The sequence below is a fragment of the Erpetoichthys calabaricus genome, chromosome 3, assembly GCF_900747795.2.
Source record: "Erpetoichthys calabaricus chromosome 3, fErpCal1.3, whole genome shotgun sequence".
Taxonomy (NCBI): domain Eukaryota; kingdom Metazoa; phylum Chordata; class Cladistia; order Polypteriformes; family Polypteridae; genus Erpetoichthys; species Erpetoichthys calabaricus.
The window spans coordinates 284796726-285085083 of record NC_041396.2 but is presented as its reverse complement, the minus strand read 5'-3'; the positions used below and the strand labels follow the sequence as shown (position 1 = coordinate 285085083).

Sequence of the window (288358 nt, the reverse complement as noted above, 5' to 3'; positions counted from 1 at the left end):
AGCTAACCAAATGAGCATGACAGACTGAATTGTCTCTGTCAGGCTTATTATATCCTTATGCAAAAATGCTTTCATTCATTTACATGTTACATTTACACGTATTTGATTAGCAGATGCTTTTATCCAAAGCAACTTACAAAAAGAGATCAAAATAATTTAGTATACATTGGTCTGGGTGACAATTTGAGAGGAAGTGTTACAGAACAAGGTTGCAAAATTGATCACCACAAGTGAAGAGCTCAGAACAAAAATTCAAATCAGTTACACTTCCTTGGTTACAAGAACCCATCAGAGAATTTATCAATAGACCAGAAACTCACTGAAGGAAGAGAGAGTCTACAAATGTGTTTTTAACACATTGAGGTAGTCAGTGTTTTGAATGGAGATGGGCAAGTCATTCCACCAGCTAGGAGCTGAACATGAAGAGTCTACACTGATATTTGATACCAGTCAGAGACAGCATCACCGGATGGCATTCATCAGTAGATCTGAGTGGGCAAGAAGGAGTATCTCATGGGAGTCTCCAAATATAGGTGGTGACCCATTGACTACTCTGTAGGCAAACATCAAGGATTTAAACTTAATATGTGCTACTACAGGGAGCCAATGTAGTGATCTGAAAAGAGTAGTGACATGTACTCACCCCAGCTCAATGAAACCAGATATGCTGCTGCATTTTGCATCGTCCGCAGCGGCTTGTTGATATATGCTGGATCTTCTGCCTGCACAGCATTGTTGTAGACTTGGCATGAAAAGATCAAAACCTGGACCAGGAATTGTGCTGAATACTTCACCAAATAGAGTCTGATCTTGTTGTATAGAGTGAATGAGCAAGACCAAGGGACAGCTGCATATTGCCAGTGAAGGACAGTTAGACACTGAAACCAAGGCTGAGTACATAATTGGCCGATGTTAGTTATAGTTAGTGCCTGACTGAAAAGAAATGGGATGCTGAATAGACAGATGAGCTGGGGTAAAAAGGAGGTCTGTCTTTGCCAGGCTACACTAGAGATGGTGATCCTTCATCCAGATTGAAATATCAGTGAGACATGCAGAGATTCTAGCTGATACAGTGTGGTCCTCTGGAAAGAATGACAGGTACTGCTATTTATCATTGGCACAGCACTGAAATGAGAAATAATGGTACTGGATGATAAGGTCTAGTAAGGAGTTATATTTGAAGAAGAGAAGAGAACCCAACACCATCATGCATGTCTGATGCTTGGTTGACATCTCACCTCACTAGGAAACAGAGTGGGATTTGCTCAAAAATGTAGGGCTCACACCACCTGAGGACAGTCCCAGAGATGCCAAGATCAGTGAGGGTAGCAAAGAGGATCTGATGATTGAGTCGAAGTTGAAAAGAGATCCAGAATGATGAAGACAGATGACACGTTAGTAGCTGTAGACAACCAAAACATATCGACAACAATAAGTAAGGCCATCCTGGTGGAATGGCACTTTTTGAAGCTTTAATGATTAGCATAGCATTCTGTTCTATGAAAGGTAGGAAGAGACTTGGTTAAAGACAGCATGGTTCAAGTGTTTTGGAGAGAAAGGAAAGAGTGACAGGTCCATAAATACCTACTTGAGATGGGACATTCAGGCACTGCGACTGCATTAACTAAATGGTAGGCATATTCAGGTGAGAATCAACAAGAAGATATCTAAGTAATTATGCACCAATACATCTTTTTTCTCTCATTTGTAAAACTTGTTTTATGTTACAATTTAAAATTCAATTCACAAGTTTTACTCCCTCAGATATCATTCCATATATGGTCATCTTGATCAGAAATTCCTAAAACCTGGCATGTCCAGGGGTGCCAAAACCTTTACATACAACTTTAAAATATCTAAATAAAACTTGCATATTAAATTTGTACCCTTCATCATGTTAGGTGCCATGTCATGTGTGTTAGGTAATTCCAGAATGGCCCCTGAGAATGGTGAGTTGACCTCACCAAGGACTGGCTGTGAGGATATCTAACCTGAACTGGGAAAAGCGACTTAGAGAATATTAGGAGTTCCCTCACATTCATATACATTATACAGTATGCTGCTGCTGGAGAATGTGAATTTCCCATTGGGATTAATAAAGTATCTATCTATCTATCTATCTATCTATCTATCTATCTATCTATCTATCTATCTATCTATCTATCTATCTATCTATCTATCTATCTATCTATCTATCTATCTATCTATCTATCTATCTATCTATCTATCTACATGGAGTTGAAGCAGAAACCTTCACAACTTTAAGACGATTCTGGACGAACTATGAGGACAGCTTATAGCTATCAGCTAAAAAAAAAAACCGGACTTAACGGACTGAACATTCTCCTTTCGCTTGTCAAATTTCGTGTGCTGTTATATAATTTATGTTTCAAAAAACAAGTGAACTGCACGTTCCAAATCACGTCACAGCGATGGAACAAAGAACTGGTATTTCATTTTAGTACTGAGCTCCATCTTGTGGTAAGTTGAACTTTGTCTCCTATTGTTGTGGATGTCAAGCAAAATGACACCTTTTTTTGGCCAACTAAAAAGATTACAACATGCAATCTTTTTTTATCTTTTTAGTTAGCCAATAAAAGGTGTCCTATTGTTGTGGCAAAGGATTATTTCACGTTTTTTTTTTTTATAATGATAAAGACATTTACCCAAAATTAATTTAAAACATGTTAAGTACATTTCTGCCAACATTTTCATTATATCAGAATAGTATATTTCAAATGAAAGCAGTGGACACTGAGCCAGCGCTTTTGTGATACGATGTGCAACATCGTCTTTTCCGGGCTGTTTTTGGTTTAAGCCGTTGCTTCTGTTCAAGCAATCACAGGCGCGCCCCCTTGTGGTCTGAAAAGAATGACGGTTGATACGTGAAGGTACCTCATAGGTGTGTGCAATGTGTAATAAGCCTGGAGCTGAAAAACAAAATAAGAAAAAGACAGATGTATTGGGGCCAAAATTACTTCACTGTTTTATTTTATGTAACATTCTTGTCTCTTTTAAATGTAGTGACCCCTAAATTAATTTAAAATAACTGTGCTATACCCAAAATATCTCAGAATAGGACCTTTGGGAGGATACCCAAATCAAGACCCCAGTTAGTATTGTAAGCTTATTAGAGACTTGTTTAAAAACTCGTATAATGAATCTTGAACAACCTTGCCATTTAAGATGTAGGTTTACAAACTGATGAACATGGGATTTTATAAGAGAATATCACCAGTTGTGACAGTGTGATTTATTTTAAATGGTGGTCATGAGAGGTAAATGAGTTTTGTTTTGTTTTTTTGTTGATTGAACATAAATGGTTTTATTTGAATGCGGTGGGCTGGCGCCCTGCCCGGGATTTGTTCCTGTCTTGCGCCCTCTGTTGGCAGGGATTGGCTCCAGCAGACCCCCGTGACGCTGTGTTAGGATATAGAGGGTTGGATAATGGATGGATGGATGGTTTTATTCATTCATATAGCAAAGATGCGACATTAGAATTACACAAATTAGCCTTTCCCATAGAAATGTGTTTTCCCTCGTTTTAACACCCCGATATAAAAAAAGACGCCCAGAGAGGGGGTTTCAAGCAATCAAGGCAAGGATACTTTGTGAAATCTTTTCTTTCAATCGCTCTCTCTTTTTGACGAAAATGGGCTTCCATTAAGAGCACGTAATACATTTGCAACCACTGGTGTGCCCCTGCCCTTTTAAATGAAGGTAAACACATGCCATTATGAGAAAATATATGCTCATATATGTTCATACTACCCTGCTTTAAATTTTGCTACGTAGCAAATTCGCTACTCCCGTCATCTTCGTAAAAGGAAGACTAGGGGCTGGACAATACACACACGGCTAAATAAATGGCATGTGAGTGTTGCTAGATTGGACAAAATCAGATTGGATTATCCTGGGTAATGAGAGTAATCTTGCAGCTCTCAATTTAACCAATTGCATAAACGGCACTTACTGAAAACAGGGATTTGAGTAAGTACGTTGCCTCATTTGTATGAATTATCCAGGTGTTTCTAGTGCAAAATTTCACATTTTCCATCAAATAACTTATTTTCTGCAAATACACTCAATAGTGTTACTGACAGGGCCGGATTTTCCTATAGGCTAATTAGGCTTCAGCCTAGGGCCTCAAGCTCAAGAGGGGCCTACATTCAAATTGTTAGCAAAATTAAAATTACACTATTCTAAAAACAGTGAACACTAAAACACTGAACCGAAAATAAGGAGAAATTCTATGCATATGACTAATAAACAAACATAAAAATGTACTGGTTAAGATCAACGCGTATTACGTATTTTATTATCTCTCATGTAATTTACAAACTTAGAAATGGAAGGTGAAAGGGCCTCATAAGTGGAATAGCCTAGGGCCTCTTTTCATATAAATCCGGCCCTGGTTACCGGCTATTTTACAACTTGTATTTCGAGTACAGTTTCTTAAATTTGGGGTAGGGAGTGGTCTGTTTTTGCGTCGTGATTGATAATTGTATTCAATGGGAAAAGGCCGCGTAAGGTTTGCGGAGTGTCAAGTGTCACGACACTGCTGTGATCTAAAGTGTCTTTTCTCCAAGTGGAATCCGGATGACTGCCGTCGGCGATTCAGGCTCTCAATGACAAAAAGAAGGCAAAATTGCGTTTGCGAGGAAAAAAAAGTTTAAGAAGCCCTGAATTAGGAAAACATACGTTACATAACCGGAAAATGATTGCTTTAAGAAGTCAGTCGTATACTTCTGTAGAGGTCGAACAAGCACTTTCTATATCTGAAATTTCTAAAACCCTATGAACCATCAGCTACAGTTTTCTAAGTTGATGGCAAGAACAGATTTCATTGATTGTTGCTAAAAGGAGGACGCATAACCGCTTTCTCACCTATATTTTTTAAAACTATTTCATGTTTATGGAATACGCGAACGTGCACAGATGCTCAAAACATCGGTGCAAAAAGAGAAATAATAAAAAGTCTGCATTAAGTGGGAGTTAACGTTATTCCCTTTTAATTATTTTAATATGCTCATGATAGGATTCCAAGGAAGAAAAATACATACAAACAGAACATCCTAAAGGAGGAAAGAACTTCTTCATACTGGCTGCAATAAGTCAAGAAACGAGAGGATAAAGGTAATATTTAAAGTCAAATGCAGGAAGTAGTCCATTATCTTATCAAGTGTCATGTAACATAAATGTTGAGTGTAATTTCCCAGGGCCAACTTTGATGTCCCATGCAATCCACTTGGGGCCGTCGTCTTCGCAAAGATGAAAGCTGTAACACCAAAATAAAAGGAGTCGTCTAAACAGCTACCAATTACCCGATCGAGTGGGGTACCGACTTGCTGCTCTAAGTGGTCCGGCCCCGAGCATCACTGATACTTAACTTTATACTGGCAGCTTCTTGTTTCCAAAAAAACAACGCAAGCTGCAGCTCTTTGGCCGCACCAGAAACAAATAAAATTTACGTAGCCAGTTCTCCTGCTGCCACTTTCTGACCTAATGGCCCTCCTCCTATATACATTGTCACAGACCAATCTAAAGTTATGAGTAGAATCTTGTTACAAATTCATTAAAGTTATAAAAAAAAAATAACACAACAAGTAAAAAAAACGTACTTTCTTTGCATACTCTACAACAACAACATTTATTTATATAGCACATTTTCATACAAAAAGTAGCTGAAAGTGCTTTACATAATGAAGAAAAGAAAAATAAAAGACAAAATAAGAAATTAAAATAAGACAACATTAGTTAACATAGAAAAGGAGTAAGGTCCGATGGCCAGGGTGGACAGAAAAAAACAAAACAAAAAAAAAAAACCCAGAAAGCTGGAGAAAAAAATAAAATCTGTAGGGGGTCCAGGCCACGAGACCGCCCAGTCCCCTCTGGGCATTCTACCTAACATAAATGAAATAGTCCTCTTTGTAGTTAGGGTTCTCACGGAGTCACTTGATGCTGATGGTCATACAGACTTCTGGCTTTTAATCCATCCATCATTGTTGGAACATCATGGTACTTAGAGTAGATGCTGGTGGCACAAGCCACCACCAAAAGGACACCAGAAAAGGAAACAGAAGAGAGAGTAGGGGTTAGTACAGATTTTAGAGCCACCATGAATAGTTATTATAATGAATTGGATATACAGAGTATCAGGATTAAATTACAGTGAAGTTATGAGAAGGCCATAACGTAACATTTAGGATCTAGGATACGTAACATTTTGCTTTACGTTTTAAAAGCTTAAAACATTTTCTTTTTAGTTGGAGACAAGATGCTTGGAAAATAAGAATAAACAGTCTAATGTCGAGATTTTTTCATTAGCTTTTTAATAGCCATTTCAAAGACTGGCTACTACAATGACTAGATATAAGTACAGTTACATTATAGTCCTAGGAAATGTTTTAAAATAGATTAGTGTCTGCAACCTTAAAACGCTGACTTCATGACATCTCCCTGCAGAAGGTAACTTCGAGTAGCCGTCTGCGTGTCCACATTACTGACTAGCAGGGCAGAGCTTTGCACGGAGCAGGTGTCAAACCACAGATTTTATCACTGAGATGAGTAACTACAGGTATGCAAAAAAAAAAGAAACACACACCCTCGGGGAATTCGATCCCAGTTTGGTTTTGCCTTGCCTGTCCTGTTGCTACACCTCTGATGGGATGGGACAAGAAAGGAAGGATATGACTTGCTTCTAGGGCTCACTCAGTCTTCCAGATTAAATACTGGTCAATTAACGGGGAATTTAACTGTCACCTTGTCTGTTGACCCTGTACACCTCAGACTTTAGATACATATGAGCATATACCACATAAGAAATCTGACAAATGAAAGGAGACTTTCAGTCCATGGCACTTTTTTATTTAGCTAATAGCTAAGCTGTCCCAATATCTCCTCTCGATTCTTTTTAACGGTTGTCAAGGTTTCTGCTTCAACTCCATGTCTTGGTAGTTTGTTGCATGTTGTTTGTAAAGAATTGCTTCTGGACTTCAGTTTCAAATGCACCTCCCCTTAATTTCCACTGATGTCCTCAAGTATGTGATTCATCTTTAAGCCAAAAGAATGTTGCTGGATCTACTTTATGAATGCCTTTGGGGATTTTAAATACCTGGATTAGGTCCCCACACAGTCTCCTCTGCTCAAGAGTAAGCAAATTTATTTCTTTGAGTCTGTCAGAGTATTAACATGTTCTTAAGTCCAGGGATACATTTGGTTGCTCTGCTTTGCACAGCTTCAAGTGCTGCTATGTCTTTCTTGTTCTGTGGTGACCTGAAAGTCATAGCAGCACATGAAGCTGTGCAGAGGAGAACAACTAAGTACACACATAAATAGAAATGTTCTAATAACACAGCCATCGTTAGTTGTGCTAACTTGTGAACCAATCTGCTCAGACTGACAACAGACTTTACTTGTTAACTCCGGGCTTCATTCAGCTAAAATCTAAAGGCTGGTCGCTGGTTGATCTTAACTGTGGAGCTTCTGTTTTGTAAGTTGTTATTCCAGAACTGCCCTTCACCTTTAGAGAATCATCATTCCTACTGACATTAAAATGGACTGACTCAGTGGAAGGTACAACAACTTTACACTTGTAAACAATGGACTGAAAACATAAAAACAGACTGTTTTTATTTGTTTAATTAATTTGTCCATGCTTAGAGGAGATTCCTTGTGTTTTTGAGTATGAGAAGGGTCTCTGTGTTATTTTTCAAGCTTTCATTATTATTATTATTATTATTATTATTATTATTATTATTATTATTATTATTATTATTATTATTATTATGCTTTCATTTTCACAGGTCGCTGAGTTTAAACATGATAGGTTGCAAAGGAATGATTTTCCTGGAACACCATCAACTATCAGTAACTCAGCGTAATCATCCTAATTCATCAGTGCCAAAAAAAATTTGACTAGGTAAGATAAAAATAGCCTGTGCATGTAAATTACCACCCTAATATGAAAATAGTGGTTTAGAGATTGGTCAAGTAGCCGATAACATGAAACACCATTTTTTTACAATTCATTTAGGTGGAGTGGTGACCCTGAGGCTAGGGATCTGCAGTGGTAATCACAAGGCAGCCAGTTCGAATCTTGTAAATGCCAAAAATGACTCTACTCTGTTGGGCCATTGAGCAAGGCCCTTAACCTGCAATTGCTTTCTCCTGGGTATGATGTTAATCTGCATCCAGCCCTGCAAGTAGGCCCTCCAACCTGCAAGGAAAATAATCTGAGGGTTGATGGGAGAATTGGCACTCCAGCCACCATCAGAAACCTCACACTGTTCCATCCCATTTGAACTAGCGTGGTGCTGAGGTGTCACCTGCTGCACTTGAGTCGTAATCTGGGATCCTGAGTTGGTTTGCCATGTGGTAGGTGCAGCAATACGCTGTATCAGTGTGTGCTCCTAACCTCTTTACAGTGAGTAATTTTAAATCTCACACTCATCTCAGTCATTTCTCAACAAGTACACACTTATGTTCCACCTCCACTTTAGAATTGAAGAGTAAAACATTTTTCTTTTGTAAACTGACATCTTCTGGTCTCTCCACAGATGATCTATGGGTTTAAGTCTAGGCTTTGGCTAGGCTACTCAAGGACAGTCAGAGACTTGTCCCAATGTTACTGCAGCATTGTGTTGGCTCTATGCTTCAGGTCACTGTCATGCTGAAAGGTGAACCGTCACCTGTGGTCATATTCACTCTGAAGCAGGTTTTCTTCAAGGACCTCTTTGTATGTGGCTGCATCAATTCTAACCAGTCTTCATGTCCCTGCCACTAAGAAGCACCCAGTAGCATGATGCTGCCACCACCATGTTCCACTGCAAGGATGGTATTAGTCAGGTGATGAGCAGTATCTGGTCTTTGCCAGAAATAGTGCATGGATTTCGGCCCATAGAGTTCAGCTCATGTCTCACCAGACAAGAGAATCTTTTTCCTCATACTCTCATAGTCCTTTAAGTGCTATTTGGCAAACTCCACGTGGGCTTCTGTCTAGCCACTCTACCATAAACAACTGATTGATGGAATGCTGCTGAGATGGTTGTTCTTCTGACAAGTTCTCCCATCTCAGCAGAGGACCAGTTACTCAGTTTGGCCAAATGGCCAACTCCATTTATTTATATAGCACATTTTCATACAACAATGTAGATCAATGTGCTTTACAAGATTACAAAGAGAAAGTTACAAGAAAAGAAAAACAATTAAGATTAGACAATAATATTTAAGAATAAGTAATAACAAAACAAGGTAAGGTCAGAAGGCCAGGAGGACAAAAACAACAACAACAACAACAAAAAACTTCAGTTAGGCTGGAGAAAAAAAAAAACAAAATCTGCAGGGGTTCCAAGGCCAAAACACCACTCAGCCCCCAATGGGCCTACTACCTGTTCTTAAGTCATTTCTATTTTTTTTTATGATTGACATGATAGGATTTGATGAAGCTGGTCTTGTAGACAGCTGAGACACCCGGCTTCATTCCATTATCTTAGGTGGCTGCCTGGTGCCTTGATCAGGTGGTGGTGGTGCAAATCGCCAACACAGAAGAACCGGAAAAGACAGGGGTAAAATAGTGGGAATTAGTGCAGATTGTGGATCCCTCAAGAATATTACAATTATATAGTCATACAGTGTTTTAAGAATATAACTGAAATGTAACTACAAAAAAGCCAAATTAAAATAATGTATTTTTTACAGTTTTTAAAAACGTTCCACGGTATTAGCCTGACAATTTTTTAATGGTAAAGTATTCCAGATTTTAGGTGCATAACAGCAAAAGGCTGCTTCACCACTTCTTTTCAGGTTGGTTCTTGGAATTATAAGCAGACACTCATTTGGTTACGACTTGGAGTGTAAGGGGACAGACATTCCAAAATATTGGACAGGGTGAAATTATTTAAGGCTTTATAAACCATTAGTAGTATTTTAAAGTCAATTCTGAACCACACAGGTAACCAATGTAACAATGATAAAACCGTTGAGATGTGTTCAGAATTTTCTTTTTTTAGTTATGACTCTGGCTGCTGCATTCTACATTAATTGTAACTGATTTATGTCTTTCTTAGGTAATCCTGTTAGGAGTTATGGTAGAAATTTAACATCTTATTAAAGAAAGAAACATCCTCTAATAGGACAAATCAGTTCTCAGGTAGGAGAAAAGCTGTTCATTGTATCTTTTACTTACTCCTCAGCAAAATATCTTGGAGGGAGCATTCTTCAAAAGCAGTCTGTTACAGCATGGTGTGGTGGACGGCCACCACCTTATCCTGGCCAGGATGCCCCTGAAGTGGAAGGATGGGGCATGGCAGCTTTTTCAAGACACTGCCTCCCCCAAAAGGCTAGATGGCAGCTCCCTTGGAGTGTAGTGGTGCCCCGGATGCACACAAGGCATCCTGGGACTTGGAGTCCAGTTCCTCAGCTCTGTTGGGTGCTGTGGTTGCCTCTAGGGGGAGCTATTAAAGGACCTGGGGAGTCATGCTTCCCTTGCAGCCCAGAAGTGCTTGGAAGTCATGAAGACAGAAGCCCCACAGTACTTCCGGGCTGATTAAAGACTTGGGATTCTCCATCTGACCTGGAGGTGCTGGCAAGTCACATGGAAGGAAGAGTAGGAACACTTCTGGGTCAAGAACTATATAAAGGACAAGTGGAGACCCAGCAAGCGAACTGGAATCGGGAGGAGTAGGACAGAGCATGCTGGGAGGTGTGGAGGAGAAGAATAATATTGTGTATTTACTTGTGTTTATTGATGGCTGTGGTGCTGGAGGAGCACGATCTAAAGAAGAAAGATTAAATATCCTCGTAGTGCTTTTACCCTGTTTCAGTGTGTCTGTCTGTTGGGGAAAAGGTGGGCAATATTGCCACCTAGTGTCCACCTACTTACAATGGTCCTGAATGGTCAGAGAAACAAAGGATTGATGTTCATTTTATAAACTGTTGAATTTACATACAGTGTCAATCAATGTATACATTTACTCTGGTTGGTTCGTTGGTTTACACCCAAATGGCTTTTTAAAATAAAAGTCTTCTTATACCTATTGAGATAAGCTACCATCCTTGAAATTTCTCTTCATATAACAACTGTCCATTCTGGTTGTTTACAGGACATCTGCTGATTTCTTAGTTATCTTTTAGTCATCTTTCAGTACATTTTGTTGTTCACTTCACCTTTATCTGGTTTTCCAACATTTATTAACCCTTTATGCTATTTCGTTAAGATGAATGCTATGTTACCCTAAAATTATTCTTCCACAGGGTGCATTACAGTAATCTAGTCAACAAAAAACAAAAGTATGGATTAATTTTTCAATGTCTTGAAAAGTTATAAGAGATCTAACTTTTGCTATATTCCTTAAGTGAAAAAATTCAGACCTAGTAATCTGGTTAATATGCAATTTAAAGTTTAGGTCAGAGTCAATGATTACCCCTAAATTCTTTACCTCTGTTTTGATTTTTAAACTTAAAGTATCAAATTTGTTTCTAATACCCTTGCTATTTCCATGTTTGTCAATCACTAAGATTTCTGTGTTTTCCTTATTAGAGAAATTCCTTATTTGAATGTGAGAAAATTATTACACATCCATTCAGAAATACTGCTAAGACATTGGATCAGGGAGCCAAGAGTGTCAGGGTCATCAGGCGCTATTGATAAATAAAGCTGTGTGTCATCTGAATAGCTGTACTGTAGTAGCTCACATTGTGTTTTGAGATAATCTGGCCTAATGGAAGCATGTACTGTAGAATGAAAAAAACACCGGACATAGAACATATCCTTGTGATACACCATATAGAATATCGTGGACCTCCAAAGTGCAATATCCACACTGTCTAGGGCAATTTATAAGAATACTGTGGTCTATCGTGTTAAATGCTGCACTCAATTCTATGAGAACAAGAACAGATATAGGGTCTCTATCTACAATAACCCAGAAATCATTTACTAGTTTCTGTACTCTAGTTTGTTCTAAAACCTGACTGAAACTTGTCAAGAATAGAATGTTTAATCAAATAATCATTTAGCCGCTTAATAACGGCTTTTTCTAGAATTTTACTTAAGAAAGGCAGGTTAGAAATTGGTCTAAAATAGTTAAAGACAGAGGAGTTGAGATTATTTTTCTTGAGGAAGGGATTAATAACTGTAGTGTTAAGACCCCCTTTTCTAATGATGAGTTTACTACATCAAGGACACTATCAGTAAGGACATTGGAGACTTCTTTAAAAAGCCTGTTGGTACTGGTCAAGGATACTGGTGGAGGGTTTCAGCTGAGAAATTACTCTACGTGGTTTAGGTCGATCTATTCCAGTGAAAGAATTTAACTCTCTTAAACGCGCATCATCATCTGTAAATAAGAGCTCTCTTCTATTGAATTGAATTGAATTCTCTTATTGTCTTTTTATGGTGCAATGAGATTCAATATTTAAATCCTCCATAAACTTATTTTCCTATAAAACAATAATACGATAATGAACAATGAAAAATATATAATATGAAAGTGTAAGTACAATATAAATGTATATATAGTGCAGATAGTGCAAATGATTCATAGTTTTGCCCAGGTTGTAAAATATTACAGTTGAAGTGCAAGTTTACAGCGAGGTAATTGTAATTATAAGTACAAACAGTTCTACTGGGAGCACTTCATGGACTGATTGAGTGCATTTATAGATCTTGGGATGAAACTGTTTCTGAGCCTCGAGGTCAATGCAGAAAAAGAACTGATGTGTTTGCTGGATGGGAGAAGTTCAAATAGACCATGGAATGGCTAAGTGGAATCGATGCAGATGCTGGTGGCTTTCCTGAGGCATCGTGTGCTATAAATGTCCTCTAGGGCTTTCCTATCAGCTGCTGTGCAGCTGTGATTCCACACACAGACACAGTGGGCTAAAATACTCTGAGTAGTGCACAGAGAATAACAACGCTAAAGCAGCTATGGTATTTGTAATAGTTTGGCTATTGCATACACCATTATATTGTTGCAGAATGAAATCTGCGGTGGCTTTGCACCAAGGTTAGCTTTTATACATCTCCAAGTGTGTATGGAAATGGGCATACACAACATTTTTGTGCATACGCACCATTTATACATGAGGCCCCTGGTGCTTCCAAACATCTTTGATTTCACAACTATTGAGGTCACTGTGTGTCTGAGAACACTCGAAGTTTTAGAAATGGTTTTATACCTTTGCACTGACTGATCTATCCTTCATTAAAATTTTGCCACAGGGGTCTACAGAGAGTTCCTTGGAGTTCATGGCATGATGTTTTTGTCTTGACATGCAGTCTGAATTGTGGGACCTTATATACACAGATGTGTGCCTTTCTAAATGATGTCCAGTCAATTTAGTTCACAAAATAGTTCTTGACACATCTCAAGGACAATTCAAAATTACAGGATGCACCTGAACACAATTTGGATTGCCACAGCAAACTTGATGTTCAAAAATGTTATCTCTGTCTAATTAATATTAAATCTGCAACTAAATAAAGTGTGCAGAAAGTGAAGGGATCTGAATACTATCTGATTCCAACATAATGTCATCCACCATTCAAACCTACAATACAGTGCAATTATTGGCATTTTTTCTTAAATTTAATTGTGCCTTTCCAGAGGTGTTTTCTGATTATATAAGCATTTTTTATTTGATTTTTTAAATTTTATTTACATATGGTATTATTGGAGCCATTTATTTTAAATTCAAATATATCTTAGGTTATAAAATTTCAGTTTAATAGTTTTGAAAAGAGCGTGCAAACATGTGCAAAATGGGCTGTATACATATGCACAGTTTTGCTCTTAGATGAGTTTGAATTTTGAAGGATGTAGAAAGTATTGCATTTTGTGTCAAAAATAAAACATTCACAGATTGATCCACATAGACTGCTGATTGTGAAGATTTTTGAAAAAATAAACTCAGCAGTGCAAAATACAATAAACCAAACAAAATCCTATGGGAACTGAGGATAAAAACCTGTCCCTGAATCTAGAAGTATGAAGTGCATTTAGGTGGAAGAAAAGTGACAGTGAAGGATGGCAGTGGTTCTGGAGCGGTGTGAGCTATACTGTGTATGACCTGTGGAGAAGAGTGTTGTGTGCCAGTAAAATCATCAGCATGGATGATACAATTATAGTGACATCTTGTGGCCCTGGGGAAAACTGCAACCTTGAGTCTTGAAAGAATGAACTACAATGAGGTTCCTGATAATAATAATAATAAAAATATTATTATTATTATAATGGTAGTAGTTGTTGTTATTATTCATTAAATTCTGTATTTATAAAACATCTTTCAAAACCCTAACAACCAGGACAGAAAGAACAAAAGATAAATAAATGGATAGCAGTAATAAATATTAAAATAACTCATCCTTCCCTCAGTTCTGACCAGTCTTTGTTTCCCTGCTGCTGAGAAGCAATCCTATAGCGCTGCCACTGCCATTCTTTACCAGAGGGATGGTATCAGGCAGGTGATGAACAGTGCTTGGTCTTTGCAAAAAATAGTGCTTGGAGTTTTTCCCAAAGAGTTTAATTTTTGTCTCATTACACAAGAAAATTTTTTTTCTCCATGCTCTCAGAGTCATTTAAATGTCATTTGGCAAAGTCCAAGCAGGCTGTCATGTGCACCTGAATTAATGGAGTTCTCTAATGCTTGAGATTCTCCCATTTCAGCAAACAACTTATTTTTTGTGATAAATTTTTATTAGAATGAAGAAAAACAAAGCGCAGCAGGCACACGGTAAAGTTTACTCTGAAGTTTATAATCCCCCCATCGGTGGCCAACTCTCCGGCCCTTCCACCCTTTCTTACATAGCACAAGAAACAACAAAAAATCATGCTAACCATGTTCTGTTAATTGTGATCCCCTGAGAGCCCAAATGCACAGAGTTGTCCAAAGTTGTCCAAATCATGTTTCTTCCATCTTAAAAATGTTGGGAAATTAAGATGCTTTCTAAATAAACAGGATTCCGAGAAATTAATTCATGCATTTATTTCTAGTAGGATTAACTACTACAATGTGGTGTTCACCGGATGTTCAAACTGTTCTTTATACAGCCTCCAGTTAATCCAAAATACTGCTGCAAGAATTATTACAAGAACAAGAAAATACGAACACATAACTCCAGTTCTTAAATCCTTACACTGGCTCCCAGTTAAGTTTAGGGCTGATTTCAAAATCCTCCTTTTAGCATATAAAGCATTAAATGGCCAAGGTCCAGCTTACTTGTCTGAACTTATCATGACTTACAAGTCTGCTTTTGATTCCAAGGATTAATAAAATAACAGTGGGAGGTTGAGGTTTTAGTTACAGGGCCCATAAACTGTGGAATGGTCTGCCTGCTACTATAGGAGATGCCCCTTTGGTCTCAGCTTTTAAATCCCGGCTGAAGACTCACTACTTCAGTTTAGCATACAATGAGTAGAGCTGCTGATTAAGTGTACAGACTCTGTTGTTAGTCATTAACACTAAAGCATAAGTAACATGATCATTATAATTTGTTACTAACCCTCACCTATTTTGTTTCTCTTTTCGGTACTCAAATGTGGCACTTGGTGCCACGGCCCACCTGCCAAGTTGTTTTGCCTGCCTAAGGTAAAGTCATCCCTGATGGAGGATCGCAGGAATCATGGGGTAGAGGTGTCCTTTCATTGGATTGGCTGGCCCAGCGCTGTTTCAGTTCTGGAATGGCCAATAGGGGGAGGCAGCTTGATGTCTGACTCTAAACAAATCCAAATCTTATTATGTGATATCATCTACTTATAAATTCTGCTCCGTACTTGTAAAATATTTATTTTTATACTGTATTGAGGATTTGTTCTGTTCTGTGTATTGTATTGTATTGTATTGACCCCCTTCTTTTTGTAACCCACTGCAAGCCCAATCTACCTGGATAGGGGTCTTTCTTTGAACTGCCTTTCTCAAGGTTTCTTCCATTTTTCCCCTACAAGGGTATTTAGGGGAGTTTTTCCTTGTCTTCTTAGAGAGTCGAGGCTGGGAGGCTATCAAGAGGCAGGGCCTTTTAAAGCCCATTGCGGCACTTCTTGTGTGATTTTGGGCTATACAAACATAAATTGTATTGTATTTTATTGTATGGAGATATCTTTAATGCAAATCTTCTCCAGAACACTTTGGACTTCAGAGTGGTCCGAAGATATACCTATTAACAGGACAATGACCCTAAGCACAAGATAAAGACAACACGACAGTGGCCGAGGGACAATTCTGTGATTGTCCTTGAGTGGCCAAGTCTGAATTTGAACTTTAACCCAATCAAACATCTCTGGAGAGACCTGAAAACAACTGCCCATTAATGTTCTCCAACCAGCCTGATAAAGCTCAGGAATATGAAGCTTGTCGCTTCAGACCCAAGAAAACTTCAGGCTGGAATTGATGCCAAAGGAGCTTCAACTAAGTACAGAAGAAAGCATCTGAAAACTTGTATTGATAAGATATTTTGGCTTTTATTTTTAATAAATGTACACTAATTTCTATTATCCCATTTTCACTTTGTCATTCTGGGGTACTTAGTGTTGCTTTCAAGTGAAAAATAATTTACATGGTTTTAGTATAAATAATCAAAATAACAAAAGGTGAAAAATGTGAAGGATGTGAATACTTCTTAAATGCACTGAATGTGATCAGATACTCCTCAGTGGCCAACATTTTCATTGTCTTGGGATAATATATAGACAAAGCTGAAGTGCGAGACATCACTCGGTACCAGTGATATGCACAGACCGTTTGGTCAGCAGTGGCTCAGAAGAGAAGACACACTTTACAGAGCAAGATTTGTTACATTTTAATCCTAGACATAAAATAGTGATCACTTTTATTTCTGTGTTTAATTTCAATAGACTTTTGGCAGTAACTTCAGGTATATTTACACCATAGCACCAAATATTATTTTTTATTGATCTCTGATTATCAGAAAAGGCACAGAACCCCCTCTAATGTACATATATTTTTATTTTCCAAATATAACTCATTTTAACAATACAAAAGAGCAAATAAAAAACTTCTTGCTGCAGTACATGAAATACTACAGTACATCCAGTTTCTTTATATCTTCATAGCAAAGGTTCAGATCATAGCAAATCAACTCAAATCAGCATTTTGTGTCTGAACTCAGTGAGGAGATATTCAGGGATGTACTAGGACTAATCATCTCACACCTTTTTGTGCATTAGGTTTTCAACAAGGAAATGTTAAATTCTTATGATCCTCAAACCTAAATTACAATGTAAAGTGATTTTATATACAGTGGTGTGAAAAACTATTTGCCCCCTTCCTGATTTCTTATTCTTTTGCATGTTTGTCACACAAAATGTTTCTGATCATCAAACACATTTAACCATTAGTCAAATATAACACAAGTAAACACAAAATGCAATTTTTAAATGATGGTGTTTATTATTTAGGGAGAAAAAAAATCCAAACCTACATGGCCCTGTGTGAAAAAGTAATTGCCCCCTTGTTAAAAAATAACCTAACTGTGGTGTATCACACCTGAGTTCAATTTCCGTAGCCACCCCCAGGCCTGATTACTGCCACACCTGTTTCAATCAAGAAATCACTTAAATAGGAGCTGCCTGACACAGAGAAGTAGACCAAAAGCACCTCAAAAGCTAGACATCATGCCAAGATCCAAAGAAATTCAGGAACAAATGAGAACAGAAGTAATTGAGATCTATCAGTCTGGTAAAGGTTATAAAGCCATTTCTAAAGCTTTGGGACTCCAGTGAACCACAGTGAGAGCCATTGTCCACAAATGGCAAAAACATGGAACAGTGGTGAACCTTCCCAGGAGTGGCCGGCCGACCAAAATTACCCCAAGAGCGCAGAGACGACTCATCCGAGAGGTCACAAAAGACCTCAGGACAACGTCTAAAGAACTGCAGGCCTCACTTGCCTCAATTAAGGTCAGTGTTCACGACTCCACCATAAGAAAGAGACTGGGCAAAAACGGCCTGCATGGCAGATTTCCAAGACACAAACCACTGTTAAGCAAAAAGAACATTAGGGCTCGTCTCAATTTTGCTAAGAAACATCTCAATGATTGCCAAGACTTTTGGGAAAATACCTTGTGGACTGATGAGTCAAAAGTTGAACTTTTTGGAAGGCAAATGTCCTGTTACATCTGGCGTAAAAGGAACACAGCATTTCAGAAAAAGAACATCATACCAACAGTAAAATATGGTGGTGGTAGTGTGATGGTCTGGGGTTGTTTTGCTGCTTCAGGACCTGGAAGGCTTGCTGTGATAGATGGAACCATGAATTCTACTGTCTACCAAAAAATCCTGAAGGAGAATGTCCGGCCATCTGTTCGTCAACTCAAGCTGAAGCGATCTTGGGTGCTGCAACAGGACAATGACCCAAAACACACCAGCAAATCCACCTCTGAATGGCTGAAGAAAAACAAAATGAAGACTTTGGAGTGGCCTAGTCAAAGTCCTGACCTGAATCCAATTGAGATGCTATGGCATGACCTTAAAAAGGCGGTTCATGCTAGAAAACCCTCAAATAAAGCTGAATTACAACAATTTTGCAAAGATGAGTGGGCCAAAATTCCTCCAGAGCGCTGTAAAAGACTCATTGCAAGTTATCGCAAACGCTTGATTGCAGTTATTGCTGCTAAGGGTGGCCCAACCAGTTATTAGGTTCAGGGGGCAATTACTTTTTCACACAGGGCCATGTAGGTTTGGATTTTTTTTCTCCCTAAATAATAAAAACCACCATTTACAAACTGCATTTTGTGTTTACTTGTGTTATATTTGACTAATCGTTAAATGTGTTTGATGATCAGAAACATTTTGTGTGACAAACATGCAAAAGAATAAGAAATCAGGAAGGGGGCAAATAGTTTTTCACACCACTGTATACTGTATGTATTCTCTGTAACAAAAATAAAGAAAATTGCCTGCTGCTTTCTAGTTTTAGGGTTTTATAACAAATTCTTCATTTTAGATCCCAGGTTTTGATGGATTGCCATGATCTTTGCTAATTGTGATATCTTTTGCTAGTGCTATCTTTTGCTTCAGCAGAATTTGAAAATTTCAGAGCCGTTCTTTACCACATAGATTTACGGACTTAACCAAATTAAGCCTGGAAAAAACTTTGTTCAGGAGTTGCTGTTGAAACAAGCATAATGGCATTAATTTCAGGCAACTGAAACACTGCTAGAAATAGTATACGCACCTTGACATCAATTTTTAGTAAATGAAATAGTGTTAGAAATACTAAATTAGCATCTGCTTATTGAACATACCTTGCATTGCTTGGCAGCCTCCATCAATACAAAAAGGATGTATGGCCTCATTAATACCATGTAAAAGCTTCACTGGCCAGGCCAGGTCTCGAGTGCCAGCCTGGAATAAACCACACTCTGTTGGGCTAATCCCCTACTCAGAATGACCTGCCTCAGGGATGTGAGCCCCAAAATATCATTTAATATCTTGAATATCCCTAAATAAAGTTCTATCTATCTATATATATACTACCTTACATCTCTACAGTATCTATCCTCTCAAAAGGAGGGTCAACTTAATCCTCTGTTTGTGCATTTGTTTTCAAAATTCCATAAACAAAGCATGGCAAAATGCTCCACAAAGCAAACAGAGGCATAAAAGAGATACATTAAAGCCAATCTACAGCAAACAAGTCCCAAAAAACACAATCCAGTAAACAAAATCCTTAGACAGAGAAAAATGATGAAAAATCCAGAAAATCAGACCGGAAGTGAACACTGGCATACTTATTACCGGTGCTCTGTTTGTGTACTTTTACTAGTTGTTTTTTTGTACTCGTTTTTTGCCTTTTGCATCAGATCTTCCTTCGCCTTTGCATTGGATTAAAAACTGATAACACGCATTTGCATCCCTTGCCTCCTTTGGCCTTAACACAAGCCCTCGTAGAACTGTTCTTTGCTGGCTGCAACCTGTGTGGGTATGTGGAAACTTTCTCACTGATTCTCTGCTCAAGTAACTAGCTTTGATGAATAGGTGGTAGAAACTGCCCCATGTCAATTGCTGAGTACTTGTGGAAATCCCAGTGGTGACGGTCTACTGGCTAACGTGTTGATCATAATGTGCTGATTCCTCTGGTAAAATCACCGGAACATACGTCCATAGATGATTTGAAGTTTGGATTATTTAATACTCGATCTATCTCTAGCACAGCTCTGCTGTTTGTTGATTTTATTATAGACACTAAGATGGACTGTTTATGTCTTACGGAGACTTGGCAGCAACCGGGTGATTATTTTCATCTAAATCAAGCACTCCCTCCGGAGTTTGTCTGCATCTCTAAATCCCGTTTGTCGGGGAGGGGAGTCGGTCTTGCAAAAATTCACTGAAAAGACCTAAAATTGTCACCGATACCTCTTCCAGGATATCCAACCTTTGAACTGTTAGCTGGCAACCCCTGCGGACCTTCACCTATTATAATTGCTGTTTTATACAGACCTCTGAAGCTATCAAGTGTTTTTATTGCAGAAATTTTTACTGTTTTAACAACTTTGTGTGCAATGTCTACTAATGTCATCCTCATGGGTGATTTAAACATACACATTGACGCACCAACTGATGCACTGACAAATGATTTTAATGAAATTTTTGACTGTTTTAATTTAATTCACTATGTTAACTTTTCGACTCATAACAAGGGTCATATTTTAGGCTTAGTTTGCTGCTCTGGTATCATACCTCACAATCTTATTCCTACTGAATTACCCATCTCAGATCACAAAATTATTGCATTTGATGTTAGCTTACCTCTCAGTAAAATAAAGGTTCAGCGTGTGATTTCATTTCGTAATGTCAAGCATGTAAACCCAGAGAGCCTTAAAAATTTATTGCAATTCCAGCCTGTTTCTCCTTCTGCTACTACACCATCAGAATTAGTTACAATGCTGCTCTGTCTTCTGCCTTCGATACACTAGCTCCCTTAAAAACACGGACTGTTTCATTTATTCGCACTGCTCCCTGGTTTACATCTGAACTCCATCAGCTTAAAGCCATGGGCCGACAGTTGGAGCGCCTAGCTAAAAAGACGGGTCTTGTTGTACACATGGAAATGTATTCAGATCATATGTTAAAATACAAAAATGCTCTCTCTGCTGCAAAAACTCTATACTATTCTAACATTATCAATACAGGAGGGAATAATACTAGAGCTCTTTTTTCTACAATGAATAGAATAATCACACCACCAGAAAATGTTGCTTACCATAACCTCTCTGTTAAATACCGCTACACTTTTTTGGATTTTTTCAACTCAAAAATTGAAAAAATCCACCAGCAACTTGCTTCCTATATTTCTGCAGAAAATGACATACTCTCCGCTATCACCCACATTCCGTTACCAACCACCCTATTTTCAGATTTCAGTTTACCAGCTGAAAATGATATCTCAGAGCTTATAACAAAATCTAATTCTTCCACATGCCAATTAGATCCAATACCTACAAGCTTTGTTAAGTCCTGTCTGTCACATATTTCCCCCATGATAACTACTATAGTTAACTCTTCCCTTACTACAGGCATGGTCCCCCTCTCACTAAAAACAGCCTCAATTACACCAATTCTGAAAAAACCTGGTTTAGACCCTAATTTCCTTAACAATTACCGGCCTGTCTCAAATGTTCCATTCATTTCTAAAGTTCTCGAAAAGATAGTTGCCTCCCAACTTCAGTCCCATCTTTCAAAAAATAACTTCTTGGAACAGTTCAATCTGGGTTTCATCCTAAACACAGCACAGAAACTGCCCTGGTCAAAATCACAAATGATCTTCTCCGTGGCAACTGACATGGGACTTTTATCAATTCTTGTGCTTCTTGACCCCAGCTCTACATTTGACACCATATCTCATCAGATACTTTTGAAACGACTAGCTGGTTTTGGAATCTGTGGCCTTCTCCTCCAATGTTTTTCTTCCTACCTCACTGATAGGATGCAATTTGTTCAAATAAAGGGCTTTAATTCTGAGAATGCAGTTGTTACTCAGGGAGTTCCAAGGGGTTTTGTTTTGGGGCAGCTTCTTTTTCTCATTTATATCTTCCTAATAGGTAATATCTTTTGGCACCATAGTATTAAATTTCATTGTTATGCTGATGACACACAGCTATATCTATCCACTAAATCCACTTCTGTCTTACATCCAGACACTCTTATGGCATGTCTCCAAGACAAAGTCATGGATGACTCTCAATTTTCTCCAACTAAACAGCAATAAAACTGAGGTGCTCCTCATTGGTTCTAAATCCACACTTGCTAAGATTAACCATTCTTCTATTTTAATTAATAATATTAACAGAAACATCTCTACCCAGGTGAAGAGCCTGGGCATCATTCTAGACAGTATTCTCTCTTTTTCTTCCCATATAAGTAATGTTTCTCAGACTGCCTTCTTCCATCTCCGAAACATTTCTGGACTTCGTCCTGCTCTTATGCAACAGAGTACTGAAGTATTGGTTAATGCACTAGTCACCTCACATATAGATTACTACAATGCTATTCTATCTGGCATCCCACAAAAACTTATCCATCACTTACAACTTATTCAAAATTCTGCTGCTAGGATAATAACCTGTTCTAAATCCACTGAACATATTACACCTAGGGCGGCATGGTGGCGCAGTGGGCTTCGCTGCTGCCTCGCAGTTGGGAGACCTGGGGACCTGGGTTCGCTTCCCGGGTCCTCCCTGCGTGGAGTTTGCATGTTCTCCCCGTGTCTGCGTGGGTTTCCTCCGGGCGCTCCAGTTTCCTCCCACAGTCCAAAGACATGCAGGTTAGGTGGATTGGCGATTCTAAATTGGCCCTAGTGTGTGCTTGGTGTGTGGGTGTGTTTGTGTGTGTCCTGCGGTGGGTTGGCACCCTGCCCGGGATTGGTTCCTGCCTTGTGCCCTGTGTTGGCTGGGATTGGCTCCAGCAGACCCCCGTGACCCTGTGTTCGGATTCAGCGGGTTGGAAAATGGATGGATGGATGGATGGATATTACACCTATTCTCTCTCAACTTCACTGGCTCATTGTTAACTACCAAATACAATACAAAATACTGCTCTTAACATTTAAAGCTCTCCACCACCTCGCTCCTCCCTACCTCACTGATCTCCTACAGACTTACACTCCTCTCGTTTACTCAGATCCTCATCTGCAGCTCAACTTTCTGTACCACACATCAAACTCTGTTCTATGGGAATGTGAATGTGTGCAGCTTATGTGTAGACATTGCAGCTACCTTACATGTCATAACATAACAATAACCAATGTGGGGAACAGCCCGGACACAGACAGGCAGACATGGTTTTACCACACACGTGTTTATTTATACTATATACAGTGCACATACCCAGTGCCTCAGCACCAATCACCCCTTAAGTCCTGGCCACACGCACAATGCCTTTCTCAGTCTTTGGTCTGCCTCCACTCCTCTCCACCAAGCTTCGTCCTCTTCCACCCGACTCTCGCTGTTGACTGGAGGTAGGCGGCCCCTTTTAATCCCCCCGGAAAGACTCCAGGTGGATCCTGAGGGCTCATAGCCACCCCTGTGTGGCGGAAGATCCCATGGTGAAGCCGGAAGTCCCCCGGGTTTCTTCAAGTGTCTTTCCACCTGTACTTCCTGGTGTGGCGGAAGTACTGAGGGCCAACTCTCCCAAGGCATTGGGGCGCCCCCCTGGCGGTGACCACAGGGCCCCTACAGGGTTGAGCTTCCAAGCTCCGTACCCGTGGTCCCCAAAGCCACCAGGGAGGACGCCCTCTCGTGTCCTGGAGGAGGCACAAGCACTCCTGCCCCATCGCCAGCGAAGACCCGTTGGTCCGAGCGACACACCCAGTTAGGGCGGCTCAACCCCGAAGTGGGTCCTACTCTCCGTCCAGGGTCCAATCTGGCACCCTGGAACTCTCTTCTTCGGCACCTCCTCTGAGATCTCCTCGCCCCGCTGTTCAGTGCCTTCTCAGCCTCCGCCGGTTGAGAGGCTGCCCCATCGCCAGCGAAGTGTCGTCTGGCCAGACGGTCCATCTGATGAGGGACAGCTTCCCACGAAGCAGGTCCTACTGCTCGTACCGGGCCCCATCCTGCAACAGACAGAAACACAGGGGCAGAGACGCTGCCTGGACACCCTTCTCGGGTGTCCCTCTGTGCCACGCATTGGCAGCGCTCCCCCTCTTTACCAGGACCCCGGAACTTGCCTGTTCGGAACCCTCTCTGCGGGTTGCGTGTCCCTCTAGCTGACGGGACCGCCTGCTTTTCTCTCCATTCCACTGGCTCTGGGGAGTGGCCCTTCACTGGACGTGCGCACCCAGCGGCACGTCCTTTCCTGTTGGAGGAATCGGCACTCAGCCCTCGATCCCTCCTTTCCCTCTTGGACGCCCTGACAGTTTGAGTCTGTGCATGACAAACGCGCAGCCCCGTTCCCGTCTGCGTCCATGCAGAGCAACGGGAGACTGCCACGGGCTTAGGGCGTCGGGTGCTAGGACCCAGGGCACTCATCAGCCCCTGTCCGCCCTGCCCTCTCGCTGTTACTCCCCTCACCACGTGAGCAGCCTGCACTGCGGCATCCGCTGTCGGAGACCTACCGACATGGTCCCGATCACTGAAATCACGGTCCCCATCGGTAGGATCTCCCTTTCTCTGTACGGGGGCAGTCTCACTTACCGTCCCCGCCGCGTCCCTCTGGCTGAAGCCTCCAGCGCCATGCTGATCCGCCCACTGTCGCAGCGTCATCACGGACGTGGCCACCTTCACCTCCAGCTCCTTCAATCCTCTACGGAGGACATGTATCACCTGTAAAAGCAACTCTTCGGGCTGCAGGCATTCCTCCAGCTCACGCAGAGCCACTGGCAAACACAGAGAGTCAGTCGGCAGTTGCCCTACCTTTCTGTCAGGCATATCCGTCGGCTGCTCTCTGAGGGGCCTTTCCACAGGCCCCGTCGGGTCCTTCTTCAGCCCAGGATTGACACTCCTTGTGCCCGCCTCCATCCAATCATCGGCGGGCTTACCGGACACACCGGCCAATCCCGTGCCTGTCATGGGGAGGGACTTCCAGTCCGCGGCCATTTTGGCTCTGTTTCCTTGTCTCCTGGTGTGGTGACGTGCCTTCCTGGAGTCTAGCAGCAGCTGCTGCTGCTTATCGAGCTGCAGCAACTCCTTTCTTGTGGCACAGCATGCTGCCACTTCAGTGCCGACGACAGCCTGAGGCACAGCATCTCCCTGACACTGACGCAGACCCAGGCAATCCCTGCCTGCAACACAAAAGGTAAGCTTGCCCACGTGGGGCCGATTGCCATTAGGTAGGGCACTCACCTCCCGGGTCTCGTCTCTTTGTGTCGCCGTCCTCGCTGTGCTGCCGTTCCAGACGTCCTTAGCGACAGTGTGCCTGCTGGAGCTCGCTGCACTCCGGCAACGTCCTGGTTCTTCTCCCCGCACCAGGGGACTCTGGCCGTTCAGTGGACCGGTGGCGGGCCGCGAGATGAATCGCTCTCGCGGGGTTGTGCATGCGTTGCTCCCGCGGCGCGTGTGTGGGCTAACCTGCTGTGAATGTGTGCAGCTTATGTGTAGACATTGCAGCTACCTTACATGTCATAACATAACAATAACCAATGTGGGGAACAGCCCGGACACAGACAGGCAGACATGGTTTTACCACACACGTGTTTATTTATACTATATACAGTGCACATACCCAGTGCCTCAGCACCAATCACCCCTTAAGTCCTGGCCACACGCACAATGCCTTTCTCAGTCTTTGGTCTGCCTCCACTCCTCTCCACCAAGCTTCGTCCTCTTCCACCCGACTCTCGCTGTTGACTGGAGGTAGGCGGCCCCTTTTAATCCCCCCGGAAAGACTCCAGGTGGATCCTGAGGGCTCATAGCCACCCCTGTGTGGCGGAAGATCCCATGGTGAAGCCGGAAGTCCCCCGGGTTTCTTCAAGTGTCTTTCCACCTGTACTTCCTGGTGTGGCGGAAGTACTGAGGGCCAACTCTCCCAAGGCATTGGGGCGCCCCCTGGCGGTGACCACGGGCCCCTACAGGGTTGAGCTTCCAAGCTCCGTACCCGTGGTCCCCAAAGCCACCAGGGAGGACGCCCTCTCGTGTCCTGGAGGAGGCACAAGCACTCCTGCCCCATCGCCAGCGAAGACCCGTTGGTCCGAGCGACACACCCAGTTAGGGCGGCTCAACCCCGAAGTGGGTCCTACTCTCCGTCCAGGGTCCAATCTGGCACCCTGGAACTCTCTTCTTCGGCACCTCCTCTGAGATCTCCTCGCCCCGCTGTTCAGTGCCTTCTCAGCCTCCGCCGGTTGAGAGGCTGCCCCATCGCCAGCGAAGTGTCGTCTGGCCAGACGGTCCATCTGATGAGGGACAGCTTCCCACGAAGCAGGTCCTACTGCTCGTACCGGGCCCCATCCTGCAACAGACAGAAACACAGGGGCAGAGACGCTGCCTGGACACCCTTCTCGGGTGTCCCTCTGTGCCACGCATTGGCAGCGCTCCCCCTCTTTACCAGGACCCCGGAACTTGCCTGTTCGGAACCCTCTCTGCGGGTTGCGTGTCCCTCTAGCTGACGGGACCGCCTGCTTTTCTCTCCATTCCACTGGCTCTGGGGAGTGGCCCTTCACTGGACGTGCGCACCCAGCGGCACGTCCTTTCCTGTTGGAGGAATCGGCACTCAGCCCTCGATCCCTCCTTTCCCTCTTGGACGCCCTGACAGTTTGAGTCTGTGCATGACAAACGCGCAGCCCCGTTCCCGTCTGCGTCCATGCAGAGCAACGGGAGACTGCCACGGGCTTAGGGCGTCGGGTGCTAGGACCCAGGGCACTCATCAGCCCCTGTCCGCCCTGCCCTCTCGCTGTTACTCCCCTCACCACGTGAGCAGCCTGCACTGCGGCATCCGCTGTCGGAGACCTACCGACATGGTCCCGATCACTGAAATCACGGTCCCCATCGGTAGGATCTCCCTTTCTCTGTACGGGGGCAGTCTCACTTACCGTCCCCCGCCGCGTCCCTCTGGCTGAAGCCTCCAGCGCCATGCTGATCCGCCCACTGTCGCAGCGTCATCACGGACGTGGCCACCTTCACCTCCAGCTCCTTCAATCCTCTACGGAGGACATGTATCACCTGTAAAAGCAACTCTTCGGGCTGCAGGCATTCCTCCAGCTCACGCAGAGCCACTGGCAAACACAGAGAGTCAGTCGGCAGTTGCCCTACCTTTCTGTCAGGCATATCCGTCGGCTGCTCTCTGAGGGGCCTTTCCACAGGCCCCGTCGGGTCCTTCTTCAGCCCAGGATTGACACTCCTTGTGCCCGCCTCCATCCAATCATCGGCGGGCTTACCGGACACACCGGCCAATCCCGTGCCTGTCATGGGGAGGGACTTCCAGTCCGCGGCCATTTTGGCTCTGTTTCCTTGTCTCCTGGTGTGGTGACGTGCCTTCCTGGAGTCTAGCAGCAGCTGCTGCTGCTTATCGAGCTGCAGCAACTCCTTTCTTGTGGCACAGCATGCTGCCACTTCAGTGCCGACGACAGCCTGAGGCACAGCATCTCCCTGACACTGACGCAGACCCAGGCAATCCCTGCCTGCAACACAAAAGGTAAGCTTGCCCACGTGGGGCCGATTGCCATTAGGTAGGGCACTCACCTCCCGGGTCTCGTCTCTTTGTGTCGCCGTCCTCGCTGTGCTGCCGTTCCAGACGTCCTTAGCGACAGTGTGCCTGCTGGAGCTCGCTGCACTCCGGCAACGTCCTGGTTCTTCTCCCCGCACCAGGGGACTCTGGCCGTTCAGTGGACCGGTGGCGGGCCGCGAGATGAATCGCTCTCGCGGGGTTGTGCATGCGTTGCTCCCGCGGCGCGTGTGTGGGCTAACCTGCTGCTCCGGACTGCCCACAAAATTTTTTTTTAGGGGCCCCTGCCTTTTAACAGGCAGAGAGTCCCATCTGGGATGCCATTGTGGGGAACAGCCCAGACACAGACAGGCAGACATGATGGTTTTACCACACACGTGTTTATTTATACTATATACAGTGCACATACCCAGTGCCTCAGCACCAATCACCCCTTAAGTCCTGGCCACACGCACAATGCCTTTCTCAGTCTTTGGTCCGCCTCCACTCCTCTCCACCAAGCTTCGTCCTCTTCCACCCGACTCTCGCTGTTGACTGGAGGGAGGCGGCCCCTTTTATTCCCCCCGGAAGGACTCCAGGTGGATCCTGAGGGCTCATAGCCACACCCCTGTGTGGCGGAAGCTCCCATGGTGAAGCCGGAAGTCCACCGGGTGTCTTCAAGTCTCTTTCCCCCAATACTTCCCGGTGTGGCGGAAGTACTGAGGGACAACTCTCCCAAGGCATTGGGGCGCCCCCTGGCGGTGACCACGGGCCCCTACAGGGTTGAGCTTCCAAACTCCATACCCGTGGTCCCCAAAGCCACCAGGGAGGACGCCCTCTCGTGTACTGGAGGCACAAGCACTCCTCCACTCCTCCTGGGCATCCCGGCCGGGCATGGACGCCCGCTGGGCACCACACCAACATGACCAGTAAACAAATATTTATTTTACATTTTGTGAGAAATTAATTCAGATAATTACCACAGACTATACTTTATTTCAGTAGAGACCAGCAAAGAGTAACCTACCTAGTTTTAACAAGGAATATTGTTTAGTGTTGTTTTTCTACTGCATCTTACAATGAAAAGATACCAAGCATTTGTGCTTGAAAGTAACTATCTTGGTCTGAACAGGAAAAAAGACCACTTGCCCAAGAAGGGGAATGAAGCAGGGACTTGAACCACTTTAGCCACTCCATGTGCACATTCCTGATCTGTATAAAAAAGTATTTTGAAAAATCAAAATTTCTTTGAATGAAGCGTGAAGAGAGATCTAATTTTTCAGGGATAAGAATGCATTTTCATAAGATTAACTGCTTTTGTTTAATTTAATTAGATGAGAGAGTCACTGCAAGGATTGCAAAGATCAAAACAGAACTAATAACATCAGCTACTGAAAAAAAAACATTCTTGTTTTATTGTTAAAGAGAGAGGAAATGATTTTATTACTTCCATTTTTCATGGATGTGGTTTGGTTAACTTTACACCTTTTACTTAAGAGGAAAAGGTTTCAGACACTAACAATTTTCATTTTTTGCTGTTGAAATTCAGAATGACTTCTGTCATACTGTCAAATAACAAAATTTAACTAAACTTACAACAATATATAAATGTTACTCATTCCCACATATATAGCATTATTTAGTTATTCTGTACTGAAAGATCAGCAGTGTCTGATGAAGCACAAAGGATAATCTATTAAATTCATGCAATCAATTTTTTTTTCAAATTTTGACTCATAAAGTCATATCAGCCAGTACAAGTCAAGTTGCCAGCCCTGGATGCGACAATATTTTGTAACACATTAAACATATATACTAGGGGGGTCCCCCCTGATCACTTCGCTCGCCAACTCCCCCGGCCTGTGCTACATGCCAGCCACTTCACATCTCTGCCGCTCGCGTTGTGAAGAGGGGAGCTGAACGAACCCAAAGAAAACACGGTCGCTCATCCGACACTCCCTCTTAAACGGTGACGTAATGGGAAACAAATACAGTTTTTTTTTACCTCCTCTTTGCTTGATCAGCTGCTGGCTTGCTGCTGCTGCTGCCGTGCCACGTGATCTGCATCTTGCACGGCACTTCAAACATTTAAAAGCCTGTACAACAGCGGTCCTACTCTTTGTGTTTTATTTCCAGCCCCAGGTGTGGTTAAATCTGTTGGCACAAAGTCTCGTCTCACTGGATGTGAGTTCTTGATATTTTTTAGTTTATAATTTAAAAACGGAATAAGAATCTGAAAATCTAACAACATCACATTAAAGTTTAATAAATTCTGAAAAGAATGATACCAAACATACTGTATATATGTAGGTTTTAAAATAAGCCAAATTTAAAGCGTGACAAAAATGTGACATAAAATCGTTGCACTTTTAGGCTTAGGATTTTATATATATAGAGTAGATATACAGTATATACTGAGAAAAACAGCAAGAGAGTTTTTCTAAAAGCTTGTCAACATGTTTCCTGAGTTTCCTGTCAAATCTGGAAACCTTATGAAGAACAGAAAATGAAATGGGCAAAAGTGTTAGCAAGTTTTTATTCTTATAGAAATAACTGAAACAAAATAAGAGAGGCAGAAATCTTCTGAATGATTCATGTATTAAGAAAAAAATAAGCCTTCCTTTGTAGAACATGGAAAAAAACTGAAAACAGTAAATGGGAAATCAATTACCAGCGTATAATATACTATTACAAAACAGTACTAAGCAGAACCCTTTGGATATTAGCTCATGCTTGACCCAAGACTTAAATTTCACTATGAACAATCTTGTGTAATGATTTGGTGTTTTTCACCTCCTACTTGCAGTTAGTCAAAGAACTCTTAATTTCCTCTTCAAAAAATTGATTCTTTGAGTTTGACTCATGAGCCATGCTTTGATGTTTTTAGTATGTGGAAATATTTAAAACTTTATTGCTATAGTTAAGTGCTGTAAACATGAGGGAAAAGCAAAAAATGAAACAAAATTTCAAAGCAACATGTTACAGCACTGTCTCTTTCACTTTCAATATTTAATACATCATTTGCCATGTTTAGATATTTCACAAAAATAGCTCATCTCTGCCTTTGTAACATCAGTGTTTAACCAAATGAGATTCTTTTTATTTGCATTGTTAGAAACTGTCATTTCTGTCACCTGAAGAGACAACACTTTACTGGGTATATTCTGAGACTCTAAGCAGTGCAGCATTTAGCTGCTCAGCAACTGCTTCTGCTAAACTAACATCTGCAAAAATGTGAACTGTTTTTTTTTCCACAAAAGCATCTAGAAAGCTTAACTGTTAAACGTTGTAAGTCAACATAATGTGGCAGAGTGCAAGGCATTCATTAAGTTACAATCTCTCGTGTCTTATAGTACTGAATATAAAATTCTATTACTGACCTTTGAAGCATTAAGTGACCTTGCACTGGACTACATCAGTAACCTCTATATTTTGGCCACTGTTTCAAACAATATCATTATACCCCAGACTAACCTGTGGATGACAGAACCCTCAGCTCCATTGCACTCAGACCTTGGAAATGACTTTCGTAAATTAATACAATCAGCTGAATCAAAATATTCTTTTAAAAAACAACTTAAAATTTATTTGTTCAGGAAGTCATTTAATTAATCCTGACTTTCCGACCCTTCTTTCAGTTTACCCTCTAAGTCTAGGTTCACAAGATGATTTGCACTTGTATGATAAATTGTGATATTTGTTCAATTTGTTTTTTTGTAGTATTTTGCATATTCTATACTTTTATTCTGATTTCATGTCTCTTATTTTAATTCAAAGCTTTTGTGTTTCTTGGAAATTTTTTTTATTTAATGCTGTATGTGGATGCTATTTGTATTCAATGTTACATATGCTCTAGTGCTGCGGTGGGTTGGCACCCTGCCCGGGATTGGTTCCTGCCTTGTGCCCTGTGTTGGCTGGGATTGGCTCCAGCAGACCCCCTTGACCCTGTGTTCGGATTCAGCGGGTTGGAAAATGGATGGATGGATATGCTCTAGTGTTCATTTTGAATTTCTGTCAAGCACTTTGAGCATGATGTGGCTGATTGCCGGGTCTATGTGATGGAAGGGCCAGGGGAGAGAGTAGGCTGAGAACATTATCTCCCCCGGGACACTAGAGGGCAGCTCCGGCCACCCCGGGCCCCAACCAGGCTGTGGAGGACTCCATCTCCCATGGAGCCCTGCGGGATGTTGGGGAATCACTGTCGGCCAGGGAGGCTGCCACCAAGCATCCCGGGAGAGGTATTGGGCTGCCCATGGTTGCTCCCCTGAAACATAAGCAGCAGGGGCGTCCTGGCCGGGCATGGGCCTGGCCGGGCATGGGAAAAAGGGAGACTCTGTGCCGTCTGCACCCCTTTAGACGACCGCGAGACCGGCGCCGGCAGGCGGGGCGGAGTTGTTTGGCAGTCGACATCCACCAGCTGCCTCTCCGCACGCTCCTCTGCCACAATGTCGGTCCACGCGGCGGCGTCTTGTGTAGTGGGCGGAGCAGCCTGGCAAGCAGTACTGATCATAACTGCAGCCGTTGCGCTCCGCCCCCTTTCCTCTATGGCCCAGGCTTCACCAACCTGTGCCGCTCCGTCCTGCACGCTGGAGGGTGATGCCCCACGTGTGCGAAGCCCCTCAATAAAGACTTCTAACGGGGCGCTGATTTTCTTATCCAGTCCCTCGTTCATCTCTCACAGGTCCTGCAAAACCTTACAAAAGGACTGCAGGGGCAGGAGCACAAATTGCACCTCCCGCGCAGCCCAAGAAAAGTTAATATTGTCTGACCCGACACAGATGGACACAGAGGCACGTACAAAATCAACAAGACTTTTATTTTCTTTACCCGTGGGCGCACGTCTTCCCCGTGACCTACAGGCAATACACAGTCCCTAAGCACTAGTACACACCAACAAAACGCTCTTCTCCTTTTACCACCACTCCTCCTCAGGCTTAGTCCTCCTCCTCCCGACTCTGGCTCTCGAGTGGTGGTGGCTGGCCCTTTTTATAGCCCACCCGGAAGCGTTCCAGGTGCTTGACCACCTGGTCCTAATTGCACTTCCGGGTGGGGCTGAAGATTCATCCAGCTAGGCTATTGAAACCAGACAGCCTCCCTAGTGGTCACCCCGGGCCCCAACCAGGCTGTGGAGGACTCCATCTCCCATGGAGCCCTGCGGAAGGTTGAGGAATCACCGTAGGCCAGGGAGGCTGCCACCAAGCGTCCCGGGGGAGGTATTGGGCTGCCCATGGTTGCTCCCCCGGAACATAAGCAGCAGGGTCGTCCCAGCCAGGCATGGGACCCGATCGTTCGTCACAGAGGAAAAGTGTGCTTTGTACTGTGTGTATTGTGCTTGGGACTGTGCTGTGCAGGTGGGAAACGGGGGAAAGCGTTTCCCACAGAAAAAAATTAAAAAGTTTGTGATGAACTTGTGTCAGGTTTGGGCAGCTGGAGCACCCCGTGCAGGCCATAATGGAAATGGTGCTATATAAATAAATTATTATTATTTATTTTTTATTATAAATAAAGTTTGTAAATTATACTTACACCAATATGTTTACCGAGTAGTGTGATAGACGGTAGGACCTTAGGGACTTTCAGAACTCGACTTGATGTTATTTTGCAAGAATGAAGTGGATAGGATTGACGATCTTTGTTGGGCTGAATGGCCTGTTCTCATATACAGTGGATTGTTCTAATGTTCTAATGTTGACTGTCCCGTATTGGAGCCAACAGCTATTTGAGATCCCTGACTCTGATTCGGAGGGCAGTCTTAATATATCTTATTAAGCCCAAGAAGCCTAATGAAGTGCTTTCTGCTGTGTGGTAAGCTGCTAAGTTTTGCACATTTACTGTGCTTTACCAGTTCTCTAAAAATTGGCAGATTCTCCATTTGGATAGAAACAGTGCCTATGAAAAGTATTTTTTACCCTTGAAAGTTTTCACATTTTATTATATTACACTTTTGTTTTTTTTTACTCCTTATGTGAAAAAATGGAAACAGATCTCTACAAAGTAACCTATGTAAATTAATTACAAATATTAAACAAGAAAAATGCCCCTCCTTTAACCGTCACCTTATCGTGGTGGAGGGGTTTGCGTGTCCCAATGATCCTAGGAGCTCTGTTGTCCGGGGCTTTATGCCCCTGGTAGGGCCACCCAAGGCAAACTGGTCCTAGGTGAGGGATGAGACAAAGAGCGGTTAAACAAACCTCCTATGAAGAAAAACAATTTTGGACGGCGTTTTCCCTTGCCCGGACGCGGGTCACCGGGGCCCCACTCTGGAGCCAGGCCTGGAGGTGGGGCTCGATGGCGAGCGCCTGGTGGCCGGGCCTGCACCCATGGGGCTCGGCCGGGCACAGCCCGAAGAGGCAACGTGGGTCCCCCTTCCCATGGGCTCACCACCTATGGGAGGGGCCAAGGAGGTCGGGTGCAGTGTGAGTTGGGTGGTGGCCGAAGGCGGGGGACCTTGGCGGTCCGATCCTCGGCTACAGAAACTGGCTCTTGGGACGTGGAATGTCACCTCTCTGAAGGGGAAGGAGCCTGAGCTAGTGCGCGAAGTTGAGAGGTTCCGGCTAGATATAGTTGGACTCACCTCGACGCACAGCTTGGACTCTGGAACCAATCTCCTTGAGAGGGGCTGGACTCTCTACCACTCTGGAGTTGCCCCCGGTGAGAGGCGCCGAGCAGGTGTGGGTATACTTATTGCCCCCCAACTTGGAGCCTGTACATTGGGGTTTACCCCGGTGGACGAGAGGGTAGCCTCCCTTCACCTTCGGGTGGGGGGACGGGTCCTAACTGTTGTTTGTGCGTATGCACCGAACAGCAGTTCGGAGTACCCACTCTTTTTGGAGTCCCTGGAGGGGGGTGCTAGAGGGCATACCTTCTGGGGACTCCCTCGTTCTGCTGGGAGACTTCAATGCTCACGTGGGCAATGACAGTGAGACCTGGAAGGGCGTGATTGGGAGGAATGGCCCCCCTGATCTGAACCCGAGCGGTGTTTTGTTATTGGACTTCTGTGCTCGTCACGGATTGTCCATAACGAACACCATGTTCAAGCATAGGGGTGTTCATATGTGCACTTGGCACCAGGACACCCTAGGCCTCAGTTCGATGATCGACTTTGTGGTCGTGTCGTCGGACTTGTGGCCACATGTCTTGGACACTCGGGTGAAGAGAGGGGCGGAGCTGTCAACTGATCACCACCTGGTGGTGAGTTGGCTTCGATGGTGGGGGAGGATGCCGGTCAGGCGTGGTAGGCCCAAACGTGTTGTGAGGGTCTGCTGGGAACGTCTGGCAGAGCCCCCTGTCAGAAGTAGCTTCAACTCCCACCTCCGGCAGAACTTCGACCACATCCCGAGGGAGGTGGGGGACATTGAGTCCGAATGGGCCATGTTCCGTGCCTCTATTGTTGAGGCAGCTGACCGGAGCTGTGGCCGTAAGGTGGTCGGTGCCTGTCGTGGCGGCAATCCCCGAACCCGCTGTTTGACACCGGCAGTGAAGGATGCCGTCAAGCTGAAAAAGGAGTCCTACAGGACCCTTTTGTCCTGTGGGACCCCGGAGGCAGCTGATAGGTACCGGCAGGCCAAGCGGAATGCGGCTTTGGTGGTTGCTGAGGCAAAAACTCGGGCGTGGGAGGAGTTTGGGGAGGCCATGGAGAATGACTTTCGGATGGCTTCGAGGAGATTCTGGTCCACCATCCGGCGTCTCAGGAAGGGGAAGCAGTGCAGTGTCAACACTGTATATGGTGGGGATGGTGCGGTGCTGACCTCGACTCGGGATGTTGTGGGTCGGTGGGGGGACACGCAAGACCTCCTCAATCCCATTAACATGCCTTCCAATGAGGAAGCAGAGCCTGGGGACTCAGAGGTGGGCTCCCCCATCTCTGGGACTGAGGTCACCGAGGTGATCAAAAAACTCCTTGGTGGTAGGGCCCCAGGGGTGGATGAGATACGCCCGGAGTTCCTCAAGGCTCTGGATGTTGTAGGACTGTCTTGGCTGACACGCCTCTGCAACATCGCATGGACATCAGGGACAGTGCCTCTGGATTGGCAGACCGGGGTGGTGGTCCCCCTCTTTAAGAAGGGGGATCGGAGGGTGTGTTCCAACTACAGAGGGATCACACTCCTCAGCCTCCCTGGAAAAGTCTATTCAGGGGTCCTGGAGAGGAGGGTCCGTCGGATAGTCGAGCCTCGGATTCAGGAGGAACAGTGTGGTTTTCGTCCTGGTCGCGGAACAGTGGACCAGCTCTATACCCTTAGCAGGGTCCTGGAGGGTGCATGGGAGTTTGCCAAACCAGTCTACATGTGTTTTGTGGACTTAGAAAAGGCATTCGACCGTGTCCCTCGGGGAATCCTGTGGGGGGTACTCCGAGAGTATGGGGTACCGGCCCCCCTGATAAGGGCTGTTCAGTCCCTGTACGATCAGTGCCAGAGCTTGGTCCGCATTGCCGGCAGTAAGTCGAACCCGTTTCCAGTGAGAGTTGGACTCCGCCAGGGCTGCCCTTTGTCACCGATTCTGTTCATATCTTTTATGGACAGAATTTCTAGGCACAGCCAGGGTGTTGAGAGGGTCCAGTTTGGTGGGCTCAGGATTGGGTCACTGCTTTTTGCAGATGATGTTGTCCTGTTTGCTTCATCAGGCCGTGATCTTCAGCTCTCTCTGGATCGGTTCGCAGCCGAGTGTGAAGCGGCTGGGATGAGAATCAGCACCTCCAAATCCGAGACCATGGTCCTCAGCCGGAAAAGGGTGGAGTGCCCTCTCAGGGTTGGTAGCGAGATCCTGCCCCAAGTGGAGGAGTTCAAGTATCTCGGGGTCTTGTTCACGAGTGAGGGAAGAATGGAGCGTGAGATCGACAGGCGGATCGGTGCGGCATCCGCAGTAATGCGAGCATTGCATCGGTCTGTCGTGGTGAAAAAGGAGCTGAGCCGCAAGGCGAAGCTCTCAATTTACCAGTCGATCTATGTTCCTACCCTCACCTATGGTCATGAGCTATGGGTAGTGACCGAAAGAACGAGATCGCGAATACAAGCGGCTGAAATGAGTTTCCTCCGCAGGGTGTCTGGGCTTTCCCTTAAAGATAGGGTGAGAAGCTCAGTCATCCGGGAGGGGCTCAGAGTAGAGCCGCTGCTCCTCCGCATCGAGAGGAGTCAGATGAGGTGGCTCGGGCATCTGATCAGGATGCCTCCTGGACGCCTCCCTGGTGAGGTGTTCTGGGCACGTCCAACCGGGAGGAGGCCCCGGGGAAGACCCAGGACACGCTGGAGGGACTATGTCTCTCGACTGGCCTGGGAACGCCTTGGGATTCTCCCGGAAGAGCTAGAAGAAGTGGCCGGGGAGAGGGAAGTCTGGGCATCTCTGCTCAAGCTGCTGCCCCCGCGACCCGACCTTGGATAAGCGGGAGACAATGGATGGATGGATGGATGGATGGATGAAACAAGAAAAATGATTTTGCACCTTTTGCAGCCATGACAACCTTGAGTCTTTGTTCACAGATCTGTTTCTATCAGCTTTTCATAATTGGACTCTGCCATTTTTCTCAATTTTTCTTTTCAAAACTGCTCAGGCTCTGTCAGGTGTCATGAGGATCATGAGTGAACAGCCTTTGTCAAGTCCAGCCACAGATTCTCAGGTGGATTGAGATCTGGCCTCTGACACGACCACTCCTGGGGCCTCATGTATAAGGCAGTGCGTAGAACTCACACTATAACATGGCGTAAGCACAAAAGCGGGATTGTGCGTACGCACAGAAAAATCCAGATGCAGGAATCTGTGTGTACGCAAACTTTCACATTCTTCCACTACATAAATCCCAATCAGTGTGAAAAGTAACGCACGTGCACGCGCCTTCTGTCCCGCCCCAACTCCTCCCAGAATTATGCCTCTTTGAATATGCAAATCGATATAAATAGCCTTCTATGAAAAGACATTGGGAAAAGCATGGGGGAAAATATAAGAATTTCAGCAAATACCAAGTGGAGGCAAAGGAAAAACGTACTATTTGTTGGTTTAAACAGTGGTATAATCAACAAAAGAAAGTTCATTGAGCGACATAGTGTCGGAGAAACTCGAAAGCTCAAGTTCACAAAGTTGCACAGTGCACTGTGCGAAATAAAAAAGAAGTTGTCACATATCAAAGTCGGCATGAAAAAGCGAATCATAGTGGACCGTCTGAGTGTCATATGAAAGCTTATTAGGGTACAGAGAAAAAAAATAGGCACACAGTGGGAAAAAAGCACAAAATGTAAACTTTAATCTCGAAATTTCCACTTTAATTACTTAGTTTATTTTGTCATTAAAGTAGAACATCATAAACTTCATCTTAAAATCATTTATTTTACTAGTTTCTCAAATCCCATCGTAATTAAAGTAGGACGTTAAATGCTTTGTTCTGTGTTTGATCTTCTATGTGTGTGAATCACTATGTGCTTCCGTTCTTTCTCTTTCTCCGACAGGACACAGAATCCATTACATTCGTGATATTATAGCTCTCTGAATAATTAAAATACTGAGATGTATACGTGATATCTTTTTCATAAGGATAGGAATGAAAGCATGTTATTAAACATGGGAACACGGTGGCGCAGTGATTGTTCATATCTTACGCAAGAGGCTTGCTGCGCCATGCGCGACCTTCGATGAAATAATTTATTACAGAAGTACTGTCTCTTTCAAACGTACTAACCTCCAATTCCTGTCCTTACTTTTCTTTCTCCAAATACCCAATCGCCACACAATCAGCTCTGTAATAGACGTTAAGCCATCTGTAAGCTTGGAACGCCGATTCTTCAAAACTTTTAAGGAACATTGAAATATCTTCGTAGTACATGTTTAATTATTCTATCCGTCTATCCTTCCAGTGTCGCGTCAGTACCAGCAGTAATACAGTGCAAGGCAGGAGCTATCCGTGAACTAGCTAGCGCTGCGGCACAATGTCCTCACGTGTTTAATTATTAACAATACTGATTATTTAAATGAAGTTAAAGTTTTATCTGTATACTATAAGCAACATATTTTGCTGCATTTCATCTTAAAAATGGTATCGTCATCAAAAGCGCTTTATAAAGTGGCGCAGGTTGTGCAATATTATAACTGTAGTGCAAGTTTACAGTGGGGTAATTGTATTTATAAGTACAAACAGTTCTACAAGGAGCACTTGATTGAGTGTGTTCATAGTTCTTGGGATGAAACTGTTTCTGAAACGCGAGGTCCGTACAGGAAAGACTTTGACGCATTTTGCCGTGGCTGAGGTAGTGTGTGCTTGAAACTGTATACCGATAATTCTCTTTCCGATCAGCTGCTGCTGTGATTCCCCACTCAGATAAAGTGACATAAATACTCTGAGTGGTGCAGTGAGAGTAATATGGAAAAAGATGATCCGCTGTGGCAACCCTTAACGGGAGCAGCTGAAAGAAGAAGAAGATGCAGTGAGCGTAACAATGCTAAAGCAGTTATGGTATTTGGAATACTATGGCTATTCCCTGGACCATTATATTGCTACAGGTTAATTACAATCAGATGCATTACACTAATAAACAATATGCAGTTAATTTCAGTGTATTTATAAAGCCGCGTCAGGAATGTGGGTCTAAGTAAGAAAGGGTAACCACACAGGAACAGTAGCACTGCTTTGACGCTGGGTGCCACCAGTCTGCAAAACCGAGCAGAGAAATTGCATATACCAGGGTATGAGGTACCATGGAAATGTGCGTGGCTTTACGGCAAGTTTAGGTTTTATACATCGTGATTTGAGCGTGGAAACGTTCGTACGCAACATTTCTGTGCGTACGCACCGGTTATACATGAGGCACCAGGACATTAACATTGTTGTTTTGAAGCCATTCCTGTTTAGCTGTGGCTTTACGCTTGGAGTCTTTGTCTTGATGGAAAACAAATCTCCCGATGTATACAATTTTTTTTCAGACATCATCAAGTCTTTTACTCAGGACTTCCCTGAATTTTGTTGTATTCATTTTACCCTCAGAAGCCTTCCAGTGTCAGCTGCAAAAAACATGCCCATATCTGATGCTACCACCACTATGTGTCATGGTGGCAATGATATGTTTTTTAATAATTTACAGTGTTTAAACATGGAATTTATTCTGACGACCAAAAAGCTCAGTTTTGGTTTCATCTGATTATATAACATTCTAGTTGACTTCTGAGTCTCCCATGTGCCTTCTGCCAAGATGCCATATGTGTTTTCTTTTAGCAGTGGCTTTGTCTTTATTTCTGACTCATAAAGCTATGAATGGTGAAGCACCTGTTGTCTGTACAGACTCTACAATCTCACCCACTGTAGCTTGTAGCTCCTTCACAGTTATTATAGGTCTCTCTGTGGCCTACCTCAAACTTTTTCTTCTTGCATGATCACTCAGTGTTTGTGGGTAATCTGCTCTAGTCAGATTTTCCATACTCTTTCCATTTCTTAATGACAGATTCAACAGAATATTTAGTGACTTCAATATTTTCTTGCTTCCATCCTCTGACTTTTGCTTTTTAAAAACCTTTTTGCAGAGATCCTTGGAGTGTTCTTTTGTCTTCATTTGTAGATTAGATCACCATTCTGACTCCCCTCATATTGGACCTTCTTGATTTTGATACTTTTACAGTCACAGTTAGTTTTTACACCCCACCTCACTCATTGCAAATTTGGTTTCCTGTGAGGAAGACATTTCTCATGCGTGTGGTCAGAGACAGCTGTTTTCAAAGTATTTGTTGGCAGTGACAATTACAATAGCATAGTTAAATTCAAAATAGTAATTGCCCATTTTTGTGCAATGAAAACCAGAAATAATAAGAAAGAGTAGCATGTATTTTTTGCAATTATAATACATATACATTTGAATTGCATTATTTTGTTTATTGAGATCTGATTCAAGAACAAGTACTTTTTTTAGTTTTCTATCAGTGATCATTTCTCTGCTTCCCAGCTTACTAAAGTTAATTGTTATATGTTGGTGACATAAGGTGGCATGTTGACATTAAAAATTATTGAAAATTACTGTTAAATATTTCAAACTTAACAATGCACACTCCACATGTTTAAGAAATGATGTATGTGCTATACATACCTCACATTACACAATGACGGAGAACATCTTTTTAAAAATAATACTCCTTGTTGTACTAGCTTATCATTTTGCACATCTGGGTACATCTTCGTTCATGAGAAGAGGCGGTTATCAGAAAGTTTCTGTGGTATTCTTAAATGCAACTAACTGTGATGTTTTTTAAAATCATTTATTCTGTATTTTGAATGCCCCACAAAATTTAAATAAATTGACTTATTTCCATGTGTTTTTGTAAATTTTAGGAAGAGCTCTTGAATGCAGGTAACTGAACAGTTTACAGGGTACAGTTTAAACCACATAATGATACTGTTTTGTTTTATGTCCTTCAGCCTGAACACCTCTTCCAAATGTGACCAGTGATGTATACTAACATCTCTTTTTTATAAAGAGTGTTGCTGTTTCCACTACACCTGGAAGTTTTTGTTGCATCTTCCATTGTGTAGATACAGTATCTTTACATGCAACAACAACAACATTTATTTATATAGCACATTTTCATACAAAAGATGTAACTCAAAGTGTTTTACAGGATGAAGAAAGAGAAAAAAAAAACAAAATATAAAAATAAAATTAGGCAATACTAATTAACATAGAATAATAGTAAGGTCCGATGGCCAGGGAGGACAGAAAAAAACAAACAAAAAAAAAACTCTGCAGGGGTTCCAAGGCCACCTCTAGGCATTCTGACTAACATCAATGATCTCAATCAGTCCTCATGTTTTTCAGGCTTCACATGGAAGAATTTGTTGTTGATGGTCATGTGGACCTCTGGCCTTCAATCTACCAATGTAGGGACTGCATGGCGCTTTGATCAGGTGGTAGTGACGCAGATCTGCCACCACAGAAAACCGGAAAAAGAACAGCAGAGAAAGTTGCGGTTAGTATGGATTCCGGAGCAACCAAGAATGATAATGATAATAAAAGCATATACAAAATATCAGGGTTGAACTAAAATGAAACTATGAGAAAGCCATGTTAAAATAATGAGTTTTAGCAGTTTTTTAAAGTGCTCCACTGTATTAGCCTGGAGAATTCCTATTGGCAAGCTATTCCAGATTGTAGGTGCATAACAGCAGAAGGCTGCCTCACCGGTCCTGAGAGGAGTATGTTACAATAATCTAGCCGACTGAAAACAAAAGTGTGAACTAATTTCTCAGCATCTTACAATGTTATATGAGGTTTTAACTTTTGCTGTATTTCTAACGTGAAAAAATGCTGTCCTAGTAATCTGTGATTTATAATTCAGGTCAGAGTCAATAGTTACCCCTAAATTCTTTACCTCTATCTTCACTTTTAATCCAAATTAGCCGACGACCGCCATAGCATACGGCAGTGTAAGAATAGGAACGGAAAACGGTGAGAAAGGAATTCAGAAATCAAGAAGTTAAATAAATTCTTCTTGAAAGACGCAGTGTGCATGTAGAATTTCCGGCCAAGCAGGATTACATGTGAAAGTGATAAATAAATCAGGCTTTCCGAATTTACGTACTACGGCAATGGCATCCTGATAGTTTTGTTGCATGTATCTTGGACTTCCTGAATATGTGAACGGTAATATGATCATTTTGCCTACACGTACGTTGTTATTTTCAGCGTTTGCTTGCAGTGCATCTGGAAGTCCTTTGTATTGTTCCACGCGCAGATCTTGTTGATGTAATCTGAGATAGTTGAGACTCGCGCCCTCTCTTTTAACATACGCATCTACGACGTACTGTTGGAATAGTTTGCCACTACAGTGCAAAATACTAAATGTATTCCTCATTGCTAATCTGTACGCGTAAAACTGGCATTGAGTAAGCCTTATTCATTTGGCGGTTCTTTTATAGGGAACATGTTGTAAATCTTTGTGGAAGCCAATGTCTCCGTAAGGGAATAAAACTGGGTAAACCATAGGATCGCAATTCATATTGAGCGTGGAAATCTGTTTACAGGAGTTGCCTATGGGATAGGTGCAAATGTCACTTTCGGCAGGCGTTTCGCCGTCTTCTACGACGAAAATCGCTGCAACATCGGTGTGACATGTCGGGGCATTGTATCATCGTAAATACTGCCTAGGGGTTTCCTTGAAAACCATTCGTACAGATGCTGTTGGATTGGACTGAGCGATTTTATTTATGTGTTTGTATGATTTAGCGAAGGGGTTGATGGTTCTGAGCATGGAATCTAGCTGGAGAAGTACATTTTCGCTGCATGCAGAATTTGCTTTATTTTGTAAGCGTACTTCAGTAGCTTGCGCTGTGTCAAAAACATACAACTGTCCATATCCTGGAGAGGTAGAAGTGTTAGCGTATATTGGAGAGATTTGGTGATAAATTTGCCCGTGTATTTTAAAACAGTATGGTCCGTGGCCAGGAGGTTGAGTTATCTGTGCACCCATGGAAGCAAACGCTAGAGAAGGGTTGTATTCTCAAATGTGTTCACGATAATTTTTAGCTTCTGATGTTTGCTGTGTAAGAAGCAGTTGTAAAGACACAGGTGGCTCCCGCAAAGGTGGTAAAGCTATTTTACCGTTGTGGCAGCACCTCGAGTACTTGTTGGATGTATTACATTCAGCAGACCAGTATAGTGCATGACATGGAAGACGACGAATAGGAATCGAGAAATGCCGTGTTGGCTGCGTGTGGGCGGGACCGGTTTTGAAGTGGAAGCAGGACGAACCAGAAGAGAAATATATATAAGAGATGCATCTAGTTTATTTCTAATACCCTCATTATATCCATTTTTGCCAATCACTAAAATTTCTGTTTTCTCCTTATTTAGTTTGAGGAAATTACTATTCATCTATCCAGGTAGTGATAAATGTGCATTTACTTTTTCCACTTGCAAAAGTTTCATTTATATTTATTATGGCCATCGAACATTAGTTTTATTCTATGTTAATTAGTGTTCCCTAATTCTATTTTCCTATTTATTTTGTCTTTTTTCTCATTCTTCATTATGTTAAGCACTTTGAGCTACACCATTTGTATGAAAATGTGTTATATAAATACATGTTGTTGTTGCTGTCGTACCTCAAATACCTGTAGCATGTGGCCGGGGCTCTTACCAGGTTGGGACACCTCCATGCTGGGAGGAACGGGGGAGCAAGCGTGGCCAGAGTGTTATCTCCCCCGGGACGCTAGATGGGCAACCCCCCTCAGGGCTACCGCAGGGCTTCATGGGAATTGGAGTGTGGTGCAGCCCTGTTGGGATCCGCAGGTGCTGCCAGGGGGTGCTGCAGCAGGAGCTGCTGTGCCCTTATGGGCAGTTCTTCCACCACACCCAGAAGTGTTGTTGGAAATAAGTAATCAAGCACCTGGAGCACTTCCGGGTGCATTATAAAAGGAGCCAGCAGCCACTACTCAGGAAGCCAGAGTCGGGAGGAGGAGCGACGAAGCTTGACCCGAGGAGTGAAGGAGGAGAAGGAAAGAGTGAAGAAAGAGACTTATGGTATTGTGCTGTGCTTGTGCTTGGACTGTGCCATACTTGTGAGGCATGGGAAAGGCATTTCCCACAAGGGAAAAAGAAAAAATCAAGAGTGTATATTGAACTTGTGTCCCACACATGTCTGTGTCAGGTTCAGCTGACGGTGCCAGCCTGTTGAGCCACATACCTAAAATTAGTATCAGGCACACCAGATCAGGTACAAATGATTAGCAGATCATTAGAGAGGATCTTGTCTGATACTGTCTTCTTTAAACCTCAGATATTTAGTTTGGTTGGTTCTTTGATATTGAGGTGTGTGTTATCACCATGCCTAGATCAAAACAGCTCTCTGAAACATTTAGAAAGAAAGATATAAATGCCTATGAGTCTGGGAAAGGATTTAAAAGAATCTGTAAACAATTTGAAACCACCATTTTATTGTCCAGAAGATCATCTACATGTCGATTTCAAACAACTGACAACTTATCCAGGCCAGGTCATCCCAGCAAATTCAGCTCGTTAGCAGAATTCATGATGCTGTCCTGGAAAAATCAAAACCTGAATCTGAATCCCATTGAGAGCCAGCATGGGGCATTTGGAATAGGTAGCGCACACATGAAGTTGATTCTGCATGGAAGAGCAAGAAAAACTTTGTTCTGGTCGATGTTAAAGGCTGTTAGGTAGTTATAAAAATGCCTACTTGGGAATTTTTCTGCCAATGTGGCCAATACAAGTTATTAGTTCCAAGGGTACTTTTTCTACAGTGGAAATGGCATATCTGTTCATTTTTTTTTTTGAATAACTTACAGGTAGTCCCCAAGTTATGGACATCCGACATGCGACTTACGAATGGGGCTGCAGCTTCTTCTTCATCTGTCTGGGGGTCACGACACAGGCTCCTCAGTACCTGCCGCTCCATCATCTTTGGCATGGGGATGCTGCAAGTGGTGGTTGGAGGGGGCGATTTCGCTGCTTGCACATTGTAGTGTACCTCGGGCGGCTCTGGTTGATGAATAGGGCAGTGGGAGCAGCACCCCATTCATTCTCAGTGGGCGGCTGGGCGCGTGGCAAGCACTCGTGTGCAGGACGGAGGCTTGATGGGGCAGAAAGGGTGGTTCGCTGCCTGCCCACCATGCCGCCACAGCTACTGCTCCTGAGTGGATAGAGGCTGGATGGGGCAGAGTGGGGCGTTTCTCTGCCTGCCCCACAGTGGCCTACGAAAGGCTGCCCCATTCATTCTCGGTGGGCAGCTGGTGATGCTTCAAGCGGTGACCTGGTTGTGGCTGAACGGAGGCCATTGAGGGTGAATGGGGCAGCGGAGGGCAGCATTGAAGTGTGCCTTGGGTGGCTGCCTGTTGAATGAGGTGGTGGGCGATTCACTACCCGCCTTTGGCCGCACCCTATTTGTTCTCGGTGGGCAGACGCTGCAGGCAGTATACTGTATGCAAGTGGAGGTGACTGTGTGGTGGGCGGGTGGTGAATCACCCCTTGCTGCCCCCATTTATTCTCAATAGCAAGCCTGCCTGTGCTGTTACGTACATACACTAGATGTGCTAACGAGGGATGCCTTCCTGCTGTGATAGCGTGCACAATGCTATGCAGATGAGCTCATCTTAACCTTTTGTCTTCACCCTTCAATAATGTCTCTGAAACACAAATCTGATGCAAGTGCTGGTGATACAGTAAAGAAGGGAAAAACCATCACCATTGAAAATTAAGTAGAAATAATAAAAAGGTCAGAGAGACATGAAACTCCATCATTCATTGGCAGAGCACATGGTAACAGTCGGTCAACAACAGCATTTATTAAAATAATGTACCTGTTCCGAATTACATACAAATTCAACTTAAGAACAAACCTACAGTCCCTATCTCGTACATAACCCGGGGACTACCTGTACTGCAAACTCATTTTTTTCCCAATTACGTCACCATTGAAATTGAAATGTAGAGATGTCAGAGAATTGAAAAGATTCGTTTTGCCAACGTGCTTGCATCACTTATGCATTAGCAACTGGAGGAAAAGTAAAAGGGATGTAGTTCTGCTGATGTTAGCGGCTAAGTGACTTTGTCTTTCTTCGGAGGTATTGTTTTGTCAACGTGCTCGTCTCGCTTGTGTCATTAGCAGCTAAGCGAGTTTTCTGTTTCCTCGGAGGTGGAGCCCTTACCTCAACTCAACCTCTCACTTCCGGGCCTGACAGACACACACACTTCAACTTGCAGACGTTTATATATAAGATACCGTTTAAATGAAGTTGATTTTTTTATATATTCATATGTGTTAAAAAACAATAAGCATTGCATCATTGCACGGGCTATACATACTTTTACACGTCTTGTGTCTGTGCCACTGATGATCATTTCTCTGAGTGTGGAGTGAAAGAAACATGTATATACTTCATATCATTACAAAACTGCAGAGAAGGAGTTTTATGATTTGCTTGTGAAGGCAGAACATCTAGCTTAAGTTACATTATTGCAGTCATATGTGCGATTTTCAAAAAGTGGAGGAAGAGTGGAAGAAGGATTAGGGAGTTTAGACTCCAACGTTTTGGAAAAACGAGTGCTAGTAATCATATCCAATTTAAAAAAAATCATCTTAACTGATCGGCTGATTGGTTAGTGGTATTAGATCAGGGATGTCAAACACTGTTAAAATCCATTAGCTTGGGCATATGACTACCAGCGAGCCTCTGGAAGTATTAGATTGGCTTACTGAGTTATGAAATGTGAGTGCTAATTCTGTTAATTTTGAAAGGTGTAAGTTGGATCAGATGGCTTAAATGTGCAGTCAGGCAATGACACGGAGCAAATAAGGATGAGTGAAGTGTCATCTTAGTGAAGGACAATTATGGCAGCATTGGATGGGCACCAAAGAAGGAGATGATTTTGTCAGTGGAATAATCCTGAGAATGCAATATTCCTTGCTTTTAACCCCAAAAACTTAAAACAAAACACCAAACACCTGATGTTATTGAGTTTTGAGTTTCACAATTGCATAATCACATGTGAAATTACTTTATGAGACATTTTTATGAAATTTGTATGCAAAAAACTTCCTAAGGGCTACTGCAGCATGGAGAGCATAAAGAAGTCCTATGTGCCATTTTGGAGATGCGTGAAATTTTTATTTTGGCTGGAGTGCCAATCCTGCCACTAACCCCTAATTTTTTCCCTGCAAGTTGGAGGACCACTTATAGGACCAGATGAACTTTAACATCATACACAGGACATAGGAAGGCTGCTCGCATTATGAAGGGAATGGGAGAAAGCCCTTGAGAGCCTCAATCTCGGAATAGTTGAAACTGCCAGAGACCCAATGGGGTCAGGCCTATTGAGAATCAAAACTGGTGTGGTACTGAGGCATCGCCCGCTGTATGGCAGTACTCGTTTCCCAGTTGAAGGAAGCCCATTCGGGTAGGCATGTGGAATGTCTTGTCTTGCCAGCATGATGATCATCTTCCTTTGCTCTCAGGGGAGCTTCGTAAACTCTGCATTTCAGTGGCGGCACTCTGTTGGCTGTCATACTCGAGGACACTCCTTTTGATGATGTTCGATGTAACTCCCTTCAATGAGCGTATTATGAGACTCAGGTAAGGCACTCACTGAGTGCCTTGTCTGTTGTCTCGGTGTATGCTCCAACCGTGGTGAATGATGTCTCAGTGAGGGATACATTTTATTCGCAACTTTGCTCTGTGTTTAATGAGTGCCCGTGAGGTGACACTCCTCTGGTCATTGGTGACTTCAATGTGACCAATGGCACTGACAGGGCTGACTGTAAGGATTGTTTTGGTTGCCATGACACTGGTGATCATGGTGAAGCTGGCTCCATGTTCCTTGACTTTGCGAAAGGTCAGGGGTTAAGGATCACTTGGTCCTGGTTTCAGCACACTGAGCCGCATCATTGGACTTGGTACTCCAATATTGGTGGTGCAGTGAAGGAGATCGATCACATCATCAAGGGCAGATGCTGGAGGCTCCTACAGAACTGCAGGGTCTACAGAAGTACCCACTTTCCGATTTCTGATCACAGATAGAAAATTAGAACATTAGAACACTCTAAATGATAACAGGCCATTCAGCCCAATAAAGCTCTCCAGTTCTATCCACTTATTTCTTCCAAAAAAAAAACATTGAGTTTTGAAAGTCCCTAATGTCTTACTGTCTACCACACTACTTCGTAGCTTATTCCAAGTGTCTATCGTTCTTTGTGTAAAGAAAAACTTCCTAAAGTTTGTACAAAATTTACCCTTAACAATTTTCCAACTGTGTCCATGTGTTCTCGATGAGCTCATTTTAAAATAACAGTCTCGATCCACTGTACTGATTCCTTTCATAATTTTAAACACTTCATTCATGTCACCTCTTAATCTTCTTTTGCTTAACTTAATCTTCTTTTGCTTAAACTGTAAAGGCTCAGCTCTTTTAATCTTTCCTCATAATTCAAACCCTGTAGCCTTGGAATCAGCCTAGTCGCTGTTCTCTGGACTTTTTCTAGTGCTGCTATGTCCTTTTTGTAGCCTGGAGACTAAAACTGCACACAATACTCAAGATGAGGCCTCAACAGTGCCTTATAAAGGTTAAGCACCTCCTGTGACTTGTACTCAATACATCGTACTATATAACCTAACATTCTGTTAGCCTTAATGGCTTCTGAACACTGTCGGGAAGTCAATAAATTAGAGTCCACTATGATTCCTAAATCCTTCTCGATTTTCCGGCTGCCCATTGTATATTCAAACCTAACATTTTTACTTCCTATGTGTAATACTTTACATTTACTGACATTAAATTTCATCTGCCACAAATCTGCCCAAGCCTGTATGCTATCCAAGTCCTTCTGTAATGATATAACAGATTCCAAATTATCTGCTAATCCACCTATCTTGGTATCATCTGCAAACTTAACCAGCTTGTTACTTATATTCCTGTCTAAATCAGTTATATATATTAAATTAGCAGCGGCCCTAGCACTGACCTCTGTGGAACACCACTCTTAACATCGGCCAATTCTGATGAGGTTCCTCGCACCATCACCCTCTGCTTCCTGTGTCTGAGCCAATTCTGCACCCATCTAAAAACATCACTCTGAACTTTAAATTTGATGCCCAACCTCTCATGTAGCATTTTATCAAATACTTTCTGAAAGTCAAGATAAATAATATCATATGCTCCACTTTGATTGTATCCTTTTGTTGCCTCCTCATAGAATTCCTGCAGTTAGTAAAACACGACCCCCCTCTTCTGAACCCATGCTGACTGTTCCTAATAACTTCTGTACCCTTGCCAGGTGTTGCTCAATCTTATCCTTAATAATTCCTTCCATTAATTTTCCTGTGATGCATGTTAAGCTTACTGGCCTATATTGTAGTTGCTTGGATCTGCCCTGTCACCCTTTTTATATAGTGGGATGATATTTGTCATTTTCCAGTCTTTCGGAATCTCTCCAGTGTGCAGTGACTTCCTAAAAATATGTGTCAAGGGTTTAAATATGTACTCACTAGCCTCCTTAAGAACTCACGGATAAATATTATCTGGTCCTGGTGATTTGTTTGATTTCAGCTTATTTAATCTGAGCAGCACTTCTCCCTCTACAATTTCCATATCCCTTAGTACCTCCTTAGTAGTCCCTGTTACCTCTGGGAGGTTATCCACTTGCTCACTTGTAAACACCTCAGAAAAATGTAAGTTTAGGGCATCCATCATTCCATTGTCTGTATCTTTTAATTCCCCTTTACTATTTCTGATGCATTTCACCTCCTTCTTGACTATTCTTTAACTACTAAAATACTGAAAGAATCTCTTAGGGTCTTCTTTTGCCTTATCTGCTATTTTTCCTTTCCGACTGTCTTTTAGCCTCCTTGATATCCTTCATAATGGTTGCCCTCATGTTCTCATATGCTGTACGATTCACTTTGCAGTCATTAGTCTTATATGCCTTATAAAGCAGTTTATTCCTTTGCAACTTCTTTTTAAAATTTTTATTAATCCACCATAGAGTTTTTTTTAATTTCCTATTAATTCCAAATTTAGGTATGTATCTGTCCTGCATTACATGTAAAACATTTTTAAACCTGTTCCACTGCTCCTCAACTCTCTCCACACTTAAAAGCTTATCCCAGTGTATCCTACTTAGACATTGTCGCATCTGGTCAAAATTAGCCCTACCTAAGTTCAACTTAACAATTTTTGTCTTTGCATCTGCACTCTTACAAAATACTGAGAATTGTATTACATTATGGTCACTTGACCCTAGTGGTTCAATCACCTCTACACCCTCAATACTATCCTGATTATTACAAAATACTAAATCCAGACAGGCTTCACCCATTGTTGGTGCTTTAACATGCTGTGTTAACAAACAGTCACTGATTACTTCTAAAAACTCCTGCTCTTTTGCTCCTCCATCTCCAAGGTTATCCCAATTAATATTTGGATGATTAAATTCCCCCATGACTATAATATTTCCCTGTAAACCTGCCTTTTTGATATTACTAAAAAGATGTGTGTTGAAATTACTGTCTGAATTGGGTGGTCTATAGCACACTCCTAAAATAAGACCTCTTTCCCTAATATTTTCCAGGTGAAGCCACATGTCCTCACTAAGATGGGGCTCATCATCCAACTGAAGAGGACTTACATTTAAATTCTGTTTGGCATAAACAGCAACCCCACCTCCTTTTCTGTTCTGTCTATCCTTCCTAAAAAATGTGTATCCCTCTATGTTACACTCATCCCCATCTTTGTTATTTAACCAGGTTTCCATTATTGTTATAATATCATAATTATGCTCTGCTACATACAACTCCAACTCACTTACCTTATTTTTGATACTTCTAGCATTAAGGCAAGCTATTTTTATTGTGTTACTCCTTCTACATTTAAATGTTTGCCTAGAATTTACATTACCATGCATTTTTATTTCTACAACATTGTTTGTTCATCTATGTATAGATCTAAACCTGGTCTGTCCTAAACTCCCTGCCCCTCAATTCCCTAGTTTAAACAATTCTCGACTAGCCTACACATATGCCTCCACAATACAGTGGTGCCCCTCCAGTTCAGATGTAACCCCTCCAGTTCAGATTTGTTGTTGCTACACTGAAGATCCAGCTTAGGCCAAGTAGGCTACCACCTATTAGGAGATTGAAGCTAGACCTGGCCAGACTCCAAGATCAGGCTGTTTCTAATGAGTCTGCACGCAGTTTTTGTGAGGGACTTGGAGAGTTAGCTGTGACTGCCGATCCTAATGTGATATGGAAGACCTTCCATGACAAGACCCTGAAGGTTGCTGAGGGTTGTGGTGGTGTTGCCGGTGTTCCCAGAAGGAAGTGTTTCTTCTCATAGGGTACCCTGGATATCATCAAGAGGCATCACAGCGCACAGCTTGATGGCAACTTCGGTCTGTACCAGGAACTGAGAAGGATGGCTGCGAGGGCTCTGAGAGCAGATAAGGAGGTGTTTGCTAGAGAAATATGTGAGCAAGTGGGACACCATCTGTGGTCGTAGTGATGCATGCCCTTCTTAAAGAGGAATCAAAGCATTATGCACATCCGAATCTGTTCCTCAGAGAGTTGCAGTCAGGGCAGGTGATGGAATGGTCCATACAGTTGACACAGCAGTTGTGACCCACTGGGCTGGCTGCTTTGAACAGCTGTTCAAAGTCAATCCTCCAGCTAGGACATTGGACATCTGTGGTTGTTCAGGCTGATCCTCTAGTTAGCTGTGAACCACCCAATCTCACTGAGATTGCACGGGTGGTGAACCATCTGAGGGATCTGTGGTATCCGGGGGGGGAACTTCTCCAGGCCAGTGGTAAGCCTGTCCTCCTGGACGTGCAAGCAATCATTGCTTCCATTTAGGAGACTGACTTAAAAATGGGACTTGTTGTCCTGGGGGGTTGCCAGATGGGATCCTGAGCTGTTTCATCGTGTGGTGGGTACTGCAATGTGCTGTACCAGTGCATGCTCCCTAACCTGACCTGTATGCAAAATGAAACTCTAACGATTTTCTTATCACTACTTTCTAGGAAGTGTAAAATAAACAGATTTTGAAGCTTGTTGGCAAGTAAAACTCATACTAGTGTCTGCCAAAGCACCATACCCTTAGCTGTAATAGCATTAATCTCTAGAAACATAGTCAAGAGAGTGAAAATAATAGTGACATTCCAGGCAGAAACATGACAGCACAGTAAGCAGAAGTGATGTATGCAACATGGGGTTAGTTATAAGGGCTAATCAAGTTAATTCTCAACTTTGCAAAATTGTCTTTTAAACTTTTAAACTTCAACCAGTCAAGATTGAGCTGTAGTGCAATGTGCAGCCATACATCTATTTAGCTGCCCCAAGCAAAGTGCTGTTCTTGCCAATGCAAAAGGTAGGTGAAGAGTTAAAATGCATGTGTTATAGGCATACTTGCAAAAGAGATGTTAGAGTGTTGCATTGGAAATGCTTCCTGTCACAAAGAGGAACAGGAAGAATAGAATTTCTGCAAATCGCAAAAACTTAAAATAACAAGGGCAATAAGGAGAAGTTAATTTAACCAACACTAGTTTTCATCAAAACTTGTGGAAGCTAGCATCATTTCCTTGGGTTTTTTGCAAATCAAGCTTGATCCCAAGAATGCAATATTGACCACCTTCACCACACCCAAGGGACAACATTTTTCTGTGTAGAAATGATGAAGCAGAGCATGACAAAAACTTGAAGCTCTGTTCATCTCACTCCTGATCATCTTGCCTTCTGTCAGTCTTGCCATCTCACACTCCTGATCTGCTCTTCTTCCTTACAAACCCTTTCTTGACTTGTTTACCCCCAAATATCTCTCTCATTCTTTCTCATCCCTTCCCCATGTGAGATTAGCCCCACCACTATTGTATGCAAATTTAATAATTGTGTTTGTGATATGAGCAGGAATCTGCCAGGAATATTGTCATTTCCTTGTGGAATTCATATTTCATGCTTTAAGGAATTCAGGCTGTTATATTGGCAAAAGTTGTCCCGATCTTAATATTATACATACACACATCATTATATCTATGTATGGCTCACAGTTGACACTTTAGATTTCACAAATGTTAATCTTGCATCTTTCACCTATATTACCAAGAAGCATGTAGGATACAGTTAAACAATATCTGCAAATGAATGCATTAAATATGTAGTATGAGGGACGGCCAGAACTTTTACCCAATGTGGATGCTTTTAACTTGGAAAAACAGTGGGAGACAGCATGTGTTGCGAGTTGTTTCTCCTGGACTGCTAGATGACAGCCGCCTGAGTTGCGACAGGGAATCATGAAGACTAGAGTTCTTTAACTCAGCCCTGTTGATTCCGTGGGTGCTTTTATTGGCTGCTGCAGGGACTGAGGAGCCCTATTTTGGAACACCGGAAGTACTTCCAGGGATGATATTAAAGGAGCTGCCTGCTACAACTCCGGGAGCCAGTGTCAGGAAAAAGCTTGTGTGAGGAATCGAGGGGGGGGAGGAAGAGAAGACAGAGAGAGATACAGTGCTTTATATTGCAGAGTGCTCTGTAACTGTGGGTGTGGTTGGAAGCATTTGTTGGAAGGATTTCCCATGTAATAAATCCTATTGTTTGCTCTGTCTGTTTGTGTCGGGTGTTTGGGGAACAGGAACTCCCCTTGGTGGCCACAAGTGGTGTAGTTGGCAGGGTCTCTGGCTGTCTTGAGGCACGTGCCTTTTTATAAACAGTCTTGTGGCCAAACCCTGAGAGAGCAGCACTGCAGCATGTGCAGACACTGAAGCACCGCACCTACCTGCGATGGAAAGGAAGAGGAATAGGCAGTCCAGAAAGATTGTGAGGAGTCAGTCACATGCTGTCATCATCAATAAAGAAGCCAACATGAGGAACAACAAGGCCACCTGGGAGATGAGAACACTGGAGGACTGGGTCCATGCAGAGGTACACACCAGGCCCAGATGTGATATGCCCTGTGAATGTTTTTTTGCCTGCCATACACATACATCCTAGATGGAAAAGTTCACCTGCTGGTCACAATAGATAGTAATAAGCACACACCAGACATTTATACTAAACTATATTTATACTAAACTATACTAAAGCGATAAAATGTTCAGTGTCCAGTGTCTGTGCCTGGGAGTAATGTCTGGCATCCACAAGATGGTGCTAATGAGTGATTAACAGAGGACACAAGAAGCACAAAGAAAGAGGGATGTAAAGGATGGAATGTCTGATGAATAAAGGTAACAAAACACACAAAGAAAGAGCAATGTAAGGACTAGCTTTTCTAATGAAGTTCCTAAATGCACAAGGGACCTATTCTCCTCGCCTGCCAACCTGGGGCACCACCACTTCTGCTGAGCGGCTCCTTCTCCAGAGAGCCCATACTCTGTCCCAGATGTTCTTCTTTCCAAGCCTGGCTATAGTCTGTGGGCCCTTCGTCCACTTGCCCAGGGTCCTAGACTAAACCCTTGAGTCAAAGCACCCCTCAGGTTCCCCTTACCCACACCAAATGACTCTAAGCTGGCAATGCCGGAACAGTACTTTCCCACTTCAGTCCTTAATGGCCGGAGGTCTGAATGGTGTGTCGAGGCTTTTGTTCAGTTTTTCTCCTGTTTCCTTACGGAGGCAATCCTGCTGACTATGCCACTGTGAAATGATGAGCCTCGACACAAGACAAAGGTTTGGGGCAGCCACCCATGTACTTGATCTTGGCTGAGTACAGAAGAGAGTTCAAAACTGCACTGCCCAATAGAGGAAGTAAGGAAGTTAGGTTTTATAGGGAGGTTTAAGGAAGTGATTTCGTCCTTGGGGCCGGGACAGGAATTGATGTCATCCTCAGAGCCGAGGCGGAAGTGATTTCTTCATACTCAGGCAGAATTTCCTGTGTCTGGTCTGGATCCTTTCTTCAGCACCTAACCTTCCCCAGTAAGGCGCCAATTTATCCTAATACAGAAACATCCGACGCCCCCTTGGTGACATTTGCACCCAGTACACCACTTCGCCCATGTGCTCGACCACTTGGCAAGGGCCCACCCACACACTAACTTTTTTCATCGGGGGAATATACATCCATACTTGGTTGCCGGAGCAGTACAGGTATTTCCCTCGCTCTGATGTCATAATGCCAGTTTTGGATAAGGCCAGCCTTGTGCAGATGTTCCTTTGCAAACTTGTGAGCTCTGTCAATTCACCCCCAGTAAAACATCTGTTGGAGCTGCTTCAGCATCTTACTGACCCCAAAGTGGCCAGACCCCCACATGCCCAGGCACCAACTTAAGGACATCATCATGTTCCCCCTTTGGCACTATCACCTGCCAAGTCACCTCTCCAGTGGAAGGGGCTCACCATCTTCTCATCAGCACCCCATCCCAAATGGCCAAATCGTCCCACTAAGCCCAGAGACCCTTAACAGTCATATCATCTGGGGCTACCTCCTCCCAGCTAGGTTAGTGATTGTCTGGAACCCAAGTTCTAACTTTCTTTATCGTTGGCAAAGTCAAGATCAGTTAACTCTTTCTTCACCAACAGATGCCCACAGCCGCTGGACCCCACGATCCCGCAATGTCCCACAGGGCTGAGTCGACTGAGTCAACTTAGTCAAAAGCTTTACGAAAATTGACAAAGGCTGCAAAAAAACTCTGCTGATATTCGCATTTACACTCTGTGAGGACCCTCAGTGCCAGGATGTGGTCAATGCTAGGCTTCTTAAGCGTAAAACCAGACTGCTCCGGTAGCTGGTAGGTGAGCAAGTGATCACGGATCCTACTGAGGACAACCCTAGCGAAAGGATAGGGTTGACACAGAGAGCAGTGCTATCCCCCTGTACTTTCCGCAATCCAGGCGATCACCTTCCCTATCCAGATAGGGATGACAAGTCTTTTTTAACAGTCAATTGGGATGATGCCCGTCAAACATTGAAGCAAACATTGCTTGCAACGCCAGAAGGACAGCCTTACCACTAGCCTGGAGAAGTTCACCCTGGATATCACAGATCCCTGCAGCCTTCTCTACCCTCAGCTGGTTCACCACAGATGTGTGATCAGAACATCATGTGTGGGTGGGCATTTGGCTTGTCTGGGGGGGGGGCAAAAAATATCCATCCATCCATCCATCCATCCATCCATCCATCCATCCATCCATCCACCCCCATTTTTGTAGGGAGGCCAAATAATAATAACAACATAGTTTTATATAACATATAAAAGCAAAAACTGTGGCATAAATCTTAACCTATTGTTCAATAAAATTAACAGAGGCAATCAAACTTGTATTATTATTTTTTGTGAACAAATATAGAACTACATCTACAAGGTAAATATCAATAAAGTCAAATGTATACAACATATGAGAGCAAGAACAGAAATGTGGCTTATTGTAGTCATGGGAGGCTATAAGACATCAGTTTCCAGTGTTTAACCTGGATATTATCTACAGGACCAGTCTTGGCAAATTCTGAAATAAATTCATTCATGTCTAGATTTTTTGTGATGTTTTTCTCACGTGCCAGAATGACTAAATTTCTCTTCCTTGAATGCAGCATTGTTCGGCAGAGTGGAGTGAGAATGCGGTTCATAGTAGATAAAGAGCTTTCGCATGCAGCTGAAGACACACCAATGATGAGTGCTGTGATGAAGACATGGCTCTGACGTGTGGGATGCTAGAAGGGTGTTTGTGGAAATCACCACCGTCTTTTTCTAGAGCTTTTTTCTAATTAGTGTAGCCATGTTTGGTGAATATGTCCTCGCGGTCCGAAATGGAAACACTAAATTTGTGGCTATCCATATTTAAGTAAGGCAGACCGAACTGTATATTTTGTTGAAGGCAGAGGTTTGGAGTACCCGACACGGGCGCAGAGCTGGAGGATTGTGTAGGCTTATCTACATCTTTTGGAGTTTCAGTTCCCGACGTGGGTGTGCTGTGCTCCATGTTGGTAGCAGCGGTGCTGGTCTCAACCATGGAGCCAGCAGCTTGAGGAGGGACAGAGGTTGAAGATGTCTGCTTTTTAATAAGCCACCTATGCATAGCCTTTGGTGTTACCAACCAGAAAATAAAAGAAGAATGGAACGTATACGCTGTTTTAATTAAAGAATGCGGTCAACAGGTTCAAAGCGTGCTGCAAAATGTACGGCGAAGTGAACTGTGAGCAGCACAGTGCCTGTCTAGTGGAGGAGACACTGACGGATATGCCCCAAATTCAAACGGGCCGATTGGAAAGCAACTCAGTTTTGAAAATCAAATGTTATTCTTTCCTGGAGTTTTCATTGGACAGACAGAGCATTTCGCAGTGGGGGACACGGCTTGTCCCTGGGGGGGCAGTGCCCACCCCAGCCCCCCCTCTGGTCATGCCTCTGGTTCACCACCTGTGTAATCTCAGTGAGATTGGGTGGTTCACAACTAATTGGAGGATCAGCCTCAAGAATCATGGAGCCAGATATATTGAACATTCAAGCCAGAGAATCAGCTTTAAACAGCTGCTCAAAGTAGCCAACCCAGCGGGTCACAACTGCAGTGTCATCTGTAAGGACCGTTCCATCAGCCGCCCTAACTGCAACTCTCTGAGGAACAAATTCAGATGTGCATAATTCCTTTGATTCCTCTTTAAGCAGGATGTGGGACACTAGACCATAGATGGTGTGTCACTTGTTCACAGTTTCCTCAAACAAACGCCTCCTTATCTGCCCTCAGTGCCCTCGCAGCCGTCCTTCTCAGTTCCTGGTACAGACCAGAGTTGCCATCAAGCCGTTCTCTGCAACTCCTCTTAATGATATCCAAAGTGCCCTGTGAGATGAAACACCTCCTTCTGGGAACACTGGTAACACCACAACCCTCAGCAGCCTTTAGGGTCTTGTCATGGATAGTCTTCCACATCACATTTGGATCAGCAGTCACACCCTAATCCCTAAGTTCCTCACACAAACTGTGTGCAAACTCATCAGAAACAGCCTGATCTTTGAGTCTGGCCAGGCTTAAGCTAGATCTTCAGAATTTTAACAAGTCTGTGGTCAGAATTCACAAACTGGGCACTTCTGTAGATCTGGCAGTTTTGTAAGAGCCTCCAGCGTCTGCCTACAAGGATGTGATCGATCTCCTTCACCGCACCACCAGTATTGGAGTACCAAGTCCAACAATGTGGCTCAGGGTGCTGGAACCAGGATCCAGCAATTCCCAGCCCCTGACCTTTTGCAAAGTCAAGGAACATGGAGCCACTTTCACCATAGTCACCAGACCCATAGGAACCGAGAAAATCCTCATAGCCAGCCAAGTCAGTGCCAGTGGCTGCATTGAAATCATCCATGACCACAGGAGTGTCACCTCATGGACACCCATCAACCACTGAGCAAAGTTGTGAATAAAATGTCTCCCTCACTAAGACATCACTCACCACAGTCAGAGCATACACTGAGACAACAGACAAGGCACCCAGGGAGTGCCGTAATCTGAGTTTATAATACACTCATTGAAAGGAGTGACATTGGACACCATCAGAAGAAGCCGATCTGCTACAGCAACAGCTACTCCCTGAGTATGACAGCCATCAAAGCAACCAGACAAATAAAGGGTGTACCCACTTACAGAGATATGGCCAGTCCCAGGTTTGCACACCTCAAAGAGTGCCACCACTGAAATGCAGATTTTACACAGCTCCTCCGACAGCAGAGGAAGATGATCATCATGCCGGAGAGGTAAGATGTAACACGTGCCTACCTGCAAATTGGGACCCGAGTGCTGCCGTGCAGCAAGCAACGCCTCAGCACCACACCAGTTCTGATCCCCGACAGGCTTGATCCTATTGGCTCTCCAACGGTTTTGACTCTTCCGGGATGGGGCTCCTGAGGGCTTCCCCATCCCCTTCATAATGTGAGTAGCCTACGAATGGGAGAGCTTGTCCTGCGGAGACCAGAAAGGAGTTCTGTCTGTCGTCTCAGAGCTGTGTGAATTTTTTTTTACGGTGGATGGAGTGCCAATGATTTCCCTGCAAGTGAATGGTGTGCACCTATCTGATATTACACCTGTCTTTCAACAAATGGTAGGATGTGCTGTTTTTGCTTGTATATATGATGATACTGTCATCAAATCTGTTGACAAGACAACAAAGCTTGCCAGTCCTATCCACTTATTTCTTCCAAAAAAAATTCAAGTTGAGTTTTGAAAGTCCCCAATGTCTTACTGTCTACCACACTACTTGGTAGCTTATTCCAAGTGTCTATCGTTCTTTGTGTAAAGAAAAACTTCCTAATGTTTGTACGAAATTTACCCTTAACAAGTTTCCAACTATGTCCCCGTGCTCTTGATGAATTAATCTTAAAATAATAGTCTCGATCCACTGTACTAATTCCCTTCAAAATTTTAAACACTTAAATCATGTCACCTCTTAATCTTCTTTTGCTTAAACTGTATATGCTCAGCTCTTTTAATTTTTCCTCATAATTCAACCCCTGTATCCCTGGAATCAGCCTAGTCGTTCTTCTCTGGACCTTTTCTAGTGCTGCTATGTCCTTTTTGTAGCCTGTAGATCAAAGCTGCACACAGTACTTAAGATGAGGCCTCACCAGTGCATTATAAAGGTTGAGCATAACCTCCTTGGACTTGTACTCCACACATCAAGGCGCTATATAACCTGACATTCTGTTAGCCTTCTTAATGGCTTCTGAACACTGCCAAGAGGTTGATAGCTTAGAGTCCACTATGACTCCTAAATCCTTCTCATAAGGTGCATTCTCGATTTTCCAACCGCCCATTGTGTATTCAAACCTAACATTTTTACTTCCTATGTGTAATACTTACTGACATTAAATTTCTTCTGCCACAAATCTGCCCAAGCCTGCATGCTATTCAAGTCATTCTGTAATGATGTAACGGATTCCAGATTATCTGCTAATCCACCTATCTTGGAATCATCTGCAAACATGACCAGCTTGTTACTTATATTCCTATCTAAGTCAGCCCTAGCACTGACTCCTGTGCAGCATTAGCACTCTTAACATCGGCCAATTCTGATGAGGTTCCTCGCACCATTACCCTCTGCTTCCTGTGTCTGAGCCAAATGGCTGTGTTGGTGATATCTGTTGCTCCAAAAGCAGGCTTCAGGAATTCATTAAAGATTTTAGTTTCCATCAATCCTTCAGGATTACAGTTTAGATAGATAGATAGATAGATAGATAGATAGATAGATAGATAGATAGATAGATAGATAGATAGATAGATAGATAGATAGATAGATAGATAGATAGATAGATAGATAGATAGATAGATAGATAGAGTTAGGTCCATAAATACAGTATTTGGACAGAGACAACTTTTTTCTCATTTTGGTTCTGTACATTACCACAATGAATTTTAAATGAAACAACTCAGATGCAGTTGAAGTGCAGACTTTCAGCTTTAATTCAGAGGGGTGAACAAAGCGATTGCATAAAAATGTGAGGCAACTAAAGCATTTTTTTAACACAATCCCTTCATTTCAAAAGTAATTGGACAATTGACTCAAAGGCTATTTCATGGGCAGGTGTGGGCAAATCCGTCATTATGTCATTATCAATTAAGCAGATAAAAGGCCTGGAGTTGATTTGAGGTGTGGTGCTTGCATGTGGAAGATTTTGCTGTGAACAGACAACATGCGGTCAAAGGAGCTCTCCATGCAGGTGAAAGAAGCCATCCTTAAGCTGCGAAAACAGTAAAAACCCATCTGAGAAATTACTACAATATTACGAGTGGCAAAATCTACAGTTTGGTACATCCTGAGAAAGAAAGCAAGCACTGATGAACTCAGCAATGCAAAAAGACCTGGACGTCCACGGAAGACAACAGTGGTGGATAATCACAGAATCATTTCCATGGTGAAGAGAAACCCCTTCACAACAGCCAACCAAGTGAACAACACTCTCCAGGGGGTAGGCGTATTGATATCCAAGTCTACCATAAAGAGAAGACTGCATGAAAGTAAATACAGAGGGTGCACTGCAAGATGCAAGCCACTCAAAAGCCTCAAGAATAGAAAGGCTAGATTGGACTTTGCTAAAGAACGTCTAAAAAAGCCAGCACAGTTCTGGAAAAACATTCTTTGGAGAGATGAAACCAAGATCAACCTCTACCAGAATGATGGCAAGAAAAAAGTATGGAGAAGGCGTGGAACAGCTCATTATCCAAAGCATACCATATCATCTGTAAAACACGGTGGAGGCAGTGTGATGGCTTAGGCGTGCATGGCTGCCAGTGGCACTGGGACACTAGTGTTTATTGATGATGTGACACAGGACAGAAGTAGCCGAATGAATTCTGAGGTGTTCAGAGACATACTGTCTGCTCAAATCCAGTTAAATGCAGTCAAATTGATTGGGCGGCATTTCATGATACAGATGGACAATGACCCAAAACATACAGCCAAAGCAACCCAGGAGTTTATTAAAGCAGAGAAGTGGAAAATTCTTGAATGGCCAAGTTAGTCACCTGGGGCCTCATGTATAAACAGTGCGTACGCACATAAATGTTGCGTATGAACCTTTCCACGCTCAAATCGCGATGTATAAAACCTAAACTTGGCGTAAAGCCACGCACATTTCCACGGTAACTCATACCTTGGCATACGCAATTTCTCCGCTCGGTTTTGCAGACTGGCGGCACCCAGCGTCAAAGCAGTGCTACTGTTCCTGTGTGGTTACCCTTTCTTAGATCCACATCCACAGCGGCGGCTTTATCAAATACACTGAAATTAACCGCATATCGTTCATAAATTTAATGCATCTGATTGTAATTAACCTGTAACAATATAATGGTCCACAGAATGGTCAAACTACTGTTCCTGTGTGCTCATCCTTTCTTTCTTAGCTCCACATTCCTGACGCGGCTTTATAAATACACTGAAATTAACTGCATATTGTTTATTAGTGTAATGCATCTGATTGTAATTAACCTGTAGCAATATAATGGGCCAGGGAATAGCCATAGTATTCCAAATACCATAACTGCTTTAGCGTTGTTACGCTCACTGCTGCTCCCGTTAAGGGTTGCCACTGCGGATCATCTTTTTCCATATTACTCTCACTGCACCACTCGGAGTATTTATATCACTGTATCTGAGTGTGAATCACAGCAGCAGATGATCGGAAAGAGAATTATCGGTATACAGTTTCAAGTACACACTACCTCAACCACGGCAAAAAGCGTCAAAGCCTTTCCTGTACGGACCTCGCGTTTCAGAAACAGTTTCATCCCAAGAACTATAAACGCACTCAATCAGTCCATCAAGTGCTCCTTGTAGAACTGTTTGTACTTATAAGTACAATCACCTCACTGTAAACTTACACTACAGTTATAATATTGCACAACCTGTGCTACTTTATAAAGTGCGTATGATGACAATATCATTTTTAAGATGAAATGCAGCAAAATATGTTGCTTATAGTATACAGATAAAACTTTAACTTCATTTAAATAATCTGTATTGCTAATAATTAAACATGTGAGGACACGGTGCCGCAGCGTATAGCTAGTTCAAGGATAGCTCCTGTCTTGCGCTGTATTCTTGCTGGTGCTGACGCGACACTGGAAGGATAGACGAATAGAATAATTAAACATGTACTACGAAGATATTTCAATGTTCCTTAAAAGTTTTAAAGAATCTAAGCTTACAAATGGCTTGACGTCTATTACAGAGCTGATTGTGTGGCGATTGGAGAAAGAAAAGTATGGACAGGAATTGGAGGTTAGTACATTTGAAAGAGACAGTACTTCTGTAATAAATTATTTCATCGAAGGTCGCACATGGTGCAGCAAGCCTCTTGCGTGAGATATGAACAATCACTGTGCCACCGTGTTCCCATGTTTAATAACATGCTTTCATTCCTATCATCATGAAAATGATATCACGTATACATCTCAGTATTTTAATTATTCAGAGAGCTGTAATATCACGAATGTAATGCATTATGTGTCCTGTCGGAGAAAGAGAAAGAACGGAAGCACGTAGTGATTCACACACATAGAGCACATAGAAGATCAAACACAGAACAAAGCATTTAACATGCTACTTGAGAAATTAGTAAAATAAATGATTTTAAGATGAAGTTTATGATGTTCTACTTTAATGGCAAAATAAACTACGTGATTAAAGTGGAAATTTCGAGATTAAAGTTGATATTTCGTGCTTTTTACCCACTGTGTGCCTATGTTTTTTGTTTGTACCCTAATACGCTTTCATATGACACTCAGACGGTGGGCTACGACTCGCCTTTTCACAGCGACTTTGATATGTGATTTCTTTTTTATTTCGGGCACTGTGCGACTTTGTGAATTTGATCTTTCGAGTTTTTCTGACACTCTGTCACTTGATCAACTTTCTTTTGTTGATTATACCACTGCTTAAACCAACAAATAGTACGTTTTTCCTTTGCCTCCACTTGGTATTCGCTGAAATTCTTATATTTTCCCCTGTGCTTTTCCCATTGTCTTTTCACAGAAGGCTATTTATATTGATTTGTAGAGAAAAGCCAAGCAAAATGACACCTTTTATTGGCTAACTAAAAAGATTACAATATGCAAGCTTTAGAGGCAACTCAGGCCCCTTCTTCAGGCAAGAAGAAGAGGCCTGAGTTGCCTCGAAAGCTTGCATATTGTAATCTTTTTAGTTAGCCAATAAAAGGTGTCATTTTGCTTGGCTTTTCTCTACATTCATAATGGCTAACACGGTACAACACCCTAGTACTATATTGATTTGCATATTCAAAGAGGCGTAATTCTGGGAGGAGTTGGGGCGGGACAGAAGGCGCATGCACGTACGTTACTTTTCACGCTGATCGGGATTTATGTAGTGGAAGAACGTGAAAGTATGCGTGCGCACATATTCCTGCATCTGGATTTTTCTGTGCGTACACACAATCCCGCTTTTGTGCTTACGCCATGTTATAGTGTGAGTTCTACGCACGGCGTTATACATGAGGCCCCTGATCTTAACCCAATTGAGCATGCATTTCACTTGTTGAAGACTAAACTTCAGACAGAAAGGCCCACAAACAAACAGCAACTGAAAGCCGCTGCAGTAAAGGCCTGGCAGAGCATTAAAAAGGAGCAAACCCAGAATCTGGTGATGTCCATGATTTCAAGATTTTAGGCTGTCATTGCCAGCAAAGGGTTTTCAGCCAAGTATTAGAAATGAACATTTTATTTCCAGTTATTTAATTTGTCCAACTTTTGAGCCCCTGAAATGAAGGGATTGTGTTAAAAAAATGCTTTAGTTGCCTCACATTTTTATGCAATCGTTTTGTTCACCCCACTGAATTAAAGCTGAAAATCTGCACTTCAACTGCATCTGAGTTGTTTCATTTAAAATTCATTGTGGTAATGTACAGAACTGAATTTAGAAAAAAGTTGTCTCTGTCCAAATATTTATGGACCTAACTGTAGATAGATAGATAAAACAAACAATCCACTTAGTTCCATCTTTATCTTCTGCCTACAGAAAAAGGAAGCATTATTATGAAAGATTTTTCTGCTTACTCATATCTGACAAGGAAATGTTTCTAAGCAAAGTGGGTTACTGCCTCCACCATTCTGTCCATTTTATCCATTTTCTTGCACTTTCGCTTTTTCTCTAACAGCCTTTGTAGATCTGTTTTCATTTTTACAATAACATTTAGTCTTTACGCTTCACCATATTCACTGTAACTCTGGTTTCCTGTTAGTAAGATTTTTCTCATGCGTGTGGCTGTCGGGAGTTGTATTCAAGGGGTTTACAGACAGTGACAATTGTGATATTTCCACATTAAGAATATTAACTGGGAGGTGCTTTATCAGTGGCCACAAGCCTGAGCGGAGGGGATCATCGGAGTACATGAAAGTAGAAATGAGAGGAGTCGTTCTTGTATGTGGATTGTTTTACAGTAAGTAAATATTTTCTGCTGTATTGTGTAGTATAATTGTGTAGGCACTTCAGTCAAAGGGCTGCTGGCTCAATGCCCAGTACTGACTGACAATAAAAATAGTTAAACACTAGCTTTGCATTTAAATTCTTGGAATAGATAGATAGATAGATAGATAGATAGATAGATAGATAGATAGATAGATAGATAGATAGATAGATAGATAGATAGATAGATAGATAGATAGATAGATAGATAGATAGATAGATAGATAGATAGATAGATAGATAGATAGATAGATAGATAGATTCATTTTATTAGATTCTGTAGTAGAATAAACATATTTTGACAAAGAATGAATGAAAGAATTTGTTATAATGTACTGTAGATTGTTCCTTGAATAATGCTACATATGACTCAGTATTGACAGTAGTATCCATTCTGTATATTTATTTGTTTCTTTTAATGTCTGGCATGTCTGTTATACATTGCTCTTAGCTGCATGTTGACTTACAACTTCTTCTGTAAAGTGCTTTGCTGTAGTGCTCACTGTGAAAAGCACCATATTAAATATAGCAGGACTGAAGATATCTCATTAGATACTTTCAGTATGACTTTCCACACTGGTCCTTGACTAACTATGATAGCGTATATCACCCCATGTGCCATTTCGTTTTGCTGGTAATGCAGTTCTTTCTTGAATCTGACTTTTTTTCTGTCCACTATGGATCTCAGGTCTTTATTCAGTATTTAATTATATTTATTACACCACATATTCCATACTTACAGTATATGTTGCATTCTTTCATCCTAACACTTTAACAAACATTTAGATGAGACTGCTTAAAGGAAAGAAAATTTTCTAACTTGGAATCAGACTGTTTAAGTCTATATGAATTTTATGTGTGTAAACTAAGATAAACCGTGACACCCGCAATGATTTGTGCTGAACGTGACTTTTCACATCCCTTAATTTAGGTTTGGATCCTCCTAACATAACTCTTTGGTTTCACTAACCACACAATTCATTATATTTATCAAAATTCTTCTGAAAGTGTAACTGAAGAGTTTTGCCTGCATTGAAATGATCAAATGCATGCATTTACTCTTTGTAAAACAGCTAAGAGCTGTAATGTTCAATGCTGGTTACATGTAGTATTAGAAAATTAACAAAGACAGTGTAGTCTGTCAAAACGTAGGATTTTACTAACAGGACAGTTGGTTCTTCACATGGCCTCCCATTCCCTAGCCTGTTTATCCCATTCAGATCCAGAGGGTCAGCAGTGAGCAAGGCAGGATCAGGCCCTAGAATTTGGTCCATGACTGATCACAATCACACTCACCCACGCAGGGGTTAGTCCCAGTCCTAGGAAGCATCACTAATCATTGCATCATCACACTGCTCCCTTTATGGCATATGATTAATGGAAACGGCAGTTACTCATTCATCTCACTGAAAAGATAATGCTTTATATGGGCATTCTGTAGCACAGGGGCTTCAACACAATGGTATTAGCATTCTAAGGATTTAAATCCTTTCAATATCTTTACTCGATTAGAAAGTCTGATATTTTGAGAAAGCACAGAACTTACCCCAAATAAATCCATATACACATTATGGTGAAAATGAACTCTAGGCCTTCACATTGCAAGGGAGCATAGTGATGAATCACCTTAAGTCATGTCACCTCACCTATAAGATATTAACAGGATTTACAGTTAAAATTGATTACATTATTGTACAGTGCCTATCTAAATGATTCATCTTTCTTGGAAGTTATCAGCTTTTATTATTTTTAAGTCAATGTTTAAATGTTAAATTCACATAAGTGTCTGTTAATTAAATAGTTTCACATAGTAACTTAGATTATGGTATCATCTTTTATCCCCTGTAAATTAGTATGTAATAGAACTTTAATGGCTATTCCTGTAAAAAACAGAGAGTTAATTAAGCCTGTTAGGAAGCAGTCTCACAGCTGGAAGCATAGACTGTTAGTTTAGTTTACAAATAGAACACTGATGTGCAGTTTTCTGTCTCCTAATTGTTTTATACATTTTTAAAGAACATGGTGCAGTGGTTGTGCTGCTGCTTTGCAATAAGGAGATTGTGGGTTCGCTTCCCGGGTCCTCCCTGCGTGGAGTTTGCATGTTCTCCCCGTGTCTGCGTGGGTTTCCTCCGGGCGCTCCAGTTTCCTCCCACAGTCCAAAGACATGCTGGTTAGGTGGATTGGTGATTCTAAATTGGCCCTAGTGTGTGGGTGTGTTTGTGTGTGTCCTGCGGTGGGTTGGCACCCTGCCCGGGATTGGTTCCTGCCTTGCGCCCTGTGTTGGCTGGGATTGGCTCCAGCAGACCCCTGTGACCCTGTGTTCGGATTCAGCAGGTTGGAAAATGGATGGATGGATGGAAAAGCGCCATATAAATGTAAAGAATTATCCCAGTGGATTTAATTTAGCTTTTTTTTGCTATTGATTGACAGAAAAAGACCCTGGAGACTCTGCATTGTACATGCAGTTAATAACAAGTTTGGACATTCAGTTACATAATGATTCATGGTGGAAGTGAATCTGGAGTTTGTTTCCCAAAAATGATCGATCTTATTGAATAACGAATGAGACAATGAGCAACGCAGATTAGGTTAACAATCAGTGAGTTTTTGAAGTGTTTTCCAAAGCTCATCTTATCCGCCATTTTGCGAACAAGTTAAAGTACTACTTTATTGGCTTTTTCCCGGTGCTCACATCAGAAAAGCAGACTGTCGATAATAGAAACATAGACTGTATTTATTTTAGTTGTCAAATATATATATATATATATATATTATGTCCAAATGTAAAAAAAATTGCACCTTATAAAGAAATTAAAAATTAAACTACTAAGTTAACGTAATTTAAGTAAACATTTCTGTTTTCCGAGGCTCAACTTCCACATGTCCAGATCATATTCTGAAATGGTGTATGTGCTTTGGTGTGTAGTGTTCTACCTCTTCTCAACTATGGTTCAGGGATTCAACACTGGAGTTGGCAGGTATTGTCTCACAGTAACCAGCCACAGGCAAATGCACCATCCTTTGTCTAATGACACGCTCCAGAGTTGGACCAGATATATGCATCATGTGTAATTCCATGCCAAGTCTGTGTAAAAAGACCCTGATGTTCGGTCGAGTATCACCTAGACATTTAGCACTGAGAACACTTATTGGCAAGTATGGATGGGATTGAAGAGGCTGGGAAATGAATAGGGATGAGCATTCCATCCACTAAACCTACAATGCCAGGTATGCCGGCAATAGCATGAGAACCTAGTTTAGTGTCATTGAAAGCATTGTATAATATTATCATTACTTACTTATTTCGCTCATACCATTATCCAAGGCAACTTACATCATTTGAGAAACAATTGCTTGCATTTCTTTTGTTTTTCCAATTGGAGCAGAGGCAATAGTCACAAAGCATCAGTAGCAGAATTTCAATGCACAACCTCAGGAGTTTCCACAATAATAACGTACTCACTGTGCACTCATAATAATAATAATAATTCATTACATTTATATAGCGCTTTTCTCATATTTGGACACAGCAGTCTTGTGGAGGCCATGCATGTCACCAACAATTTGCAAGAATCCAGTGATGGTATAGAAACAGAGAGCTGTCAGACACTGCACGGTGGGATTGCAGGCACAATTCTAAAGTGCTCTTCTTTCCAATTCATCCTGTACCGGATCAAGGAGGGTTGTTATTGCAACCCCTGCCGACCATCTTGCATTTCTCTATTAGTTGTTGATTGCTGTGATGATCAAAGGGGTTCATGTCATGACCAAGAGTTCATTTAGGCTTCTTGAATGGTGCTGTCTCAATTGATATCCTTGGTTGAGCTGCATAATTCTCTGGACTGCTGCCGTTGTCATTGCTGGTACTAAGGGGTGGTTCACATTATAGGACTTTATAGGATGTGACTAATTGCATAGTCAGTTTTGATTAGTTTGATTGTCTAAAGATATTAAAGATACAAAAAGATACAAAAATATCTTATGCTATTTTTTGCATAATCATCCTATTATTATCATCATTATTGGTATTTTTGATTATTATTGCTGTTGTTATTGGTATTATGTTGTCCACATAAGAGTGTGAGCGTGTTTGACATTATCTGCTTAAGGCATCTATTTGGCAGATTCTCTTGGAAAAGTCCAAATAATGATTGTAAAAATGATGAGTGGGTTCTCATTAATTTATGTACAAGATTAAGTACTACTTTAGTTATGAATGGTTTGGGAAACACTTGCTAATTAATGAACAATCTTAAGTACAAGATAACTGTTGTTTTTCCACCAGGTCCCAAACCCTGGCTAGGTATCAAATGTCTCATTTTGGTTGATTTTGTTAATTTTTTCTTTAATATCAGTGTGGATTAGTTTTCATGTGTCAAAGTGTGTTCTGCAATGTTCTATGTATTTTGTGGGTGGTTCCCCACATGTACCCACCTACCCATCACAGATAGGGACTGCCCTCGGCCCTATAAAGGCTAAGGAAAACCCAGAGTCTCTTGCGGTTCATTGAATGTGCTCATGGTAGTGGTGAGTTCTTCTGTGTATATTTCTATATTATTTTATGGATTTACTAGATTTTTGACCTTAGGCTCTGTTTTTTACTTTTTCTGGACTTGTGATTGGGCCTTTATGTCTTGGATTGCCTATTCAGACATTTCTTGCTACACCATTTGTGTTCTTCAGAACCTCACAGTTAACAGAATTTTCTTTTTTGAAAATGAACCATTTATTTATAACATTCTTCACTATTGCCCTATTTGAGTGACTAGCTAGGGTTAGTGGTTTCCATCTCTAGTGAGCATTTTGAGTAACTGGAACTTCATGCTTTTGAACTCTCTAATTCACAACAATAATGAAGTACTAAGGGTTATGAAGTCTTCAGGAAACACACCCTGATCATTTAGTGTTAGTTTTGGCTGTCTGCTTCAGTAATGGAAATATGAATAGGAAATAAGGTAACACGTTTTTTTGATATTACTGTTCCTTTCTATTAGTTCTTTGTATTTGACTTATTCTGCCTGTGGCTATAGCAATGGTTAATGTGTCTGTCTTACAGACCTAGAAGCCTCAGTTTACAATGCAGATGTTTCTCTCACATTGAGGGGTTTCTGTCTGTAGTTGTTTTTCTGTCTTACAACACCCCAAACACACATAGCTGTGTGTGTGAGCAAGTGTGTACATGAGTGACTAGTACTCCTTCCACAACTGACTTCTGCCTTATAACTCATGCTATCAGGATAAGCACCAGCCCCCATGACCCTGAAGAGGATGAGCAGCTGCAGAAAAATGATAAATGGATTTTTGTGAATCTGTTCTTCTTCACATTAATAGCTCCCCAAAACTAAATTGTTGCTGTTATTATCATTATTTATTTGCCCAAAATGTAATTATTTATTGTGGATTTGTTTTTATTTTCCATAGCTTTTAACAAAATAATATAGGTACTGGTTGGAACTTAAGAAAACAGAGTACTGTGTTTAATGTTTGATAGTGCATTTTTTAAATCTGTTTCTTTTGCATAAATAATTAAAAATGATTTACAACCTCCTTTCATCTTATCTTACTATTAAAACATAATTTTACATTTTAAGTCTGACTCATGTATTTTCATACACAAAGGTAAAGAGCTTTGGAGTAGAAACCAAAACGCTATTGAACTTTTACTGCACTATTGAGAGCATCCTGACCAGATACATAATGGTGAGGTTTAATAACCTGACTTTCGAGGATTGCAAACTCCTCCAAAAGACTGCCCATAAAGTTTTCAAAATTATTGTGACAGTCCTTCCTCAGCTTCACACCATTTCCTGAATCACATGTCTGAGGAGAGTTGAATCCATCATCTCTAATGACAGCCATCTAGCTCATCCCGTTTTCACTTGTGCCTCCTGAGAAGCGCTTCCAGAGCCTCACCACTCACTACACCTGCCTCATGGAAAAGCTCATTCTCCCAGTCCATAAGGTCACTGAACACCCTGTAACCTGATCCTACCTGGACTGCACTGTGTACTGTACCCTCCTGCTGGTTTATGTATAATTATTCTGTATGCTTATTTTTTCACTCTTATTTACTGTTTTCATTTTTTATTTTAATTTATTAACGCTCTTTATTTGATTTTGACCACTCTTCGTTATTTAATGTGTTTATTTATACATCACTGCTACTGTGGCCAAAGAATTTCACTAGGTTCTTGCAGTATATGTGACAATAAAGATCTCTAATCTAATCTAATCTAATCTAATATAATCTAATCTAATCTAATCTTATTTTCTGCAAGAACAGTTTGTTTTTCCTTGGGCACAGCTTTTTTGTGATGCCATTTTCAAGACATAATAATTGGTTGTCAAGGACATGGTCTCTGAAGTTGCACAATGATTCATCATTCATGTGAAAGTATAAAAGCCGGCATAACATACATTGTTATGACATCCTTGTTATCAAATTCTCGTATTTCTGATCTCTTGGTTACTTTTTGACCTCGTCTCGAGTTTAGTAGTTTTTTCTTGTGTGTTGCCAGTGTGTTTTGACTTCCCGTATTGACTTTTGACCACATTATTCTCCTGGTCCTTTTTAAAATACAGATGCTCATCTGGCCTGGTATGCTTTGCAGTTGTGGCAAAACAATTTAGTGCCGCATTTACTAAAACAGACCATCATTCTTCATTATTGGGGTTTTAGAATTACGATGGAATAACAGGCACCAATTCTGTTTGGTTTGCATTAAATATTATCTATTTTAAGCAAAAATCAAAATGTCTTTTTATTTTTATGGTAAATAAAATTTGAAGTTTTATATAGTTCCAGAAATTATATTACTTTCTAAGATTATATAATTTATATTATATAAGATTATAGCTGTCAGTAATTTAAAATAACATTTTTAAATTTAATTTTAAACATTTTTAAAACAGCAGAATCTATCCTGGCAGCACGTGGCACTAGGCAGTAAACACCCCTGGACACAGTACCAGTGATTGTAGGATTCTTGTAGGATACAACTTGGCCTCCCAGATGCCGGAATAAAGATGCCCTCCAGGAAAGCTGCACTATGGGGGGGCCATAATAGTTTATCCACCAGATGCTGAAAGTGGCTGATGCCCCATGCAAACTGAATAAGAGTACACAGTATTGCCAGTGTCCACTGGGGTGATTTTATGGCACATTTCTTGTTTCATATATTCATTGTAATCCACCATAAACATCACTGACTAAGCATATATGTGCATACAGATGGTCCAACAATGTAAAATACAAAAGAAGAGAAGACACATATTCACTGAAGTGAAACATTACTGTACTGGGCCTTATACGTGTACAGTTAAACTCAAACACAAACATGATCATGAGCAAGAAATCAAACATGAAACACTGTATATATGACTCAGGGTTCAACTTGGGAATCAAATGCTCTTTGCTTGAGAATCAGAATCGAAATTATAGATAGATAGATAGATCTTTATTGTCATTGTCACTTTTACAAAGGAATAACGAAATTGAAGGTGCAGTCGACTCAGTGTGAGGAATAAGAGTTAAAAAGACAAAAAGACAAGAAGAGAGAAAATAATAACAAACCGAATAGTAATAAATATACAAATTGCACTTGTTGACTTAAGGTCTATATTGCACATTGGTAGAATAATATGGAGCAATTTTATTCTGAGTTCAGAGCCATGATTGCTTTCGGATAAAAGCTGTTTTTAAGGCGGTTTGTCCTAGTTTTCATAGCTCTGTATCTCTTGCCCGATGGCAAAAGCTGGAAGAGGCAATGACTGGGATGTGATGAATCCTGTGAAATGTCTATTGCTTTTTTGCGGCATCGGGAGGTGTAGATTTGTTCCAGAGTGGGGAGGGTACAACCAATTGTTCTCTCCACTGTCCTGACGACCCTGTGGAGCGCTTTCTTTTCTGAGGAAGTGCAGCTGCCGTACCACACACACAGTCCGTACGTGAGCACACTCTCAATGGAACAGTGATAAAAAGCAAGGAGCAGATTTTTTGGGAGATGGTTCTTTCTGAGAATTCTCAGAAAATACAGTCTCTGCTGCGCCTTCTTCAGCAGCTCCTTGGTGTTGGCGCTGCAGGTCAGGTCATCCTCCAACTCAATACCTAGAAACCTGAACACCGGGACCCTCTCCACACAGGCCCCGCCAATGATGAGTGGCTGGATGTCAGTTTTGTTTTTCCTAAAGTCAATAACAAGCTCCTTCATTTTTTTGGTGTTGAGGAGCAGGTTATTGACTGTGCACCACTCTGACAGTCACTCCACCTCGTCCCTGTATGCCAGCTCACCCTTCTTGCCCGAGATGAGTCCAACCACCGTCGTGTCATCCGCGAACTTTATAATCTTGTTGCTATGGTGAGTGGGGACACAGTCATATGTGTAGAGGGTGTAGAGGAGCGGGCTGAGCACACAACCCTGCGGCGTCCCGGTGTTGAGGCTGAGAGCAGTGGATGTGTGGAGACCCAGCCTGACCCTCTGGGAGCGACCAGACAGGAAGTCCAGTATCCAATTGCAGGTGAGTGATGGAAGTCCCTGATCTCCCAGTTTGGACACCAGTCGTTGTGGGAGGATGGTGTTAAACGCTGAGCTGAAGTCTACAAAGAGCAGTCTGGCGTAACTCCCCTGCTGCTCCAGGTGGGTCAGGGCAGCATGAAGGGCTGTGGCCACAGCATCCTCCGTGGATCTCTTTGCTTTGTAAGCAAATTGAAATGGGTCCAGGTCTGCTGGCAGGCAGGCGATGATATGATTCCACACCAGTTTCTCAAAGCACTTCATGATGACAGATGTGAGTGCCACTGGGCAGAAATCATTCAGACTGTTCGTGATGGATTTTTTCAGCAGCGATACAATGATTGAGGACTTGAGACAGGATGGGACGGTGGCCTGGGACAGGGACTGGTTGAAAATCCTAGTGAAGATTCCGGCCATTTGATCTGCACAGTCTTTCAGCACCCGTCCAGCCACACCGTCGGGTCCTGCAGCCTTCCTCGGGTTCACCTTCCTCATCACCCGCCTCACCTCACACTCTTCCACTGTGAGTATATTGCTGTTGTGAACAGGCTGCTGTGATGGAGCTGCTGTTGGTGTCGCCTCAAAACGGGCAAAGAAGATGTTCAGCTCCTCTGCCAGAGAAGCGTCTCCCTCAGCAGCCAAGGAGTTGCTGGATTTGTAGCCGGTGATGTGCTGGACACCCTGCCACACCTGCCTGGTGTTGTTGCTCCTCAGATGGTCTTCTATCCTCCTTCTGTATGCTGCCTTGGCCTCTCGGATGCCTCTCTTCAGGTTCGCTCTGGCTACACTGTAAAGAGCCCCATCCCCAGACCTGAAAGCAGTATTCCTAGCTTTCAGCAGACTCTGGACATCCCTCGTCATCCAGGGCTTCCTGTTAGAATAAATCCTTATGCGTCTGTCCCTGGTGACATTGTCCAATCAATCCCACCCTGGATGTTGGGCCACATGCTTTCATCAATGTCCCATAAAATATTTTCCTTGGTAATGCAATGTGGGAAATACCTGTGGAACATTCCTGATCCAGCCATGGCACTTGGATGCTGTGACTGTCCTACAAGCCTCGGCCATAGCATCCATCAGTGGCATTCCATTGTAGGGAGAGTGGTCATAAACATTCCATTTCCACTCAGAAAAAGAAACTCCTCAATAGGATTGAGGATCGGCAAATATGGAGGAAAGAATTCAATGGACTGTGATGGGTTGGCACCCTGCCCGGGATTGTTTCCTGCCTTGTGCCCTGTGTTGGCTGGGATTTGCTCCAGCAGACCCCCTTGACCCTGTGTTCGGATTCAGCAGGTTGGAAAATGTATGGATGGATGGAATTGAATGGATGAGCCCTACACCATTCCATCACTGCAGATGAGCAATGAAATAGGACATTGTCCCATATGATTACATAATCTGGGCTATTGACCCAAGCCTTCTGTTTCCCTTCAGCAACCAATCTAAGTCTGTAAAGTTCATCAAGAAAAGAACAGAATTACATAGACCAACCATTGGGATGTTTGATACAGGATCATTGTCTTATATGTCTGAACAAAGGGTAATGTGTAAACCTCTTTGCCCTGGTATCTGTACTGTTGCTCTTATTTTTCTTCTTTCGGCAGCTCCCATTTAGGGTTCACCACAGTAGATCATCCGTCTCCATCTATCCCTGTCTTTTACATTATTTTCTGTCACACCGACTGCCTTCATGTCCTTCCTCACCACATCCATAAACCTCCTCTTTGGCCTTCCTCTTAACTGGTGGTTCCATCATCAGCATTCTTTTCCCAATTTATCCCTCATTTTTCCTCTGCATGTGACTAAAACATTTCAATCTAGCCTCACCCACTTTGTCACTAAACTGATGTGCCTGTCTTGCCCCTCTAATATATTCATTCCTAATCCTGTCACCCTTATTACTCAAAGCGAAAATCATAGCATCTACCACTTCCAGCTCTGCCTCCAGTCTTTTCATCAGTGCCACCATCTCCAAACCATCTAACATAGCTGGTCTAGACCTTCCCTTTCACTCTTGCAAGTACACTTCTATCAGAAGTCACTCCTGTCACTCTTATCCACCCAGTCCACTCTGCCTGCACTCTCTTCTTCACCTCTCTGCTGCACTCTTGCTTTTGACTGTTGAACCCAAATATTTAAATTTGTCTACTTTCACCATCTCTGCGCCTTTCAGTCACTCACTTTCACTACCTTCCCTCTTATTCATTCACATGTACAATGTTTTACTTGTATTGACTTTTATTCCCCTTCTCTCCAGTGTGTACCTTCATCTCTCCAGGTTTGTCTCAACCTGCTGTCTACTTTCACTACAGATCACAATGTCATCTGCAAACATCATAGTTCACAGAGACTCCTGTTTGATCTCGTCTGTCAACTTGTCCATCACCATTGCAAACAGGAAAGGACTCATAGCTGATCCTTGGTGTAATCCTGCTCTCACCTTAGACCAGGATGTCATTCCTACCACACACCTCACCTCAGTCACACTGTCCTTAGACATCTTCTGCTCTACTCATGCATACTTTATTGCTACTCCCAACTTCCTCATACAGGACCATAACTCCACTCTTGGCACCCTGTCATATGCTTTCTCTACATCATCAAACATGCAATGCAGTTCACTCTGACCTTCTCTGTACTTCTCCATCTTTCCTGGCATGAAACCATATTGCTGCTCACAGATCACTATCTCTCTTTTCACCCTAGCATCCATCACTCTTTCCCATATCTTCATGGTGTGACTCATCAACTTTATACGCCTGTAGTTACTGTGGCTCTGCACATTTCCCTTATTCTTGAAAATCGGTACTAATATATTTCTTCTTCACTCATCAGGAATCTTCTCACTTTTCAAGATTTTTGTTAAACAATCCAGTTAGAAACTCCACTGCCATCTCACCTAAACATCTCCATGCCTCAGCATAAAAAGATCTGTAATATACAGCACTTGACTCCAGTTTCATGATCCTCTGTAATTACAACAGACAGAAAAAAGTGAAACATATGAGACAACCAAACATCTATAAGGAGTACAACATGCAGTGAATGTATAACATTGCCACATTACCTGAACGTATTGATGTCTCCTTTGCCTACTCACTGTTCCTATTAAAGGACACCCTGTAGATTTGTTTCATGCCATTGTTATAGTGTTTCAAGACCTAATCAATGGTGGATATACTGACAGTATCAATATTGTTGATGTATGCTTTGCATTTATAGCCATCTGTATTTCCCTTAAATATATGTCATTGTTCATCTGCACCAGCTGAACAATCTCCTTTTCTTGTATAAACAGGAGTTTTACTGAACAGTCAGCAAGGATTCAGAAGAAGAAGGTCATGTTTCACCAACATGCTGGACTTCTTTGAGAAAGCAACAAAAGGATATGCTCAAAGTGGAGCATATGATCTTATTTATCTTGACTTTTAGAAAGCATTTGATAAGGTGCCAAATGAGCCAGAGGGAGCTCAGGGTGTTATTTGTAATTTGGATGCTAAATTTGTTCTTACACAAGAAGCAGAGGGTGATGGTGTGAGGAACCTTACCAGAACTGGCTGATATTAAGAGTGATGTCCTTCAGGGGTTAGTGCTAGGGCCTCTGCTATTTTCAATATATGTGAATGATTTGGATAGGAATATAAGTAACAAGCTGATAAAGTTTGAAGATGATTCCAAGCTACTGTAAGTGGAATGGATGATAATATTGAATCTGTTAAATCATTACAAAGGAACTTGGACAGCACACGGGCTTGGGGAGATTTGTGGCAGATGAAATTTAATGTAAGTAAATGTAAGTATTACATGTAGGAAGTAATAATGTTAGGATTGAATACAAAATGAGAGGTCTGAAAATTGAAAGTACACCTTATGAGAAGGATTTAAGAGTCGTAGTGGACTTTGACATTATCAGCTTCCAGACAGTGTTCAGGAGACATTAGGAAGGCTAACAGAATGTCAGGTTATATAGCACGATGTGTAGAATACAAGTCCAAGGAGGTTCTGCTCAAGCTTTAGAACTAACTGGTGAGACCTCGTCTGGAGTACTGTGGGCAGTTTTGGTCTCCAGGTTACAAAAGGACATAGCAGCACTAGAAAAGGTCCAGAGAAGAACAACTAGGCTGATGCTAGAGCTACAGGGGAAGAATTATGAGGAAAGATTTAAAGAGCTGAGCCTTTAGCAAAAGGAGATTAAGAGGAGATATGATTGAAATGTTTTAAATTATGAAGGAACTTATACAGTGGATCAAGACAGTTATTTTAAAATGAGTTCATTAAGAACACAGGGACACAGCTGGAAACTTGTTTTGAGTAAATGTCACACAAACATTAAGAAGTTTTTCTTCATACAGAGAACTATAGACACATGGAATAAGCTACCAAGTAGTGTGGAAGACAGTAGGACTTTAGGACTTTTGTGGACGCTGAAGTCAAAAACAACGGGATACAAACACCAATTTAAAATAAAAAGCAATTTCTTTATTCTTGGTGAGTTACAGACTGGTGCTGTATCAATCCATTTGTCATGTATTTATCTTGTAAGGACTGCATGCTTTGAATTTTAATATTATGAGTAGCAGTGAAAAGAGACATTTTATACAAATGAATTACACTGAATTGTTGTGAAAGTGGTTTGTGTGATGATTATGATTATTGGCTTGTAGCTCCTGGGTTCAAATCACAACATGAATATTCTATCAATTTCAAAAACTCTGTTGGGTGTTCATTTGTTTCAAGAGCTCTCAGTCTGCTAAATGGGAAAGAAAGGGGACTGCTCAAAATTAATAATAACAACACTACCCGTGTGCCGTCTGCCTCTTGAATACAAATTCCTGTTTTTGACTCTCAGTCTGATTGACAGCCTGTATGTTCTTCCTTTGAATGTAGAAGCTTTCTCTTAATATTTCAAAGAGTGTTAAGTTATTTGATGATTCTGCATTAGCTATGTGTGATTGATTGTGAATACAATGCAATACAATACAATTTATTTTTGTATATCCCAAAATCACACAAGGAGTGCCACAATGGGCTTTAACAGGCCCTGCCTCTTGACAGCCCCCCAGCCTTGACTCTTTAAGAAGACATGGAAAAACTCCCCAAAAAAAAACCCTTGTAGGGAAAAAATGGAAGAAACCTTGGGAAAGGCAGTTCAAAAAGAGACCCCTTTCCAGGTAGGTTGGGCGTGTAGTGGGTGTCAAAAATAAGGGAGTCGATACAATACAACACACAAAATGTGCCCTGCATTGGACTAGTATCCTATCCAGGCCTGGATCTGCTTTATACTCACTGCTGCTTTGACTTCCTGTACCCTTAACCTGGATGAGCAGATTAACAAATGAATGGAAGACTGGAAAGTGCCCCAGTGGCTTAGCAAAAGGACTTAATGTCACATGCATACCAGAAGATAGGCACATGGCTTTCAAATGTCTGACATTGTACATCATGAGTACTGTAGGTCAGGGTAGAGTGCAAAAAAAGGAAGTACATAAAATTTAAATTATAACAAAATTCATCTGACTGGACAGAAGTTCTCTAAAAAATGAAAATGTTGGAATCCCACTAAATCCAATTGAGGGTTATAGGATGGGCTGTGGATGTGAACAGCCCATCCTTCTGGCACTAGTTAAAAGGAATAAACTAGATAAAGGAACTACAGTAATCCCTCGCTATATCGCGCTTCGCCTTTCGCGGCTTCACTCCATCGCGGATTTTATATGTAAGCATATTTAAATATATAATCGCGGATTTTTTGCTGGTTCGCGGATTTCTGCGGACAATGGATCCTTTAAATTCTGGTACACACTTCCTCAGTTGGTTTGCCCAGTTGATTTCATACAAGGGACGCTATTGGCAGATGGCTGAGAAGCTACCCAACTTACTTTCTCTCTCTCTCTCTTGCGCTGACGTAGGGGGGTGTGAGCAGGGGGGCTGTTCGCACACCTAGACGATAGGGACGCTCGTCTAAAAATGCTGAAAGATTATCTTCACGTTGCTACCTTCTGTGTGCAGCTGCTTCCTGAAGCGACATGCTGCACGATGCTTCGCATACTTAAAAGCTCAAAGGGCACGTATTGATTTTTGACTTTGTTTTTATCTGTCTCTCTCTCTCTCTTTCTCTGCTCCTGATGGAGAGGGTGTGAGCTGCCGCCTTCAACAGCTTTGTACCGGCGGTGCTTCGCATACTTAAAAGCCAAACAGCCCTATTGATTTTTGACTGCTTGCTTTGTTCTCTCTCTCTCTCTCTCTCTCCTAACACGCACTCCTTTGAAGAGTAAGATATGTTTGCATTCTTTTAATTGTGAGACAGAACTGTCATCTCTGTCTTGTCATGGAGCACAGTTTAAACTTTTGAAAAAGAGACAAATGTTTGTTTGCAGTGTTTGAATAACGTTCCTGTCTCTCTACAACCTCCTGTGTTTCTGCGCAAATCTGTGACCCAAGCATGACAATATAAAAATAACCATATAAACATATGGTTTCTACTTCGTGGATTTTCTTATTTCGCGGGTGGCTCTGGAACGCAACCCCCGCGATGGAGGAGGGATTACTGTAATTTGAATTTGGCAACTAACTTAACATGTTTTGATGACATGATAAGAAAATCCATGCACACAAATGAAAAATATTCAAACAGCATATAGATGATGTCCAGGTGCAGGGTTTGAATTCAGGATGCTGGGTTCATGTGGTCATATAGCTAACCATTGTGTCAATGCATGAATATAAATCTTTATTTAGCAGGAGCCAATCTTAGTCCCATTGGATGTGTCCTTTCGTGATGCAGGACAGACTAGAACCAATACCAATCCCTTATGTAACCATGGCAGAAAAATAATCAGACAAGAGAAACATGTTTCAAAAAGATATATGTATTTAACTTGCTTTAAAAATGACTTCCATTCCCATAATATAGTGTATAACCCATTTATATGTACATATTCAGGCTGCAGAGAAGCCAAGGGACAGTAAAGTCATCAGAGCCAGTCCTTCAAGTGGGGAAATGCTGACGAGCATACGCCCTATCCGGCGGAATGTTCGATAGCATGGAGGTGCTTCTGACTTTGTGCTGGATTCTCGTCATTATACAGTAACTACTCACATATTTACATATTCATAGAATTCTTGTCAGATATGGTCAACTGCCAGACGGGCTGTCTGGTTATTAATGCCTTCACCTGTGCTCATCATTTATGACAAACTGTGTTTTTTAACTATATTGTTCAAGCAGACATTAGCACTTTTAAAATAGCCTACTTGTGTGTCCTTCACATGCTTTCTGTCCATCTCTGTAATCTGCCGCACAGTTGTCATTTGTCCATCTCTTTGGTAGTTTGTTTCTCTCTCAGGTGAACGGCATGGCTCTGAAATAAACTTCAAGGCAATGAGTCAAGCCTGCTTTAATCAATTCAAATCCCTGCCCCATGTAATTCCTACTTACAGTAAATTGGCCACGCACCAAATAGGGCAACTATCCTGCCGTGCCGTCTTCCAGTTGTTTGTCTCATGAATCTCCCACCATACATCAGCCAGCAGTCTCACACCTCTTTTCTGCCAGCTGGCTTACCTAAATGTGTTTGGTTTTTGCTCTCTCTGATTTCAGTTCATATGAGTAAAATCAGATACAATGAAATAAACTTTACAGATCATAGTGACATACTACCTAATCAATGACTTTGTTAAATGGTGCGACTCAAACCACCTACACCTGAACACCAGCAAAACCAAAGAGCTGGTGGTGGATTTTAGGATGCCCAGACCCCTCATAGACCCTGTGATCATCAAAGGTGACTGTGTGCAGAGGGTGCAGACCTATAAATATCTGGGAGTGCAGCTGGATGATAAATTAGACTGGACTGCCAATACTGATGCGCTGTGCAAGAAAGGACAAAGCCGGTTATACTACCTTAGAAGGCTGGCGTCCTTCAACATCTGCAATAAGATGCTGCAGATGTTCTATCAGACAGTTGTGGCGAGCGCCCTCTTCTATGCAGTGGTGTGCTGGGGAGGCAGCATTAAGAAGAAAGACACCTCACGCCTGGACAAACTGGTGAGGAAGGCAAGCTCTATTGTTGGCATGGAGCTGGACAGTTTAACATCTGTGGCAGAGCGAAGGGCACTCAGCAGGCTCCTATCAATTATGGAGAATCCACTGCATCCACTAAACAGTATCATCTCCAGACAGAAGAGCAGCTTCAGCGGCATACTGCTGTCACTGTCCTGCTCCACTGACAGACTGAGGAGATCGCTCCTCCTCCACACTATGCGACTCTTCAATTCCACCCGGGGGGGTAAACGTTAACATTGTACAATATTATTGTCTGTTGCACCTGCATTTTTTATCACTCTTTAATTTATTGTTTTTTATCAGTATGCTGCTGCTGGATTATCTATCTATCTATCTATCTATCTATCTATCTATCTATCTATCTATCTATCTATCTATCTATCTATCTATCTAATCTATCTATCTATCTATCTATCTATCTATCTATCTATCTATCTATCTATCTATCTATCTATCTATCTATCTATCTATCTATCTATCTATCTATCTATCTACAAATGTTGACTACAAAAAGCAATGAATTGTTGCTGTTCAAGTTCAGTTTTGCTCCTAGTAAGTAAGCTCAGGCTTCTCCATAAATCAGGGAAATTGATACAAACAAGAAACCCAATTAGGATTGCATGTCTAGGCACTCATGAACACACTCACAGCAAGCAAATCTTAGCTTTGAGATGCATTTTTTCCTAATTATGTGCCAAATTTGTCACCTGACATCATGTAATTTTTATGTGTTCCAGCCACCCTGTTGTCCAACTCCTTCAACATTGATGAAGAAAATCCAACTCTTTTTACAGACATACCTGGGGGGCAGTTTGGTCACAAAGTTGTACAGTTTGGGACTGAAGCAAGCAAGAGGTGAGTTATGGCACTTTGTTCATCCGGATAAGCAAGAAGCTAATCTTACTTTTCTTAACAGATTGTCCAGAAATTTACACCTTGACTCTATAACAATTAGGGAATCCATTCCCGGACAGGTTTATCCATTCCCGGGAATTTGGGAATACCACATTTCATTCCTGGGAATCCCGGGCTCCCAGGGATAACAAAGTGCACGAGCATCTTACATGTGAACGGTTTTAGAACATCCATCCATCCATCCATTTTCCAACCCGCTGAATCCGAACACAGGGTCACGGGTTTTAGAACAACCAACATTTATTTTTAATAAAACTACTGCAATATGTTGACACAAATAAAAGACTAGCCTTATCTACAAGCATTTCATGCTGTCATAGAAGTACATGTATCTTTAGTTGCGGTAAAAAGAGCGTAGAAAGCTCGACATCCTCACAGGTGGTGCAGTGATAGCGCTGCTGCTTTGCAGTAAGGAGACTATGGGAGATTATGGGTTCGGTTACCTCCTTTGTGTGGATAGTGCTTTGAGTACTGAGAAAAGTGCTATAGAAATGTAATGAATTATTATTATTATTATTAACGTGTCCAGCATGCGGTTGTCCATGCGAGAACGCACCTTCGTGCAGAAGTACACCAGCCGCTGAGAAAGCACGCTCTGCCGCCACTAGGCGGCACAGTCATCAGATACTGATACACTTGTTCTAAACAACGCCCGCGCTTGCCGTTGTGCTGAAACACCGCCATTTCAGCTTTTACTGATGCATCCAGTTTCTTGTCATCATTCTGTGATGGCAAGTTTCTTAGCACAGATAATGTGGATGCAACAGACTGACGCATTGCAATTTCAAGCTGCTGTTCAAAGCTGTTGTCTGATGAAGTGCAAGCTGCAGCAATGGCGCCACCTTAATTATTTTCAACTATAATTCTGTTATTTCTTGATCGATTTTTACACTTTTACACGCTATATATGCAAGCTTGGCTGTTCCCGTTTTTCCGGGAATTCCAGCAGTTTCATTCTCGGGAATGCGGGAATGAAAAATGTCCGGGAATCCCGGGCTCCCGATTACTGGATTCCCTAAAAACAATGTGGCCTACGGGCTAAGGTATGAGACTACAAACTAAAAGAATGACAATTCAGTCTTCTACTTTGTGAAGCCTTGAGAAATTCACATACAGTAGCATGCAAACCTTTGGCACCCTTGCTTAAAATGTCTATTACTGTGAATAGTTAAGTGAGCAGAAATTGAATTGATCACCAAAAGGCATAAAGTTAAAGATGACACATTTCTTTAATATTTTAAGCAAAATTACATTTTTATTGCCATCATTCGCAAGTACAAAATACCAAAAAATGAAAAGGGTCTGAAGCAAAAGTTTGGGCACCCGATATGGTCAGTACTTAGTAAGACCCCCTTTGGCAAGTATCACAGTTTGAAAACGCTTTTTTGTAGCTAATTCCTTCTTGGGGTATTTTCACCCATTCATCCTTGCAAAAGGCTTCTAATTCTGCAAGATTCTTGGGCTGTCTTGCATGTACAGCTCTTTTGAGATCTCTCACAGATTTTCAATGATAGTTACGTCAAGGGACTATGAGAGCCGTGGCAAAACTGTCAGCTTGCATTTCTTGAGGTATTCCATTATAGATTTTGATGTGCATTTTGGATTATTGTCTTGTTGTGGGACCCATCCTCATTTTAACTTAAGCTTTAATAAAGATGGTGTGATGTTTGCTTTAATCAATTCTTCCCTCTACCAATGACATGTTCCCTGTACCACTAGCTACAACGCAAACCCAAAGCCTGATCGATCCACCACCATGCTTAATAGTTGGAGATGTGTTCTTTTCCCAGAATTCAGCACTACTTTTTCTCTAAATATATCTGCATATTGTGACCAAAAAAATTCTATTTTGAATTCATCAATCCACAGGACTTCTTTCCAAAATGCATCAGGCCTGTTTAGATGTTCATTTGCAAACTTCAGGTGCTGAATTTTGTTTGCTAGGACACAGGAAACGTTTTCTTCTGCTGCCCCTACCATGAAGGTCATATTTGTTCAGGTGTTGCTGCATAGTAGAACAGTGCGCCACCACTCCAGAATCTGCATAACTCTTCCTGAAGTTCTTTTGCAGTCAAACGAGTGTTTTTATTTGCCTTTTTAGCAATCCAATGAGCAGTTCTTTCAGAAAGTTTTCTTGGTCTTCCAGACCTCAACTTGACCTCTACCATTCCTGTTAGCTGCCATTTCTTGCTAACATTACAAACTGTGGAAACAGCTACCTGAAAACGCTTTGCTATCTTCTTGTAGCCTTCTCCTGCTTTATGAGCATCAGTTCTTTCATTTTCCAGAGTGCTAGGTAGCTGCTTAGAAGAACCCATGGCTACTGATTGTTGTTACAAAGTTTGAGGAGTCACAGAATTTAAACAGCTTTTCAATTTGCATAACCTGTGGTTTCCCAAGCCACAGCCCTAACCAGCTAATTAAAGTCTGAGACCTTGGGAAAAGTTATCTGAGACCACAAATATCTTGGGTGCCCAAACATTTGCATGGTGCTCCTTTCCTTTTTACACTATACAATTGTATAAAATAAAAACAATACACTAATCCTGTCTGAAATGCTGAAAAGAAATGTGTCATCTTTGACTTTATGCCTTTGGTGATCAGTTCTTCTTCTGCTTACCTAAATATTCACAGTAACAGAAGTTTTAAGCAAGGGTGCCCACAACTTTTGTATGCCACTGTATGCAAAATAAATACAAATGTAATAATACATTTTATTTACACACATGCATTTCCATGCCCATGTTCTTCAGCTGTAAAACAGTTGTGCTGCACACCAGTACTTGTGAAGTGCCTTGGCACGGCTTTTACTATAGAAAAGGTGCTATATAAAATAAGAATTTTCTGTTTATCTGGGTCAAATCATAGTAGTTGAAATGTGAACCTTTGACATTGGACATCTTTTACTTTTGTTTCTCAACTTTGATCTACCCAGTGTTTTATATCACCTTACAATATCTGTCCCATGTCATTCTAAACATTGCATACTTCTTCTTCTTTTCTTTTCCCACTCCTACGTGATCATCCTTTGCCAAACAACTCGGCCCTGAACCCCCTCCATAGTCAGATTGCTTGTTTGATATGTTCTTTTACTTTTTCCATCCACCTCCACTTTGTTCTCATTCAGCTTCTTTTCTCCCTGTACTTCGATTCCATTCATCTTTTGCCCATGTATTCATCATCTCTCCTCATCACATGTCAACACCACTTCAACCTACTTTTTTGTACTTTCTTAGATATCTCTCCCTCTTTTGTTGTACTGCTGATTGTCTCATTTCTTATTCTGCCCTTTAGTCAGTGTAAGGCAGGAACAAACTTTGGATGGACTTCCACCTCATTGCTTTGCAGATCCAACGTACTTACTGACTTTTGCCAGGGCATTTCAAAAAACCTAAATTTCATTTGTGTCTGGGTAGAAATGGTTCTACCCAGAAACTAGGGAGAACCACCGAACTACAGGTGTCTCACAAAGTGGTGTCTCACATTATATATACTCTGTGTCTTTCATGTAGAACATTGTTTGTGCAAATGTGAGCTACATAATGAAATATACAGTATGCATTGCTACAATGACGGCATGGTTCATTATAAGAATTGATGAGTGAAATGATTTGTAAAAAAATGAATTTGCAGGAAAATATACTATTTTGTCTCACATAAAAATCTGCAAATTCAAATTAATTTTGTTTATGGAGAATTAGTTTTTTTGATACAAGAAGGAAGGCATTTTGTTCCTATCAGCAGGTGTTTCCATGCATTAATTCCACATGTGTGTGCCTATCATTTACTATTTAAATAAAGATCTCTAGTATGTGCAGTATACCCTCAACTAGCTGCAAAGCAATGGTTGGGACAAGTTGCAGCAAACTTCAGTTTAGTGAAATTTTCCAGTGGAGAGGCCATAGTAATGTACAAGATGGTGTGTTTTAGCATTCCTCCATGTGGAAATTATACAGCATGTTACATTTATAATAAATGTACTGCACTCCTCAACGTTGATGTGAATGAGAAGCATAATAACAACTGATTATACTGGTGTGGTTTGGATTACATGCTTTACACAGCTGCAGAAAACAAACCATGGAAGTGTGAAAAAATAATTAGGGAGCAGGATTCCTTGTTTTCCACACAAAAACCTTCCCCAGTCCAAAAAAAAAAAAAAGCAAACTTATTTTACTGAGTTTTGTGTTTTACATGTGTGAAAATACATGCTAAATAAATTTCATTGTCAGCTTCTCAAAACTTTAAATGAAATAAAACGTGCCTGTTTATCATATCTCTAATTTTAAGAATCCCTCCTTCCATACTAAAAAAAAATTCTAAAAGACAGAAACTTGTGAATTCATTGTCTGAGTTGCTTCCTCTAGTTCTGGGTTATGGGTTGTTGAAGACTGTACTGTCATGTAGCCCCAGCCAGCTGTGATATCAATAGAATTAAAACTACAGCCCATAGTGGCCTAAATGGGGAACTCCAGCTCCACAAACCCGACACAAACAGACAAAGGCACAAGTCCAGCAACACACAGGCTTTTATTTTGTTGTGGGAAACTCTTCCCTTAAGGGTTTCTCACCAAAGCACAGTACAAAGACAAGAACAAAGCACACAGCATTTTGTCTTCTTTTCTTTCTTCCTTTCTCTCACTCTGCCTCCTCCATCCTTCAGCTTTGTCTTCTTCCTCCCAACTCTGTCTCTCAGAGCTGAGGCAGCTGGCTCCTTTTATGCAGCATCCAGCAGTACTTCCAGTGGCAGGAGTCTGACCAAGTAGTGCTCCTCAGTCCCTGTCTTACCCTTTAGCAGCACCTCCAGAACCCAACATGGCTGATCCCATAAACTCTAAGTGTCCTGTGGGAATCTGGGGTGCTGTAGCAACCCAAGGGGGCTGCCACCTAGTGATGCTGGGGAGATAATGTCCTATGCACATTCTCTCCCCTTGTCCATCCACTATGAAAGTGTCCCACCCTGGCAAGAGCAGCAGTCATCTGCCACACCTCAAGTATGCATAAAGATAATACAGGCTCTGATTAAATTGGGATTCAAGTTCAGGACTGACTAACTGAATCTATCCATCAATCTCTTGAACCTGATTCATTTACTTAAGAGTTGTTGGATGTCAGTGACTAGATACATACATAGTTCCACCCAGTTCTTACAGTCACAGTACCAACCTCTCTTGAGACAACTACCAAATTCTTTTATCCAATCACATGTCCATTTGCCAAATCTTCCTAATCCAGTGAGGGTCATGAGAAACCAGAGTCTATCTCAGGAATTCAAATGACCTTGCTGTACTATGTATAGTATAATTTACCCTGACTTGGGCCAAGATAATCCTGATTTCTATGAGAATCTCCCAATAAACATAACATTCTTAAACTCCCTTAATCCAGTTCAGGGTAATGGAAGCCAGAGCCCTTCCTGGCATGAACTAACCCTGGACAAGATGCTTGCCAGTCTATTCCAGGGCCCACTCGTGAAGACACCCACACTGGGCCAGTTTTGATAAGCTGCACATCTTGAGGGGATGTGGAATGAAAACCAGCATTTCCAGTTGAAAATCCTTGCAGACACAGGGACAACTCCACATGGACATTATTCAAGCATTAAAATATGCGAACATCAGAGTAGTTTTCATGAGAACAGGACAATCTGCCCAACAAGCTCTCCATCCTATTCACTTAGGTTGTCCAAAATAACATCAGGTCAAGATCTGAAGGCATAAAATTCTACTCTTCAACTCACTACTTGTAGTACTAAGGTGTTGTACCATGTTAGACATTACAAATGTAGTGAGAAGTCAAACAAAATGACTCCTTCTATTGGCTATATAAAGATTACAATATGCAAGCTTTCGAGGCAACTCAGGCCCCTGCTTCAGGCGAGATGTAATACAGAAAATGGAGTTTCCTGTGTTTATATACACACTAGGACAAATAACAACATTGGAAAACCTTTACGTGAGGCATCTTAAATGTAAAAAAATTAATAGACCTCTTCAGGCTAAGATTCATTTAGCAAGAGAGGAGAACAATGTACATAGTCAAGATCTTTGGATAAGATAACTGTCCAACAGTCTTTAGAAGTTTCTGATGAGTTTTTCAATACAATGTGAGTCTTCCATAAAAAAAGAATTTGCTACATCACTATCACTGTATCTGGTATGAACCCAGGATGCTGGAATCATGAGACAACAGCACTAACCACAGTGTATCAGAGTCATCCACCAACCTCCCAAGTATGATCCAAATCATTTAGGTCTTTCACAAGTCTCATACTACACCATTTCCTACTCCGATTTATTTCTTACACATTTATTTAAAATTATCGAAAGTATGTCAGGTATTGAATCCGAATTGTAGAGAGTGTCCTGTAGATCTGGCCTCGCTAGGGCATATATTTTGGCATGGTCCTATATTAAATCTTTTGGAGTGAAGATATTTTAATGTTCCAGCCAGGGAGTAACTGGGAGCCTTGGGAGTAACAGTTGGGCTCGATTGAGGGAGGGCAGAGTACAGACAGCGGAGGTATGCTTGACTCTGAAAGACGGCAGGACCCGTAACGAAGGGGATGGAGGAAGAGTTTTTTTTTTGGAGGGAGGTCTAATAGGAGAGGGTTTGAGAGGGTGTTGTTGCCTTACGAAGTCTGCATTTTTTTTTGGTACTGATAAATGGTATCTATCAGGGGCAGAACAATGAGAGATTTATAGGCAATGAGAGATTTATAGGCAATTATAAATAGTTCAAGTTCAAAAATGTTAGTTTTTTTTGCTGCTACAATCCTGTTTTTCTTCTGTTGTTCCAGTAAACTGTTCTCTGATCCCTACTTCATCCTTCTGTATTTCTTCCTTTTCGAACCTAACGTGGAGGTCGCTACAATATTCTCTTCAGATAGCAATGGAATTCTAGTCATCCCAATTCATTTTACAGCAGTGTTTCAAGTAATATTGTTTAGGATTAGAGATAAACGTTCAGTAATTTAATATTCTGCATAAGTAGTGTGTCGACTAACCCTGATGAAATTGAAGTATCCTAATACAGCCTCTATAACTCAATGGAAGGACAATGTATAATATAACCAAAACTGGAAAAAAATCTAACTTTTTTGTGTGAAAATGTGCAAAGTTTCTTTGATTCTGAAATGAATTAATATTGGTATGATGTCAATGCATACTTCTTCTTCTTTCGGCTGCTCCCGTTAGGGGTTGCCACAGTGGATCATCTTCTTCCATATCTTTCTGTCCTCTGCATCTCTGTTACACCCATCACCTGCATGTCCTCTCTCACCACATTCATAAACCTTCGTTTAGGCCTTCCTCTTTTCCTGTTCCCTGGTAGCTCTATCCTTAGCATCCTTCTCCCAATTTACTCAGCATCTCTCCTCTGCACATGTCCAAACCAATGCAATCTCACCGCTCTGATTTTGTCTCCCAATCGCCCAACTTGAGCTGACCCTCTAATGTACCCATTTATAATCCCATCCATCCTCGTCACACCCAGTGCAAATCTTAGCATCTTTAACTCTGCCACCTCCAGCTCTGTCTCCTGCTTTCTGGTCAGTGCCACCGTCTCCAACCCATATAATATAGCTGGTGTGATGGACGACCGGCTACAGACTCCGGTCACCACCCCCAGGCCGCTAGGAGGAGCCCTCCGGACAGCATGATGGTGCCCCGAGTTCCAGCAGGGCCTCATGGACTTTGTAGTTTATATACACAGCCCTGCTGGATACCTTGGGGGCCACCGGGAGTCGCTGTAGGGGGGCTAGTGGGCTCTTGCGTGCCCTATAACCCGGGAGTGCGTCACAGTCACGTGACCGGAAGAAACAACGTATTCCCGGGGTGAAGAAGAGGACTGTTTACCCTGACCTGGAAGGAAACGGACTTGTGGGTTTTGCCAGGAACCATTTCCGGGTCAGGGGATATAAAAGGACTGTGGGAAGCCCAGTACACTGAGCTGAGCTGGGAGGTAGGGTGGCAAAGTGTCTGGGCGAGGAGGATTGGTTTGTTATAGAGAGAGAATAGTGGTTTATGAGTGTAGTGTGGAGAGTGATTTGTGCACCGTATAATTATAAAATAAAGAATATTTATACTTTCACCTGGTCATCAGAGTGGTACCTGAGGGTTCAAGAGGTGGACAAAGGGCTTATCTGTTACACTGCTCTCACTACCGTCCTGTAGACCTTCCCTTTCACTCTTGCTGATAACCGTCTGTCACAAATTACTCCTGACACTCTTCTCCACCCATTCCACCCTGCCTGCACTCTCTTTTTCACCTGTCTTCCACAATCCCCATTATTCTGTACTGTTGATCCCAAGTATTTAAACTCATCCACCTTCGTCAACTCTACTTCCTGCATCCTCACCATTCCACTGACCTCCCTCTCATTTACAAACATGTATTCTGTCTTGTTCCTACTGACCTTCATTCCTCTCCTCTCTAGAGCATATCTCCACCTCTCCTCAACCTGCTCCCTACTATCGCTACAGATCACAATATCATCAGCAAACATCATAGTCCACGGGGACTCCTGTCTAATCTCGTCTGTCAACCTGTCCATCATCATTGCAAATAAGAAAGGGCTCAGAGACGATCCCTGATGTAATCCCACATCCACGTGGAATGCATCCATCGCTCCTACCGCAGACCTCACCACTGTCACACTTCCCTCGTACATATCCTGTACAACTCTTACGTTCTTCTCTCCCACTCCTGACTTCCTCATACAATACCACATCTCCTCCCGAGGCACCCTGTCAAATGCTTTCTCCAGATCCACAATGATGCAATGCAACTCCTTCTGGCCTTCCCTAAACTTCTTCATCAAAATCATCACAACATTGCATCTGTGATGCTCTTTTTTAGCATGAAACCATACTGCTGCTTACTAATCATCACCTCACTTCTTAACCTAGCTTCCACTGCTCTTTCCAATAACTTCATGCTGGTGGCTCATCAATTTTATTCCCCTATAGTTACTGCAGTCCTGCACATCCCCCTTATTCTTAAATATCGGCACCAGTACACTTCTTCTCCCCTCCTCAGGCATCCTCCCACTTTCCAAGATTCCATTAAACAATCAGGTTAAAAACTCCACTGCCATCTCTCTTAAACAACTCCATGTTAGGTATGTCATCTGGACCAACGGCCTTCCCATTTTTCATCCTCTTCATAGTTGTCCTTACTTCCTCCTTGCTAATCTGTTGCACTTCCTGATACACTATCTCCACATCATCCAACCTCTTCTCTCTCTTGTTCTCTTCATTCATCAGCCTCTTAAAGTACTCTTTCCAACTGCTTAACACATTCTCCTTGCTTGTGAGTATGTTTCCATCTTTATCCTTTATCACCCTAACCTGCTGCACATCTTTCCAAGCTCGGTCCCTCTGTCTAGCCAATCAGTACAGGTCCTTTTCTCCCTCCTTAGTGTCCAACCTCTCATACAACTCATCATACACCTTTTCTTTAGCCTTCACCACCTCTCTCTTCACCTTGCGCCTTATCTCCTTGTACTCTTGTCTACTTTCTGCATCTCTCTGACTATCCCACTTCTTCTTTGCCATCCTCTTCCTCTGTATACTCTCCTGTATTTCCTCATTCCACCACCAGGTTTCCTTTTCCTCCTTCCTCTTTCCAGATGTCACACCAAGCACCCTTCTTGCTGTCACCCTTAGTACATCTGCTGTAGTTTCCCAGCTGTCTGGTAACTCTTCACTGCCACCCAGTGCCTGTCTCACCTCCTCCCTAAACTCAACCTTGCATTCTTCCTTTTTCAACTTCCACCATTTGATCCTTGGTTTTGCCCTCACTCTCTTCCTCTTCTTGCTCTCCAACGACATCCTACAGACCACCATCCTATGCTGCTTAACTATACTTTCCCCTGCCACCACTTTGCAGTCTTCAATCTCCTTCAGATCAAGTCTTCTGCATAGGATGTAATCTACCTGTGTGCATCTTCCTCCACTCTTGTACATAACCCTATGTTCCTCCCTCTTCTTAAAATACATATTCACCACAGCCATGTCCATCCTTTTGGCAAAATCCACTATCTTCTGACCCTCTTCATTCCTTTCCTTGACACCATACCTACCCATCATCTCCTCGTCTCCTCTAGTCCCCTCACCAACCTGCCCATTGAAATCCGCTCCAATCATCACTTTCTGTCCCTTGGGTACACTGTTCATCACTTCATCCAACTCACTCCAAAAATCTTCTTTCTCACCCATTGCACACCCAACTTGCGGTACATATGTACTGACAACATTCATCATCACACCTCCAATTTCCAGCTTCATAATCATTACTCTGCCTGACACTGTTTTCACCTCCAAAACACTCTTGACATACTATTTCTTCAGAATAACTCCTACCCCATTTCTCCTCCCATCCACACCATGATAGAACAATTTGAATCCACCTCCAATCCACCTGCCTTTACTCCCCTTCCATTTAGTCTCTTGCACGCACAATATATCAACCTTCCTTCTCTCCATCATATCTGCTAACTCTCTCCCCTTACCAGTTATACTGCCAACATTCAAAGTTCCTACCCTCAGTTCCACTCTCTTTACTTTCCTCCTCTCCTCCTGCGGACATGTCTCCCCCCTCTTTTTCTCCTCCTTCTTCTTCGGCTAACAGTAGCCCATTTTCTGCCAGAACCCTGTTGGCTAACAGTACTAGTGACAGTTGTTGTTAACGTGGAGCTCGACCGATCCGGTATTGAAATTTGTATTGTTGTCCGCATATTGATTTGGCAAAATTTTACACTGGATGCCCTTCCTGATGTAACCTTCTCCATTTATCCGGGCTTGGGACCGGCACGAAGAAACACACTAGTTTGTGCATCCCCTGTGGCTGGGTTGTCAATGCTTATGCATATCTGTTGTTTTAATCAGAAAGTACTGCATAATGGGCTTTTCTTTATTAGTTAGATATCTGTATTAAGTTAGGGAGGGGATTTTAGTGCTGTTTGATACTAACAAATCATAAACTCTTCTGCAATTTACTGGATTGACTGTATTTTTAATTAGACTGACTTTTTGTGTTTTGTTTATAGCAATGCATGCCTATTGCATTGTAACTCTTATATAAATAAAATGCCATTAAAAAAGCAGTTACTCCAAACTTTCTAAAATATTTTTCAGAATTATTAAAAAATACCTTTTAGTTTCAAAAGGGAAAAGAGAAAAAGAAGTTGCTTGTGTTCTCAGAAGGTATTTAACTTTTTTTTAAGATTTCCCAAATAAAGAAGAAGTTTGTACGTCTTGCAAAAAGTACAATAATGAGTATAAGAACATTATGTATATTTTGGTAGGAAGGGGCCTCTCAAGCCACCCTGACAAACCAATCTCTCTTCCCCTAACTCTTTAACAGGTCGAGATGTGAAGGCCCCATAGCTTTACCACACTGTTCAACGTTCACACAGTAGTGTGAAATTTATTCTTTACCAAATTTCTAAATGCTTCGTTTAGAAACAGTTGTCATCTTCTGTATTAACTTTCTTCATAATTAAAACAAGTTCCATTATAGCATAGCATATTATACTCAGATAACCAAGTACAGGATCACCAGGGACAGAGGCTATCCTGATAGTACATGGTGCAAGGCTGGAACCTGAGATTCTAGTCAATCACAAAGCTCACTTGTGCATGCCAGCATGCACATGTGGCTATTTAGAATTGTCATTCAGTATAACAAGCATGTCTTTGGAGATTTGGGAGAATAAATAGAATACCTAAGGTAATATGAAGAAGATATGAAAGCTCTGACAACTGATCACAGGATGTGAAAGCAGGATGCTGGTTCAATGAGGCAGTAATGCTTCCAAATGTACCATCATGCTTCCCCATTTCTGTCATTTGACCTCATGATCTACATTTTGTTAAATTAAAAATATTTTGCAATATTTAGCATCCTGTTTTGTTTTTTTACACTCCTGGAATACAGTCCTTTTGTGCAGTCCTGGAATAAGTCTAGTTTCTGTTCTTTGTAGTTTTTCTAACATTGTTATGTCCTTGTGATTATATAAAAAACAGACTTATAAATAGTGTTTCAGAGGAGGCCTCACAACGCTCTTACTACTCCTACTACTACTTCTTGACTAAATAGTTATAAATCTATCAAGTCACCAGGACCAGATAGTATTTATCCTTGAGTGCTTAAAGAAGTTAGTGAGTTCATATGTAAAACCTTTGCCATATATTTTTAGGAAGTCACTACACACTGGGGAAATTCTGAAGGACTGGTAAATGGTTAAAATGTTATCTTGTTGAGGATAATCAGGTTGATCAAAGTAACTTTAGGCCACTAAAGTGGAATGTATATCACAGTTATTAAATTAATTAATAGACAAAATTATTAAGGAAAAGATCATGCAGTGCATTTCTGAACCAGTACAAGTAGCAAATACTTAAAATGGTGTGGCCTGCAGAGAGCACTCCTGATGCCCAAAAGCAACACAGACAGACGCAGAACACAAGTTCAAAACACATGCTTTTAATTTTTTCCTCATGAGAAATGCCTACCCCCATTCCCCCCCTATACAGCACAGTTCTCATCATCCAAACAACAGCACAAACATTCTTTTCTTCTTTCATTTTCTTCTCTGTCTTCACCTCCACTCCTCCTCCAGCAAGCTTTGTCCACCTCCTCCTGATTCTGGCTCCTGGAGTAGTGGCGGCTGGCTCCTCTTATAGGGCACCCAGGAGTGCTCCAGGTACTCAATGACCTTCTCCGGCAGCACTTCTGGGTATGGTGGAAGTGCTGCAACAAAGGACTCAGCAGTTCTGGCAGCATCCCCTGGCGGCACCCACAGAACCCAACAGGTCTGCGCCAAACTACAACTTCTGCGGAGCACTGTGGGAGCCTGAGGCAAAGCAGCAACCCAGGGGGAGGTAATGCCCTGAATAAGCTCTCTCCCCCAGTCCTTCTACTGTTGAAGCATCCCAGCTGGGTAAGGGCCCTGGCTGTCTGCCAGCCACACTTGGTTCAGATGAGGAACATCGTATTTCACCAACATGTTGTAGTTCTATGAGGAAGCAGCAAAAGAAAATGATAAAAGAGGTGAATATGATATTATTTATCCTGATTTTTCAGAAGGTTTTTGATAATTGATCACACTAAACAATTTTGGGATTCAAGCCAGTGTATGAGTATGTGGGGACAAAATGAGCTCAATCACAGGAAGTAAAGGGTTATGGTGAGAAGAATTTTTCAGAAATACATGATGTTAAAAGTGGTGTTCATCAGGAGTCAGTGTTGGGGCCATTGCTCTTTGTAAAATACATACACAATCTGGACAAGAATTTCATCAATAAGTTGGTTAAGTTTGCAGATGATACTAAACTGGAAGGAAGGGCAGATAATGTAGAATCAGCTACATAGTTACAGAGGGACTTGGACAGCATACAGGCTTGGGCAGATATGTGGCAGATGAAATTTAATTTAAGTAAATGTAAAGTATTACATGTAGGAAGTAAAAGTGTTAGATGTGGATACACAGTGGAAGGTCTGAAACTTGAAAGTACCCCTTATGAGAAGGACTTACCAGTCTCAGTGGACTCATCATTATCTGCATCCAGGCATCGTACAGAAGCAATCAACAAAGCTAATAAGATGTTAGGGTAAATTGGGCTCTGAAGTGTGGAGTACAAATTAAGGGAGGTTATGCTCAAGTTATATGACGTGCTATTAAGGCATCATATCAGTGCAGTTTTGGTCTCCATATTACAAAAAACACATAGAAGTACTACAAATGTCCACAGAAGAGTGACTAAGCAGATTAAGGGCTGAGAGGTTTAAACTAAGAGGAGAGACTGAAGGAGTTAAACTTGTAAAAGTTAAGCAAAAGAAGATTAAGTGGTGACAACAACAACATTTATTTCTATAACACATTTTCCTAGAAAGGATGTAGCACAAAGTGCTTTACAACATTTCAAAGACGTAGTTAGTTGAGAAGAAAAATATATCAAATTTAAATAAGAATAATAATTAATAATAACAACATGTGTTGGCTGGGATTGGCTCCAGCAGACCCCCGTGACCCTATGTTTGGATTCAGCGGGTTGGAAAATGGATAGATGGATGGAACATTTATTTCTATAGCACATTTTTTACAAACAATGTTGCTCAAAGTGATTTCCAAAATGAAATAAAAAGAAGTTAATATAAAACATGAACAAACAAGATTAGGCAATAACATTATACAGTATGTAACAAAGTTTTAATGCAAAGAGCTGCTGCCTGCTATGGTGAAGAAAAGAAGAGCTGCTCAGGAAGCAGGAAGTGCATCAACCTCTGAGCAAATAAATGCTAAATGTACAGAAAAAGAGTCTGAAAACTATAAATAGTATACAAAAATTCATAAATAATATATAATAATAATGTATAATCTTCTTCTATAATACACTACCATGGCTGTTCGTTTGTCTGTCCAGGACTTTAAATCACCCATAGCTTGCAAACCATTTGAACTATTGACCTGAAATTTGGTACACATATACTACGTGATGTCTACTATCCGCTTGCAGGGTGATGATTGACCTCCAAGATAATTCCTCTTTTTATTTTTACTTTATTTTATTGTAGAATCAACTCCCGGAAGAGGCCAGCTGAGCGGCCGTGCGGCGCATGCCTTTGGGCGCCGTTCTCATCCTAACCACCTTCGCCGTCACTTCCCCTACCTCTTCATATCTTAAATCATTCTTGAGGCAGATTGAATACTTAAGTGCCAGCTTAAGTGAAAAATTAAAGAAAACCTATTAAGTAATTGCAACACAAACACTGACTTAATCAGTTTTAACGTGAAAAGATGCCGCCGAAAGAAGAGAAGAATTATACAAAGCTATTGTCTGTTTTTTCACCTGCATTATTATCTTTCTTTAATTTAATATTATTTATTGTATCAGTATGCTGCTGCTGGAGAATGTGAATTTCCCATTGGGATTAATAAAGTATCTATCTATCTATCTATCTATCTATCTATCTATCTATCTATCTATCTATCTATCTATCTATCTATCTATCTATCTATCTATCTATCTATCTATCTATCTATCTATCTATCTATCTATCTATCTATCTATCTATCTAAGCAGCAAGCACATCAACCTCTGAACAAACGAATGCTAAACGTAGAGAGAAAGAGGATGAAAACTATAAGTCAAGTGTATTCACTGCACGTTATTGTGCAGTCCGCCGTTACTGGTAATATATAATTGATAATTTTTAAGTTTCCAAATGACAGTCTAATAATAAGGTCAGATGACCAGGGTGGACAGAAAAAACAAAAAATCCAGTTTAACTGGAGAAAAAAACTAAATCTGCAGGGTTTCAAGCCTAAAAAGATCACAGAGTCTCCACCAGCTATTCTGCCTAACATAACTGTTCTTAAATTGTTCTTTGTTGGTTCTTGTTAAGAGGAGATTCAATGGGTGTTGTGCTAAGTTGGAGTATCTTCTTTCATTCAGACACCACTGGCAGCCACACAGAACTTTGATCAGGTGGTGGTGCCATGGAACGCCACCACAGAAGAACTGCAAAAGAAAACAGAGAAAAGTAAAGATTAATAAAGATGGCAGATTCACTCAAGAAAATGATAATTCTATGCATATCTAAGTTATTAATAGTAGAACTAAATTGAACATATGAAAAAGCAAAATTGAAAAAGTGGGATTATAGGAGTTTCTTAAAATGTTCCATAGTATTAGTCTGGCACATCTCTATGGATAAAATAATCATGGTGAGATGATTAAAATGTTTAAAAACATTGAAAGTAGTTAGTACATTGGATTGAAACTGTTACTTTAAAATAAATTCCGCCGTAAGAACACAGGGACATAATGGGAAACTTGTAAAGGAGCAGATTTTGCGTAAATGTTGAAAGTTTATCTTCTTTCAAATAACCACAGAAACGTGGAATAAATGACAAAGTAGTGTGGCTGAGAAGTAGCACTTTAGGGACCTTTATATCTTAACTTGACTTTATTTTGAACAATCTGGGTGAATATGGATGGATTTTCTTGTTGGGCTGAATGGCCTGTTCTCATCACACATTTTCTAATACTGAAATGTTCTATTACTACTACAAGGGCGGTTTTAGTTCAAGGGTAAGTCTACAATGACTGTAAATACCTTTTTATAAGGTATAATTCAGATGGTTCCCTCTGTCCCATTGTGTAATCCTATGTAATATTTTAATTCTTACGTTTAACACTTGAAATTATTTGCAGCAATCTGAAACAGTTTTGCTCAATCTGTAATGAATTTGTGTATCTAATATTTCACCCAGTGTAGTTTCATCTGCAAACTTTGGCTTCTTAATTAAATTTGTATCAAGATTATGTATTTAAATTCAAAAAGAGCATGATTCCTGAAAAACAAAACAAAAAAACAACAATTTTAAGATCAACCATTTTTGAAAAATTTCCTTTCTCCATGTATCCTTGTCTTCTATGTCTGAGCCAGTTTTGTCTCCTTCTGCGCAAGGCACCTTTAAGTCTTACTATGTCCACAGTTCATATTGTGTATATTACTTAGTCCATATTTCGAGTATTGCTTTCATTAAACATTGACTTCCAGTCAATTTTAAATGTCTAGCTAATGTTTAGTGTTTGAAACATTGTGAGTCTGTTTGTTTGTGTCTTTGTAAAAAAAAAATATTGTGACTACAGTAACTTGAGATCAAAAGTCCCAATTCTTAGGAAATTTTAGGGATAATTAGCACTCATTTGCCTCGAGAGTTGATTATGTTTTTGGTTAATTCCAACTATTTAGCTTCATGATTTTAAAGTTCAAATTTTTAAAATAGATATTAACAACAGCTAAAACACTTCTCAGAAACTTAAGTGTTTGCAGAGTTCAATTTTGAATCTTCAAGCTTTGAGTTTGTGGCATTTAATTTTGAAAAATTTATACCATACACTGTTCTCCTGTAAATATGGAGAATGTTATGTGTTAGCCATGTTACATTTTTTTTTAGTTTGATCACTAGCCTCTCATATTAGATGCTCTTTGAAAATGCCAATGAATAATACTGTTCACACAACTGTGATATTTTTGTTCATCCCCCCCAAAAAAATGTATTTTATTAAAGTAACAAGAGTGTTTGCAGATACACCTGAACACAATAGATGTCATATTTCTACATCAGAAAAATTGTATCAAGAGCAGAGTGGTAGCGCTGCTGCCTTGCAGTAAGGAGACCTGGGTTCACTTCTCAGGTCCTCCCTGCGTGGAGTTTGCATGTTCTCTCCTTGTCTGCGTGGGTTTCCTCCTAAAATCCAAAGACATGCAGGTTAGGTGCATTTGTGGTCCTAAATTGTCCTTGGTGTGTGTGTGTGTGTGTGTGTGTGTGTGTGTGTGTGCGCCCTGCGATGGGTTGGCACCCTGCCTGGGGTTTGTTTCTGCCTTGCACCCTGTGTTGGCTGGGATTGGCTCCAGCAGACCCCCGTGACCCTGTTTTAGAATATAGCGGGTTAGGAAATGACTGACTGACTGACTGTATTGTTGTGGAATTTTGTCATGATATAGCGGCTTTACAGCACACCCTTGTGCAGAGACTTATCTGCATTTGGACCATACATTTATGCTACACCTGTGCTAATCACCAAAGCAGGTGCCTTCCCATTTTTTATTATTAGAGAAGTCCCCGCTCAGCTGCTAACCCCTGTGGTAATATGGCAATCTCCTACACCAGGTGGTCTTATCACTTTACCTTGAGTACATGATCAGGGAGATACCCATGTTGGTTATTGTGGTTCATCCATCCATCCATTATCCAAACCGCTGAATCTGAACACAGGGTCACGGGGGTCTGCTGGAGCCAATCCCAGCCAACACAGGGCACAAGGCAGAAACCAATCCCGGGCAGGGTGCCAACCCACCGCAGGACACACACAAACACACCCACACACCAAGCACACACTAGGGCCAATTTAGAATCGCCAATCCACCTAACCTGCATGTCTTTGGACTGTGGGAGGAAACCAGAGCGCCCGGAGGAAACCCACACAGACATGGGGAGAACATGCAAACTCCACGCAGGGAGGACCCGAGAAGCAAACCCAGGTCCCCAGGTCTCCCAACTGCGAGGCAGCAGCGCTACCCACTGCGCCACCGTGCCGCCCTATTGTGGTTCACCTACACTATAATTACTGTTAATTATATTGTTTATATGAGTCTTAGGTATCTATTTTATAGCACCACACCTGTACTACCTTACCTGCCTATGAACATCTTCCTCAAGCGAAATGACTTAATAGCTCTGCTCAAGCAAAACCAAACAGTTGTCTTCAGACCTGAGCTATACCTGTGCCAGTAGCCAAAGCTGGTGCCCACTCACAGTGTTGCTTTCTGTTAAAGACGTATCTTCTTAGCTGCCAGCCCCTGTGGGAATATGGCAATTACCTACGATAGCTGCTCTTAACAATATACCTTGACCCAGTCAAACAGTATAAAGTCAATATTATTCGAAAGAACAATTTGTAAAAACACAGTAAAACTGATGGTAGCAACAGTAGGAAATGTATTTGTAAAGTCTGAGAAGGTCTTGCCAATTTCCTTTGGGTTCTTCCTTCTTTTGTTGTTCTCTTTTCTTCACTCCTTGCTTTTCTCTCTTCTGCTTTCCTCTTTTTTTCTGTGCATGCATTCATGTTGAATTAACAATGATTACAAGAATAATCAGTAAGTGTTTACCTTTCCAAGGATGTTTGTTCATTCGGATGCTAATTGCCCTGGGTCTAATAAATTACAAAAAAAAAAAAGTATTTGTAACAAGTTGTTTAAGATTCTGAAAGAATGATCGAAAAGATACAAAGTTCAAATCAGTATAGATACAGAATGTAAATTCTAAAAGAATTGTGTAGCAATTGTATAAAGAGTTAAAAGAGATTCTGTTGAAATAAAGTCCAAAGGTGCAGTTTTTTTTAATTGCTGGCTGTTTACTGAGATGTCCTTATTGCTGGCAGGTTAATCAGTGTTAGTTCACACAGTTCCCATTGTCACTGGTATTTGCAGTCCAAGTTCTTATTTTATATTGTATTATTTAATTCACAGTTCAGTATTGTGAAAGTTTTGAACATTAAAACCTTCATATGGCTTATTTTTATACCAATAAACTTAGATTGCCCAAAATAACATCAAGTCAAGTTTGAAATGTCCCTAAAGTTCTACTCTCCGCCACACTACTTGGTCATTTATTCCATACGTCTTTGATTCTTTATGTGTAAAGAAAAGGTTTCTAACGTTTGTGTGAAATCCACCCTTAACAAGTCTCCAATTGTGTCCCCATGTTTTTGTTGCAGACTTTATTTAAAAATAACAGTTGGGATCTACTGAAGTAATTCCTTTCATAATTTTACAACATTTCAACCAAGTCACCTCTTTCTCTGTATTTTCTTAAACTGTAAAGGTTCAGCTCCTTCTGTCCCTCCTCACAGCTCGCACCCCTCAGTTCTGAATCAGCCTAGTCACTCTTCTCTGGACTTTCTCTTGTGCTACTATGTCTTTTTTGTAATGTGGAGACCAAAAATGTACACAGTAACTCCAGGCGATGTTTCACTAGTGTGTTGTATAACTTAAGCATATCCTCCCTTAACTTGTACTTCACACCTCACAATATAGTGCATCCGGAAAGTATTCACAGCACATCACTTTCTCCACATTTTGTTATGTGCAGTGTTTTCCTCCATAAATAAATAATCCGTAAAAAAGATGTTCAGTGGAGATTAATATCAACCAAATAAATATTCCTTTAACACTTGAATCCCTGAAGCCTACGAAAAAACTTGTAAGCCTGGGCAACCTTAAATTCCTTTGCACCTCTCCATTAGCATCTTTTGTTTTGTAACTGTGTCGATCAGCACAAGCAGCACAAGCACTTTCACAAAAGGTACATGTATAGCAAAACAAGTGCGCTTTTATTCAAGAATATAACCAAAGATAAAGAAATCGGGTTAGGGTGGTGCAGCGGTAAGAGCTCATAATCAAGAAGCTGTCAGTTTGATTCTGGGCACTTCCAAGAATTACCGTTTTGAGTAGTGAGCTGCTTTTATTGTTACTATTATGGAATAAAAACATACCTCTGATTTGAGTCTGTAACAGCTGGAGTAAATTTATGCTACTTGTAAAGGTTAGCGTTTTTTTTTTTATTCAGTTTTATTCTCTCAGTCAAGTTCACGCCGCCCACACCCCCCAATTTAACACTGCTGTTTTCAAATAAAGACATGCTATAACAGAGTTGAACTCAGATGATGAGGGTTCTACATCAGAGAATGAGAACAAAAGCCTTCCCTGCAAGAAACGTTCACTCACACATAAGAACAACGCAGCTGCACCAGGCATAAAGGCGAAAGATGGCACCGTTTGGATGCAGGAATAGATCAGACATCATCCTGCCAGTGAATCTGACATACACATGTCCTTCAATGAAACACAGGGCATGCCGATCTCTGTTTGTGATTATGTTTTGTGATGGTCTTTATATGAAAAACATTTATATGTTACTTATATAAACGCTAGATCGAAAGTTGTTTACCTTGATTTATTTAATTATCTTCCTACAGTGTAAAGTCACAAGTTCTGTTAAATTGGAAGAATCCTAACACTCCTCTGATAAGTCAGTGTGAAACCAATGTTTTATATTATTTGAAATTGGAAAAAATCAAATTCTCAGTTAGAGGATCTGTACAAAATTTTTTCAAAACCTAGCAGGAACTAATCAATATTATTTTAGAATAAGAGAAATAACTATTACCGCATTTAATTCCCTTCTCCATCTCTTATTTACATATATATTTATTTCTCCCTTTCTTTTGTTTATTGTTGCCTTATTAAAAAGCCCTAAGCAATTCTCTAAGCTAAGCTCTTCTTCTCAGGGGTGGGGTTTGATTTGTCTTCAATTTTGTTTGGTTATAAATTGATCTATTTGTATGGAATGATTACAATCAAAATAAATAAGAAAGAAAAAAAAAAAGTCACAAGTAGACTGCAGAGCTTCCTGTGTTTGATCGACACAGGCATGCTGACAAAGTACATGTGCAATGCTACTTCAGTACGCAAATGATTTTAGCTGCAGACAGAAGCTCCTGTCGCACTTTGTGGAACTGTTGTTGCGGTTCTGCCTTTGTCCAGAAATGGTTTCATAAACTTCATGGCCTTAGTTTCTGAAAGTCTTTCCCCCGTAGGATGACTGGAATCTTTTCCTGAATAAGGAGTAGCATTGCACACTCAGAGCAACTCACTACTCAAAATGGTAACTTTTGGAAGCATCCAGAATCAAACCAGCAACCTCTTGACTATGAGTCAGCAGTTCTTATCATTGCATCACGTAAGCAGTCATGTCAGTGTTGCACCCTAATACAATTTCTTTTTCTACTGTTATATTCTTGAATAAACGCTTACTTGATTTGTTATACATGTAACTTTTGTGAAAGCGTTCATTTGATATTTGGACTTCAGTCTTCACACATTATACACTCCATGTCAAAATTTTGTCGTTAGTACTATAACATAAAAAAAGTTTCTGTTTTAGATATATGTTCAACATTTCTTGCCTCTCATTTCCTGTCATCCTACATTTACATAGATGGTTATAGACACGGAACTCACATGAAATGCAAGTGTTCCAAATAACGATATTTATTTACCCTATACAATTCCAGGCACCTCACACAGAGATAAACAAGACTTGAGCTTTTTGCCTGAGTTGAGCTGCAGCAATGGGGGGATTGGATAGCAGGCTGCTTGCTGCTTGTGCTGATCAACACATTTACAAAACAAAAGACGCTGATGGAGTGGTGTGAAGGAATTATAGGTGGTCCGGGATTACAAGTTTTTTCATAGGCTTCAGGGATTCTAGTGTTAAAATGAAAGGTTAATAAAAACACAGGCATGAATCCTCTCTATAAAAATATTGTACCTGACACGTCCCTTAAAACTGATGACTCCTCTGCTTATTACATATTGGGACACACAGCAGTGGAGACACCCCACTGACAGGCACAGCCAACATTCTTCCACAGGTCCAGGTCCCTGCCGTTCCATGGCTACAGCAGGACTCCCAATCTGGACCCAAGGCTCTGGTTACACATTGGCCTTGGCACTCACAAAAGGCCTTGCCTCGCTCTGTTCACCTCCCACTGCCTTCCTGGACTTACGTGGGAGTGAGCACCTGGTCTCTCCAGCTTCCTACGATGCTCAGCTGGAGTGATCCACTTCAGCCCCAAGCAACGACAGCATGCTTGCTCAAGGGCTGTCCTTCCTGGCTGTCTGCTTTCTCTCTCTCTCTCTCCCCATCTCTCTCACTCTCTTTCGTAGCAACTCTCTCTCTCTCATTTATTCCTGCTGTTCTCGTCCATCCCTTAACCTCTCTCTTCTCTCTTTTCTCTTTCTTTTTCTTCCCTTTTCTAACACTTGTGCTTCCCTTTTAAAGTGGGGGTGAGGCGCACCAGTACTAATTAGGGCCACGGGTGCTCCTGCATGTGTGCACAAAGTGCAGGGCTGTCCGTTCCTGCCACACTACCATGCCCCACCTGAAAACATGAGTGTAAATGATTATTTATTTAAAATGGGCTCCTGCCCTTCCATTGTCACAGCAAAGAAGGATGGAAACTTGCACCAAAATATATTTTGATATCTGCCTGAGTGCACAGCATGGCAAGCCATAAATTCAGCAATGGAGCTTTAAAGCAACACAAGAATGATGGCCTTTAGGAGTTATTTGTAGTTGTCATCTAACAGGTTGTTCCTACAAAAAGGACCACTAAAGAACATTTCAGTTCAATGTCAAATACAACAGTGTGAAGAAAGGGTTAAAATAATTCATATCCTTTATTGCATGCTTCTTCTCTGCAAATTCATCATGTTTAATCCATCCCAATCCATGCTGGTCTGGTATTTTAGTCTTCCAGCATCCAGACTTCCTCCACAACTGTCTAGTTTCACAGAGTGTCTGAAAGCATAACTGCCGTGTGTTGTCTGGACAGATGAGAGGAATGTACACTGTGCAGGATCAACATACAGTACGCTCTGGGTCAGGCAGTCGATCAGAGACCACACTCACTTGGTAATCACCACTTTAAATTATTTCCATCATGGAAATTGTAGCGGTCAATTAAAGGAAGAATCACTTACCACATAAATGGTTTCTTTCCTTCTCCAGTCACACTGGTCTGTTATAGCCTTGGATGCTTCTCTCTATACCCATATGTCTAACAATAAGAACATTAATTTCTGCAGCATATTTTCATACAAATGATGTACAGTAGCTCAAAGTGCTTTACAAGATGTTTGAGAAATAGTTACGTGCAAAGAAAAACAAATTAGAATTAGCTAAGATAATGCATAAATAGCATACAAAAAATAAATACTTCACATCTTACATAAGCTAGATATATAATTAAGAGAAGCAAAGTCCTTAAATATAGAAAAGTTATAAATGCTGGAAGCTATTAACCAACCGGAGAAGCACTACATCCACATGTTGTATAGTGTAAGTATACATATATAAAACACAATGTTTTTTCCAGCATAAAAAGTCAATTTGCAGCAGTGTCAAGCTCTCCTAAAGTAACCAAAGCACTTTACTGCACTTACATCACAATAAGGGCCCCTAGGATGAATGAAGCTGCCTTTGTTAACCATGAGTAGTGATTAATGATTAATGCACAGTCATCTGTGATGTCAAGATGAGACTGACAAACTTTGTGGATTGGTGGCCTAGGTCAACCCCTGACTAATATATTTTGAGGTAAAGCAGCCTTGGAGGGCAGCTTGCTAATGTTGCTCAACATGATTGGCTAGATTCTTGGTAAGTTAACTGGCCAAACACTCAATGTTTCACATGGCCTGTACTATTCATTGTAGGAGCAATCACACCATTAAATGTGCCAAAAGACAGTAACCACATGAGTTACTCAGAATGCAGAGAAGCGCTTCAATGAAGTACAGAGCGTAGCATAGGATTCCTCTTGTAAAACACTGGTGCCGGTGTATGGATGTATCAGGTGAGAGGCTGTCTCTAGCAGCCAATAAAGGACTGCAGTATTGTGATTAGATATGTATGAAGTTGATTAGCATAATCCATTGTGACACTAGGGGTCGCTGTTGCCCCATAAAACCCACAGACAACACATCCAAACACCAGGTAAAAAGTTCCAGTAATGATTTTAATAATTATAATAATGTGCACAAAGCACCTCCACCTCCACAATACTCAATAATAATCAGTAATCAACAATAATCAATCCTCCACTCCACCCAGCAGCTCTGTCACTCTTCCTCCCAACTCCGGCTCCCCTTGCTAGGTCTCAAACAGTCCTCTAAATAGTCCTTGACCCGGAAGTGCTTCTGTCCTTCAGTCCATGTGATTCCCTAGCACTTCCGGGTCAGATGGAAACTCTTATTTTTCTTCAGCCCGGAAGTACTTCAGTTCTTCCGTCCCCGAGACTAGGGAGTACTTCAAGGCTATAGGGAAAATAACAATCCCTGTGCCTCCCTGCAGCGTCCCCTGGCGGCACCCACAGTATCCAGCAGGGCTGTGAAGCCAAACTCCATTTTTCATGATGCCCTGCGGGGATCCGAGGGACCTGCATGTTGCAGGGAGGACTCCATCTAGCGGCCTAGAGGTGCTGGCCGGGATTAACTGCCGGCCATCTCTCACACCATATATGGTTGTTTCAGAGCAGCAACCAGGTGATGTTCATGGTGCATTCATGTATGCACATTTACAAGATGGTTATGAGTTATAAAGGTAAATTGCTTAAAAATGTATTGCCATTTTTTCATTGACACGTATATTCTAAAGACAAACATTTCTATTAGAACTAAGCAAATAGCTATGTTTATAGCAGAAGCTTGGCCTACTAAGAATGGCTTACGTGCACCCACTTGTATGTATGGTTTAACATATCAGCACATAATAAACAATCATCTAGCGTTCACCAAGTTCTAAAAATGAAATTTGTTTTATGTTGTTTTCACCTAAAGGTAATGTAGATTTATCACCTATTTCTATGTTGTTAGGACTACATGATTGGCAGTTATTAACTACTACATAAAATCTTAGAAGTAAAAGAAGTGGTAGTTAAACTTTGTTACTTGATAATAAATTGCGAAATTGTATTCTACACATAATGATGTATGGAAAAACAATGCAAATAAAATAACTTCTTCCTCTTCATTTTTTCCCACTTCAATGTGGGGTTGATATTCTTGATTAACCTTGTCCATACAGCTCGGTCCTGTACTTCATCCCCAGTCAAGCTCTTTTCCTTCAGAAATTCTTTTACTTAATCCATCCGTTTTTGTTTCAGCCTACCTTGCTTTTTCTTCCCCTGTACTTCCATTCCTGTCACTGTTTTGTCCACATATTTATTGTCTTTCTTCATTACATGCCCATACAACTTCAACCTACTTTCTTAAACTTTCATAGCTATCTCTCCCAATTTGCTGTACCTCTGTTTGTCCTATTTTATGTTCTGTCCTTTTTTGTAACTCCACACATCCATCTGAAAATTCTCATTTGCCATATCCAACTTCTACTCCAGTGCTCCCTTTAATGCCCATGTTTCAGCTACATACATTACTGCTGGTCTTAAAAAACTTACCTTTAACCTTCGTGTTAATTCTTTGATCATACAATACTCCTAATATCTTCATCCAATTGTTCCATCCACATTGCACTCAATGGGTTATCTCTGCATCTAATTTACCATCTTGGGCTACTTAGATATTTAAATGTGTTAACTCTTTTCAATAACTTTCCCTGCAAGCTAACTTCTTAATCCTGATCATCATTAAACCACCTATATTCCTATTTATCCTTTATCTTCCAAAGCCCTTCTCCATTCTTCCAACTTAGAGAAAATCCATGATGAAAACCAATTCTTAACTGGTATCTTTTCTTTTACCCCAACACTGCTTTTACCCCAAGTCCTCATTCCCTTGTACATATCCTGGTCAATCCTCACCTACTTCTCTAATCATCTTTTCTCTCTTATGCACCTCCAGACCTCTTCATGTGGCACTCTATCACAAGCCTTCTCCAAATCAATAAACACCAAATGCAAACCCTTATGCTTTTTTTGGTGCTTCTCTATGAGCGTCTCATTGCAAAGACTGCATCACTTGTTCCTCTCCCTGGAATTAAATCAAGCAGCTTCTCCCCTATGGTAGTCTCTCATAACCCTTTCCCAAAATTTTCATTGTGTGTGACATCAGCTTTATCCTTCTGTTGATTCCATGATGTTGAATATCTCCCTTGTCCTTATAAATGGGTACAATCACACTCTTCCTCCACTCCTCTGGTATTCATTCCTGTTCATAGATCTTCTGCATTAGATCCCACAACACATATACCCCCTACACTCCTACACTCTCCAGTCCAGTTATATTTCAATTTTTCATTCTTTTTAGTGCCTCCTTTACTTCCTCCCTACTTATTCTTGGTGGTAGCTCTCATTTGTAACTCCATCCTCAAAAATTACCCTCAGATTTTCTTCATTCAACAGCTTTTCAGAGTATCTCTTCCATCTATTTTTGATCTTATCATGCTCACTCCAGAACAGAGTTTGCTAATCGTTCATCTGTAAAATCCTTTCCAGCCTTGTTCACTATTCTAAAAATCTTTCTCTCTCCCTGTTTTGCCTCCAATTTTTCATACACCATCTCCAAAGCTTGTACAATGTCTCTTGTCACTGCTCTCTTTGCCTTCTTGTTTGTCTGCCTGTACATTTCTCTATCTTCCTCCCTCCCTGATTGGTACCATTTCTTCTTTGTCTCCTTCTTAGCCTTTATTACATCCTCCACCTTACTGTTCCACAACCATTCCTCTTTGTTCCCAAGTGTGCTCTTTTCTGTCCTCCTGCCGAATACCTCTTTACCTATTTTTAATACAACTTTGCTATTCTTCTCCCATCATTCCTCCACATTCTCATTTGACCGCACTTCATTTAAAACTTTCTCACTAAACTTGTTCTCAAGCTCTTCCTCTTTTATTCTCCACCACTTTACCCTTAGTACTGCTTGCTCTGGTTTTATTCTCCTGCTGATTCTGATCTTCTAGTCCATCACCACCAGTTTCTGCTGCACTGTCACACTTTCCCATTTATGACCTTACAATTCTTTATCTCCTTCAAATGAGATCTTCTACACATTTGAAAGTCCATTTGGCTTTCCCTTCCTCCACTATTGTAAATCACAAGCTGATGTACTTTCTTTTCAAAAACTCTGTTTACTATTACCCAATCAGATACCATGGAAAAATGTACTATCCTCTCCTCTTCTCCATTTCTCTCCCCTACTCCCAAACCATTCATGTACCCTCTCTATCATATCTCTTTACTTTCTAATACAAATACAAAAAAAAACTAACAAGAGGAAAATGTTTGTTATTCAGGAAGTTTTTATTCTGTTCTTATTATTGTGAGAAACCTTTGTCAGAGTTTTGGTGACTCAAGAAATGTGAACTAACCTGATTTCTCAACTAATGCTTATTGCGACATGGCTCATAAGGGACCTATACAACTCAATGACATTGAATTTATGGATCATGTTCCCAGTAGCCCTGAAAGTAAGGCAGAGGCAAACTGGTGGATGGTGTAACTTGTGACTCACAGGAAGAAAGGCACACATCTAGACTCTTTCTGTATGTCTACTCGTACTGTAGCATATGTAGAATCCCTATTTATAACACACTTATAAGAGCTACTTACACTTGATGCAGTCCACTGCCTCCATTGATGTTGAGGTGCTGCTGTCAGTAAACTGGGAAAGTCTGTTATTTTTGTTGATTGGAGCACCTTTCTCTCTCTCTTGATGTATCAGCCCTTCATGTAATGATACTCAAGAACCAGCTGATTGAGCAGGTGGGGTCTTTGGAAGGTATCTTTGACAAGCTAAGGAACATGAAAATCTGCTCTCCCTACATTTATAACCAAGTGTACAGTAAGCGAAAATAGCTAAATACACCAGAGTAGCTACATTCAGTGGTTACAAAAAGTATTCACCTCTTGAATGTTTTCATAATTTATATCCATCCATCCATCCATCCTCTTCCGCTTATCCGAGGTCGGGTCGCCAGGGAGGCGTCCAGGAGGCATCCTGATCAGATGCCCGAGCCACCTCATCTGACTCCTCTCGATGCAGAGGAGCAGCGGCTCTACTCTGAGCCCCTCCCAGATGACTGAGCTTCTCACCCTATCTTTAAGGGAGAGCCCAGACACCCTGCGGAGAAAACTCATTTCAGCCGCTTATATTCGCGATCTTGTTCTTTCGGTCACTACCCATAGCTCATGACCATAGGTGAGGGTAGGAACATAGATCGACTGGTAAATCGAGAGCTTCGCCTTGCGGCTCAGCTCCTTTTTCACCACAACAGACCGATGCAGAGCCCACATCACTGCGGATGCCGCACCGATTTGCCTGTCGATCTCACGCTCCATTCTTCCCTCACTCATGAACAAGACCCTGAGATACTTGAACTCCTCTACTTAGGGCAGGATCTCGCTCCCAACCCTGAGAGGGCACTCCACCCTTTTCCGGCTGAGGACCATGGTCTCGGATTTGGAGGTGCTGATTCCCATCCCAGCCGCTTCACACTCAGCTGCGAACCGATCCAGAGAGAGCTGAAGATCACGGCCTGATGAAGCAAACAGGACAACATCATCTGCAAAAAGCAGTGACCCAATCCTGAGTCCACCAAGCCAGACCCCCTCAACACCCTGGCTGCGCCTAGAAATTCTGTCCATAAAAGTTATGAACAGAATCGATGACAAAGGGCAGCCCTGGCAGAGTACAACTCTCACTGGAAACGGGTTTGACTTACTGCCGGCAATGCGGACCAAGCTCTGACACCGATCGTACAGGGACCAAACAGCTCTTATCATTAAGTTGTCAATGTGTCAAATGGCACTACATTGAAATAAACTCTGCACAATGAGCTCTCAGCCACTAACATCGCCTTGTTTAACACAAAGTCCATCAATGGCAAAGCACTGGTACTGTCAGAATTCATTACAGACTGCAACCTTGAAATTATAATGATTATTAGAATTATAATATTAATAGAAAACTTTACAAATACCCAAAAGAGTTTGTGTTTCTAATCGAGGCAACTCCGTCTGGTCATGTTTACAGTAATCCCTCCTCCATCGCAGGGGTTGCGTTCCAGACCCTCCCGCAAAAGATGAAAATCCGCAAAGTAGAAACCATATGTTTATATGGTTATTTTTATATTGTCATGCTTGGGTCACAGATTTGCGCAGAAACACAGGAGGTTGTAGAGAGACAGGAACGTTATTCAAACACTGCAAACAAACATTTGTCTCTTTTTCAAAAGTTTAAACTGTGCTCCATGACAAGACAGAGATGACAGTTCCGTCTCACAATTAAAAGAATGCAAACATATCTTCCTCTTCAAAGGAGTGCTCCTCAGAGAGAGAGGGAGAGAGAAAAAAGCAAACAGTCAAAAATCAATAGGGCTGTTTGGCTTTTAAGTATGCGAAGCACTGCCGGACAAAGTACTGTAGCTGCAAGGAAGGGAGCAAGCATTTTTCAGCATTTTTTAGAGGAGCGTCTGTATCCTCTAGGCCAGTATGTGAACAGCCCCTCTGCTCACACCCCCTCCCGTCAGGAGCAGAGAATGTCAGAGCGAGTGAGCGAGCAAGAGAGAGAGAGAGAGAGCGGAAAGCAAACAATCAAAAATCAATACGTGCTGTTTGATCTTTTAAGTATGCGAAGCACCATGCGGGAAGCATATCGCTTGCAAAGCAGCCACATGTAAGCCCAGCAAAGAAGGGAGCAGTGTGAATGTAATCTTTCAGCGTTTTTTGAGGAGCGGCCGTGTCCTCTAGGGGTGCAAACAGTCTCCGTGCTCACAATATATTTGAGTTTTATTTAATACATAATACGCGTTGTGGTTGGGTAGCTTCTCAGCCATCTGCCAATAGCGTCCCTTGTATGAAATCAACTGGGCAAACCAACTGAGGAAGCGTGTACCAGAAATTAAAAGACCCATTTTCCGCAGAAATCCGCGAACCAGCAAAAAATCCGCGATATATATTTAAATATGCTTACATATAAAATCCGTGATGGAGTGAAGCCGTGAAAGTCGAAGCGCGATATAGCGAGGGATTACTTTTCAGTGGGCTGCTCACTATAATTGTGAGAGCTAAACATCAATAGAATACCAAATTATGTCCGTTATAATTTGTGTCTAGTTCTAAAACTAATAATGAAATCTGGTCCTAACTTATTGTTCTCTATCATCCTCCAAAATACAATGGGTCTTTCTTATCTGATCTGACTGAATTACTAATTCATTTAAGTTCTTTCCTAGACAGTTATTCTTGTACTGTAGGTGAGTTTAAAATAATAAATAAATTCCTATCCATACTCGTCTGTTTTGACTTGTTGATTTTCCTACTCACTCTAGCAGTCACATATTAACTCTGGTTTGTACACCTGGATTATCAGGTCGCGACACTCACACCACTGATTCAGGCCTTTCTGATCTCCGATTTCACTGTCCCGATTCCTCTCCCCGCTCTTAACTATAAACGTTAAACTTCTTTCAGAAACCTTAAAAATATCTGTCCCTCTATCCTTGCTGGATCCATTTCGGATCTTTTTTTCACAAGTTTTCCTTTAAGTGTTCCGCTCCATTGTATAATCCAACATTACAGTAAAGCAGCTGACTGACATATTGAGAGAATGTCACATAAGATTGTCCCCTCTGTGCATGCCCACAGATGCACTAACTGCAGCCAAGAATACATACTATGACATAATAGTAGAGGCTGGCCATGATAACCCAAGGGGTTTTATTCTCTGTAGTTAATAAACTATTTCAACCTACATCTGGCCCAATCACTTCTTCTAATGAAGACTGAAATTAAACCTAAACCTAATTCAACTAATACAAGGCCACCCTCCCTTTATATTTTCCCTGTTCCCCCTCTCCATCCAGCTCCTTTTCCAGATTTTCACCAGTTTCACCTATATTTGTTGATGACCTACTCTGTAAGGTGAGGCCTACTACTTGTGTACTGCACCCCATTCCTACCATCTTTCTCATCTTACCTTTATGCCATAATCCCAGCTGTTATGACAATAATAAATCATTCCTTGACACCGGTTCTGAGCTAGCTACCTTTAAAATCATTTCTGTAACTGCAACATTTAAAAAGGCTGGTCTTAATTTTCGGTTTCTTTATCAATTATGTTTTATGTCCAAAGTTCTTGACAGTGTTGTGGCTTCCCAACTCACCAGTTACTTCCCTTGTAGTAAGATGATAGAGCCCTTTCAGTCTGGTTTCAGAACACTGCACAGCTTTGAAACTGCACTGCTTCTAGTAACTAATTAGTTGCTTGTGGTGGCAGACTCTGGGCAAACTAGCATATTAGTTCTCTTAGGCCTCAGTGCAGCATTCAATACTGTCAAGCAGGACATTCTACTGTCTAGAAATGTGAAACATTCTGGATATCTCTGGCACTGCCCTCTAGTGGTTTAATTCCTAAATGACTGATAGGCAAGAGTTTGCTCGTCTTCACACCAGTAGGTCCAGCTCAGTGCCAGTCACACAAGGCTCTCCTCAATGCTCTGTCATCAGCCCTCTGCTATTCTGGATCTAGATGCTCCCCCTTGGCCATTGTATTCAAAGCTTTGGACTGGGATATCACTTACATGCTGATTATACAAAGATCTATTACAGTGTTAAACATAAAATATCATCACAGCTTTCTCAGCTCATAAGTTGCCTTAGTGAACTTAAAACCTGGATGGAATGTAACTCTTTAAAACTAAACTGTAACACAACCAAAGTCATGCTGATTGGCACTAAAGCTCAACTTCCTTCTCAATCGCTCTTGGTGATGATGTCATTAGACCTTCTTCTGCTAGGAATATTGGTGTAATTTTGTATTCTTCCCTTTCTTACTCTACCCTTATTCATAACATTTAAAAACTTTTTTACTTACACCTCCGTAGCATATTCCATATTCGCTCATTCCTCTTCTTTTCTGAGGCTGACAAACTTGTCCATGCTTTTATTATTACATTCTGCATTGAGTACTGGAACATCCTACTGACAGGTTGTCTCCAGCAGGGGGCCCTTGCTCCTTGGTATTGTGTTCTTTATTGAATGCAAGACATACTCAAGCTTTATACACATCCCTTTAGTAACTATGGCAAAAATAATCAGATGAGAGAAATATGGTACAAAATGAGATATATGTATTTAACTTACTTTAAAAATGTACTGTAGCTTCCACTCCCAACATACAATGCATTTATACATACATTTCAAGGCCGAAGAGAAGCCAATGGAATATTACAATCATCATTCAGTTCTTCAGTGGGGAATGCTGATAAATCTAAGTCCAGTCCAGCAGAGTGTCGGCGGCATTGGTATGGCTTCTGGCTTCTTGGTGGTTCCTTTCCAATATAAATACTCACATATGTTGCATAATTAGTGAACTTTTTATAAAATGTGCCAAGTATGGGTAAATGCCACCTGTGCTGTGTTCTTCTCAGACCAACATAGCAACTTTTGCATCTTCTCTAATCACTCATGCCTTCTGCAGACCGTAACCCTGGCTGTATATTGATCATGGCACATCAGTACTTTTAAATAGCCTGCCTTTTTGCATGTTTCTGTCCATCCATCTGTTAGTTTTCACGCTATCAGCTGGTTTATGAGGCTTCAGAAAATACTTATTTTTAATAAAATACAGAAAAACCCTCACAGATCACAGCGGCAGACTTAAAACCATTGGCTACACAGATGCCCCTTCTTATCTTTTATCACAGCTCAGGTTGGTTCAGAACCCTAGTGCCACAGATCCACAACAGCAATGACTATCCTGCTCCACCTTCACTGGCTCCCTTTATTTTACAGGATTAAATATACAATTCTGTTAATAAATTATAAAGCTTTAAATGGCCTTGCACCAGACTACATCAGTGACCTTCTCTTGTAACTCCTATGCTCCTGTTTGCCCACTAAGGTCATCGGATTCTTGTTGTGTCCCACACTAACCTGCACTCTGTGGGTGACAGAGCTGTCAGCTCTATAGCACCCAGACATTGGAATGACCTTCTGGAATTAATTAGATCAGCCAACTTAATTCATTCTTTTAAGACACCTTAAAACTCATCTGTTCAGGAAGACATTTAACTTGTCCCGACTTTCTGGCCCTTCTTTCAGTTTACCCTCTCTGTTCAAATGCCCAAAAAGATTTGAATTTGTATCACAAATTATATTATTGGTTCAGGGTTTTCTTGTAGTATTTGTATTTCTATATTTAATTCTGATTTATTGTCTCTTATTCAATGCTTTCCTTATCCTGTGTTTATCTTTCTTAATGTTTTATGCAAATATTATTTGCATCCAGTGTGGCATATGCCCTGTTGTTCTATTTGAATATCTGTGAGGTGCTTTGAGCATGGAAAAGGTTCTGTATAAATAAAATGTACCACTATTATTATTATTATTATTATTATTATTATTAACTATTTTTAATGGTATGAAATGATGTATTTGCATAAGCATGCTTTTTCTTGTCGTAATACTCTATGATGCGTGTGGGTATTTATTTTACAATATTCATCAACATAGGAAGTACCGTGTTTATGGGCAACTCGTGTTTTGCATCCAGTGTTCTTAACAGCTTTTCGAATCCTTCCTTCTCCACGGTATTAATTGGTTCTTTACAGAGATGTCACCAAGGAATAATTTATAAGGGGCAGCTTGAAATCCTGACGAAACGGTGATATTTTGGTAGACACAGAGATGTTTTACCTACCCAACAAAGCTTTACTTTCACTTTCAATCCGAATAAATAGTGAAGTAACATGTCCCAATTAAAATGACAGAGACTTTTATTTCATTAATAGATATTTTATTATCCTAAAACAAATATTAGTTCACAAAGCAGTGGTTGTACATGGTTGTACAATTGCCTTAGAATCACCCTAAAAGATTCAAAGATCATCAGGACAACATATTTATAAATATTAATTCAAAATGAAATTGAAGAGCGCAGTTCCAAAATTAGCTAAGTACAAAAGATACATTTTGGAGATAAATAGGAAAATTTGGGTCCGTAAGCAGATTTTGAAACTAAATCCCTAAAACTATACCGCTACACTGTTGCAATTAGCAGGTTTTGAAGCTCAAGCATATTTTCGGCGCATGACCATCTGCATGAAAAGTCACAATCACATGTTCACTAAATTTTACCAAAAGGTGTAATTAGCAGATTTTGGAACTCACATCTTCAATTGCTATATATTGAATATCTATTATTATTGTAATTAGATAGCTCAATTCACCTGCTATGCAAAAATATAAACTCAAAATAAAAATAAAATGGACAGTAATGCAGTTTAACCCACACACAAACATTGAATAATTCACAAAAAAGAAAACAATGAAGGCTACTGTTTTTATTCCTGCTTGTAACATTTGAAAACAGAGTGGAGATGTGAAATGGAAGGATGAGGTCTTACACTTAAATGGACATTTCACTTCTGTTAGGAAAATTATTGATTAGTTTGACTATGACAAAGTACGAGTATTTTTTGACTGCAAGTTAAGTTAGAAATTTGGTAAGCCACTACAGCTGTTATCTCCTTCCACCTGCTGCTCATCGGCTCATAGAGTATGCAATGCAACAGCAAACATTTTATGGAAGCTTGCTTAGCAGGCCCCCATTTTGTGAGAATGCACATTGCAGAAGCCTATTTTCTACTACTACTGTCATCCCAGGTAAAACCAAACAATTTGTAAACAGCAATGCCATCCCACCTATTCTAAAGCCTTTCTCTTCTGATCCTTGCTCCATTTTCTTTTTATGCTTATCACTACCAGGCAACATGACCGGGGACGATGTGAACATGCTTAGAGAGTCACTGGAGATTTTACAGATTTTATTTAACTTTCAGAAAAAAATTAAATGGATTCGAAAATTCAACATATTGTTCACTCCTACCCGTATGGTAAGAGAATTTTGAGAAAAAGAACAGTGGGGAGTCCTTGACATCCAAGCCACCCGCCTCTTAGATTAATCACTGGTTAGCAGACAGCATTTTTCATGTAAGAAAAAGTGCAAAACTATGGAAGAGACGCAGAGAAACATGAATGTACTGCCCATGTCAGGATCTGCCACTGGTCTCTGCACATGGTGCAAGTTATGAACTAACCTTGGAAGGAGTGTCAGTTCATTAGTGACCATATCATTCATACACAGCTAATTAATCCAACCTGCATGCATGGGAGATGTGGGAGAAAAACAAAGCATCAGGGAAATGTACAGTGCCCTCCATAATTATAACTTGATTTAAATCCAATTGAGATTGCTTTCCATATGCTGAGGAGAAAACATAAGGAGACAAGCTCCTGAAACAAGCAGGAGCTGAAGATGGCTGCATTAGATGCTTGGCAGAGCATCACAACAGATGATCGTCAGCACCTGGTGTTGTCTATGAATCACAGAAATATGTGACAAAGACCTCAATATGACAGCTTTAATACAGCAGCCATTGCTGTGTTCCAAACAATATGGTGCCCTGAAATGGGTGAACCAGAAGAAAAAATGTTTTTTACATGTATGAAAATCCTCTTAAATTAAAGTCTGTAATGTGCACTTTAATAACGTCTGAATCGATTGATTTGTAAATGTAAACTGTGGAGCAGAGGAGTAAATCAAAGGAAAAATTTGTCTTTGTCTCAAAACATCATGGAAGATACTGCATGTGAAAAAGAGGAGATTTAAAATCTGATATCTTCAGCTATGAGGCAGCAGTTACAACACCTGTGGAACCCCAAATCAGTATCTTAATTTATGAATTCTGTCATTGCGTTACATTCCTTTTAGCTGGTCAGCACTATATGGTGGCCTGTCCAGGGTTAGTCCCTACTTGCATCAGACTTTACCATGATAGGCTGGAGCTCCCAGAACCTTGAACTGGATAGGCAGGCTTGATGACGGGTGAGCGGAGCTTTTCAACATTATAATATTTCATTCAAAATAAACATGATCTGAAATGTGGTTTTAGACATCATGGGTTCTTATCTAAAAACATTTAAAATGACAACAGAGAGGAGGGGACGTGCATTTCCCTTCATTGATGCTCCCTTCTTACTGTGTTTTATTGTCTGAAATGTGTTCTTAAACTGTGCTTTTTAGTGTCTTATTAATTCATTAATCAAATAATTTAAATATTGGTTGTGTCATTTTCAATCAGATATTGAAATGTACAGTATGTCTGGACATTTTCTTACTATGGACACTGATCAAGCAGCAGTTCCAAGCCACATGCAAACCTCACGTTGCACCGTATCCTGCTGATGTGTTGCGTGAAGTGCCAGTGAAGACAGTGAGCAATTGTAGACACGCTATGAACAAGACTTAGAACATTGTCTTTCACTTCCACAGCCCAACTGCACATTGTTGCAACCATCCAGTTTTATAATTTCATCTATCCATTTTTGAACACACTTTACCTAGTACAGAGTCATGAGGAATGGAGCCCATCCAAGCAGCATCAGGGGTGTTATGGTGTATAAAATCTGTACATTTTGGTTTAATTTTCGATTATATTTTGTTCAAGACAAGACAACAGATGAATACAAATCAAAGCAGGTTTTCTTCCCTTACACCTCACTTTTAAAACAGCTGTTCCAACATAGAAAGGAAGACATGCTAGTGGCTCAATTACTTTATAACCTGGGAAAGGAAGACTAAGCCAACACCTCAGGCTATTGATATGGACATCTGGGACAACAATTTGGTTTACAGCCTGGGAAAGATGGACATGAGGCAACATCAAAAAACTTTATTATCTGGGAAAGAGTTTGAGCAAAATTCATTAATTACATTGACAGCCAACCAATCAGGTGCATTTGTTGTGAAACCACGGCATGACATTTCATAATAAATATGCCTCATTTTGAAAGCAATGTTAGAGAAGAAGAAAGTAAGGATGTAAGAAAGGAGAGGAGAAGAGGAACGGACGAAGACGGCACTGGTCATCAGGAAAGAGTCATGGAGATCGATTGCTGAATCAAACGCTGCCCTGGGACATTCATCCTTGTCATCTGTAACTTTTTCGTAAACTTTTTCTAAAGACTATATATATTCAGACTTTCCTATCAGTACCTATTTTCTACTATTCTTTGTTCCAGTGGTATTATTATTATTATGGTAATAAATACCATGCTGCTTTTCACTTTCTATGCTTTGTCTTAATGTCTAGAGTGATTGAATTAATAAGTTAGATTTCTTTGAGCACCTGGTGTAGCCAGATTTTTTGCTATTACTTCTGTGCTGCGAGGTTTATAAGGCTGAGAGTGAGGAGCTCCACTCGATAGTTGGAACAGTACGAAAAGAAGGTATTCTTGGCTGATAAATGGCCTATAGTCAAGAGTGCTGAGTCTTTGTATGTTTAAATGTATTCTTGTAGACCAAAAGTAATATTTAGGTCTGAGATATCACTAAAACATCATATGTTGTTTGTGCCGATAATAAGTAAGTCTCTTGAAGTGCTGAATGACAGGCTGTGTTATTCCTAAAGCACTTGTGTGGTTTAAAGTGCCAGAGGTTAATTAGTGTGTGTGTGTCATTCATGGGGCACTGTTGTGGTTAAGGTCTGTGTGTATGCATATAGCTATGTACGTGTGTGTTCATCTTAAAGTGCAACAGTAGACCAACCCGATAACGAATTTGATGAGAACACTTGCCCTTGAGAAACAGGTAAAGAGTAAGCAGAGGGAAATACCATGATAATACAAGGGGCAAATGATTTAGGGAAAGTGCATTGGGGACTGACACCACGAAGCACTTCTTTGCTCAAAGAGTGTTGGTAATGTGGAGCAAACTAATGAGACATGGAGTTGAAGCAGAGACCTTGACAACCTTTAAGAAGTTACTGGGCAAGATATTGGGACAACTTAGCTATTAGCTAAGCTAACAAGCCTAATGGACGGAATGGTCTGCTATAATATGTCAGATTTCTTATGTTCTTAAGACAAAAAAGAGTCCTTCCAGGCAAATGTAGGCCCTGTGCAGACATCAACATTCATTCATATAGAATTAATTCATAGTCAGTCATGGTTGTATCTACTATCAGGGTGACCCGGGTAGACACCCTGAAGTTATGCTCTCAGAGGAGCCTTAGCATATGCAAGAAAATAATGAGTAGTAAAGGGAAAAGGACATGTGTTGCACACACATAATTCACTATTCAACACACACCCCATCCCGCCATTCAATCAGCCCTAAATAAAGAGTTGATTGTTTGATACGTGGGAGACACAATCGTACAGCTGTCATTATTATGAGACTGTAAATTTGATGTGTTACTCTGCCGCAAGAGTAAGAAATCAAAAAGGGTGGTAATTCAAAGCAAGAGACCAGAGGTGCAGCGAAAAGAAAACTTAGAAATGAAAGGTAACTAAAAAATGCCATTTTGCTAAAATTCAAAATGCACCCTCTGACTCAGTTTGACTGGGGATCCAAGTATCTTGGAAGAGCTGAAGAAACAAAGAAAAGAGGAAGACAGAAAAGAAGATGGTTGGATAATATCCAGGAATGGACTATGATAGATATCCAAAGTGTAGTACACTTGGCTCAAAAGGGGAAAGGACACTGGTCAAGGTAGAATGCTGCTGCCAATAGCCCTGATCATCCATAGGATTATGGGGTGCACAGAAGAAGATGACAAGAAAGCTGATTTCTCATAAATGTGACATTTCATTCATCAACTAGTTTACCATTCATTGTAATACACTAATGAAAAAAAATAGATTGTCAAGTGCACCAAATGTGAAGTTATAGACTTTTTTTTGTCTACTTTAATCCCTGTATCTGATTTATCACTGACATTTGTGATGTTCATAATGTGTGAGTATATGCCTGTGTCTATTGGAGGTGTATTCAGAGAAGTGTATACGGGAGGGGATCTTCACTATTAACACCATGGAGCTCATGGATATTTTAGTCTTATCTTAGTCTTGTAATCACCAGTTAAGCTAAGAAAAATATTGGGGCCATAGGAACAAAATTGAAGCACCCAAAGAAAAAGTTTTGTAGATAGCGGGAGAGAATGCAGACTACCCAAATTTTGACAGATAACAGTTCTAATAATTTCAGCACAGTTCTTTTCTCCATTCCCTATTAAAGATTGAATATTTTTCTTTGTAGTGTTATTGTCAGTGCACCCCTAAAAGACAATGGGACAGGAGGGCTTTACAGCTGTGAATATGATGAAGAAAAGTGCAAACCAATTATACTGCAAGGTAAGTGCAGATTATCATTTACATCTTCTAAGGAGTAACCATAGAAAGACATGACACCTTAGTGGCTTGAGACAGGAGTGAATCGAAAAAGGAAGGAAGGAAGTGAAAGAAGTCCACAGTAGCAGGTAGAGAGTCCCTTGACTAATATTGGAGGTATGTAAAGGTTAGCTCCTTGAGAAAGGGAAAGGATCTCTATAAATTTTTATTTTATTATTATTATTATTATTATTACTACTACTACTACTACTACTACTACCGTTTTTCCCCAAAAATAAGCCCTACCCTAAAAATAAGCCCTAGTCAAGATCCTCAGCTGAAAAGTAAGACACCTAAGGCAGGGTTTATACTTCACGTGACGCATGCTCCTGTGGACGCTACTGCTACGCAAGTGTTGTACTGTTTATACTTGCACTTGTACTTTACGTAAATCTGGAAGATTCCACCAGGTGGCAGTGCGAGATATCATCACGGTGAGAAAACGTTCAGCTTTGCTTTGTTGTGTATTGCCCGAAAAACATCCATTAAATTTCGAGGACACCTTGCCACAATATCTCTGAAAAGGATGTTTAATGAATACTGTATATCCATCAATCCGAGTATGCGCCCATTCCAGCAAGCATCAGGTGTAAGACAGAAACAAAATCTGTGGATGGGGCATCAGCTCATCGCTTACACATACACTAGCATCATTTTAGCATCACCAAATCCCCAAACCTTCATGTCTTTGTAAGCACACTATGGAATCCCACCAGGTAAACATGCAAACTCCAGTCAGGGAACACCAGCGACGTGACTCCCTGTGAGACAGCAGCGCTACTACTCTGCCACCATGCCGCCCCCATATGTATAATGATTAACAGTATTCATTATTTAAACAAAGTTAACAATTTCTCTGTAAAATGTAACATACATACATTAATGCATTTCATCAAGTATAAACCTAAGGATTCTAAATGTGCAGAGAGTTGGAATATCGTAAATTTAATGTGTCCTGTGTGGTGATCTATTGCTGCTTGCTGCTGCTGTCAGATCAGGAGGAAGCCCCAGAAGCACATAGCAATTAACAAGTGGGCCAGTTTTAAGATGACGTTCACAATGGTCTACTTTAATGATAAAGTAAACCATGAGGTTAAAGTGGACTTTTTGAGATTAAAGCCAAAATTTCCTCTTTAATCACAAAATAGACCTTTTCACATGTCCTTAATTTTTTTCTCTGTGGGTCAAATAAGCTGCCTTACATTCTGGTGCTTTTGTGAAGGTGCAAAAGAAATGTAAAAATGAGACGGCACAGAAGATGGTACATGAGACTTTTGAAATGTATCGTGTCATTACGTTGGGGAATATGTGACACTTGAATATAAAAGCACTGTGAATGCATTTGTATGTTAGCATTTTGCTTCACCACACCGAACCATTCATCAAACATTGAAGCATGCACATCGATTCTAGAGGATCCTAAAAGTGGCTGGAGTAGCAAGAAATTCAGGCTGGAATTCAGGATATGAATGTGGAGAGTTATGATTATATTCCAGAAGAAGATGACATGACTGTATTTGAATAATGTATATTGTTGCACATGAATAAATATAAGACATCCCCTGAAAATATGCCCTAGTGCATCTTTTAGAGTAAAAATTAATATAAGACCGTCTTATTTTCGGGGAAATATGGTACTACTAGAGGGTGGTATGTCCTATCAAAGTGAATGTGGTCCATATTATGGGTAATAGAATTGGAGAAACTGCCAGCTATTTCTTCAGATCAACATAAAGAAGCAAATGGCCTCCTGGAATAACAGATACAGATGCTGGAAAATTTGTTGCTACCCCTTCATGAATAAAGAAGAACCCAGAATTGTCCCTGAAATAACTTGAAACTGACAAAAGTAATTGGCACTCATCATTGTTTTCTTTCCATATTCAACAAAAGTTAAACTTTGCTTTAGAGTTTTGATTCAACAAAATATTTCAAATATGTAATAACACAAATGAAAACGGGTTGGACAAAAATAATGGGAGCTTTAACCTAATATTTTGTTGCACAACCTTTAGAAACAATCGCAAGTGATTCCTGGAGCTCTTAGTAAGACTTCTGTACCTGTCAACAGGTAGTTTGGCCCGTTCTTCCTGAACAAACTGCTCCAGCTGTGTCAGGTTTGAAAGGGGGTCTTCTCCAGACTGCATGTTTCAGTTCAATAGATGTTTGATAGATTTAAATTAGGGTCCATAGAAGGTGATTTAACAATAGTCCAATGCTTTGTTCTTAGTCATTCTTAAGTGCTTTTAGCTGTGTGTTTTGGCTCATTATCCTGTTGGAGAATCCATGACCTGTGACTGACATAGAAATTTCTGACACTGGGCAGTAGGTTTCACTCCAGAATGTCTTGATAGTCTTGAGATTTCATTGTTCCTTGCATAGACTCAAGGTAATCTGTGCTAGATGCAGCAAAGCAGCCCCAAAACATAACTAAGCCTCTATGTCTCACACTAGGTATGGTGTTCTTTTCTTATAAAGCTTTATTTTTTCATCTGTGTACACAGAGCTGATGCAACTTGTCAAAACGCTCCAGTTTTGTCTCATCTGTCAAAAGCAAAATCTCCCAGAAGCATTGTGGCTTGTCAATATGCATATTATCAAATTCCAGTGTGGCTTTTTTATGCTTTTCGTTCAGTAGTGGAGTCCTCCTAGGTCCTATTCCATTGAACCCACAGTCATTCAAAAAGCAACTGAAGTTGCAATCAGACACTAATGGAGCTTGACCTTTGAGTTCAGCTTGTATCTCTTTGGAAGTTGTCCTTGTCTTTTTGTCTACCATTCTTAATATCATTCTGCCCATTCTGGGTTCAATTTTCCTCTTGCAGCCCCGTCCAGGGAGGTTGGCTACAGTCCCATGGACCTTAAACTTTTTAATAATATTTGTAGTTGTAACAGGAACATCAAGCTGCTTGGAGATGCTCTTCTAGCCTTTGCCTTTATCTATTTCTAGTGAGGTGTTTATTAAGCTTTGTTTTGACAAAGCGTCTCACAAATTGCTTTACAATTATTTGGGTAACATCTATACTAATAAGAAACAAACAATGGCTTCAAGGTCTTCAAAGGAGAGGGCATGAAACAGAAAAACACCTGGATTAGAACCCGAGTGGAGCCGTGTAACTGGTGACACCTCAACACCACACTGAAACAGGGTGAGGTTTTTAACGGTGGCCGGAGTGCCAATCATGCCACAAACCCCCAAGTTTTCCCTGCAAGTTGAAAGACCTGCTTGCAGGGCAAGCTTGCCTGGGGATATATCATAACATATTTTAAATTTGTATTAATACTGGTAGCAATATATTTTTTTAAATATATTTTACAAGATTTTCATTTTTATAGGAAGTTCTCCATAGTTGGATCATCAGAAAGCCATGGGTTCCGTATAAAGCCATTGTTATCATTGTCTGTCATTATGACTTTTATTGAAAATTATCAGTTTGCCTCCTCAAAATTTTCTGACTTTTGATTTTAAACATTTTCAGGTCTAAATCCCGGGATTGCACTGGGCCTGTCAATGGCAACCAGTTCTGGCAGCATGGGACGCCTTCTGGTGAGTAATCAAACACAGCTCAGTGAGATTCTCATTTTCAGTGCCTTTGTTTTTAATCTGGCTTCCTCTTCTGTTTACATTTAATTAAATATACCATTACAGGTTATGGTTGAGCTGTTATAGTTTCAATTATTCATTGAGTAATCAGAACAGCTAATTTGCCTATGGAATTTGTTAACATATAGCATAAGTTTTTTTTACGGAGCTCCTTTTACACATTATGAAGTGTAGCGGTACTCACTAGTTTACGTTACCTTTACCACATTACAGCACCTCTACAACAATTTCTACATAGAGTATGGCACCTTTAGTGAGCGTACCACCACAGCTAATGGTTGATGTATCCTGAAGATCAATTCTTCCTCAATTGAATATCAATGTATCATGAGGACTGATGTTTCACAGAGAACACTACGTAGAGTACCAGAGCTTTTTTTTAAACCAAGCTAGAGAAAAGCCAAGCAAAATGACACATTTTATTGGCTAACTAAAAAGATTACAATATGCAAGCTTTCGAGGCAACTAAGGCCCCTTCTTCAGGCAAGAAGAAGGGGCCTTAGTTGCCTCGAAAGCTTGCATATTGTAATCTTTTTTAGTTAGCCAATAAAAAGTGTCATTTTGCTTGGCTTTTCTCTACGTTCATAATGGCTAACACGATACAACACCCTAGTACTACTTAAACCAAGCTAGAAAGTACCGACTCCTTTTCTTAATATAACACAATGATTCTGAAAGCTGCACTGACAAATCTCCTCCACCACACATCTCCATAAACGGGGTACCACCAGTAATCTGGTGCCACTTCAAGCACTGATGTTGTGGAAGAAGCTGAAAACTGGCTGGTCCAACACTGACTCAGCTATGGAATTGCCAGTAGAGGAGGCAGCTTGATGGCCAAGGTCTCAAGGACTCTGAACAAATCAGAATCCTATTATGTCATACAATCTTCTCTTTCATTTTGCTCTGTACTTGTACTATTACATTCATTCATTCTATTGTATTGTATTGAGGATTACTTGTGTTTTGTTCTATGTATTGAATTGTGTTTACCCCATTTTTTAACACCCACTACATGCCCAACCTACCTGGAAAGGGGTCTCTTGCTGAATTGACTTTCCCAAAATTTCTTCCATTTTTCCCTACAAGTGTTTTTTTTTTTGAGAGTTTATTTCTTGTCTTCTTAGACAAGACATTGTGGCACTCCTTGTGTGATTTTGGGCTGTAGAAATATAAATTGTATTATATAGTATTGTAAAACTGAGTAAGAAGCCTAATCAGTATAAATAATCAACCCTAAGAACGAGGCAGGAGGAAGCATGTTCATTGTGTCTTTCGATTTGTCTTCATGAAGAAGAATGCACTCCATTATAGCAGCCTGCGATGGAATAGTCACTAAGCAAAGTTACAAGCTCATATTTATTAACAACTGAGTTTACATTGACAGTGCCTGATTAACACCTGATACTAACTCTGATTGGTTCATTAGCTTAGAAAACTATGTGACATTTATTCTGATTGGTTAAAAGACATGAGATTTTTTCAGCAGAGCACAGCCAGTTTACATACCCAAAATAAACGTCACCTTGCACTACATTCTTGGCCTTCATGAACATTTCTTAAGTTCGGCTTTTACCCTTTTTTTATGATTTTTTATGTACATGACAACTGTCAAGTCTTACTGTGTCCATGGCACATTCAGCCACTTCTTAAACCACCAAGAGCATTTTATCTCCTTGTTACTCACACACTCTTCACCTGCTTTCCTAATACATTTGCTTATAGCTTTATGCTATTTCTAAGATAAATTATGTATTTAACATGGAAAGCATATCAAAGTCCTTCATATGCAATAACAGCATTTTTCCATAATGTGACCTAAGACATTTCCTTCCTTGAGTCATATCAAATAATATCATTGATAAAATGCTTTACAAGATGGGTCCCATCTGAGACTGGGATCGAAATCTAAGACTTTGTGCCAGTTACTTTTGACTACTCTGGAAAATAAATCTTTAGAGTTGACATGATTTTTGGTTCTAGTCTTGTGTCTTCCTGGATAAGATTTGTTTCTGGTTTTGGAATTTATTTCTTCAGCAAAGGCCTACTCAGTTTTGATTGCATATGTATGAATTTTATTAGCATAGTCCATATATGGTTGTTTCAGAGTGGCACCCAGGCAGGGTTCGAAGTGCGTTCATGTCCACACAGTTACAAGATGATTGTGACTTACAAAGGGAAAATGATGTGGAAATGTGCGTATGCAAGGTTCTATAAATTAGATTACTTTTTGCCATATGCATTTTCCTGTTTTGGGCATATGCGTATTTTCATTCTTGAATCTGCACAAAGTTATATAAGTGAGACCCGTGAACTGCACACAATATTCCAGATGTGGTCTCTGCAGTGCACACAGTTCAAAATTCTTTTTAATTCATTCCTATCAGCAATCTTCCTCATATGAGCCCAACACAGTGTTTAATAATTACAAATATATTACAGAATGAAAAAGGAAATACCACATAAAAACAAAGAATAATGTTGAAATATAAATAGAGGGACATCATGCAATATATTAGAAGAAGCACCGATAGAAGAAGCACCGATATGAGAGACAGGGACACAATAAAGAATTAACAATTCCGTATTTTCTTATCATGGTCATAGTCGTTGTACTATTAAAAATCAAACTACTTCCCAAACTCCGATACACACTTTTTCATTTAATGCTTGATTTGAGAAAAATGCAAGTTAAGATTTCCTCCCATTTTTTTCATAATAGTAAGCAAAAAAAAAGACTTTAATAATAAGAGAATTACATTATTCCAAAGAGAAAATGACTGAAAAATTCTGGATGAGTTGCTTTTTTATTATAAAAAATGAGGTAGAAAGGTAAGGTTAATGTCCCAACTCATTGAAACCATTAACAAAATAATTTCAGAATTCTGCCACTTGTAGCACCAACCTGAAGAGTGCTCTCATTTCCCAAACTGACACTCACATATCCAAGGTCTTCCTCATGAATGCAGAATTATACTCTCTCACTTGAGAATAAGATTGTCTTTTTTCGCTGTCCAACCTCTGGATTTTTATAACACTTTTGTCTCTCTTATCATCTTCCACAGGCTTGTGGCCCAAGACTATCACGGTACTGCGCAAGCAACAGTTTTTTGAATGGATTTTGTTACATACTCAACGAAGACTTGACAACCTTTGAGAGTTTCAGGCCAGATTTACAAGGTGTGTGTTAAAATGTATTCTCAATATGTTTGTGAGGCCTCATGCCCCTATCACAATGGCATTTTTACCCTCAGAATAAAGTAATTTTTGCCTTAAGAGCCCAAAAGAGTTTTGTATTAAATGGACAGCAATGTAATTGGTCTTATTGAGTTTTGGCATGATTTCCCCCAAACTTTTGCAGTATATATTTTATCTTGATAACTGAACACTGCGGTGGGCTGGCACCCTGCCCGGGGTTTGTTTCCTGCCATGTGCCCTGTGTTGGCTGGGATTGGCTCCAGCAGACCCCCGTGACCCTGTAGTTAGGATATAGCGGGTTGGATAATGGATGGATGGATAATTGAACAAAGGCAACAAAAAGGAGGTAAGGCCATAAGTGGTAAGAAATACAATGAACTATACATTGTAAAAGGAATTCTAAACCAAAATTTCCATTTTAACTAGGCATTCGTTAATAAAAATAGGAAGAGTTTAAAAATTGAAGGGTATAATCATAAACCTTGTAGTGTGCTATTCTGCCGATTGTGTGTCCATACAAAGCTAGACAGATAGCGAACGATAACTCCAGTAAACTCGTTTCTTGCTCAGAATGAGGCTTTTATTGGTGAATCTTTCATTCTTGATTGTAAAAACTACAAAGCACAATACAAAAGGGTGCTTTCAGTACAATGCTCACACCAAACAATCAGTACATAAATAAATGCATTTTTATTTAAATCTGTTTACTGTAGCAGATAACATCTTAACAAGCATTTACAAAATAATTATTTCAAAGAAAAACTTAGGCATATCTTCAACAAGGCTTAACATGAAAGAACTGATGTCATAAAGAAAGCATTCAGAACTTCATTAAACTGCCTTCTTAAGAAAAGTGAATTGAGCAAAATTATTGCTAGGTGGCAAACATTGAGATAAAAGTGTCGACAGAATAAGCACACTGGTGTTTATCAACATCATGTTGAACCTTAAAGGTCCCATGTACATTCCTGTACATTCATATGATAGTGTCTTTGACTGAGGCAAGTTTGTTTTTTTGTGTTTATTTAGCCTTTCCTACAGCAAACTGAAAAAAGATGACTTCACCACTGCACCAATGTAGCTCTGAAGTAAAAGAAGTTCTTGAAAATACGAAGGTCTAAACAAACACTGTCTCCCTGTTCTCATAATATGTTATTCGATGATGCAGATCCAGTCTCATCACTGGCAATCATATTAATCGCATTGGAAGAATATCACAAGATTTTGGAATTAAAACTAATTTAAGTAATAGCAAACTTCTTCCAGTCAACATTCTCTTAAATTACACCTCTTTTCACTAGAGATGCTCCAATCAGGATTTTTAGGGCCGATAGAGTTTAGTGAAGGATGATACACAAACAATTCATTCTTTTTTGAACGACTCTTTTCAGTGAATCATATAAACCATTTTGTAACCACAAACAAATCGATTCACTGGAGCTCAACCTGAATGCTAAAGTGTCTGTATATCCTGAGTGATGCCATCAGCGTCTTTCATTTCGCTGGTGGATGTTTAAAGCATTTGTGCAAGAACTGCCTGAATCATTAGTCTTGACTCATTGAATTCATGAATGAGACGCTCCCCGGGAGCCAGTCTAATGATTGTCATTTATTTGACTTGTGAATGAATCTTTACCAAATGCACAATTCTCATTTGATTCTGATTCTGCAGCAAATCATCAATCTTAAATTAAATTAATCATCCAGCAAATTTTAAATGAATTATCATGCTTTGTGTAAAGTATATGAATTATATTTAAAGTAATGAACAATGATATTATTTTGTTTGCATGCATATATAAAAATAATGTATGCATTATTAAGTTATATATTTGTGATGTAATAAGATCCGCTGGACTTTCTACATACACTGGACTCAAAATAAATCAAATGAAGCAAAATAATTAATTTACTTAAATGGTTAGATTGAAAGAATCGAATCAGGCAAGTGAATCAAAATGCCCATCGCTAGTACAGTTCACTCATTTCATGTTACTAGAGTTGGTTGATTCCTAATACCAATTCCAATTTGTTTTCTTTAAACTTTTAAATTTCCATTTATTTTTTTTACACTAAGCTCCTGCACAATGAGCAGTGTAGAAGTCTTATGTTTTATATTAAAGTGGAATTTTTGCAAGTGCTACCTGTTCATTTATTATTAACAAAATGTAGTTTTGTAGGCTTATTGTCCAGTGACTATAAAAATGCTAAAATGAATAAAATCCCCTTAAAATAATAAAATGTTGTCTCACAATATATATTCATAATACACGTCATAAACAATAGTAAAATGCTTGTCATAATTATCAGCCACCATAAAATGTTCAGGTTTATCAAGACAATACAATACAAGGCTAACATCCTTAGCAAGTTTACATGTAAAATCAACACATTGTGCTCCTAAGCAAACAAGAGTACTTTTACTAAGCGCAGGTAAATTCTTCTTTTCCTATTCTTTTTTTAATCAAAAATGTGAGCTGCTGTACTAAACACAAGCTTGTCCTCTATTTACCCACAGACAAGGTGTGCCCATTTAAATTCAACAAAACACAAAGGACTTGACTCGTTCAAGGAGCTCCTCTTTTCATTTCTGCCAAAGATGTGCCTTTCTTTCTTTCTTTCTTTCTTTCTTTCTTTCTTTCTTTCTTTCTTTCTTTCTTTCTTTCTTTCTTTCTTTCTTTCTTTCTTTCTTTCTTTCTTTCTTTCTTTCTTTCTTTCTTTCTTTCTTTCTTTCCACTCAAAGTTCATCTGGACAGCAAATATATCCGCCATTCCTCTCAGGACAGGGCAACTCCTCAGATTTGTTTTTCTCGGTTTATAACTATACTTTTTTAAGTATAAAAGCCAATATTTCATCTTCTTTTCCAGCTGTGTGGCAGGCTGATATCACTTCACATGACTTACTGCTGCCATACAGCTGGAAAGACTTTATTATTTCCCTTTATTTACTTCAATTTTTTTTTATCTTCTTTTCTTTTCCATGTATCATTTATTGATGATCTTAATAGAAATCTTTCTTCAGCCTACTATCATCTTGATAATATCACTATATTTAATACAAGGTTTCCTTTTTTGATTACATTTAGGTATTAGTTTCTGATATTTTTTCCTAAACTTTTTGCAACACATAATGTGTTTTAATGTTTCTTTTTTAAAACATTGTATTTTATTTTCTATCTTAATGTTTTCCAGTATAATATAAAATCTGAGTTAGTTGACAATGTCCTAATCAATGTCTATTAATTATTGCTTCTTCTCTCCTTGGCTGACTCTTAAATTAAATGTATTTTTTTGACTGTTGGTTTTAACTGATCTTCCTTCAGTACTGTATTGTTGTACGATTTGACTCTTGTTTATAATTAACTATTTTTAACACAATTGTAACTTAATTTTTTCCCCAAAGGTAATTATAAATTTACTTGTGGTTTATTTAATGCTTCTCATGCAAATTTATCAACAATCTCAATACCTGGTATATCTTTATGTCCCAGACTGCGTTATAGCCAAGTACAGGAATGACAGCTCCACTATATGAGAAAATTTAGTGCACCAACCTGGTTGTCCTGTTTATTGTCCCCAGACAGAAAAGATCAGAACCAAATGAAACACTCTTCAGCGTGTTTCCTGTTATGTGAGGTATTCAGTGTTTAAATAAATGGAGATATTGGGCTCCATTCTTCCCTCACTCGTGAACAAGACCCCGAGATACTTGAACTCCTCCACTTGGGGCAGGATCTCGCTACCAACCATGAGAGGGCACTCCACCCTTTTCCGGTTGAGGACCATGGTCTCGGATTTGGAGGTGCTGATTCTCATCCCAGCCGCTTCACACTCGGCTGCGAACCAATCCAGAGAGAGCTGAAGATCACGGCCTGATGAAGCAAACAGGACAACATCATCTGCAAAAAGCAGTGACCCAATCCTGAGCCCACCAAACCGGACCCCCTCAACACCCTGGCTGCGTCTAGAAATTCTGTCCATAAAAGTTATGAACAGAATCGGTGACAAAGGGCAGCCCTGGCGGAGTCCAACTCTCACTGGAAACGGGTTCGACTTACTGCCGGCAATGCGGACCAAGCTCTGGCACTGATCGTACAGGGACTGAACAGCCCTTATCAGGGAGGCCGGTACCCCATACTCTCGGAGTACCCCCCACAGGATTCCCCGAGGGGGAATGTAGACTGGTTGGGCAAACTCCCATGCACCCTCCAGGACCCTGCTAAGGGTATAGAGCTGGTCCACTGTTCCGCGACCAGGACGAAAACCACACTGTTCCTCCTGAATCCGAGGCTCGACTATCCGACGGACCCTCCTCTCCAGGACCCCTGAATAGACTTTTTCAGGGAGGCTGAGGAGTGTGATCCCTCTGTAGTTGGAACACACCCTCCGATCCCCCTTCTTAAAGAGGGGGACCACCACCCCGGTCTACCAATCCAGAGGCACTGTCCCTGATGTCCATGCGATGTTGCAGAGGCGTGTCAGCCAAGACAGTCCAACAACATCCAGAGCCTTGAGGAACTCCGGGCGTATCTCATCCACCCCCGGGGCCCTACCACCAAGGAGTTTTTTGATCACCTCGGTGACCTCAGTCCCAGAGATGGGGGAGCCCACCTCTGAGTCCCCAGGCTCTGCTTCCTCATTGGAAGGCATGTTAATGGGATTGAGGAGGTCTTCAAAGTATTCCCCCCACCGACCCACAACGTCCCGAGTCGAGGTCAGCAGCGCACCATCCCCACCATATACAGTGTTGACACTGCACTGCTTCCCCTTCCTGAGACGCCGGATGGTGGACCAGAATCTCCTCGAAGCCGTCCGAAAGTCATTCTCCATGGCCTCCCCAAACTCCTCCCACGCCCGAGTTTTTGCCTCAGCAACCATCAAAGCCGCATTCCGCTTGGCCTGCCGGTACCTATCAGCTGCCTCCGGGGTCCCACAGAACAAAAGGGTCCTGTAGGACTCCTTCTTCAGCTTGACGGCATCCTTCACCGCCGGTGTCCACCAGCGGGTTCGGGGATTGCCGCCACGACAGGCACCGACCACCTTACGGCCACAGCTCCGGTCAGCTGCCTCAACAATAGAGGCACGGAACATGGCCCATTCGGACTCAATGTCCCCCACCTCCCTCGGGATGTGGTCGAAGTTCTGCCGGAGGTGGGAGTTGAAGCTACTTCTGACAGGGGGCTCTGCCAGACGTTCCCAGCAGACCCTCACAACACGTTTGGGCCTACCACGCCTGACCAGCATCCTCCCCCACCATCGAAGCCAACTCACCACCAGGTGGTGATCAGTTGACAGCTCCGCCCCTCTCTTCACCCGAGTGTCCAAGACATGTGGCCGCAAGTCCGACGACACGACCACAAAGTCGATCATCGAACTGAGGCCTAGGGTGTCCTGGTGCCAAGTGCACATATGAACACCCCTATGCTTGAACATGGTGTTCGTTATGGACAATCCGTGACGAGCACAGAAGTCCAATAACAAAACACCGCTCGGGTTCAGATCACGGGGGCCATTCCTCCCAATCACTCCCTTCCAGGTCTCACTGTCATTGCCCACGTGAGCATTGAAGTCTCCCAGCAGAACGAGGGAGTCCCCAGAAGGTATGCCCTCTAGCACCCCCCTCCAGGGACTCCAAAAAGGGTGGGTACTCCGAACTGCTGTTCGGTGCATACGCACAAACAACAGTTAGGACCCGTCCCCCCACCCGAAGGCGAAGGGAGGCTACCCTCTCGTCCACCGGGGTAAACCCCAATGTACAGGCTCCAAGTTGGGGGGCAATAAGTATACCCACACCTGCTCGGCGCCTCTCACCGGGGGCAACTCCAGAGTGGTAGAGAGTCCAGCCCCTCTCAAGGAGATTGGTTCCAGAGTCCAAGCTGTGCGTCGAGGTGAGCCCGACTATATCTAGCCGGAACCTCTCAACTTCGCGCACTAGCTCAGGCTCCTTCCCCTTCAGAGAGGTGACATTCCACGTCCCAAGAGCCAGTTTCTGTAGCCGAGGATCGGACCGCCAAGGTCCCCGCCTTCGGCCACCACCCAACTCACACTGCACCCGACCTCCTTGGCCCCTCCCATAGGTGGTGAGCCCATGGGAAGGGGGACCCACGTTGCCTCTTCGGGCTGTGCCCGGCTGAGCCCCATGGGTGCAGGCCCGGCCACCAGGCGCTCGCCATCGAGCCCCACCTCCAGGCCTGGCTCCAGAGTGGGGCCCCGGTGACCCGCGTCCGGGCAAGGGAAAACGCCGTCCAAAATGGTTTTTCTTCATAGGAGGTTTGTTTAACCGCTCTTTGTCTCATCCCTCACCTAGGACCAGTTTGCCTTGGGTGGCCCTACCAGGGGCATAAAGCCCCGGACAACAGAGAGCGTGAGATCGACAGGCGGATCGGTGCGGCATCCGCAGTAATGCGGGCGTTGCATCGGTCTGTCGTGGTGAAAAAGGAGCTGAGCCGCAAGGCGAAGCTCTCAATTTACCAGTCGATCTATGTTCCTACCCTCACCTATGGTCATGAGCTATGGGTAGTGACCGAAAGAACGAGATCGCGAATACAAGCGGCTGAAATGAGTTTCCTCCGCAGAGTGTCTGGGCTTTCCCTTAAAGATAGGGTGAGAAGCTCAGTCATCCGGGAGGGGCTCAGAGTAGAGCCGCTGCTCCTCCGCATCGAGAGGAGTCAGATGAGGTGGCTCGGGCATCTGATCAGGATGCCTCCTGGACGCCTCCCTGGTGAGGTGTTCCAGGCACGTCCAACCGGGAGGAGGCCCCGGGGAAGACCCAGGACACGCTGGAGGGACTATGTCTCTCGACTGGCCTGGGAACGCCTTGGGATTCTCCCAGAAGAGCTAGAAGAAGTGGCCGGGGAGAGGGAAGTCTGGGCATCTCTGCTCAAGCTGCTGCCCCCGCAACCCGACCTCGGATAAGCGGGAGACAATGGATGGATGGATGAGATATTGGGCTGGTTAGCCATGGTCAGAGTGCTAGTGGAGCTCAGTTCAGCAGGTTGCTTGAGCCAGTGGTGACACCTCCTTCCAGAAGCCCTGGTTTTATTGTGGCTAAACCAGAAGGGCTTCTCAGTACTATGGAGAAAGAAGGAGATAACAGCATTAGCTATAGCACCACTCCCTACCCTCAGTGGGTTATTACATACCTCAAATGAGCCTGTGAGGAGGTCCTCCGACACGCATGTGTGACAGCATATTTGTTTTGCTAATACTTTATTCATGTATAATTCCATTAATTTCTTTTGCATTTCTAAACCCAGATACTCTCTGTTTACCAATTTCATAGACTCTAATGCTAGCAAGGACGATAACAAATCAGTTAAAATAGCAACTTTCTAAAACTTTAGTTCAGTTACCCATTAATTTCAGCTGAAACTTTCCTAAGGTGGAATCAAAGTTTCTTTCTCTATTCCACATAGCTCAATCATATGCAAATAGAAAGATATTGAGATCTGATATCATACTAGGAACAGTCCATGGTTTATCTTTTAATTAAATACATTTCGACTGATAACATTACCTTGTGGTGTGCCTTTAATGCTATTAAGATGGCCCTGCCTACCCCATACTTTCAGATATAAAGGACCTTATCCACCAATACAGTATATTCTCCCCTTCAAGACTAATTTGTGGATTTTAATTGATATCCTCCCATAGCATGCTATATTCCTTTTCTAAATGTTAAAATACTGCAAGATTGTGAAAGGTAGCAGTATATGGAAATCAGAAGAATCCTGTGGCCTATCATGTAAGACATTGAGCTGTAAACCACCAAGCTGCCTGCTCAGGAACACTAAGCAAGTAATTTAACATCTCTATAAAACAATTTATGCAAACAATTGTATGTTAGTCTCATGTTTAACATAGAAAGGCACCACAAAAACATGGGTTGATAATCTTATTTCGTTGCTTTTGCAGAATGCAGAGACTCAGGTCTTGATGCTGTGATCTTATTTGATGATTCTCATAGTATCTCTGATGCTGACTTCAAAATCATGATAGAGTTTATCAAAAATATAATTCGGATGTTCAATGATTCCAAAGCTCAGGTGAGTTCTTACCTTAGTGTGTGCGTGTAATTAAATAGTTGACTTATTTGAACCCAATAGGAACATGTAAAAGTGTTTACATTTGTGAAAGGCCACAGACTCTAACATTATGAGTATGAAAAATCTTGAATTTCTGCTTTATTGTTTCACACTTCTCATAGCACTATCCTATTAATTCTTACAATACAAAAATCATCTGAGAGCAGTCAGTTTTTGATATGTGCACTTTTATTTAGCTTAAACCAATTCCGATTAATGTATGGATATTAAATTAGGGTGAAGATATATTGTTAACATATAGCTCACACATTTCTGAATTCCACTGAATTTAACCAGTTGTTCATTTTTTTTCTTTTAATCAGGTTTCTGTGGCTCAGTATTCTTCAGAAGCGAGACAAGTTTTCAATTTTAAGTATTTTCAGGTCGAAAAAGATCCAGAGAAGCTCATGCAGTTTGCTCAACATTCAAAAGGAGACACATATACTCCCACTGCAATCAAGTTTGTGCTGTATGTATGCTAAAACTAAGGACTCTGAGTTATAGTTGTGGTGGGGGGAGTAGGCAACCTATAATTTACTTTAAAATATATTCAAATTTCTCAGTCCCTTATGTCTGAGGTACAAGAGTTATGGATCCATAAGAAAAATTTGACATTACATCCTTACTTCTTGTGTTTTTCATTTTAATCGCTCTCAACTGCTGTGCATACGAGGGACGTTCAAAAAGTTTCCGCACTTTTATATTTTCGTTGGAAATGTTGAAGGCAGGAGGAGTAGTAATTGGGCATTAAAATGATGGTACAACGCTGGGAAAATTGAATCGCAAATGAAGGTGACTATGTAGAAAAGTGATGCAGTTTGTTTTTGAAATTCTTAATAAATAGAGTTAAAAAAAAAGTGCGGAAACTCTTTGAATGTCCCTCGTATATTGTTACTTTGGGAATGTAAATGTGACCATTTCATAAAATGAGGGTACTTCTCTTTACTCATTGAAAAGTAAATTATTCTAGCAAGTAGTTTTCTTTTTCAAGTCCAGCTACAAATTCTCAAATAGATTGAGGTATGGATTCTGACTCAGCCACTCCAGGACATTAACATTTTGGTTATTGGGCTTTAAGCTTGGGAATGTTGTCTTGCTGGAAAACAAATCTCCAAAGGCACAAATTTCTTGCACAGTATATTAGGTTTTCCTCCAGGATTTCTTTGTATTTGCTGCATTCATACAGTATTGCCCTCACAAGCATTCAAGGGCCTGTTGCAGAGAAGCATCTTCACAGCATGATTCATCCACCACCATGCTTCACGGTGTCAATGGTGTGGAGTTTTTGTTTTTATTGTCCAGCGATTCATACTAGCGGTGAAATTCCTATCTGGTGTCTGCATCTCAACTGTTTAGAACCATTAGGAAACCTTCATCAAACACAGCTACATATCCATCTTCTATACCCGTTTTATCCTAAGCAGTGTCATAGGAGCCTACCCCAGCAAGCATATGGCGCAAGGCAGAAACAATCCATGGACAGGGCACCAACCCATCAAAAGGGTGAACATACACACAAAGGCACATCAGGAGCCAATCTAGCAATCCCAAATCACCTAACCTGCACGTCTTGGTATTGTGAGAGGCAGCACACACAAACACGAGGAGAACGTGCAAAGTGCACATAGGGAGGACTCAGGACATGAACCACATTCTCTTTGTTGTGAGGCAGCAGGGGTAACACTGTACCATGATGTCTCCCATCCAAATACATTTTATCTTGTATTTGCACTGGTCAGTTATTTTGATTTGATCTCTTAAGTTCCTCCAATGGAAGTTCTATGGAAGTTTGGAGACTGGTCAAACCAGGTCATCAGTTCTTCACATTCCTTCTTTACCAGATAATTCATGCACAACTTTAAGATGTGTTATAGGTTGTTATCTTGGTAAAGAATAAAGAACTGCCCAACTAACTACAATGCAGATATAAGAGCCTGCTTTTGCAGTATGCTATGATAGCCATGCAAGCTGAGAATGTCATGGATTTGGTGAAGTTCACCGTATCTGTCACCAGTAAATCAACCCCAAACCATGCCGATGCCTCTTCCATGTTTAATACTAAGAACTGAACACACAGCACTTATGCACCCACCCTATCATACAAAATATTGGTAGTAGGAACCAGATATTGAAAATATTGACTGTCTGTGCATAAGACTGACTTTGACTCCTCAAAGGTCTAACGTCTGTGTGTTTGTTTTTTTGACAAGGTAAGTATGTTCCTCTTATTCTGGACTTTATTTAAATAAAGCTTTCAAGTAGAAAAAAAACACAAAGTGTGTAAGTGTGTGTACTCGTATATTATCGTGAAATTTTTGAGACTTATGCAGCATTCTGCATAGAATTCTCTACGTGACGATTCACAATCACCAGCACTAACAAACCTGTGGGTGTCATCACAATACACATAAAAGCTCAGCTCTTTTGCTTATATGCCACTTACTAACCAAACAATGTATTGCTTTAACCACAGGTGTGCTAATTATAGAGGAGCAATAGTTTTATTTTGTGATGTTTAAATCAGATGATCTCACATCTTAGTTATTCTCCCGTCATCGGTTTTCCTTTTTTTCTTTGATCCATCTGACAAACTATATTTATGTTGAAATGCACACGTGGGGATTCAGGTCATGTGACATTGCACACATTTAATTGGTAATCTTGTCCTGATGATGAAGGACTCTGATCAGAGTGTTTGATATTTTAAGTACCTCTGCACTCCTTCTATTCACAAGCTACAAATTTTGTTAATTTGTAATGCTAGAGCATCTCTCTGTTCTCAGGTTATAAATGAATTAAAAGAAGAGAGTGATAAAGAAAGTGACTGAAACATGCATAAATTATTAGTACAATACAAATGGATTCTTGCAGTGCCTGTGATAAAAGTTCTGCAAATTCAGTGCATCCTAGTTCGTTTGAGCCAAATAATTAAAATTTAAGATAAACAGTTTTCAGTTAATAAATTGAAGATTTTCCACACCAGAACAATGTGCATATCCTCAACTAGGATAAGGTGAATGCTAGGTAACAGCATAGGGGTTTGCTAGCGATTACTTTCCATGTGTTGAGTTTTCCTATCAGAAGTACCTAATGTGCACAATGATGTGATTTTGTGTGGAGAACATGAAGCATGTCACAGTTTTCAAAAATGTACTGTATTCTTCTGCCTGTGATGTGAACGAGGGGCATAAACAGAATTGATTTTACTAGTGTGGCACAGAGTGAATACTTTTTTTTTGCAGATGCAGAAAAGAACACAGGTAAACACAAAAGTGTGAATGAGGCTTCAAGAGCAGAAGTCATTATTTTCCACCCAAAAAATGAGTAAAGCTCACCCCAAAAACTATTTAATGAGTTTCAGAATTGCAAGATCCCATGTGAAATGAATTTTAGTGTTAGTTTCACAAACCTATGTGCAAAGTGAAGCTTGCCCTGTTTTGCTGATCACACAAACAGAGCCATTGTGACTTCTCATGTGAAACTTTCACTTGCAGTCCTAGTAAACAGGGAACTAACAACAAATTCTCACAGCTAAATTTGCCATTATGAAATCAATCAGATTTTTATCTAATTTGTTATTTGATAGTTCATTTTTCTATTTTTACCTCTACTTAAAATAAAAAGAAAAGTGATATGGTTGTATGTTTGACCATTCCAAAACCATATTTATTACTATGCAGTTGGACCCCTGTTGCGGCCATAACAGTTTCCACAAGATTTTGGAATATGTGTCCATTCAGCCACCGGAACATTTGTGAGGTCAGGTTTTGATGTTAGACAAGAAGGCCTGTCTCACAATGACGTCCCAATTCATCCCAGAGTTGTGTAATAGGATTGAGGTCCTGGCTTTATGCACGGCAATTAACTTCCACCATGTATATATGTATGTATGGACCTAGCTTAATGCATAGGGAACAGACATGCCAGAAAATAAATTTAAGATATGAAGAGGTAGGGGAAGTGATGGCGAAGGTGATAGTGATGAAAACGGCACCCATACACGTGCACTGCACAGTCGCCCTGCTGGCTGCTGCCTAGAGTTGATTCTACAGTAAAATAAAATAAAAATAAAAAGAGGAATATCCTTGGAGGTCAATCATCACCATGAAAGTGGATAGTAGACATCACGTAGTATATGTGTACTAAATTTCAGGTCAATAGTTCAAATGGTTTACGAGCTACAGGTGATTAAAAATCCTAGACAGACAAACAAACAGCCACAGTAGTGTATTATATAAGAAGATCTGTGATCTGTGTTTTCAAATGCTGCACTCATCTCTAGCAAAACAAGAACAGATATGTGACCACTGTCAGAATTAACCCATAAGTCATTTACCCCTTTAAGCAGTGCAGTTTCAGTGCAATGATTTGTTGGAATAGAATGTTTATTTAAATAGTCTTTTAATTACTGAAAAACTATTTTTCTAGAATTTTATTTTAAAAAGGCAGGTTAGAAATAGGCCTAAAATTGTCAAGTACAGAGGAGTTGAGATTTTTCTTCTTAAGCAGAGATTTAACTACAGCAGACCTTAAACAATGTGAACTAAACTGAGATTCATCCATCAGACTACAAGATAGTGAAGAGTGATTCACCACTCCGGAGAACACGTTTCCACTACTCCAGTGTTCAATGGCAGTGTGGTGGTTGTGGGGAAAAACATAAAGTTAAACGATTTTAGTAAAAGCCTGCATGATGGCAAAATGTGAAAAAGGTGAAGGGGTGGGAATACCTTCTGAAGGCACTGCTAATGTAAGTTACCTTGGATAAAGGCATCCGTCAAATGCATACCAGTATTATTGTACACTGTACTAAAGCATTTTACAGGTTTTGACAAGTAAATTGTCATCAGATTTCTTGAATGCATGCAAACCTATTTTTGCTAAATTTGAATCTGGGTACAAGGTGCTGGAATTGTAAAGGGAAGTGTGACATATTAAACTGTAAATGAATAAATATTTCAGCTTCTGTGTTTCTTCCTTGTCAACAGAGACAAAATGTTCTCAGAAGACTTTGGAATGAGAAATGAATCAAAGAAGTTGCTCATAGTTATAACTGATGGGATTTCAAATGACAAGAAACTAAACTATAAAGATGTGATCCCACTGGCAGAAAGGCGACACATCATCCGGTATGCGATTGGGGTAAGTACAGAATCTCATACTCTTCACTGTTAAACCAACTCAGCACTCCGCATCAGTCTGTAGTTTTAATTCTTCAGCAGTGATGGGGGATTCACAAATAAGTCGTTCTTTCTGAACACCTCTTTTCATTGAATCATATGAATCGATTTGTGAGCAGGAACAAATCGAGTCAGTTGAAATCAAAGGGAGTCTAAGGTACATGCGTGTCCTGCATGATGTTGTCAGCATCTTTCGTTTCACTGATGCTAGGTAGATATTGTGATAATAATCGTTAGACACATGTTGGGGCTCCAAGTCAGCAATGACCCTGTTTAATAAATAATTGGCAGAAAAAAATGAAATAACATAAACACGTGTCTGCGCACTTCCTTTGGTAGCATTAGAGGGTTATGTTTTCTCTTTTGTCTTACTGAAAAAAACACCTTTCTCCATCAGGCCATTTGCTTAAGGTCAAGGTCAAGACTTACATTGCCGGACAGGAACAGGGCTGAGTATTATTTCCTGGGGACTGCTTGGTGTTATAAAAGGAGACATTATTAGCAATAGCATCCCCTGTTGCCACGGAGTGATTATGAAGGTCATACCTGAGCCTTTTAGGTGATCCCTAATCGCACATTTGTGACAATGTTTAAAGTGCATGTACAAGGACCACCTGAGTCATGAATCTTGACTAATTTGACTCATAAGGAGTCCCTACCGAGAATCAGTCTAATAATTCTCATTCATTTCATTCACAAATGATTCATTACAAGTTGCACAATTCTTATTCACTTGTGATTCAGTAGTGTAACATCTTATTTTAATAATGCATCTTAAATGTGTTTCAATGCTTTGTGTACTGAAACATGACAAAGTAATATGAATTATCATGTTAAATATATATATATATATATATATATATGTGTTATACATACAGATATGTCAAAATCATATACAAAATATTGAATCATGTATTTGCGATGCGATCAGAAGGGACCCCTCCTCACTCAGACTGTACATATACGCCAGACTCTAAATCAAATGAATCAAATGAAAAGAAGTGATACATTTAAACAAGTAGTTTGAAAGATTTGAATCAGTCAAGTGACTCAGTACAGTACAGTACAGTTGGTACCAAATGGTAACCAAACATTGTCCGACAGCAACAATGCCTTTTCCAGCATGATGGAACACCGTGCCATAAGACAAAAGTAATAACTATGTGATTTGGGGAACAAAATATTGAAATTTCTCCAATCTCACATCACTTTCTCAGACACATTGAATTTTGTTGCAGCAGCACAGTTACCAATTTCTTTCGCTACTTCAATAATGTTTAATTTAAAGGCAGCTTTCGTCTGAGCGAACGTTCCATCGTAGATAAGGGATGCTCTTACGATAAAGGTGTTTGAGGGTGTGAGATACAAAAAACACAGATCAGTGCATTAGTTGCTTCGTAGTAGATCGGGTATTACCGTGTGGTCACATAGGCACAATAGAGAGAGAGAGGTTAGCAGCACGCGCTGATACAGCGCATTGCCTCACCCACAAAGAAAAAAAAGGCAGTGTGCTCCATGGCTACTCTCTGAGGTGGGCGTTAGCATATCATAATCTCTTGGACCAATAGCGTGAGTTTTCTGCATTCAATTAAATGAACAACATTATAAAATACCAGAAATTAAACAGTAAAATCAAGTCCTGACCTATCTGCGAGAGAATTTATCCAAGCATATATATGGTATGTGACAATTTACAAGGTCTACACCATTCCTGGTAATCTGAGATTGCAAATTAAAAATCTCTACGTTGGTGTAAATGTTTATTGGTACTTGAACCTTTGCTAGTTTTATTGACTTCAATTTTGTGTTTATTGTTATTAGCTAAAACAACAGTAAAACTAACTCTCGTGCCTTGACCCTAGCTTGTTCTCCTGTATATTGCCATTTCGCTAACATTCCAACTTCTAACTGGCTCTATGTAGTGGCATATTGCTTTCATTTCATGAACTATCCTAATAAATCCAATATTTAAGGTTTCTTTGTTTGAAACATATATTTTTATAAAACACAATGATACAGTGACAACAAAAGTATTTGAACCCTTTGGAAGTACCTGGTTTTCTGCAATAACTGGTCATAAAATGTCATCTGATCTTCATCTATCCATCCAGCCATCCATTTTCCAACCTGCTGAATCCAAACACAGGGTCACGGGGTCTGCTAAAGCCAATCCAAGTCAACACAGGGCACAAGGCAGGAACCAATCCCGGGCAGGGTGTCAACCCACTGCAGGACAATTTAGGATCGCCAATGTACCTAACCTGAATGTCTTTGGACTGTGGGAGGAAACCGGAGCACCTGGAGGAAACCCACACAGACATGAGGAGAACATGCAAACTCCACGCAGGGAGGACCCGGGAAGCAAACCCAGGTCTCCTAAATGCAAGGCAGCAGCACTACCACTGCGCCACCATGCCGCCCTACATGAATAATACACACAGAATTATAATATTTTATGACTTTATTAACCAACCCATCAAACAGTCAGTGTGCTGTTGAAAAAGTAACTGAACTCTTGGATGTAACAAGAGGCTGAACTTCCTTTTTCAGCAATAACCTCAGGCAAGCGCTTTCATTAGCTACGAATCAGACATGCATAATTTTATTAAGGAATTTTGAAACATTCTTCCTTTCAGAACTGCTTTAGCTCATCCATATTCTTAGGATGTCTGGTAAGAAAATCCTCTCTGGAGGTCATTTCATAGCATCTCTATTAGGTTAAGGTCTGGGCCCTGGCTGAGCTACTCCAGAAAAGGGATTTTCTTTTTTTGAAGCCATTTTGTAGTTGATTTGTTTTGATGTTTAGGGTCATTGTCTTGCTGCATCACCCAGTTTCTTCTGCTGGCAGACAGTCACCCTGACATTATGCCTTAATAAACCTTGAAATTCATTTTGCATTTGTTAATAGTGAGGTATCTGGGCCCTGAGTCAAGAAAACAACCCTAAATCATGATGCTCCATCCACCATACTTTACCTCTTGGATGATTCTTTTTTGTATTTGTATGTGGTTTCCTCTTTACACCATGTATACTGTCACGTATATTTCCTGAACAATTCAATCTTAGTTTAATCAGTCTACAAAACACTTTTTCAATGACATTGTGGAGTTTGGCAAACTTCAGGCATGCAGCAATTTTTTTTGGTTTTATTTTAAAGAGTGACTTTCTATGACACCTTGCCTGTTCAGTGTTTTGTGGATGGTAGACTCATAAACCGATATGTTCACTTGTTTCAGAGTTTCCTTCAAGCCTTTAGCTGTTACTCTATGGTTCGTATTACCTCACCAAGCATTCTATGCTGTACCTTTCAAGTCACCTTAGCAGGGCACCCACTTCTAGGGAGAGTTTAGGTTTAGGTTTAGGTTTAGGTTTCTTTATTTAGTCATGTTTACACAGGAAAACATGAAATTTGCCTTCTCAGTTGCATCTAATAACAAGTAACAGACAGAATGAAATAAAACATACAAATAGAAATAAGAAAGGTTAAGGTAAGGCAGTTAGATAAAACATATCTATACCAAAAAAAAAAAAAAAAAAAAAAAAAAAGGTAACAGGATATATATCAAAACCTTAAACATTATCTCTGATATTTCTTATTGAAAAGTCGTATGGCACTAGGAAGAAAGGAGTTTCTGGAGCGATTTGTGTGGGTTTTCAAAGCAACTATCCTTCCTGATTTACTGAAGTTTAGTTCTACATGTAATGGATGTCTGTCATCAGTTGAGATGATTTCCAGTTTCTTTAGCATTGCCCTCTGACACACACTAGTCAAATCATCTACATCAGCCCCAATAACTTTAGCTGCATACTTCGTAATCTGCTGGAGCTTTTTTGAGTTTTGGTTTGTCAGACTATTAAACCAGGCAATGAAACTGAAAGTGATCATGGACTGGATCATACTACGATAGAAGGACAACATGAGGTCCTTGTCTACTTTAAATAGTTTGAGTTTATGGAGGAGAAATAAGCGCTGGTTGCACTTAGAAAATAATTTTTTTGTATTTGTATTCCAGTTAAGATTGTTATCTAAGTAAGTTCCTAAGTATTTATATTCATTCACTATTTCTACCTCCTCTCCCAGAACTACAATAGGTGAACATACAGATTTCTGTCTCTTAAAATCAAATATCATTTCTTTGGTCTTTGTTACATTCAGACTGAGAGAGTTTTTATTGCACCAGATTACCATACAGTCCACTTGATTTAGATAGTGGCTTTCATCCTCCCCAGATATGCATCCTATGATCATGGTGTCATCCGCATACTTAATAATGGAGCAGTGGTCATTGTTCTGTCTCAGGTCACTTGTGTACAGAGTAAACAGTAATGGTGATAAGACACACCCTTGTGGACTTCCTGTGCTTGAATGAAGAGCTTTTGAAAAAGTGTCCTGAACTTTAACTGTCTGTGAACGATTTAAAAGAAAGTTCTGAATCCATAGTGTGATAAATGGGTTTACATTCATACTGTTTAATTTCCCAATCAGTATATGAGGCTGTATAGTATTGAACGCTGAAGAAAAATCCAAAAATAGTGCTCTGACATATGAACCAGGCTGATCAAGAAAGGTATAGATTTGATGTAAGATAACAAGCAGAGCATCTTCCACACTTCTGTTTGCACAATAAGCAAATTGATTGTTGTCTTGAAAAGACTTTGTCTCTGTCATTAAAATGTTTTTCACCAAGTGTTCAAAGTATTTCATTGGAATAGATGTAAGTGCCACTGGTCTGTAATCATTTAAACAGCTTGGCCTAGAAACCTTAGATACAGGGGTGATGATTGATTGTTTCCACAGATTTGGTACAATACCAGAGGTCAGAGACCAGTTAAAAAGCAAATGAAAAACTGGGGAGAGCTGCTTAGAGCAAGACTTTAAGAGCCGGCCTGATATGCCGTCTGGTCCCACTGCACTGTTTGTTTTGGCCTTCCGCAAGCCTTTTTCCACTTCAGTTAAACTGAACCCAATCACAGCAGAATACCTGGTGTTTTTATAAAGCATCTCCTTTATTTCTGTATTTTGGGTGCTGAAATCACTTTTTTCAAATCTGGCATAAAAGTTATTCAGTTCATCAGCTAAAAGCTTGTGGTCTTTGTCAGCTGGAAAATCCACATTCATTTTAGGGCCCAGTCCTGTAATTGTTTTTAGTCCCTTCCAGACCTGCTTTGGATTGTTATCATTGAACCACCTCTTGATTTTTTCCCCATACATCTTTTTATTTTGTTTAATTAACTTGTTAATCCTTTGCTGTAAAATTCGCTTATCTTCTAACTTATTTTCTTGATGTGCATGTTGCTTTTGCAATAGTAAGAGTTGCCATGTTACTAAATTGTCTCCATCTATGCACAGTTTGTCCGGCTGTGAACTGATGGGCATCTGTTCTGTTTGAAATTACTCTATAATCCTTTCCAGCTTTGGAGATCTCTTTTTAGTAAGGCATACTTCTCATCAGCAGATGCTTCAGTAATGAAAATGTTTGCATCTGTTTTTACAAGTCAAAGTATCTCTAAATCACACCTCCAATTTCATTTCATTAGCTGGACTCTAGGTTTACTAACACCTGACTCCAATTTTGTTGAAATCATCAGCCTTTTTTCCAACACTGTGAAAGTTTGAATGATGTATTTAATATGTACAAGAATAATCTGTGCATGATAATTTATAACATATTATGTTTAATAATAATAATACTAATACTACTACTACTTCTACTACTACTACTACTACTACTACTACTACTACTAATAATAATAATAATAATAATAATACTTCTACTACTACTACTACTAATAATAATAATATATTTATAGTTTTGGTCACTATTCTAACTTAGACGCAGAGCAGACCAGACCATATTTTAAGATAAATTTAACATACGAGGGTTGTCTGGGTTCCGCGTGGAATCATATATAAGTAGCCAAGGATTTTTTTTTCTATTTTTCTCATGTACTTTGACCCTTTTTAAACTTTTAACAAGTATTCAACGCCAACATCAATGCACTTTTGGGCTCTTCTGACCCACGCCACAAAACACTCGCGAAAGGCTGTCTTTGGGAGGTTGTCCAGCTGTTCTTTGACAGCTGCAATCAGTTCCTCTCGAGTTTCAAAGTTGTGGCCTCGCAGGGATTCTTTCACCTTCGGGAAGAGCCAAAAGTCACATGGTGCAAGATCAATTGGCCATTGTTGAACTTGTCAAGGAAAAACTTGCACCATTCCACGCGAGCTTGCTTTTGTTCCACAGTCAGTAGCCTTGGAACCCATCGGGCACATTTCTTTGTAAAGCCAAGGTCTCGTCGAATGATGGTGTCGACAGCATACCGGGTCATCCCAAGTTCCAGGGCAATTTTCCTGATGGTCACACGACCATCTTCTTCCAGGAACTCCTTCACACGATCAGCATTTCTGCCATCAGTCGAACTTTGCGGTTTCGGTTCATGTTCTTCATCGTCAAAGTTGAAATGGCCTGTGCTGAAGCGCTGGAACCACTTAAAAACCATCGTCTTCTTTGGAGCATTCTTCTTGAAGATGCAAGAAAGTTTTTGGCAGCACTCTTTAGCTGTTAAACAATCAGAAAAGTCGTAAAAAATCATCACTCGAAAGTCACGCACACACGGAGTCGGGAGCTTCGCGGCTAGCGCCGGCTGCGCACTCTCAGTTCGTTTGCTTCTCCTGTTCATTCTGAAGGAAGAGAGGGAGCAAAACATCTGAACAAAAACATGCAACCACTTGAATAATCCCTCTACACAGCAGAACAGGTTTCGACAGACTGACACTCGACAAACAATAACATTCCGCGCGGAACCCAGACAACCCTTGTAAATGTGATTCCCAGAGAATTCAGATACTTTTTTTTCCACTGTATCTTTACAATGCATTATTTCCCTAAACTCCTAAAAAGTTATTGGCACTTTCAAAAAGTTCTTAAAAGACACTGGGTATTAGTCCACTCTAGACCTTTTGAATGAGCATATTATTCATTTCACATTCAGAATTGTAACAGTTTTTCAAATGCATTCTGTCTTTTACTCACACTTAAACCAAATCATTCCTTTAATTAAAACACCTCACTTTCGAGAAGATAAGTATGTCTAACTGTGTCAGTTACGTAAGCAAAAATAACCCTTTCAAAGTGATTAAAAGTACACATAAAAACATACAAATGGTAACAAGAAACTGTTGCTAGAAATTATATTTTCATTATATCTTTTCTACATTTCAGTGGATTAATGGATAGGCCTGCTGCCTTATATTTATCCAGGCTGCTGGATTCAAATCCACATTTGGATTGTGCACTTTCTTCCCCGGACTGAGTGGGGTTTTTTTTTGTTGTTCTGGTTTTCCTCCAGCTTCCCAAAGATGAGTGTGTTAGGTTAATTGGTGATAATAAATTCACCTTTAATGGATGCACAGCAAAGTCACTTCTGTCAAATTCTTATAATGTTAAAGTAATCTTGAAAAATGTTTATTTGCCGTTTTTTAAATAAACTCTTTAGGTGTTAATTTGCCAGTAGCGATTTTGTTATGTGTGTGCATGAGTGGGCCCTGTTTTGGATGGAAACCTCGTCCATAGCTAGATAAAATCCAGCTGTCTGTACACCTGAATGAGAATACTTCAACTCATTTTATTACGGTGACCTTTTTTGAGTACGGGCTCAGAGCACTTACATGTATTTACTGTACATCGCTGATATATTAGCAGTAAATTATTATACAAGAAATGTGTACTCTATAAAGTTTCTTTTTCAGATCAACCAGACCGGTGTTTGACCTAAAAAGTCAGCTAAGACATTTGGAAGAGTGAGGAAATGTTGCCCATAAAAATGCTAGTCCAGTTGAATTGAAGAAAAGATTTTGGAACATTGTGTACATATTATTGAATACAAGGGCTCCATTTTCCACAGATAACACCAAATAATGTTCCTCTGAGAGGCTAAAAAGTATTAAACTAAACTTTATAACTCTTCACAAACAAGAATACACTGGCAGCATGGGCCCCAGTCGGTAAAATTCAATGTAGACATCATAAGAGCTGCTTTCCTGAAATGAGGATTGACAGATCCATTTACCAACCTGTAAAAACAAACATCCCAGGTGGCCAAAACCTGTTTTACTTCTGTAGCAGAGACTTTTAAATATTTATTTTACAGTGAAAACCTGGATTTCATACAGGACCTTTCCTTTTTTCTGGAAAGGCAATTCACAAAGGGAGGCACAGAGCTGAGTGATGCTCTCCAAAGTCTCACAGGGTGAGGGTTTAACCCTTCCTGTCACAATAGACAAACATAAAACAATGATGTTATGCATAAGGTAAAATATTTTTAATGATTAGCATAACTAAGTATGTTTGACAATAGTGTTATGCCATGTCATTAATTCATTTCAACCTTCACTACACTAAGGATGTGTTTGTAGCCTGCCATAACTTCCAGTTTTTCTGAATCCCATCATTTTCCTTTCTTTTCAGATTGGTAAAGATTTTGAGAAACACAGGAATGACCTTCAGATCATTGCATCTTCTGAAAATAACATATTTAGAGTAGACAGCTTTGATGCTTTAACGTCTATCCAGAAAGAGCTTGGAGAAAAAATCTTTGCCATTGAAGGTAATGTGCTGAGTTTAATCCCATCAGAAAGTAAGATTATTGAATTTCAAAATGCTCACAGTAAAAAAGTTGGAATGTACAGCTCCATTAATGACATTCAACATGGCAGGAGCAATGAGGCATCATTCAGCAGCTAATCTTGAAGAAGGTGATAGTCTATTATGGGGTACATTTACACATATGCTTAAACTCACAAGGCTGTTTTGGAGTGAATTAATTTCATCTTCTCATAAAGTCATAAAATTGTGCTGGTAAACATTTAAACATAGGTTTATAGGGTCATTATGTTCATGATTACGGGGAACAGTGACATTCTTTTAAGTGGAAAATAAATGGTAAAAGCTATTTCCACACTAAAAAGGAAAATAAAATAAAAAAACAACTTGTATATAACTTTTTACCTTTTTTAAGTGCGCTCACATATAATGCGCAAAGCACCTATTGTAATAGTCATGTCTGTCTGTCCATATGAAACAACTCGCCACTCCATAGATCAACTTAGTTGAAATGTGGAGCACTAACTCTTCAAAGAAATTTGTCGCGACTGAATTGAGATACCCCACACAGATCACGCTGTACACAGTTTTTAAAATTTCAAAACCTCTCATTGAAAAGTATTGGCAAGTGTTCAAACTCATCTATATTAAAATGGAGAAAATGTTCTGTGTGACTTCAACTTTAAATTAGTTTACTAGTTCAGCTCTACCTTCACAGCAGTTATATCATCTTGTACATTTTGTATATTTTCATCTTTTTCACCTCTGATAGCCTCTACTGATGGCAAACAAAACCCCAGCAACTTTACACATTGTTATGCACAAAACTTCATTCTGGGCAAAGTTTTGACTTTATTGAGAACAACATGTTTGATAAAGGACTTGAGACTACACTTGATTTGTAAATAGTTCTTAGTATGACTTTGAAGCATTGCGGTGTGTAGTTTTACAGTTAAAGCATCATGGAATCAATTATCAAACTGGGCTGTCTGCTGAAAGTTCTACCTGTTAGTTTTCTGATCAGTGCTCTATCAATTTCAACTCGAAGTAGACCAGCAATGAATCTCAGAGCATCAATAAGTAATTGATTTGCTGTACTTGTGCCACTCGAACTTTCATATGAGGACTCCCCCCACCTGATTAAATATCACTGTATCACATCACTCACGCATCACCGTGTCACATGCAATCTTTTTTCAAAATGTCGTGCATCATAAAATGTCTTAGTTAGATACTATAAAGTCTAGAGAAATCCCTAAAAGCACCAACTTTTGTTGTGTTTTATTTAGTTGATATTGATGCACATATAGGCTTTTAATCATATAAATACTTTAAAGATTTGAAGTGTTGTACTTGCTACACTTAAGCCATTTGCAACTCCTTTACTACAATAATGAAGTATTAGTCATTTATTTTTAAGTATGTAATTTAGGCACAATAATGCCAAAAACCCTTTAGTGCATAAGTGGTTAAAAAGTAATAAGCAGTTCAACACATTAGGACATTAGAAAAGTTCTGAACAGACTGTTCAACCCAACAAGTTTCTCCATCCTTTTTCAACTAGATTGTCTAAAATAACATCCAGTTGAGATCTGCTGCTCTCCACCACACTACTTGGCATTTTATTCCATGTGCCTGTAGATCTTTGCATGATGACAGACTTCTAACATTTGTGCAAAATCCACCCTTAACAAGCTTCCAGCTGTGTTCCCATGTTCTTGTATGTTTTATTTATGTGTAAAAGTAATTAATTCAATTTTCACCTATCCCATCCAAATTCCATTCCTGAAGGAAATCATACAGCAAAACTAATAATGCATAGGCACCTACAGTGCATCCGGAAAGTATTCACAGCACATCACTTTTTCCACATTTTGTTATGTTACAGCCTTATTCCAAAATGGATTAAATTCATTTTTTTCCTCAAAATTCTACACGCAACACCCCATAATGATAACATGAAAAAAGTTTACTTGAGGTTTTTGCAAATTTATTAAAAATAAAAAAACTGAGAAATCAAATGTACATAAATATTCACAGCCTTTGCCATGAAGCTCAAAATTGAGCTGAGGTGCATCCTGTTTCCCTTGATTATCCTTGAGATGTTTCTGCAGCTTAATTTGAGTCCACCTGTGGTAAATTCAGTTGACTGGACATGATTTGGAAAGGCACACACCTGTCTATATAAGGTTCCACAGTTGACAGTTTATGTCAGAGCACAAACCAAGCATGAAGTCAAAGGAATTGTCTGTAGACCTCCGAGACAGGATTGTCTCGAGGCACAAATCTGGGGAAGGTTACAGAAAAAATTCTGCTGCTTTGAAGGTCCCAATGAGCACAGTGGCCTCCATCATTCATAAGTGGAAGAAGTTCAAAACCACCAGGACTCTTCCTAGAGCTGGCCGGCCATCTAAACTGAGCGATCGGGGGAGAAAGGCCTTAGTCAGGGAGGTGACCAAGAACCCAATGGTCACTCTTTGAGAGCTCCAGAGGTCCTCTGTGGAGAGAGGAGAACCTTCCAGAAGGCCAACCATCTGTGCAGCAATCCACCAATCAGGCCTGTATGGTAGAGTGGCCAGACGGAAGCCACTTCTTAGTAAAAGGAACATGGCAGCCCGCCTGGAGTTTGCCAAAAGGCACCTGAAGGACTCTCAGACCATGAGAAAGAAAATTCTCTGGTCTGATGAGACAAAGATTGAACTCTTTGGTGTGAATGCCAGGCGTCACGTTTGGAGGAAACCTGGCACCATCCCTACAGTGAAGCATGATGGTGGCAGCATCATGCTGTGGGGATGTTTTTCAGCGACAGGAACTGGGAGACTAGTCAGGATAACGGGAAAGATGACTGCAGCAATGTACAGAGACATCCTGGATGAAAACCTGCTCCAGAGCGCTCTTGACCTCAGACTGGGGCAACGGTTCATCTTTCCACAGGACAACAACCCTAAGCACACAGCCAAGATATCAAAGGGGTGGCTTCAGGACAACTCTGTGAATGTCCTTGAGTGGCCCAGCCAGAGCCCAGACTTGAATCCGATTGAACATCTCTGGAGAGATATTAAAATGGCTGTGCACCGACGCTTCCCATCCAACCTGATGGAGCTTGAGAGGTGCTGCAAAGAGGAATAGGCGAAACTGGCCAGGGATAGGTGTGCCAAGCTTGTGGCATCATATTCAAAAAGACTTGAGGCTGTAATTGCTGCCAAAGTTGCATCGACAAAGTATTAAGCAAAGGCTGTGAATACTTATGTACAGGTGATTTCTCAGTTTTTTTATTTTTAATAAATTTGCAAAAACCTCAAGTAAACTTTTTTCACATTATCATTATGGGGTGTTGTTTGCAGAATTCTGAGGAAAAAAATGAATTCAATCCATTTTGGAATAAGGCTGTAACATAACAAAATGTGGAAAAAGTGATGCGCTGTGAATACTTTCTGGATGCACTGTATATTACTGTTAAAATGTTTTTATGCTTATGCCCATGATCATACAGTATAACAAATAGGTATTGATGCCCCATAAAAGTTCTTGATGCCAGGGCTTACTGTAATTTATTATTAAATAGAAAGTGTACACTTGCCTATTTGGTGAAAGCAAAACTATTAAGAAAGTTTAGATGACATCAGTTCCAGTAATGAAAAGGAAAACAATTCTTGGGTAGCTTTTAAGACTAAGTTATGTCACCCTGATCCTGTACTCACACTTGCAGTTGACAGAAGATGCATTATATAAATATTCTCTTGTTTGGAGAATAGCCATGTTATGTGATCTTTTCAGAAGTGTATTTAAGATATTGAGAAGTACAGAGCCATATCTAATAACCTTTCCTGTCCTTTTATGATTCCTGCAGGATCAAATGAAAAATCAAATTTCAGTTCATTCCAAATGGAGCTTTCTCAAGGAGGATTCAGTGCTTTGATTACAGAGGTGGGTACTTCTTAGCTCTCCTTACTACTATAATAACCCCAGCATTGCCAACTAGCACTTAACATCTAATTATGTTTTCCAGCACTTAAGCCTGTGACTGCAGAGTGCAAATTTTTTTGAACATTTTGAACATCTGGGAACGGTGGAAAAGAGAGTGAATGATTAAACTTTTTTTATATAATGCCTTGCAATGGTGGTTACTACTGCATAACATTTTTTTCAAATACTGTTTGGTTCCTGATGATTTCACCTTAACAAAATGAAGGAATCAAATGATGGCCAAATGTATATAAAATTATGGCACTGTCTACTTTAATAAAAGTGTCAAAACCCTGGATTTTATTATCCTAAATGTGAAAAAGGGTGGAAAATAGGGAAAACTCAAAAGCAGGAAAGGAAATGACATTAGAAACAAAACTGTTGCAACATTTGAAATACAATTGATTACATTTGTTTTTATCCAATTGTAGCACAGGCAGGTGAAGTATGCGTCTTGATCAAAGTCACAGGTGTCAGAAGTGGGTTCAGGGTTTGAAGATGAAAGTCTTATGCCACACTGCCTACCTTTTCTTCCAGATGGAGTGCAATCTAATTGGAGTACAGCAATATAAATTAAAGCAACTAATAACATTCTTCAGAAGCAATAACTACAGTTTTGTAATTGTAATTAAGTGTTTTATTACCACACCACCTGTCCATAAAATTCACCGTATATTATGAGCACACAATGCAAATACGTTCAATTTGCAAAAAAAGACACTACTCAGCTTGTAAGATCTGAGCCCACTGTGTGACTTTGCTGAGATCTCTGCCGAAAGTCAAGAGGAGGCTCATGTGAGACTGCTGGAATGGTTTTGTCTCAGGAGAAAAATCAGAGAAGCAGGAAACAAAAGAAATGTCTCCATTTTATTTCTTTCTGATCTCATTGTTGTCTAGCAGAAACCAAAAAGATATTAATGCCAAAAACCCTTTAGTGCATAAGTGGTTAAAAAGTAATAAGCAGTTCAACACATTAGGACATTAGAAAAGTTCTGAACAGACTGTTCAACCCAACAAGTTTCTCCATCCTTTTTCAACTAGATTGTCTAAAATAACATCCAGTTGAGATCTGCTGCTCTCCACCACACTACTTGGCATTTTATTCCATGTGCCTGTATATGTGGCTATATACATATTCTGGTATTGCATACTTGGAATTTACAATTAGACAACAATTTTAATCTTCTTCAGTTATTTGTTTAGACATGCAGAACTTGGATGCTGTATGGCTTCATCCGTAGCTCTATTGGTATCAGAATCATTAGGCACATTTATTGTTTTAGGTGTACTGACTAGAAGTCTTCAACTCCTGTGATTCTTTGCTATCAATAGAAAAAAGACTTTGCTTAATGTGCTCTCTTTTTACCTCCTGACTGTGACAACATGCTGTTTAGCTTGAATTCATATTTTTATACAGCTGCAATCCTTTGAACCTCACAATTACTCCCACTGTATCATCATAACTGTGAATGACTGTGTCCACATTCAGCTGCTTCATTCACATCCAGCAATATCTTTGAACTCCAAAGTATAATCTGGTTATATTGATTATATACATTTCTTCCCTTGCGACAGGCTATGCACATTTTTAACAAATATAATGTGTTCTCCACACACAGGAGACCCATTTATTTATTTAACAGTGGTGTTTTTAGGGGACATTCCAGCCACAGACATTTAGCCATCATGACCAAAGGCTTGCTATCAGTCAAGTTACATTCACAAGAGCACCATTGTTCTTTACTGTTTAAGCACAGCTACTACTTTGAGCTCAGCCTTCAAGAAGCATTGGATTGCTTTAGAAATGTCACACTCAGTGACCCATTTAATTGTTCCCTGTCATATTTAAGAAAAATTCTTAACTGCTGACATATGCTCTATACAACTGGCTCCATGAGACTATCCCAAATATGCAAGAAATATTGCAGATCTGGCCAGTGTGGGTTAGACGCAACAACAACAGCAACAATAATACATTTTATTTATTTAGCACCTTCTCCATGCTCAGGGCGTTTTCATGAGAAAATAGAAGCCAGTGAATTGCATCCAATGTATCCAAATATAATTTAGTACTTGAAACTTGCAAGTTATAAAAATTAAACTTGTAACTATTGGTCATTTATTAGCTATATACTTTTTGTTGTTGTAGTCTGCAGATGCTTCACAACGTTTCAGCTCTTGAACCATGCATATGTTGATTTTTTCTTAAATCAAACTTCATTGTTAACAACAGTTATTCTATGCAATGAGTGAGCATATTTGAAAAAATCTGTTGATTTACTATTAACTTTTTACACATACTATGTTTTCTTTTTTGCAGAAAAGCATGTTACTGGGAGCAGTGGGATCATTTGACTGGTCAGGGGGAGCTTTGGAAAGGAAAGGAAAGGCTGAAACATTCATTAATGTCTCTTCTCATGACCGAGATATGAAAAGTTCTTACCTAGGTAACCATATTTATAAAGTTTATTAAAAAAGAAAAAAAATTAAGATGATGTTTTATCAGTAAAGCTAATAAAAGTTGTAATATTTACAGTAAATATATCCATCCATCCATTATCCAAACACAGGGTCACAGGGGTCTGCTGGAGCCAATCCCAGCCAACACAGAGCACGAACCAATCCTAGGCAGGATGCCAACCCACCGCAGGACACACACAAACACACCCACAAACCAAGCACACACTAGGGCCAATTTAGAATCGCCAATCCACCTAACCTGCATGTCTTTGGACTGTGGGAGGAAACCGGAGCACCCGGAGGGCACCCACGTAGACACGGGGAGAACATGCAAACACCACGCAGGGAGGACCTGGGAACTGTAAAAGGCGCTATATAGCGCCCGACCCGGCACAGACTCACGCAGAGGCACGTACTTTAATAAAAGGTACTTTATTTTCTTCTTCAGCCGTGGGGCACGCCTTCCCTGTGTCCCACAGGCCCAACACAGTCCCAAAAGTACTTCCAACACAATAACTCACACTTTTCTCCACCTCAGCACCACCACTCCTCCTCAGGCTTAGTCCTCTTCCTCCCGACTCTGGCTCTCTCGAGTGGTGGTGGCTGACCTTTTTATACCCCACCCGGATGTAGTCCAGGTGCTTGGTCACCTGGGCCTAATTGCATTTCTGGGTGGGGCTGAGGAATTGACCAGCCGGGCTGGTAAGTCCACGCAGCTCCCCCTGGCGGCCATCCGAGCCCCCAACCAGGCTGTGGAGGACTCCATCTCCCATGGAGCCATGCGCCGGGCTGGGGAATCATTGGCTGCCAGGGAGGCTGCCACCAAGCGTCCCAGGGGAGGTACTGAACAGTCCATGGCTGCTCCCCTGGAACAGATGTAGGAGAGGCGTCCCTGCCGGGTATGGGACCCGGCTGTCCTTTACAGAATGAACCCAGATCCCCAGGTCTCCCAACTGCGAGGCAGCAGCGCTACCCACTATGTCTACATACATAGACATAGTCTCCAGAATAGCCTGAATTCTTTGAAGCATGTATAAGGTGTTCTAAAGACACCATGAAGTCACTGTTAATCCACATTGTGGATTTGGAAATATCCCTACATCACTGCTGAGCTCTTTTTTGAGTATCCTTGATCTTTCTGCTAGTTAGAACGAGTCTGGTCATTCTCCTCTAAACTCTCCAATTAATGAGTTGTTTTTGTCTAAAGATCTGCTGTTTATTTGAAATTTTTAATTTATTACACCATTCTATGAAAACTCAAGAGACTAAGGAGAATGAAAGCCAACATTTGTGGCACTAACAACCACACCATCATCAAAGTCCGTTAGATCACATCTTTCTAATTTCTAATGTTTGGTCCAACAACAAGTAACGATTTAGATAGATAGATAGATAGATAGATAGATAGATAGATAGATAGATAGATAGATAGATAGATAGATAGATAGATAGATAGATAGATAGATAGATAGATAGATAGATAGATAGATAGATAGATAGATAGATAGATAGATAGATAGATAGATAGATAGATAGATAGATCTTTATAGTCATTGTCACTTTTACAAAGGAACAACGAAATTGAAGGTGCAGTCGACTCAGTGTGAGGCATAAGAATTAAAAAGACAAGAAGAGAGAAAATAATAACAAACCGAATAGTAATAAAAGTACTTTAGAAAATATATAAATTGCACTTGTTATATATACAGAATGCACTGGTTAAATGTACAAATTGCACTGGTTGACTTAAGGTCTACAGTATATTGCACATTGGGAGAATGATATGGAGCAGTTCAGGGCCATGATTGCTTTTGGATAAAAGCTGTTTTTAAGGCGGTTTGTCCTGGTTTTCATAGCTCTGTATCTCTTACCTGGTGGCAAAAGCTGGAAGAGGCAATGACCGGGATGTGATGAATCCTGTGAAATGTCTATTGCTTTTTGCGGCATCGGGAGGTATAGATTTGTTCCAGAGTAGGGAGGGTACAGCCAATTGTTCTCTCTGCTGTCCTGACCACCCTGTGGAGCACTTTCTGAGGAAGTGCAGCTGCCATACCACACACAGTCCATACGTAAGCACACTCTCGATGGAACAGTGATAGGCAAGGAGCAGATTTTTGGGGAGATCTTTCTGAGGATTCTCAGAAAATACAGTCTCTGCTGCGCCTTCTTTAGCAGCTCCTTGGTGTTGCCGCTCCAGGTCAGATCATCCTCCACCTCAATACCCAGAAACCTGAACCCGGGACCCTCTCCACACAGGCCCCGCCAATGATTAGTGGCTGGATGTCAGTTTTGTTTTTTCTATTGTCAATAACAAGCTTCTTCGTTTTTGTGGTGTTGAGGAGAAGGTTATTGACCCCACCACTCTGACAGCCACTCCACCTCGTCCCTGTATGCCAGCTCACCCTCCTTGCCCGAGATGAGTCTGACCACCGTCGTGTCATCCACGAACTTTATGATCTTGTTGCTATGGTGAGTGGGGACACAGTCATATGTGTAGAGGGTTTAGAGGAGCGAGCTGAGCACACAACCCTGCGGCGTCCCGGTGTTGAGGCTGAGAGCAATAGATATGTGGACCCAGCCTGACCCTTTGGGAGCAACCAGACAGGAAGTCCAGTATCAAACTGCAGGTGAGTGATGGAATTCACAGATCTGCCAGTTTGGACACCAGTCGTTGTAGGAGGATTTAGGGTCAGGACAGCATGAAGGGCTGTGGCCACAGCGTCCTTCGTGGATCTTTTTGCTTTGTAAGCAAATTGAAATATGTCCAGGTCTGCTGGTAGGCAGGCGATGATATGAGTCCACACCAGTTTCTCAAAGCACTTCATGATGACAGATGTGAGTGCCACTGGGCAGAAATCATTCAGACTGTTCGTGATGGATTTTTTCGGCAGCAGAATAGGAGGACTTGAGGCAGGATGGGACAGTGGCCTGGGACAGGGACTGGTTGAAAATCCTAGTGAAGATTCCGGCCAGTTGTTCTGCACAGTCTTTCAGCACCCGTCCAGTCACACCGTCGGGTCCTGCAGCTTTCCTCATGTTCACCTTCCTCATCTCATTCAGAAGAAAGCACTATGTAAGCACAAAATATTTAAAAAATGCATTTTTTCCCATAGCACATGACACATAGAAGTGATAAAGAGGGGATAAACCTCAAAGTTAGCAATGGAAGTCACAACAGCAAGCGTTTCTTCTCTTCCATTGGTCTAACTTCTATAAACAAGATTTGTGTCTCCAGTATCTTAAATATTGAGGCTCGTTCTTAAAGCTTTCTAAGCCCATCATTCTTACCTCTTTTTTATCTCTAATCATCCCCTCTTCTTCAACCTTGGCCTGTTTCTTTCACCAGGGAGTTTTTATCTCAAAGTTTTCACTTGTCATTAGACTTATTGAAGTCTTTATCTTTAAACTCACTATCAGGGCAATTTCTTGGCCAAGCCTGGAAGTCATTTTCTTAGTCAGAGATGGCCTTCTTTAGCTTCAATGACACCAAGCTTTATCTCCTCTAGGAGCCTCTGGTATCACTTCACTTGGAGCCTTATGTAGGTCTTAAAGTACCAAACAGCTCAGCTTCTAGACGGCCTCATTAAAATAAAGAACACAATTTCCTTCAACTCTGGAACAGTGTATTGGCAGCTTATGAGCAATTAGGAATTGACATGGCCTTTTACCATTTTCATGGCACCATTGACTCAGTTTCTTGGCTAGTGACCATGTTGTGGCATCTGTTTCTAAAAAAATCTGCAGGCCTCTGGCCAAACCTCAATGGCTTCTCTCTCTCTCTCTCTCTCTGTGTCCCTGTCTTGGGCGCCTCATATACAGTACCTGTAAGAGCTTATTGCCCCTTATAGGGCCCTTCTTCCCAAATGGCATGTTGATTATCACTCCTATTCGTGCCGGTTGTCTTTTTCTCCTGGTTCTGTAAAGAGCTCTGCCTTCATTCTGTACCACTCTGGTGTCCTACGTTTTCTTAGGCAACCCTTAACTCCATTCATGTATGCACGCACTGTATATGCATTATCTTCAGAAAGTATTCAGACCTATTCACCTTTTTCATGTTTTCACATGATTTAATTTCCCTCATAAAAAACATTTAATACCTCAGAATGATAAAGTATAAACAGGGATTTTAGGAATTTTTGCAAATTTACTAAAAATGAAAAACAGAAATATTATGAATATTCACACTCTATGGTTTGACACTTGAAATATGGCTCAGGGGTATCCTATTCTATTGATCATCATTGAGATATTTCTACATGTGAAATGTGAATTTCCCCTTGGGGATTAATAAAGTATCTATCTATCTATCTATCTATCTATCTATCTATCTATCTATCTATCTATCTATCTATCTATCTATCTATCTATCTATCTATCTATCTATCTATCTATCTATCTATCTATCTATCTATCTATCTATCTATCTATCTATCTATCTATCTATCTATCTACCCCTTTTTGGAGTCCATTTGTGGTCAATTCAACTGATTGGACTGATTAACAAAGACACAAACCTATCTATAAAGGTCACACAGTTGAGCAAAATGCAAGCCATGAGGTTAAAGGAATTGCCTGTAGAGCTTAAAGACAGGATTGTTTCAAAGTACAGCTCTGGCAAAGACTACAAAACATTTTCTGCAGTATTAAAGATTCCCAAGAGCATGGTGGCCTCCGTTAATCATAAATAAAATATGTTTCAAACAACCAGGAACCTTCCTAGAGCAGGCTACCCAGCCAAGCTGAACAATCCAGGCAGAAGGGTCTTGTTAAGAGAGGTGACCAAGAAACCAATTGACACTCTGGTTGAGCTCCAGAGAACCTATGTAGAGATGGAAGAAACCTCCAGAAGAACAGTCATCACTTCAACATTCTACTAATCTGTGCTGTACAACAGAGTGGCCAGACAACACAGGCTTGGAATTAGAAAAAAGACAAATGAAGGACTCTCAGACTGTGAGAAACAAGATTCTCTGGTCTAATGAAACCAAGCTTGAAGTGTCTGGCCTCATTTCTAAGTATCATGACTGGAAGAAACCAGGCACCTCTATCGCCTGTGCAATACTATTCCAACAGTGAAGCATGTTGGTAGCAGCGTCATGCCGTTGTTTTTCAATGGCAAGGACTGGAAGATGAGACAGGATCGAAGAAATCTGAAATAGAGAGATATTCTTAATGAAAACCTGCTCCAGAGCACTCGGGATCTCAAACTGGGCTGAGGACTCAGACAGCATTTCTCTAAGATATAAAAACATTCTAAAATCCTTTCCTTTCAAATATCCTAGAGTACAGTGGGAAAAGGATCTCTTACTCAACATTTCAGAAAAGGAGTGGAAGGCAGCCATGCTCAGAATTCACTCAAGCTCAATAAGCGCAGAGCATACAATTAATCAACTTAAAAGCTTTTATTGAGCACATCTATCTCATATAAAATTGTACAAAATGTTTCCAAGGCAAGATCCATCCTGCAAACATTGCAATCGATCTCCAACAACAACAATAACATTTATTTATATAGCATGTTTTCATACAAATGAATGTAACTCAAAGTGATTTACAAGATGAAGAAAGAAAAAAGAAAATATATAAAAATAAAATTAGGCAGTACTAATTAACAAAGAATAAAGTAAGGTCTGATGGCCAGGGAGGACAGAAAATACAAAAAAAAAACTCCAGACGGCTTGAGAAAAAAACAAAATCTGCAGGGGTTCCAAGGCCATGAGATTGCCCAGCCCCGACTAGGCAAGCCTTATTGGGCAACATATTTTGGGGGTGCACCAAATTAACATCATTCTGAACCAAAATCTTTAAATTCCTATCAGACAGCCTTGGTGTCAGAATCTCTCCTAATCCATTAACAGCTGTTTTATTACTATTACTATTACTATTCGAAATTGGAAAAAAGTCAAATTCTCACTTAGAGGATATGTGCAAAACTTTTTTTTAAAACCTGGAAGGATCAAATCAATAACATTGAATAGGATTGTCTTCCATCTTTTCTACTCATAAAGTTTTGCTCTGGCTGTTGGCCTTCCTCTCTTTCTCTTGGGTGGGGGTTGAATTGTATTTAGTTTTGTTAAGTTTGTCTTGTTTGTATGGAATGTTACTTGCTTTTAATAAATTAAAATTAAAAAAAAGAAAAGGAAGTTCACCTTCCAACAGGACAAAGCAAAGATATCACAGGAATGGCTTAGGAACAACTCTGGGAATGGTTTTCAGCAGCACAGCCAGAGCCAAGACTAGAACCCAATCAAACATCTCTGGAGAGACATGAAAACAGCTGTCTACTGGTCTCATTCCAAACGGACAGAACTTGAAAGGGTCTGCAAAGAAGAATGGCAGAAAATCCGAATCCAGATGTGTGAATCTTGTCATGTCATAACAAAGAAGGCTCCAGGCTGAAATCACTGCCAAAGGTGTTTCAATAAAGTACTGAGTAGAGTGTCTGAATACTTGCATCGATTATTTTTAATTGATTCCTGTTTTTGCTTTGACATTCTTGCTTATTGTTTGTTACCTGATGAGGGAAAATGGAATTTACATGATTTTAGCACAAGGCAGCAACATAAAAAAATGTGTAAAAGGTGAAGGGGTCTGAATAATTTCTTGAGGCACTGAAGGTAAATTAGCACAGTGTGTATAAAATATCAGGTACTGTTAAAAGTGTCAAAGTCATTCTTTTCACTTACAGATTATGGTCAAAGTGCTTTGCACTCCCAGATCCCTAGTGCAAAGGCTTTCTTTCTTCCTTTTTTGCATTTTGGGCTTAATGACTCACTTAAACCAAGACGTAGTTGTGTGCATTTGAGTGGTAAATTTTGGATATAACATATTGTTCATTAAACTTAAATCGGTGTATTGTTTGAGACAGAAGACAATCGTGACAGCATGGATGTTTCTATTAGAAATATCTGGGATAGTTTTTTCAGCTAGTGGTGTAACAAGACACACAAAATCCAAAGAACTCTGGCCAACTCTATTGTCAGGTGAAAGGGAAGACTCATAGCATCAACATTGCACCATGGGGTCAAGGCAATCATATGTCAATAATACCAGGTAAACTGAAAGGTGCTATATGGTGTATTCTCTAATAAACTATTACACGTCTTCATTTTACACAATAAGTTGACTTAAACAAGCAGAGAAATGGCCTCCGAATACATAAATACCGTAAACTGAATGTGAGATAATGATTTAAAGAGCTGCAGTTGAAAAAAAGGAGTCTCTTTGGTTTGGATTGGTATAAGAGTTCAGTGAATTTTAAGTTGGTTAATTAATTATCAGTCTTACCTTTGGCAATATAGGTATTTAACCAAATACTTCGGCAAAGCTCCTATTTTATTTACCTTACTTTTCTCTGTTGTAGGAAATGGGTCTGTGGCCGTTAGACTTATATCAAGGTAACGGAGGCTCCCTCGTTTTAAGGAACAGAATAAAACAATTTATTAATAAACATAAGAATTACAGAAGTATAGCAAATGCCCATATAATATATATTAAAATATAAGACTGGACGCAGACAGATTAGACAAGCATATCCATATTACTAACCGAAGGTTGTAAACTGGATGGGCGCAGGGCTCACCGGATGTACAGAAACCCCAAAGGTCCATGCTGTGACAACGTGCGCGCCTACAACGCGCTTGCGAAAAGAGTCACGGCACACACCAACTGTGACAACGCGCGCGCCTACAACGCGCTTACGAAAAGAGTCACGGCTCAAACCAACTGTGACAAAGCACATGCCTACAACACGCTTGCGAAAGGAGTCACGGCTCAAACCAAAGGTCCATGCTGTAACAACGCACGCGCCTACAACGCGCTTACGAAAGGAGTCACGGCTCAAACCAACTGTGACAACGAGCACGCCTACAACTCACTTGCGAAAGGAGTCATGGCTCAAACCAACTGTGACAATGTGCGCACCTACAACGCACTTGCGAAAGGAGTCACGGCTCAAACCAAAGAAAACACAGAAACGAGACTACAACCTGTGAACTACACCTGAGGTAAAGCATGCACGCCAGGTTGTACGGCTGCCCGGACGCGACAGCCCACACCACCGCACATACCCTCCATGATATGTCTTCACGCAGCGGCTTCCCACCAAGGCGCATATTGCGCTGTGGCACTCGCCCCACAGTCAGACGCAGTGGATTCCCAGAGTCAGTAGGTGGCCCCCAAACAACACAACCTGTTCAAGCAGTCGGTGTCAGCGAAGGCAACAGACTCACGTCTCCACAAAACGAAACCGTTTTAGTACAGATATGCTTATTGGATTAAATGACATTTCCCCAGACGCACCCTCCATCCATCCACATATTTGACGGAACAGAAACTGATTGCCATTCTAGGATTTCCGATTCGCTAGCGAATCGCGGGCTTACTTGTAACACTTAATAGGCTGGCTGATTACTGGTTATTCAGAGTTCTAATTTATCTTGGCACAGATAATTAGTTTTTAAAGTCTTTAAAGGTGATGGGCGATGTTGAGTGGAGTTGTTGCTTTGTTGTTGCTTAGAGTTCAAGTGGAGTGAACTCTTTCTCTTTGCTTCATGATTCTCTTGTCTCTTGTGATGTGCAGTGCTTTCCTCAGTTAAGCCCTTTGCTGTGTCATCTGCAACTGTTTCTCAGGCCCTTTTAGACTACTGGTGTACAACTATGGCTTGGCAGAATGAATCTTAACTCTCAGGCTCACAAAGAGAACAGTTTGCCAGCTTTGGCTCTTCAGCAGCTCATAGCTTCTAGTTTTAGAGAAGAGGGTTCAGGAGTTTTTAGTCATTTTGGAGAGTTACCCCTCTGTGATAAGAGGTTTGTGGGAAAGCGCAACATTTAAATAAATAATCAGGTCGTGGAGTGTGCAGGCTCCAAATGTGTGCTGGTGTGTGATGCCAGGGCCACTCTGGAGTTGATTGGGGTGCTTAGCTTATCATGCATTCACATGCAAATGTGAACAGATCAATCAGGTGCTTCATTCACACCTCAAATAAATGGAGAACAGCTCTTGCACCCAATTGGCAGTATATAGGGAGCCTGAACAGCAGAGAGGAGATGAGATCAAAAACGAGAAGGATCAGCAGATCAACGAGACAGAGCAATTAGAAAGATGGAGAGAGAGAGAACAAAAAAGATCGGAGGTTAAATAAGATGAGAGAAGTAAGATGGTGAGGAGCCCATGTTGTAAAGAGTGGTTGGGAGTATTCCTTGGTGAAACAAACAGCAGGCTTGCGCTTAAGTATAGAGCTGGTAAAGGGCATCTCCTTAGAACAATGAAGGGAGTAGGACCTGTCGTGTAGTGTCTTCCTTGTCGATACTGACGGACTGGCTGGGGTTTGGCAGGGAGTCTTACGGATGCTGACATACTGGCAGTAGGACTCCAAACCCAGGTTTAGGTGGATGACTGCACCTGTCAGCAGGTGTCTCCTTATGCTGCAAATTCCTGATGGGATAAACTTGGGAGATACCAGGGAGTTCAAGGAGAGTCCAGAGATTATCCCACAGAGAGTATTGTGCAGAGAGCTTTAAAGGTTTGTATAACTTCTCCTGGTTGGATTAAAGTAACTTCTAGTTACAGAATCAGTGTTACCTCATAGTCAGGTTCTTCAGTCCATCAGAGCTGTCATTTCTTGAATTATAGGTCTTTGTTCTTGCTTAAGTCCACTTCACACCTTCTGGTTCGAGAAGGCCAGAGGGGGCCTTTGAAGAGATGTCAGTGCACTCTAGTTTACGCCTTTGTTATCAAATGAAGTGCAGGCAGGTCCTGGTATAAGCTGCAGTTCTGTCACTTAGTTTGGAATACAAGTGGGACAGATATCTCGTATCCTTGTTAAATCTGCTTTCTTAATAGGCCTGATGTGCCAAGCCTAGCAGAGTGGGCAATGCCCACTTTGTCATACCCAGGGATGGAGGGGAACTACACACACAATCCCAAAGGGAATATTCTAGAACAGAAGTCTTCAAAGTTTTGAAGAATCATAATGGCCACAGGTTTTCTTCTAATCTGACTGCTTAATAAAAAAATTCTTGCTATAACAAATGTTATTTTATAGCTTGTTAGTATTTTTATTCTGCCATATCAGGTCATTCTTATAATGTCAATTTTTTTCCTTTCCCAGGATATCATCCAAGTGATTTGTAGCCTGCAATTGATGAGTAATTATCAGTCCTTCACTTTCTTTTCTTTAATTTGTTTTCGAAGTATTTGATCAAACTAGGTAGTCTGTGATGAATACACAGGTAGAGAACTGCATGCTGCTTTGTCACTTCCATCATATTACAAATAAGGAGCAATTAAATGCAGCTGCTTAAGATTAAAACACAATTAAGGATGAGGAATTTTAACAAGCAAGATCAGTAAAATAAACAAGAAAAAGGATGTCTGATCAGTAAGTGCTTCAACAGTAATAACTGACCTCTCATGAAGAAATTTGTTAGGAACAAAAACCTGCAGCCACTACAGCCCTTCAGATCCCGCTTTGCAGACTCCTAGTCCTTAGTTTGGCTATACTGTGATGCCTCTCCTGTAAAGTATAAACTAAGATTAGGAATATCTGATAGAGCTGGTGGCGTTTTTTTCATCATCATAAAGTTTTCCTTATTTTCAGGTTATTCTGTTGAAGTTGTAAGACTGAAAGAAGAGGAGATGTATGCCATTGCTGCTCCCAGATACAAACACAAGGGTTTAGTCATTGTGTTTCGGAACAAAAATGACACCTGGCAAAGGACTCAGGGAATTGAAGGGGAACAGGTATGAGGCTTTAAAGTATTATATGCAAGACAGAAGACAAATACATTAAGATCAGTCATCAACTAATAGCACATGTACAATGAAATAATAAAGAACAATTGTTTACAGGTAAAGTATGTAATAGATTTATAGACAGATAAACAGATATATATATATGAATTGAATGTTGTTCATGGAGTTTGCATGTTCTCCCCGTGTCTGCATGGGTTTACTCCGGGCGCTCCGGTTTCCTCCCACAGTCCAAAGACATGCAGGTTAGGTGGATTGGCGATTCTAAATTGTCCCTAGTGTGTGTGCTTGGTGTGTGGGTGTGTTTGTGTGTGTCCTGCGGTGGGTTGGCACCCTGCCCGGGATTGGTTCCTGCCTTGTGCCCTGTGTTGGCTGGGATTGGCTCCAGCAGACCCCCGTGACCCTGTGTTCGGATTCAGCGGGTTGGAAAATGGATGGATGGAAGTATTCTCTCACTTAACAAGTCTAAACACTAAAATAGTATTTTTACAGGAGACATACTTACTAAGCAAGGATCACTTTCGGCTGCACAAAGACTGGACTGGCCAAATGTTCCATTCCAGTTATACATACAGTACATAGAACAGTCTCATTTGTAGTATCAGATGTATTATCTGATCCTGAAGGGAAATATGTGATTGTCATAGGTAATTTATTTAACTGTAAAATAATTTTGATAAATATTTATGCACCCAATGTCGATAATAGGGAATTCATGCAAAATGTATTTGCATCCATTCCCAATGTGAACACTCATAAAATTATAATGGCTGGGGACATGGTTTGGGCCTGCACCAAATTAACATCATTTTGGACCAAAATCTTTAAATGCCATTCAGACAGCCTTGGTGTCATAATCCCTCCTAATCCACTAACAGCTGTGTTTGGTGTACTTCCAGATGGGTTTAAAGTGGAGAAGGACAAACAAACTGTGATTGCCTTTACTACACTATTGGCACGTAGACTTATCTTGCTCAACTGGAAGAATCCTAACTCACCTATTCTAAGTCAGTGGGTAACTGTTGTTATATACTACTTGAAATTGGAAAAAATCTAATTCTCACTTAGAGGATCTGTCCAAAACGTTTTCAAAACCTGGCAGGATCTAACCAATAACATTTTACAATAAGCATTTAAATTGATGAAGCAGGTTCTCTCCCCTCTTTTACTCAATTTATCTTTATTCATTTATTAATTTATCTATTTACTTATTTTTACTAGCATAAAGGTTTATTAATAAAATCAATAAAATTTAAAAAAAAGAAGAAATGAGGCCAAACAGTTCAAGCTTGGTTTCATTAGACCAGAGAATCTTGTTTCTCACAGTCTGAGAGTTCTTTAGATGTGTTTTATGCTAATTCCAAACACAAAGGAATAAAATGCGGGTAAAGTGTTAAGTCACGTCTTTTCAGATTACTAAAGATACAACTACCAAAGATGGTGTTCCTCTGGTTAAGACCACTTCTGACAGGAATAGGTGGGTCCAGGTGAGCGGACATCCAAAGTGACATCGGCAGTGGAAAGGCTGTCAATCTTCCAGTCTACAGAGGAAGAAAAAGAAAGGCATTATTTTAGAGTGCAAACCCCTGGAGCAGTGGGGAATTACTGTCACCAGAGCCCTTAAGCTGTTCTCTATGCACACACGTGTGACACTACATTTTTTAAACTTCCTTCCTGTAAAAAGTCATATAGTTGTGGACTAAAAGAATGTATCCAAGCCTAACAGGCTGAGGGAACTCAATTTCTTAACAGAGATGGGCTTTTAGATTTATAAAGCCATTAACAAAGTGAATAAGACAGAAGTCTTTCAGGCACATAGAGAAAAATCAATGAGGACACCTGGGGGGGTATCCCACACAGCGTTCTTTTGAAATCGAGACTTAGATGAGTATGCCTTCCATAAATAAACCCCATTTTCCAATCAATGCTGAGTTGGTTTCATGAACTCCAAGTATTTCTTATAAACTCAAGACGGGCTTGGCCAATCCATGATTATGCACGGTTATGATCGTAAGATTTAAGCAGCTCCGAGATCCAATCATTAATAACATCTGTCATAGTTTGGAAAGCACAGAGGGGAGTGCAATATCAGCAGATTGAATATCTGTGACTTTAAGTATGAAACTGATGAGACGAACAATGTATTATGGGACAGCTTTAAACAGTTAAGAGTTTTGTTTAGTTGCCATAAAACAGAAGAACATGTAACTGAGACAGCAGCAGTCTTTTTAGCAGTTGATCAAGATAATAATAATAGCACAAACTGAAAATGCATCCACTATAAAAAAGAGAAAGAGGACAATGTCTGTTTCCAGAGGGTAATTTGGCTTTTTTGGAAGCTCATTAAATAAATAAATATACATCAGATTGAATGAAAAGAAAGAAAATATCTGACTTACCAGTTAGAGTCACAGTGGAGCATTAATCCCTGAAATGGCTCAAGTACTCGTACCATTGCTTTTTATTCACATAATGCACTATATCTCCTTAACTTATTTTTGTCATCCTTGTGTGCATTTCTTTAGTTTGCAGTGGGACAAAGAAAAAATAAGTGAAAGGAACTCCATTTTTGCTTATTCTACAAAGACATTCTGAAATGGAAGGGACAAAATTTTTGGAACCATTTAGAAGTTATAAGAAATAATTGTCTTGTTTTACAGTGATCCCTTCTCCATCGCGGGGGTTGCATTCCAGAACCCCCCGCGAAAGGTGAAAATCCGTGAAGTAAAAAGCATATGTTTATATGGTTATTTTTATATTGTCATGTTAGTGTCACAGATGTGCACAGAAACACAGGAGGTTGTAGAGAGACAGAAACTGCAAACAAACATTTGTCTCTTTTTCAAAATTTTAAACGTGCTCCATGACAAGACAGAGATGACAGTTCCGTCTCACAATTAAAAGAATGCAAACATATCTTCCTCTTCAAAGGAGTGCGCATCAGGAGCAGAGAATGTCAGAGAGAGAGAGAGAAAAGCAAACAATCGAAAATAAATAGGTGCTATTTGAGCTTTTAAGTATGCAAAGCACCATGCGGGAAGCATATCACTTGACAAAGCAGCCGCAGGTACAGTAAGCCCAGCAAGGAAGGGAGCAATATGAAGATAGTCTTTTAGCATTTTTTAGACTAGTGTCCGTATCCTCTAGAGGTGCGAACAGCCCCCCTGCTCACACCACCCTCCGTCAGGAGCAGAGAATGTCAGAGTGAGAGAGAGAGAGAGAGAAAAGCAAACAATCAAAAATCAATAGGCGCTGTTTGGGCTTTTAAGGAAAAAAAGCAGCCACAAGTAAGCCCAGCAAGGAAGGGAGCAATGTGAAGGTAGTCTTTCAGAGTTTTTTGAGGAACGTCCATATACTCTAGAGGTGCGAACAGCCCCCGTGCTCACAATATATTTGAGGAGTTTTATTTAATACGTAATACGTGCTCTGATTGGGTAGCTTCTCAGCCATCTGCCAATAGCGTCCCTTGTATGAAATCAACTGGGCAAACCAACTGAGGAACCATGTACCAGAAATTAAAAGACCGATTGTCCACTGAAACCCACGAACCAGTGAAAAATCTGCGATATATATTTAAATATGCTTACATATAAAATCCGCAATAGAGTGAACCCGCAAAAGTCGAAGCGCGATATAGCGAGGACTTACTGTATTTATGTCAATTTACCTCAATATAAAAGTGAGGTCAGCGTGGCCAAAAATGTTGGAGGCACCCGCTTTTGCGCTTGTTCTGCACATCCATCTCTCTTCACAAGAACCAACAGCAGTCGCTCATCAAGCTCGGAGTGAATTTTCCCCGATATCAGTTTTCAATCACCTTTATATCTTGATGAAATCTTTCCCCCATGCTCATCTCTGACATCGCTTAGATTTGGTGGAAAAATGTCGAGATGAGAATGTAAAAAATGCATCTTAAGTGACATTCTGGCTCCCGTAAGCTAATATACTTTCAGCATATTCTCCACAAACTCAGTATAATTCTCTGCTCTGTGCTTGTCCAGAAAATTCTGGACAACCTGCCCGAATGAGGGTGCTGATTCAGTTGGCTTCAGTTTCTTTTTGAACTTATCGTCAAGCATCAGTTCACGTTTTTCAGGGTCAACAAAAACACCTTCCTTAATTTTGGCTTCACTTTTCTCGAGACCAAACTTATTCTTAAAATGCTGAAATGCATTGCCTTTACAGTCCAGTCACACTAGTTGTCCAAGACCTGGAACATCATAACTAAAAAATGGGACGTGGTGGATGAAAACGGTTTTCAGATTTGGAGTCAGCAAGTGAAATTTGTTAAAGTACAGATGAAAAAATTCCAGTAGCGAAATACTTGTTGACCAGTGTTATTAAAAATAATATGTTCAGTCACAAATCAAAAGCAAAGTTTCTATTCTGTGTAGCAGATAAGGCTTTTGTCCACCACTTGAACCCTCAGGTACCACTCCAAACACCAGATGAAAGTACAATAACTATTTATTTTGTACTCACGTGCACAAAGCACCCTCCACTCCACACTATTCATACAACTATCAATTACTCACAATAATACTCTCTCCCCCTCGCCCAGACACTTAGCCACCCTACCTCCCAGCTCAGCTCAATGTCTGGGCTTTCCCACAGTCCTTTTATACACCCTGACTCAGAGGTGTTCCTGCCCAGCAGTCCACAGTTCCTTATTCCTTCCGGGTCAGGGTAAACAGTCCTTTTCTTCACCCCGGGAGCACGTCGTTTCTTCCTGTCATGTGACCATGACGTACTCCCGAGTTATAGGGCATATAAGAGCCCACGAGCCGCCCTACAGCGACTCCCGGTGGCCCCCAAGGTATCCAGCAGGGCTGTGTGTAGAAACTACAAAGTCCATGAGGCCCTGCTGGACCTCGGGGCACGTTCCTGCTGTCCGGAGAGCTCCTCCTGGCGGCCTGGGGGTGAGGGCTGGAATAAGAAGCCGGCAATCCACCACATCTGCTAATTGTGATATAAACAATTGTTGATACCAAATAACTTTGTGTAATGGACGTCCAGCAGCTCAACCCGGCCGGGACGACCAAAGAGTGGAAGAATGGGGGAAGGCAGATACTTTGGGACACTGTCTCCCCGAGGACGCTAGATGGCAGATTCCCTGCAGCATAACGGTGCCCTGGATCCCTCCAGGGCATAATGGAATTTGGAGTTCAGCATCAAAGCCCTGCTGGGTACCATGGGCGCCGCCAGGCTATGCAAAGTCCGTCCTAGCAGGTCACAGGAAGTGCTGAAAAGTCACGTGATCAGAAGGACGGATGTACGTCCGGGTTGGACACTATTTAAAGGACTGCTGTGAACCCAGCAAGGAAGCCAGAGTCAGGTGCAGGTGGACAAAGCTTGCTGGGAGGTGTGGAGGAGAAAGAGAAAAAAAAAGAATAGTATATGTGCTGTGTAATTGTTTATTACTTGTGAATATGGTGGTGGAGAGCACTGTGAAGGAAAGAAAAGAAATAAAACATGTTCTTGGTAATTTTAACTCATGTTGTCAGTACATACCTTTTGGGTTAGAGGAGCAACAGTGCCCTCTAGTGTTACATTTGTCAATTTCAAATTAGTTCAAAGAAAACTGAGTGATTTTTCTAATGTCACCAATTAGCCATGTCTATATATTTATGTGTTTCACAGGAAATATCAATTTTACATTTTGAAATGTTGATGTGATATGTTGATAATCTGATTTATTCTTTGGTTTATTTTATATGTTTTAATGACTTAAGCCTACAGTATGTTTTTATTTTTGTCATTTATGTCTTATTTTCTTTTCGCTTGACACCCAGCTTGGCTCATACTTTGGTGCAGAGATCTGCTCTCTAGATGTTAATGCAGATGGACAGACGGATTTCATTCTTATTGGAGCTCCCTTGTATTATGGAAAAGGAATAGGAGGAAAAGTGTCAGTTTGCTCTGTTGAGTTAACGGTGAGTTTTCTTAAACTTGTGAGTGACCAAATGTACATTTTTTAACCTTAAATCATAAGGCAGTCTGTTCAGTTGTTATTGCATTCATTTTTTTCTCCTGATCATTGCCACTTCAGCAGCCATTGCATGACTGTAATCAATACTCAAAAGGGCAGTAGTTAGTTAGAGGCAACAAACTCAGATTTACTTATAATTATACTGGACCAATATAGAGTTATCCTAACAATACCTCTGGAACTATGGGAGAAACACATGGAGCATGGCTGTGTGAACACAGACAGAATGAGTCAACTCAATGCAGAATATGATTATTGGATGATCCAGATGTTATAACTTGTACCTGCTACACTGAGTTTAGGTTAGAGGAACTGTTTCAGGATTTGGTCATGTTTAAAGAGGTGTCCCTCAGGGGTCAGTGCTGGGATCGCTAATCTTTTGATTGTTCATTGTAGCAGAGCAAAATGATGTTTGCAGGACAAAAAGATGCACGGGGTGCCAACTGGGCAATACAACCCCATTTAATTCAAAATGAAAGGAGGCAATAACAAAAATGAAGCAGTTCACTGTGCAGATTCTTTGAAGAGCGAATAGTCCTGTTATCAGGATGATTCAGCAACAGGTTTGGCTCTGTCAACACAAAAGCCAGGTCCACATGAAAATGAGACACAATCCTTTGTGGTTGCTCTGCTTTTATATGGTGTTGACTAGAAGGGTCGGAGATTATTTTGGTTTGATGCCCTTAGGGGCAGGTTCTCCAGGATGTGAGGGAAGAACGAGACAGGTTTGTTAACAAGTCTCTCGTTCCAGGGTGGTACTACTTAGTTCAGGTGAACCTGAAAGGTGATCCTCTGGTGCACTTGTGTGACAACATAGAAAAGAATGTAATCAATAAGCTGGTTAAGTTTGCGGGTGACACCAATCTAGGAGGAAGGGCAGGTAATGAAGAATTAGTTAAATTATTACAGAGGGACTTGAATCCTCTGCAAGGCTTGTGCAGATTTTTGGGAAATTATATTTAATGTAAGCAGAAGGAAATTATTACCCACAGAAAGTAAAAATGTTACACTTTCATACACAATGGAAGGTCTAAAACTTAAGTGTAAAGATTACAAAAAAAACATAGGGATAACAGTGTAGTCATCACTGTCCACACCAAAACAGTGTACAGAAGCGATCAAAAAGGCTAACAGAATGTTAGATTATACACCGCCCCGATATGTGGAGTACAAAATCAAAGGAGGTTATGCTTAAGGTTATGTAACACACAAGTGAGGTCTCACCTGGAGTAATGTGTATTGTACAGGTTTGGTCTCCATATTAAAAAAATCGTGAGTGGTTTCCCCTACACTTTCTCGTATACTAAGATATGGGGATGGATATTTGAGGAGTAAACTGCAAGACAATGATTAAATTTTTATATTATGTACATTAAAGAACCATCAAAAACAAATCAAATCAAATTAATAATATATTGAACAATTATTATAAAAGTAAAGTTGAATAAATCGGACCCTGCAGCTGCATGAATAAAAGGTAAAGTACCACTTCCAATTAACGGAAATACTCCCAAAAGTTGATAGAAATCTACATGTTGTACCTAATACTTGTTTGCAAAATTTGGTTAGCCTAAGTGAAAGCAAACTCAAGTTATCACCTACACACAGACATAATGCCATTTTTGGATTCAGGGAGGTTTAAAATGTTGAGATTCATCAAAATCTTGAAATGGAATATTTGGAGGATTCGAATACTTTCTCTGTACTTCGTATAAAAAAAAAGTCAGGGAGGTCTAAAACGTGAAGATTTATCAAAATCTCAGCATTGAATTTTTGGACGATTACAATACTTTCCCTATACTTCGTATACGAGAAAGTAAAAAGACATAGCAGATTTAGGTTAAGTCCATAGAACAGCGTGTACGCTGATTTCAGAACTGTGAGGTATGATCTATGACAGTGCTCCGCAACCGGTGTGCCACGGCACACTGGTGTGCCTTGAGCCGATACAGGTGTGACGCTGTCAAATAAGACAATTTTCTAACTAAATAATATTTCAACGGTCCTCCTTAGAAACACAATAACGAGAATACGTGCAATGAAATATTTGCGTAAATAGCCTTTTAAAGGTTTCATAATTTTATGTGTCATTTCTCTGAAATAATAAATCCCGGCGCCTGTCGCCTACGACGTCGGCCCAACGTAGTCGCCAGACAACTGCGTAGTATGCTTTGATAGGCAGAGCGCTCCGTGCCCTCACCTAGATTCAATTCAAGCCGACGTATTAGTCGTGCTACGTCGCATTCACTCGTCTTGCGACAGTAGTTATCATTCATTACTATTAGTTGTGTTGCTGAATTGTGTATGGTTAACGTTCTTCGTGTGATTCATATTTAGTTTTATACCCCTTTAAATATGGATAAATTTTTACGTGGAAAAGATTCGTCTTCACGCACAGATGATGAAGAACCCAGCACAAGTGTTGCAAAAAAAAAACAAAGAAGATTGTGAAAAGGAAGTACAACGAAGACTACATTTGATATGGATTCTCGTGGTGTAGTGACGAAACGGCTCCAAAGCCACAATGCATCATTTGCGGCGATCAGCTATCAAACGAGGCAATGGCACCCAGTAAACTAAATCGCCATCTAAATTCAAACCATCCCAGTTACGCCAAAATTGACAAACAACTCTTGTGTTAATTAAAAATGATAAGCGGTCATGCTTAAAATATCTTCACCAAGAACTTCGGGTTGCGCTGTCAAATATTGAGCCGAATATAAAACTTTTGTGTTCATTGAAACAATCGCAGGTATCACATTAATCAGTCATTATGTTATAATAATTATTAAGATTGCATAAAAGTAAATATAGTATAGTTTTTATGTATGTATACTTATAATAAATGTATATTTATAATAAAAAACGAAAATGTATTGTAAAATTTGTGTATTAAATTAATATATATATATCAGTGGCGTAGCTGGAGATCATGTTGCCCGGGCGGTGAAAAATTTGACGCCCTAAAACTGAATGAATTTTTTTTTGCGCCTCCTCAAGGAACAAAAAAAAAAAAAGGAAACTACCGTAGTTTGGACGCCCCTAAATAGCTGGCGCTCAGAGCGGACGACTCCCCCCTCCCCCGCCCTAGCTACGCCACTGCTATATATTTTAGCTTTTGACGTGCCGCGGAATTCTAGGAAGAACATTGGTGTGTTGTAGGTGAGAAAAGGTTGCGGAGCACTGATCTATGAGAAGAGATTGATGGAACAAACCTTTTCAGTTTAAGGAAGCACAAAGTCAAACATGGATGAAATGTTTAAAACTAAGAAAATAAATCAGTACAGTGGGTTCCAGTTGATACTTTAAAATAAATTCTGAAGCAAGAACAAAGTGTGCCACTAGGGGGTAACCCTGAGCTCTGAATACCCAACAACCACCTCAGACCCAAATCCAGGGTAAAATAGCATTTTTTGTAGAATAGGCTCAACAGGTTTACTTCTAAGTGTACACCGAATTTAATTACTTTTTTGTCTCCCTCCACTCCTCCTCTGCAAGTATTCTCGTCTTCCTCCTGACTCATACACTCCGAGTGAAGAAAAAAAAGCCTCATTTTTTATTGACATTGCATGAAGGAAGTATTTCCAAGACATTCGGAAGCTGTCCAAAACAGGGAAGTCCTCTCCAGGCAGTGCCCCCTGGAAGCACCCAAAGACCATGACAAGGCACCTTCCCAAGCTACAAGCCTCAGGCAATCTTGTAGTTTTCCAACCTGCACCCAATGGCAGAGGAGCACTACCATCTCTTGTGCTGGAGGATGAATCACTATTGATAAAGTGTCTCTCCTGGTCACTCCAACTGGGGTACGATCCTTCAACCATACTGGCGTGGGGTCGCACTTCCACCCATATAATTCCTCCTTTATACCTTTCCAGCCGGGCAAAGAATCAGTCTCCATCCCATTCGGAATGCTTCTCCTTCTGTTAAGTGGTTCACAATGAGCACACATTTAGAAACTTGTAAAGGGCAGATTTCATACAAACATTAAAAAACGTTCCTCCACGCAAATAACCACAGACTCGTGGAATAAACTACCAAGTAGTGTGGTGGAGAGCAGGGGCCTCATGCATAAAGGCGTACGTAGAATTCACACTATAACATGGTGTACGGACAAAAGCGGAAATGTGCTTATGCACAAAAAAATCCAGATGCATAAATCTTTTTTTTTTTTTAATTAATTTTATTGTAATCATTCCATACAAACAGATCAATTTTTTAAAAAGATAGGATTGAAAACAAGTCGCCCCCCCACCCCTGAGAGAGAGAGCATGGCCAGCAGAGTAAAACTTAAGGCTTGTAGACATACCTAAATTGATGAGTTTAATAGGGCAATAGAGATAAATCGGAGAAGAAAAAGAAATGTGGAGATAATTGCTTCCTCGGTGCATTAAGAGCTTATTCTAAGATATTATTGATTAGATCCTGCCAGGTTTTGAAAAAAATCTGTACAGATTTTCTAAATGAATATTTGATTTTTTCCAATTTCAAATCGTATAAAACATCGGTTTCCCACTGACTTAAAAGAGGAGAGTTAGGATTCTTCCAGTTTAGCAAAACAAGTCTGTGTGCCAAAAGTGTAGTGAATGCAATCACAGTTTGTTTATCCTTCTCCACATTAAGCCCATCTGGAAGAACACCAAACACAGCTGTTAATGGGTTAGGAGGGATTATGACACCAAGGCTGTTTGAAAAGCACTTAAACATTTTGGTCCAAAATGATGTTAATTTGGTGCAGGCCCAGAACATGTGACCCAGTGAGGACGCGACTTGATTGCAGCGTTCGCAGGTTGGATCTTGCCCTGGAAACATTTTGGACAGTTTTAGGTGAGACAGATGTGCTCGATATATAATTTTGAGTTGCATAATTGTATGCTTTGTGCATATGGAGCTCGAGTGAAGTCTCTCCATTGCTATTTTCCACTCCTTTTCTGATATATTGATTAAGAGATCTTTTTCCCATTGTCCTCTTGGATCTTTAAAAGAGAGGGACTGCAAGATAACTTTATATATTGCAGAGATGGTGTCTAAGTCCTTGAAATTGAGCAATATTTTTTCCGGCATGGAGGCGGGTGCAAGATGAGGAAAATCGGGCAGGTTCTGTTTAACAAAGTTCCTAATTTGAACGCAGGGTAAGAAATGTGTGGCTGGAAAGTTAAATTTGGAGTGTAATTGTTCATAGGATGCAAAGATGTTGATATATAAAGATCTTCTAAGCAATTTAATCCCAAATCTTTTCCAGATATTAAAAACTGCATATGTTTACGAGGGTTGAAAAGAGGTGGTTCTCATGCAGAGGTGCCACAGATAAAAGCTTCTCCATCTTAAAATGCTTTCTACATTGGTTCCATATTCTGAGTGAGTGAAGCACTATTGGATTATTAGTATATTGCTGATAACTTGCATTTATTGGGGCACAAAGCAGGGAATATAAAGAAGTACTGCAGGATTTTACTTCCATTGCGGACCAAGCCAGTGTATGTTCATCTATTTGTATCCAGGTTTTTATAGCTTGTATGTTTGCTGCCCAGTAATAAAACTGAAAGTTGGGTAGAGCCATGCCACCTTCTGCCTTAGGTCTTTGTAGTGTCGCTCTTTGGATACATGGGTGTTTTGAGTTCCAAATAAATGAGGTTATTGTTGAATCTAATTGCTTAAAAAATGATTTATTAATGTATATTGGAATGTTTTGAAATAAAAAAGTAGCTTTTCCAGCTAGAGTGAGATGAAGGGTTGACCATCTATGCAAGTCTTGCTTGATTTTTTCCATACAGACAGCGAAATTTTGTTGATAAAGAGCTTTATGTTTACTTGTGATGTTTACCCCTAGGTATTTAAACTGATCTGCAATGATCTGCAAAGTTAAGGTGTCCAATCCAATATTATGTGCTTGAGAATTCACTGGAAAGAGTACACTTTTACTCAGATTAATTCTGAGACCAGAAATCTTTTGAAATTCTGAAAGTGACGTTAAGACTGCAGGCACAGAATTTTGTAGATCTGATATATGCAGTACCATATCATCATATAGAGAAATTTTCTGTTCCAGTCCTTCTCTGAAAATCCCCTTTATCTGATAAGAATTTCAACAGTGAACCGCCAGTGGTTCAATGGCGACTGCAAATAGCAGTGGTGACAAGGGGCAACCTTGTCTTGTACCACATTCTAGTTTAAAGTAGTCTGAACAAATGTTGTTAATACAAACTGAAGCTTCTGGATTGGTATATAGTAGTTTGATCCATGCACAAATGTTCGGGCCAAACCCAAATTTCTCTAATGTAGTGAAAAGGTATTTCCATTCAATCATGTCAAATGCTTTTTCTGCATCCAATGATAATAATATTTCTGGGGTGTTTGACTTTGTTGGCTGAGTATTTTACATTAAACAGGTGTCGAAGATTGGAAGATAAGTGTCAAACCTTGATAAATCCAGTTTGATCTTGTGATATTACTGAAGGCAACACTTTTTCCATCCTTCTAGCTATGATTTTTGAGGGTATCTTAGCATCATTATTCAGAAGTGAAATTTGTCTATATGATGCACATTGTGATAAGTCCTTATTTTGTTTAGGAAAGACAGTGATTAATGCTTGGCGAAAAGTTTGAGGTAGAATTTGATTGTCTCTAGCTTTTGTAAATGTTGCTAATAGGATGGGAGATAGCTGAGTGGAGAATTTCTTATAAAATTCTGCAAGGTAGCCATCAGGGCCTGCTGCTTTCCCACCTTGAAGTGACTTTATAGCATCTAGTAATTCTGATAGAGCCAGAGGTTTATACAGTTCCTCCGCACTAAAAGTACCTATTTGTGGCATCTGTAATGTATCCAGAAATGCATTAGATTGTGTGTTGTCTTCTTTAAACTCAGTAGAATATAAGGATGTATAGTAGTCTCTAAATGTATGAATTATATTTTTATGGTTGATGCATAAATCTGTGTGAACGCCAACTTCCATGTTCTTCCGCTACATAAATCCCGGTCAGCGTGAAAAGTAACGCATGTGTACGCGCCTGCTGCCCCACCTCAACTCCTCCCAGAAATACGCCTCTTTGAATATGCAAATCATATTATAATATAAATAGCCCTTAAGATCAGCCTTCTGTGAAATGACAATGGCAAAATCATGGGGGAAAATAGAAGAATTTCAGTGAATACCAAGTGGAGGCAAAGAAAAACATACTATTTGTTGGTTTAAACAGTGGTATAAACAACAAAAGGAAGTTGATTGAGTGACATAGAGTGTCGAAGAAACTCAAAAGCTCAAGTTCACAAAGTCGCACAGTGCCCAAAATAAAAAAGAAGTTGGCAGATATCAAAGTCGCCGTGAAAAGGCAAGTCGTAGCCCACCGTCTGAGTTTGATTTGAAAGCTTATTAGGGTACAGAGAATAAAAATAGGCATACAGTGGGGAAAAAAGCATGAAATGTCAACTTTAATCTCGAAATTTCCACTTTAATCACGTTGTTTATTTTGTCATTAAAGTAGAACACCATAAACTTCATCTTAAAATCGTTTAATTTACTAGTTTCTCAAATCCTATCGTAACTAAAGTAGCATGTTAAATGCTTTGTTTTGTATTTGATCTTCTACGTGTGTAAATCACTAAGTGCTTCCTGGCTTTCTCTTCCTCCGACAGGACACAGAATCCTTTACATTCGTAATATTACAGCTTTCTGAATAATTAAAATACTGAGATGTATATGTGATATAATATTTATGATGATAGGAATTAAAGCATGTTATTAAACATGAGAGCACGGTGGCACAGTGATTGTGTGCGACCTTCGATGAAATAATTTATTGCAGCAGTACTGTCTCTTTCAAATGTACTAACCCCCAATTCCTGTCCTTACTTTTCTTTCTCCAAATACCCAATCGCCACACAATCAACTCTGTAATAGATATTAAGCCATCTGTAAGCTTAGAACGCCGATTCTTCAAAACCTTTAAGGAACATTGAAATATCTTCGCAGTACATGTTTAATTATTCTATCCATCTATCCACCCAGTGTCATGCCAGTCCTAGCAAGCATACAGCGTGAGGCAGGAACAATCCTTGAACAGAGCGCCAGATCCTTGCTAGCGCTGCGACACTGTGTCCTCACATGTTTATTTATTAACAATATAGATTATTTAAATGAAGTTAAAGTTTTATCTGTATAATATAATAAACATATTTTGCTGCATTTCATCTTAAAAATGATATTGTCATCATATGTAAATACGGGCTTTATAAAGTGGCTCAGGTTGTGCAATATTATAACTGTAGTGCAAGTTTACAGTGAGGTGATTGTACTAATAAGTACAAACAGTTCTACAAGGAGCACTTAATGGACTGATTGAGTGTGTTTATAGTTCTTGGGATCAAACTGTTTCTGAACCGCGAGGTCCATACAGGAAAGGTTTTGAAGTGTTTGCTGTGTGAGAGCAGTTCAAATAGACAGCATGGCTGAGGCAGCGTGTGCTTGATGCTGTATACCGATAATTCTCTTTCTGATCAGCTGCTGCAGATCTGTGATTCCACACTTAGATACAGTGATATAAATACTCTGAGTGGTGCAGTGAGAGTAATATGGAAAAAGATGATCCGCTGTGGCAACCCCTAACAGGAGCAGCTGAAAGAAGAAAAACAAGGTGCAGTGAGAGTAACAACGCTAAAGCAGCGATGGTATTTGGAATAGTTTGACCATTCCGTGGACCATTATATTGTTACAGGTTAATTACAATCATGCATTAAACTAATAAACAATATGTGATTAATGTCAGTGTATTTATAAAGCCGCGTCAGGGATGTGGATCTAAAAAAGAAAGGGAAACCACACTGGAACAGTAGCACTGCTTTGACGCTGGGTGCCGCCAGTTTGCAAAACCGAGTGCCAAACAACTATAGGCCAGTAAACTTAACTTGCATCACAGGTAAATTAAAGGAAGAAACTATTAAGGAAAAGATTGAGCAATACATGGCATGAACAAGAGTTTTACTGATCAGTCAGCATGGGTTCAGAATGAGGAAGCAACAAAAAGATATGCTCAAAGTAGAGCTTATGATATTATTTATCTTTACTTTTAGAAAGCATTTGATAAGGTGTCACATGAGAGGTTGGGCATCAAACTAAAAGAAGTGGAGTTCAGGGTGTGGTGTGTAGATGGGTGCAGAATTGGCTCAGACACAGGAAACAAAGGGTGATGGTGCAAGGAACCCCATCAGAATTGACTGATGTTAAGAGTAGTGTTCCATAGGGGTCACTGTTAGGGCCACTGCTATTTTAAATATATATATATATATATATATATATAAATGATTTGGATAGGAATAAAATAAGCTGGTTAACTTTGCAGATGAAGCAATCCTACCAAGCTAGGATTGATCTCAAATCTGTTGAATGACAAATCTGTTAGACAGCATACAGACTTGAGCAGATTTGTGGCAGAAGAAACTTAATGCCAGTAAATGAAAAGTATTACATATAGTAACTACAAACATTAAGTTAAGGAGGTCTGAAAATCGAAAGTACAATTTATGAGAAGTATTTAAGAGTCATTGTGGACAGAAAACTATCAACAGACAGACAGTGTTCAGAAGCCATTAAGAAGGCTAACAGAATGTCATGTTATGCAGCATCCTGATGTGTAAAGAAAAATCCAAGGAGGTTCTGCTCAAGCTTTATAACACACTGGTGAGACCTCATCTTGGAGTACTGTGTGCAGTTTTGGTGTTGAGGCTACAAAAAGGACACAGCAGTGCTTTAAAAGGTCCAGAGAAAAGCGACTAGGCTGATTCCACAGCTACAGAGGATGAATTATAAAGAAAGATTAAAAGAGCTGAGACTTTTCAGTTTGAGCAAAAGAAGGTTATAGAGGTTACATGATTGATGTGTTTAAAATTATGAAAGGAATTAGTCTGGTGGATTGAGAATTTGACTTTAAAATGAGTTCATCAAGAACATGGAGACACAGTTGGAAACTTATTAAGGGTAACTTTTGCACAAAGTTAGGAGGTTTTTATACAGACAGCCATAGACACATGTAATAAGCAACCAAGTAGTGTGGTAGACAGTAGGACTATAAGGACTTTCAAAACTAGACAATGTTATTTTGGTAGAATTAAGTTGATAGGACTGGTGAGCTTCATTGGGCTGAATGGCATTTTCTTATCTAGATTTTTGTAGGTATTCTAATATTCTAAAGTGTTGTGGCAAATTTTTGCAGTGGATGTTTGAGCTTCTCGGGGAGGTATCAGAGTTTTCAAAAGATGGCAAAGAAGACTTTTTTTTTCTGATTTAGTGTTTATGGCAAAACTGGCCTGTACTTGTTGACATATTCATCCTGCTTAATGGGGTCAATTTATGTATCAAAGGAGGTTACACATCTGTCCTGGAGGTCAGTGACAAAATCATAGCATTTATGAAGACAATAGAGCTATGAACTAAAAGATTACAAGATGGAATAACAATAACTGACAGAGTTTCTTTATGAAACTAACGAGTTAGTGGACCCAGTGAGAGAATTGGCTACTTCTTACTTAACTGCACTGAGCAAACACTTCAGCACATACTTCTGTGATGTTAATGATGCCTGGAACAGGGTATGTGATTCATTTGCAACAACTGCAACAGTGAAAAGTGACATTACTGGTAAGGCAGAAGACCAACTCTTGGAGCTTTCCTGTGACAGGACATTAAAGGTCAGGTTCCAGCAGGTGTCTCATGGTGACTTCTGGCCCACCCTCTCCCCGGAGTATTCTGAACTCACTGCTAAGGCAAGGCAAATATTGCTTCCTTTTCCTACAACTTTGCTTCCTTTTCCTACCACTTCCCTTTGTGAGTCCTCAGTTTTAGCACTTTTATCTTGCAACATTATGTAGTTTATTGATAAATTTTGAGGTCAGAGGATGCATATGTGTTATCCGTTCCTACTTTTTCACCACTGATAAAAAGTTGAAATTAATCTACGAGTATTTATATAAAATCCCTGTGTGCGTCCAGGTGTCTGTGTGTGGGTGTCTTCTGGTAAAGTGCGCATGCGCGGGGCACGGTGCAATGCGCGATATTACTGTCAGAGAAAGTTAGAGGCGTTTTACGGAAATACAAACCAGTATTACTGGGAGAGGAAATTAAAGGTACACAATACAGTGACGCATATTACAGCCACATACAAGCCAGTATTACTGTCAGTGGAGATTAAAGGCATATTACCGACGCGCACGCCTGTATTACCGCCAGAGAAAATTAAAGGTATATTACGGACGTACAAGCCAGCGGATGTACAAGACGGTATCCTTCAATAAGGGCGCGCACAGGCATCCTTCAATAAGGGTGCGCACAAAAAGGCGAGCCTCAAAAGGGCGACCTCAATTGGGCGCAGCGAATAAAGGTGCGCGTAAATAAAGATCTGTACCTTTGTTGCTCTTCACATATTCCAGAGCCATTTGAACTAAATTATCTACGAACACCTTTATTCGCCGAGCTCAATTGAGGTCTCCCTTATGAAATTCGCCTTTTTGTGCGCGCCCTTATTGAATAGAGCCGTACAAGACAGTATTACTGTCACAGAAAATTAAAGACACACAATACACGGTGGCAGCCCACGAAGAACGGTCAGCTCAGCAAGTAAACATCAACAAAAGAAAGTCTGAAAGAAAGAAAAATACGACCAACAAAAAGAATGAGGTCAAAGTCCCTTGCCATTTAATATAGACTGTTCCTACTAATGTTTATGCACTACTGTTCTAGCGCCCGTTATTGTAACGGGCTAAATGACTAGTAATAATAATAATTCATTACATTTATATTGTGCTTTTCTTTATCATTATGTATTCTGTTTACTAAATCTTGCTTTCCTGTGGGTGCCAAAATTTTGCAGTTTGTTGTATGATGTTGTGAAATCTGAACATCACTAACTGTGACATCATTGACAAGACAGTGTCATGAACAACAGAATCTGTGGGTATTTTCTACAAAAAATCCTTGTGCGTGTACATTTGGTTAGTTTTTTGGTTAAACGATTTAGTACTTGGTTATTTTTACTTTGTTTTATACTACATATATTTGGTTTTCTTGCACAATCAGTTTTTGTCTTTCCAGTTATGAATCCTTCTTATTTCTGGTCATGTATCCATGTCCTGATCCTTTTCCCTTACCTAATGGCCTACCAACGTCCAACTTATAGCAGTACAATAATGTGCTACAAAATATTTCTTTCTTTCTTTCTTTCTTTCTTTCTTTCTTTCTTTCTTTCTTTCTTTCTTTCTTTCTTTCTTTCTTTCTTTCTTTCTTTCTTTCTTTCTTTCTTTCTTTCTTTCTTTCTTTCTTTCTTTCTTTCTTTCTTTCTCCTAATTTGCTCATTAGGTGTTATTGAATCCTAGGTAGGTTCTCACATGTAAGCTAAACAAGTCCTTGAAGACTCCTAATACAGCTGCCAAACTTGCTTCTCTCTTTTGCAGATTAGTAGCAGGAGCTGATAGGTCTGACCATATGCTGAGCTCTTGCAAGTCTCCGTATAGCATTACCAAATGTGAAGGACCCCAAAGAATTTGCCTTGAAATAAAAACATTAAGAAAATGTATGGATAAATGGTACGTCAGTTAATCAATGAAACTTGTGAACTTTAGCCACTGTTTTGCAAACATTCTGCACTGGATTTTGGAGCTTACTATAATGGGTATAACAATGGGGATTTAAATGTGAAGGAAAACATACTAGTTCTTATCCAATCACACTACCAGAAAATTACTTTAACTCAGAAGGCTGTTTAGAATATTGTTGCAATATGGTGTATTGTTTAAAATACTGGCACATTTATAATCCAACCTTTCTTTCCACATCTTCACTCAGGGACATCTGAGCTGTAACTCATCCCTCTATGGCTCACCAGGGAATGTTTTTGGTCGTTTTGGAGCAGCAATCAGCCAGACAGCTGATCTCAATGGAGATGGATTATCAGATATTGTAATTGGAGCACCACTTGAGGATGACTGCCGTGGAAGCATTTATATTTTTCATGGAGGAATGAACCGAATTGATGAATTGTACAGTCAGGTCAGTACAAGGAACTGACAGAAAGTAGATACTAAAAGCTAATAAAATAGAACTTGCCTCACGGATCCCTGACTATATTCTAAGGGATGGTCCCTCCAAATATATACAGGAAGATTGAACAGCAGCTCTAAATGATCCTGTTGTAAATTACAATACAGCCAGAATTTTATCCCTGGCTCAAGTACGTTTTCTTTTCATTTCACCATTTTTGACATTTTGTAAATAATGTTATTAATTATGTTTTTGTTTTCTTGTCTAAATATATTTTACTGGTGAATATGATGTTTAAGTGGCTGTTCCATGTGTTTGTTCCTTTTGTTATGTGCCTTGTGCACTATATGTTTAGCTTAGGGCGGTGGATCCACCTGTTGCTGTAGTGAAGAACTGCCTCAATAACATTTAAGAACCAGTAGTCCATGAATGGGCTGCTTCAGTATTATAGTGTTCACTTTGTGTTGGACTTTTGTTAGTACCTACTTTCGATTTTTTGATGTTTGAATTTTCTGCTTTTTTCTATTACAGACTTTGGGTTAGATTGGTTGTTTTCAAGTTGCCTCAGAGATCAATTTAGGTCTTTTTTAAGGGGATTTTCAGGAAGAATTTTGAAGATATAGCCCAAGGTTAATACACAAGTTATTAGATTGCTCACTTAAGTTGTAGGGCAAAACAAATTCAAAGTTCCCAGTAACTCTGCTCAAGCCTACATCCCTCCTTTAATTAATTAAAGTTTGTTTGCTATTAAATACTATGAATTTTTTTAGTGTATATCATGGTTGCTACAACATCATGGGAGTTGTTTGTATTTGGTGCAACGCAGTGGCAGCTTAACCACTAGCTCCATCTGTTTTACCGATGTTTTTCTTTCTTTTCTTTACTTATAGTGTAGAGTTTCTTGCAGTACTTTTGTTTAAGTAAACTATGGTATACTATGGATACGGATCTTTTTACAACACAAGTGAGTGACAGGAACTTTGTTTGTATGAAGGAAGAGCTACTCACATTCTGAACTAAGAGAATGCTGCTCATTCTAGAAGAACTAAAGAGTAGTAATTAGGAATGAAGGTCCAACGCTAAGGTAAAGGCGAAACTTGCGAACAAACGAAGGAAAAATAAATCATCTATTCCATCGGTGGTAATGGGGAATGTAAACTCACTGGTCAACAAAACAGACAAACTAGCAGTGGTAGTTAAAAACCATCGGGTCTACTGGAAGTGCAGTTTGTTGTGTTTGACAGAGCCATAACTAACCAACAACATTTTCAATGTGAGTGTGGATATTCTGGCATTCACAACCATTAGAGCTGATAGGGGAGCTGTGGCAAAAACAAAGGTAGGGGACTCACACTGTTTATTAACATCAGATGGTGTAAACTGGGGCCTAAAGTTAAAATTGTTAATGAGTTTAGTTTTTTTCTGGTCTAAGATATAAATTCCTGGCTTTTTCTTTGCTTCCTTGCCTCCAACATGTTAATTCTTAGCACGACTCTTTTGTTTGTTTGTTTCTTTGTCTATTGCAGAAAATTCAAGGAAAGTCCATTCATTCCAATCTTCTGTTTTTTGGTCATTCTCTCCATGCCGCTGGGGACGTCACTCATGATGGAATGACAGACATTACTGTCGGAGCCCAGGATGCTGCTGTCATTCTCAGGTGGGGATTTTTTTTTTATAAGAAAATCTGGGATCCAGTTTGAATGCCTTTCAGTGTCTGTGATGATTTAGGTAACACTACTCATCTGAGTGCTTGTGGACCAAATGTCTCTGACTTTCAGTATTGTTTTTTTGTCGTCCTAGTGGGAAAGGCTAGCACTTTACTGTGAGGAAGGGAGTACAAACTGCATTAATACATGCCTAGAATCATCCCCTGATTTTCCTTAAAGTCAACCCCCACAAAAGACTCAGACAGCTTTTGAATTTGACATTATATATTGAGGATTTAGTAAGTATTCAGGCCGCTTCACTTCCTGCACACTTTTTTGTGTTGCAGATTTAATTTTAAATGGATTCATTTGACATTCCTTTCCATAAATCTACACTCAGTAACCCAAAATGACAAAGTGAAGACCTGCTTCAGAAAGGTTTGTAAATCTATTAAAAATCCAAAACTGAAATCTTCTAAATCCACTTTATACTAATCTCATATGATTGCCCTTCTGATATCTGTGATGTTCACATAACTTAGGTTACCAAAACAAGTTAGGTGTAGTAATAATAACTAGCCAACCTGCAGCGTAGCATACGCCGCATAATTATGTATTGATGGGTGAACACTTCCTGAAAGACACAGTTGTCCAAATGGGGTTGGTTTTGAGGATACGACTGTAGGTGAATGAAAAGATGTAACTCTGGAGAGGGCAACATACAATACAGCGTTTTACACGCTGCATACAGCGATTCACATCGAAGTATAGACACTGCTAAGACCATGGAATACCCCTCGCAAACTGTTTTACACGCTGCATACAGCGATTCACATCCGCGAGAAACAAACTGTTTTACACGCCGCATACAGCGATTCACGTCTGTGACAAACATGCCTCTTCTTAGATAGTCCTGCCGCGTCCACCCTCGCTCTCGAAACAAACACACCGCCTGGTCATGTGCCCGCTTGCAAGAGAAACTCACGGAGACCCGCCCACCAACTCTAAGACCATGGCGTGTGAAACAGTTTGCGATGGTGGACGCAGTCGTGCATCATAGCCGAAAAGAATACAGTGGAACCTTGGTTCATGACCATAATTCGTTCCAAAACTCTGGTCGTAAACCGATTTGGTCGTGAACTGAAGCAATTTCTCCCATAGGATTGTATGTAAATACAATTAATCAGTTCCAGACTGTACGAACTGTATGTAAATATATACTTTAAGTTTTTAAGCACAAATATAGTTAATTAAACCACAGAATGCACAGCGTAATAGTAAACTAAATGTAAAAACATTGAATAACACTGAGAAAACCTTGAACAACAGAGAAAACTAACACTGCAATAGTTTGCGCTATAGCGCTACCAACCGCTGGCTAAAAACACTTTTTTTTAATGAGTTTTAAGCACAGTGAAAAAAATGAACATTTGAAAAAATCCGTAATTTAATAAACCACCAAGAAAAGTAACATTGCAACAATGCACACTACGAACCGATCGCTGTAAACAGAAGTGAAAACAAAATCAAGCCCAGTGCAGTGCAATATAAATAAAATTTATTATTATTATTATTATTATTCTTTAACTGCCTTCCTATCTTATGAGTCCAGTCCCCTATCTCTCGCGCTGCCTGTGTGTGTGTGTCTGTCTCTCTCTGGCGCTGCCTGTGTGTGTGCGCGGCTCTCTCTTTCACGCTGCCTGTGTGTACCTCTGTCTCTCTCTTGTGCTGCCTGTGTGTGTGCACGGCTCTCTCTCGCGCGCTGCCTGTGTGTGTGCCTCTGTCTCTCTCTGGCGCTGCCTATGTGTGTGCGCGGCTCTCTCTCGCGCTGCCTCTGTGTGAACCGAGGTTCCACTGAGGTTGACTAATGAAACGTCAACATGGCTCAGAGGTGCATGTGGAGTCTAGCAGAGACGAATGTGAATGACGCCCGGTGTTGTGAGTTTCTGTGTCCGAGTTGGTGGGCGTGGCTCTGCGAGTTATCGTCGTATCCAATGGTCTTAGAGTTGGTGGGCATGGCTGTCTTGCGTGCTTTCCATGGGTGGCTACTTGTCGGCGGCTTACTGAATTATATATATAGATAATTCTTTGCATTTATGTAGCACTTTTCTCACTACTCAAAGCGCTTAGAAATTGCAGGTTAAGGGCCTTACTCAATGGCCCAACAGAGCAGAGTCCCTTATGGCAGTTTATGTGTTTCGAACCGGCAGTGGTGACTCTGAGGCTAGGGATCTGCTCTGGCAATCGGAAGGTTTGCTGGTTCGAATCCCGTAAATGCCAAAAGGGACTCTGCTCTGTTGGGCCCTTAACCTGCAATTGCTGAGCACTTTGAGTAGTGAGGAAAGCACTATATAAATGCAAAGAATTATTATTATTAAGTTCCTTCTACAGAAAGCAAAATGTCTTTATTGGAGCTACTGATATACCTAGACTTCATCATTTAAAAATACAAAATAGATTATATTTTCTTATTTCTTTAGTTGCTTAATGTGATTTTGTTTATAACTGAAATTGACAAATTGAATTTGAACTGAGCTTCAGAAAATCATAGAACCTGCCAAACAAGAATTAATTTAGTCATTGCTGCATTTTCTTAATTCACTTATTCCAATAACTGCTCATGGGAGCCTGTGTCTATCCTACGATCATGGGATGCAAAGAAGAAAAAAAACAACCCTAGATTTGAAAGCTACCCATTGCTGAGACAGCAACAACATCAACAATTTATTTCTTGTATAGCTCAAAATCATTGGGCTTTAACAGGCCCTGTGTTTTGACAGCACCCCAGCTTTGTCTCCCATAAAAAGAAATAAAAAATCCCCCCCCATACAAAAAAAAAAACCTTGTATAAAAAAATGGAAGAAATCTTGATAAAGGCAACTCAGAGAGAAACCCCCTTCCAGGTAGGTTGGACCGTGCAATGGGTGTCAAAAAATGGGGTAAATACAACACAGAAACCAGAATACTTTAATCTAGATGGCCGCAACAACTCTCAAGGCAAAATGCAAGAATAGATTATACCACTCAGTAAATACAGAACTATCACATATAAGGATATAGATTTGATTAAATACATCAAAAACAATGTAGAAATTAATTAACATAAATGAAAAATAACAAGGGGCGGCACGGTGGCGCAGTGGGTAGCGCTGCTGCCTCGCAGTTGGGAGACCTGAGGACCTGGGTTCGCTTCCCGGGTCCTCCCTGCGTGGAGTTTGCATGTTCTCCCCGTGTCTGCGTGGGTTTCCTCCGGGCGCTCCGGTTTCCTCCCACAGTCCAAAGACATGCAGGTTAGGTGGATTGGTGATTCTAAATTGGCCCTAGTGTGTGCTTGGTGTGTGTGGGTGTGTTTATGTGTGTCCTGCGGTGGGTTGGCACCCTGCCCGGGATTGGTTCCTGCCTTGTGCCCTGTGTTGGCTGGGATTGGCTCCAGCAGACCCCCGTGACCCTGTGTTCAGATTCAGCGGGTTGGAAAATGGATGGATGGATGGATGAAAAATAACAACATCTGTCCATCAGGTAATTGCAGAATGTGGAAGAAAATTTTTAACGAACATCCCCCACTAGAATGCCCCAATTTAAGCAATAAAACACAGGCAGGAGAAAGCATCAATCATTATTCTTTATCTAAATCTTTCAAGAGATACAGCATATCTTATTAGCATGTGTTGCAAAGAAAAGAGTGTCCTCTGTGCTATATTTATACAATTCATTGATTAGATCACTACTCAAAAAGGAATTCATTATATAATCAGAAAACCTTTAACATGATTGGTTACACCCAGTTGCTAACGGGACATGACAAACGTTGATACCTTAAACACCCATAATTCACCCTGTCCCCTAGGTTGATTTAGAGTTTGTGACATCCCAAGATAAAATAGTACAGTTAAAATATAACATTCTTTTTACTATAGAATAACTAAAATGCATTTATCATAGTGAATAATAAAATAATAGCTTCAGCCTTTAAGCATAAGCTCAGAAGGATATGAGACTCAGACACATGGTAGATGCACATTGGATCAGGGTTCAAGTTCAACTCTTGCACTTCCTCCCTTTTGAACCAAAACAGTTCACTTTCTTTCATGTCATCAATATCAGTAATATGAAAAAGGAAAGCTTCAGACCTATTAAGATCATTCAGAATAGGACCAGTTAGATTTGTAGCGGACACGTGAAGAACCATACTATTTATCATAGTGTTGGACATCATATTTGACATCACATTATAAAGGATGGGAAGACAGCAGTTTGTTCTTTAAAGCAGTACAGTTCTATTCATCACCAACCACTGTCAGTCCAGGTGTGATTTTTAATAGCCAGGACCAGTTCTTCCTTCATGCCACATGTAATGGGCTAGAATTCAGTATTCTAAAGAAAATGACATTTCGGTGTGTTGCTTAGTGTAATGGGCTATAAACCAGTGTTTTAAAGAAAAGACAAAATTTCTGAAAAATTCTGCTACAGGTTAGTGCTGATGGCTATCTACAGGACATAAATATTTACCTGTCTTGCTAAAGAGTCACCTGCTTTGAATAGTCAGACTGCTTTGATTTAGTATCTTATCTACACACAATGTGGGGATACAGTACAGTCTGCTTCCTTGGAAAATTAACGAGTTCTGGGGACATTGGTTTCTAATCAAGTACTCAAAGTAAATGTGTTTACACTATTTGTTATACAGAGTAAATTGGCTTGCTCCATTGTTTTCACTGATTACCATGTTCATCTATGCAGAAATTGAAGCATATATATATTTCTGGGAAAAGGAGAATAAAAGAAGAAGAGAACAGAGAAGTATGGTCTGAGACTCGGGACTGCTGTCTGTTTCTTTTATGCTTTACACCATATCGCTGTGGCTACACCCTGTAGCAACAGTGGCTTGTACCTGGCCCAGGTTCCCCTAGGCCTGAGGTCGGTAACACATACACCAGATTGGGTTCAGACCATGGTCACAGCATACAAGTCCATAGGATGATACATATCATGCACACAATGATTATTACCTTTATCTTCATGTTAACCTTCCCAAACAGATGCTCTTACAGTGGGACACGTGAATCCAGGAATTGATGCCTTTAACTTATACAGCTTGAGGGGTAACCAGCAGGACTTGGTGTGGACCTTGCCAGCAAGGTTGGTGTCAGTGCTTTCACTGAGTATTTTGGATCAGAACCCAATTGCTAAGGTGGATTCTCTTGTCTACAGCCTCACCGGCCTCTTTGGAGGCCTAAAAAGAATTAGAGATTCCCCATCAATGGTTTCCAGTTCAACCTGCCCTTCAGGCATTGGGACCTGTATTGGCTGACTTATCAACGTTTTGAGGAGAGACAGTCGAATTTAGCAGTGGGTCCTGCCATGCATTGCAGCCAGAACAAGTGGAAGTGCATCCTGGCCAGTTTCCTCACATACTTTAGCCAATTTCAGGTTCAACATCTGATTAGCCCTTTACACCATACCACCACTCTGTGGGTGATAAGCACAATAGTGTTTTAGGTCAATCTGTAGCCATTCGGCTAAATGATGGCTCACTGAGTTAACAAAATGTGACCTATTGTCTAAGTATAGTTTCCAGGGCACCCCATCCATCACCAAGGGCTTTATTACTGATTTTGCATCAGCATATCCACAAGACTTTCCAAGAGAAAAAAAGTATAGTTCACACACAGGAAACTTTTTCACTTTATGTTCTGAACCATACAAGTAAGCCCGCGATTCGCTAGCGAATCGGAAATCCAAGAATGGCAATCAGTTTCTGTTCCGTCCGATATTTGATTGGATGACATATCATGGAGGGTGGGTGCGTCTGGGGAAATGTCATTTAATTAAATAAGCATATCTGTACTAAAGCAGTTTTGTTTTGTGGAGACGTGATTCTGTCGCCTTTGCTGACACCGACTGCTGGCAGAGTGGAGCACAGCAAGTCTAGTTTACAGGTTGTGGTATTTGTGTGCCAGCCACTGAGTCGAGGAAGCCACTGGGTTTGAGTCTGTGACCGTTATGTGATCTATATTACTGGCACAGTGGATTAGATGAAGTGTAGTGAACAGGTTGTGTTGTTTGGGCGCCACCTACTGACTCTGGGAAGCCGCTGCATTTGACTCTGGGGCGTGCGCCACGGTGCAATATGCGCCTCGGTGGGAAGCCGCTGCATGATGAAATATCATGGAGGGTATATGCGGTGGTGTGGGCGGTTGTGTCCGGGCGGCTGTACAACCTGGCGTACACGCTGTACCTCAGGTTTAGTTCACAGGTCGTAGGCATGGTAAAGTTTCCATTTAATTCAATAACCCTATTTGAACTAAAGCGGTTTCTTTGTGTGGGCGTCTTCGTTCATGGGTCGTGTCTGTATCACTAATCGTTGAGCTCCCTTCATTTGGATACGATTCTCCTTTGCCTGTGTTGTGTCAAAAGCGCGTTGTGGGCACGCTCATCCATTGTGTTTATTAGAGCAAGTCTAGTTTACAGGTGGTGTTGTTTGGGCGCTTACAGGTTGTGTTGTTTGGGCGCCACCTACTGACTCTGGGAATCCGCCACGCTTTCTATTTGAACTAAAGTGGTTTCTTTGTGTGGGCGCCTTTGTTCATTGTTCGTATCCATGACTGTACAGGTTGTGTTGTTTGGGCGCTCACAGGTTGTGTTGTCTGGGCGCCATCTACTGACTCTGGGAAGCCGCTGCGTTTTGGGAAGCCGCTATGTTTGACTCTGGGGCGGGCGCCATGGCGCAGCATGTTGTGTTATTTGGGTGCCACTTACTGACTCTGGGGCGGGCGCTGCCGCGTTTTGGGAAGCCACTGCGTTTGACTCTGGGGCAGGCGCCAAGGCCGCAATGCGCATGCGTACGTTTGACTCTGGACTCTGGGATGGGCGCCAAGGCCGCAGTGCGCATGCGTGCATTTGACTCTGGACTCTGGGACGGGCGCCAAGGCCGCAGTGCGCATGCGCCTCGGTGCGTCTGCCGTGCATAAATTAATTGTGGTTTAGTAAGATAGATGTTTCCTAAGTTTCCCATAAACAGAAAATTTTAGCGCATAGCAATAGAACAATGATCAGACCTTAAAATATAACATTTTTTTTGCTATAGAATAACTACAATGCATTTATCATAGTGAATAATAAAATAATAACTTCAGCCTTTAAGCGTAAGCTCAGAAGGATATCAGACTCAGACACATGCTAGGCGCAAATTAGATCAGGGTTTAAATTCAATTCTTATAAGAACTACAGCCAGATTGTAATCAGAAATCCTGGATACCTCAGCCAACAAGGCGCCTCCCCATTCTTGAACATTCTACAGCTGAGTCAATGCTGGGCCAGTCAATCTGATGAAATAACCCTTCCACCTGATGATTCCAGTGCTCCTTTATCTGAGCTTTTTTTTCCCTAGGCAGGCACTAAGTGCCACATGAGAATACTGAGAAGAGAAACAGAGTAGGGGAGGGTTAGTAAATGTTTATAAATATCACATTACTTATGTTTTAATACTAATGACAAAAATCAGAAATACAATATGCATAGCTAATCAGCAGCTCTAGTCAGGGTTTGCTAAATTGAAGTAGTGAGTCTTCAGCCTGGATTTAAAAGCTGAGACTGAAGGGACATCTCGTATAGCAGCAGACAGACCATTCCATAGTTTTAGAGCTCTATAACTCAAAGACCAACCTACCACTGTTATTTTATCAATCCTTGGAATCATAAGCAGACCAGCATCATGAGATCTTAATGTGCACTCAGGTTTGTAAATAATAAGTTCAGATACAGTAAGTAAGCAGGGTCTTAGCCATTTAAGCTTTATATGTTAACCTTCTTAGTGTTAGAACCGAGTGTCACTCAGGCTGTAAAAACAGTGCTAAAAGCATTAGTGTCACTCTGACAAATTCATAGATGCCATCTTGTGTAAGACAGCGTTAGTGCTGAGCTTGGTCGGGCCACAGTATAGGCGTATCTTGCATAAGCTTCAGGCCTGAGCATTACCTGGGTAATGGTGTAGACGCGTTTTCTCCTAAACTCATAATGGCATTGCGTAAGAAATGCTTCTCATCAGCAGTGATGGCGAAGTGAATCTGTCTTCAGGCAGTGAAACTAAAACTGTCAGTGAAATCAAAAATGATTCTGGGAATCTGAAAGTGACACTCAAGTCACTCACACATGTGCAGTGTGCTGTTCATATTCTTCTTCTTCTTCTTCTTCTTCTTCTTCTTCTTCTTCTTCTTCTTCTTCTTATTATTATTATTATTATTATTATTATTATTATTATACTTTCTACATTTCTGAATTTGTACATTTAGTGTTTTGTACATTTTACAGTTGAAAGAAAAAATGTAACACTAAGGAGGTTAAAATGAGGATTTTGAAATCTACCCTAAATTTAAGCAGGAGCCAATGTAAAGACTTAAGAAGAGGAGTTATGTGTTTGTATTTTCTTATTCTTGTAATAATTCTTGCAGCAGTATTTTGAATTAACTGAAAGCTGAACATAAAGAACAATTTGAGCAGCCAGTGAACACCACATTGCAGTAGTCAGTCCTACTATAAATAAATGCATGAATTAATTTCTCAATATCCTAAATACCTATATTTAGAAAATGCCTTTATTTTGCAGCATTTTTAAGGGCGAAAAATATGTTTTGGGTAATTCTGTAATGTGTGTTGTAAACAACATCATATTGTCAAAGATAATGCCTAGACTGTGGGTCGATTCAGTAAAACTAATAATGATTCCAACTGGTTTAAATAATGACAAAATATTGTTGTGATCAACATCATTCCCTCCAATAATTAACACCTCTATTTTATTTGTGTTCAAAGACAAGTAGCTCTCATCCATCCTTTCCTTTAACTTATTAACAAATGTAACTAAGGACAACAGTGGAGAAACATCATTTAGTTTGAAAGAAAGGTATTACTGGGTGTCATCTGTGTACAAGTGAAAATTATTGCTATGTTTTCTAATGAGAGTTCCAGGTGGAAGCATGTAAGGTGAACACTCACTCATTCTTTCATAGATAATGAGCCACCAATCAGAAAGTGTGAGTAGGAGCTTAGATTTGACCCTGCTAATTCTAACAATCCCTTAGCTGTTTGGCACATTCAGTAAATGCATTCACTCCTGCTTAATTTAATCTGCTTAATCTATAATAATAAAAGGCAAAGCCCTCACTGACTCACTCACTCACTGACTGACTGACTCACCCACTCATCACTAATTGTCTTTTAATACTGTTTAAGCATATATATTAACACGTGCAATTAAACGTGTGCATTTATGGGGTGATTTCTCAGGCTTAAAAGCTCGCCTTTTATTAAAAAGGTAAATGCAAACTGTTTTCATTCTGAAGGGCACAAACCACGTTAGATTTCAGCCGTTTAACGCACAAAAATGTCGGTACACCAGATAAATAAGCGCAACATATTATCAGTTGTATTGTATGCTTACAATACATATAGAAATGTGTTAAACGTTAACTAATAGTATGGGATGGTGTTTTTCGACTCGCACCTTGATTTAAACGATTGCATGTCTTGGTGGGTTTGCGTAGCTTATTGTCAATATCTTTACACCTCTTTTTAAGACTTATTGACTGAAACGGGCTTTCATGAAAAAAGTTAGGGCTTTGCTACAGGATACACCCTCCACAAGTTAAGGAAGTAAAAATAAAGGTATATATTTCTGTTTTATTTAAACCTTTTAAGTTCGTATGCATAGCCCCATTTGGCTGTTTTAGTTTTTTTTTTCTTTCTTCAGTAATATTTAATCTTCTTAAAGAAAAACAACATATGCATTTTACTTTTTTTGTATCTCTTTAGCAATATTTTAGTGTAAAAGGATAACCAGTATTTAAACCTTTTATGTTACTTTATAAAGTTATTTTACACAATGTTGAAAAATTAATAAGAAAGCTACATATTTTGGCAGCTGCTGCTTTAATTTTCAATGAAATGAAAAAAGCTCTCCAAGAGAAAACCTCAATGAAGAAGAAACAGTTTGCACTATCTAAAAAGGAGAAACCCTCATTTATAAAGGTTTGCTGCAGATGACTTAACTGAAAATAAATGAATAGTTCCTATATGTATAATACATATTTATCTATTTGACTTATGCCTTTATTCCAGCAACTTGCAACATCTGAGGTACAATTTGTTACATTACTTTTGTTTTTTGCAGCACAGGCAGGTGAAGTGACTTCCTTAGGGTCACACAGTGGTGTCAGTACCAGGATTTGAACTGACAAGCTCCGGGTTTGCTGAAATATTACTGAAGAAAGAAAAAAAATGAAAACGGGAATATGGGGCTATGCATACAAATGTCCATCCATCCATTATCCAACCCGCTATATCCTAAATACAGGAGCCAATCCCTGCCAACACAGGGCACAAGGCAGGAAACAAACCCCGGGCAAGGTGCCAGCCTACCGCAGGGCGCACACACCCACCCACACACACACACACACCACGGACAATTTAGAATCACCAATGCACCTAACCTGCATGTCTTTGGACTGTGGGAGGAAACCGGAGTACCCGGAGGAAACCCAGACAGACACGGGGAGAACATTCAAACTCCACGCAGGGAAGCGAACCCGGGTCTCCTAACTGGCACCTTTCACTGCGCCACCATACCGCCCGCATACAAACTTAAAAGGTTTAAATAAAACAGAAATATATACCTTTATTTTTACTTCCTTAACTTGTGGATGGTGTATCCTGTAGCAAAGCCCTAACTTTTTTCATGAAAGCCCCTTTCAGTCAATAAGCCTTAAAAACAGGTGTAAAGCTAAACTTGCAGCACCGCCATTCAATTACACTTGCCTAACGCCTCTCCTAAGGGGAGATACTGTGGGATCTGGGCATCCGTCAAAGCACCAATCACAGGCCCGATTAGAAAGCGGGAAGCTGTGATTTGTTGTCTCCCTCCCATGTAACAATCACAGCCCGTGTTACAACGCACTATGTATGTATGTGTATATGTATATATGTGTATGTGTGTGTTTATGTATGTGTGTATATGTATGTGTATATATATATATGTTGATATGTGTATATATATATATATATATATATATATATATATATATATATATATATATATATATATATATATATATATACAGTATATATATGTGGATGTGTATATGTATATATATATATATATATATATATATATATGTATATGTATATATATGTTTACATAACCTCTTTAACACACTACTTCTCCGCTGCGAAGCGCGGGTATTTTGCTAGTGTTCAATATAAGTAGCAATCAGATATTGATTAAATATGCTTTTTTATAACAGGTCCCGTCCCATCATAAATGCTTCAGTCTCATTAACATTTAGCCCAGCGGTCATACCTCAAAGAATGTTTCACTGTGCAGGAAAGGAATCTAAAGATGGGGAGCCAGCCACTACTGCTGATGTCTGTGTTGAGCTGGAACCCATCTATGCTGGAAACTTGGGTAAGTAGTATAAAATATAAAAACTATTACATCTTACTTAAGCAAGAAACTTAAATACAGTTTTTCTTCCTTCTCAAGGAAACTGTTCAAATTGTTTTACATTTTGCTCTTGTTTGAAGTGCAAAACCTCAGAAGGAAAGGTGAAATTTCTTCTACTGTAGCCCGGTTACAAACAGCATACTAGAAGGTATTTAGGGAAATCTCTTTAACTGTGGAAGAGACCTACCTTTTAATTATGCCTAGATAGGTAGGCAGCATGGATTTGGATCAGAAGATGAAAATGTAATCGTAACAACTGGTCAGGATTGAAAACCAGGTGTTGTAATTGGCATGTCTATTAATATTGTTTTGAATTCCTTACCAAGGGCTTCTGGCGTTTAGGATTTCTTTTTTTTAAATTATGTATGACTAAGCTTTTGTAAATGAATGTGGGTCATTTTCAGAGCCATTTTGCTTGTTATGGTCACCAGCACCTCTTATCACCTGCTGTTAGCATGTTGGTCATTAGATGTGTGTCCTCATACGTCGTGTCAAAGATGTCATCATGTGATGGGTTTAAAAGTCAGATATTTGAAGTTTCTCAGATTGTGGATAACAAACTCCTTTTTCTAAAGAAACCTTTGCTTATTACCCGTACTTCGGTTGTCTTCGGTTTTTGACTTAGGCTTTGATCCCTCAGAATTGATATTTGGTTTTTGGTCTAGTTTGTATGAAAGAAATTTTGATCTCGCAGTTCAGGCCTTGTTACTCATTTCTGACTATGTTTCCTCTTGTAGTTCAGCTTCTCGTTACTGCTACATCTGTAGCATATCACTAGAAAGTCACATACGGCAAATAACCAAGCTGAGTCATTAAACCAGAATTGTCAGCAACAGGAGAAAGTGCAATACTAAGAAGCCAACACAAAGAGCGAACTCCACAATCTCCATACCACGAGGGGGCAACCACCCTGGTGATTATGGGGACCACGGGAAAGGAGCATGGAAGCTCAACCCTATAGGGGCCCGTGGTCACCGTCAGGGGGTGCCTAGATGCCTGGAGAGCCCTGGTCCTCAGCACTTCTGCCATACCCGGAAGTGCTAGGGGGACGAAGACCTGGTACACCAGGGTGTGCCGGCAGAAGATCATTGGGAGGCACCTGGCGTACGTCCAGGTGAAGACCTTCATTCATTTGATGGCTGGAGTCAGGTGGAAGAAGAACAGAGCTCGGAGGAGAGGAGTGGAGTCGAACCTGAAGAGAGAGGCATTGGATAAGAGTCCTGAACTTTGTGGGTGAATAGTACGGGAGTACTGGGTTGTGTGCTGTCACTGTAAATAATAGAGTGTAAATAAACGTGTTGTGGTGCTTCTAACAATGTCTACCTGTCTGTGTCCAGGCCGGCTTCCACAATATATATATATGTATACTGTATATATACAGTATATACTCTCTTTATATATATATATATATATATATATATAGAGAGAGAGATATATATATGTATATATGCTGTATATATTTGTACAGTGGAACCTCGGTTCACGACCATAATTCGTTCCAAAACTCTGGTCATAAACCGATTTGGTCGTGAACCGAAGCAATTTCCCCCAAAGGACTGTATGTAAATACAATTAATCCGTTCCAGACCATACGAACTCTATGTAAATATATTTTTTTTTTAAGTTTTTAAGCACAAATATAGTTAATCATACCATAGAATGCACAGCGTAATAGTAAACTAAATGTAATAACATTGAATAACACTGAGAAAACCTTGAACAACAGAGAAAACTAACATTGCAAGAGTTTGTGCTATACTGTAGCCTTATGACCTGATCGCTGTAAACACTTATTTTTTTTTTTGAGTTTTAAGCACAGGAAAAAAAAGGAACATTTGAACAAATCTGAACTTTATTTAAAAACCAACCATAAACCACCAAGAAAGTAACATTGCAGGAGTTCACGCTAATAGCCTTACAACCCGATCGCTGTGTAAACTTTTTTTTAATGAGTTTTAAGCACAGGGAAAAAAATGAACATTTGAAAAAAGAGAAAAGTAACATTACAACAATTCACGCTACGAACCGAACATTTGAAAAATCCGTAATACAAAAACTAACCATAAACCACCAAGGAAACTAACCTTGCATGAGTCGAGTTCTTGCATGAACTGAGGAGGAACTGGGTGGAGAACAATCCAGTCTCGTCGCAGATGAAGACTTGTTGCGGGATGTAGCCTTTGTCCTCCACTAATTTTGTGAAATTTTTCACGAATTCTTTCGCAGCTTCAGCATCGTAACTAGCAGCCTCTCCATGCCTTACCACACTATGAATGCCACTTCTCTTGCGAAACTTTTCAAACCATCCTCTACTGGCTTTAAATTCCTCACTTTCGCCACTCGTAGAAGGATAGTTTTGCAGCAAATCGCAATGAATCTTCCTGGCTTTCTCGCATAACATCGCCTCGCTTATGCTGTCCCCTGCACCTCTTCCAGCACTTGAGGCCTCTGCCTGGTTAACGCTGTAACTCCTTTTGCAACATCAGCTGCTTTAATAGATTCTTTCTGCTTTAGAATAGTCGAAATCGTAGATTTTGACTTCTTGTACTCGGCGGCAAGATCAGTAACATGAACACCACACACATACTTTTCAATTATTTCTTTCTTTACTTCGATTTCAATTTTCTGCAAAACTTTCTTCTCACCACTCTTCACTTGCTTAGAAGCCATGGTTAACTACAAAAGCACACAAAATACTGTAGAGCACAAAGAGTTCACAGGTAAAGCATGCACATCTGACTGAGAACAATGAACAGGGAGAGGCTGAACATGTGCTTAAATACAGTAATCGGCGCGTACGAACCGGAAGGGAAATGAAATAGAGCACAAAGAGTTCACAGCAAAATCACGCACACACGTGCAAGCACGCACGTCTGACCGAGAACAATGCAACATGTGCGGAAATCATCAGCATGCACAAACCGAAAGGGAAACTGGCTTGTTCGTATACCGAATGTGTAGTCATGAACCGAGGCATAAGTTTGGCGAACTTTTTGGTCGTAAACCGATTTGTACGTGTACTGAGACATTCGTGAACTGAGGTTCCACTGTATATATACTCTATATATATATAAAATTCTAAGCCTAAAACTGCAATGGTGGCATTTTTAATGTCACATTTTTTCTCATGCTATAAATCAGGCTTATTTTAAAACCTACATATATATTTTTCGTATAATTCTTTTCAGAATTTATCAAACTTTGATGTGATGTTTTTAGATATTCAGATTCTTATTCTGTTTTTAAATTATAAACCAAATAATATCAAGAACTCACATCTTGCAAGACAGGACTTTGTGCCAAAAGATTTAACCACACCCAGGAATGGAAATAAAAGACAAAGAGTAGGGCAGCTGCAGTACAGGCTTTTAAATGTTCGAAGCACTGTGCGAGATGTAGATCACGTGGCACTGCAGCAGCAGCAAGCCAGCACCTGATCGAGCAAAGAGGAGGTAAAAAAAACTGTATTTGTATCACCTTTTAAGAGGGGCTTTCAGAGGAGTGACCGCGTCTCCTTGGGGTGCGTTCAGCCCCCCTATTCACAACGCAAGCGGCAGAGACGTGAAGTGGCTGGCGAGCTGTCTGCTGTCCCTTAAAGTTATAACAGAATTCAGAAATCCTGATCAGAGAACTGGACATAGCAGACATAATCAGATGTAGCGATTGCATTAGCCTCTACATGCTACCCATGTATCTCATGTCTCTTGTATGCAAAGTGATTACATATATAACCAATAGTACATACTGTATGTCTTAATAGTCATAATAAACGCCTATGTTACTGGCTTATGTATGTACTATACTGCACTTTTTATTGTTATTTTCATGTAAACTTTCCCTACTTACAAATAAAAAGACCATATAACAGAGGATGCTTCAACTTGTAGGCAGCAGCACCCAATCTTGTGTATCATGCATTTTTTCAGTGTGGTAGTGTTATCTCTGTCTTTAAGTTTCTTATGAAAATATTACTGTGAAGTAATCATAATAATAATAATAATAATAAATCTATACATTTATATACTGTAGCTTTTTTTTTCAATACTTAAGACAAACTTTTTTCACTGTTACTGATCCAACACCATACCAGACTGTGAGGCTGCTGGTCAAGATGATCTCTATAGCGCCTCTGTAGAATGTTGTGAAGACAGGAGGGGGGAGGATTACTTTACTCCTCTGTCTCAGAAAGTGAAGGCACTGCTGTGCTTTCTTGACAAGGGAGGTGATGTTTGTAGTCCATGTCAGGTCATCCATGATGTGCACATCTGACTGCACAGAATTGCCAAGGATTATAAGCAGAGTATGTGCCATGTGTTTCCTTCTGAAGTAAACAATGATCTCCTTTGTCTTGTTGACATTCAATGACAGGTTGTCATTGTCACATCACCAGGTTCACTTCCTCTCTTTAGGCAGAATCATCATCGTTGCTGAGGCCCACCACCGATGGATTGTCTGCAAATTTGATGATATGATTCGAGTCATGCCTGGCAAGACAGTCATGAGTCAACAGATTGAACAATTGACATCTCAGAACACAGCCTTGGGGGACACCTGTGTTCATGATGATGGTCTCAGAGATGTTTTTTCCAACACGTACTGTCTGGGGTATGTCTGTGAGGAAGTCCAATATTCAGTTGCATAATAGGGTGTTGATGCCTTGTGGGTCACATTTTCAACCCCACAGTGCTGGGGTTAACTGTATTAAAATCAGAGTTCAAGTCAATAAAGAGCAGCCGCACATAACTGTTCTTATTTTCCAGACAGGTGATGGTCAGATGGAATGTTGCCGATATGGCACCATTGGTGAAGTGGTCGGGGCAGTACAGAAACTGAAGAGGATCGAACATTGCAGAGAGTTTGGATGTAATAAGGCCCTTGACCAGTCTTTCAAAGTGCTTCATCACAATGGAGGGTGAGAGCAATAGGGTAATAGTCATTGAATGTTGATGCTGGTGACTTCTTTGGCACTGGTATCATAGTAGTGGCCTTGAAGCACAGAGGTACGCTGGCTTATCTCAGGGAGGTATTAATGACATGCATCAGTTGGTCAGGACATTCCCTGAGTGCACACCCTGGTTTTACGTCAGGACCCACAGCTTTCCATGGGTTGACCTGCGCAGTGTTCTCTGAACATCACCTGGGTCAAGACAGAGTACTTTCTTGTCCATGCTGGCAGGGGCTTCCATTTTTGTTGTTTGGGCCTTCCATTGTTGTTGTGTTTGTTCTTTTCTTCAAACCAGGTGAAGTAAGTGTTAGGTAAATTGAGGAAATCAGTATTGTCATCACAGAGTGGTGGAAGAGACTTGTAGTCTGTAATTGACCGTATGCCTTGCCACAAGCACCTGGCATCTTTTGAATCAGTGAAATGACCCTGGATTTTCTGTCCGTAAGCACGCCTTTCTGCTCTCACACCCTGATTCAGGTTGGCTCATGCAGATCTATGAGCATTTTTGTCTCCCAGACACTGCAGGCATGCAGGGGATTTGCCCGGGGATTTGTTCCTGCCTTGCGCCTTGTGTTGGCTGGGATTGGCTCCAGCAGACCCCCATGACCCCTGTTAGGTTATAGCGGATTGGATAATGACTGACTGACTGACCTGCAGGCAACATTTTGTGCTCTCAGAAGCGAATGCACCTCTCTGGTAAACCATGGTTTCTGGTTGCCACATGTGGTGATATTCTTGATGATGGTCACATCATCCACACACTTGGATATAAATCCTGCCATGGACTCAGCAGACTGATGTGTTGGTTGACAGCCTCTCTAAACACATTTCAGTCTATGCATTCTAAATAGTCCTTCAAGCGGATGTTTGGTATATGCAATTAATTATTTTATATTTGCAATTAATTTAGACCACTTGGAAAAGTTTGCATTGACTTTGACATTGAAGAGTCTTTTTCTGTTGATCAACATCAAAAAGGCCAAATTAATGTTGTATAACAATAAAATGTGAGAACTTCCAAGGAGTAAAGTATCTTATATAGGTATTGTGTGAATTTCCCATTGGGATTAATAAAGTATCTATCTATCTATCTATCTATCTATCTATCTATCTATCTATCTATCTATCTATCTATCTATCTATCTATCTATCTATCTATCTATCTATCTATCTATCTATCTATCTATCTATCTATCTATCTATCTATCTATCTATCTATCTATCTATCTATCTATCTATCTATCTATCTATAAGAAGACCATGCAGCTAAAGCAGTGTGAACTTTATTGTATGGAAAGCACCTGTTGAGATCATACTTTTTAAGCAACTATTTTTTGACGAATTCTATTTTTGTTTTATTTAGCTCCAATGATTAATTAAATCTGTTTGACTTTGATGAACATTCTTTGAATGTTTCATGTAACAACCCAACTGACGATCCTTATATAGATATATAAAAGTTTTGATTTATAAAGAGCAATTCAACTGAACCTTCTTCATAGGCACACCTTGTCCATTCTACCTTTGTGTAGCACCTTTACAGGTGTCCTGTTGCTTGTTCATATTCTTTCAGCAGTATTCTTCCTTCATGAAATTCTAACTGTGCATGTCTGCATTGTAACTGTACATCTCTGTTGAGGGATGCTGGTCTGCTTTTTCTTCTGCTTGCATCTGGACTCCATACAGTAGCTACTCTATCATAACGTCTGGGGATTTCTAGGGAATGATTCCTAATAGTGTATCTCTGGTACATACTGTGTATTTGTGAAAAAGGAAATTTGGCACCCCATCTTTTCACTATTTTATCTGTACTCTAAATAAAAAGGGGTTTTGTTCAGCCCACACTGTGTCCTCCCCTCCAATCTAGAGAACCTCCACTCTGATACCTGCTATTGTGAAAAAGATCATTTGGTCTCGCTCCAGGTTTTCTTTCCTGCTCAACTAGTCCATAGCTCCCAATCACCAATCCAATCCATGAGAGATCCATCTTTCCCTATGTCAGAGGGAATGTCTTTGATCATCTTTGTGCCTTTACTCTTTTTATGGTTTTCTTCTTTTAGCCATGTGGAATTAGCCATGCCAGTCATGTCACCTGTTAGGAGCAGAAGATTGTTTCAAGAGTATTTGCCTATTTAAAAATGTGTCAAGAATGCTAATGATTGGCTTAAGCATTGAATAATTTTGTTTGAAAACCCTTAAGGAGCATAATAGAGGTGTCACTTCTACTATCATCTTCACAACTTTCTGTCTCCACCCAATTTTTCTTCTGCAGGGTCCACAGTGGGAAATGCCAATGTGACGATCTCCCTTGAGTTGGATCCAGGTCAGTTATTGAGAAGTCTTGTCTTCCACAATGACCAGAGATCAGTGACGTGGAACATGTCTGTGAATGGCAAGCTGTGCCACCAGCAAAAAATATTTGTACCGGTCAGTGGATTTGATAACTCATTAAACAATTTAATATCCAAAAGCAGGGATGCATATAAAATGTCTTCATGTGAAAGTTTTAAGCATATTGTTAGTGAGAAGTCCGATTTTACTCACCCCTGGTCCCAAAGAGACCACTAGTATGTGACAAAATTTGTGACAATAGTGCGGCCTCAGTGATCTGGAGTGTTCAGCTGTAATCTAAATGTTTGGGGTTTGGCATTCTGTTGTGGTCAATTGGCATCAAGTCCAAGTTTGCCATTGTACACTTAGCTGTTGACATCAATTCGGTAACACTTTAGTTTATTAGTGCAGAAATGCATCTATTACTTATTTACTCTTATGTAACAAGACCTTAACAGAGGCTTCTTTTGGTTCTTCATAACACTTACTAAACATCAGTAAAATGTCTATTCATCTCTGCATTGTGACTAGCAAACACATTTTTGAGTAGGACCAGGTGATAAGATGTAGTCAAAAAAATAGCAAGTCAAAAAATAGTTACCACCAAAAAAATTTTAAAAATTGAGTAGTTAGTTTTAGAGAATAATTACACTAAACACTAAATATTACAGTGAGAAGACACAGATCAGATTTTGTATTTAATACAATATCATTTACCAAAAAAGCTTTATTGCCAAGAGAGTGAATGTTAAATAAGCAGCATTTAAAACTGCATGCTTCTTTCTGAACTGGTGATATATTTTTTGTTTTAATTTGAAGTAAATTTCTATTACAGATGCCCCTGGTGGAGGGTCTGGTTTTAACCATTGGTCTAATTATACACCTTTTTTTTGGTTATCAATTAATTTAAGGTTTGTATCAAGACTAAATTTACTTGATGCCCCATGACAAGGATTATGGGTAACAGCTTCAGGAAAATAACAGGTGGGATAAACAACTGCCTGTGATTTAAGATCACATGACTGTGGCCTGGATGGTGCTCTAATCAGTCAACCAGGCGGTTTTGCTGCCATATTTTAGGATAATACATAAGATCCCCTCCCATTAGGATGAACACCATCTCTTCTGAAAAATCCAGGCCTTTCCCAAAAATCATCCCAATTGTTCACAAACACTATGCTTTTATTTGCACACCAGATTTCTACCCAGCAGTGAAGGGAATGCAATCTGCTATAAATCACATCCCCTCTGTGTAATCTTGGTAAGGGTCCAATTACAACTAAATTCCGACATTTTCTTTTAGCTTTGGTGCATAGAGAGATGAAGTTCCTCTTTAATACCTTAGATTGCTGTAAATAAATATCATTAGTGCCCACATGCAGCAATAAGGTAGATACTTCATCGTCGGAGACACAGTCCAATGTGGTCTCTATGCCAGAAATCTTGGCCCCTGCGAGGCACTTAACATTAACTGCTGGTTTAACATAGTTTGGAATTTTAACATTCCACACCATGGAATCGCCAATTATGAGCACTTTCTTATTCTCAGTTTCCACAGGTGCGCTGCGGAGTGCTGAGAATCTGTTCTGGGTTCGAATTGGTGACCTGGGTGCCGGGGGACTACATTTTGGATTCTTAGACCCCCGTCTTACTGTTACCCACTCGCCCTGTGGCTGAATTGGTGCTGCTGACATTGGCAGCGCACTGACTACTCTGGGACCTGGAGAGACTGAAGCTGAATCAGAAGTAGCCGAATTATCTAAACAAACTGAGTCGATCCAATTTTCGGTTTGCCTAATCGCTATCAGAGTCCTAACACGGTCCTCCAATTTGCATATTTTCCCAAAACTAAACACTTTTGGCAGGTGAAGCTGTCTACACTGTCGGCCGGAAAACCTGAACTGTACATACTGCAGGACACACAACATACGAACGTGCCTTCAACGAGCAGAGAGCAGATAGAACTTATGTTTAGTGTTGATGTCATCTTCTTCGTTTTTTTTGTAGTTACTTAAGTGCTTTCCGCTTCAGCTGAATCACTAAGAGACCGTCGGCTTTAAGTTTCCACCACCAGCTGAGCAATCGACTTTAATTTCTCACTGCCGGTTATTTCTCTTGGTCAGCAGCTGGCTTTACTTTAGATGAACTTGCTCGGGTGTTTGTGAAGGGCTACGTGCCTGTGGGAGACGCCGCTGCTCTGTGCTTCTGCTTGGTGGTCCGCTCTGTGCAAAATCACCGTAATGTAAATCTGAACACCGTAATGTTATCTGAAGCACAGTGTGATTTTATAACTACTTTTCTATGTTGAAACACTCAGCATAGGTGTCAGGAAATTGTGTTTAACAAGGGAAAATGAATCTGTCCTTTGAAAATGAAATGAAGTAAATGTAAAAAGCATTTATACATCTTGTGTAGTTCAAGAAATAAAGGTATTTTGAAGTTTCGATCATGGTGTTATTGAGAGCATTCTGATAGTGGTATGGTGGGCCTATCCAGAAGGATCAATGTATCATCAAGATAGGGATTTGATAATCTGAATATGTTATAGGAGCAGAACTTTCATTGTTGGAGAACCTCAATATAGCTCACTGCAGGAGCAAGGCTTACACTATCCTTAAAGACCTGATGCACCCTACCCACAGTCTGTTCACCTGGTGAGACACCAAATACTACCTTTGATGTCTAAGCCAGAGATCACTAAAACAAGAAGGTTTATGAATAGTTTCCTTCCAAGGACTGTGTGTCTGATTGCCAAGGACATGCATACTGACATAACACATAGTAAGCTCACACTCATCCCAGCTCCAACAGTAACTTGACTACGTCTGTCTCCTTTTCAGAGAATATTTCACGATGTGTAAAATTGATTTGTATCATGTTCAGTTTATGAGCTATTTCCTTTAGGTGTATTTTTTTGTTTGTTTCACTACTATGTGTTTTGTGTATAGTTAGTACTTTGTGTCTATAATGTTTGTTTTGACCAAGAAAAACCATTTAAGATTTCTAATGCCCTGCTTTACAAATGACAGTAGAGGTACTTGAAACTTGAGTTGTGAGAAATGTCACGTTAGTAGGACCATTATGGTGAGAGCATGTAACTGTTCATTTGTAGTTTGCTGGTGGTTGGACATCCCTCTACTGATTCTGAAGATCTCTTTTTTTCCAAAAGATCTTGTTCAGTTTTCTGTCTTCCACTGATATCTTTTGGCAGTCTTTACAAACCTGAAGTAATATTGTGTAAATGTTTGGTTTCACTTCTTAAAAAATCGATTTAAATTTAATCAAAGTGTACCTGAATAGTAAACTTATTCTTATTAAGACAAATTTAAAATAAATAAATTTACTCCAATACCTTTAACAGTGAGTACTTCTTTGTTTCATAGGGCTGTGTTTCCATCAAACATTGTAACACTAAGAATATTGATTATTAATTTACTAAAGTAACACATTAAATCCTTTATACGTGCATACATGCTCACCTTTCCACTCAATAAATCAATAACTGGTTCTTAACCTCTTTGCTGTTAACCCAGAGCATCACTCAGGCTTGGTATTCTAGGTAAAAATGCTTAATCGCAAGTAGTACTCCAGTTAACCAATGTTGATGAGATATCGAGTGTTAGGCCCAAAGATCACTCGGGACAGTATTCTGTTGTCATCTTGTAGATGAAATAACATCATGGATGAAATAAAATCATGGATTTTTCTATACATTCTTCCATTCTTCCACAACCATTAGCAGAGTCAAGCGATAGTAATGACAATGTGAATTTATCATAAGATGTTGACACGGATAGTGAAACTGATGCATACAACACTATATGACCAAACCACTGAGATATTCCTGGTGAATTCGGACCCGTGAAGTTTCAGCATGGTACAAGTAGATTTGTGGCAAAAAAGGCAACTGTCAGTGGGAAATGTGGAAGTCGCTAAGGCTTGAGCCTATGGTAGCCTACAATAACACAATGGGCTTTGCGGTCTCGTGCCCTCTGAACCCCTGCGGATTGTGTTTTTTTTTTTTCTCCAGCCCTCTGGGGGGTTTTTGTTTGTTTGTTTTTTCTGTCCTCCTGGCCATCAAAACTTACTTTATTCTTTGTTACTTAGTGTTGCCTAATCTTATTTTTAAATTTTTCTTTTTTCATCTTGTAAAGCACTTTGAGCTACATCATTTGTATGAAAATGTGCTATATAAATATATGCTGCTGTTGTTGATTTTGCAGATCATACACTGACATTCTACGCTTTCATGTGCAAGGAACAGAAAAATTATTTTAAAAAAAGCGTGCAAATTGCGTCCCGATTGTGACGCTGGGCTGTGTGTTCCTGTTTCAAAACATGTCATATGAAGAACATGTACTAAATCTGTATCAGTACAGTGGTGGACAGATCTTTCCTACTGTATTTATTTTGATGTTTTGGTATTTACATATTTCTCTTACATATAATAACATTTTTTCTTGTTGAAATAAATTCAACATTTTTTGGCTGATTTTCCAGGGATAAATATAGCACTAAGCAGGCTATCTCTTGCACCAACCATAGTGACACACAGAAGCTGATAGACAGTAGAGACTAAACTCACATCATCATAGTTTTCTGAACATAATATATGCAATAATTCTTAATTAATGCATTTGTAAAATTATATTTTATAGATAAATTAATATAAATACTTTCTAATAATAATAATTACAAATTTGTACATGGATAATATTTGTATGATATGTAAAGGTTTTGAAGGATCTGTGTTTTAAGGTTGCTTTTAATTAAAGACCCACCTTGGTCAAGAGCCCTTTCTTCAATTCAAAAGCTCCTTCCTGAGTAAATGTTGTTCCCCTGCGAGTACAGCTCTTATTTTTCCAAAAGTATTTATTTTACAATATTTGCAATATATGCAAAAAATGCATGCGTTTTGATGATTTTGGGCATATGACTGGATGACTTGGTATGTGGATTATGTAACACAAGTAACAGGTGATTTTTTTCATGAACATTTTTATATCACCTGGTGTGGTCCAGCATTAGTCTCCATAAACATCCATTCTATCAGAAAGCTTGTTATCTCCCACCTCCATGAGAACATGAGATTAAAATATTTATCTTGATCAATACTACAAAGTACATGGGGTAATTTACATAATGTAAAAAATATATAAATGACAATTATATATATACATTTTTTGTGGAGTATTCCTTTATTCCTTTTGATAGTGGCAAACCTTAAAATCTTTAGAGCCAAATACTAAAAAAGATGGAAGGTCACCAATATCTGTTGTTTGACATACATTTAATTTTCTTGTCTTGTTACTCTCCTCAGAACTGCATAATGAATTACTCTCTCATCTTGGTGAGTGGAAACTTCTCTATAGTTGGACTGGAACTACCAGAGATGAGACATTTAACTCCAGTCCTAACTCCCAGTTGTAAAACTAATTTTACAGAGAAGGTGAGTGACTATGATTAGCATAGGAAAGGTTTCTTGAAATTGAGTAGTGTTGTATTTTATATAGCAGATTTCATGGTAAATATTATTGTTTAGTGCAAATAATGATAGATAGATAGATAGATAGATAGATAGATAGATAGATAGATAGATAGATAGATAGATAGATAGATAGATAGATAGATAGATAGATAGATAGATAGATAGATAGATAGATAGATAGATAGATAGATAGATAGATAGATAGATAGATAGATGTGCAAAAAGTGAAGTTTTGAATAGAGCGGCGTCCATTTTAGGACATCACCATTTTTCATTTCTCCAATTGTCAAACATCTATGTTACTGTGCACCAAGTATCAGTAGTTAATTATCACTTGTCATTCATCACCATTCAGTAGTCGCTTATTACGCCAACGCTCATCACTACTCAGTTTTCACTCATCAGACATCAGTTGTCGCTTTTCATTTTCCTTCTTTTTTAACAGAGCCAATCACTGGGGTGAGCATCAGCATCAAAAGGAGGCGTGTGGAATGTAGATTAATAATCTACAATGGAGCTCATTGGTTTATTGAAATATCAATCAAATACTTCCTGTTTGTCACTGCCACTATACCAGAATGACATGGATAATAGGAAGCGCAATTATTGTACATACAATTTGAATTTATTTCTGAGTTTATGAAATCAGAGATAGTTGTGAGGAAAAAATCGGCTTTCTATTTCCTAAGTACAACATGATATCCCATATGTATTGAACTATGCTTATGGGTAACAAATGCAGGTGTTTCAGATTTACAAAGCCATAGTGAATGAGGTAGAACTCTTTCAGCCACATAGGGAAACATGTTCATGAGGACACCTAGTAGAAATTAAAGGAAAGTTCATCAAGATGGGAATGCGGATGTACTTTTTCACAAACATAGTATTATCATAAATAGTTTCTCATAATAAAAAGCAGTAAAAATAAGAAATCAACCGCTTCTTTATGTATAGTTGTGGCCAAAAGTTTGTCCACATGCCTGTTGACCACAAGATCTCAATGGGATTAAGGTCTGGGGAGTTTCCTTGCTATGGACCCAAAATTTCAATGTTTTTTTCTGAGCCACTTAGTTATCACTTTTGCATTGGCATGGTGCTCCATCATGCTGGAAAAGGCATTGTTTGTCACCAAACTGTTCTTGGATGGTTTGGAGAAGTTGCTCTCAGAGGATGTTTTGGTACCATTCTTTATTCACGACTGTGTTCTTAGGCAAAATTGTGAGTGAGTCAACTCCCTTGACTGAGAAGTAACCCCACACATGAATGGTCTTAGGATGCTTTACTGTTGGCATGACACAGGACTGATGGTAAGGCTCGCCTTATCTTTTCTGGACAATCTTTTTTCCGGATGCCCCAAACGATAGGAAAGAATATCAGTCTGTCCCTGATATTTTTCTTGGCTTCTTTGCTGCCCTTCTTGACACCAGGCCATCCTCCAAAAGTCTTCGCCTCACTGTTTGTGCAGATATACTCACTCCTGCCTGCTGCCATTCCTGAGCAAGCTCTGCACTGGTGGTGCCCCGATCCCGCAGCTGAATCAACTTTAGGAGATGGTTCTGGCACTTGCTGGACTTTCGTGGGCACCCAGAAGCCTTCTTCACAACAATTGAACTCTCTCCTTGAAGTTCTTGATGATCTGATAAATGGTTGATTTAGGTGCAATCTTACTAGCAGCAATATCCTAGCATGTGAAGCCCTTTTTGTGGAAAGCAATGATGGTTCTTTTGTGGCAGGGCTGAAATACAGTGGAAGTGGGTTTTTTGGCATTAAGTTCATTTTCACGGCAAAGAGGGACTTTGGAATTAATTGCAATTCATCTGATCACTCTTCATAACATTCTGGAATATATGCAAATTGCCATTATAAAAACTGAGACAGCAAACTTTGTGAAAATTAATATTTTTGTCATTCTCAAAACTTTTGGCCACGACTGTAGTTTAAACAGAAATCTTCAATACATTATTAACTATCCAGCTGAGATGTGAGGCACCAATCAAATAATTCAAGACTGAGGGGCAGAATAGCATCTTTGTTTTTGAAAATGTTCTTACATTTCTGCAATTCAAAATGAGAAACTTTTAGTGGTATAGATCACTAATTTCTCAGTCCTTTCTATGAAAGACAAACAGTCATCAAAACATAAGCATTATTCTCACTTCTTAGGGAACTTTCCCAAATGTCCATTTAGAAGAACACAATTTAGTAAACATGGCGTGACTTTAACATCTACCATCTATAAATAAGAATGGTATATATATAGTTTCAAAGCACAAAAAAGTCAAGTATTACTTACAAGTAATATCATCTGTTTTTATCTGATCAGTTTGGGCAATAAGTATGATACAGGAGTAATGATCTCTGCCGTTTCAGATTGAACTGGAAAAAGTCTGTGGGGAAGATGAGATCTGCGTGGCTGACTTATCAGTGTTTTCTAACTTTTCAGGGTAAGTGAAAGCAGTAGATGAATTGGCAGATTTAAAATTGTTTTGAGCCATTGACACCAGTCTTGGTAAGTGTCATAACAAATGTATATTTCAAAAGGATTCAATTTTGAGAGAGAAAGTGACTGCCTGAAAAGGCAGAGGTGAAACTGTTTCTTCTAAGCGTTGAGTGATTATCTAGTAAAACAGCACAACTGTCTTATGAGGGTACAGGACTTATGTGGCCCTTTATCTCATTTCCTCCTCGGGATCATGACTCTCCTTGATTGTACAAGTACCACAGGCTTTAGTTTCAGTGTATTTTAATTCCTATCCTGAAGAATTATGTTTAATTTATTTTTTGTTACTTTGTTCTTTTCAGTATATTGTCAAGTATTATCTTTTCTCCAGATACAAATCCTATTTCCAGAAAAATTGGAATATTTTCCAAAATGCAATGAAAATAAAAATCTGTGATATGTTAATTCTCGTGAACCTTTATTTAATTGACAAAAGTACAAAGAAAAGATTTTCAATGGTTTTACTGAGCAATTTAATTGTATTTTTGTATCTAAATATACACAAATTAGAATCTGACAGTTGCAACACACTCAACAAAAGGTGGGACAGAGGAAGGTTTAACATTGTGTTACATCTTTCACCTTTCCTTTTACTAACACTTTTTAATCGTTTTGGAACTAAAGATGCTAATTGTTGTAGTTCTGCAATTAGAAATTTTGTCCATTCTTGCTTGATATAAGACTTCAGCTGTTCGACAGTACATGGTCAGTGTTGTTTGACTCTCCTCTTCATGATGCGCCATGCATTTTTAATAAGAAATAGATCTGGACTAGCTGCAGGCAAGTCAAGTACGTGCATTCTGTGTCTGCAAAATCACACTGTTATAACCCATGTAGAATGTGGTCTGGCAATGTCCTGCACGGACGTCCTGGGAAGAGATGTCATCTTGATGGCAACTTATGTCTCTCTAAAATTCTAATATACATCTCAAAATCATTGGTACCTTCACCATGAACTCACCCATGCTGTGGACACTAACACACCCACATGCTATCACAGATAACGGCTTTTGCACTTTTTGCTTATAACTATCTGGATGGTCATTTCATCTTTGGCACGGAGAATTCAATGCCTGTTTTTTCTGAAAACAAGCTGAAATGTGGACTCATCTGACCACAGCAAATGGTTCCACAGTCTTTTGGTCCATGTGAGATGAGCTTGGGTTTCAAGTTGTATTATTGGATGCAGTTACAGACTGTGTTAAGTAACAATGGTTTTCCAAAGTACTCCCGAGCCCAGGTGGCTATATTTGTCACAGTAGCATGAAGGTTTCTTAGGCAGTGCATCTTCAGGACTCGAAGATCACACGCATTCAACAGTGTCTCCGATCTTGCCCTTTATGCACTGAGATGTCTGTGAAATTCTCTGAATCTTTTCACAATATTATGTACTGTAGATGTTGAAAGACTTAAGTTTCCTGAAATTTTTCTTTGAGAAATGTTCCTTTTGAACTGACTAACAATTCTGTCACGAATTTTGGTACAAAGGGGTGATCCATAACCCATCCTTGCTTACAAAGACTGAGCCTTTGATGAATGCTACTTTTATAACCAATCATGATACCTCACTTGTTACCAATTAGCCTGCTTAATGTGGAGTCTTTCAAACCGGTGTTACTTGAATATTCGGTGCACTTTTCAGTCTTATTTTAAGAGGTGTGAACATGGCTTTAAAGAGCACCAATTCTTCATTTCCGCCCAAAGAAAACCCCTTAGTGAGTTTCACGTTTCACAATTGCGAAATCGCCTATGAAACAAACTTTAGAGTCAGTTGTATGTGAATCAAAACTTGCCTGTTTCGCTCATCACTAGTTGTCAACGAATACAATAATTTGGGCACTGATGTTCTTGTTCCACTGTGTTTGATACAGGTGACATCAGACATTGCTCTGTGTGAGACATGTCATTCGTAACCTCTCACAGAAAAATGAAAAAATATGGCAACACTCTTGAAAAGACTTCATATAATAGAAGTGTGTGCCATTTTCAAAATGATAACAGAAATAAATGATGAAGACATCTCTCTATTATATAAAAAAATCCTTGGACAAGACAACACTTTTTAGCTTGGGAAGAGACGTGACTTTTTCAGAGAGATACTTTCAAGTCCCACGAGCCAAAACATGTGCCAAGAGATTTAACCAGGCCAGAAATAAAACATAAAGAGTAGATGACAAAGTAGAATGTCGTAAAGAGGTTCAAAAACACTGGCACAATATACATGCAGAGCAGGTTAGAGATAATGAAAGTACTAAAATTTGAAAGTCTCAAAAAAAATTATAGTAAAGATCACATTAGCGCCAACAAACAGATATTATTACTCTGTGAAATAATGGAACAGCGAAAATAGATCAAATATATTGTTCTGATTTAAACTTTAAGTTGGAGACTTGTAGATTGTCTATTTCATGTTGCCATCAGGGAAAAGTAGTGTTTCTTCCCAATGAAGAGGCATATCCACTAGAATTAAAAGATTTATTGTTTGGTGAGAGTGAAATCCACATATGCAAGCGGCAGAGATGCGAAGTGGCTGGCATGTAGCACAGGTGAAGTGAGCAGGGGGCGAAGCACCTTAGTCTAAAATAATTTAGTGATACATAAATAAACAAAACTTTTCCTGTAAATTATGCATACTTTATTTTTTTCTGTTAGCTAAAAATCAATTCTGATGTACTTTAGATCTGATAAGATGACAATACCACTCAAAATGCATCAGTAAAAAATTCTTTCTTTTTTAAAACTCATTGCCTTTCGTTTAATTTTATCCTCTGTTTCCTTCTCTCATCTTAGATCCCAATTTCTTTTGGCACATCCGCATTTTATTTTGAACTTGACAATATGTCTATTGAACTCTGGAGAGGATTCATACCGCAGTGAGGTGACTATCTTCTACCCAGCTGGACTGACTTTCCGAAAATCATCTGTGCTACAGGTATTGTGTGATATCAGAAAAAAAAGAAAGAAAATTAATTTAATCAACAATGGTAATATGCAAAAATTATATCCTGTTTAAAGATAGCTGCCATCTAGCAGCCATTATTGGTTGATAGAGCTCCTTGCTACACGAAGAGTGCTCTGAAAATAGGTCAAAATCAATAGATACAACAATCAAACCCCAAGATGGCTACTCCATTAACCCCATTTGTTAGGGTTACATATTTCCCAGGTCAAAAAGAGGACACAGAAATACAATAAAAGACTGCAAGGGGGGCTCCCCGAGTCCCCCTTGGAGTTTTTCTAAGTATAAGTTTTGGGTAGGTTTTCTGGGCAAGGATATTTACTTATTTGCTCATCTAACATGTGCAGCGCACCATTTTAGAACCACTGACCTATGGCATCGCCGTTGTGGGTTCATCTGATGTTTGTTAATAATTATATGGTAGGTGGAACTTTAAAAAAGGGCATGAATTGAAAAATAATAAATTGGTTGGGAACGATGGGCCACAGTGTGAAAAACACTTACAAACTCACTATAAAAACCAACCTGATGCCCAAAAAAAGAGGGCATTTCTCTATTATATAAAAAAATCCTGGGACAAGACGACACTTTTTAGCCTGGGAAGAGACGTGACTTTTTCAAAGAGATACTTTCAAGTCCCGCGAGACAAGACATTGTGCCAAGAGATTTAACCATGCCCGGGGCCAGAAATAAAACATAAAGAGTAGATGACAAAGTAGTAAGAAGTCAAGTAAAATGACACCTTTTATTGGCTAACTAAAAAGATTACAATATGCAAGCTTTCGAGGCAACTCAGGCCCTTTCTTCAGGCAAGATGTAATTAATGATGTTGCCCCGAAAGCTTGCATATTGTAATCTTTTTAGTTAGCCAATAAAAGGTGTCATTTTGCTTGACTTCTCACTTCTCTTTAAATTTGTAAATTCGATGGCTTGAAGAATTCATAGCACTTGCTGCACCCCCATGTGGATCAATCATTTAATGATAGAGGTTGCCTGTACCAGGAAACCACCTGATCTGGCAGCTATGCTACACCCAAAGACTGTCATGATTTGCTAAATGGCTACTTCATATTGATCTACTCCCTGTGCCAGGGTTGGTCCTAGCACCCCATCTTGTTATTGAGAACTTTTAGTTAGTTTTTTATTACCTTGTCCTTATGTGCTTGATGTTCATTTGGATTTCCCTAGTATTATCTGATGATGCAGTGCTCTTTATTTGCTTCATTTAGTTTCAACCAATCTTTAAGAAAAAGACAGAACATCCAGATACTTGATATTTCTTACACTGCTGTCTCAAAACTTTCACGTAGACCCTAACGTCATCTCTCATGCTGCTCTTCACACTCAGGAGCTAAGATGTATTTCTTAGCTCATCACCAATTTATTTTGTTCCCATCTTGTCTGTTTTATTTTTTTCTAACTAACAGAAGTCACTGGCTTAGGTATAAAAAAGACAAACTAACCAACGGTCAGAATGAACATGTTATTCACAATCATAGTGCATTTTAATATGCTTTAAGAAAAATCGTTATTTTTGGTTTGTGGTTGGCTGATAAAAAAAGAGGGTCAAGCTAACGGTTGAAGGTGTGAAAGCAGAACCTGGGATTTCCACATACCCCTTACTGCACTCAGTTTGGTTTAACAGCTTTTCTTCAAAAGAGACCCTTCTCCAGCAATAGAACATCTCTCAATACTGTATACCACAAACACTTCAGGTCAGACATTTTAGTATTCATATCTTCATTTTCTAAATCCAAATTCATTCATTGGTGGAATTAGCATATACAGTCATTTTAATCAAAAATGTACTCTTAGGAGCACAGTGACTAGCACTACTGCTTTACAGTCCAAGAGTCCTGTTTCAGTCCTGCAACTGGTTGCACACTATGCAGACTTTGCATGTTATCCCCTTTACCTATGCATTTTGTACCAGGTGTTCTGCTTTTCTTCTTTCTTCCAAAGATATATAAGTTAGTGTAACTGTTGATTGTAAACTGGCCCAGACTGTATGTTTCATGTACTATTCCCTGTCTAGAGTTTTCTTCTTGACATATGCCTAATTGTTTCTGAATAGACTCTGCATCCAAAGCATGATAGATTTGAATGATGTGATTACAAAAACAGATGTATAAATGGAATAGTAAGAAAATGTTTTAGATAAAAGCAACATGATGGCACTGTGGGTAACATTGCTGTGTCACAGTTCCCATGAATTGCATTTTCAGCATCAGTGTCTTCCTGCATTTCTGTGTAAATTTTCCCAAATCTCACCACATACACAAGTGAACTCTATATCAGGGGTAGCTTTTTTCAACTTAGAATGATCCCTGAAGCTGATGGTGAAGCCAATGTTATCAATTACTGAATTACAGGAAGTGATCCATGCATTTGTCCTATTTAGGTTTTTGTTATTCTTTGTATATGGATATCACTCAATCAGCTCTGTTACATCTGCAACTGGTACATAATGCTGTGATGAGATTATTGATTAGCACTAAGAACAGAAGTCGCATCACTCCAGTTTCAGGTTCCTTTCAGTGGCTCCGAGTTTGTTTTAGGATTAATTTTAAACCTTTACTTTCTGTTTTTAAAGCTTTTAATAGCTGGGCTGCAGCTAAATTTTGACTTCCTCTGCATCCTCTCAAACACCAGGGGCCTCATGCTTAACAGCATGCATAGAATTCACACTAAAACATGGCATACGGACAAAAGCGGAAATGTGTGTACACACAAAAAAATCCAGATGCATAAATCTGTGCGTACACCAACTTCCACGTTCTTCCGCTTTATAAATCCCGGTCAGCATGAAAAGTAACGCACGTGCACGCGCCTGCTGCCACTCCCCAATTCCTCCCAGAATTACGCCTTTTTGAATATGAACTTTTAAGCTCAGTGTTCTGTGAAAAGACAATGGCAAAAGCACAGGGGAAAATAAAAGAATTTCAGCGAATACCAAGTGGAGGCAAGGAAAAACATACTATTTGTTGGTTTAAACAGTGGTATAAACAACCAAAGGAAGTTGATCGAGTGACATAGAGTGTTGAAGAAACTCGAAAGCTCACATTCACAAAGTCACACTGCCCGAAATAAAAAAGAGGTTGTCAGATATCAAAGTTGCCATGAAAAGGCGAGTTGTAGCCCACTGTCTGAGTGTCATATGAAAGCTTATTAGGGTACAGAGAAAAGAAAAAAAATAGGGACACCTTCCATTCTCTTCCTCTTATCTGAGATCGGGTTGCCGAACCGAACAGCCCTTATCAGGAGGTCCGGTACCCCATACTCCCAAAGCACCCCCCACAGGATTCCCCGAGGGACACGGTCGAACGCCTTTTCCAAGTCCACAAAACACATGTAGACTGGTTGGGCAAACTCCCATGCACCCTCCAGGACCCTGCCAAGGGTGTAGAGCTCGTCCACTGTTGTACAACTAGGATGAAAACTACACTGTTCCTCCTAAATCTGAGGTTCAACTATCTGATGGACCCTCCTCTCTAGGACCCCCCGAATAGACTTTTCCAGGGAGGCTGAGGAGTGTGATCCCTCTGTAGTTGGAACATACCCTCCAGTCCCCCTTCATAAAGAGGGGGCCACCACCCTGGTCTGCCAATCCAGAGGCACTGTCCCCAATGTCCATGCAATGTTGCAGAGGTGTGTCAACCAAGACAGTCCTACAACATCCAGAGCTTTGAGTAACTCTGGGCGTATCTTATCCACCCCCAGGACCCTGCCACTAAAGAGTTTTTGATCACCTTGGTGACCTGAGTCCCAGAGATGGGAGAGCCCACCTCCGAGTCCCCAGGCTCTGCTTCCTCATTGAAAGACATGTTAGTGGGATTGAGGAGGTCTTTGAAGTACTCCCTCCACCGACCCACAACGTCTAGAGTTGAGGTCAGCAGTGCACCATCCCCACCATACACAGTGTTGACACTGCACCGCTTCCCCTTGCTGAGACGGCGGATGGTGGACCAGAATCTCCTCAAAGTCGTCCAAACTCCTCCCATGCCTGAGTTTTTGCCTCAGCAATCACCAAAGCCGCATTCCGCTTGGCCTGCTGGTACCTATTAGCTGCCTCTGGAGTCCCACAGGACAGAAAGGTCCTGTAGGACTCCTTCTTCAGCTTGATGGCATCCCTCACCAGCGGTGTCTACCAGCAGGTTCGGGGATTACTGCCACAACAGGCACTGACCACCTTACGGCAACAGCTCCAGTCAGCCGCCTCAACAGTAGAGGAACGGAACATGACTCATTCGGACTTAGTGTCCCCCACCTCCCTCTGGACGTAGTCAAACTTCTGCCGGAGGTGGGAGTTGAAGCTACTTCTGACAGGGGACTCTGCCAGACATTCCCAGCAGACCCTCACAACATGTTTAGGCCTACCAGGCCTGACTGGCATCCTCCCCCACCATCGAAGCCAACTCAAAACTAGGTGGTGATCAGTTGACAGCTCCACCCCTCTCTTCGCCCGAGTGTCCAAGACATGTGGCTGCAAGTCCGATGACATGACCACGAAGTCGATCATCGAACTGAGGCCTAGGGTGTCCTGGTGCCAAAGAAACACATATGGACACCCCTATGCCTGAACATGGTGTTCGTTATGGACAATCTGTGACAGGCACAGAAGTCCAATAACAAAACACCACTTGGGTTCAGATTGGTGGGGGGGGGGCATTCCTCCCAATCATGCCCTTCCAGGTCTCACTGTCATTGCCCACGTGAGCATTGAAGTCTCCCAGCAGAACGAGGGAGTGCCCAGCAGGTGTGCCCTTTACACCCCCTCCATGGACTCCAAAAAGGGTGGGTACTCCAGACTGCTGTTCGATGCATATGAACTCCAATGAACGGGCTCCAAGTCGGGGGGCAATAAGTATGCCCACACCCACTCTGCGCCTCTCACTGGGGGCAACTCCAGAGTGCTAGGAAGTCCAGCCCCTCTCAAGGAGATTGGTTCCAGAATGCACGCTGTGCATTGAGGTGAGCCCGACTATATCTAACTGGAACATCTCAACCTCGTGCACTAGCTCAGGCTCATTCCCCTTCAGAGAGGTGCCATTCCACGTCCCAAGAGCCAGTTTCTGTAGCTGAGGATCAGACCACCAAGGTCCCTGCCTTCAGCCACCACCCGACTCACACTACACCCAACCTCCTTGGCCCCTCCTACAGGTGGTGAGCCCATGGAAAGGGGGACCCACGTTGCCTCATGGAAGAGGGCCTGGCCACCAGGCGCTCGCTATCGAGTCCCACCTCCAGGCTTGGCTCCAGAGTGGGGCCCCGGTGAATCGCATACGGGCAAGGGAAAACGCCATCCAAAGCTTTTCTTTGTCATAGGAGGTTTTCTGAACCTCTCTTTGTTTAGTCCCTCACCTAGGACCAGTTTGCCTTGGGTGGCCCTACCAGTAGGCATAACGCCCCCGACAACAGAGCTCCTAGGATCATTGGGACACACAAACCCCTCCACCACGATAAGGTGTCAGCTCGAGGAGGAAGAGGGACACAGGGGAAAAAAAGCTCAAAATGTCAACTTTAATCTCGAAATTTCCACTTTAATCACGAAGTTTATTTTGTCATTAAAGTAGGACATCATAAACTTCATCTTAAAATTGTTTATTTACTGGTTTCTCAAATACCGTCGTAACTAAAGTAGCACGATGAATGCTTTGTATTGTATGTGTTCTTCTATGTGCCCTATGTGTGTGGATCACTCTGTGCTTCTTAAATGGGCTTTCTCTTCCTCCAACAGAACACAGAATCCATTACATTCATGATATTACCATGCAGGTTAGGTGGATTGGTGATTCTAAATTGGCCCTAGTGTGTGCTTGGTGTGTGGGTGTGTTTGTGTGTGTCCTGCGGTGGGTTGGCACCCTGCCCGGGATTGGTTCCCTGCCTTGTGCCCTGTGTTGGCTGGGATTGGCTCCAGCAGACCCCCGTGACCCTGTGTTCGAATTCAGCGGGTTGGAAAATGGATGGATGGACTGAGATGTATACTTGATATCATTTCAGTATTCATAACATATCAATTAAAGCACAGTGGCGCAGTGATAGCAATGAGCTGGCGCCCCATCCAGAGATTGTTCCAGCCTCACGCAAGATGCTTGCTGCTCCATGCGTGACCTTCGATGAAATAATTTATTGCAGCAGTACTGTCTCTCTCAAACGTACTAACCCCAATTCCTGTCCTTCCTTTTCATTCTCCAAGTACCCAATTGCCACACAATCAGCTCTGTAATAGATGTTAAGCCATCTGTAATTGAAATATCTTCATAGTACATGTTTAATTAATATATCCATCTATCCTTCCAGTGTCGCGCCAGCCCCAGCAAGAATACAGCGCAAGGCAGGAACAATCCCTGAACGGGGTGCCAGCTTGTTGCTAGCACTGCAACACCGTGTCCTCACATGTTTAATTATTAACAACATAGATTATTTAAATGATGGTAACATTTTATCAGTATAATGTAATATTTTGCTGCATTTCATCTTAAAAATGATATCATCATCATATGCAAATATGCACTTTATAAAGTGGCTCAGGTCGCGCAATATTAAAACTGTATTGCAAGTTTACAGTGAGGTAATTGTACTTATAAGTACAAAAAGTTCTACCGGGAGCACTTGATGGACTGGTTGAGTGCATTCATAGTCCTTGGGATGAAACTGTTTCTAAACTGCAAGGTCCCTACAGGAAAGGCTCTGAAGCGTTTGTCATATGAGAGCAGTTCAAATTGACTGTGCACATGGCTGAGGCTGCGTGTGCTTGATGCTGTATGCCGATAATTCTCTTTCCGATCAGCTGCTGTAGAGCTGTGATTCCACACTCAGATACAGTGATATAAATACTCCGAGTGGTACAATGAGAGTAACAACGCTAAAGCAGCTATGTTATTTGGAATAGTTTGGCCATTTCATGGACCATTATATTGTTACAGGTTAATTACAATCAGATACCTTAAACTAATAAACAATATGAGGTTAATTTCAGTGTATTTGATAAAGCTGCATCAGGGATGTGGATCTAAAAAAGAAAGGAAACCACTCTGGAACAAAAGCACTGCTTTAACGCTGGGTGCCGCCAGTTTGCAAAACCGAGTAGAGAACTTGCGTATGCCAGGGATTGAGCTAGTGTGAAAATGTGCGTGGCTTTACGTCAAGTTTAGTTTTTATACATCACGATGTGAACATGGAAACAGGCATACGCAACATTTTTGTGAGTACGCACCGTTTATACATAAGGCCCCAGGTCATTATCATCATCAACTACTCCCAGCACAGTGAGCTCCGACATCTCTCTGGCAGACAAGCTTAATAATTTCCATACATGCTTTTAAGTGAATGCCGTTAACTGCAGCCAACGGTCCAACACATCTGTGGTGGGAGAACTGCACTGTGAGGAAACAGCACTCACTTTGTAAAACCACAATGTTAGGAGAGCTTTTAAGAAAGTGAACACCAGAAAGGTAGCAGGTTCTGATGGGCGCTAATCAGCTTGCACCTCTTCTTAACCCGGTCTATCGTACAAATGTGCTTTAAAAGGTCCACCATTGTCCCTTTTCCTAAGAAATCACATCCAACCTGACTGAATGAATATTGTCCCATTGCACTAACTCCTATAGCACTGAAGTATTTCAAGACGATAGTCAAAAATCACATATGCTCGTCTCTAGCAAAAGAACTCAATCCATTACAGTGTGCATATCGCTCCAGTAGATCCACAGAGGACACCATCACTTTGATCCTTCGTATACAGGACTGGCCCACCTGGACAACAAAAGAGGCAACTAAATGCAATTGCTATTTATAGGCTATAGCACTGCATTTAACACAATAAATTTCTCTAAGCTCACCACCAAGCTCAGGGACCTGTGGCCAAGCACTTCATTGTGCAGCTGGATTTTTAACTCCTTGATGGGCAGACCCGAGGTGATTCAAGTTAGTAGTCACACTTCATCCCTCACTGTCTACACTTGGGCTCCAAAGGGTTGTATGCTGAGTCCACTGCTGTATTCCCTCTACACATACAACTGCACAGCTGTACACAACTCTAACGTCATTGTCAAGTTTGCTGATAACACAGCTGTGATAGGCATGATATCTAATAACAATGAGTAGGTGTATCTGGAGGAAGTGCAAAGTCTGTGACAGTTCTGTTAGGCCAACAGTCTTCTTCTGAATGTCAGCAAAACAAGGGAGAGGACTGTGAACTTTCAAAGGAAAACGGCAACGGCATCAGCATCCCTTTAGAATTATCTCAGGTAGAGACGGTGGACAGTTTTAGATACCTCTGTCTCCAAATCAGGGAGGATCTGACTTGATTAAGGCATATCGACACCACCCGACTTTTCATGTCTCTTACCTGACATCTGTTTGTTCCTGCCAACTCTCAGAAAACGCTAACCTTCACCAGTAAAGGGAGGCAGTAATTTAGAATATGAAATTTAATATATTTTAGATATCTGATGGCAGGACTCACAGATTCATTATTTAGTGAACTGCTGTGTAAGTGCAGAAGACATATCTTGGGTGTCTGCCTCCAATATTCGTGATCCTCACCCTCTTTAGGACTGCTTTCATAATAAACCTGATGGCAAGTTCAGAGGTCATGAGTTAGGAGGAGGGCTCTGCTTTACAAGAATATATATACTGTTTGTTTTGCTCATTATTTTTTTTTCTTTTATTTTTATTACATAACATAGCCATTGCAGAAATGGAGGTGTAGAAATGTCAGATTGGGATCCATTTATTACTTACTTTTTTCGTGCTTTATTTAATCACCAGTAACGGGGCACTGCACAATAATGTACGGTGAATACACTTGAGCATTCATAGTTTTCATACTCTTTCTCTGTACGTTTATCATTCGTTTGCTCAGAGGTTGATGCACTTGCTGCTTCCTGAGCAGCTCTTCTTTTCTCCACCCTAGCGGCCCGCTTCTTCTCTTCTTTTGTCGGCATCTTTTTGGGTTAAAACTGATTAAGTCAGTGTTTGTGTTGCAGTTACTTAGTACGTTTTCCTTAATTTTTCACTTAAGCTAGCACTTAAGTCTTCAATCTGCCTCAAGAATGATTTAAGATATGAAGAGGAGGGGGAAGTGACGGTGAAGGTGGAAGGGATGAAAACGGCGTCCATATGCATGATTCTACAATAAAATAAAAATAAAGAGAGGAATAACCTTGGAGGTCAATCATCACCCCGAAGTGGATAGTATAAGTCACGTAGTATATGTGTACCAAATTTCAGGTCAATAGCTCAAACGATTTGCGAGCTACAGGTGATTTAAAATCCTGGACGGACAAACAGCCACGGTAGCATATTATATATAAAGACATTTTCATTTTTGATTTGACCCCAGGCTAACATTTTCATAGATTTTGGGCTTATGTTTTAGTTTGTGTTTCACAGTCATTTTGACTTCCTGTTTAGAGATTTCAGTGGATTCAGAAAGTATTGAGACCCCTTCACTTTCTGCAGTCTTTATTGTGTTGTAAGTCTTATTTGAAATGGATAAGTTTTCCATTTTTGCCAATTGATTTCCACCCAATTGCCCATTATGACAAAGTGAAAACATGTTTTTAGAAAGGTTTACAAATATATTAAAAATCAAAAACTAGTCTCACATTCATATAAGCTTTCAGACCCTTAATTTAGTACTTTGTTGAAGCCCTTTTGGCTACAGTTGCAGCTTTGAGTCCTCTTGGGTTAGTCTCTACCAGCCTTGCACACCTGGATGTTGGCAATTTATCACATTTTTCCTGGCAGATCATCTCAAACTCCTTTAGAGTAGATTGTAAGTACCTGTAAACTGACATCTTCAGGGCTCTCCACAGATGTTCTATGGGCTTATGCTTAGGCTGGGATGCTCAAAGACAGTCAGAGCCATGTCCTGAAACTACTCCAGCGTAGTCTTGGCTGTATGCTTTCGGTAAATGTTGCGCTAAAAGGTGACTTATCGCTCCAGCCTGACATTGCATACACTCTGGAACAGGTTTTCCTCAAGGACCAGTCTTAATTTGGCTGCATTCATCTTTCCCTCAATTCTGAACAGTCCCCCTGTGCCTGTAACTGAGAATTACCCTCACATCATGATACTGTCACCACCATGCTTCACTGTAGAGACGTTGTTAGGCATATGATGACTAGTGCCTGATCTTCTCCTGACATAGGGCTTGGAGTTCTGCCTAAATTTGTGTCCCACCAGATCATAGAATCTTATTTCCTCAGGCTCTCATGTCCTTTAAATACCATTTGGCTAACTTCAAGAAGGCTTTTTGGCTATTTACTCCAGAGTGGCTTCCATCTAGCACCTCTACCATACACACCTGATTGATGGAGGGCTGCTGAGATAGTTATCCTTCTGACAGGTATTCCCATCTCACCAGAGGACTTCTGAAGGTCTGTTAGAGTTACCACTGCATTCTTCTTCCTCTTTAAAAATGTATTTATACTCTTACCTGAGGTCTACAAAGAGTTCCTCTGCCTTCTTGGCTTGTTTGTGTGAATTGTGCAACCTTATATATACAGATGTGTGCCTTTAAAAAAGATGTCCAATTAATTGAATTTGCCACACGATAACTCATATCAAATTCTAAACACATCTCAAGGAGAATTAAAACAAACTATAGGCACCTGACCACAATCTGGAATGCCACAGCAAAGGGTCTGAATACTTATATGAATTAGAGATTTTAGCTTATGATTTTTACTATATTTGTAAAGCTTTGTATAAAGATGTTTTCACTTTATCATTATGAATTATTGAGTATAGATTGATGGGGTAAATGACAGATGTATCCATTCAAAATGAAATCTACAACACAATAAAGTGTGCAGAAAATGAAGGGGTTTAAATACGTTTCTGAATCCTTAGTAACTGTTTTTATCACTTTTTTTACCCAATCCTCTTTCATGTTATGGTCTTTTTTAGCATAAATCATTTTGTGCCTAAGGCTCAATATTTTTGACTTCATGTTGTTTTCTGTATTTCAGTCAACATGGAGGGCAAGCTTGGACTGCAATACAGAAGACCTGGGTGTTATATCCCATAATGGACAAACAACCTGCAAAGTCAGCAATCCCATTCTGAAAGAGGGGGCAAAGGTCGGTAGACAATACGATTCTTTTCTATATCAGTTACCAGCTTTGTAAGAGGTGGAAGTTCATTGCAAGGCACGTGGCTGCATATATCTAGCAACCTTCACTCACAGTGAGACAATTTAGAGTTTTTTCCTGCCCAAAACCTGACTGCATCTAGAACCCCACAACTTAAGGCTGGAATATGTGGGTTACGGAAATGAATGGATGAATAATCATGAAATTTATTAATTCCTTTCTTTTCTTTAGATTGTTTTACTTGCTTCCTTTAATGTGGCAGGAAGTTCATCTTTGAGGGATAATGTGCAGATTAATGTGACAGCAAGGAGGTGAGCAAATGTTTCAATTTTTTGTTTAATAATCATAAAAGAGTACAAATTCTCATAGGCGTTACCCCTGGTGAGAGTGGATAGAATCCGGATGGTTGTCTCCTTTATTTAGATGCAGCTTGGGGCCAGTAGACATATTATGTGTACAGTAGGTGGGGTTGGGGAAATTGCAGTAAAGTTGCCTCAGCTAGTTCTGAGTGCTGGAAGAAGTGCCCTTGGGGAATTTATTTAGTGGCCACACCTGTACGTTATTCCACAAAAGGCAACCCTGTTAGTAACATAAAATTGAAAAACAAACAATATAACATTAAATTTCCTTTATTTATTTTTTTTGGATGTCACATGATAGCAATAGTATTGTAGTGAGTTTTTCAAATTAGCCAATTAGGATCCACAATGTACAGCAACAACAACAACATTTATTTATATAGCACATTTTCATACAAAAAGTAGCTCAAAGTGCTTTACATAATGAAGAAAAGAAAAATAAAAGACAAAATAAGAAATTAAAATAAGACAACATTAGTTAACAAAGAAAAGGAGTAAGGTCCGATGGCCAGGGTGGACAGAAAAAACAAAACAAAAAAAACTCCAGACAGCTGGAGAAAAAAATAAAATCTCCAGGGGTTTCAGGCCACGAGACCACCCAGTCCCCTCTGGGCATTCTACCTAACATAAATGAAATAGTCCTCTTTGTAGTTCGGGTTCTCATGGAGTCACTTGATGCTGATGGTCATACAGACTTCTGGCTTTTAATCCATCCATCATTGTTGGAACATCACAGTGCTTTGCGCCACCACCAAACGGACACCGGAAAAGGAAACAGAAGAGAGAGTAGGGGTTAGTACAGATTTTAGAGCCACCATGAATAGTTATTATAATGAATTGGATATACAGAGTATCAGGATTTAAATTACAGTGAAGTTATGAGAAGACCATGTTAAAGTAATGTGTTTTCAGCAGTTTTTTAAAGTGCTCCACTGTATTAGCCTGGCGAATTCCTATTGGCAGGCTATTCCAGATTTTAGGTGCATAACAGCAGAAGGCCGCCTCACCACTTCAACACCATGACAAAACATAGGACAAATTTACAGGAATCATTCAAACATGTTTTATTAATGGTTTATCAAAAGGAAGAACAGATGAGTAATTAATTAGATGCGACATTCAGTTGAGAACCTTCTTCTCAGTGAATATCTTTCTTTTTTTCTAGTGACAATGATAATGGTAGTTTGCATGACAACTTTGCCAGCAGCTTGATTCCAGTAAAGCTTCCTATTAATGTGATGGTGAAAGGGTGAGTGTACACAAGTATTCATTATAAAATAAAATATATTGTTTTTTGCCATTGGTTTTATTTATTTCTTATTGTTAAACAAGGGAATATTTTTGTATAGCACATTTCATGCTGAATACAATTACAAACCAAAGAATGTCGGGAAAAACTATAAAAATTGGTGCCATTTTATTACTTCACGGCACAGCTGTAGAAACTGCATACTGGAGCTATTAATGTTTAGTGCATGTTGTATTTTAACATGTAATTTGTAATATATTACAAGGGTGTTTCACCACTCCCAAGTCCACACTTAGCAAACAATAACAATTGAATTGATTTGTTAAGTTAGTCATTGTGTGATATGCCTAAGTAAATCAATTAAGTTCAGCTTATCTTTGTATATCACACTTAACTAAATGAGGTAAATGCTATTATAAACTGTACAAATTACAAAGTATGTAATCATTATGTATAAAGAGTTACATGTTTTAAAACCAATTGGAAAACATAATACTGTAGTTTATAACTGATTAACATAAATACAAATCAACAATATCAGTCCATTAATTATTTTTTGAACTATGGACAGTTGACAACTGAAGAGAGGAAAACAAAAACTCAGGTCAGCAACATCCCTGAAAAAAATAATTAAACTAATATCCAGTCTTTTTCATAAGTTCTCTACTGCAGTTTGAATTTTTATCACTTGACTGATTCCCTTGACTTTCTCTGAAAATTATTTTTTCGGTTCCATCTTTCAAACTTTAAAGGTGATAATGTTGTAACCAAAACTTTACCCAATATTGCCCCCGGATGTTCTGTCTAAAACAGGTTAGATTGTCCAACTGCTTTCTTTTGCCTGTGCTATTGTATGCAGAAAGAGTCATTTTAAAATCATGACCCATTGGTATTTTACATTCTGTTACCATTTATTCATGGTTATTTACTGTAAAGAACCTGCTATGGATCTAAAATTAAGGTTCCTTCTGGAATCTTCAGCTGGATGGGTCTTTTGGGGAACACAAATGGTTCCTCTGTTGTGTTGCTCTGAAGAACCACTCTGGCAAGTTTAATTTTTAGAGTGTTGTTGGTGACACTTACCAAGTAGGTTAAAGCTTCCACCTCTTCCAGCACTTCTCCTTCCACAGTGATTGGGTCTGTGTTGGTTGCATTTCTCCTTGGGATTAATAAAGTATCTATCTATCTATTGGCCTTAAGGATTTTGGTCTTTTCTTTGTTTATGTGCCCACCAGCCTCCCTTTAAGGTGTTTGCCACATTATTCGTATTCTCCTACATCTGTTCTTAATAATGCTGATGAGCTTGGTTGGTATGCCATAATGCCAGAGACGTTTTCAAAGGGCATCTCGGTCCACACTGTCAAAGGTATCTTATAGTCAACAAAGTTGGCCTACAGGGAAGAGTTCCATTCAATCAACTTCTCAACGATGATACACAGCATTCTGGTTTGTAGAGGATCTATTGTTATGAAATCCAGCAGTTCACTGTGCAAGTTGTTTGTCAACCTTGCTTTCATTCTGTTCAGAAGGACTGTCCAACTGACAAAATAGAAAATGCTACAGGTAAGGGGTAGGATTTGGAAAGGCATCGTCATTTCACTGGCAAAATAATGTGTACTTCTAAATTAAACCAATGGATTGGATTGATTGGTGATTCAAAAATGGTGCTCTGTGAACAGCTCTGCTCCCCGTACACAATTGATTCCTATCTTGTCTCCAATGATCATGGAATAGGACTTAGCCTGCCATGACCCTGATTTGCATTAAGTCAGTTTGAGAATGTTATGGCTAAGAAACGCTTAAAAGTGCTATAGAAAATCCAAAGAAAAGCATCAGGATGAATTCCTTCAATCCAGTGTATGAACAATGAGGAAAGATGTGAGTTCTTTTCTCATGCTCTGAGATTGAAAAATCTGATAACGTAAGGTAGATGAAATGAAAATGTGTTAAGTTTGAAATCAAAATGTAAACTAAAAGTGTAACAAAACTTTCTCTTTCATTCTTTTTTGCAGCATGGATCTTACAAAGTATTTGAATTTTACCTCCAGTTCCAAGGAAAGCAAGCTCTTGCAGCATTCCTATGAGGTACAGTAGTACACCAAATGTGTCATCACTACATCTTCATCTAGCTTCTTTGCAAATTATTTCCAAAATGCAATTAATCAATCAATAATCAGGAGGTGCTAAATATTATTATTGCAAATTCCAACACATTTTGCATTAAAAAAGCATGCTTTTTAATAATTATATTGTCAAATTGTATATATTTTATGCTGTTACACACATACTGTATGTTTATTGAAGAAAAACAGAGAATATGGTAAATTATATGAAAATAGTACAGTAATAATACAGAATATCATTAATTTACATGACACATTTTTTTCTACATGGTCCTTTCATGTTCAACTTTCATTTGGGAATTTGGCACCAACTGTATACTACATTTCATATTCTTTGAGCATTTCACTCTACAAATAGAGATTTTCTCAATGGTTTGTTATTAAAAGCATACATTTTCAATGGATAATATTAAAATATACAGAACTAGCTGTGCTATCAGTCTAATATCAGTTGAAATCTTTTCGCAGTGCACCATCTGTTGGAATGTATTTTGTAATGTATGTGGAAATAAAAAGCATTGCATGTGTCATTACAGCAAATGGCACATCACCAACATACTGTATGTAGTAATAAAAGGCATTATTACAAATGTTTGTGATGTGCCATCTGTTGGAATGTTAAATGTAATACATATCCATCCATCCATCCATTTTCCAACCCGCTGAATCCGAAAACAGGGTCACGGGGGTCTGGTGGAGCCAATCCCAGCCAACATAGGGCACAAGGCAGGAACCAATCCCGGGCAGGGTGCCAACCCACCGCAGTGTAATACATATGTCTCTCTTATATGCCATTTAGTGTAGGGTTCATAAAAGCAGAGTTACTGTTTGTGATGTACAATACTGTATGCTGCAATGTAAAATGCAATGCATATGTCTCTGTTATATGCAATTTTCTATAGGATTCATAAAAACAGTGTTAATGTTTGTGATGTGCCATCTACTGGAATGACTGAGACATAGTAACTGGATAGACACACAAACACTTATCCTTTTATTATTGTGAACTACATAAAAGTAGCAGAAAATGGCTAAAAATGGTATTGAGGTGGAAAAATTAACAAAAACAAATCTGAGTCAATCTTTCAATATTAGACCTTCTCATTATCAAGCTAATCATCAGGTTCAAGCCATTGAGTGAAAGGGCACCAGATACAAAATGCTCCCACGCTCAAGCAATCCTGATGCCCTTAATCACATTCCCACCATTAAAAAGTTTGTTTTCTGTGTGGATTAATCTTGCATTGTGAAATAATCTACATTAGTGAAATTTGTATGTGGCTATAGTCTTATCCAGAATGGCTACATCATAGTGATATACAACCTCTCATTGATGCATAGTTTTGTACATGTATTTTTGAATAACTTTATCTCATTTGCTTTTGTATAACATCTAATAATATGTATACTTTTAATTTTTTTCTCTTAAGGTTCGAAATCTTGGCGATGTGGACATTCCAGTCAATTTCACTTTCCTTGTTCCTTTGTCAATTAAACCTGGTTTTACTTGGAATGTCAAGGTAAAAAATGAATTAATAAATATAAAACAATCCTGCAACATTTCTATAAAATATATATAAAGTAGTGTGCCTTATTATGTATTAACAGGTGTAAGAAAGGCGCTATATTGCGCCCGACCCGGTACAGACTTGACACAGGAGGCACATATAAAACAAACGATTTTTTATTTTTCTTCAGCTGAAGGGCACAGCTTCTTCGTAATCCCTCCAGCCACAACACAGTCCCAAGCACTGAGGCAACACACTCCTTTCTCTCTCTTTCACCAGCACTCCTCCACAGCTTTCTCCTCCTTCCACCCGACTCTGGCTGTCGAGTGGTGGTTGCTGGCTCCCTTTTATCAGGCACCCAGAAGTGCTCCAGGTGGTTGATTAGCGACATCCGGCTGCAGTTCCGGGTAAGGTGAAACCAGTGCCCAAAAGGGGCCAGCTGCTGCTGTTGCAGTACCCCCTGGCGACGCCTGCGGAACCCCACAGAGCTGTACAGAACTCCAATCCCCATAAAGCCCTGGGGGAGTCCGAGGCACTGCAGCAACCCAGGGATGCTGCCATTTAGCATCCAGGGGGAGATACTGGGCTTCCCACCCTTGTCCCCCTGGCAGATGTGGTGAAGGGGCGTCCCGACCAGGCATGGGCCCCGGCCATCCGTCACACAGGCTTCTTCCTTATTTGGCCTAAAATGAAGGTTAATTTGTACTGTGAATAAAAATTTCAAATCACGTCTCACTTCCAGCTTTGGATATATTTCTCTGTAGCAGTTCTGAAAGTGTGGTCTGTGGACCCCTTTGGGCCCCCAGGATTCTTTCAAGTGTATTTCCGAGGTTAAAACTATTTTTATTACAAGTCAGACAATGTATCAATGACATAACAATAAAGGGGCATTTGGGGATTTAGTCAAGGGTTTACATTTTTTAAATTACTTCATCAAAGTGTTATCTATATATACAGTGCATCCGGAAAGTACTCACAGCACATCACTTTTTCCACCTTTTGTTATGTTACAGCCTTATTCCAAAATGGATTAAATTCATTTATTGCCTCAGAATTCTACACACAACACCCCATAATGACAACGTTAAAAAAGTTTACTTGAGGTTTTTGCAAATTTATTAAAAATAAAAAAACTGAGAAATCCCATGTACATAAGTATTCACAGCCTTTGCTCAATACTTTGTCAATGCACCTTTGGCAGCAATTACAGCCTCAGATCTTTTTGAATTTGATGCCACAAGCTTGGCACACCTATCCTTGGCCAGTTTCGCCCATTCCTCTTTGCAGCACCTCTCAAGCTCCATCAGGTTGCATGGGAAGCGTCGGTGCACAGCCATTTTAAGATCTCTCCAGAGATGTTCAATCGGATTCAAGTCTGGGCTGTGGCTGGGCCACTCAAGGACATTCACAGAGTTGTTCTGAAGCCAGTCCTTTGATATCTTGGCTGTGTGCTTAGGGTCGTTGTCCTACTGAAAGACGAACCGTCGCCCCAGTCTGAGGTCAAGAGCGCTCTGGAGCAGGTTTTCATCCAGGATGTCTCTGTACATTGCTACAGTCATCTTTCCCTTTATCCTGACTAGTCTCCCAGTCCCTGCCGCTGAAAAACATCCCCACAGCATGATGCTGCCACCACCATGCTTCACTGTAGGGATGGTGCCAGGTTTCCACCAAACGTGACGCCTGGCATTCACACCAAAGAGTTCAATCTTTGTCTCATCAGACCAGAGAATTTTCTTTCTCATGGTCTGAGAGTCCTTCAGGTGCCTTTTGGCAAACTCCAGGCGGGCTGCCATGTGCCTTTTACTAAGGAGTGGCTTCCGTCTGGCCACTGTACCATACAGGTCTGATTGGTGGATTGCTGCAGAGATGGTTGTCCTTCTGGAATGTTCTCGTCTCTCCACAGAGGACCTCTGGAGCTCTGACAGAGTGATCATTGGGTTCTTGGTCACCTCCCTGACTAAGGCCTTTCTCCCCCGATCACTCAGTTTAGATGGCTGGCCAGCTCTAGGAAGAGTCCTGGTGGTTTCAAACTTCTTCCACTTACGGATGATCGAGGCCACTGTGCTCATTGGGACCTTCAAAGCAGCAGACATTTTTCTGTAACCTTCCCCAGATTTGTGCCTCGAGACAATCCTGTCTCGGAGGTCTACAGACAATTCCTTTGACTTCATGCTTGGTTTGTGCTCTGACATGAACTGTCAACTGTGGGACCTTATATAGACAGGTGTGTGCCTTTCCAAATCTTGTCCAATCAACTGAATTTACCACAGGTGGACTCCAATTAAGCTGCAGAAACATCTCAAGGATGATCAGGGGAAACAGGATGTACCTGAGCTCAATTTTGAGCTTCATGGCAAAGGCTGTGAATACTTATGTACATGTGCTTTCTCAATGTTTTTATTTTGAATAAATTTGCAAAAATCTCAAGTAAACTTTTTTCACGTTGTCATTATGAGGTGTTGTGTGTAGAATTCTGAGGAAAAAAATTAATTTAATCCATTTTGGAATAAGGCTGTAAAATAACAAAATGTGGAAAAAGTGATGCGCTGTGAGTACTTTCCGGATGCACTGTATAAAAGCCAAATACCACAGAGTCACTCATCATGAAATCTACCGAACCATGAGGACTCGGGACTTGAAATTTGGAATGTAGGTTACCCTTGGCCCATAAGTGCTCGCTAAGAAACAGTTTTAACAATTTTGTGATCCAAGCGCGTTCTGTCTGTATGTCTATCCACTTTTCATGAGACAATTACTTAACAGATTTAGATCTGGTTGTTTTCTATAATTTGCTTGAACTTTCTGGTTGATTTTGTGACTTCTCTCATTGTGCGAAATATCAGAGTTCACTTGCGGTACTGATGTATTTATGCAAATCCAACAGAGTGACGGCCGAGAGCAGGGTGCGGGGCCTTCCTCATTTACTCACCAGCCTCTGTTTGAGTTACTCTACGTCTCGCCATGTGTTGGAGTGCACCTCGCCTTCGCTTAGCTAGAGATACCTGTTTGTTCAGCAGACATTATCATCTACAGATTGTTAAGGAGTAACGTTTGATGTTTTTGAGAGAGAGAGATCAGAGCTCCATGTGTTTTAGAGGGTAGCTGCTGATTGCCAGAGATATCACAACAAATGTGCTTTTCTCCCCATGCGGGGAACGCTCTCCCGTCAGAACTGAACATGATCAGATATAGTGCCAACGTTTATTGATTTTTAAAGTTTGTCCTGTTTCATTACTATGTGGGTGAAGCCATGCAGTACAGCTAGTTACTTATAATATGTGTTACTATAATATTATTGTAACAATGAGTCATATTCAAATATTCAAAAATATCAGTGAATGCAATTACATGCATTAGTAGACAATACATCTATACTTTTTAACAGCACTTTACAGTGTCACGTCATTAAAAACACCAAATAGTCTTTTGGTGGCTCAACACCTTTCACTTACAGCAGATTTCATTTCAAGTGACGTAAAAATAGCATAGTTTGACATCCTGTTCCAGATTGTTGGCTATGTGGGCTCTGTGGCTAATCATGTTAAATGTTAAAAAAACATAACATTTTTGAAAGACATACCCAATGGAGAATTAAATCTTTATCAAAGTCCCAAGGTAATATAACAATATTATACTTTGGTCCATGACAAAAAGAATGGATGGAGTTGTGCCGATAAATTATAGTATCAGAGAAAAATGTGATCATTACAATGTGCGGAGAATGCAGCCTTGGGTTTGTGTTTAGCGTAACATTCAGACTTTGTACACATTCGTTCAGTCTGTGCTTATGGAGCGATGCTCAATGCATTTGGCTAACTTGTATTGAGGATCTGCTTTGACATCAGCTGTTGGATGAGTAGAAGAGAAAAATATATAAAATATGCAATGTCAATTGATCTCTCTCAAAGTAAATTCAAAACAGTTAACTAATCCATAAATGAAGTCATGCAGCACGCTTCTCCGTTTTAAGATAGGCGAGTTTAGAAATTCACCAATGCCTTTTAAAGGGAGGTTTTGAAATTTCCCAACTCCGTATGGCACCCTCTAATTGAAACCTCACAAATTTTCTGGAAGAGAAAGAATGCCAAATTTCAACAAAACCAGTCCAGTTGTAGGGGAAATTTTTCATGCAGTCAGACAAATTTACAGACATGGAGACTGCAGAAGGCGCTTCTCACACCCACATACCGTAAATACCCGCATATAGGACGATACCATGTATAGGACGCAGTGGATTTTTGACCCTAAAAACCATGGAAAAACCTGTGTACCCGTTTATAGGACACATCCTGATTTTGTGTTACCGGGGTACTAATTAAAAGCTGCTGCCGCCAGCGCCAGTGATTGTATCCATGTGTTTGTGTTAGGCTGGAGTATCTCTGAACAACAAGAAAGAGCGAGAAACATACCAGTACTAGACGGCAAAAATGACGTATCGGTGACGTGAATACAGTAGTCTCACGCTTAAATACGCAACTTGAACCTGCGAAGTTTGTGCATACTTAGCCGCCACTCCCAAATAGCTTGCATTTCGCTACAATGTCGAAGAAACCAAACGGCAAGTGTCTCAATGAGTCTCAATGCTGCGACATCATCTCGAAGCTAAGCAAAACATCTGCACCCAGTAAGAGGGCCATAGCGTGTTCTCGACATCGAGGATTAGCTGCTCTGCTCTGAAGTTCAAACTGAAGCTGATGATACATTCAATGATCTTAAGAAATTGTTTGAATCCTTTCAGAGCAAGATCCGGGCTGTCTCCCTTAAAGCCAAATGCAAGAAACTTCAAAACCTTTGCCAAATAACGATTTATGACATGTTTAACGTCCTGCGGTGGGTTGGCACCCTGCCCGGGATTGGTTCCTGCCTTGTGCCCTGTGTTGGCTGGGATTGGCTCCAGCAGACCCCCGTGACCCTGTGTTTGGATTCAGCGGGTTGGAAAATGGATGGATGGATGGACATGTTTAACTAATAAATCTTGAACCCAGAATTTTAGGGAAAAATATGCGTACTTAACCGGGATGCATAGTTAAACGGGTGCGTACTTAAGCGGGAGGCTACTGTATTCAAAATAAAACACTTTCCAAATGTTACAATAAGGCATACAGGTGGATGTATAGTAAAATGAGCTTTCAAACGCCGTGTCATTCTCCAAAATCGATACAGTATTAGCGACGCTACATCTGAAAAATACTTAAATTTGAAATGGTGTGAAATGCCAGTGTGGGGGCAACGGCTAATTGCGCACGGACTGAGGCATACCCCGGTAGCTACAATTGCAGCACTGCTAACCGACTGTCACTTGAAAACAAAGCTTGAAATTCAAATTGGATTGAAACCACTCCTCTCTGTCCTGTCACACAGCCATCGAAGGCGAATGAGAGGCACTGACACATGCGCACACGATCATAAAGTCCAATATCCCATTATGTAGTTTTAAAGAGGTATGGTAGCTGTTCATTATTACCCAGTCAACATGGCGAAGACAACACGGCAGAGCTATACTGCAAAGTTTAAACTGGAAATGATTACGTACGCGAAAGAACTCGGGAACCGGGCAGCTGAGCGGAAGTTTGGTCCGACAGAATGCGTAATCCGAAAATGGAGAAAAGCCAAAAGTACCATCAAGGAAATGCGAAAGGTAAAGAGGGCGAACAGAGGCTCGAAGGCTCACCACCCTAACCTGGAAAAGGCGCTCATTAAATGGATTGAAGATTCCCGTCATGACTGCCTGGGGGTCAGCACCACTACCGTTTGTTTACAGGCTCTAAGATTGGCGAAAGAGCAAAACATTCCAGAATTCAAGGCGTCGATGAACTGGTGTTGGAGATTCTTTGGAAGAAACAAGCTTTCAATAAGACGAAGAACTACTATTAGTCAGCAACTACCCAGCGACCACGAGGAGTTATTAACAAAATTTTAAAGTTATGTCATCAAGATGCGTCAGAAATACAACTATGACATGAGCCAGATTGGAAACGCCGACCAAACTCCGCTGACATTCGACCTGCCATCCGAGAACACAGTAAACATCAAAGGCGCAAGGACCATCACTATGCGATCGACTGGAAACGAAAAGAACCGTTTCACCGTGATGCTTGGGTGTATGGCTGATGGTGCAAAGTTACCACCGTACGTCGTCTTCAAGAGGAAAACCATGCCCAAAGACAAGTTCCCGAGTGGTGTGATAGTCAGAATGCAAGAACAAGGATGGTTCAATGAAAGCATAATGGACGACTGGCTGAAAACAGTATGGATGAAACGTGACGGTGGTCTAGGGAAACAACGATCGATGCTGGTGTTAGATGCCTTCCGATGCCATACAACCGACGATGTTAAATCCAGATTGAAGCGACACAATACAGACCTCGTCATCATCCCCAGCGTCATGACCAGTATTCTGCAACCAATGGATGCCGTCGTGAATAAGCCATTCAAAGCAGCACTAAAGAAAAAATGGGCAGAATGGATGATTAACGGTGAACACACTTTCACCAAGGGCGGCAACATGAGGAAAGTCGACATGCCTACAATCTGCCAATGGATAGTAGACGCCTGGAAAGAATTGCCAATCAAGACCGTGGTGAAGGGATTTAAGAAATGTTGTATCAGCAACATGTTAGACGGCACGGAAGACGACATTCTTTGGATGGACGATACTGACGACGCTGACGATGACCAAAAGGAGGAAGAGCTGGACTATCATGATGACTGTATAGCACAACAGAAGTGGGATGCTTTACTTAATGAGGACAGTGATGACGAGGATTAAATATTGATGAATAAGGTATTGTAATTTGAAATTTTTATAATATATTTCTGATACGGTATTAGATGGTAATAAACGAGCGCCGCATAATTATTTATTGATGACTGAACACTTCTTGAATCTCTGTGTGCAGCGTGTAAAACAGTTTGCATGTGTGGCAGCAGAAAGGTACCGTAATCACGTTTGGGAATCGCTGTTTGCAGCTTGTAAAACAGTTTGCATGTGTGGCAGCAGAAAGGTACCGTAATCACGTTTGGGAATCGCTGTGTGCAGCGTGTAAAATAGTTTGCATGTGTGGCAGCAGAAAGGTACCGTAATCACGTTTGGGAATCGCTGTGTGCAGCGTGTAAAACAGTTTGCGTGTGTGGCAGCAGAAGTGTACCATAATCACGTTTGGGAATCGCTGTGTGTAGCGTGTAAAATAGTTTGCATGTGTGGCAGCAGAAAGGTACCGTAATCACGTTTGGGAATCGCTGTGTGCAGCGTGTAAAACAGTTTGCATGTGTGGCAGCAGAAAGGTACCGTAATCATGTTTGGGAATCGCTGTGTGCAGCGTGTAAAATAGTTTGCATGTGTGGCAGGAGGAGGGTTAGATTTGGCGGGCGGGGCTCTGTCGTGTCGTGCGTAGTGAATTGTTGGTGGGCGGGGCTCGTGAATTATATATAGATTTATAATTTTTGTAATAAAAGTATCCATGTATAAAATGCACTTGGGTTTTTAGGCCTTCTTCTTAAGAAAAAAAGTGCGTCCCATATGCGGGTATTTACGGTATCTATGTGAAGCATGATATTCTTCATACACTTCAACCAAAACAACATATCACAATGCACTGAATGCAGAAGCAGATACCTCCCTGCTCTCTTCTTTTAAGCCAGACATTTAAGATATTAGTAAAAAAGTTGGTTTTGGGAAATATAGATTTTCCTTAAAAAATGTTATTTATTTTAACATGTTTCGAGCTTTTATTAAAAATTTTAAATTATTAATGTATTAATTAATACATTTTTTAAAATGTCTGTTTTAATTTGTAAGTTACATGAACAGTTCTTCTGGATCCCCAATGTTTAAGAATGAATAAGTGTCCTAAGACCGAAAAATTTGAGAACTATTACTACATGACAATGTAACATCTCAAGAGCTCCGAGGAGGATTTGTGTTTTTTGAACTGTTAAAGGACATTACCAGATATGGTCTTGTTTACTTTCTTCTAGTCTTGTGAAAGCGATGCATACCCAGAGATATTAATTTTTACTAATCTGTAATTTGAATCCAGTGCAGACTGTGCTGTATTTCCTTCTTAACACAAATGTATTTCTTTGTTCTTATTTGATTGTGTTCTACATGAGAGAGCCAAGTGCCAATGACACCACTTAGTCTGAAATTGAAAATATAGGAGTACACATTATTAATTGTCAAAGCTTAGCATTCTTCATTAACAGAATTAATTTCTTAGTTGAATGGCCTCTAAATCCTTCATGTTTATAATCAACAGAACCAAACAGATCCGATGTGTGTAATATTAAATGACAAGCCCACCACAGAGACTAAGGAAAGCAGTACATCTGTAAATATCTCAAAGGTGCAGGTAAGAGAGAATGGATGAACTTTTGTGTTTTGTATAATTGTGAAAGGAGAATTACATTTCCTTATTCTATAGGGGAATATCAATGAAGTCTATTCTGAAAACATACTTACTGTATGTAATTGTATGAAAGTGTTTATATGTAAAAGGGATATATATATATATATATATATATATATATATATAATAAACGAACCACACGCCGTGGCGCAACGTTAGGGGCATCACCGCTGACGTCCGAGGTTCGATTCCCGAGAGGGAGTGCAGTGAAGTGTGTACACCTGATGAGCCCAGAATGAGGGCGAAACATGTGTCGTGTACTCTTTGCATTTATTTGACAGTAAACTATTTCAACCATATATATATATATATATATATATATATATAAAATCAAGTAGTGACCGTAAAACTCAACACAAGAAACAGAATAACACATAATTACTACTAACACTAAAGCCATCAACTTCTAACAGAAATGGGAGACTAAATTTATGATGTTCAAAAGTAAATAATGTTTTTAAATATTCACATTTTATGCCACTATTTTGAGAGAGAAATGACAGCAGAAGTGATAGGAACATTACGAAAAATGAATTATTTTGTAATAATTAGCAAACGTCTCTAACTTGTTTCCTTTGTTGCTATAAGGTTTTATAAAGAAGTGGTAAATTTCATACTGCTGTGTAACAATGAATTTTCAGTGTTCTTTGTTTCCATATGATATTTTAGTATGCACTGTACAGCTACTGTGCTTTGTTAGTTTAAGAGTATTTCTGTAATTGAGCTTAGTCAACGTTGGCTTCTTGTGGGAAGTCATTTACTTTTCATTAATTGATATAAATATGGTATGATGATATGCGCAAGAGAAGACATCTTGCGATATACTGTACCAGTACTAGTTCTAGAAGCTAAATGTTCAGTTGTTGTGTGAAATACTGCATACCCACTCCCAAAAAAACTCAAATTAATCACTTTTTATTTTCATTTCAGCTTCCTCAGCAATGTCATGAAACTCTTTGCCAACGGATCAGATGCTCCATTCTTCTTTTAAGTAAAGAGCAGCCAGTCACCTTTGTTCTTTCTGGAAATATCACCAAAAATATACAAGTAGGTTACATTTGCTGTAGATTCAGTTCAGTTAATACACTGCTTTAAAATGAGTGGTGTTGTTGAAAGGCCAGTCAAACCAGTGCAATCCTGGAAGTGTAGCCAGTCCAGGCCATCTAAGTCTCAACCAGCTATAGATGGGGCTCCAGTCCATTGCAAGACACCCTCACTCATATTTCTAGAAATTAGTTTAATTTTGGTTAACATTACAGTTTGTTTTTGGGAGTTGTTTATCATTTTCATGTGAATTAAAAAAGTTTTCATTTATTATCTTTCTGATGTAACAGTAGGAGGACCACTAAGCCCCCAAACCCCAGACACACTAGAATTAACATCACTCTGGGTTCAAATAACAACAACAACATTTATTTCCATAGCACGTTTTCATACAAATAATGTAGCTCAAAGTGCTTTACGGCAGGCATGTCAAACTCACTACCATTGGTGGGCCGCTTCGACTGCCATACGTACGTCAGTGGGCCGCACTGTAACAAATACTATTATACTATTATACAAAGTTACTGTAGCTTTCTTTCCAATACTGAAAACTTTAAAAAATGTAACACTTAAAGTTTAAAGAAAAGCAATTTATTTCCATACAGTCTCCGTACAACAGTGTAGAATTAGAGTCTTAAGCCTCTTAGCTAGGTCCTTATTATATTATATTCGTTATATTATATTCATTGCTTATATAGGAGCCTTACAGTGTGAGATTTATTTCTTTTGTCCTGACACTTGGCATCTCTTGTTAGTAATCAGTTCGTCAATATCAGGCTTGAAATCTTGTGCAGTGGCAACTTTTATGAGGGATGAAAGGTGCTCGACGGTAAGTCTTGAGCGATGTGGGGTTTTGGTAGCTTTCATTAATGAAAACAATTGCTCACAAAGGTAAGTGCTTCTGAAAATAGACAGTACTCTCGATGCCAACTTACAGTTCTGCACATACGAGGGTGGCAGGTAAGCATACAAGCCTGGCACACCAACTTCATTGTATTTTGCCTTCAGAATAGAATCTGACTGCACTTCAATCAATTCCATTTGGATATTCTCAGGCGCATTCTCAACGTTGTAAGAGAACAGCGCAATGCCCTGTTTGTGTGAACTGAAATCACGAAAATGCTCACTAAATTCATTGCTCAGTAATTCAAGTTGGAAAACAAATCCTCCAAAAATCAAATTTTACTTTACTAAGTTTACTTCAAAGTTTATATTGTAAAATAAGCCGATATGCAAAAAGCCAACTGATCTACAATAATTTTACAAACTCAAAATCACAAAAATATGTTAATAAATAACTCACCAACTTCTCGCGTCCACTTCAGATCTTCAGCTGTAGTCTGCACTAACTGTTCGTTACAATACTAGCACAAAATTACATGAAACTAGAGCAAAAAAACGTGAAAATATGTGGGGTATTACTACTCGTGATGGTCAGTTCTGCCCAGTGGACAGTCTCAGCAGCCCAGTCAGTAGTGTAGCCTTAGCAGGGGCGGCTCTAGGCTCGTGGCGGCCCTGGGCAGAGAAAGAATCGGCGGCCCCTTCGCCTGGCAATGTCAATACGGTATCTTATGCACGGCGGATGGCCACATCCGTTGCGGACACTGCATAGCCGTCTCGTGCTCATGACACACTTCTATATACGTGTGTCCGTAACTTGAAAACCAAGTGGCGGCCCATGATATTCTCATTACGGTACAACGTTATAATACTACATATAGCTTACTGCTCCGACTCTAGCGACATTTGTAAATACAGAGTACTAATTAACAAGAAACATTATGTTTTTTGGCCACATTGCTGTCAGCTGTGTCGTTTTTTTTTTCTTTCTGTTTTATATTCAATATATATTGGCGTGGCGGCCCCTGGGATTTGGCAGCACTGTGCAGGTGCATAGTTTGCACATGCCTAAGGCCACCCCTGCTGCCCGCTGCTGCAGCCTAGCAGGTTTAAACTAAAATGAAGCTATGAGAAAGCCTTGTTAAAATAATGAATTTTTTAATCCACACACCTCAAATATGACAATTAATACAGCCAATATACTGACTTGAATACCTTTTCTTTCGCTCTCTCTCTCTCTTTTCTCTCTCTGTTTCTGCTCCAGTAAGTTTCACCTTCTACCTCCTAACTCTGGCTCCTAGAGTTATGGTGGAGGGCTCCTCTAAAGCTGGACCCCGCAGTACTTCCAGTGGCATGTCATGGCTAGTTGGAAGCACTTCCAGGTATCACAGAAACAAGGGAGGTCCTCCCTTGGCAGTGTCCTCTGTCATCATCCAAGGACCCCCTACGTGGCTAGCTTCTGAACTCCAATTCTCATGTAGCCCTGCAGGTGTCCAAACTGAGACTACTTATGAGAACACTGCCATCTATTAATTTTGGGGATGGACTGCTCCCGGCTTCCAGCTCTCACCAGTCCAGTCTTCCTTCCAGCATTCCAGCCAGGACGGGAATTATAAGGCATCCCGACTGGCTAGTGTCCGTAATCTGGCCATCCTTTCATTACGGCCTACCAGCCAGAAAAGAAGTCCTTCATCCTGGGCACTTAAACTATATTTTGTGCATTAATTACTTGGTGCTGGTATAATATTGTGATTATCACTCCACATGTTATCCCTTGGTTGGATTAAACCCTTGTGTTTCTATTTCTAGGGTAGTTAGCACAAACAGCAAGTAGACCCCAGTGTTAGGTTTTGAACGCCTTTGTATCTTCAATTTAGATTCCTTGTGTTTTGGTTGACTTATTGCCAGTTTTTTTGGCCCTGACCCGGATTTCAGTTTTGAGCAAGACTAGCTGTTAAACATCCATCCATCCATTTTCCAACCCGCCGAATCCGAACACAGGGTCACGGGGGTCTGCTGGAGCCAATCCCAGCCAACACAGGGCACAAGGCAGGGAACCAATCCTGGGCAGGGTGCCAACCCACCGCAGGCCGTTAAACACCTGTCATGATAATTTGGAATAAAGTCTCCAATTAAACTAAAATGATGTCTGGAGAAAAAAAAAACATACAGACACAGAGAATGTGCAAACACTGCACAAAAAATGTAACAATATTACTGCTTCACTGAGTGGCAATTGCTGGTTGTGATTAAGCGTAAAACATAGACTATTTAACAGTAAGATGTACAGACTTTATGCTTCAAAAGAAGCCCAGTAAACAAAAACCATCCAAAGCTTGAGTTTCAGGCTTTTGGCCTGTACAGGCCCAACAAAGAGTGTTAGAGGCTTCAAGTTTCAAATTTAGTGGAAGGGAACTGTAAATCCCCCTTGTCCACAGTGACAATCTTCTTCTTCTTCTTCTTTCGGCTGCTCCCGTTTGGGGTTGCAACAGCGGATCACCTTCTTCCATATTTTCCTGTCCTCTGCATCTTCTTCTATTACACCCATCACCTGCATGTCCTCTCTCACAACATCGCTTTGGCCTTCCTCATTTCCTCTTCCCTGGCAGCTCTATTCTTAGCATCCTTCTCTCAATATACTGAGCATCTCTCCTGTGCACATGTCTAAAAACCAACGCAATCTCGCCTCTCTGATTTGTCTCCAAACCGTCCAACTTGAGCTGACCCTCTAATGTCCAAATTTCTAAATATTTCCATCCTCGTCACACCCAGTGCAAATCTTAACATCTTTAACTCTGCTACCTCCAGTTCTGTCTCCTGCTTTCTGATCGGTGCAATCTCGCCTTTCTGGACACAATCTCGCCTCTCTGACGTTGTCTCCCAACCGTCCAACTTGAGCTGACCCTCTAATGTCCTCATTTCTAATCCTATCCATCCTCATCACACCCAGTGCAAACCTTAACATCTTTAACTCTGCTACCTCCAGCTCTGTCTACTGCTTTCTGGTCAGTGCCACCGTCTCCAACCCATATAACATAGCTGGTCTCACTACTGTCCTATAGACCTTCCCTTTCACACTTGCTGATAACTGTCTGTCACAAATTACTCCTGACACTCTTCTCCAACCATTCCACCCTGCCTGCACTGTCTTTTTCACCTGTCTTCCACAATACCCATTACTCTGTACTGTTGATCCCAAGTATTTAAACTCATCCACCTTCGCCAACTCTACTCCTTGCACACATGTATTCTGTCTTGTTCCTACTGACCTTCATTCCTCTCCTCTCTAGAGCACATCTCCACCTCTCCAGGGTCTCCTCAACCTGATCCCTACTATCGCTACAGATCACAATGTCATCAGCAAACATCATAGTCCATGGGGACTCCTGTCTAATCTCGTCTGTCAACCTGTCCATCACCATTGCAAATTAGAAAGGGCTCAGAACCGATCCCTGATGTAATCCCACCTCTACCTTGAATGCATCTGTCACTCCTACTGCAGACCTTACCATGGTCACACTTCCCTCGTACATATACCTGTATACTTTCCAAGATTCCATTAAGCAATCTGGTTAAAACTCCACTGCCATCTCCCTAAACACCTCCATGCTTCCACAGGTATATCATCTGGACCAACGGCCTTTCCATTTTTCATCCTCTTCATAGCTGTCCTTACTTCCTCCTTGCTAATCTGTTGCACTTCCTGATTCACTATCCCAAACATCATCCAACCTCTTCTCTCTCTTGTTCTCTTCATTCATCTGCCTCTTAAAGTACTCTTTCCATCTGCTCAACACATTCTCCTTGCTTGTGAGTATGTTTCCACCTTTATCCTTTATTTTCCTAACCTGCTGCACATCTTTTCCAGCTTGGTCCCTCTGTCTAGCCAATCGGTACAGGTCATTTTCTCCCTCCTTAGTGTCCAACCTCTCATACAGCTCATCATACGCCTTTTCTTTAGCCTTCACCACCTCTCTCTTCACCTTGCACCTTATCTCCTTGTACTCTTGTCTACATTCTGCATCTCTCTGATTATCCCACTTCTTGTTTGCCATCCTCTTCCTCTGTATACTCTCTTGTACCTCCCCATTCCATCACCAGGTTTCCTTTTCCTCTTTCCTCTGTCCAGATGTCACGCCAAGCACCCTTCTTGCTGTCACCCTTACTACATCTGCTGTAGTTTCCCAGCTGTCTGGTAACTCTTCTCTACCACCCAGTGCCTGTCTCTCCTCCTCCCTAAACTCAACCTTGCAGTCTTCCTTTTTCAACTTCCACCATTTGATCCTTGACTCTGCCCTCACTCTCTTCCTCTTCTTGATCTCCAACGTCATCCTACAGAACACCATCCTATGCTGCTTAACTACACTTTCCCCTGCCACCACTTTGCAGTCTTAAATCTCCTTCAGATTGACTCTTCTGCATGGGATGTAATCTACCTATGTGCATCTTCATCTGCTCTTGTATGTAATCCTATGTTCCTCCCTCTTCTTAAAATACGTATTCACCACAGCCATGTCCATCCTTTTGGCAAAATCCACTATCCTCTGACCTTCTTCATTTCTCTCCTTGACACCATACCTACCCATCACCTCCTCATCTCCTCTGTTCCTTTCACCAACATGTCCATTTAAATCTGCTCCAATCACACATTTTCTGTCCCTTGGGTACACTGTTCATCACTTCATCCAACTCACTCCAAAAATGACGGACAATGATGGACAAAAAACAACATGATCAGGAAATAAGTGCCTTAAATGACAAGCCAGTTAAGTAAAACCAGTCAAGAATTCCAAAATTCTTAAACCTTTAACAAGCAAAAGTTAATACTCCAAAAATCAAAACAAGACAGCACTTACGATATCACAAAATCCAAAAACCATTAGACAGAAGTAGAAGCTAATGCCACAGTAGCCATCTTGTGGTCTGGTGGGATCTTACCAAACTGCAACATTGTGTGGCCCTGCATAGCTCAACACACAAAGAGCAAAGCACAAAACTTAAAGTACATGTAAATAGTAAAGTAAATAAGCAACATAAAGCAATAATATAAAATTACTAAATAAAACAATGTTTTTAAACATACTGCAACAACCACAACTAAATAGGAAAGAACCATACGTACATGCGTGCTGGATGTTCAAAATCACTGGATAAGTCTTTATTCATTGATAGGAAACCAAACCCCACACTCGCATTGCTTTGGGAATGGAGTATGCCCTGTGCTCCAAAATAGTTTAGATCACTTAGTCAATAACACCTTTAACATCACCTGGCACCCCGTCAGCCTTGAGAGACACCCCTTCTCAGTTCACGTTTCAAACTGGACCAACACCCTGGCTTTAGACTGTGTTTGAATTCAGTCTCCTGGCCCTGAAGCACACTCTTTATCTCCCCAATCTACTACCTACAACTCCTTCTCATCTTCACACATTGCTCCGCTCAACACATTCAGTGCCGACGTTGCAACCCAAGCAATATAGGTTGACGTTGAGGTTAAACTTTTTTTTCAGACTCGTCCTTCTTGGTTTCTCTTTCACTCATAGACCTTCCACTGAAACTCTGTGTCTCCTCCTTCTCTGTCTGTTAATACCTCATCTTAATTGTAATCCCACATCCCACCCAGGCACGCTGAACTGCTTGATTTACATATTAGGACATATCTTTAGAATGTGTGTTGCTTAGCAGCTATTTAGCTACGTGGCTCTCTAAATCTTGAACTCGGTTATTACACTCTAATGAAGAAAACGAAGACATACTCAATAACAAAATACCAATTTGTTGGTACCCTTATAGCCCATTAAAAAAGTGATGCAAGAACTCCCGAAAATTGATTAAATGAAAAGGAATTGTGCCCCTGTTTACCTGAATGCCTTTAAGATGTCATCGAGTAAAGCAAAGCAAGTGTGAAAAGACAAAGTATTGCTTATTTTTCAATGATATTCTAAAATGGCCTGGGCACATTTGTTGGTATCACTAGAAAAGTTAATAAATTGATTTTTCAAAGTTGTTTTTATCCCTTAATTAGTATAACAAATGTTACCAATCATGAAATCACTCACTAAGCCTGTTTAAAGTTTAAAGGAGTAAAGTCATCACTCTCTTGGACTATTATGGAGTGACCTTCTATGAGCCCTGATTAGAATCCTACCAAACATCTATGGAAAAACTAAAGCATACAGTCTGGAGAAGGTCCTCTTCAAACTTGACCCAGCTGGAGCAGTTTGCTAAAGAAGAGTGGGCCAAACGACCTGTGGACAGGAGCAGACATCTCATTGAGAGCACCAGGATACACAATGAATGGTGCCAATTACTTTTGTCAGTTTCAAATTATTTCAAAGACATTTGTGTTTTTTGTTTTTTGGTACCAAAAATTTGTCAATGTCTTTTTAAAGAACAACAGAAAGATGAAATAGTAAGCTAAGATACCTGAGCCAGGGGTGAAACCCTTACATGAATTCAGAGCAAGTATTACCCTAATCCTTAGATCCCTGTAGTTCACAAAATCTAAACCAACTGCTGAAGTGAAATTCTATAGTAATTGAATTGAAGCGCAGTTGAGAGACTGTGCTCTATAGTAAATCAACAACAACAATGTCTGAAATTCACCTCGACTCTTCTGTTCCAATTCTGACCTAATTGTTATCTAGTCAATGGTTGACTTGTATACTCCTCCTTCACAGATGAATGCCCACAAGCGTACTGTAACAAGCTATGGAGAGCTGTCATACGACAATGAGAAGTTCTTCCAGTATCCCGTGGAAAAATTCAACCTTGCAGTTGTGAGTCCATGTTGTTTGGAATTTTGATTTCTTTTCTTAAATGGCTTCTAGCCTTAAAGGAATACTCAATCCAAAAGTTATATATATATATATATATATATATATATATATATATATATATATATATATATATATATATATATATATATATATATATAATCTACATGTCCGAAATCCATTTGTATGGTCAAACCATGCAATGTGTGTGCAATGTTTGTTAAAATTTTATTAAAAGTTACTTCATGAAAACTCTGCATTGAATGTTCACAGGAAAGAAGTAATTCCCACAATGCTGTGCATGAGAATTTTTTTTTTTCATGGATGTTTTTCACACCATTTGCTTTTTGACAACACGGGCCAATATTTGGTGTTATTTATTTAATCTGCTTCCCTTTATGTGTTGTATCATTTGGATTAAAATCTGATAACATACAGAGTTGAAAATAAGCAATCCATAAGTTGATACTTCTTATGTGTCTTAATGTTCATTCTGTATGTCTAGTAACAGAATGGTGTCCAGTTCAAAATGATTACAAACGGGATATAGATTTCTATATATGTATTCTTGTAAATCTACTCATAATGTGATATAACCAATCCAATTTTATTTGCTATTGTTCATTTGCTTGTGCTTCCCTAAATGCAGTAGTTTAAAGGTGTCATTTGCAGAGGATGTACTCCATTGCAATATTAACACTAAAATTACCACAGCCTACGAAAAAACTCGCTAATCCATCCCACATTAAATCCCTTCGCACCTCTCTGTCTGCGTCTTTTGTCTTGTAAATGTGCCAATCAAGAGAAGCAGCAAGCAGCCTACTATTCCATCCCCCACCGCCGCAGAACGGGCACAAAGTTCTCCCATCTCATGCCTCGATTATCTGGGTGTCAGGTACCTAGAGTTGTATAGGGAAATAATAGATTGTTATTTGGAATACATGCATTTCATTTGTGTTCCGTGTCTACAACAATCTATGTAAATACATCGTTAAAACAGAAACGTTTTTTTTATTTTAGTAATAAATGACCAAATGTAGACATAAACTGTATAATGTGTGAAGCCTGAAGTCCAAAGATCAAATAAACACTTTCACAAAACGTATGAGGACGATACAACAGCTTCCGTGGCACAGCGGTAAGAATTTTTGATTTGTAATCAGGAGCCCCTGGTTTGATCCTGACTGTCTCGTATGTTTACCATTTGGAGTAGTGAGCTGCTCTAATTGTTAATATTATACAATAAAAACATGCATTTGATTTGCATCTGTAACAACCGGTGTAAATTTGTAGTACTTGTAAAAGTTAGCATTTTTTTTCACTTTTATTATCTCAGTCACGATCACAAAACATACTACCGCACCCCAGGGATATGACCCTGTTAGTTTTTATTTGAAACTGGGAATAACTGTAGATGTGAGTGGTGTTTTGAGACAATGGAACTGGGAATTCTCTGATCTGGATGGATAAAAGCTGACATACAAACGCTGGTGAATCTGCCTTCTTGGTATCTCATTGTCACTTTAATTTTTTTATTCAGTTTTATTGAGTGTTCCTGCTCACGCTAAATTAGTATGCACCTTATGGTCCATGATGTCAAAGCTGCACTTGCAAAAAACAGAGACATAGGTATAGAGAGAGATGAAAGATATAGCAGAGTTGGACTTAGATGATGATGAGGGTTCTACATTGGAGAAAGAATTCATGTCGCACTTTTTTCGCCGCTGTACTTTGTATATAAAAGTCAGATTGAATGCTATTTACCTATTTACCCTGATTAATGTACTTAGTTCCTACAGTGTAAAGTCACAAGTAGACTGCAGAGCTTCCCATGTACATATACAAAGGACAGCGACAGCAAAAGTGTGACGTGCATTCATTCTCCAATGCAGAACCCTCATCATCATCTGAGTTCACCTATATTATAGCGCGTCTTTATTTGAAAATAGCAGTGTCATATGGGGGGAGCGTGAACGTGGCTGGGAGAATAAAACTGAATAAAAAAAAAACAAAGCTAGCCTTTATAAGTACCATAAATTTTTAAACGCTGTTACATACTCAAATCAAATTTATGTTTTTATTCTAAAAGGGGATTTAAGGTGGGACGAATTTACGAGTTTTTTCGTAGGCTTTGGTAATTCTAGTGTTAAACAGTGCAGTAGATCCTTTGCCTATGTCTTGTTTTTTGCATCAAGTTACTTAATAATACATCATTTTAATCTACCCTACAATGCTTGCAGTTCAGTTATTTTTTTCTGTCTAATTTTCATTGAGCAGGTGGAGTCAGAACTGGAAATATTTCACGAAGTAAACTATGCACCAATCATTCTGGGCAGCACGTTCGGGGGGCTACTGCTTCTCCTTCTCATCTGTTATGGTCTTTACAAAGTAAGCCTCATTTTAGTCCACACAAACTACACTTGAAGGACCACTTTGCTCCTTTGGTTTGTTGTCCTGCTTTTTAAAACATTGCAAACAAAATGGTGACATTCTCCTGCCTTACAGTTTCAAATGCCTGCTGTCAGCTCTCAGTCATTGTCTCTTTATCCACATTGATTTCCTTTCACATCCCAAATGTATGGTGTTCAAGTTGATTGTTGAACCTAAACTGGTCTAGAGGACCCATGTGATGGACTGATTCCTTGTCCATAGCCGATTTGTGAGTTGCATTTGATGCTCACAGAATTGACTCTGCCAAAAAACAGATTATAATCTAATAATCTGAAATTCTTAGGCAGAAATGCCAGTCACTTATTATTACTAATATTAATACAACAAAAATAAGCACTTGTTAAAAGTTAGAAATGCAAAAACAAATATTACATTTGAGGATGTCTTCTTCCTGTTTTTATTTTAAGTCAATATATGCCATCAAATACTTTAGAACACCCCTACTTTTTAAGTTTTTATTGAAATTTAAGCAGTGAATTGCCTAGAAATGGCACAAAGGTAAGTGATAAGATCCAGAGGTTAAACAAAAAAAAATATTTAGGATACCCAAAACTGAAAAATAATCTGATTTTCGGTGTTATACAAAAAGGAATTTTTAGGGAACAACTGCAGCAAGAGAAGTTTATTAAGATTTGAAAAGTTGATGCAAACAGTTCCTACAGATGTCCCAACTTTTGCTGATTCCTTGCAAACCCTCTGTCTGTATAAATGCAATGCTGAAGCAAATGGCACTGCTATACCCTCTGAAGCATCATTGAGACAATATTGCATATATTGATATCATAATGGCAAGAAAAGGCAATTAACAAAGGAAGATGGAAAGGTCATTTAACCCATATAAGTGTAGGTCTTTACTTTAGAGAAATTCCAATGAAAGCCAAGGTGTCATTGAAGACAATTTACTATAACATCAAAAGGAACTTGAGAAAGTGAGAAAACTCTGAGATGAACAGATCATGTAGGCCCAACAGAATCATAAGATAACATTCTTAAAGTCAACAGCATGCATGATGGTTGCCTCCTAAGACAAAAGCTTCAAGCACAGCTTAACAGTGGTCCAAGTAAGCAAGTGTCACTTTGAATTGTAAAGAGAAGACCCCAAGCTGCAGGTTTGATAGCTCCAGTGACAGTAAGAAAGACATTGTGAAATCTGTAAAATAAGGAAAAAGGCAACTGCCTCAAGTAAACAGACTTATACTAGGTTGACATAAGCTGACCAAACAGCTGTCTTCAGACCTGAACATCATTCTACACCTGTGCCATATACCCAAGCAGGTGCCCACTTACTGTGCTTTTTCCCTCCTAGCCACTTAACCCGTATGAGAATATGGCAGTCACCCACACTAGATGCTCTTATCACTGTACATTGGCCCAACTGAACAATATAAACTTGCAATTGCAATAAACCAATATTAATAAAACACAGTAAAACCAATACCAACAAAGAATAAAAAAAATATTTAAAAATTGTCTTATTAAAAGACAACTATATAAATGATACAGGTGAGGATGAGGATAAAGATGAGTGCCTTTAAGCCTGGATACATAGCTGCTTTAAAGTTCTCTTCAGTTGGCAGAGGTCCTTTTTGTCTGTCCATTTCTGAGGGAATGCAGATATCTTATTTGAGTGATGGTGCAGATCTTCTCTTCTTTCTCTAGTTCTTCTGTGCAGCATGCTCATCCCAGAAGCATTGGACACAGGGCAGGAACCAAACCTGGACTGAGTGTCGGTCCATCACAGGGTCTACTCACACACAGAATGCCAATCTGGACTCGTCAAACACCCTAACCTTGTGTGGAAGAAATAAACCAAGTTAATTAAATATACAATAGAAAATGAAATTAAGCATTTATGGTTTCAGAAATTCTAAATCATTTTCAATTCATTGGCTGTCATTTTAAAGATTTTAAAATCCAGCCTCATCCATATTCATATTTTTGAGAGTAGTTATTCTCCTTTAAATTGTACGCATTTTAAATAACGTAGATTAGATCAACTTTATTAATCCCATTGCGAAAATTCAAATACATACAGCAGCAGAAACATAAAAAAACAAGAATACAGACTCCCAGGACAGATTATGTAGCCAATCAAAAAATCAATTAATAAGTAAATAAAAATAAACTTAAAGAATACATCAGGTGGAAGCATTGAATTGTCTGATAGCAGTGAGCAGATAGATCCCAAGAGGTGCTTCTTAGCACACTGTGGTGGAATGAGCCTCTGACTAAAAGTGCTCCAAGAGAGCTCCTGCAGGTAATGGAGGGGATTTTTTTATGATGGCATCCAATTTTGCTATCTTTCCCTTTTCCACAATGGTTTACAGTATGTCCAGGGTTGGCCCTGTAATGGAGCAGGCTTTCATGATAAATTTAGTCGGGTATGGTGCTTCTTTTGTGCTCAGGTTGCTTCCCCAGAGGACTGCAGCATAGAACACCACACTGGCTACTAAGGACTGGTAGAACATTTCCAGCAGCTTGCTGCACACATCCAAAGACCTGAGAATCCTTAGTAAATCCAGTCTGCTCTGGCCCTCTTGTACAGCGCCACTGTTTTGTCAGACCAGTCCAGTTTGTTGTTCTTGTGAACCCCAGGTATTTGTAGCTCTGTACCACTTCCACATTTTCCCTCTGAATGGCCACTGGTCTCAGAGGCTCCTTAGCACGCCAGATGTCTACCACTAGCTGTTTTGTCTTGTCGATGTTTAGTTGCAGATTGTGGTCCCTGCACCACAAGTAAGTCCTCCACAACCTTCCAGCACTCTGACTCGTCTCCATTATTAATGCAGCCTATGATGGACAAGTCATCTAAAAATTTCTGTAGATGGAAAGCGCTGGTATTGTACTGATCCTGCAGTATTATACACCAACATTTCTGACACACAGATTCTCAGCCTCATAAACTGCTGCCTGTTGGTCAGGTAGTCCATGATCCAGGAGATTGTGGGGGCATCAAAATTCAAAACCTTGAACTTTTTCCCCAGTCAATGAGGCTGAAAGGTGTTTAAAAATCACTGGAAAAATCAAAGAATGTGGTCCTGACTGTGGTGCCAGCTTTGTCCAAGTGAGAGTAGGCTCTGGTGAGCACCTATATGTCTCTAATAGGCAAACTGCAGAGGATGCAGATGTTCTGAAACCTAAACAAAAGCAGGATACATAGTGATCCTTTTCAACTTTATACATAATATTTGTGAATTAGAGATATGATTAATTAGTCCTTATCCATTACTCACATTTCCACACTCAGGATTGACTTTAAAATGCAAAATAAGGAAGTGCTTCTTATAAATTTCAGTCCATGAGACAAAAGAATTTGATTAATTATTGTCATGAATTGCTTGCATAATCAAGTACAATTAAACTAAATCATAGCAGATTTCATGAGGAAAGCATCGTTCCCAGAGGCTAGCAATTGCTACCTTTCAGTACTGTATAGGAATTACTTCTAAACAGCATAGTGAACTAAAGATCATATATATATATATAGAATTAAGAGTCAATAAAGTAAAATTCATAAAAGATATTTATTTTGGTAAGCATAAATCCCACACTTGGTATGCGGAAAGAAGCCAAAAACAACACAGATACAGAAACTGTGTGTCTAATCCACTTTTGAGTGGAACTTGAAACAAGAGAGCTATTTCCAGATTTAGGTGACCGTACTAACCACTGTGCCACCATACCACTCCTAAACAAATAAATCTTTTAAATAAATAAATGTAAATACTCGGAGCCTGTTTTTTTTTCCCATAGAGGGTGGCAGGCAATTGTAAAACAATGAACTGAGACGGTGACTTGTCAATTTCAATTCTTTTTTTGTTGTAGATTGGATTCTTCAAGAGGGCAGTAAATGAGGATCTAAATGAAGACACACAGGTGACAGAAACAGAAGAGACAAGTCAACCAAAAGTAGAGCTAAATGGGGAGACCAGTCTGTGAAAATGACATTAGAGCATGATTTCCAACTTTGAATTAGTTCCAGTGGTGTTTCTGCATTAAGGCATTGCCACAATGAGATGCTGTGCAAAATAAGTTCATTCAGTAATTTAATTTATTATTAAAATGTTTATAACAACTCTCACCTTTGTCTTGTCCAACATTCTTTTTTCATTTTCTTTCACATGTTCGATGTAATTTTTTATGCTGACAAACTTTATTGCTTTTTGTTGTATGTAAAACTGCCTTCATGCAAGGTATTTCAAGTCAGGTTCCAGCTGATGGGGGAGCTCGATTGAGTGTACTGTGTTTACCTTTGGAGGTGTGCGCTCTTCTACAACCTGAAACTTTCAGCTCACCAAAGGGGCCGAGGGCTTCAGTCCCAGCCCCTTATGTACAGTATTAAAGTAAGGACTATTTTTATTATTATTTTTAATCACGCAATTTCATTTGCAGTTCAAGCTTTTCCCAGTCAAGTTTATGCTACAAAAGCCAGCAGAGAGGTACAAAAGTAGCAGCAGTAATTTGAAAAAAAAAGAAATGAAAGCAGCCCAGAAACAGGAATTAACTGAGCACAACACATTATGCTGATGGGGCTGAACAGCATTCTTGATGTTCTCCCACCACTGTGGTCCAGTAAACACCTGACTGCATAGTGGCTAACACTGCAACTGGACAGCCCCAGAATCTTGTCTTCAAGTTGTGTAGTGTTTGTGCAGTCTGCATGGACTTATATCTTATTATTTTTCTCTTCAAAGTCATGTAGTTCTAAACTTGAGGTGTTGCTCTTTCAATTTAGGCAGTTCATCATCAATAGATTTACCTGGCAATGAGTGGTTACAAGACTCTCTGTTTTCTTGATGAAAGAATGTCACAGGATATCACTCAGTGCCGGAATCAGTTTAGCTGCTCTTCTCTGGATTTTATCTAGTGCTGCTATGTCCTTTTTGTAGCGTGGAGACCAAAATTGTACACAGTACTCCAGGTGAAGTCTAACAAGTGTGTTATAAAGCTCAAGCATAACCTCCTTGGACCTGTACCCTACACATGAGGGTGCTATAAACACTAACATTCTGTTAGCCTTCTTAATGTCTTCTGAACACTGACTGACAGTTGTTAGTGTCGAGTCCACTACGACTCCTAAATTTTTCTCATAAGCTGACTTTCAATTTTTACTACTAATGTGTAATACTTGCGGCACAGTGGCGCAGCAGTAGCGCTGCTGCCTTGCAGTAAGGAGGCCTGGGTTCGATTCCCGGGTCCTCCCTGCGTGGAGTTTGCATGTTCTCCCCGTGTCTGTGTGGGTTTCCTCCGGGTGCTCCGGTTTCCTCCCACAGTCCAAAAACATGCAGGTTAGGTGCATTGGCGATTTTAAATTGTCCCCAGTGTGTGCTTGGTGTGTAGGTTTGTGCCCTGCGGTGGGCTGGGCCCTGCCCGGGGTCCTGCCTTGCGCCCTGTGTTGACTGGGATTGGCTCCAGCAGACCCTCGTAACCCTGTAGTTAGGATATAGTGGGTTGAATAATGGATGGATGTGTAATACTTTACATTTTCTTATATCAAAATTCATCTGCCACAAATATGCCCATGCCTGTATGCTGTCATAGTCTCTCTGTAGTGATTCAATAGATTCTAGATTATCTGCCAATCCGCCATGTTTGATATCATCTTCAAACTTAAATAGCTTGTTGTTTGTATTCCTTTCATAATACATACCACTTTCAGTGTGCAGAATAATTATTTCCTTGATTTTATAACTGAAGCATAAGCAGGTTATTTTTCTGCTGTTTTGTGGGACACTAATGATGTTACGTCAAATAAACCCATAATATTGTGGTTAATAGTCTAATGCTTTTGCTACTAGAGGGAAACGTTTGCTTCCAAAACCAAATATATCAGGAAAGAACGGAGCACAAGACATTATGCTGATGGGCCTGAGCGACATCTTGATCATCTCCCACCACGGAAGTCCAGCAAAAACCTGACTGCACAGTGATTAGCACTGCAACAAGACAGCCCTTAGTTGTTATTATCCATCCATCCATCCATCCATCCATTGTCTCCCGCTTATCCGAGGTCGGGTCGCGGGGGCAGCAGCTTGAGCAGAGATGCCCAGACTTCCCTCTCCCCGGCCACTTCTTCTAGCTCTTCCGGGAGAATCCCAAGGCGTTCCCAGGCCAGTCGAGAGACATAGTCCCTCCAGCGTGTCCTGGGTCTTCCCCGGGGCCTCCTCCCGGTTGGACGTACCTGGAACACCTCACCAGGGAGGCGTCCAGGAGGCATCCTGATCAGATGCCCGAGCCACCTCATCTGACTCCTCTCGATGCGGAGGAGCAGCGGCTCTACTCTGAGCCCCTCCCGGATGACTGAGCTTCTCACCCTATCTTTAAGGGAAAGCCCAGACACCCTGCGGAGGAAACTCATTTCAGCCACTTGTATTCGCAATCTCGTTCTTTCGGTCACTACCCATAGCTCATGACCATAGGTGAGGGTAGGAACATAGATCGACTGGTAAATTGAGAGCTTCACTTTGCGGCTCAGCTCCTTTTTCACCACGATAGACCGATGCAACGCCCGCATTACTGCGGATGCCGCACCTATCCGCCTGTCGATCTCACGCTCCATTCTTCCCTCACTCGTGAACAAGACCCCGAGATACTTGAACTCCACCACTTGGGGCAGGATCTCGCTACCAACCCTGAGAGGGCACTCCACCCTTTTCCGGTTGAGGACCATGGTCTCGGATTTGGAGGTGCTGATTCTCATCCCAGCCGCTTCACACTCGGCTGCGAACCGATCCAGAGAGTGCTGAACATCACGGCCTGATGAAGCAAACAGGACAACATCATCTGCAAAAAGCAGTGACCCAATCCTGAGCCCACCAAACCGGACCCCCTCAACACCCTGGCTGCGCCTAGAAATTCTGTCCATAAAAGTTATGAACAGAATCGGTGACAAAGGGCAGCCCTGGCGGAGTCCAACTCTCACTGGAAACGGGTTCGACTTACTGCCGGCAATGCGGACCAAGCTCTGGCACTGATCGTACAGGGACTGAACAGCCCTTATCAGGGGGGCCGGTACCCCATACTCTCGGAGTACCCCCCACAGGATTCCCCGAGGGACACGGTCGAATGCCTTTTCTAAGTCCACAAAACACATGTAGACTGGTTGGGCAAACTCCCATGCACCCTCCAGGACCCTGTTAAGGGTATAGAGCTGGTCCACTGTTCCGCGACCAGGACGAAAACCACACTGTTCCTCCTGAATCCGAGGCTCGACTATCCGACGGACCCTCCTCTCCAGGATCCCTGAATAGACTTTTCCAGGGAGGCTGAGGAGTGTGATCCCTCTGTAGTTGGAACACACCCTCCGATCCCCCTTCTTAAAGAGGGGGACCACCACCCCGGTCTGCCAATCCAGAGGCACTGTCCCTGATGTCCATGCGATGTTGCAGAGGCGTGTCAGCCAAGACAGTCCTACAACATCCAGAGCCTTGAGGAACTCCGGGCGTATCTCATCCACTCCCGGGGCCCTGCCACCAAGGAGTTTTTTGACCACCTCGGTGACCTCAGTCCCAGAGATGGGGGAGCCCACCTCTGAGTCCCCAGGCTCTGCTTCCTCATTGGAAGGCATGTTAATGGGATTGAGGAGGTCTTCGAAGTATTCCCCCCACCGACCCACAACGTCCCGAGTCGAGGTCAGCAGCGCACCATCCCCACCATATACAGTGTTGACACTGCACTGCTTCCCCTTCCTGAGACACCGGATGGTGGACCAGAATCTCCTCGAAGCCGTCCGAAAGTCATTCTCCATGGCCTCCCCAAACTCCTCCCACGCCCGAGTTTTTGCCTCAGCAACCACCAAAGCCGCATTCCGCTTGGCCTGCCGGTACCTATCAGCTGCCTCCGGGGTCCCACAGGACAAAAGGGTCCTGTAGGACTCCTTCTTCAGCTTGACGGCATCCTTCACCGCCGGTGTCCACCAGCGGGTTCGGGGATTGCCGCCACGACAGGCACCGACCACCTTACGGCCACAGCTCCAGTCAGCTGCCTCAACAATAGAGGCACGGAACATGGCCCATTCGGACTCAATGTCCCCCACCTCCCTCGGGATGTGGTCGAAGTTCTGCTGGAGGTGGGAGTTGAAGCTACTTCTGACAGGGGGCTCTGCCAGACGTTCCCAGCAGACCCTCACAACACGTTTGGGCCTACCACGCCTGACCGGCATCCTCCCCCACCATCGAAGCCAACTCACCACCAGGTGGTGATCAGTTGATAGCTCCGCCCCTCTCTTCACCCGAGTGTCCAAGACATGTGGCCGCAAGTCCGACGACACGACCACAAAGTCGATCATCGAACTGAGGCCTAGGGTGTCCTGGTGCCAAGTGCACATATGAACACCCCTATGCTTGAACATGGTGTTCATTATGGACAATCCGTGACGAGCACAGAAGTCCAATAACAAAACACCGCTCGGGTTCAGATCGGGGGGGCCATTCCTCCCAATCACGCCCTTCCAGGTCTCACTGTCATTGCCCACATGAGCATTGAAGTCTCCCAGCAGAACAAGGGAGTCCCCAGATGGTATGCCCTCTAGCACCCCCTCCAGGGACTCCAAAAAGGGTGGGTACTCCGAACTGCTGTTCGGTGCATACGCACAAACAACAGTTAGGACCCGTCCCCCCACCCGAAGGCGAAGGGAGGCTACCCTCTCGTCCACCGGGGTAAACCCCAATGTACAGGCTCCAAGTTGGGGGGCAATAAGTATACCCACACCTGCTCGGCGCCTCTCACCGGGGGCAACTCCAGAGTGGTAGAGAGTCCAGCCCCTCTCAAGGAGATTGGTTCCAGAGTCCAAGCTGTGCGTCGAGGTGAGCCCGACTATATCTAGCCGGAACCTCTCAACTTCGCGCACTAGCTCAGGCTCCTTCCCCTTCAGAGAGGTGACATTCCACGTCCCAAGAGCCAGTTTCTGTAGCCGAGGATCGGACCGCCAAGGTCCCCGCCTTCGGCCACCACCCAACTCACACTGCACCCGACCTCCTTGGCCCCTCCCATAGGTGGTGAGCCCATGGGAAGGGGGACCCACGTTGCCTCTTCGGGCTGTGCCTGGCCGAGCCCCATGGGTGCAGGCCCGGCCACCAGGCGCTCGCCATCGAGCCCCACATCCAGGCCTGGCTCCAGAGTGGGGCCCCGGTGACCCGCGTCCGGGCAAGGGAAAACGCCGTCCAAAATGGTTTTTCTTCATAGGAGGTTTGTTTAACCGCTCTTTGTCTCATCCCTCACCTAGGACCAGTTTGCCTTGGGTGGCCCTACCAGGGGCATAAAGCCCCGGACAACAGAGCTCCTAGGATCATTGGGACACGCAAACCCCTCCACCACGATAAGGTGACGGTTAAAGGAGGGGTAGTTGTTATTAGTATAATGTAAATGCAGAGTACCCAATTATTTATTTTACATGTAACTAAGTCTTGTTTACAGAGCTCCTTTCCTTTTCCATTCATTTCTGGACAAGGTACAGTAGGCAACCTTTTGTCTCCCTTGCTTGCATTTTCTTTAGTTTACAGTTGCAAAGATTATCTAACTTACCCTGAACACTTTCAAGCAGAAGGAGAAGTGGGTTGGTGTAGCACAGAAATGAAAGCAAACTTGTCTCAGCAAACCTGGATACCTTTAAACAATTCAAAAAGATGCATTCCAAAGAAGGAGAGCGCCCTTTTCCCTTTGAAAAACAAAAATCATTAATAAATAAAAACCTGTGAGGCGAACTCAATGCTTCAGCAATAAGATGGGCTCAAGGCCTGCTTAAATTGAGAGGTCTCAGGTATCTACTCTAAAGGAGGCATACCTACAGGATTAAGACAGTGAGAAATTACACGACTTCTAATCAGAGGGGATGTCAAACTTGACAAGAGTAGTTGCCTGAGTATGACATACTGTGGATGTGGGAACCAGCTAAGCAAAATGAAACAATGAGAAAACATGGGCAAAACAATTACAAAATAACTAAAAGAAAGACAATTACTAACAAATGATTAATGATTCCAGAAATGATTTCGGAAAACCAATACATAAAATATAGACTCAAATAAGTAATAAAGAAAAAAAGACATTAAACAAAATAAAATACAACAAAAAAATTGTCTACAATTGTATACAATTTGAAAATATATGAGTGTACTGCAAACAAAGACTAACTTTCATGTTTAACGTTGTGATGCCCCATACCCCCCACATACCTCACAGCGGTCTACCCATAGGGCATCTAGCAGTCATACAGATGATAAACCAGGATGAGTAGGAGAGACACAGACAAGATAGTACTGATGTGTATGAGGACCAACATAAAAAAGAAACCACGCCTATAACTCTTTTTATTTAACAAATTCATACAATGCCTCCAACATTCAAAGCAATTCCACAGATCATTTTCTCTGTCATTTTTGCTTTCACTTCTACCAACAAAAAATGGGTTCTTTTGAGCACTGACTTGTGCCATTCAGAAACGCATGCGTGAGACACGCATTCTTCCACTTAAGCCTCAGTCAGTAATTGGAAAGTTTCAGTCACAGATTTCTTCAGTTTCACAAGAAACTTGATGTCAACATTCTGTTCAGTCTTGCACTCCAACATTTTCTAAATGAGGGTAAGAAAACATCTACATTTGAACACGTGTCCATTCGTACTGAGAGAGGCGATTGAGTCAAGCATTCTCTCACTGAGACAAGTTAGAACTGTTTCGATAATCATCTCTTTGTTTCGCCCCTTCTGCTCTTGGTTCCTGAGCTATAGGGTTAGTCTCATTTTTTGTGTGTTGGACCTCATATAATGGCACTCCTGCATACAGAACTAAAGTCCACACAAAATGTGTATTGTGTATGGGACTACTGATCTAAGGTAAACATGTAACCAACTGCTGAAAACTTGTCTTAATCATCTACCAGTGTTTTTTGTCAAAGTAATGGTCCACCCTTTCAACAAATAAATCATTGTACCAGTCTAGGAAAAGCAGTAACATGACCCTTTACACAACATTAAAGGAAGCATACAGTGTGAATAGTAGGGCAGATGTCACGCATTTATTGTCTCTGTGATATTTTTATTTAAATTTATTTTAATTAATTAATTAACAAAAGGCGGCATGGTGGTGCAGTGGGTAGCGCTGCTGCCTCGCAGTTGGGAGATCTGGGGACCTGGGTTCGCTTCCCGGGTCCTCCCTGCGTGGAGTTTGCATGTTCTCCCCGTGTCTGCGTGGGTTTTCTCCGGGCGCTCCGGTTTCCTCCCACATTCCAAAGACATGCAGGTTAGGTGGATTGGCGATTCTAAATTGGCCCTAGTGTGTGCTTGGTGTGTGGGTGTGTTTGTGTGTGTCCTGCGGTGGGTTGGCACCCTGCCCAGGATTGTTTCCTGCCTTGTGCCCTGTGTTGGCTGGGATTGGCTCCAGCAGACCCCCGTGACCCTGTGTTCGGATTCAGCGGGTTGGAAAATGGTTGGATTGATGGATAATTAACAAAATCAGTGACAAAGGACGACTCTAGCAGTGTCCCTCAGCCACCGTGAACAAGTCTGACTTACTGACTGCAATGTGAATTGAACTCTCATTCCAGCCCATAACAGCAGGCACAGTACCCAATATTCCTAAAGAACCCCCTACAGGATATCAAAAGAAACACAGTCGCATGTCTCTTCCAAGTACACAAATTAATGAAGACTTGTTGAGCATATTCCCATGAACCCATAAGAATTCTTGTGAAGGTAAAGAGCTGGTGCAGATGAAATCTTCATTGTTAACCCTGAATCCCAGGTTTGACCAGCAGATGGACTCTCCGATCTAGTACCCTGGTATAGGCTTTCCCAGGGATGCTGAATAGTGTGATCCTCCTAAAGTTTGACATGTTCCAGGTGGGTGTGGGACTTCACCAGGGCTGCCCTTTGCCACTGGTCCTGTTTATAATTTTTATGGACAGTTTCTAGGTCCAGCTAAGGGTTGGAGGGGGTCCAGTTTGGTGACTTCAGGATTTCATCTTTGCATTTTGCAGACAATGTGGTCCCATTGACTTCAATGGGTGGTGACCTCAGGTGTTCACTAAGGTGGTTTGTGGCTGAACGTAATGCAGTCGGGATGAGGATCAGCATTCTCCAAACCTGAAGTTATGGTTCTCCTCTAGAAAAGGCTGGACTTCCCTCTCCAGGCAGGGTAGGAGATGCTTCCTCAACTGGAAGAGTTTAAGTATCTAGAGGTCTAGTGAGGGGTTCACAAGTGAGGGAAGAAAGAATTGAAAGAGATTGACAGGCAGATCAGAGCAGCATCAGCAGTTTTTAGTATGTTGTACTGGTCAGTCGTGGCGTAGAGAGAGTTGAGCCAAAAGGCAAAGTTCTTGATTTACCAGATCTACTTTCCTATGCTCACCTATGGTCACAGGCTTTGAGTTGTGACCTAAAGGACTAGATCACAGATGGAAGCAGAAGAAATGAGCATCTTTCACAGTGTGTCTGGACTTAGCCTTTGAGATAGGGTGAGGGGAACAGACATTCCGGAAGAGCTGAAAGTAATGCCACGACTTCCAATACAACTCAGAGTCCTGCCACGTGCAGAAGTTTGCAGATGACACTGCTATCGTGGGCTGCATCAGGAATGGACTGGAAGAGGAGTATAGGGACTTAATCAATGACTTTGTTAAATGGTGCGACTCAAACCACCTACAACTGAACACCAGCAAAACCAAGGAGCTGGTGGTGGATTTTAGGAGGCCCAGACCCCTCAGGGACCCTGTGATCATCAAAGGTGACTGTGGGCAGAGGGTGCAGACCTATAAATATCTGGGAGTGCAGCTGGATGATAAATTAGACTGGACTGCCAATACTGATGCTCTGTGCAAGAAAGGACAGAGCCGGTTATACTTCCTTAGAAGGCTGGCGTCCTTCAACATCTGCAATAAGATGCTGCAGATGTTCTATCAGACAGTTGTGGCGAGTGCCTTCTTCTATGCGGTGGTGTGCTGTGGAGGCAGCATTAAGAAGAAAGACGCCTCACGTCTGGACAAACTGGTGAGGAAGGCAAGCTCTATTGTTGGCATGGAGCTGGACAGTTTAACATCTGTGGCAGAGCGAAGGGCGCTCAGCAGGCTCCTATCAATTATGGAGAATCCACTGCATCCACTAAATAGTATCATCTCCAGACAGAGGAGCAGCTTCAGCGACAGACTGATGTCATTGTCCAGCTCCACTGACAGATTGAGGAGATCGTTCCTCCCCCAAACTATGTGACTCTTCAGTTCCACCTTGGGGGGTAGGCGTTAACATTTAGCATTATACAAAGTTATTGTCTGTTTTTCACCTGCATTACTATTATTATCAATCTTTAATTTAATATTATTTATTGTATCAGTATACTGCTGTTGGATAATGTGAATTTCCCATTGGGATTAATAAAGTATCTATCTATCTATCTATCTATCTATCTATCTATCTATCTATCTATCTATCTATCTATCTATCTATCTATCTATCTATCTATCTATCTATCTATCTATCTATCTATCTACTGTATCTATCTACATCTTCTTTGCATCAGAAAGATCCAGTTGAGGTGGTTCGGGCAGACCTAGGACATGCTAGAGAAATCATATTTTCTAGCTGGCCTGGAAACACCTCGTTATTCCCCTGGAGGAGTTTGAGGAGGTGGCAGAGAAAAGGGTTGTCTGGGCATCTTTGCATAGACTACTTCCCCCACAACTGGATAAGAAGTAGAAAATGGATGGATGGGTGGATACATTCATTTGAGCATGTTGTTATTTTACAATTATTTTTATTCCTTATTTATTAATTTATAATAGTCATATTTTTATTTAGTAGTGTGGTTGTTTTCTATAGTGACCTCTGTGCCATGTATTAATCTACCTGCACTGATAAACAGATATCTAATCTAAACTTCTTTTAACGTTTCCTCAGAGGTTGCCTGACTGTGATATGCTGCTAGCCGTACAGAGTCAAGGCTGTGTTGTTGAAATCCTATATTCTGTGTCATCCACTATAAGTGTTTGAGTATGTCTCAACATTTTTTTAATCACATAACCACATCCCACAAACAACTCTTTTGTGGCAGTGAAAGATGTGTTCATTACTCCTACTTTCTAGGTCTCCTTATCACAGCCTAAACAGGCAAAACCTGGGGCCTCATGTATAAACGGTGCGTACACACAGAAATGTTGCGTACTCCCGTTTCCATGCTCAAATAGCAATGTATAAAACCTAAACTTGGCGTAAAGCCATGCACATTTCCACAGTAACTCATACCTTGGCGTACGCAATTTCTCCGCTCGGTTTTGCAGACTGGCGGCACCCAGTGTCAAAGCAGTGCTACTGTTCCTGCGTGGTCACCCTTTGTTTCTTAGCTCCACATTCCTGACGCGGCTTTATAAATACACTGAAACTAACTGCATATTGTTTATTAGTGTAATGCATGTGATTGTAATTAACCTGCAGCAATATAATGGTTCAGGGAATAGCCATAGTATTCCAAATACCATAACTGCTTTAGCGTTGTAACTCTCACTGCATCTTCTTCTTCTTTCAGATGCTCCCGTTAAGGATTGTAACAGCAGATCATCTTTTTCCATATTACTCTCACTGCACCACTCGGAGTATTTATATTACTGTATCTGAGTGGGAAATCACAGCAGCAGCTGATCGGAAAGAGAATTATCGGTACAAAGCATGAAGCAGACACTGCCTGAGCCACAGCAAAATGCTTTAGAGACTTCCCAGTACGGACTTTGCGGTTTAGAAAAAGTTTCATCCCAAGAACTCTAAACGCACTCAATCAGTCCATCAAGTGCTCCTTGTAGAACTGTTTACTTATAAGTACAATTACCTCACTGTAAACTTGCACTACAGTTATAATATTGCACAATCTGCGCCACTTTATAAAGCGCGTATTTACATATGATAACGGTATTCATTTTTAAGATGAAATGCAGCAAAATATGTTGATTATATTATACAGATAAAACTTTAACTTCATTTAAACAATCTGTATTGTTAATAATTAAACATGTGAGGACACGGTGCCGCAGCGCTAGCTAGTTCAGGGATTGTTCCTGCATTGCGTTGTATTCTTGCGCTGACGCGACACTGGAAAGATAGACGGATAGAATAATTAAACATGTACTATGAAGATATTTCAATGTTCCTTAAAAGTTTTGAAGAATCGGCGTTCTAAGCTTACAGATGGCTTCATGTCTATTACATAGCTGATTGTGTGGCAATTGGGTTTTTGGAGAAAGAAAAGTAAGGACAGGAATTGGAGGTTAGCACGTTTGAAAGAGACAGTACTGCTGTGATAAATTATTTCATTGAAGGTCGCGCATGGCGCAGCAAGCCTCTTGCGTGAGACATGAACAAGCACTGCGCCACCATGTTCCCATGTTTAATAACATGCTTTCATTCCTATCATCATGAAAAAGATATCACGTATACATCTCAGTATTTTAATTATTCAGAGAGCTGTAATATCACAAATGTAATGGATTATGTGTCCTGTTAGAGAAAGAGAAAGCCCGTTTAAAAAGCAGGTAGTGATTCACACACATAGAGCACATAGAAGATCAAATAGAGAACAAAGAATTTAACATGCCACTTTAGTTATAATGGGATTTGAGAAACTAGTAAATTAAACGATTTTAAGATGAAGTTTATGATTTTCTACTTTAATGGCAAAATAAACTACGTGATTAAAGTGGAAATTTCGAGATTAAAGTTGACATTTCGTGCTTTTTTCCCACTGTGTGCCTTTTTTTTTGTCTGTACCCTAATAAGCTTTCATATGACATTCAAACAGTGGGCTACGACTTGCCTTTTCACGGCGACTTTGATATGTGATTTCTTTTTTATTTCAGGCACTGTGCGACTTTGTGAACTTGAGCCTTCGAGTTTCTCCGACACTCTGTCACTCGATCAACTTCCTTTTGTTGATTATACCATCTGTTTAAACCAACAAATAGTACGTTTTTCCTTTGCCTCCACTTGGTATTTGCTGAAATTCTTATATTTTCTCCCGTGCTTTTCCCATTGTCTTTTCACAGAAGGCTATTTATATCGATTTGCATATTCAAAGAGGCGTAATTCTGGGAGGAGTTGGGGCGGGACAGAAGGCATGTGCACGTGCGTTACTTTTCATGCTGATCAAGATTTATGTAGTGGAAGAACGTGAAAATTTGTGTACGTACAGATTCCTGCATCTGGATTTTTCTGTGCATACGCACATTCCCGCTTTTGTGCTTACGCCATGTTATAGTGTGAGTTCTATGAATGGCGTTATACATGAGGCCCCTGGTGATAATATTTAACTGCAGTAGCAGCAAATCCAATGAGATAAAATGTACAAAATAGGCAAAGAACTATAAGTGCATCAGGGGCAAAAACATAAATCACATTAGCCTGAGATTGTGAATCTATCTGGGGGGTATTTTTCGTACGTCGCTTAAATCATCCGAGATCAGGTGCCTCATCTTGGATAGGGATAGGTCGGTTTTTCAAAAGCGGTCGTGTATTAGATTAGTCGGGCTGGATCTAATCATACAAGATGAATGCGCGCGCCCGCGCTGAGTGAAAAGCCCATATATATTGAGTCTAGAAATCATGATCAGCAAGTCTTTGATAGGCTGTAACAAAATGACGAAAGAACGGGCGCATTTTTTTTTTCACACACGTGGCGCAAGATCTTTTATTCGAAGGACATGAAGAATTTCAAGATTTAATATGCACAAAGGGTAACACTGCAAAAGCAGCCCAGACCAGAAAAGACAGCTGGCAAAAAGTGGCCAACAAATTAAACGCTCAGTAGTGTGCATTGTACTTACTGAATGCAGCGTTCCATTTCCTATGTGTCAGATTAATTATTATTTAATATGTCATAATTCCAGATCAAACGTGAGCACAAGGAGAACATGGGAACAGGTTAAAGTGAAGTACAAGAATATACTTCAAACTGGTAAATATTGGTATATAACTATTTAAAGAATTGTTGACATAAATAATCCATCCATCCATCCATCCATCCATCCATCCATCCATCCATCCATCCATCCATCCATCCATCCATCCATCCATCCATCCATTGTCTCTCGCTTATCCGAGGTCGGGTCGCGGGGGCAGCAGCTTGAGCAGAGATGCCCAGACTTCCCTCTCCCCGGCCACTTCTTCTAGCTCTTCCGGGAGAATCCCAGGGCTTTCCCAGGCCAGCCGAGAGACATAGTCCCTCCAGCGTGTCCTGGGTCTTCCCCGGGGCCTCCTCCCGGTTAGACGTGCCCGGAACACCTCACCAGGGAGGCGTCCAGGAGGTATCCTGATCAGATGCCCGAGCCACCTCATCTGACTCCTCTCGATGCGGAGGAGCAGCGGCTCTACTCTGAGCCCCTCCCGGATAACTGAGCTTCTCACCCTATCTTTAAGGGAAGCATAAATAATCATATATAATATAAAAAACATTAATTTTAAAGCTAATAAGAAGGCAGACAAGCAAAAAACAGGTGGAGGTCAACGCAGTCCAGACCTAACTCCTGCAGAATAGTTGGCTCTCCAGCAAAATGCCCATCGCCCTGTTTCTGAGGGCATTCCAGGGGGAAGCTCCTCCTCAGAACCAGTGGCAGGATGCAGTGGTCACTTCATCTCAGGTAAAGGATGGTCATTGCATATATTTGTCCTCCATGTGTGCCATAGGTATGTTCCATATAGCCCTCTTTTTTGTTGGGTCAATTGCAGGGAATGTCATATCTCTTGAACCTGTGTCTGACCAACGAGATATTGACGAAGGTCAAATATTTCATGAAGACACTGTGTCTGATTATTCATCAGGAGGAGAGGTACATTTTCCAAATAATGTTTGATCAAACTCCACTCTGATCAGTCCCATGTGCCCCAATCACATTTTGGAAATCCTGGTAATGAGAATGTTAGGCTGATTGTGGGATTCTTTATGGAACTGTGGGTGTTTTTGCCTGTGTATTACCTACCTGCAATGGCATGAAATGCCTCTTTTATTGTCTGCACATGCAGGTGTCCAGGAAACACTATGAAAACCCGAAAGTAAATATTTCAGAGCCAAACAGACTTTACGAATTGCCTGGCAAACTGCACTTTTAGTTAGATTTTCCACATTGCCTACAGTATATAAAAAAGTGCCGCTTGTAAAAAACCTCAAAGCAATGCCTACTGTCTGTGTGGTTGTGAGAAAATACCCCCCTGGTCTCAATAGAGAATAATAATAATAATAACAATAATAACAATAATAATAATAAGATTCAAGAGTTTATTCATCTCACACACACAGTTATATAATTTGCAGTGAAATGAAAAGCTGGTCTACTCCAAGATTATGCAAAATAAAAGCAAACACACAATAGAATAAATAATAAAATTAAAAAGATCAAATTAATTACATTAAAAACAATTAAATAAACTAAATAAAATTAAACTAGATTAAAAATAAGTTAAAAGTCTTAAATCTCCAACAGTAAAAAGTATAAAGCGACTCTGCAGTAAGTTATAGTGAGTGAGCCATGAGTTTTAGGTTTGAATGTTTGTTGGATTGTCAGAGTTCAGGATTCCAATTGTCTGAGGGTAAAAGCTCCTCTTGAGTCTTTCAGTTTTTGCCATTAGACTTCGTAGCCACTTGCCTGAGTTGAGCAGGCTAAACAGTCTGTTGCTGGGTTGGGTAGAGTCCATAATTATTTTCACTGCCCTGGTCCTACAGCGCTTGGTGCAGATTTCCTGCAGAGAGGTCAGTGCTGTTCTTAAGATGCACTCTGCTGAACGCACCACTCTCTGCAGGGCTTAGCGATCTTATACTGTGTTAGGATGCTCTCCGTGGCACCGGTGTAAAAAGTTTTCAGTATGATTGGCAAGACCTTGAATTTTTTCATATGATAAAAGGCACTGTCTTGCCTTCATGACCTGAATTTGTTTGTGCTGGGTTCGTGTGATGAGCACACCCATGTATCTGAAGCTGCTCACCCTCTCAACAGGAACTCCTTTTATGCTGATGGGGCCATAGATCTGCTGCTGCTTTCGCCTGAAATTCACCACTAGCTCCTTGGTCTTGCTGACATTCAGTGCAAGGTTATGAGCCTGGCACCATACTGCCAGGTTCTCTACCTCATTCAGATAGGCCTCCTCATCATTGTTGGAAATGAGGCCTAAGACCACTGTGCCATCAGCAAACTTATCAATGGCGTTGGAGCTGTGCTTGGCCACACAATCATGTGTGTAAAGGGAGTACAGCAGAGGACTCAGTACACAGCCTTGCAATGTCCTGTGCTGACATTGAGAGTGTTGCAAAAGTATTTGCCTGCTCTCACCACCTGAGGTCTGCCCATTAGAAAATCCAGCACCCATTCACCGAGTGGGGGACAATGGTTGTAAAGGCTAAGCTTCAGTGTACAAAAAACAATCTTACATAATTCCACTTCTTGCTGTCTATGTGGGACATAGAGGTGTGCAGAATATGTGAGACGGTGTCATCTGTAGACCTGTTTGTACGGTATGCAAACTGGAGTCTTAAAAATCCCCTCGAAGCACTTCATGACAAGAGACGTGAGTACTATGGGGCAGTAATCACTAAGGCACAAGGGTTTATTGTTCTTTGATATGGGTACAATTTTTTCAAACAGGTAGGATATAGCAGGTTGGATAATGGATGGATGGATGGATGGAACCACAGACTGGGCTATAGCGTAATTGACAATGGATGTAAACACTCCAAAAGCTGATCGGCACATGATTTAAGAATGCGCCCGGAGATACCATCTAGACCTAAAGCTTTCCTGCAGTTCACACACCTTAGAGCACAAAGGACATTGCACTTTGAAACAGACATCACATCTCCACTGTTCTGAGCGGTGTTAGTACTGGATCTCTTATCCTCTATTATCTCTTATAATCAGAAAGTTAATGGTAGCTCCGTTAGTGTCAATCCACGCATTGAAGCGTTCAGGTCATCAGCCAAAGAAGAATCTACACACACAGTGGGTTTACCTCTAAAGTCCGTAATGGTCTGTAATCTCTGCCACAATCATCTGCTGTCCCCCAGATGAAAGTTAGACTCCACTTTATCCTTGTACCTCCTCTTTGTCTTCTTCACAACCTTCCTCACAAAGTTGCAGGCTGCCTTGTATTCACTATAGTCTCCAGTCTGCAATCCCGTGTGGTAGCCACAGTGTGCACATTCACCATATCCCATATTGATTTGTCCACCCATAACTTCTGCTTGGGGAAACACAACATTGTTTTTGTTGGAACAATGGACTCCGCTAGCATATAGCAATAAAGCTGACAACTGCATCAGCAAACCCGTTGACATCATTAGAGCTCGACTAGAACATGTTACAGTCCACATCGTCAAGCGTATCCTGTAGCATGGCTTCTGATTGGGAAGACCAGCATTTGATCTCTCTCATCACAGGAACCTCTTTAATGATGTGTTGTTTATACTCAGCGATGGTGGCACTATCCGACCTGTCGAAAACCGGTTGTGAAAGTGCTTTGTAGTTGAACATGTGGCATAATGGTGAAAGTTCAGCATGACCCATCTGTGGTTAGCTTTGTTAAAGTCCCTCGCCACAATATACAGGGTATCCACGTGCTTATTAGATGTTCACTAAGCACATCAAGGAGTTTAGACAAAGCCTTATCTACGTTAGCCCGAGGGTTTACATAGACAGAGGTGATAATAAAAGCAAAAAACTCATGCGGAAAATGGTAAGGGCGGCAGATGAGTGCCAGATCTTCTAGATCAGCAGTGCAGGACTGCAAAAAACTCGAGATGTTTCTGGGATCGCCCCATTTATTGCTTGTCATAAAACACCTTTTACTTTACTGGATTCAGCCATCCAAAAGACTGAGAAATACTCAGATGGGTTACTGCTCAGTCTGGTATTGCAGGTGAAAGCCATGTTTCAGTCAATAATAATAAAAAAATCAAATAGGGATTTAGACAACATTTTTGAAAATGTTACTGTCTGTTATGAGCTGTCCTACTTAAAATTAATTAGAATATATAAAGTTTAAATGATGAATGCTTTCTTAAATCGTCCCACACTAAAAATAATTCAAAAAGATCAATGCCATGTGACAAATATTTGCACAGTGAAGCAAAGATCACAAGATGACAAAGAAATAACAGCATCACAAATAAGGTCATGCTGCCCTCCTAAACTGTTTGTGGCATCATTTTAAGTGTGTTTCATATTGCTACTTCACAGCTGATGTTCATAGTCGACATATTTTTTTTTTATCTTAAAGACACCCTTTGCCAATGATCAGGTGTTTGCTTTTTAAAATGCCCTAGTTTTGAGAATTTAGGGAATTATCCAACAGCTCTTTCACTTTATTAACATCTTCTTGTGGTATCTGAACTCCTAGCTGTACTGACTGTAAAAAGAGCAGTCAGTCCAAAAAATTAAAGAGTGAGGATCAGGAGAAAGAATAAAGTCAAAGGATAAAGGAAGGGTCAAAATTTATAGTCAAGAAGAAATTGAAAAACCAAGAGTCAGTGTCAATAGGCAGAGATTCGTTTCAAAACACCAGTAATCAATAATCATGGGTAAAAACATTGATTTCCTGATTAATTGCTATTTTTCATTTAAACGATTCAATATTGATTCTTAAAGTCTTAAGGTCGATATTGTTAATCTCTACCCTGCTTAATTACATTTTTGACATTCCAGTAGAAGTCACAAATTCGCCTGTTAAGGCTTTCTATGGAAAAAACCCAATAAACTACTGCCTCACATAAAATGGTGTGTCCTCCTCAACTGAAATCAGGGCCTTGACACTTAACTCAGATGTGTGGATGTACTACAGATTCAAACAGTGCGTATGTAAAGGACAGCTGGATAAAAGCAAGACCATATGTAAGCTGTGCAACTCAGAAGTTAAGTGTTGTTGTAACACAACAAATCTGAGAAATCATTTATCCTCATTTATCGTCACCCATAAACATAGTCTCAGTTGACATCCAAACGATTAGAGAATAAACAATCTAGAAGAAAGTGTCCAATTACAAATAGAGGTGCTAAGTTTATTTACCAGACTGAAGGGGATGATAGTGTTAAATGCTGAGCTAAAATTAGCAAATAGCATCTTGATGTAGGAGTTGTTGTTGTCCAGATGTGTCAAGGAAGAGTGAAGAGCCGAGGATTTGGCATCCTCCATTGACCTATTTGGACGATAGGTAACTTGGAAAGGATCTAGTGTGGAAGGTACACTGGATCTGAGTTTGGACAGAACAAATCTCTCAAAGCACTTGGTGATGATATGGGTGAGTGCAACAGGACAGCTGTTATTCGGGCTCCCTGGAGAGGATATTTTAGGCACTGGTACAATCATTGTGGACTTAAGGCATCCAGGGACAACAGCCGGAGCCAAAGACAAACTGAAGATGTTACTGAAGACCTCATACACTTGCCCAGTGTTGCTCTTAAGCACATGCCTGGGTATGCCATCAGGACCAGCAGCCCTGCGTGCATTCCCTTTTTCTCAGTACAGATTGTACAGTGGAGGTGATAAGTCTGAGGGGCTGGTTGCCTCAGGGAGGAGTTTTGGTTGCAAGTGTTTTATTGATTAAAACAAGCATAAAGTTGTTGAGCTCCTCAGGAAGGGAGACATTGCTTATTGTTGAGATTGTATTTACCTTACTGTATTCTGTGATGGTCTGGATGCTTTGCCACATATGTCTTGGGTCGACGTTTTTGAAATGATCCTCAGTTTGTTGCTTGTGTTTCTGCTTGGCTCTCCTTATGCCCTTTTTCAGATTGGCTCTGGAGGTACTGTAGCTGTCAGCATCACCAGATCTGAAAGTGTCATCACTTGCTTTCGGCAGGAGTCTAACCTCTCCATTCATCCAAGGCTTATGGTTAGGGAAGATCTTAATCTGTGTGTTGTGATTTTGTTAATGCTTGTGTTGATGTAATCTAGAACAGAAGTGGTGTACCTTTCAATGTCCACCTGCGAGTCCCGAGTGACATTGGTGGCAAACAAGCTCCAATCTGTGTGCCAAAACTTCTGCTGTAAAGCAGAGTCTGCCTGTTCAGGCTAGTCTTTCACCGTCCTCACTGAAAGTATCACACATCTGATAAGTGGTGTTTATTTGGGGAGTAGGAGCAGGGAGAGGTGATCTGATTGCCCAAGGTACAGAGGCGGAAAGGCCTTGTAGGCTTCAGCAATGTTTGTATACACATGATGTAAGTTTCTATCTTTTTGGGTGGGGCAGGAGACGTTTTGATGATCACTTGGGGAATACAGTTCTAAAGTTGCAATGATTGAAATTGCCTGCTGTAATTAAAGCCCCATCTGGATGTGCTGTTTGTTGTTTGCTAACAGCAGCATGCAGTTCTTTCATTGCAAGGTTAGCATTGGCATCCAATTGTACATACACCACAGTGATAATAATAGACGTGAATTCCCAAGGTAAGTAAAAAGGTGTACATTTAATCAATCAGATATTCTAGATCAGCAGAGCAATTAAATTCTGTTTCAATAGTTTCCGCACAATAAGCATTGTTCACATAAATGTACAGACCTCTACTTTGGTCATACCGATGTTGTATATTGTTCTGTCGGCCCTGAAGGTGGACGCACCCCTCCAGACCAATAGCATTGTCTGGGATATCATCATTTAACCACATTTTGGTGAAAATCATTTTGCAGTCCATAATACATTTGTGTGAGGTGATCTGGAATCGTAGTTCGTCTAGTTTGTTTGCTAGAGACCAAACATTGGCGAGAAAAATGTTTGGCATAGGTAGAGTTTGCTGATGCCTGGCTAATCTTTTACTTATTTTTTTCGTAAGCACTTGCTGTTTCTCCTTCAGAGCTTCTTTGCCACTGGATTTGAATGCTCTCTTTTTCTTATTCAGGAGACATTTTAGCTCCTTAGTAATTCAGGGCTTGTTGTTTGGAAAGCATTAAGATTAGGTTAAAAATGTTAAGTACATCTCAACTATAAGAAGAAAAGTTCAGTTAGTGAAATGTGGAGGACTAGATTCTGTATTATTGCAAAACTGGGAGCTGTTATTTTTTAAGTTTATCTTCCATCTTCATATATAATGAACCTGAGATAAGCAACCTCTTCTTTCGTTTTAGAACTGATAAGTTACTATTTTGTGGTCAGTACACCAGACAATACATTTACAAAGTTTATCAAAAGTCATGCTCACCCCAGCATATCAATCAATCAATCAATGTATCAATAAATCAATCAGTCACCTTTATTTAAATCACCATGCAGCATGGTCCCAATGCACTGTACAAATAAGAAGAAAAGATGGTACAAAATATACAGCAAGCAAGTGAAAAACAGAAAAAAAACAGCATCATCAATGTTAAAGGAATAATAAAAAATACAATTTGAACTTAGAAACACCATTTAAAGGGATGTCGGCAAATAATAAAAATAAAAATGTACGCTTTTAAGAGAATGTTTCAAGATGATAGACTAGGTGAGTTGTCTATGTCCCATAAGAGAGACCTCTGACCAGGACCTGAAAAAGAAACAATCCAGTTTTTGGTGCATAACAGCAAAAGGTTGCCTCATCACTTCTTTTATGCTTGGCTCCTAGAATAATAAGCAGAACACTAATCGAAGATCTAAGATGACAACTTGGAATGTAGGGAGACAGGCACTTCAAAATATAGGAAGGAGCAATATTATATAAAGGTTTATGCACCATTAATAGTATTATAAAATTAGTTCTAGAAGTGGATAAAAGAGCCCAGGATCATCAGGTGCTATAGATAGGTAAAGCTGTGTATCATCTGCATAGCTATGGTAGTTCACCTTGTGTTTAGAGATAATCTGGCCTAATGGAAGCATGCAGATTGGAAATAACTGCTGGCCCAGAATAGATCATTGTGGTACACCATATATAATTTCATGGATCTCTGAACTATATGAAATTTTTAGTCATAGTTAATATATAATCAGTGGCGGCTCGTAGCTAAAATTAGTGGGGGTGCTGCTCCAGAAAACTTTTAGCCTTTGTTTTAAAATTGTGTAAAAGGAAACAAACATGTATAAAAAGAAAATTTATTCAGAAACTTGATAAAATCCTAAAAGAACAAAATCAAACATTTTTTAATTACTATAACCTAAATTGTTACAGTTCCAGCTTGATCTATTCATTTAAAAATGAAATCCATTCTTCTTGTTTTAATTTGCGTGAAAAGATCAATAATTTTCTCCTTGATCTCCTGGATGACAACTGAGGAAATTTTTCTCCATTGAAAGCAGGGGTCGGCACTGCGGGAGCGACAGTGCTCTCTCTCCCTCGCAGCCTAGCGTGCAGCTTCCTATGTGCGCATGCGCACAACAGCCAAACACAACGCCGCTGGAACTGTGAAGCGCACAGTTCCATGCAAAGATTTTTGTATCTTTTTCATAAACTGGGGGATGGCCACTGACATTAAGCTTAAGGATTATATATTGTACAAGTATAAAAAAAGAATTAAAGAAAAAAGGACTCATTATATTAAATGTTATCGATAATATCAAGTGGAAATAGGGGGTGCTGTAGTTCCACAGTGCCTATACACGAGCCGCCACTGTATATAATAATCTTTTACAAGTATACATGCATATGCATATGAAGCTATAAAATAATAAATTATTTAAACATAAGGAAAAGGACTGAATGTAACTCAAGGGTTAACTAAATGTAACTTAAAGCTTAAGTGAATGAGGTCTCTGCCTTGTCTTAGAGAAGCCAACAACAGGATTTTCCAATGTTAGAATGAGGTAATTGAGTAATGAACACCCCTCCAGAAATCAGGGATAAACTGGTGGAAAAGCCCAAACACCCCTTCTATGGAGAGATGCTAAGATCAAAGGGACAATCTGCTAAACACCCTTCTTAATGAGGTGGTGTTAAGATTAATGGGAGAATCAACAAGAGTCAGAAATTACTGGTGGTGTTAGTTGATTGGATAAGGTAATAAAGTTCTGCATACTAAGAGTTCGATGAGTTGATGTATTATATAAGTTGAAGTAGTTAGAAAAAAGCATAAAAGTATATTAATTGTTTAATTGAATGCTCACTCCATGAACTGAGACATTTGTGCATATCTCTTTACAAATAAAGAAATGTTCTCCATTCTCATCTGGACTCTGTTTCTGCCTTATTTGAAGATGGAGGAAGGTTTTTTACATAGCACTTCTAGCCTCTGGTAAGCTATCGAAGTTGAGGTAGCCTCTGTGAGTGTTGAGATATTCTTGCTCTGTATTTGAGCTTATCTGTGCTGTGTGAATGTTAAACAGATAAATACTGCATGACTTATGTGCAAATCAAGGCTAACAGTTTAGGCATTTTCAGTATTAACTTATCTACCAATATAGAAAAAAAACTTCAGAGGTTAAAATGCCTTTCCTGGACACTTTTACACTAGAAAAGAGAGTTGTCAAAAAGGGTTGAGTAGAAATATATAACAACATTGTCTGTTTTTGTCTTACTGAAAGTAGTTTAGTTTTATTGGCTACTGACACAAATATATTGGCTCCCCTGGCTTGGTCACTAAGGATGCCTGTCTGCAATTGGGTTATATGGCAGATCAACCAGATCAGGCCAATGGGATGGCAAATCTTTGATGGTGTCACAAGCTTCCAGAGCATGTTGAGATCTTACTGGCTGTGGATGAAATGACAATTAAGCTTCTAATCTTTCTCCCATGTCTATTTTACTTTAGACTCCAGGAGAGATAGACAGTGCTTGTGGATGTATACATATATACAGTATATATTATGAATGAGAGCTGAAGGAGGAGGGATTGGTGAGACAGCACACATCACAGAGTTTTGCCTGGGGTTTGAACTTTATGGGAGCATAAGCACCCCATATGTCTAGTCGGCTGTATTTTGCCTGAAATAGTTAAAGGCCCCATAGAACCTGCTTTTGAAATGTAGTATGTGGCGGGCAGGGGGGCTCTGTGGGAATAGAAATGAAATGGAATTTCTTTCTGGTAGGATAGAGTGATACTATAAGTACTCCTGGGAGATGGGTCCAGCTGCAGAGGTCCGCAGCTCTGCTATTAAGTAGCTCCCCAGGACAGCCAATTGGATTGCAGGTATTTGTCACCTGGTTTACCCAACTTGAGTCAGATAACTCTCCCCCAACCCTAATCTTAACCATAGTGTAATCGTTAATTAATATCTTCCTAATACTTATTTTGAATGTCTCGATGTTATATTCTGGGTACAGAGTCATCTCCAAAGCTCCTCTAGTCTGTCACAATATACTATTTTACAGTCAAGACCAGAAAAGGCCCCATACTGTGGTTCAGAAGTGAGAAATGAAGTAGCAAGTTTCACAGGTGGGAAAGGAAGTAGCAAGCTTGTGGCTTAAAATATATCACCCTGTCCACTACACCTCACATTGGCATTCATATTGAAAGTTGGGGCATAAAAATGCAAATTCACTGTAAGTGAATTATCCTGTTTGTTCTCTTAGCTGTCTTTGCTAGATCTGAATTACAGGAACTAAACAAGAACTTGAGAAAGAATTCTTAAGTGTGATCTCTCATATCAGAAAATCTATTGGCAAACTATCAAAAAACACAAAAAGGGCAGGTAAATCTGTAAGAAACAGAACAGCTACAGAAATAAGCTAAAGATAATTCTCAACTAACACTGGCACTTGGGCTTCCTTGAAGGAAATTTAAACAATTAAAACCAGGGGTGCGGAAATCCAACGCCCGACTCGTCTGACATGGGTAAATTGACCGTCGGACAAGGGTGTTTTTTTGTTTCAGTTGTCCGCGGACAAGTGCAATTTTCTGGAGAAAAATATTATGTGTGCTGTGCAGGGCACATTTTACCACTACTTTCACATTTTAAACATTTGGGTACGTACTTTGTGCGGAAACAGTCTACTTAGGCATGTTCTTCATGTCTCAAATTGGTCTTCAATATTGTTTACAAAATGATGGCTGATTTTTCAAAGGGGAAGCACTCTTACGGTCTTACATAAGTATTGTACCCAAATACTTACACGCTTGGAGATGCGGTCATTTTTTTCATGCCGACATTACAATGTAATCTGATGATTTTTCATTATAATCAAAAACTTTTATATATTACCAGTAACGCCGTACTGCACGATAACATGCAGTGAATAAATTCACTTGACTTGAGCCTTCATAGTTTTCATTCTCTTTCTCTGTACGTTTAGAATTCATTTGCTCAGAGGTTGATGCGCTTGCTGCTTCCTGAGTAGCTCTTCTTTTCTCCACTGTAGCGGCCCGCTGCTTCTCTTCTTTCGTTGGCATCTTTTCGCGTTAAAACTGATTAAGTTAGTTTTTGTGTTGCAATTACTTAGTACGTTTTCTTTAATTTTTCACTTAAACTGGCACTTAAGTCTTCAATCTGCCTCAAGAATGATGAAGTGGTGGGGAATGAGAATGGCTCCCATACGCATGCGCCGCCCTGCGGCGCACTGCCGAGAGTTGATTTAACAATAAAATAAAATAAAAATAAAAAGTAATACAAATCATCACCCCAAAAGCGGATAGTAGACATCACGTAGTATTACTGTATGTGTACCAAATTTCAAGTCAAAAGGTGAAATGGTTTGCGAGCTACAGCTGATTTAAAATCCTGGACAGACAAATGAACAGCCACAGTAGCGTATTATAGAAGAAGATTGATAAAATTCATTGTTTCTACATAAAAATGCAGTCATTTTACTTACAATACAATTGTTTTCACCACATAACAAAGCTTGTTAGGCAGTTAATCTTTCCTGAAATTTGCGATTTCGTGTAGGTTGTGATATATTGAGGAGTTAAGAAATTCATTGCGTGACAACATCAATTTTGATGAGCTGTCAATAGATCGTATTTGATTAGCGAATATTTCATATAAAACAAGTTGGTTTCGCGCTGTCAGTTTATTAAAAATAAAGAAGAAAACATTCTAACGGTTTCCAAAGGTTATGAAATATCTATAAAAATCTTCACTGTAACTGTAGTATGTGAAACAGAACTAGTGTAGCTATAATGAAGGCATTGTTTATTAGTGAGTGAAAATGATAAGGGAATCTTTTATAAAATGTTCTAGAGCAAGGTGGCAAAATACTACTCCCTGAAAGAACTTTTTTCAGTTTTAAAATGGAAGGCAGTTTTGGTATCAATAAAAGAGATCAGAAAAAATAAATTATTTTTCACTTTTGTTATTTGTTTAATGGACAAGTGGATTTAACTGGCAGACAAGTGGATTTTCTACGTTTACTTGTCCGTGGACAAGTAGAAAAAAATTTCATTTCCACACCCCTGAAAACTAAATCAGTTCACTAAATAGTTAAGGATAAACCCTTGAACTGCTCTATTTTTTTGCCAAAAACAAACAAATTACTGTTTCCTTTCATTTTTTTTTTAATTTGATATATTTTTTAAACATCTTTTGATAAAATGCTTCCAGGTAGGGGTGGCTCAGTGGTAGCACTGTTGCCTTGCAGAAATGATACCAGGGTTCACATCCCAGGTCTTCCCTGCTTGGAAATTCTATATTTTTCATGTGGGTTCTCCAGTTTCATCACACAGTAAAAAAAAAACTTGCAGGTTAGAACGATTGGTGATGGTAAATTGGCTTGTGCACATGTGTGTTCAACTTATTATGGACTAGCACCTCGCCCAGAGACTGTTCCTCCTGTCACAAAATCAAAGAAGCCACAGAAATGTTTGGGGCAGCCACCCACATATTATTCCCTTGCTTCAAAATGGCTTAAAGATTTATACTGATGGGTACAGATTGGAGTCCAGAACAGAACTGAGGGGATGGAGGAAAGATGGCAGCTTTAAAGGTCAGTATAGGAAGTGACATCAAAGGGGCAGGAACTGGAAGGGTCTTCATCCATAGGCTCGCACCCAAAAGTCATGTCAAAGGGACTGGAACCAGGAATGACATCATCAGGGCCAGGTGGAATTTCCTGTAAATGGTCTTTAGAAAAGCGAGAGAAAGCGTTAACGCACTCAGCTACCTTTCGGTCTGGCTCAGAATTACTCTCATTCAAGCCCTTAAGCTGCCTCCCATGCACACGTGTGTGACACTCCTTTTCACAATATGCTTGCTGGGTTAGGCTCAGGTTCTTTGCAACCCTGCAAAGGATAACGTAGGTTTGAAAATGGATGGATATTTCTATAAATTGGTATGGTCTGCTCTTGTAATAAAAAAATGATCTGGCACCATGCTGTTAAATTCCTTCTGCTTAAATGATACCTGTGACAAAACGATCTATCTACATTTCCCCCCAATAATGTCACCAAGGTGTGATGTTGTGATTTCAGAAAACATTCAATTGAGATAAAAAGTAAAATAAGAAAAAAGGCTTGGAGAAAACTTACAAAAAACTTATTGCAGGTTTACTTTTATGTAGTACTGTTCCAACTGTACACAATTTCAACTGCTTTTAATTAACACAACCAAGGAAAAAAGGGGGTGCTGGGAGTGAAGGCACAAATGAACCCCTAAATATGTGTGCTATGAAAACAACATACAGCTTTGAAACTTTATTAGAAGGAAGCAAGTCAACAGATACAGCATATTTCACTTAAACTGGATGAAATTAATTCCAAATTGCATTAATACTAATAAAGCAACTACATCTGTTTCCTCAAGGTTTTTGAAGACCCTCTAAGAGCTCTTACCAGTGTTTTACTGTTCTGACCAAATCACAACTCACAATATGTATCCTCCTCTATATCTGATGAAACACAGAATTCAAACTAACTTTGAGTGAATACTTTTTAGATTGTGCTGCATTACCTTCCCAATGTGTTTACCTGGTCCCCACTTTGACTGCTGTTCTGCTGCATTAAGCCAACAATACTGAGTTTTTTCAAATCTGAGTTTATGTATCCCTTTGCTTATATGGTCAGTTCAATAGTAGGAATTTGCCCTCATTTGATTGGCATTGTTATTGTTGTCTACTTTAAGAAACATATTATGATTGTAAATGGAGGGGACCTTAATAATTACCCTCTAAACCTAAACTAAATAACAAGGAAGCAAAATTACACTGAAGTGGCAAATATGGACAAAGACAAAGTAGCAATAGGAAAACCACTACAGCCTCCATTTATGGGTGTTAACTCCCTTCCTACAACAAAGAGTTGTTTTACCATTTCCCCATCTCTGCAACATATAAAGCACTCCCTTCTCTTATCTTCTTTCTCTTCTTTTGTACTTATTCTGCCTCCTTTTAATCCAGCCAGTAAGCCCTAACCCCAGCTCCCATCATGGCTTTAAGCTCTGTGGGCCATAATTTGAGGTGGCTTCAAGCTTCATCCAGCCACGTTTAACCAAATCCTGTATACTTGCACATTTTGATTTGTTATCTATGAGGTTTCAGGGTCAACAAGTCAGAGTACCATCTGGTGGCTTCTTCAGAACATTATAATTTGCTCCCCTAATGCGCTGGTTTTATTAGTTTTCTTTCGTCTTAATACTGTGCGGTGCCAACTAATAGATTTAGGGGCTATCTCATGGCCTATTTGTCAGTCCTCCTAGCCTCCTCCTTTAAAAAGGAAACATGATCCCACTTCTGCTAACCTGTGGCTGAGTGATTCCTTCTATTGAATAGAAAGTATTCCTGTCAACCTTTACTGGCCTCCACAAAATTAGTATTATATCTCTAGCAACTGCTGGGTCTACCTGCCCTTATGAGTATTATGGAAAACACTAGTGCCTTCCTCCCACATTGCAGCTCTCTCTGTCTCTTCCATGCTGTTGCACTTGGGGAACAACTTGTAAACTCACAGGGTGTACTACCCCCTGACTGTTTGCTTGTGTGCATTTCTAATACACTTATTCTTTTTTTGTTAATAACTTTTCTGAGCCCAGTGCCTGTTTTGTGGCATAGTTTTTTGCACACAGCCCATCACAGAAGATAACAAAAAATCTATGGATACATTACAGTTCCTATAAAAAGTATTCACCCCCTGGAAGTTTTCATATTTTATTTTATACAAAATTAAATCACAGTGGTTTTAATTTGGCTTCTCCACAAAGTGATCTAAATTATTTACAACAATAAAACTCAAAATATTGGTCACAAAAGTATTCACCCCATTAAAGTCAGTATTCACTACAGTCTGTGTGTACAACTGAGTCTGTGTGTACAGGTCTACAGATTTACAGCTGTGCCATATTCATATTCTTTCCATTTCATAATGATTGATTTAACTGGACCTTAAGGAAAATTCAGTGACTTTGATATTATCTTGACTTCATCCCCTGATTTGTACTTTTCAACCTTTTCATAGAGTTACTTGGAGTGTTCTTTTGTCTTCATTGTGTTGATTAGCCCACTATACAGGCTCTCCAGAAGTTGGCCCTACCACATACAAGTGCATTTATACAACAGCCAGCTGAACTACCACATGGGTGATCTTTTTTTTTTTTGTTTGTTCTTTATTTTGCCTTATACAATTTCTCATATTAGAAATTTGTTAGTTTTCGCAGACCCCTTGTACAGCGCCCCTGGAGCAATTAAAGGTTAAGGGCCTCGCTCAAGGGCCCAGCAGAGTAGGATCTGTTTTGGCAGAGACGGGGATTCAAACCAACAGCCTTCGGGATACATGCGCAGATCCTTAACCTCAGAGTCACCACTCCGCCGCAAATCTACATTGATCTAAGATCTACATTGAACTAATTCTGGAACTTCTAAACCCAAATGTCTGCACCATTGAGGATTTACGTGTGAATATTTATGCTTTCAGTAATTTTGTGTTTTATATTTTTTTGCCACTATGACCCTCTGTTAGTGCACTAACAGAGCCCCAATCCCTTGACACAACTACACAGGCTATAGTTCCAGGTTCAAGTCATACTTCATATCCAAATGTAATCTTGGTGGTGTTTTACATGACCAGCCCGACATCAATTTAATAATAATAATAATAATAATAATAATAATAATTCTTTAGATTTATATATGGTGCTTTCTTCACTACTCAGAGCACTTTACATAGTGAGTGGGAAGCCACTACAACCACCACTAATGTGTAGCATCCACCTGAATGATGCAATGTCGGCTATTTTTGCACTAGTACGCTGACCTCACATGAGCTATTAGGTGCTGAAGGGGTGAGAGATAGTTAGGCAGTTAGAAACAGGAGATTATTTGGGGGCCAGAATAACTAGGCTGAGGTGGGCACTTTAGCCAGGACATCGGGATACACCCTACTCTTTACAAAGGATGCTCATAGATCTTTTATGACCACCAAGGTTGAGGACCCCAGTTTTAGGTCTGATCTGAAGGATAGCATCATTTTTACAGCATAGAGTCTTCATCACTGAACTGGAGCATTGGGATACATATTCAGGCCACAGGGTAAGTGACCCTGCTTACCTCTTCAAAACCTGTTCCAGAACAACCCAAGCTATTCCTGATTGGTCTCCCATCCAAGTACTAGCTGGGCCTGAACATGTTTAGCTTTAGGTGGATGATCTTTTCTGAAGTGCATATAGTAAAGGCTGCTGGAATCCCATCCTCTAATATTACATATGTTCAAAACACAGTCACTCACGAAATGTCTTTGATAGGACTGGTATTTGGCTCAGGAAGAAATAGATCTGGGGTCAAGTTATCATTACGGAGTTCCCAGGGTTCTCCCCATTCGTTCAAAAGATCATTACCTGCCAAGGGTGGACCAAAGACTTTGTTAATAGTCTCACCCTCAGTGTATCATCGCCATCTTGTCTGGGGATTTGGAAGTCCGGCAGATAGCATGCCACTTTCTCGCTACAAGGTACAGGTAACTACAAGACATGAGAAATATTGTAAGTCATTCCCTTGTTGATCAAACCCAGTGATGGCACATACCTCTCTGACTGGCCCAACGGTGAACATCTTCATAGGGCTGAATTTCCTGTTGCTGTCTATGCAGCAGTCCTCCTTAGTTTGTGAATATACCTTGGATATTCATCTCTGAGGTCCCTATTCATTATCCCACTCCAAGCAAGTTCACAGGTGAGTGATGCCAACAGAAAATCTGTTTCCCAAGGTTGTTCACACCTTTTCGCATTTTTTCTACCATAACAAAGGTTTGACAATCTTGTTTAAATATAAAGTGCAAAGATGTGTCAGAGCTTTTAGCCACAATTATTTAATAATGTGCACGTCCCTGCCAAGCAGATGGCCAGGAAAATCCTGCCAACTATGACAATTGTGTCCATCAGTTGATGTAACTGAGCCCCATTCACTTGACGCAACTACACTGGCAACAGTCTTGGGTTCATAAACAGAATACCTTACATAAATGTTTTCTTCTGCAACCTAGAATACACATTATAATTTTTTTTCTTACTGTTTTCTTCCTTCACCCTTCCCAGGTGAGACTTATCCTTCCTTCACATTTAACTCCAACTCACTGGGCGATGAGGAGGGCTCCCTTTTAAACCTGACTCAGGAGTATTTGCATTACCAAATCATTGTCTCCAGGAAGAACTTCTAGATAAGCTGGAAGTACCCTGAAAGGGGGGATTCACTTCCCGACAGCTCCCCCTGATTGCAACCCATGGAACCCAATTCGGCAACCTTACAGAA

At 40.6% G+C, this 288358-nt stretch overlaps 1 protein-coding gene and 1 long non-coding RNA gene across 2 annotated transcripts; one reads left to right on the top strand and one right to left on the bottom strand.

Moving 5' to 3' along the window:
- The first annotated feature begins 64636 nt into the window (after window positions 1-64636).
- LOC114649054 (integrin alpha-X-like) lies at window positions 64637-257916 on the top strand. The gene is made up of 30 exons (XM_028798469.2): window positions 64637-64904; window positions 82249-82366; window positions 121622-121716; window positions 125232-125299; window positions 128422-128536; window positions 136469-136599; window positions 136962-137107; window positions 141627-141780; window positions 150284-150422; window positions 154269-154345; window positions 156705-156831; window positions 167446-167588; window positions 173390-173530; window positions 186414-186617; window positions 188135-188265; window positions 199552-199712; window positions 206969-207123; window positions 212348-212476; window positions 214886-214959; window positions 217806-217947; window positions 228955-229065; window positions 229309-229388; window positions 230602-230685; window positions 232698-232770; window positions 234239-234328; window positions 242575-242667; window positions 243655-243771; window positions 251289-251387; window positions 253662-253772; window positions 257661-257916. The coding sequence occupies exons 1-30, from the start codon at window positions 64856-64858 to the stop codon at window positions 257772-257774; spliced, it is 3471 nt and encodes a 1156-aa protein (XP_028654302.1). The 5' UTR covers window positions 64637-64855; the 3' UTR covers window positions 257775-257916.
- Window positions 91992-248991, bottom strand: LOC127527015 (uncharacterized). Its single transcript, XR_007934371.1, has 2 exons — window positions 248899-248991; window positions 91992-92212 (listed from the first exon to the last, which is right to left on the bottom strand). It is a non-coding gene; the product is annotated as an uncharacterized LOC127527015 (long non-coding RNA).
- Window positions 257917-288358: the final 30442 nt, after the last annotated feature.

Excerpts from the sequence above, each read along its gene's own strand:
- LOC114649054 (XM_028798469.2), top strand. The coding sequence starts at position 64,856 with ATGAAAGTAGAAATGAGAGGAGTCGTTCTTGTATGTGGATTGTTTTAC. Across the intron at positions 156,832-167,445 it reads TATGAAAAGTTCTTACCTAG|GTTATTCTGTTGAAGTTGTA; the intron begins GTAACCATATTT and ends CCTTATTTTCAG. Across the intron at positions 199,713-206,968 it reads CATCTATGCTGGAAACTTGG|GGTCCACAGTGGGAAATGCC; the intron begins GTAAGTAGTATA and ends TTTCTTCTGCAG.